Genomic DNA, 288,358 nt, shown 5'->3' with positions numbered 1-288,358 from the left:
GGCATTCACGGTTGAATCCTGGTGCAAGCCCACTTTAAATCCCTTTAGGCAGGTGGGGTCCAAATGGGTCTGACACAAATTGCCCGGTTAAGACCCACATAAGACCCTTACAGATCCCACTTAAAACCCACCTGGGCATCCACGGCTGGCCCCCATGTGGATCCCGGGTGCAAGCCCACTTTAAACCCATTTGGGCAGGTGGGGCCCAAATGGGTCTGACATGAATTGCCCGGTTAAGACCCACATAAGACCCTTACAGATCCCACTTAAAACCCACCTGGGCATCCACGGCTGGCCCCCATGTGGATCCCGGTTGCAAAGCCCACTTTGGACCCCTTCAGACTGGTGGGCCCCAAATGGGTCTGACATGAATTGCCCAATTAAGACCCATGCAGTACCCTTACAGATCCCACTTTTAGTACGTCTGGGCTTCCACGGCTCTCCCCAATGTGGATCCCGGGTGCAAGCCCATAATGGGGCCCACATTTGCCGCCCATGAAGCCCTCATCTGGGCCCCACATGTCATTGCTGGCTGGGTTGTAACCACCACATGTCTTTGCATATGTGTGTGTACAAGAGTTTGTGTAAGAGTTCACTGTAAATGGGTGCATTACTGTTTGGTCAATTCTTCCCTCTTTTTATGGCAGGAATTTATGTACTTTGCTGCTAGTGAAATGAAGTCTGTTTTTTCACCAAGTAAATATTGAGCTTGTGCATCATTCTTCAACTTTTTGAAGTTGGGAAAAACAATTTCAAATTTGGCAAAGACGTGCTTTTGAATTTCATATTATAAGTACCACTAAAACAGGTAGTAGTAATGGCTACATTTTAATGAAGTACACGTCAGAGCCCATACTTCTTTACTTTAACTGGAGTAAAAAAGTATAGTACATACTTCAACTTCTACTAAGTCTTTTTAAAAAGAGTCTTTATAAAAATGAGTATCTGTACTTCTACTTGTGTGAAGGATGTGTGTAATTTTGCCATCTCTGTCTGTATCTGATATTCTCTATAGCCAGGCTGAGGTTGCTCAGTCTGTACCTTGTCATATTTTTCCTCAGTTTGTGGTCTCTGACTGTGCTCAGGTATTCTGCTATTGTGTAATCTACAGAGTTAAATAACATTGTAGTTTGCTTTGTTTTTGTGTTGTTTCATTCCAATAAGCTAGGTGTTTTTCTTTTCTTTTACAGAACTCTGCAGTGCTTCAATTGGGTTTTTATCCCATTTGTCAAATTTGCGATTTAGAAGAGGACCCCAAACTTTGCTGCCATATATTGCAATAGGTTCTATGACTGACTATATTTGAGCCAGATTCTAATTGGTATTTCAAATTGGATAGTTTTTTTAATGGCATAGAAAGCGCTTCTTGCTTTATCTTTCAGTTCATTCACGGCCAAGTTGAGGTTTCCGTTTGCACCAAATTTCAACCCAAGGTAAGTGTAGTTTGTGGTATGATCAATTTTGATCATACCAAGGGTGAAATTGTATTTCTTTCCATGACATCTGGATCTTTTCTGGAATGGTCAGGGCCCAGGTCTGACAGAACTGATGCAGGATGTCCAGGATCTGCTGTAGACCTTCTTCTGTTGGAGACAGCAGGACCAGATCATCTGCATACAGGAGGAACTTTAAGGCCTGTTCACACCGAGGCGTTTTTTGTGCGCGTTTATCACCAACGTTTAACACCGCAGGGTCGTTTTTTTTATTTTGACGCGGCGCGTTAAAAACTAGCCAACCAATGAGATCAGCACTTTTGTTCACGTGCCTGGAGCTGCTGAAGTGACAGTAAAAAACGACTTGGTGCTCAAGCACAAAACGGTCTTGCCGAGCACACATTGACACAACGAAGAGGTAGTAAGTAGACTAAGAAGAAGATGAGCTGCTAATGCTGCTTGCCAGTTAGCAAAAAGTGTGTGAATCATTTTGGCCATAGACATAATATGTCTTATGGGTTTTGGCAAGCATGTAAATACTGTCTCTCTTCTTCTTCTGTGTGACAAGCGAGTGTCAGAAGCGTAAAATGCCGCAGCACCACCTTGTTTACCGGGAGCTATCTACTGAATGTGCACGTTCACTCAGTGCATTGCCAGTGAAAATCGCTGGGGTGTGAACACTCAAGACGAAAAACGCTGGCGATAAGCGCGCCAGCGATATTCGTCCCAGTGTGTACAGGCCTTTATAGTGCAGTAATGTAGTGGGAGCCCAGGAGCTTCTGATTGTTCTATTTTCGCCTTCATTGACAGGCCCGAATTAAGAACACGTAGGGCCCTGGTGCTATAACAAACCTAAGGGCCCCCATAGTAGCCGATCTTGGTGCCACAACGTTTTCTACCACATAAATAATTAGTATTTAAAAAAATTAAAAAAAATCTTCAAAGCACAGAGATACAATGAGTATATATACTGTCTGAATATTCAATTTTAATATTAAGTAGGCCTATATAAATATTCCAGGCTGCAACAAATTAACAGCTCTTCCCCTCCTAAAGCTGATCTCTGGCTGATAGTCTTTTCATTGTTTAACATTTCTATACTAAAACAGCCCCACCTAGCCCTTATGTTAATCTGGCCCTGTTCATTGCTGTATATATTTAAGAGGGTCAGTGATAGTGGACAACCATGTCTCACACCCCTCCCTTGAGTGAAGAACTCAGTTTGTTTTGATTGCACATTTATTGTTTAAATAAATGGAAAAAATAAAGTTAAAATTGTTAAGAATAATTTTTTTGATGTTATTCGTTTTGCCCCTATACCAATTTCTGAACGTTTAGACAGTAGACCGTGATGCTAAATCTACAAAGCATGCAAATATTTGAAGATATGGGCTGATGTTTGCTTAAGGCATTGTGTTCGGTAAGGAAGTGAACAAGTGTTGATAATGCTGTAGAGTATCTTCGCCAGATTACTGCTCATACAGATGCCTCTGTAACTCTGTCTCTCTCTCTCTCTCTCTCTCTCTCTCTCTCTCTCTCTCTCTCTCTCTCTCTTCTCTCTTTCTCTCTCTCTCTGCGCATGCGTGAGCATGAGCATCTGCTCTCATCTAAAGGTCTGTCAGTTTTAAATGCGCTTTTTCTCTCACGGTTTTACATCACCCTTTTCTGTGGACTGTAACAAAGCACTGAAAGTAGTACTTGTGGTTTAGGGGGTTGTGTCGGCCAGCTTTTTAGCTGGTGGCTACGACGATGGCAGAGTTTTGAACAACTCACCCAGCGGCACAGGTTTAAGGTGCCGGTCGGTGCTCAGTGCCTGGTCGAGGAAGTTGTTTTAGCGGTTGGAGAAGTGGTGGGTCACGATAGTATCCGATCAGCATCTAGGATGAACGAACAGTGCTGTTGTTTTGTTCTTCGACAAAGTTGAAAAAGTTAATGACATTGTAGAAAGCGGCATAGTGCTCAATGAACGTTTCGTTAAGATTTTTCCCCTGTTAAAGCATGTGGTTTCTTTCCGTAGGTTTGTTTACATGATATTGAGAATGGATATTGAGGAAATAAATGTTGTTTTCACATTTAAAGGGTAACACTTTACAATAACAGTACATGAATAATCATTAATACATGAATTAATAGTGAATTCAACATGAACTCATGATTAGTGAAGATATGAACTAATCATGAACAAATGAGGATCTATCATGAACTAAGACAGGAGTCATAAGGATTCATGCATGAATAACAGCAGCATTAATACATGTTAGTACATGTTTGATAATGCATTAATTAACATGTATGGTTAAACTAAATCAAACAGCCTCCTTGAGAATAAATGACAAATATTTTGACTTTGAAATACATTTTAAAATGTATTATTGTCATAATTTAAACCATTTTTATCAGAAGCTTCATCATAAATATTACTGAAAGCCACAGGAATAGTTTTTCATTACTTGTCACCCTTATCAAACATAGAAAATACTAAATCGGCTACATTTTATCTCAAAAGGTCTCAGTCTGTTTTGTGATATTCTCTTTCCCATCAAACTAAACCTACTGTGACTTATAACAGTTCCTGAGAAATCAGTTCCCAAAAAATAACCAAACAGGAAACATGCAGTAAAGTCAGGAAGTGAGGGATCGTCTGCTGGGATCCGTACAGTTCTCTCTCCACCCAGACACAGGCCGTGATGATACTGTACCTCCATTCTCTTAATTGGGCTGAATACTAGTTACATGTGTATTTGATAGTAAGTTTATGATAAATCATGAGCTGAAATTGGTAAGTAGTTAACAGTGAATTAATCATGATGTGCCCCCTCAAGTAAAGTCATGACACAATGATGCATTAACAAGCCATGAGTTGATGTTAGTGTATGGTTAGTTAATAATGAATTAATCATGATGTGCCCCCTCAAGTAAAGTCATGACATAGTCATACATTAACAAGCCATTAGTTGATGTTAGTGTATGGTAAGTTAACCATGAGATAGTAATGCCGTGCCCCCTGAAGTAAAGTCAGGACAATGATGCACTAACAATTCATTCATTACAAAATGAATAAACATATACACTAAGAATCCTTATTCCTTTACACCCTTGGTGCAAAAAAAAACAAAACAAAGATAAAAAGTATTTGTAGGCTAGTTCTTTTATTTATATTTATATAATTAAACATATATGGACTTTAAAGGAAAGCCCAAACATACCTGTAGTTCCGGGAAGAAAACTAGCTGTGACTAAACGTAGCCTAATTGAACTATAAAAATCTGAAAACGGTTTATATCAAATTAAAATGATTAGTGATAGTTATTAGTCTATTTTCCACTTTTGATTAGACAAATGTGTGTAATTAATGGCTCACAAAAATGGCTAAAAATCACAAAGCTGCAGATGGCAGATTATAATAGGCTATTACAGTTTAAATTATGACAGTATTAAATCACATGTTTAATTCAAAGTCAGAGTACTTCTTATTTATTCTTAAGGAGCCTGTTTGATTTAGTTTAACCATACATGTTAATTAATGCATTAATTATCAAACATGTACTAACATGTATTAATGCTGCTGTTATTCATGCATGAATCCTTATGACTCCTGTATTAGTTCATGATAGCTCCTCATTTGTTCATGATTAGTTCATATCTTCACTAATCATGAGTTCATATTTAATTAACTATTAATTCATGTATTAATACATGATTATTCATGTACTGTTATTGTAAAGTGTTACTGGGCATTTAGTACGTTCTTGCCCTGAAAAAAATAAATTTAGCAAACTTTGCAGATGAAAATGGCCCTCAAAGTCAAACTTTTAAACAGGGCACTGATGGGGGAAAATATAGGGAAGCTGATGAAATGCCAGAAACTAATGTAAATGTGGAGAAAGGGGACAGTGGAAGTAAGGGGAGTAAAAAGGGAAACCTGAGAAGTGATGAGACGATGGATATTGAGCTTGATGAGGTGGAAATCTTTAATGAAGAGGAGAATATTTTTAAAGTGCCAGCAGTTAAAATAAAATCGAATTCCTGTGAAGTAGCTGAAAAGTTTAAGAAAAAGATGCAAGATGATGACAATACGCAAATTTCTGATATATCTGATTCTGTGGCTGATAGTCTTTTCATTGTTTAACATTTCTATACTAAAACAGCTGTCAAATATGAAATGTTTAGTTTAGCAACTTACATCTCGCACCGTTTACTGAAGCGTTGCACGATTCACGCTGCCCTCAGCAGCTTCTGTGAACATAGAGCCTACATACTTTAATTTGATTGGTCATCTCAAATATTTTGACATTGACGAGTGGTGATAGACCGCAGGCAGGGCAGCTCAGATAAGAAGATATTAAGGCCTGTACACATTGGGACGAATATTGTGCACGCTTATCGCCAGCGTCAGCGTTGAGTGTTCACACCCAAGCGATTTTCACTGGCGATGCGCCGAGTGAACGTGCAAATTCAGTAGATAGCGCTCCCGGTACACAAGGTGGTGCTGAGGCACTTTACGCTTCTGACACTCGCTTGTCACACAGAAGAAGAAGAGAGACAGTATTTACGTGCTTGCCAAAACCCATAAGACATATTATGTCTATGGCCAAAACCATTCACACACTTTTTGCTAACTGGCAAGCAGCATTAGCTGTTCATCTTCTTCTTAGTCTACTTACTACTTCTTCGTCGTATCAATGCCTGCTCGGCAAGACCGTTTTGAGCTTGAGCGCCACCAAGTCGTGTTTTACTGTCACTTCAGCAGCTCCAGGCACGTGAACACAAGTGCCGATCTCATTGGTCGGCCAGTTTTTAATGCGCCGCGTCAAAATAAAAAACTAACCCGAGGCGTTTTTTCTTTTAAAATTACGCTTTTACGGCTGGCGTTTTGCGCGTCGGTGTGCACACTCACATTGGCGCCCTTTGTTTAGTCACGAGGCGTTAAATGTCGGCGATAAACGTGCTCGAAAATCGTCCCGGTGTGAACAGGCCTTTAGTCAATTATTTCACAACATTTATTATGTACACCTTGGAAAAATACCGGCCATGGTTACAGTTGTGTAGGTACTAGGTAGCCTATAGTTTGAAGAGGAGAAAATCGAATTCCTGTGAAGTAGCTGAAAAGTTTAAGAAAAAGATGCAAGATGATGACAGTACGCACATTTCTGATATATCTGATTCAGGAAGCGAGCAAGAGGTTTCTGAGGCCTCTGTCGAGGATAATGCGAGACACGTTTACAGTGGCTACAGTTTAGAACAAATGAAGTGTTTCTTACAACGTACAAAAGGAAGGAGAACTGTTGAAGTGTTTCCAGATCTCTCTATGTTTATAGATTCAGCAAAAATTCGAATGAAACAAAAGCGTGATGAGTGTCTGTCGAATACAGAGGTGTATAGATGAAAGAAAATGGTGCAAAAAGTGCGCACCCAGACAACGCAAAATAAGTCACAAGCATAATGCAATGATATGTGCTTTATTTATTTTGCTGCTCTCTTCCCTCATAATGAGCACTTTTAAAATCACTTCCCTGAATGTTAATGGGATGAGGGATTCTAAAAAAAAAAAATTGATGCAGCTTTATGGATTAATCAAACTTAATATAGGCATTATGTTTTTACAAGAGACACATAGTACAAAACAATGAAGTTGAGTGGCTGAAAGATTGGGAGGGAAAGGTCTGTTTCAGTCATAAGACTGCTCTTAGTTCTGGGGTTGCGGTTTTGTTTTCAAAACATTTTCTGCCAATGTCTTGTGATGAGTTTAAAATAATTGAAGGTAGAGTCCTTAAGTTAACCGCAAGGTTTGAAAATGTCACAATGGATTTTGGTCTATGCTTCTGTTAAACCTATTGAAAGAATGTTGTGTTTGGAAATATTGTGTAAAAACCTTAAACAGTGTGATATGGAAACCTTTTTTAATACTTGCTGATTACTTTAATTGCACATGTTATGATATTGACCGAAATCATACCGAACCTCACATGGCTTCAAGGCGTAAATAGTTAAACATCATTAAAACCTACCAACTTTGTGATGTTTGGAGAAATTTTCATTTTAAAGATAATTAATACACTTGGGCTTATTTTATAATCGTATTAAAAATAATACGATTATTTTAATTGTTTTAAACGTCAAGTACAGTGTTTTAAGTCTTGTTGTATTTTTAGTCCACTGTTGGTTTTTCTCACCACTCAATGGTGGATGCTTGTCTGTTCATTAAATATGTTAAGCATAAGAGTGCATATTGGCATTTTTATAATGCTCTACTTTAGGATGCTGCTTTTGGAAAATGTTTACTTTTCTTTTGAATGGGATGGAGAACCCAAAAGCCTAATATTACTTCAATACAGCAATGATGGGACATTGGAAAGTTAAAGATACAAAGACTATGTAATCAGTATACTTCTAATGTCACTGAGACATTATTCAAAATATTAGAAAGTTGGAGATGGATATTGTGGAGCTCCAAGTGTTGTATGGAGCCCATAGAGATCAAGGCCAAATTCATACTCTTAGGGATAAAAAAGGTGATCTGTTGGATACTCGAGCTCAAGGGGCTTTGGTCAGGTCCAGATTTCAGAGTATTACTGAAATGGATGCTGTGACGGAGGGGGCGTGGTTTCGCGAGGCCTGCAGCGGGAGAGAGAGGGCGGAGCCGAGCGGTGAGTAAGTAGGTCAAGTGCAGATCACAAACACCTGTGTCTCATTGCAGTAATTGGCGTGGAGAGACCGCATAAAAGCCGCTGCGGGACGAGAGAGAGGCAGAGAGAGACCGGACTGGGACTGTGCACAAAGCCTGAGAGCAAAGAGCCTGAGAGAAAAAAGAGAAACTGGAAACGAAGCCTGAGAGGCAGTTAAAGACAAGAGTTCTGAGTGTTTGAGACAGAGACGCCACCGTGCGTGTTTTGTGTTATACGAAGTTTGAGTATTAATAAAAGACACAGTCCCAGTCACACCGACCCCGTCTTCTTCCTTCCCACACCCACACGAACCTCTACTACAGATACCCTGTTCAAATTCTTCTTTAGTCTGGAGAAGATAAAGGGCCAAAGAAAGAGTATTCAATTTTTACGGTCTGTGGATAGGAAAGATCTGACTAGGGACTCTGATATTAGAAAAAGGTCTGTTAGCTTCTACAAAGAGCTATATGCCTGTGAATGTGTGGAGGAACAGTCAACAAATCAGTTCCTTTTAGATCTTCCACAGGTGACTGAGGAGTCGTGTGCTGGTCTGGTGCATCTTTTGACAGTGGATGAACTGTTTCAGGCACTACAAAGCATTAAAAATGGCAAAGCACCAGGTTTAGATGGGCTGCCTGTGGAATTTTATAAGACATACTGGTACTTTCTGGGAGAAGACATCCTAGCAGTGTTAAGTAGCAGTCTGTCTAAAGGGCGACTGCCAATAAGCTGTAGCAGAATAAGCTGCTCCCAAGCTGTAGCAGCCAATAAGCTGCTCCCAAAGAAAAGTGACCTCAAAGAGGTTAAGAACTGGAGACCAGTGTCTTTGTTATGCACAGACTACAATATACTGGCAAAAACTTTGGCCAGACTGAAGGAGGTGTTGGGACAGGTCATCCAAATAGATCAGTCATATTGTGTACCCAACAGATTGATAGTAGACAATATATCTTTAATTTGGTATGTCTCTCTCTCTCTCTCTCTCTCTCTCTCTCTCTCTCTCTCTCTCTCTCTCTCTCTCTCTCTCATTTGCTACACATTTGTAGGACAGGTCAGGATAAGATGGGTTTCCTTTCTAGATGGGCAAACACCTTTCTCCTGAGAACATCTGAATCCTGATCAAAGTCTGAGGATTGGTCAGCCAGCCATTGTGAGGACTCTGCTTCTGACCACAGTGATGCTGGTGAGTCCTCTGGCCACGTCGACAATGATCTCCTGCTTATCATCTCCAAAGTAGCCAAGAAGCTTGACTTGGATTGGTCTCCTCCTGCTAAGCCAGAGCGAAATAGGCAGGATGAATGGTTTCTTCAGCCTGGTCGCCTTCAAGGAGCCGGCTCACAATGGCCCACCCAATTCTTCATGGAGATGCACAATGAGGTTACCAAGATGTGGCACACCCTGTATTCGGCTCGTGCCCACATCTCTGTTTCACTGCTTCTTACAACTGTGGATGGCACCGATCTACGAGTGTCAGCCCTCCACTCGATGTCTGTCAGGCAAAGATGCTGAAGCATCTTGATGAAATTGGCCCCAACCCGGAGATCTTCAGGGAGCTTCACAGCGCCACCGACTAGGCCTTACGTGCTTCCAAGTTAACAAAGCTCATCAGCTGCGCTATGGGAAGTCTGGTCGTGCTCAGCAGTGGCTCACTTTTAATGTGTTACATCATTGTACATATTCTTGTAAAGGTGTGTATGCCTGTTGTGTCTTTCCATATTTTTCTCTGCTCTCCTAGGATGAGTAGCGACACCTGTTGTTAATCAGCACCCCTGAGTGTCTCCCATTCCTGATTCGCTCTTGCGACCCTCTGCTATAAAAGTTGACCAGTTCTGCAGTGCAAGAGAGGCGGTAGATTTCCCCTCCGTTTCTCTGGTGAAGAATCCATGTCTCTTGTTGCAGACGAGCGCTCTGTTTCGCCATTGTTTTTGCTTACAATGTAAGATATCTCACTGGAGTTTGAGATTAGTGATAAGGAGATGATGTCTTGATTGTAAAAGGTTTCTTTTCTTTTTCTTTTACCCCCTGAGTGCAGGGCAAGTTATGTTTATGTTTTGTTTAATTATTTCTTGAATATTTTATAGTTTAATTTAAGGAAGCTGTAGGGAATTGGGCGCCATTCATTTTGTGTAATCTTTTCTCCTGTTTATGTTGACAGAGGAAGTTTAGATTTATGTTGTTTGTTTCAATCGTTATTTTGTGTTTAGTTTATTTAGTTTGCTAAAAATAGTTAGATTGGTTTTGTTTCTTATTTTGGCATTTGCCCTCTCCTGAAGAAATGCTCTTAAATACAATCTTTAGTTTTCTTTGTTACCGTTTTTCCTATGTTTCTTAAATAAATCTTTTTGCTTGAATTATGGTTTTGGTGTTAAATCAGTGCTGGGGAGACAGGGGCTCTGAAGATGTTTAAGCATTTAGCTTATTATAATTTTTTTATCCAAGACAGGGGAGTTTGTAACAGAATTGGGGGCTTGTCCCAACAAAACAGAGGGATTATCTTAAATCAAGAAAATTGGGATGTTGTCGACCTGGAAGCTGTTCATTCACAAATAACACCACTCGGTGGATTATGGTAAAAAAAAAAAAGAAATTCGGAATTGCAATGGCTTGCCTCGGGTCATTCAGACAGACCAGGGAACTAATTTCACTTCCAAACTGTTCAAGCAGGTAGCAAAAGAGGTGGGTGTTAGTCATCGTTTGTCATTTGCTTATCATCCTGAGTCCCAGGGAGCGCTTGAATGCTTTCATCAACCTTTAAAAACCATGCTCCGAACTTGTGTGGAAACTGAGAAAGACTGGGTGGAAGGTCTGCCTCTCTTAATGTTTGCAGTAAGAGAGACCGTACAAGAGTCAACAGGGTTTAGTCCCGGAGAATTAGTATTTGGTTATACTGTTTGTGGTCCACTAAAACTTAAAGAGCAATTACTGTCTTAACAATCCTCGCCCACGTCTGTTCTTGAGTATGTGAGTTCATTTCAATGGAGACTTCATAAAGATAAAAATTCATCTTGCGTCTGTGAAGTCCAAAATGAAAGCACATTTTGATAAAAATGAGTGTAGCATGCAGTTTTGAAGTTGGTGATGATGTTCTTGTCTTACTACCTGTACCTGGGTCAGCTTTACAAACCAAATTCTCTGGTCCTTACACTGTTGATAAAAAACTGAGTGACACTGACTGTAATTTGCACGCCTGATCATAGGTGGCAAATTCAAGTCTGCCATATCAACATGATCGAGCCCTATATTGTAAGAGATGGCGGAAAAGCTGCTGACTTAACTAAAGTTTTACCTGTCATGTCTGCAGTTCTACCTCCTCTTTACAGCCCTGAAGATGATGGATTAACTGGGTGTGATGCTAAGCTTTCGGGGGGACACATGCAGAACTCAACCATACTGTCTGATCTGGATGCCTACCTGGCTTATCTTTCCGAGCAGCCACGTAGTGAAGTGGGTAAACTGATCAGAGAATATCCTCCTTTATTTTATGATGTACCAAGCCAGATGAATGTTCTTGTTCATAACATTAATGTTGGTGAGAATCTGCCAATAAAACAGTTTCCGTATAGAGTTAATCCTGCTAAGCGTGAGGTTATGAGGGCCAAAGTTGAGTATTTACTCCAGAATGGTTTTGCAAAGCCCAGTGAAAGTCCCTGGAGTTCACCTTGCTTATTAGTCCCAAAACCAGATTCAACTTTTCACTTTTGTACGGATTATTGAATGGTGAATAGAATCACTAAGCCGGATTCTTTTCCCTTGCCCCATTTAGAAGACTGTGTTTACAGAGTTGGATCAGCTAAGTATGTGACTAAGCTTGATCTTTTGAAAGGCTACTGGCAAGTTCCTTTAACATCACAAGCTTCAGAAATGTCTGCCTTCGTAACTCCAGAAATGGAGCCGGCTTCTGATGGAATGGGTGAAGCTTGTATAGATTATGAGGTATTTTATGAGGTATTCTGACCCTAAAGTTGCAATTCAATTAAAAGAGCTTGATCTTGCTTTAAAAAACAGGAACATGATTCTCAGTTGTTGCGGATTAAAGCTCTCGAAATTGAATCCGATCGCGATTTAAAACTCCGTAGACTAGAAGTTGAGCTTCAAACATTACGTAACCGGCCCAGTCCTTCACCTCGTTCTAGACCACCATCATCTGGTCATTTGGACACGTGCCTTGTTTTTTGATGTAAGTAAATATGTAAAATTGGTACCACAGTTTTGTGAAGCTGAGATTGATTTGTATATTACTGTATTTGAGAGGGTGACAGTAAACTAAATTGGCCAAAGGATATGTGGGTGTTGCTTCTCCAATGTAATTTGGTAGGAAAATCTCAAGAGGTTCTGCATTGCCTGTAGAACACGCTTGCTGTAGAATTGTATCTGTATCTGCAGAATCAACAAAGACGACAGTTCAGGTTAACAGTATGTTGATATGGCTGGCAGTGTGACTTATTCTTTAGCAAAAGTGAAACTCCCTGCGGCTCGCCACTGCCCCCTAACGTCACCCGCCAGTATAGGTAGATATAAGTGACGTTGAAAAAAAGACATCAGTATACTTAATAAATGATAACTAATAATGACAATACTTATAACAATACATAAAACTATTTGAATTTATATAACCATTTATATATATATGACTTTATATAACCATTTGAATCTATATGACTACACCCTCCCCTACTAAAAAAAAAAAATGTCCCTTGACATTTTACCACAACTTTAGAACAATTGTTTCCAGGCTGACCCATTCATTGCTGCGAAAAGAAAAAAAAAATGGTAGGCTTTTTTCAGTTGGCTTTAACTGAATTTATCAGTCATCCCCTGCTTGCCATGGCTTGTTTTCTAGAAAAAAGGAGTCAGTCACTATTGCTACATTTTCTAACTATTGCACTTTTCCATGTATCTGATTATTCCTACCAGCAATGGTAGCATATGTAAACAGTTACATCTTAATTAGATGAATCTTACCATGTAACCAGACTCCATATCGGCCACCTATTCACTCAGTCTTGTTACCTCTTTTTTTCTGTTTACTTTACAGGTCACAGGTGTGCATTCTCTTTATTTCCTTCTTCTATTTTTTTTTCTTCTGTGGCTTCTGTCTTTAGTTTACTATTCTGTCGTTTATTAAAGACTACGGCCTCCACAGGCTATGACCACAGGATTGCTGGAAATGTATCTCCTTCAGAACTAGATTTCTCCATACCACCGTCGGTTCTCCCAGTTCATTATAAGTCAACATCTTTGCTGATGTCTTTGTCTTTGTGGTTAAGTTGATGACTTTGGCCCCTCCGGTTCACTCACAGAATCTCAATCATCATCCTCAAAAACACTATCCTCCCGTGGAACATTCTCCTCTTCAGCACCAGTGACGTCTGGATTCTCTTCTTCAGAATCAGGTAGGTATTCAGTCCTCATTGATTACTGCTGGTTCGATTAGTTCTGCCTCAGGATTCAGCGGAATGGGCTTTTCACTTTGTTCAGAACAGGGTGGGAATTTACAGCAAAGTTCATACCCTTCATCATACTCTCTATCTGAGTCTGGGTTGGGTTGTTGTTCTGGCTCTTTTCTGCTCTTAACGATGCGCTTCACTTGTGTTTGGCTTTTCCACCGGTAAACTGTCGCAAGGTAGCAGGAGGTTTCGGTGTACCACCCGACTCTGTCCTCCTTTCTCTGGTCTGATCTCATACACTGGACCATCAGGGCTTTTCCTACTTATTACAGGATACACACAATCTTCCCAGTGTCAGCGCAGTTTACCTGGTCCCCCTCTTTCGCTTAGGTTCCTGAGATGGACTCTGTTGCCAGGCCAAAGCTCAACACCATGGACTTGCTTGTCGTAGTATTTTTTTCCTCTTAAGGCCTCTTTCTTAGGAGTCTTTGATGCTATTTTATAGGCTTCCTGTGTCCGTGTTTGCCAGTTTTCCACATAATCTGCATAACTCTGCTGTTTCTCATTTGCCTGCAGGTTGAACATGAGATCGATGGGGAGCCGGGGTGAACGTCTGAATAGCAGGTAATATGGAGAGAACCCAGTCGCTTCTGAGCGGGTGCAGTTGTATGCATGGATCATTTTGGACAGCGAATTCTTCCAGTCAGCCTTATTCGTATCACTCAATGTCCTGAGCATGTCCGTTGCCCATTGGGTGATAGGGGGTTGTGTGAGACCCACACACACCACAAACCTTCTGCAACTGATCCATCAGATGATCTTCAAATTCTCCTCCCATGTTGTGATGGATTTTCTCAGGGAAACCAAACTTGAGGGCAAAATCATCAAAGACATGTTGAACCACCGTTTTTGCTGACTTATTTCTTGTGGCGTAAGCCTGAGCAAAACGTGTGAAATGGTCCATCACAACAAGTATGTACTCATAACCATTTTTGCGCTTCTCAAGGTGAAGAAAGTCAATGCACACCAGCTGGAAAGGGTATGTAGTTTGAATAGTAATCAATGGGGCTTTAGTAGTCTTATTAGGTTTTTTTCTTTTCAGCCACTCACATTCACGTGTCACAAAGTGCTCCACCTCTCTTTGCATATGGGGCCAATAGAATCTCTCACGTATTAAACTTAGAGTCCTCTCAGTTCCAAGATGCCCCATCTCCTGGTGAAACTCTTTGTAAACCATTTGATGTTCTCTCGGTAGAATCAGTTGGTTTCTCTTTCCTGATTTTCTGTGCAGGTCATCGCTCAAGTGCAGTCGTGTCCACTGTTTCAGCAGGAGTCTGGCATCATGAGGTTCTTTTTTTAGAGTACTGCCGAATGGACGACTGTTATTCTTTTTGTACTCCAGGTCACAGCTGATAACAGGGTCTCTCTCTTGAGATTGCTTGATCTGCTCCTGCGAAAGACACAGATTAGTGGGCAGTGAGATTTCATCTTCCACCAGGTGTACAGCTTTTAAATAAATTTCACTTGTCCACAGAGGAGCATTCCTTAATGGTAAAATCACACCCTGCACTGTAGCACTTCTGACATCTTGATTTATCTCCTCTGTGCAGAGTTTCATGTACTGCTCATTATCCAGAGGCATCCTCAACAAGCCATCTGCATCTGCATTGCATCTCCCTGGACGATATTTGATGGTGAAATTAAAATCGTCCAGCTCTGCGACCCAACGATGCCCTGTTGCATTGAGTTTGGCTGTTGTCAAAATGTACGTTAAGGGATTATTGTCTGTGAACACTTCAAAATGTGGAGCATGGAACAAATAATCCCTAAAGCGTTCACAAATGGCCCACTTGAGAGCAAGGAATTCGAGTTTTCCTGAATGCATGTGGTAGCTTTTCTCAGGTGGTGTGAGTGTCCTTGACCCATATGCAATCACTGAAATCTTTCCTTTCTGTTTTTGATAAAGGACTGCCCCCAGACCGTCCTGTGACGCATCACAATGGAGGACAAACAGTAGGGTCAGGTCAGGATAAGCAAGAATTGGTGGCTCTGTTAAGTGGTCAATGAGTGTGTTCAATGCATTTTGATGTGTCTGTGTCCAAGTTATAGGTGTGCTTGGGGATGCCTGCCCTTTTGACTTGGTATTGGCACTTTTTTTCTTTCTCTTAGGCTCAGCAGGTGATGTACTTTGTGGTGGTGCAGCTATCAGCTGATATAGAGATCTTGCCAGGCGAGAGAAATTGGGTATGTATGTTCTATAATAAGAAAGGAATCCCATAATTTTCCTCAGATCTCCTACTGTAGCTGGTTTTCTGAGCATCAAGGCCTGTACTGGGGCTATTTCAGCTGGGACCATGGAATATCCATCCTCAGACACAATACGGCCCAAGAAACACACTTTCCTTTGGAACAGTTCACACTTGTGTGGGCTGAGTTTGACGCCATGTTTCTGGTAACATCTCGCAGATCCTCCAGACAAGCTTCCATGTTCCTCTGGAACTCGGCAGGAGCTGAGCTAAGGCTGAATGGGATCCTGTTCCACTGAAATAGTCCCCAGGGTGTTATAAAAGCTGTTAGGGGTCGGCTCCCTGAATCAAGGAATCCTTGGTGATAGGCCTTCTCTTGGTCCGAGATCGAAAACCAAGAACTGCCGCTCAGGGAGTCCAGCATATCCTGGATCCTGGGAATGGGGTGCCTGTCTGGTACGGACTTATGATTTAGCTCACGATAATCGCAGCAAAGTCTCAGGCTCCCATCCTTTTTCCGCACACATATCACTGGCGAGGAGTAAGGGGATCTTGACTTGCTTATCCACCCTCGGTTCAGCAGATCTTGCAGGTACTCTTTCACCTCCTGTAAAAGTGGCTTGGGCACAGAGATGTAAGTCTTTTGAACTGGTGTTTTGTCATGGAGTGTGATATGATAAGTTAAGTGAGGGGATGCAAAAAAACGTCATTATCATCAAAAGCAAAAGCATTGCACTCTTCCTTTAACAATTGTCGTACAATCTGTTGCTGTGACTGTTAAGTGTTCAAGTTTTAATGGGGGATCCCAATGACTTGGTCTCTTTGATTGCTGCGGTGTAACACTCCCCCCACTTGTCTGCACCGTGGATGTTGGCTGTTCTATCAACTGCTCCATCTGAGACTAATTTATCTGGAAAGAGTCTGTTGTTACTGGGTAGGTGGTCTTTATCACTTCCAGGTGGCCTAGTATGAGTCGTGGCGTAAGTATGACTGAGTGCTTGGATGTATTAGCAATGGCAATTGGCACTTTCGCTGTCTTTCCCGTACCGACTTTGACTATGCCTTCCTGCATTACCACACCCTCAGGAAGTGGAGAAGGTTCACTTGGAGCAAATAACAGGCTTTGTTCTGGGAATTGCCCTGCAAGGTGTGCTTGTTCATGGACAGTGGTTATTTGCCCTGCATTGAGCTGGATCTTTTGTTTACCCACTCGCACCATTCCAACTGTCACATTTGAATTTACAGTCTTTAACAGTTTAAGCATTGATCTTGCCTTATTTATCGATATAGAGAAAGCTTTGCTTACCCTACAGACAGTACTGTATCGAGGTTTCTGTTTCTCCCACCTGGCTTTATCTCCTCGATAATATTATAACCGATGATAGGGTTTTCAGCCACACTAGCATCACTTGCCACGAGCATGGGTACTTGCAGGGTCCCTTCTGTGTCTGTATCATCACTCAATCGGAAGCTCACTTCCACCCAGCCATCAAAAGGGATCTCTGTGTGATTGGCAGCCAATCCTGTCAGTGTTCCTGGCCCCAGGAGCTCCTCAACCGGTCTGACGGTGGTATGTGGTAAGTGTCGTTTTCTCCAGTCCGTGTTGATAATACTGGCTTGGGCTCCTATGTCCCATAAAGCTTCAACTGTAACGTCATTGAGCTGGCAGTGGACCAGGCACCTTTTCCCAATGATGTTCAAGGGTCCAGGCGGGGTAAGGGACAGTGACTTGTCAACAGAAGTGGTTTCATCTGTGGGAATAATAGGTTGGGTGTTATTTTCTTTACTCCCTTGCTTGCTTCGGACAGTTCTGGATGTCTGTAGCACTTCTGAGCTTGCTTGGGACTCAATGACAGAATGGACTACTGGGGGGTCCAGTTCAGCAGTCCCCTCCTGTTTCCAGTTGACAGGTGTCCATCTTGTCCACAGCGATAACAGTGCCTGCACGTTTCACCTCTTTGAGCCTCCTGACATGAACGGCAGCCTTTGGGCCTCCTTTCAGTTCGTAGTGGAGTCACGGGTGGCTGAAACTGTGATCTGGTCTCTTCCAATGTCTCTCTGAACTCTTTGGTAATTTCCATGACATTTGCTCTGAGATCTTCAATCGCTTTGGTAGTGTCGTTGTCAATCTCTTTGCTTTGTACCTGTTTCTTCTTTTCTTTACCAGTGATGTCTTTCATCAATGTCTCTTTCCTCTGGTCGTGAGTCTCGCTGCTCATATGTCGCTCAGTGCCACAGACGTGTTCTACTGCTTGAACTTCACTTAGTCTGAGAGGCTTTGGAGTCGCTGCTTTCTTTAACTTTGTTTGTCTCTCCAATTCCAGATTAGTGGCTTTGCCAATTTTCTCAATCAGCACTTCATCTGCCACTTTAGGATCACTGAGGTATGGTTTGACTTGAAACTTAACTGCATCATTCAGGAGGCCTGTCTCCACAGAGCAAAGGAACTTTCGTTGGATGAGCTCAGGGCTAAACTGTTCTCCATCCTGGTCATCTCCAGATGTCCACAGTAGTTTCTCCCTCAGTTCGATGGCTCGGAACAGAAAACTTTGAGCAGACTCCTTGGGTTCCTGCGAGATGTTCATGAGCCTGTGCAATAGATCTGATGAAGAATCTATTTTATAATGTCCTCTGAGGATGGTCTTTAAAGTGCAAAGTGTGAGGTCTTGCTTTATTTCAAGGAGTTCCCTGAGGGGAAGGCCAGGACTCACTGCTCTGATAACTGCTTCAATGATTTCCGCCTCTGCATACCCCTTTCTCACTCCTGATTTGATCTGGTTGTTGAGGCTAGTGTACGTCAGTTTTTCCTTTTGGCCAGCCTCTCCAATCTGTCCAAAGACTCGGAATTCCCTCCTCAGAGTAACTTCAGGAATCTAATCGTGTCACTCGGCTCGCTCTTTCACCTTTGTTTCATCTTTTACCCCCTGATGTTTTTCCTCCAGTAGTCCGATCTGTTCCTTTAATGCGTGACGAGCATTGGCATGTGTCTGTTCTAATTCTGCATACTCTTTTCTTAGCTTCTCTATCTCAGAAAGGGTTACTGGTGATGCCTCGAGCTTGGCTGGTTTCTTAAAGGACTCGATGAAACACAGAAGTTCATTAAGGTACTCTGCATACTGTTCCTCTTTTAAACTTTCCTCAATTTCATCCAACGTTTCCTCCGCCAGCCTTATCAGCAGTCGCCTTGTTTGGCCTGGGAACCCTTCACCTGTCGGTTCGCTGCACTTTAGATGGAAGCAGACTTTTATCAGGTCAGGTTTCTCTAACGTCAAAAACTTGGAGCTAACACAGTCTTGAAGTTGTTCTATTTTCTTCTTGGTTTGAATTTTTTATAATGCACTTTATTCTCTATTTTGAAGAATCTTCTTTTATTTCTAGGTTCGTCTCAAGGAGGCCCTGTCTCTCTCACATCCAATCAGCAGTCCTCCTGGCTGGCTCGCCATGATTATGTTGCACACACAGAAGACGCAGTGTTTTCTGGTAGCACATATAGTTTTTATTTCTGTCACACTGGCCCTCATTTATCAATCTTGCGTAGAAACGGGCGTATATGTTGGCGTAAGATTATGCTTACACTCCTCTCACCGCCTGATTTATGAAGCTGTGCGCACCTCTGAAATCCAGGCGTACTCAAAACCTGCCCTTGATAAATGCCGCGGCTGAAAACGATCGTCATTAGAATAACACGCCCCTATATATTCAAGTCTCTGCCTCCCCCATGCCCTCATTTTACGCCATAGACACACGGAAGACGGCAATGAAACAAAACTTTTCTGACGTGGAGATCGAGACCATCACCAGGGAAATGAAAAAAAAAACAAAATTGTTTTATTTGGGAGTTTAAATAGTGGGATTAAAGGCGCCCACAAAAAGGTGTACGGTGGAAATCCAGTTTAAATAGCTGCTTGGATGAGAAATTACCTATCACAATTCATTATTTTACAGCACGTGTTTTGAAATAATTAGCTTTTAATTTCGTATCACGTCACATGTATTGGGGTGTACAATAGTGATGATGATGATGTGATGTGGAGTACCATTCATTCACATTAATAATTGCATGACAATTTGTAATATTCTTATTATTAATATGATTTGTATTATTAATGTCGTTATTATTATTATTTATTTTATTATTATTTAAAAGAAGAAGAATGTCATTTTTATTATTTTGTCAGTCTGAATTATTTTCAGTCCCAGTCCGTGCGCAGCTGTCGGGCCTAACCAACGTCAGGTAAAGCGCACAGGCTCGCAACTGGAGGGATACATATGCCTACAAATCAAATGCTTTGGTAAAGTCACACAAATTAAACATTGAAGTCCATGTTGCACAAAAATAAACACTGAAGTTTATAATTACTATATCCCTATTCGCACGGGATTAGTAGCCTATTATGTGGGGACCTCTGGTGATTTGTAATAATTGCAGAGAATGTCTGTGATCTTAATCCCGTGCGAATCGGCCATGTCTGTAATATGTAAAGTAAAAATTCCCCCGCACATTACCTACCATATTTCGCCGAACACCGAGGTCCTGTGATAATATTAGTCCCGTGCGAATCGGCATCTCTGTGATTTGGCCGGGATTAGGCGGATCGTATATAATTTTTGCAAGGTTTTTGTGTCCTGTGCGCATTTCTATCTTTATCTTTCATGAAGAATGGAGCTAGGCTGCATATAATGCGCACCGTTATGAATTCCCGTGCGGCCGCGCGGATTATACCTTCACTTTAGAATGAGCACCAATTTGGGAGTAAATTGCTTGAATGGTGTGTTTAATATTATTCTCAATGAAAAACACAAAAACAGAACAGTACAATGACAAACTCGCTTAAATGGGCACTTTTACATTTAGCTTTGAAACTGAATCTTCCGTCGTATATTGTTATTATATTGCTCAGTTACGTTTTTAATTTCGTCTGTTCTCTAACTGAACAAAATTATTTTTATTACTATAAAACAATCAAAATGATATCAATACGACTGTTTATAATTTCATACAGCTGTATAACGAAAAAACATTTTCAAGTCTTTACATCATATCCGGGAGATAATTCAGTAAATTCGAGTAAAATCACAGCTTATCTCTTGCAAATGCGCCAAGCAAAATTCAGATGTGGGGGGAGTAATTTCTAAATCACACGAGGTCCCCAGATAATAGCCTACTTATCCCGTGCGAATAGGGCTTTAGTTGTTTTTTTACAGTGGGTCATAATATAGCATATCTTTGTTTTTCTGCGCATTTTCGCACTAACTCAAAATGTGCGTACACCACCTCCTGAGCTGGACCTCCTGAGCTCCAACGTCCATATTGATAAATCTCAAAGTCACCGTGGTTTTGGGTGTACGCCAGGTGTACACTGGAAATTTGGTGTACGCACTTTTGATAAATGAGGGCCACTGTATCTGCAGAATCAACAAAGACAACAGTTCAGGTTAACAGTATGTTGATATGGCTAGCAGTGTGACTTATTCTTTAGCAAAAGTGAAACTTACTTAAGTGAAACAATACTTATAACAATACATATATATGACTTTATATAACCATTTTAATCTATATGACTACACTGACACTTTTGATCAACTTCAGGAGTTTCTCCTATTAGAGGACTTTAAAACTTGTGCCGTGGAAAATATTGTGATGCATACACTCTAAAAAAAAAGGCTCGTAATCATAGGGGAACCTTTTTTAGTGCTATATAGCACCAATTTTGGTGCTTCAGTGGTTCTTCAGCGGTTCTTCAGAGGTGCTATATAGCACCTTAGTCAAAGAACCGGTGAAGAACCTCTGAAGAACCGCTGAAGAACCTCTGAAGAACCGCTGAAGAACCACTGAAGCACCAAAATTGGTGCTATATAGCACTAAAAAAGGTTCCCCTATGATTACGAGCCAAGAACCATTTTTGGTGCAATATAGAACCTTTTTTTTTTAGAGTGTATAAATTAACAAAAGGTTATGACGCTTGCAGAGGCAGCTGTGAACGCTCACAAATCCGTTCTTATGCACAGAACTACTTTTCCTTCTGTGTGTCAGGCAAAACTTCGGTCTTTGGTAGTGAATGACGTGCGCAGAGAAACGAGTAGAGTATTTCATTCGTCGAAGTCTGAGATCTCTCGTAAGCCTGTTGCGAAAGGTTCAGATGAACGACAAGCTTGCTTTTACTGCTTAGATCCTAACCATCTGATTTCAGAATGTAAAGCCTGGAAACAAAAATCTGCTGGGGCAAAACCCCAAAATTTTGCTTTTGCACAATCGGTGGTAGTTTCAGATAGCTCACAAACGTGTTCAGAGATGGATGTGTATGAACCATTTCTTATCAATGGATCTGTTTATGTGTTTTAGTGATGACAAAAAGTCGATCCTCATGCTCCGAGACGTACAAATGGATTGCATTTTTCTTTGGCCTGGATTAAAATCTAGTGTATCTCAGTTTTGCAGCTCATGTCATGCTTGTCAGGTAGCAGGAAAACCAAATCAGGTAGTTCCTTCAACGCCTTTGCAGCCTATTCCTGTTATTAGTAAACCTTTTGAGTGTCTGATAATTGACTGTGTTGAGCCACTGCCTAGGTCTAAGTCTGGACATCCATACGTTTTAATTATTATGTGAGCGGCTACTCGATATGATGATGCTATTCCATTGCGATCTCTAAAAGCAAATATATTAGTGAAGGAACTAGTGAAGTTCTATTATTGGCTTGCCTTGGGTCATTGAGACAGACCAGGGAACTAAATTCACTTCCAAACAGTTCAAGCAGTTAGCAAAAGAGGTGGGTGTTAGTCATCGTTTGTCCTCTGCTTTTCATCCCAGGGTCCCAGGGAGTGCTTGAAACCAAACTTTAAAAATTATGCTCAGAACTTATTGTGTGGAAACTGAGACAGACTAGGTGGAAGGTCCGCCTCTCTTAATGTTTGTAGTAAGAGTACAAGAGTCAACAAGGTTTAGTCCCGCAGAATAAGTATTTGGTCATACTGTTCGCAGTAGGGCTGGGCGATATGGCAAAAATATATTTTAAAATATAATTTATAAACAAGCACAGGCAAAATTTTTTATTACTTTTTAACTGTGCAAACATAATGCAACTGTGCAAACTGTGTAACTAACACATTTGGCCTTAACAAAAAAATAAGTCAGCAGCTTACTAAAATAAATTAAGAACAAAAGAAGGTAAACAAGGTGACCACCAAGGCCCTAGCACATTTAAAACTATATATACTTTATAAAAAAGTAAACAAATATATATATTACAGGTAGATTAAAGGTAGGGTAGGTAGGATTTGGTTAAAAAACTTTTTTTTCCAAATTTGTTTAAACTTTCTTTATATATCAATACATAATCAAAATGTAAGTACTCTGAAAAAGAAAGTATGAAAATTGAGTGCCTGTAGACCTCTCACGACTGTTTTAAAGACAGCTCATTATTTCCATTCACTCCACCGTCTCCCTTCTGGGCTCTTTCCAAAGCCACGCCCCCAAAACACATGAACGCGCTACGCCGACCGACCGCTCAGCTCAGCTGGAGGAAGACGCATTATTTACCGGACGAGCGGAGAAGAAGTGCATGTAGTGACATCATGTCAGAATCACATGTAATAAAAAAATCTAACTTTATCATTATGAATATAAACAAATAAGATGTCTTTTAGTACTCACTCTCAAGCTAGAATAACGATACTGGTAAAGTTCAAAATACACACACAACACAGTGTCTACGACACACACAGATACAAGATAAAAACGTAGGTAGAGTATATAAAAACAAACCAAGGGCCGAAATAAACGTGCAGGTAAAGTTCCCGGTGAACATGGTGAGTTTAGACAGAGGGTAGTAGCTAAAGCTAACTTAGCTCTAAAAAAGTTCCTGGATGCGGTGTACTAGCTTTTACACATGCATTTTGTTATCTAAAGTTACATTTTGCGAAATTCAACACGACAGCGATCAACTTGAGCTAAGCAAATTGAGTATTTATCATCTCTATGGTTCCCTAAGTGTATAACATTGTAACTTTATGCTAAGTAATGTTATGTTAGCTATATTAGGCAGCTACGTGTGCTAGTGAGACATGCTTCATGAAAACATAAACCAAAAAAATGTATAATCAAAATGAAAGATTACCTGTCCAGCAGAAATACAGCCTCTTGAACTCAAACGGGTGCGCCAGGGTTGCCAGGTTTTCACAACAACATCCGCCCAATTGCTACTCAAAACTAGGCCAAAACAAGCCCAATCGTGTTTCTCCGGTAAAAATCCCGTTTGGGGGGTAACATTTGTGTCTTTTTGGTAGGGCTGCCTGCTAAAATTCGCAAATCCCGGGGCAAAACATCACATAATTGGGGTCGCTTCAACCCGCGGACATGAAAAACAGCCCGCAGCAAGTGTTTGAAGTAGCCCGACTTGGCAACAGTGGGGCACGCGCATGTGGGCAGATCCTGGAGCAAAAGCGGCGGTAGCCATGGTAGCGAGAGAGAGTGACAGTCGCCCCAGCCAATCACTTGATTCGGCCCGAACGAAAATAATGAGCGGTGTTTATTGCAGATAAAAAAAGTCTAGAGTCACTCGATTTTTATACTCTCTTTTTCAGAGTACTTAAAGGGGTCATAGGTACATGCACTTTTACAAGTTGATTATACGGAAATGTGTGTTGGCAGTTTCTGTACACAACCATCCTATAATGATAAAAATACATCCAGTGTTTTTTTTTCCAATCTCCTTATATATTTTCCCCTGTCTCAAATCGAGCCGTCTGATCGTGTGACGTTACACGGTGTACGCCCCTCCTAAGATTGTTGATTGACAGCAGCGTTTCAACACAGACCCGCCCTGAGTGAGCTGTCATCAGTCCGCCATTGTTGATACTCTGGAGCAGAATGGCGTCTAAGCGGTTGTGGTGTTGTGTTGTTGTGTTGTTGTGTTGTTGGGTGTAATAACGAACACAGCAGTCGTTTTGATGTTCCTAAATCCGAACCGCTGAAGACCCAGAGGCTGCTGAGTTTTGTTTTAGAAGGGAATATTCCCCCCGATCAACGTCAATGTTTGCGCGAATCATTTCTCAGCAGACTGCTTTATAAACGAGCGTCAGTATAAAGCAGGTTTTGCTAATAAGCTGCTCTTGAAAAAAGGATTGTGTTCCTGCTGCACCTCAGGAAGATGTGAGTGTAACGTTTTATTAACCTTTATTTTAATCTTTGCAAATCGCTTGCACGCTTCACGATGAATGAGTCTAAAGTTTACAGGGTAAGTTACATTATGGCATGCTTTCTGTGTATGACGTTCTCAATATAATTCATAATCCCACGTTTATAATGAACAACGCGTTATGTTTGTTATTACAAACTGTGTACTCGGGTGATAAAGTTAACGTGGTAACACTACACTAAGCTTACTTTTGTACATGGTTTATAACGGTGTCTGTTACTGATTAAGAAGTAATGTAAAAAAAAAAATCTTATAACATAACATCAATCTGTCAATGAACTAACACATCAGTAAACACATAGCAACTACACTACTCTGCCAGTACAAAGATAGATCAAAGTGACATGACGTTAACCAACCATTCAGAAACGTCCTGTTCGAACTTCGATGGGTTCGTCATCTGTTCCTGGTCCGACTCCGGTTCAAAATGATAAGGTTGCTCAGATGTGTCCTCAGAGACTCCCGTTGCCATTATTTCTCGAAAATATACCCTCAAATGTTGTCAAGGCAACACTCCACGTGTGTTGTGGTGTTGTGTCGGGTTGAACCGAATGCCCCACAGAGCAGAGGGGGCGGGGTGAGCAAAGCTCATTATCATTTAAAGTCACATACACTGAAATGACTTGCTGAAAACTGAGCTGGTTTTGACCAGGTAAAATGAGTGTTTTCTTACAATACTAATGAGAATTTTTAATTAAAGTATATTACAAACTTTTCATTTAGACACTAAAGAATCATATTAACTTGTACAAAAATGTCATTCTATGACCCCTTTAAATTTGAATTATGTATTGACATATAAAGACAGTTTAAACAAATTTGGACAAAAGTGTTTTAGATCAGACTTACCTACCCCACCTTTAAATGGGCAAATTGTAAACCTAAAACTATTAAACTTCTAGCAAGTGCACATCATTTGTAACAGTAACACTATTACAGGTTTTTTGCCAGAAAGACAAGTCTGTCCACAGTGTCTGGCTTTAAAGCTGCCCTTTTGCAGGTCACGATATTGCCACCTGTGCTAAAAGCATGATCTGAGGGTGAGCTGGTGGCAGGAATGCACAGGTAGTGCTGTGCCAGGCAGCTCAGTCTGGGGTATGTTGTTGAATTGATCTTCCACCATGCCAGGGGGATGGTCTCGCTGTCTGCATTAGGAGCTTGCAGGAAGCTGCTTAGTTCAGCCTCAATAACCTTCTGTTCTGTAAGATCAACAAACTGAGTGTCCTTTGCCTCCTCCCAGTGCAGTGGATGGGAATGCAGGAGTAACTTGTGATGTGCTCTGAGTTTCACAGCCTCAACCTTGTCATCTTTGATGTAGCGAGTCTTGAAACGAGGATCAACAAGGGATGCTATGTTCAGAAGGTCATCAGTGGCAGCATCGTCATATTTTTCATTCAGATAGCTGATGACAGTAGCCTTGATGGTCTTTGTGAGCTGCACGTCTTTGTCATCGGCTGCTAGTTTCAAGATCCCCTCAGTGAAGAGCTGCAGGACATGCTTTAGGTACGACACACTCACATGTTCTTCACCAGAAAGGGCATCAGTGAAGTCAGCAAGTGGATTTAGAGCCTTACAAACCGACTCAAGGACATCAATGTCCTGCCATGAGGGAGCCATGTGCCTTGTTTTTTAATCAGCTGATAAAACTTTCGCAATGGCCTTCTCCTGCTCTAGCACTCGTACTATCATTGCATTACGAGACACCCACCTGGTAGTTGATTCTGTGATCAACTTGTGCTTTGGCAGGTTGAGCTCCTCTTGAGTGGCTGCTAGTTCACATTTCTTTTTCCATGTGAAGGAAAAAGCACTGACCACTTTTTTTGCACACACCCATGGCTCTTTGGATTCTCTGGTCTCTCATGCTTCCCTCTAATGATGAAGAACACTGCAAAAAATGCTTTTCGTACTTAGTATTTTTGTCTTGTTTTCAGTCCAAATATCTAAAAAATCTTACATTAAGAAACATTTACTAGACAAGCAAAAGTTTTTGTCTTGTTTTGGGGGAAAATAACTCAAAATTAAGGGAGTTTTTGATTCAAATAAGCAAAATAATCTGCCAATGGGGTAAGCAAAATAATCTTGTTTTCTGTTTGAATTAAGATTATTTAGTTTACCACATTGGCAGAGCCATCGTAATCGTGCGTTTATTAGCTTCTTGGTTCACATGTTGGCAATGGCTGTGTCCGAAACCTGGAAAATCTGGAAAATCTAATGTTAGCTTCACTTCCTGTCTCCAGAGATACCTTCATCTGATCGATTTTCTGAAGGCAGCATATTTGTATCCTTCACTGGCTTTGATATCCCACAATCCTGTGCTTTCCATTCTGGGACAGTTGAGCTGGGAAAAAAAAAATGCCGTCCGATTGTTGCATTTGCGTGTATAAATGTACGTTTTTTTTACCAACATTTTCTACTTCTAATGTCATTTCTAGCGAGAAATTAGTAATGTAGTAATTAAATATTTGTTGAGTTCTCACCAAAGCTCTCTCTATTTTGCTGAACATCATTAAAAGGTTACACTGCCTAAGAAGTCTGTCCGAAATTAGTTTTGTGAGGTGCATTCATGCACAAACGCTGCCTTACAAGCCATTGTCTGATAAGGCAGCGAGGCAACAAGTCAGCTGCCTAGGTTTTCGGATGCAGCACTGTTTATCACGGAGAGATGAGAATGAGGAAGTGCACTGAACTGCGTGACCAGAAGAGGCAGGATTATGGTCACATTGAGTCACGTAAGATGGTTGACAACTGTACGGTGACAGTTGCTCTGGGATCATAAGTGACGCCCAGCAGGAAGCAAAAGACACAGAGATTGCTCTGAATGTCATTCAGCTCTTCAGATCAGCATAATTCAGTGGGAAATGAATAGAAATGTTATTCTGTATGATGAAATATTTAGCAAATGGGATAATAAATCTATATTTGTCCAAATATGCTCACTGTTTCTCTAAGAGCCCGAACACATGGGCGTGGACTATAACACTGGGGCCGTCAGCGATCTTTGACGGCAAAGGGGTTAACTTACCAATGGCTAGACGCAGTCAGTGACCGAAACACTGCAGGCGAGTCCAATGTTTAATTGAAACAGCCTTGACAATTTGCTCCATTGTCCGTTGTGATGCACACCTGGCGCTCCTCGCAAAGGCCCCAAGATGCGAGTGCATTCTCCAGACTCACGGAGAGTATTTCGGCAGTATGGTCATCGGGAAAATATGCTGTCTGCAAGCAAGACAAAAGTCTTTGAAGAGCCCACTCCTCATTGATGTAGTGAATGGTGAGGCTCAAATATGGCTCAGATGTGCAGCTGGACCATAGGTCGGCGGTAGTGGCAAAGTATCTCCTGTTCCTTAGCTGATTTTCCAGCTTTTGGTGAAGAAAAAGGTTGGTTGTGTTGTCTTGGTTGGCACCGACCAATGACATATTTTGCAAATCGTTATAGTCTGCAGCTCGCCGCCTTTCAATTACCCGAACCATTTTGTGCAGATTCAACGGATTCGTGCTACCCTTTTTGTTGACAATTTCTTCATTTTTTGATGAGAACTCAAGGTTACTTTCAGTTTTGTCGCCGCTTCCACTCATGGTTCACTCGTGTTGAGTTTTCTTTTGCAGTTTGAAATGGACTTTTTACTTTGGCACGCAGGCTAAAACCTGCACGCTGACTGGTTGTCGTCGCGTTTATTTTTGCTGTGTGATTGGCTGTTAAATGAATCCATATAGAGTAAAAATGTCCAGAGTTTATCATCATTATCGGCATAAATGTTATCGTGATTCGATCGGTCCAGCTCTAGTTTGCGATCCACTAAAACTGCTTAAAGAGCAATTACTGTCTAAACAATCCTAGCCCACGTCTGTTCTTGAGTATGTGAGTTCTTTTCGTAAGAGACTTCATAAAGCCTGTGAAACAGCAAAAATTTGTCTTGCATCTGTGGAGTCCAAAAGAAAAGCACATTTTGATAAAACGAGTGTAGCATGCAGTTTTGAAGTTGGTGATGATGTTCTTGTCTTATTTGCCTTGTCTTATTTTATAGTGTCATTTAAGGAAGCTGTAGGGAGTTGGGTGCCATTTATTTAGATTATCTTTTCCTGTTTATGTTGAGAGAGGAAGTTAGGTTTAGATTTATGTTGTTTGTTTCCATCGTTATTTTGTGTTAAGGTTATTTAGTTTGTTAAAAATAGTTCGATTGGTTTTGTTTTGATATTTTAGCATTTGTCCTCTCCTGAAGAAATGCTCCTAAATAAGATCATTCGTTTTCTTTGATTCTTTTGACGTGAAGGACGTGGAAAAGTCTATCCTCCTGACAGCCCAATGAGACTGTTTGGCTCGGTCACTGACCGAGCGTGTGAATTGAGAATTGGTGCAGCTCGAAGGGCCATGACCCTGTCAGTTGCCCAATTTTCTGTCATTTTGTCTTTTCTACAGGAGAATCTGGATGATGGCTTTACGCCCTCTGCTCGAAGGGTATGTGGCCGCTATAACGGCTTTTCACACTGAATTTGATAAGCTGTTAGTGGGAAGAAATCCCCATTTGGGACCTTGATCTGGTTTCACGAGTTCATGAGAGCTCCGAGCTTGGCCATATGGTCATGATTGAGAACATGGTCCACAATAGTGCCACTTATTTGATCAGAAAGATGTCTACAATCTTGGACTCTTCCATCTCTTCCACTGTTTTGCCTCCACACCCTTCCACCTCTTCTTCTTCCCAGCTGTTGACCCTGCATGTTTCCTAGTTGTTCTTCCATTGTCAGAATTTGTAACACTGTGTTGTGCTCTGTCTATATATGCTTGCCAAATGAAGCTTCATGAGATGCACCTCTGAGATTTTTTAGATAAATTCTACACACATAAAAACACAAAAAATTCTAATAGAAATTTATATAAAATATGCTTGACAGTTGACTACTACTCCAACCATTTTGCATTTAATAACCTATACAAGGAACATACACAAGGAACTAATGCCTAGGTGTTTTGAGGGGTAAAACTATTCAACAAAGAACAAGTATAGCTAATATATTTTGATCAACATGATATAAGCAATTGATAATGTAGGAAACAGCAGGCAATTGTACATAACCAATTGCATGAAGTTACCAAATCATTTGCAATTTCTTCAGAAGAATGTGAAATTGCTTTTATGATGTGCACAAGATGATGTGGAGGTTGGACCAGTAGTTTTGAAAATTTCAGTTATAATCTGAGAAATGCACCAATGTGACTGAGAAGAACTGTAACAATCACAATAATCATCATATATATACACAATAGATACTGTCATGATCCTGGTACTCCCTCTCTTTCCCCCTCTGCTGGTCATTCTCTGACTCACGCTTTCCCTCCGGGCACTTGCATGCACACACTCATCTAGATTCAGCTGTCCCTCGTTACCTGCTACTATGCTCATTCACTCCACACCTGTTCCCCCTTTCCCCTCTGATTGGCTTTTCTATTTCTAGTCCTTGTCGGTCCTTTTTTCTCTGCCAGATTATTAATTCTGTTTTCAGATGTGTCTTCCCGCTATCACCTTCCCGTACCCTGTCTCGTCCTGTCTGGTTCACTCTACCATCGAACCAATTTAACCAGCTCAAAGTGCTTATGCTTAGTCTGTGCTCTGCCCAGCTCGCCTGCTGCTGAATGCTGTGACCAGGACTCCAATTACCACTGTCTACGGCCGTCGGCCTGACGCCTTTGTTCTCTTCTACGGATCGGTCATCTACCCGGGTCTACAGCCTCTTTTGTTTGCATATTTTGAGAAAGCCTTTCTGTTTGATGGCTCAGCGGCCGTATTGCTTATTCTCTATTAAAAGACTGTATTACTTGCCTTCGCCTTTTGGGTCCACTCTCTCACTTTCTGACAGAATAATCTGGCCAACCTCATGGACCCAGCGAAGGAGAACCCCTTTCAGATTGCCCTCGAGATGCAGGGGGCCATGCTGGGCAAGCACGAGGAGGAGCTGAGCGCTGCCCGTCATGCCGTGGAGACACTGGCTGTCCAGGTGACCGATCTATCTGTCCAACTGAGTTGCTCCCGGGCTGGGTCATCTTCAGGGCCTCGCGACGCACACAAACCCAGAGTCAACAACCCACTCGGCTCTGCTGGTGAGCCCACCAAGTGCCGTTCTTTCCTGACTCAATGTGAGGTGGTATTTTCGCTACAGCCCCTGACGTATTCCAAGGATCGCTCCTGGATCGCTTATGTGGTCTCTCTCCTGACGGGACGCGCAAGGGAATGAGGAATGGCCGCGTGGAACGCTGAGGCGGTTTGTATGGGTCAGTACACTCTCTTCAAGGAGGAGATGCTTCGAGTGTTTGATCGTTCCGCCTACGGTGCTGAAGCCTCGTGCCTTCTTTCAACTCTCTGCCAGGGAGACAGGTCTGTCGTGGATTTCTCAATTGAGTTTCGCACACTGGCCACCTCTTGTGACTGGAACGAATCTGCACTGGTGGCTCGGTTCCTGGAGGGATTAGGTGCAGACATCAAGGATGAACCCGTCTCGACTCCCTGATCGACCTGCTATCCGCGTGGAGAGGCATTTTGACCTGCGCTGCCGCGCACGCAAGTTGGAGAGATCACTCCTCTCCGCTCCTCCGCTCACTACTACTCTCCCCACGTGCTCCCACCCTGAGCCTATGCAGTTGGGAGGAATTCGCATCACCGCCGCTTACACGAATCGCCTCTGCTTGTACTGTGGAGCGCTGAGTCACTTCGTCTCGTCATGTCAAGTAAAAGCCAGAGCTCACCAGTAGAGAGAGGGATACTGGTGAGTGCTTCAGTTCAAGCCCCTTCTTCGCGTTCCCGCACGACTTTCCCTGTTCACCTCCGCTGGCCAGGTTCGGCTGTCTCGTGTAAAGCTTTGATCGACTCGGAAGGGAATTTCATTGCCGAGTCCTGGGCCCTCGACCAGGGCATTCCTCTCATCAATCTAAGAGATAATACACCTGTTCTTGCCCTTGATGGCAGTTTTCTAGCTAATATCCACTGTGCTACAGTACCGGTGAGTCTCTCCGTCTCTGGAAATCACAGAGAGACTATTTCCTTTTTAATTTTCCAATCTCCCTTTACTCCCGCGGTTTTGGGTCATCCCTGGCTCGTTGACCACAACCCTCAAATAGACTGGTCTTGTCATGTTAAATGTTTAGTGTCTGCTGTTCCCCCTGTGTCTTCTGTTTCTGTGTTTCAGGAGGAGCCAGGTGATTTGTCGGGGGTGCCAGAGGAGTATCATGATTTGCGGGCGGTCTTCAGCCGTTCCGGGCATCTTCTCTTCCTCCCCATCGACCTTATGACTGCAGTATCGATCTCCTTCCCGAGACCACTCCCCCTCGCGGGAGACTTTACTCCTTGTTGGCACCGGAACGCGAAGCGTTAGAGAATTACCTCTCCGAGTCTCTTAACGCTGGTACCATTGTTCCCTCCTCCTCTCCAGCTGGTGCAGGATTTTTCTTTGTCAAGAAGAAGGACGGGTCCTTGCATAGACTATCGAGGGTTGAACGACATAACGGTTAAGAATCGTTATCCCCTGCCCCTTATGTCGTCGGCTATTGAGGTCTTGCAAGGAGCTAGGGTCTTCACAAAGTTATATCTCCGCAATGCTTACCACTTAGTTCGCATTAAGGAGGGAGACGAGTGGAAGACGGTGTTCAACACGCCCTTAGGGCACTTCGAATATCGTGTGCTTCTGTTCGGATTGGTCAACGCCCCAGCTGTGTTTCAGGCTTTAGTTAATGATGTTTTAAGAGACATGCTTAACTTATTCGTTTTCGTATATCTCTGACATTTAGATTTTCTCCCCCTCTCTCCAGGTGCATATCCAGCACGTTCGGCGCGTCCTTCAACGCCTTTTAGAGAATCGTTTGTTAAGGCTGAGAAGTGCACATTCCATGCTCCGTTAGTTACCTTCTTGGGCTCAGTCATCTCAGAGGAGGGAATCAGCATGGATTCTTCCAAGGTCCGCGCTGTTTCAGATTTGCCTATTCCGGATTCTCGTGCCGCACTCCAACGATTTTTGGGGTTCGCAAACTATTATCGACACTTCATTCATAATTTTAGTCAGGTCGCGGCTCCACTCATTGCGCTCAAGTCCAGCAAGACCCATTTTGCTTGGTCCACGGTCGCTCAAGCGGCATTTGATCGGCTTAAGTTTCTTTTTACGTCTGCCCCTATTCTCTCTACTCCTGACGTATCCAAGCAGTTTATCGTCGAGGTCAACGCATCAGAGGTGGGCGTGGGGGCAATCCTTTCCCAGCGTTCCTCCTCCGATGATAGGATTCATCCCTGTGTGTATTTTTCGCATCGTCTCTCGCCTGCGGAGCATAATTATGATGTCGGTAACCGCTAGTTGCTGGCAGTCCGTCTGGCTTTAGATGAGTGGTGCCATTGGCTGGAGGGAGCCTCGGTTCCATTCATTGTCTGGACGGACCACCGTAATCTTGAATATATTCGTTCGGGAAAGAGGCTTAATGTTCGTCAGGCCCGCTGGGCTCTTTTTTTTTTGCCCGTTTTGATTTCACCATCTCGTTCCGTCCAGGGGTTAAAAACATCAAACCCGACGCCCTCTTTCGTCAGTTTGCTTCCCCAGAGGTGGTGCCAACCCAAGAGGCGGTCCTTCCCCAGGGCTGTGTGGTGGGCGCCGCGGTCTGGTGTATCGAACGTCTTGTCAAACGCGCTCTCGCTCATTGTATCGCTCCTCGCGGTTGTCCACAGGGACTTTTGTTTGTCCCATCCTCTGCTCGTCTTGCCGTCCTTCAGTGGGGACATTCCAAGTTATTCGTCCATCCCGGGGTTAGGGGCACCATAGCCTCTGTTCGCCAGAGGTTCTAGTGGCCCACCAGGGAGCGCAACATTCACCGTTTCGTCGCATCTTGCACTGTCTGTGCTCAAACTAAGTCCAAGAATTCACCGCCTGCTGGTCTCCTTAGACCCCTACCCATTCCCTCGCGGCCATGGTCTCATATTGCCCTTGATTTTATAACAGGATTTCCTCCTTCGGGGGAAAATACTGTTATACTCACTGTAGTCGACCGTTTTTCTAAGTCAGCCCATTTTATTCCCCTACCCAAGCTCCCATCCGCTAAGGAGACAGCCCAAGTCGTCATCGAGCATGTTTTTCATTTACACAGTCCCCCCTCTAACATTGTTTCGGACCACGGTACTCAATTCGATTCACAGTTCTGGAAGGAATTTTGTTGGCTCATCGGAGCGTCCGCTAGCTTATCCTCGGTTTTTCACCCGCAGACTAACGGTCATGCAGACTGGGCCAACCAGATTATTGGTCGCATCCTTTGCAGCCTTGCCTTCCTTAATCCTACTTCGTGGGCTGAGCAGCTCCCCTGGGCTGAATACGCCCACAATTCGGCTCCGTCTTCTGCCACCGGGCTTTCCCCTTTTCACTGTCTTTTAGGTTACCAACCTCCCCTCTTTCCATCTCAAGACTCCATGTCCAACGTTCCGTCGGCGGGGTCCTTTATCCAACGTTGTAAACGCACCTGGAGAGGGGTGAGATCTGCCCTTCTCAACTCCCGTTCCTGCGTTCATCGAGCCGCTAATAGGCGCCGCATTAAGAGCCCTCGTTATGTCTGTGGACAGAGTGTGGCTCTCCACTCTTCCTCTCCAGTCCGTGTCACGCAAGTTAGCCCCCAAATTCAGCGGGTCTTTCCGCGTAATTAGGGTTCTCAGCCCTGTCTCTGTTAGACTCAGGTTGCCCCCCAATTTGCAACGTATCCATCCAGTTTTTTTAGGTCTCTTGTCTTAAACCAGTAGTCCGCGCTCCTTTGCGTCCTGCCGCTCCTCCTGTCCGCGTCGAGGGCTCTCCTGTGTATACTGTTCGCAGGTTATTGGATGTTCGCCCTCGTGGTCGTGGTCATCAGTTTCTGGTCGATTGGGAGGGATACTGGTCGATAGAGAAGTTGGATCCCTGGGATGGGGGAGGGGTACTGTCATAATCCTGGTACTCCCTCTCTTTCCCCCTCTGCTGGTCATTCTCTGACTCACGCTTTCCCTCCGGGCACTTGCACGCACACACTCATGTAGATTCAGCTGTCCCTCATTACCTGCTGCTATGCTCATTCACTCCACACCTGCTCCCCCTTTCCCCTCTGATTGGTTTTCCTATTTCTAGTCCTTGTCGGTCCTTTGTTCTCTGCCAGATTATTAATTCTGTTTGCAGATGTGTCGTCCCGCTATCACCTTCTCATATCCTGTCTGGTTCACTCTACCATCGAACCAATTTAACCAGCTCAAAGTGCTTATGCTCAGTCTGTGCTCTGCCCAGCTCGCCTGCTGCTGAATGCTGTGACCAGAACTCTAAGTACCAGTGTCTACGGCCGTCGGCCTGACGGCGTTCTCTTCTACGGACCGGTCATCTAACCGGGTCTACAGCCTCTTTTGTTTACATATTTTGAGAGACTTTCTGTTTGACGGCTCAGCGGCCGTATTGCTTATTCTCTATTAAAAGACTGTTTTACTTGCCTTCGCCTTTTGGGTCCTCTCTCTCACCTTCTCACAGATACAGAAACCATATGGCTTTTTAATATGTTTGCGTTGTGCAAGTCATTGTCATCAACTGCTGGAACCAACAATGACATTTTTTTTTTCTCTATCTTGAGACTGAAATAATCTTTACCGAATATCACCATTATATAGCCCTCTTACCTGCAGTCAGATTGAAAGCACACTTATAGGATTGACAAAATACAACATGGTTATTATAAAGTAAAAGTTGAGCTTTCAGAAACATTGATTGGTTTATTTGTTTGACTGCCAAATGGTAATTGCAAGCTTTTGAGCTACAGCAATTGTTGTGGTTTGATCTTGAGAGTGAAAAGAAACATCAGATGTTGTCAATTTTTGTAAGCATGGTTCTTACAACATTGGACTAATTATTTATGATAGCCCAGACCTGTCTGACACTTAAATAAAAATCAATTAAGACAGAGGATAGAGAAACTAAATGTATTAAAAATGTTTGCTAAATATCCATATTACCTGGAAACAGATTTGATGTGATGCATTGGCAAGTCATGAGTTTAGAACATTGTGCAACTCTGAGAACATTTGTTTACTAATGCTTTAAAATTGCTCTTTGACTTTCTGATTAGCTTTTATTATTATTTTTAGCTCAACTACATCTTTCCATTTGAAAGTGCAATACATACTAGAAAGTCTGGAAACAGATACTCCTTTGGAACAATATATTGCTATGGAATGAAGGCTAACTCTCCAATCATGTACCACAGGCTTGGCTTTCTTGGTGATCCATTAACACTCGCTTGATGACATTAATCACTGTTTGATCCCGAACCCATCTGCTTGAGGCTTTTGAGGATACCAGTTTGTTCATGAACACTGCAGCATCTGCTAATGATAGAAGCACAACTTCCGTATATTAAGGGCTCAAGTTTATTTTCCTCTGATTTTGGTAATAATCTCTTTTTATTTGATCTAAGCAGGAGGAAAAGCACATGACACTTGTTTAGTATCTTAAACAAATATCACTGTTTCCATGCAACCAAGGCTCTATGGAAAAAAGGCAACATTTTGCATTGTTTCACACTTTAAAATTAAAATTTTAGTGGTGCTAAAAGTGCATTAAGTTTTATCCTAAACAGATGAATCTGGCAACATTTTATTACATTGGTTGATGTAGGCCGAAGTATCTGAGCAGTTTGGAAATGAAATGTATAGTAAGTGACCAGGGCCTGAAATTAACTACTTTGACCACCTGCCACAGTGACTTTTTACCAGCCTTTTTTGTTTTTTTCGCCTCATAAAAGTGAAAAACATTGTTCTTTAACTTGTAAGAATACACATTTAAGTGCTGTCAAGTTATTAACAAAATCAATATAAGTAATACTAACTCTTAGAATATACAATTAAATATATATATTTTTATTCATTGATTTCCCGTTTCACAGACAGTTACTCACTGCTGCTAATCCACAGATATAGACCAACCGCAGCTCGTATGTAAACAAATCACACGTGGCTGTGTTGATGGCTGATTTAGTCACTTAGACTGGTCCTGATAGCTGTTAAAAATGTGTACCTATATGAAACTCTACCCTAAACTTAACTGATAAGTGTTAACAAAGTGCTGAAGTAACCAAGCCATTTGAGCTTGCTTCTACAAGTCTTTGAGCTCTTTTATTGTGACTTGTGATTCACGGGATTCGTATGTGATGTCTGGCCTAGGAAAATATGAAACTTATTCACCCGATTTTTTTTTTTACCATATTACATAGCTGTGCTTAAGTCAACTGTTTTATTTGTGATAATGCAAAGGAACATACAAAATTGCGCAAAATTGGTGCATACTTTCTCACCACGCTATCATTCAAATAAATTATTAACACATGAAGAACAACAACCAACAATAAATTATGTTTAGGTCAATGTGTGCTTTTTCCTGCAAACTTTTTGTTTTACATTTTTTGCATATCATTATCAAAATAAAACCTGCAGCTTTAGTTTATATATGATAAAATGCGACATGCTTATTAAAAAGCCAAAAATATTACCAAATTACCAATGGTATCAACAATCAATAATCCTTTAAAAAAAAAAAAATCATGTGTGGTTTCAGAAGCAGAAACAATGTGGCTTTTTAATTTGTTTGTGTTATGCATGTAATTGTCCTCAGCTGTCTTAAACTACTGGAACCAACAATTACTTTGTTTTCCTCTTGACACAGGCTGAAAGAATCTTTACAGAATATCACCATTATATAGCGTCCTTACCTGCAATCAGACTGAAAACACACTATATGGAAGGGTTGATAAAATGCAACATCCTTATTATAAAGTAAAGGTTAATTGATATTTCAGAGACATTGACTGGTTTATTTGTTTGCCTGCCAAATGGTAATTGTGAGCTTTTGAGCTACAGCAGTTGTAAACCCTTTTCCCCTCATATACCATATATTTAACTATGTAAACAATAAAGAAAGCTTAAAGTTTATTTATATGTGTTCAGCTTTACGTAAACCCATGTGTTAACTTACACAAGAGACATTAATTCATTGATAGGTTCAATACAGCTACTACATGGAGTAGAGTTTGTCTTCATTGCTATATATTTATATACGTTTTTTTTTTCTCGTAGGGGATTCAAATGAGCCTAACCAGGCCAGCAGTCTCACACTGGTGTTGGGTGTAGCTTATAGCGTCATTAAAGGGGTCATGAACTGCTTTATTTTATTATTTTATAATGTTCCCATGGGGTGCACTTGATTTTTACATAAAAAAATTTCATAATTTAGATTAATTAAAATACATTTTTCCTACCCTGATTTTAGCCCTCTGATTTGAACGCTCTGTTTCAAGGTGCGTGTCTGCTGTGAGACTTCAGTGCTTTTATCAGTAATATAGTTGAATTTAGTGTCCCCAACTAAGCAAGCCAGAAGCCAAAGGCGACCAAACCAAACCAAAACTCCATCAGGTGACAGAATGGAGAAAAAAAACCTTGGGAGAAACCAGGCTCAGTCGGGGTACCAGTTCTCCTCTGGCCAATGAACAAACAGTGTATGATTAGGCATGAAAACACAGTGAATCCAACACAATCTGCACGATTGTGTTGGATTCACTGTTTTGATGCCGATGTAGGTTTGTAAAGCCATGTGCATCAATAGTAACGCAATGTTCGCCATAATTTGTATAGACGGAGATTACAATCGAGCAGCTTTTAGCTCCATTAGCTGCTATTTCAAAAAATGGCGGTCACAAGCAGGGTTGCCAGGTTTTCACAACAAAACCCGCCCTATTGCTACTGAAAACTAGCCCAAAACAAGCCCAATTGCGTTTCAGAGGGGGAACATTCACAATATTATGTGAAATCACCTTCTACAGTCAGCCATTGAATACTATGGGCCATTTATTTATTTATATATAGATGTAATTTTTTCTTGATTCTATTTTTTTTCCCATTTAACTTTTTGATACACAATGCCCTGTTAGGGCAACTTAATGGCTGCACTTCTGTTCCACCACTTTAAGACAAATGTATTTGTAGTTTGTTGTGTTTTCATATTCAAATTCAGATTATAAGATAGATGCAGCTTTTTTGAGTTTGCATCAAATGTTCTTCGACTTTTATACATTTTAAATTTGTTTATGAATAAAGATTGATCTGTTGAAAGCAGTTATGTTGAGTTAGATGCCAAAAGTTCTTCAAATTTGACATTGAAGGGGTGCATACAACATATTTGCCCATTGCACATTCAAATACGTTTTTCAAGAAAAATAAATAAATAAATGCAGAACATGTTCACATAGGACACTATTAGCACGACTATATGCTTGAAACCATTCAGAAAAATGTGGGCACAAATGGGTTAAATATGTCTAGATTATCCCAGATAAAGGGCATTTTGATAAAATACATTTTATTAATCACTTTTAAAGATACATTAGCCTGCACATCAAGATGGATTACAATTAAAAAACTAAACATGACTCCAATACACAATAATATTTTTTATTCAAAGCCGCTATAATTATTTGATGATGACTTTAGCCCAAACCCCTACATTTTATATTTATTTTTTTTAAAAAGTTGTGCAGCAAAATTGTGTTTGTTATTACAGGGAACTTTTAAAACCAGATCATACTGCTGATACACTTAAACTATCTTTGGCTATTTATCATCATAGCCTTTTTAGTAAAGTTGATATAATTGACATGGAGGCCCTGCCCACCCATGGGGAAAACAAATGCATAACCATAAAAACAAAACCGATACACTCTGCTCCATTGCGAATGTATACACAATTACAATTTGAACTCTGCCACAGCAACAAACTACAACAAAGACTGTACTAATAAATGTTAATTATCATATTAATGTAATTGTCACAGACTTTTAATAGCATAATCCAAAGAGGCGAATCAATGAAGAGAAATATATTGCATTCTCACTTGACGTTAAACAAAGCTAGATCATGAATAGACAAACTGAGGGCTTAAATATGTGATGGCAAACAGAGAAGCTGATGAGAAAATAAACACAACAGACAGGCAGGGGACTAGAATGACAAAACTAATTAGCAAACTGAAAAATAATGAAAACTTAATCCAAAACAGAACATATACGTGATGGTAATGTTGAAAGATAATATTCAACTGATTAAACATAGTTAAACTAAATATTTATACTTGAGTAAAGTATAAATTATGACTGTACAGTAATGAAGTATTTCTGGATTTTTAAAAGCAGCCTTCACTTTTCCTGTATAACAGATAGAAACAATGAGTCATTTTCTTGCATACTGTGACATTCCCTTATATATTTTCCTCAGAAGAGAATGATTAACATGAACTCTGCATGTCACTCTAAAGATTTATGGCACATCGCTCACAATCTCCATTTGAGTGTGCATGAGAAACAGCACCCTGAGGTCATGTTTGGTCTCTACTGTATGTATTAAGTGATAAGGTATCTCCTTTCTCGCATTCTGCTCTCTACACAGCTTTAAGGCTTTATTTGAGAAGCCAATGCAAGGCAACTCTTCATGTTCTCTAGGAAAATGAACAAGTTGATTCTGCATTCACAGAGGAACATCATCACAAACCTCCAATACAAACAAAACTGATAACACTGAATGGTTTGGACACTGAAAACTTTAATGACATCCCATTCTTAATCCGTATAGGGTTTAATATGGAGATGGCCCACCCTTTGCATTGCGAATTCAATGATTTGGAGGGGTGTCCCAATACTTTCTGCAATATAATGTATTTGTTGATTCCACTGTGTTCTAAACAGCAGAATTACAAACAGACGACAACTGTATTCCAGAGCAAGATCAACACTAGTCTATGACAAGCTGAGTAAAAATTATTTATTAATTTATGACATCATCTGTCATGTAGCTAACTGAGACGATCTGATGCACTAATAGAGGGCTGGGTGTTAAAAAATTTACAAAAGGTCATTGGCCTCTAATAATATAAGCACACATATGGAGTTATGTTGACAGCACTGGGGAAAAAAATACCATAAAATATATTAAAATCCTTAAACCAATCCTTACATTGCATTGTAAACAAAATTCCATAAAATATTAAAACCAGATTTTAGAGAATATACTTTGAATTAATTTTTCATTTTCTTTCCCCAAATTGTTTCTTCTTGTTTTATTCATAGATACTAATTTTAAGATGTTTATGCTGAAACACACACAGAAGATGGGGAAAAAACTAACAAACAAAAAACTTTTAAACAAGTTTTGCTTCTCAAGTACATGCATCTTGTTTAATTGTTTTCAGTGAGAATTCAGTGAGTGACTAACTGATATTTCACAAAATATACAAGGAAAATACTTTATGTATAATATTTTTGACCATTTTTTATCATGAGCATTTCCAGTTTATTTTAATACCTGCACCATGCATATGTTCTAAATTATATAGAACATATGGCCAGTCTCTTAAATCTCCAAAGAAACCAAAATACTGTGAAAATTTCCTTTTGTGTTTAACCTCTTAGCATGCCTGTATTTCTATGTTCACAATTTCTTTCCACATACTTATCACTAAGATAAATGACCTGAGATTATTCCTCTTCCCATGGCTCTAAACACATTCCCTGAGGTCTAGACCTCTGTATTTTTTTCAGTGGTGTATAATAAAAGTTGTAAAATAATTGCCTACACTGTAAACCCGAAAAAAGAAAAATAAAGTTCTAAATACCAATAACAGTTAATCTAACTGAACAAATTTGTTTAATTTAAGTTTTTCCTACTCAAACAAATTAAGTATTTTGAGCGCCAAGATTACCAAAAATTTTTATTTGAACAATTTCAAAATGACTGACGTGGTCAAACAATCAAAGAACACTGGCATTACCGTTACTTATTTAAAGAGGCAGAGTGTGAATTCTAGCACAACCAGGACCGGATTAACATAAGGGATAGATGGGGCTGAAGCCCCTGGGCCCGGGCACGGAGAGGGCCTGTGATTGGCCGAGGAAATGATTGACAGTCGATCGGGAGCACCTAAACTTTTTCTGTTGGGCCGCTCGCCAAACCCCACCACGCCCCCACATATTAAGCGCTGTTATTTAGGCTAGTCAGGTGAAGAAATGGCGCTGCCTGATTAAACCGCAGGTGCATCCAGCAGTCGCAGTGCAAGAGAAGCTGGATTGTCTCAAGCACAACGCTGACGAACTCGTTCTGCGCTTTCGCCGCTCTATTAAAGAGATAACGAGCACCAGGCAATAACTTTATCCATCAGACCAGGCCACCTTCTTCCATTGCTCATGTGCCCACTGTTGGTGCTTTCGGCAGTGGACAGCAGGCCCGGATTAAGAACATGTTGGGCCCTGGGGCTATAACAAACCCAAGGGCCCCCATAGTAGCCGATCTTGGTGCCACAACGCTTTCTACCACAGAAATAAATAGTTTTTTTTTATTAAACAAAATCTTCAAAGCACACATATACAATGAATACTGTCTGAATATTACATTTTAATATTAAGTAGGCCTATATATAAATATTCCAGGCTGCAACACATTAAGAGCATACATGCATTAACTCCACATATGAGGTCAAAGCAAACAGGTTTCCTGAAACAACGACAACTTTTGAGCATGCAACTGCCTTTAGGAGTTTTAAAACCTGTGAGGTCCCAAATTTGAGGTATTTTGGGGGCATGGTCCCCCAAGAAAATTTTGATTTCTCTGATCTACATACAGTATGTGCATTTTAAGATGTTTGAAGGCTAATTTTTTTAAATAATAAATAGCTTTCAAAACCATGTGAGTATGCAGATTATCTGTCGTACCTGCTCTCTCCTCATTTCATAACTCTCTCATTCTCATTTCCATCACTCTTTCACTCTTTCTTTTTCTCTCAGTCTCCTTCTCTTGCCCTGTCTCTTCCCCTTCTAAAGTTGAGCTCTGGCTGATAGTCTTTTCATTGTTTAACATTTCTATCCTAAAACAGCTGTCAAATATGAAATGTTTAGTTTAGCTACTTACATCTTGCACCGTTTACTGAAGCGTCGTGCGACTCGCCCGCCTACTTAAAATTGATTGGTCATCTCAAATATTATTTTGACATTGACGAGCAGTGAGTGACAGTCCGCAGAAAGGGCAGCTCATATGAGAAAATATCCTTGCAGCACTAAAGTAGTGTTAATACTCTATTGGTCAATTATTTACACAACATTTATTATGTATACCTCGGAAAAATACAGAGGTCCGGACCTCTGAGACTTCATAGCTGACTACGGCCATGATTACAGTCTTGTAGGCAGCCTATAGTTTAACGTACATGGTCGGAGCTGTTTAGTCTGGTTCAGCTAGTTTCGCCACAGAGCCTTTACTGTAGGCTACACATGATGTTGCGCTTGAATCAAATTCAAATGGATAAAGCGACTGCCTGGCACTTGTTATCACTTCAATAGAGTGGCGAAAGCTACTCATGGCTGTTAAGTCACTCTCAACCTATCTGTCTATAAAGCCTATAAAAAAAACTTCATGATGTATTTTACAACACTTCAGCTTGTGATACTTATTTAGTGGGGGTAATTTTTTAGGATTCTTTACCTAACTGAAGTCTCTGAGATCCTGACACCTTGCACTTCTGGAGACTCCAGGTAGGTTTGCAGCTCTGGAAAATGGTGGTGCTGGAGACTAAAGGGTTCCTGATGGTTTCACACTTAAAGGGTTAGTTCACCCAAAAATGAAAATTCTGTCATTAATTACTTACCCTCATGTCGTTCAACACCCGTCAGACCTCTGTTCATCTTCAGTAGAGAAGATATTTTAGTTGAAATCTGATGGCTCTGAAAGGCCTCCATTGGCACAATGGCACGGTTCACTCTGAAGACCCTTAAAAGTTACTAAAGACGTTGTTGCAAAGTCCATCTCACTACAGTGGTTCTAAAATAACTTTATGAATCGGCGAGAATAGTTTTTGTGCGCAAAAAAACCCTAAATAACGACTTACATAGTGATGACAATTTCAAAACAAGGCATCATGAAGCTTCGAAGCGTTATGAATCAGCGAGCCGATTCAGCGGTTTGAATCGCCAAATTTTAGCAGTTTGGCGGTTTGACACGCGATTCGAATCATGATTCGGCTCACTAATTCATAACGCTTCGAAGCTTCATGAGGCCGTGTTTTGAAATCGTCATCACTATGTAAGTCGTTATTTAGGGGTTTTTTGTGCACAAAAACTATTCTCGCCGATTCATAAAGTTATTTTAGAACCACTGTAGTGAGATGGACTTTGTAACGACGTCTTTAGTACCTTTTAAGGGTCTTCAGAGTGTAAAGTGTATTGTGCCAATGGAGGCCTTTCAGAGCCATCAGATTTCAACTAAAATATCTTAATTTCTGTTCCGAAGATGAACGGAGGTCTGACGGGTGTCCAACGACATGAGGGTAAGTAATTAATGACAGAATTTTCATTTTTGGGTGAACTAACCCTTTAATTCTTCACCTTAATTCTTAATTCTTTTGCAGTTAACAAATGTCTTTTCTCGGCCACATGTTTTTGTCTGACCCTGTTGACCCAACGAGCATTTCACTGTCCAATGGTCATGCCTTAACTGCAATGTCTAGTATTGCATTTGTATTGCATCCTTCTCATGGGCATTTAATAATCTTTGACTTTTCACTCTGAGTTAAATCTCTTTTTTGGCTCAATTTATCTGTATAAGAAAATGTGCCTAATAATTCTGCACACCTGAATATAAGGTGTTTTTCATTTACAGCCTTCATGAACAATCATACACTCACCTAAAGGATTATTAGGAACACCATACTAATACTGTGTTTGACCCCCTTTCGCCTTCAGAACTGCCTTAATTCTACGTGGCATTGATTCAACAAGGTGCTGAAAGCATTCTTTAGAAATGTTGGCCCATATTGATAGGATAGCATCTTGCAGTTGATGGAGATTTGTGGGATGCACATCCAGGGCACGAAGCTCCCGTTCCACCACATCCCAAAGATGCTCTATTGGGTTGAGATCTGGTGACTGTGGGGGCCATTTTGGTACAGTGAACTCATTGTCATGTTCAAGAAACCAATTTGAAATGATTCGAGCTTTGTGACATGGTGCATTATCCTGCTGGAAGTAGCCATCAGAGGATGGGTACATGATGGTCATAAAGGGATGGACATGGTCAGAAACAATGCTCAGGTAGGCCGTGGCATTTAAATGATGCCCAATTGGCACTAAGGGGCCTAAAGTGTGCCAAGAAAACATCCCCCACACCATTACACCACCAGCCTGCACAGTGGTAACAAGGCATGATGGATCCATGTTCTCATTCTGTTTACGCCAAATTCTGACTCTACCATCTGAATGTCTCAACAGAAATCGAGACTCATCAGACCAGGCAACATTTCTCCAATCTTCAACTGTCCAATTTTGGTGAGCTCATGCAAATTGTAGCCTCTTTTTCCTATTTGTAGTGGAGATGAGTGGTACCTGGTGGGGTCTTCTGCTGTTGTAGCCCATCCGCCTCAAGGTTGTGCGTGTTGTGGCTTCACAAATGCTTTGCTGCATACCTCGGTTGTAACGAGTGGTTATTTCAGTCAAAGTTGCTCTTCTATCAGCTTGAATCAGTCGGCCCATTCTCCTCTGACCTCTAGCAACAACAAGGCATTTTCGCCCACAGGACTGCCGCATACTGGATGTTTTTCCCTTTTCACACCATTCTTTGTAAACCCTAGAAATGGTTGTGCGTGAAAATCCCAGTAACTGAGCAGATTGTGAAATACTCAGACCGGCCCGTCTGGCACCAACAACTATGCCACGCTCAAAATTGCTTAAATCACCTTTCTTTCCTATTCTGACATTCAGTTTGGAGTTCAGGAAATTGTCTTGACAAGGACCACACCCCTAAATGCATTGAAGCAACTGCCATGTGATTGGTTGATTAGATAATTTCATTAATGAGAAATTGAACAGGTGTTCCTAATAATCCTGTTACGTGTATGTATATATATATATATATATATATATATATATATATATATATATATATATATATATATATATATATACAACCTACCTGTTGCCTTCCCCTGTCTTTCCTGATCCACCATCCTCACACCTGAATGAAATTAACTCACTGTTAAATATAGCAGCCTAAATTCAATTCTTATATATTCTGTATGTATGTATGTATATATATATATATATATATATATATATATATATATATATATATATATATATATATATATATATATATATATATATATATGAATATATATATATATATATATATATATATATATATATATATATGAATATATATATATATATATATGAATATATATATATATATATATATATATATATATATATATATATATATATATATATATATATATATATATATATATATATGAATATATATATATATATATATGAATATATATATATATATATATATATATATATATATATATATATATATATAATATATATATATATATATATATATATATATATATATATATATATAGTAGGGATGGATGCCACAATTCTCAATATAATATTGAACCGTTCGGTACGGCCTTCACGGTTCAATACGTGCCTGTGAATTGCGGTTTTTCGGTTTTGCATTTAATTAAGTATTTTTCTACAAATTCTATCATTTGCCTCCATCCCAATATACTGAACAACGCGACATACATTCACATCACACGTTAATGGTGGAGTTATACTCACGGAACACTATAGTAATTCACAATCACGAAAGTTCATTATTTGCATGCGTTTTAAAGCCTTGCCGGCGTGTGCGCGGTTACATGCGCTTCTCCGAGCGCGCGCACTAAACGCCTGTCAAACACGTGATTACTGGACTAAGTCGTCTTACCGCGCTAATACACACAAGGTTTACATAAACACAGTCGGTTATGTCTAAAGTGAAAGTAAAATCGGCGCGTGTCTGTGATGCATGCAGGTCTTCCATTGACAGCAGGCAGCCTATTGAACACGCCGTCCTTAAAGGGACAGTTCACCTCTAAAATTATGTCATTATTAACTCACTCTAATATTGTTCCAAACCTGTATTCATTTCTCATTTTTGAGTGAACTATCCATTTAATGTTAATACAACAACAAAAGACAGAGAAAATCACTCACCGCTCTTGACTGAAGAACTTTAATAGTAGCTTTAATAAGAATCAATGTATATTTTATAGTGAAGTCTATGTAGTGTTTTATTTTTACATTTATTCATTCAATTTCATACTTAAATGCTGCTGTACAGCTCTGAGCTGCCAGTGTAAATCTTTATATATATATATATATTTATATATATTATATTATACAATACACTAGGAATGTGTACAAGGTTTTTTTTAAGTAAAGTTTTAAGTTTAAGTAAGGTTTTTCAATTCTTTTAAGTAAAATAAAGAAAGAGTATTGCAATAAAAAATAGTCTTTTTTCTCCTTAACCTCTTGCTGTTCCTGTCGCTTAAGAATAGAATAGCAAAAAACTGATGTGACAAGCCATCAGAACCGAACCGAACCGAAAACCGTGGTTAAAAACCGAGGTATGTATTGAACCGTGGACTAACTGTATTGTTGCATCCCTAATATATATATATATATAATGTTATATTATAACATTATATATATTATTAACATTAACATTAGGTGGAAGTGTAGGGGGAACCACTTGATACCAACAGATGAATTTCTTAATATTATTAATATGGAAAAAGCAATATGGAAAATCTATTACGTAATGTTTGTTTGACAATATGTCTCAGTGGAGAAGAACACAGGCAAGGAGCAAAAGAGACAGACATGAGGTCGGCGATGGCATCAAGTAAAGATAAGACTAGTGATGACATCAGGTAGGAGTTCTATTAGTTAGACCACACAAAACTAAATCTCCAGTATGGTTTGAAGTTCTGTTGACTAACCTATTCACTGTGTCCTTTTTGGGGAAAGCCACTCACCACTGAGGAGGAATTTGAGGAGAATGTGGAAAAGAGAGGTGAAGATGAGGTGGAAGAGAATGTGGAAAAGAGAGGTGAAGATGAGGTGGAAGAGAATGTGGAAAAGAGAGGTGAAGATGAGGTGGAAGAGAACATGGAAAAGAGAGGTGAAGATGAGGTGGAAGAGAATGTGGAAAAGAGAGGTGAAGATGAGGTGGAAGATAATGTGAAACAGACAGGTGAAGAGGTGAGGGCTGAGACAAGGCCTTACTCAGAAGATCCATCTGACTGGTCACCACCACACAGATTGGGGACTCATTTAGGCAGTGTATGGTTCAGGCGCGCCGTTATTGGTGGGCCTGACGGGCCCAGGACCACCCACTTTTCAACAGGCCCACCCGAAATTAAAAATTAATTTTAATTTAGTCAAGAATAATACAAATCAGCAAATAATCTCATATTTTGTGCTAAAATAGTCTAAATGTTTAGTTTTCAAAACAAATTAAAAAAGTTGGTTATGTGAATTCAGCAGACAGTGAGGTTCGAGGTCGGATGTAGGCTAGCTTGTAAAAGCGAGAAAATTATTTCCAGTAAAGGACAATGTTGCAGCAGTCTTTGTTTAAGTACATTAAACGTGCACAAACAGTCTCGGTGTCATCGCTGCAAACAGAAGAGAAAGGAGAGCTGAAATCCACAACACTTAACGTTAGCACATCTCCGTCTCTGCCACCCCAGGATGCTAGCGCAGCTCAGTCTCAGAGCCTCCCCCTCTGATTCGCGAGTGGATGACAGCCTTGTGGATTTGTCTTCCGTGGATGAGCCCGCAACTCAACCTGTGCTTAAGTACGTTGTATCCGGTCACATTGATGGATGACAAAGCAAGGAGTTTCTCCATAAACTGGTATGGCAGATACAATTTCCTTGAGTACAGCATTAGGAAGGATGTAGTCTTCTGTAAGATGTGCAGGCACTTTGGTCAGCGGGGCAGGGAGGAGAAGTTTAGCCAGACTGGATTCCGGGACTGGAAGCACGTCAATCACGCTTGTTTAAAGCACCAAAATTGCAAATCGCACACATTTGCACTGGATAAATTTAACAATTACAGGCTGTCAATGTCTTAGCGTGGCTCTGTCATCCATCAACTCAACAACACAGTTATATGAGCAGAACTAAACTTTGTTTTGAGGAAATATTAGATTCCATCCTGATCACTTTTACAGTCTATGCCTTATAGAGAGATGCGCTAAAGCACAGCCTGGTGTGTAATGGAGATTTCAAAGCGCTCTTCTTTGGTCCGAACCACGGAGAGCGATCGCGGACAGTTCCGTACTATGCACCGAAACTTTTTACAATGCAACAAAATTTTTAAAGAGCATCAAGCTATTGAAATCAATATTATGTAAGCACAGAAAATATAACAGTATTAGTCAATCATTATTATTATTAGGTTAAACAGTGATTTGATAACATTTTTAATTTAAGGCCCACCCACAATTGGTCTGGCCCATCCAAAAGTGGAATCCTGGCGCCGTGCCTGGTATGGTTGAGAATGGCCCACAGAAATGTCCTGCCGGGATGTATCCAAGATCAGACAAGAGTAGAAGGTGTTTTTCCAAAGCATGCTAATTTTCGTTCAGTGTCCAATGGAAAAAAAGTGCAGCAGGATTGGTTATTGTACTACAAAAGCACAAATAAAGTGTATTGTTTTGCATGTAAGCTTTTTAGTGGAGCTAGAGTTGTTGACACACACTTTGTGGTGGGGTACAATAACTGGCAGTGTCTTTCTAAAACGCTGCAGCACCATGAAACCAGTGGTGATCACATAAATGCTTATATATTGTGGAAAGAATTAGTATCACGCTTACGCCTTGGTAAAACTATTGACAGAACATTGCAAAGAGCCATAGATGCTGAAAAGGCACACTGGAGAAGTGTGTTAACGAGCGTGATTGACTTGCAGAAAGGAACTTGCCACTGAGGGGGAAGAATGCTAAGAATGCTAAGTTTGGAGATCCTAAAAATGGAAATTTTGCACAATATGATGTCACACTAGCAGAGCATCTTAGAAATGTAGCCTCTAAAGAAACCACGGGATATATTTCCTGGTGCCCTCAAAATACATTTTTAGATTCAATTTCAGAATGTGTACTTTGTACACAAATTTGTGCCCAGGTCAAAGCCTTTAAGTCCTTTGCAGTTGGATTGCACACCTGACATTTCAAAGCAGGAGCAGGCCTCCGTAATAATCCGGTATGTTCATACAGACGACAACAAGAATGCTACCATCAATGAGTCTTTTGTTGGCTTCACAGTCGTGAAGGACACAACTGGTAAAGGCCTCACAGAAACACTGACTGGGGTACTGGATAACCTGGGGTTGGAGTTGGCTTACTGTAGGGGGCAGAGCTATGACAATGGCTCAAATATGAGGTGTATACACAAGGGTGTGCAAGCATTGGTGCAGCAGAAGTGTCCAGAGGCACTATTTATCCCCTGCTGTAGCCACAGTCTGAACCGCCTGTTATGTGATGCTGCGTCATCAAACATAATGTGTCTAACCTTTTTTGGCACTCTCCAAAGACTGTACACCATTTTTTCGGCTTCGGTGAAGAGGTGGGATATTTTGAAAGAATTTGTGGACATTACACTGAAGCCTCTGAGTGATACTACACAGTAAAAAACGCAGTGTAAAATGAACACTTAAAGTGTTAATTTTAACACTACTCCGGATCATATATGGTCCCAATCTAATTAGTGTAAAAAGTACACCGTTTGTAGTGTTGAATTTACAGTGTTAATATAGCACCCTACAGTGTAGAAAAATTACACCGTGAGTGTAAAGTGTTACACTTACAATTGTTGTTCAAGTTTTACACTATGGGGTGTTTAACACCCCTGGTGTTGATTTAATTCCACTATAAGTGTTATTAATAAAATATTCTGTTCGGTGCAAAAAAAATTTTACACTATTTTTTACACTATTATATGGTGTTAATGTACAAGATCAGACACAAAATCAAGAGTCTTCAGACGTATAAATCCAAAGTTTATTTAACAAATGGACAAAGCGGCTACTTTAAAACATATCAGATGTGTAAATGTCAATTAGTCAATAACATTCTTGAGGTGTTGCACAGAAATACAATTTTAAAAAAAGTTAATAAAACGCATAAAATCATCAAACTTGCCTGGACACAAACAAATATAACAGGTAGATTTGAACAAGATTGCAGAAAGCTACTTGTCAACAGTTGTGTAGCATCCATGAATGCTGTTCCTCCCGGTCCCATCAGTGAGCAGGTATGGCTGTGTGGTCTCTTCAATTCAATCAAGGCGTTCTGGTATGTCATTCCTTGCCTACAGATCATAGACAAAAAAAAACTAAAAGTCAGCCCTGCAATTGGCCATCTTTGTATCAGTTTTCCACAATACATTCAACACAACTGGCAATATTTTGAGGCAGACTAATTTTGAGGAAGTGTGACAGAAATGTCCAAATGTACCTTTTTGAGGATGAAAATATTTTTCAGCTTGATATGAGGACATCTTTCCAGGTCTCTTGCAGCCTCATGGTGATGGTGGAATCGAAGGAAGTAGGAGATTAATTGATGCAGGATCGTTGCGGATTCTAAATAACAAATGTGACAACTTCAGCAAAAAATGCATGAATGTGTATAGATAATCTTATTCTGAATTATAGTCGAACCTGAATCATTGGTTTCATCCTCTTTCACAGCAGATTCCGCAGTCAATCAGGTCCTTGAAGAAGCCGGGAACTTAGCTGAGGTCTTCTCACTAAAAATCAAAACGAACAACAACAAAAAAAAATCACCAAACAGTTACATAGAATAATGACATGCATAACTCTCAGGAACTATTCTGTTCAGATGATTGTGTAGTCACAGGGTAGTACCATTCACTCACAACTGGCATTAAAGGGTTAGTTCACCCAAAAATACAAATTCTGCCACCCAAAAATAAAAATTACTTACCTTCATGTCGTTCAACACCCGTAAAACCTTTGTTCATCTTCGGAACACAAATGAAGATATTTTCGTTGAAATCCGAGGGCTCTGAAAGGCCTCCATTGGCAGCAATGACATTTCCTCTCTCAAGATCCATAAAAGCTACTAAAGACGTTGTTACAAAGTCCATCTCACTACAGTGGTTCTACAATAATTTTATGAAGCGATGAGAATAGTTTTTGTGCACAAACAAAAGATCAAAATAGCGACTTTATTCAACTTTATTCTGGGCCTCTGACGTGAACTCGTGAAGCACCACGACGCATGCGCGAGAATATGACGTCGAGCACAGTTCGGGCACCCAGGAAATGCACACTTTAGCAGCATTTTGAGCACTACACCAAGACCTAAAGCACAATCAATGTAGAATTCAACAGCTTAGATATGGCGAATCTTCCTCTGCTTGTAAACAAATCTCCTCGTTTCCAAGTGATGTGTCAGAACGCTGGCTCTATTCTCGCGCATGCGTCGTGGTGCTTCGTGAGTTCACGTCTGAGGCACAGAATAAAGTTGAATAAAGTCGGTATTTAGATTTTTTGTTTGCGCACAAAAACTATTCTTGTCGCTTCATAAAATTATTGTAGAACCACTGTAGTGAGATGGATTTTGTAACGACGTCTTTAGTAGCTTTTATGGGTCTTGTGAGTGCAAAATACATTGCTGCCAATGGAGGCCTCACTGGGCCTTCGAATTTCAACAAAAATATCTTAATTTCTGTTCTGAAGATGAACGGAGGTCTTACGGGTGTCCAACGACATGAGAGTAAGTAATTAATGACAGAATTTTCATTTTTGGGTGAACTAACCCTTTAACATTCATCTTGGGTGATGCACAAGTGAACTCGATGTACAGGTGTAAATGCACCCAAGAAGGTCTAGGCCACATTCTTTTATTAAAGGGATAGTTCACCCAAAAAAGAAAATTCTGTTATTTACTCACCCTTATGTCGTTCCAAACCCGCAGGACTTTCTTTTGTCTTTGAAACACAAATGAAAATCTTTTTGATGAAATCTGAGAGCTCTGTCCCTCCATTGGCAGCTAGACAACTACCACTTTGACGCTTCAAAAACATCATAAAGAGATTTTAAAACTAATCCAAATAAATCAATCCGTTTAGTCCAAATTTACTTTTTCTTATTATGCTCGTTGATTAATGTTTATATGTGAATAAAAGTCTACATTAAATCTATTTCAAAATCAAACGAGTAGATTGAGTAAACCGCTTCATTTGGATTGGTTTTATGATCTCTTTATTAACTTTTTAAGCTTCTAAGTGGTAATTGCATGGACTGTCATATTCATTTGAGTTTTGAAGATGAATAATAAGTCTTCTTGGGTTTGGAATGACATGAGGGTGAGAAATTACAACAATTTTAAACTTTTTGCAGTTTAATATGTTGAATTAACATGATGACAGTGATTGATGTGTCATCATGAATCAAGACCAAGCAGCAACCTCCCCCAGTTTCTCTTGAAGCCAATACGGAAGTGCCTTAAACTGCAATTCATCGACTGGCCACTAGAGCGGCTCCAGAAGGAGCAGAATCTCATTGAGCCCCATGTTAAAATGCCCAACTTTACAGCAGAATAAAACATGTTTCAGTCTGGTACAAATTGTGGTTTTGGTCTATACGGCTAATTTTGCCCTTCATTACAACTGTGAGGGGGGTGAATTTTTTTATAACTCATTCGTTTACATTATATAAAGCATTAAAGTTCTGCATAATTAAGGGTGTGGCCACTTCGAGTGACAGGTCGATAGCCATTTATCTGCTGTCTGTTAGTCATCGTACGACGGCCATCTCGTCCCTACTTTGCGCTTCAGAACGGCTCATCAGAATCCTATGGGTGACGTCACGGACACTACGTCCATATTTTTTTACAGTCTATGATCAAGACACACAATCACCCAAGACATGGTCTGAACAAAGATACCGTGTTGTTGCCCAGTTACGTTTTAATTTTACATGGTCATTTGTCATGTTTTAAAATTTGTACTGCACATAGAAAAATATATCATGACACTCACAATTCTGGATTCATCTTCAGTATTCTGTTGCTTTCTTGAAGAGCTTCCATCACTCAGAAGAACAGTGTCATCAGACTCAGTTTGCCATCTCATGAGAGGAGCTTCCTTCACTTGACACTGCAGGGGTCTGGGCCAATTCTATTGGAAAAGGATTTCAAAATAATATTTCCAAAATTCAATTATGCAATACAATTTAAATTAGTAAAAAATAATTGTGATTACGCTTAATTTTGATTATGCTGAGAGCTGTCTATAAAACATGGGTGTTAAATTGTGAAATTATTTAAATTCACACCCTTCGTTTTTAGGATCAATTAAATGACTGTTAAAGTTTAATAGCCACAAAACTTTGTTCACGTGGAGGCCTGAAACCATTTACATATTTATTTAATCTGATTATTAAATACATTTATATAATTTAAATGTGTAATGTTAGTAAGGTATCTTAAAATGAACTTGGTGTACTACATTATATTTTAAGACACGTTTAGAATTTAATTAATGGCATTTATAATTAGACCAGAAAATACAGATTCATATTATTAAAACACAAAGAGATAAATATTTAGGACATTTTTTATCCCAAAATAACATGCAGTATGAATTGATAAACACTGATTTCAAGCTAAAGTAACATGCTCTGCCAGTACGTAGGCAAATAACGTTACTTGTTAACTGATTTGGAAGAAAAACGGATTTACAGATTAGCTTTAACTCACTTTCACAATGAACTGAACTGTCATTAAAAAAACTGGTACCTTAACATTAGCGTAGTTGTGTCTTGACGTAGATGACGACCTGACAGACATGATATCATATTCAGTGCTAAGAACAAGCAACGTACATTTGATGTAATTCACACTTAAACATAGGGCGAATAAAAAGTTTAAACGCTTCCCCACCTCAGTCTGCAAAAAGCACTGCGCGCTACAAGACGCTTAAACACACTGTTAATAATGCGCATGCGTCACACAAACGGAATTCTTAACGTGTTAAATGTATCACACAGACACTTTTACCGTTTCAACAAAAGGACACAACATAATGCCACACTTAATGCTTACAAAACAAATATACAATTACCATTTGAAGAATTCTCTCATCTGCGCAGAAAAAGCCCAAATGTTGCTGCTTCAGAGCTTCTTATCAACTTCACTGACTGACTGACTGACTCGTCGTAAAACCAGGCCTCCGTGTGACTGGAGGCGGGAATGCATTCTTTCATGAAGGCTGTGAACAAACCAAAATTAAATAAGCTAAAATATAACAAATTGTAAACACATCCCAAAAAATATTTTAGACGTAAAATCACCTTCATCTAGGAAATCAAATAGGCATGAGAAAAGTTCACATTCTTCTGTAAGTTGCATCTCGGAATCTCATGAACTTGACGAGCTTCCTTAATCCTGACAAAAACGCGCAGTTAATCATTTATAAATGTGTTCATAACCATATTTAACTAAAAATGTTAACAAATGTACTTAATATTTCATTTTAGAAAGAAAAGCAATCCAACCCACCGTCTCAGTCGAATGAAGATAAAATGGCGTTGTCGTCTGGAGAGGCAGCAGTCATCGAAGGGCGGAGTCAAAACTATTCGGCGCGTTTTTTTGCACTTTCAGTGTAAAAATAAATTTACACTATGTAGCACCCACATAATTACACTGAAGAAGATTACGCTTTAACACTGTAGATTGTTAATTTAACTCTTTGGGAATTAATGACTTTTAACACTGCAATTTTTACACTGCTGATTTTACTGTGTAGGTGGGAAGCAAAAATAGACTCAGTCAAAGCTGTACATTTCCAGTTAGGGGGGATCCTTGATGCTTTGGAAAAGCTTGAAGTGGAAAAAGACAGCAAAACTGTCTCAGAGGCAAAGTCACTGTCTGGCAAGATTGTCAGCATGGAGTTCCTCATGTGCCTCTTGGTTTGGTATGATCTATTGTCAGTGATCACCTATGTCAGCAAGGCAATGCAAGCAGTGAACATCTCGATGGACACTGTCATTAGAATGATAGACTCTCATTAAGAACTCTTGCTTAGAGTGGAGGGCTTTCAAAAATCCCTTGGCATTGCACACCAAATAGCCATTGAGATGGATGCTTCCCCTAAGTTTAGAGAGAGACGTTTCAGAAAGCAAAAGAGATGGTGATGTTACCAGGACTGGCCATTATGCACAGGAATCTGAGACCCATTTTAGGTGCATGGTTTTCAATGCAATTGTTGACACAGTAATTCAGGAGTTGTCTGACAGATTTTTCAATCTTCAGCTTGTGTTTAAATTCAAAAAGTTTAAATTCATCTTTAAAATGGAACACATGACAAAAGTTGAGTTGGAGGAATCAGTGACAAGATATACCCTAGCTACCAATGATGTTTCAAGGGATATCATTCAGGAAATTTACCCAGCGAGCCGTCTACTTAGACTTTAATGACAAGGCTCTGGATAAATTAAATTTCCTCCTACAGGAGAACCTTTATTTGTTTTTTCCAAATGTAACAGCAGCCCTAAGAGTTTTCCTGACAATGCCTATGACAGTTGCCTCTGCGGAGAGATCGTTCAGCAAGCTAAAGCTGATAAAGACATACCTTCATTCCAACATGAGTAATGATCGCTTAACCCAATTAGAAGAATTGGGGGGCAAAATTGTTGCTGCATATACCCCTCTGGCACTGGGTAGTTGCGCCCCTGTGCAATCGTTCATGAAGGACACCACTACTGCAGACAAGAAAACCCCAAATGCCTGCTAAATTTAAAGGGATAGTACACCTAATATTCTATTACTATTTTGTTACGATTTACCCATTTAAATGCTGTCATTGCAAACCCAAATGCATTTTTTCCATAACCATGTGTCACAGACAAAAATAAAAAGACTTACATGGTTTTAAAGCTGTTGTTGTCCAAATCTTTGCATTATGTTTTATTAACAAAGTTCATGAGGAGCACATTCAGATAATTAAACTAATTAATACGAGAGGAGCGCATTCAGTTAATTGACTCAATTAACAAGATAAGAGGTATATAGCAGACTTCTGAGATATGCAGTTTGTAGTACCAGATACAGAAAATGAAAACTAAGTGGTAAGTACTGACAAACACAAAATTCTCGCAAAATTGATTAATGATATGAATGCATATGGAGTCTATATAAAGTGAAAACATACACCACAAATTTGGTAGGCTTTTAAAAATCTTTATTTTGACAGAATGGGCTAGAACTGACCAGATGCAGATTCTTCTAAGTTATACAACATGTATTGAAGAACTATTCTATTCATCCACATCAAAAGCAGTCATTCAATGGCACTAATATTGAGTTAATGAAAATTAATGTGAAGTTATATATAATCAACATGGGGCAACTGTCTATAGGCTTTTGCCCCGTAGGCTGACACTTGTAACCAGACATGTGTGACTGGTCTGTTGTCTGCATTGTGCTTTGTGTGTTAGGAAGAACAGGACAGCATTCGGAAGTTTCGCTGATCTTTTCTTCCTGATAAAGTACACATAAAAGCAGCCTCTTTGTGAATGAGAGTAACCCTTGTTTCCTCTCCAATGCATCACCAATGCAATAAGGAAGATAAAATCACATTAAACAAGAAAATAAATGTAACAGAAAAACATACCTGATAAAGAACAAATAAAAGCAGCCTCTTTGTGAATTAGTCACTCTTGTTTCTTAAAATGAATATGATATACACCTGTCACCATGTGCTTCATTTCTTCTTCTAAGACGAAAATAACTCAAAAAGAGTCAAATGACAAAAATAAACACGCAGATAAGTTAAATAAAATGTTATACATAAATTGGAGTGAACATATAGACATAAAAGCAACAATTATAATAAAGATTAACAAGAGCCCAAAATAACCTCGCATCACCAATGCAAAGAGGAAGAGGAGAGGACAGAACAGGAAATTATATTGACTCATGATGTCATCACAACAATTAAAGGGAAAAGCACTCACATTTCAACTAGGCAGTCAGGTGTATGTAAACGAACACTTTTGGGTGAATTCTAATAAACAATATATGCATTTAACAGGACACTCACATGCTCAGATGTTAATCTTGCTCAAAAGTGTTTGGCATTAAGCAAAAAACAACACAACCACTTTCTTTTCTATACACAATGTATTTTTATGAAAGTTGGCATATGTCTAGAGAAATCAAATCACCAAATTCAGATGATATTGACATTATATGCTTAATCTGGCACCTAGATATACCATAGTAGACTTGAAGAAACAATCTTGGTTTTGACACACATTGGCAAAAGAGACTGCCATCAGATATCCTGACCAGAGTGTTATCCCTTTTAAGTTTCCTTCTGTAATTAACGCTCAGAAATATTTGAGAGTTAACTACAGCTTTGTGGTAAAACATAGTTTGATCTCTGACACAGTATCCGAGATGTTGCTTAATAGCATCCCTTTCGTATCGATTAAGAGCTCTAAAGCAACCATGTCCAAAAAGCACAGTGCCATTCACTCTTCTTGCATGTTTAGTTGTACTATAGCCATCGAGCACTGTGTTAAACAGCTGCTTCACTCTAGACCAGTGGTCTTCGCTATTTTTTCAGGAGAGCCACACTGATAGGACAAAATCCGTAGGAGAGCCACTTTTACCGCAAAGTATCAAAAGTTACATCCAGTCATAAATAGCATATCTGCTTATCAGTCTGTCATCCCTGAACATACAGTATGCTATGCAATAAATACAAAAGGTAGATAGATAGTGGGTAGGCATAATCTATTTTTAATGTAAACTTTCTTTTAGTGCTGTTTTAAACTAGATTATTCACACATTTTTCTGTTTAAAACACGTTTTTTATATATTTTATAATATAATAATTTCACAGGAAATGACCAAATGAATGTAGAAAAAACAAAGACAGTATATTTTAAATATTTATTAAATAGCATCTTTTTATGAATGAAGGCCAGTAATTTTAAACATTCATTATAGCCATTCAACATTACAGTGTAATTGAAGGCTTTTTAACATTTATTAGGCTTCCAAACTTCATTAGAGGTTAGTGCTGCTGTGACTTTAAGATCTGCCGCTGCCGAACATGACGCGGATCTGGCGCACTGTCACACGTGTCCCATTTCCTCACAACTCTTTAAGTTAATTTAAGATGTTATTTAACCAATTTAAATCTGTTCTTATGAGGATACTCGACAAAACAGACATTTAGGCATAATTCTGTGTGTTGTAGTTTGTTCAAGAGCGAAAGAAAACTGGATTCTGGCGCACTGTCTGTGCTCATGATGCTGGCACGCAACCCACACCACTAATCCTAGCTGAGAATGCATATCATATGCACGTAAAAAGTCATTTGGTGTATAAATCGCACAATAAATACAATTTGTGTTATAGATACGCATTTCATGAGAATGGGTTCATCTATACCGTTAAAAGCTGGAAAAACAGCCAAAACTGACAACTCCCCAGTGAGTCATGGACGTAAGGGCAGAGCAAGTTTAAATATCCCTTCTAGTCTGTATTTCCATCTTGTAATGCTGCTGTTTTGGGGTATTTTTTTGGCCCCACTTTATATTAGGTGGCCTTAACTACTATGTACTTACATCAAAAAATAAGTACAATGTACTTACTGTGTTCAAATTGTATTGCAAAACACCTTTTCTGATATTGAGGTGGGATACGGGTAGGGTTAGGGACAGGTGTGGTGATATGGGTAAGTTTAAGGCTAGACAATATGTTCATTTAACTTAACCGATTTAAGTTACAGGGAAGCAATTCCACTGATTTAGTTCAACATTACTATTTCACATAAATTCTTCCCCATTCAGTTGTGTTGTCCCAACACAAGGAGTTTACATAGATTAGAAAAATTCCATTAATGTTAATAAAAAGCAATTTGCTTGTGTGGAACCACTGTCCATAATTAAATTAAGTAAGTTTAAAGAATCATTTTTTTGAGTGTACACTCAGTACGATCAATACACAATCGTACACATATCAAACGATCTGTAACAATGCAATACTATCACGTATAATATAAGTGTGTATAAATATAATATACTCACATAAGTGTGCTGCACCATTCCTGTCGGGTCCAATATAGAAGGCACACCATTGTGTTTCAATCTCAATATGTCTGCAAATCCCCACGTGAGCTGGAACTTCATTAAAAATAAAGTTATATATATAACTTTATACTATATACTATATATAAAGTTTATACTATATACTATATATAAAGTTATACTATACAACCACATATTCCTAATATTAGGATCAGAGGGAAGCTTATGCAGCGATTGTGTTCTTCCACAACCAGGAATAGCGTAATATCGTGATATCCTCCGCATGTTTATTGCTGCTGGCTAGCAGCTCCATGAGTCGGTGGGCGGGGCTACTGAATTACACGTGCTTATTATTCTGTAGAGGTGGTGTTTTGTCGCACGATGACGTAAAGGTGAAGCACAAGATCGTTTTCAGGGTCTGGTGTCTATAAAAGCTTTTCTTTGACTAACGAGAAAGTTTTCAGCTCTGAAACTTACAGGATATTATTATATTTGCCATGACCTCTTATATATCAAAAGCTCAAGGGAAAGTTGATTTCTCAATTCATCACCCCTTTAATATAAATTATTTGTAATAGAGCAGACATGTTGAGTTTTTAATGGGTTATGTTGTAGCCCTGCTTGTTTTTATGAAAAATATGTAGGCAATTGACTGCATGATCATTTCACCATATTATGTAGGCTACTGCCATGCGAGTCGCAGATTAAGCTGGTGTGAGCCGCATTAGGCTCGCGAGCCGCGCAATGAGTAACACTGCTCTAGGATGAGCATTTATCATCACAATCTTGCCAATGCACTCTACTTGTTTTAGTAAGAGAAAAGATGTTAATATCTGTAAGGGTACAGATTGTGTGCCATTTTAGCCTGAAAAGCCAGACCCACATCAAGATGTTGGGTCTGGAAACTCACCATTGACAGGGCTCAATCCGAGGGGCGGGATAAACGGTTGTCTTTCAAATTCCCGCTGCACCCAATTGGATAGCGCCATGAGCGCCACAACCAACCAGAGCAAAGAAGAAGGTGAAGCCGAGCTAACGTTAGTTGATAGACTTTCGCTGTATCCCGTAGGCAAAACTTCGAACATATCTTCTTTTCTTAAGAATGACTTCAGTACCGTTCTTTGTTCTTTTCTCAAAGAAAAGCTTAACTCCAAGTCTTCCAGAGTCGCGGCCAAAGCCAATTCAAAAGACTGCTGTTCGTCAGCTTCTTTGTTTACCAGTAGCATACAGAAACTCTGCAACTCTGCCGTGACGTGCCGTCATTATGTTAAACCCGCCCACCGACTCTACACACGCTGTGATTGGCCTGACCAGAGTTTGGTTTTTCCACCTCTCAGGTCTACCGAGAGTTGCTAGACTACACTCGCGGCAAAATACATTTTCTGCCGCTAGGGTGCGTCTAGATTTCTAGGCTAGTGCCATTGTATAATTTCAGCAGAAATCCATTGCACCCTTCAAAACTGTATGCACTATAACACCATAAGGGCCCCCGGTTTCTGACACTGTCACTAAGATGAAGAAGAGTAAACATAGTGTGTCATATGTGATTTACCATACAAGATCTCAAAATTCTGCGCATTCAGGCATTCAACTCATTCAGGTGTTGAGATGTATAAAAGAGCTCCAGCTGTGTAATGGTTGTTGTTTGCAAGACAAGAACAGCTTGGCACAAAAGGAGGAAGTGCTCAAAAATCTACATGGAATAAAAGATTTCAAAACAATGGGAGCATAAAACAAGAGAAAAGCTTGTCATTCTCAGGCTTTCCAGTAGGCTCTGGTTATGATTGAGCTAGGCATTCTTTTGATGTTAGATGGAGGGTAAAAATGTTCCATCTTCCTATCCATCTCATTGATTCTTGTTCCTATATACCAGGGCTCTCTATGGTAAGAACTGTCGAACCACAGGGTAGACAGCTGTCTCATCACGCCTAAATCAATGCAATGCATGGAGTCAACAATAAATCCAGAGACAATGTCAAAAAAAGGCAGCGACATCAAAGGTGTGGGTCCTTTCACAGTGGTTTCACCAACCACTACATTACTTCCACATTCAACCGTATCTTTGTGAGAGCGTTCGATCACTTCCTCCATATGAGGATATACTTGAACATATCCTTTACCTTTCTTGACTCCTTCCCCTGGATGTAGACACCAGTTGCAGCCAAATTTCCCATTAAATTGCTTGATATTTTGTATCATAGCCCGAGGTACACTATCATATGAACTGCTCTATAGTATCGCTCTGATATAGCATAATATAAAAGACTTTATAATCTTAATTTTGCTGATAAATGCTCTAAAAATATGGAGATGATTGTTTTTTTCACACCAAACCATAGTCCTGTTGTTTTTCCTTATACTAGGTAATTTATGTAACGCAGCAAGGGCCAGATCGAAAAGAGGATGATTTGAGGTACACCATCAGAGTTAAAAGTGAAGCTAAAAGAGTAATCTTTTTTTGCACATTGTTCATACAATTTCCCATCCATAATGTCTGAAATTGTGTCAGAGTTCCTTGGCCTGGTCTTTCTGTAGTTCAATGACTCTCCAAGATTCAAAGTCTCTAGGACATGTTTCAGTTGGCCGATAAGAGGCAGTGTAAAAAAGAAGTTACCGTTTTTCAGTAGTTTGGTTTTTGTCAAAGAACTGATTGCATGTTTTGCATTCATTATTCCAAAACACAAAAGCAGTTGGGACAATAAACGTGAAAATCATATTTTCCTGTTTCGTAAACTGTTTTAAGAGGTATTTGGTGGCTGGCAAGTGGCAATCTTGTGGTGGAATGAGAATCAACATTTGGAGTGTTTGCAAACCATCTTGCGTCAATCCCACAGTTCCAGCAAAGGCCATCAGAAGTAGAATGGATTGTCTAAGAGTAACCAAATGCTCCTTTGTACAGTGGGGACCTCATCATGTCATCATTAACCTGGAACAAAAAACAGGATCCCAATAAGTTATAGTACTTGTGGTTGAAATGTAGGAGATGTGTTCAGAACCATTTGGCATTTGGACAGCAAGAGCAGGCCCTTTCCCACGTCTTTCTAGGGCTACATGAAATGAACCCATTTCAGTCTATGCTGTCGGTCTATGCATGAAAACATTTGTAGAGTAGTGTATTTGTATAATAATCTCAATGAGCGTTGTGCTTTCCAATTTGGTCATTTTTTTGTGAAATTCAAAAAATACCGATCATCTTTGATCAACTGATCATCTCTTCCTCTTTACTACTAGCTATAGCACCAAATAAACATTAACGAACACCAGCGAGGCTATGTTGAAAGATACAGTATAATAGGCGGGCGATAAAACAATAATTGTTACAATATAATTTCTTGATATAATTTTAACCAAAGTTTGACAGATGTTCGATATAATATTTATGCACTAAAAGCGGAACGGAGCCGCGCTACTCTTTTGAACAATGCCACACTGACCATTTATCAGCTCGGCAAAAACAGCAGCACAGCAATAGCTTACTAGAGCAGATCCGTTTACTCGTTCCGTCTTGATCATGCGACCACTGAACAGTGATTTGAAATTCAGATTACATTTTACCATGGTAGTATGGTGCTATATGCATGCATAGTTTACACATGGTTAACATGATCTAAATGAATGGTGAGAAATATCACTATTTCCCAGATGTAAAACAACATTTCAAATTTGAACGCACCTCAAAGTCCAAACTTGCAGCACCTGTGCCATCACTGTCTATTTGCATGGTCATCAATGGACTGCTGTAAAAGAAGAGAGAAATACGCACCAATAATTTCAAGTTGAATCTCAGTTATTATAAGAGTTAGAAAAAAAAGAGTGAGTTATCCTACTTGAGGGTCATCGTTCAGTCTCCACTCTTCCTCATCACTGTCATCTACAGCGTGCCCACTGGGTAGCTTCATAAGCACAACTTGTGTCTTCTGTCTTGGCTCTGCGAGATCACCCTAAACATCCTAAGTCATCTTCAATTGAATCACAATTACAGCTGAATAGACACAATTTTATTACTCAGAAACACTTGATTCTGATGGGTTAATCGCAACATTACGCTATCTGATATTTCCTGACAATGACCATCTCTAAAAAACTCTATCCCTACTATTACCGGCTGCTCATTCAAAAGACTAGGGAGATAAACAACCATCGACAACATACAATATAAACAGTCATAACTCATTAAAAGTATAAATTGGCATAAACGTGTAGAATTAACTGAAGGCAGACTGCTATGAACCGTTTCTACATGTGCTTTTAACATGTTAAATTTCACATGTGCGTGTGGTTCATGTGTTTTTTTCTGCAAGGGTCCGGACAGCATGCCAAATACTCATAACCTTTACTCTATTTAATTATGTAGGCTAAGTATGAACTTGTGAACCTTCAGATGTCTTAAAATGTACATAGGCTATAGATCAAGAGAATCCAAGCTCAGTTTTCGGACCTTGGTTTTTCTAAAACCCTGCGTACCAGATGGATACCTGCCTCTTTCGGATTCCACCTTTACATTGACAGCTGGGTGATTCTTCAACTACAGGCACTTTTGGCCTTGTGAACTTGAGGGGAAAAAAAAGTGTTCAAATCAAAATTGTCACAGTCTAACAATTAAATATAACTAGTCTAGTTTAATGATCCATAAGAGAACGCACTTACATTATAAGACAAATTGGTGTTTTTTGACATTTTCCGATCCGCACTGAACAAATGTCATTTCCATCACATGTAAATATTTGATTATTATTTAAAATCATTATGATATTTATAATTTCTTAACAGTGTAAGACCACTTTCACACATAGTTTTACCAATTTATACCTATATTGCAATTACCATAGATTTGTGGATTAAGTAAATTAATTGTCATGAGGCCCAATCACAAAGCTTACATCCACCACAACCTGAAATATAATATTGCATTGGTTAGATACATTTCAGAAAAATAACTACTTGTGTTATTACATTAATTAATTATGGAACATTATCCCATAAACTATGCAGAAATTTTGAATGAGTGATTAGAATTTTGTACATTATTTTTTAAAAAGTTATGAGGTGGTGGAAATGACTGGGTGTTGTGGAAATGACAATGAATGGACGTCCGTGTAGAAAAACAGAAAAAAAAAAAATTTGAAACCCATTTAACAAATCATTAATCATTAGTCTGATTGGTTCCTTAACCAGATGAACAGTTACAGTCTTACTATAAACAACTTTAACCACAAATAGTCACATGAAAAATGTAATCTTAAAAATAGATGAAAAGGCATTTCAACAAATATATATTTGGATAAATACATTAGCGTTGTACATTTCAATAAATAAAATATTCATATGTAGGCACTCAATCTATGAATTGCACCTTGTAAGCATAAATGTCATTTCCACCTCACCTTTGTCATTTCCACCCAAAGAGGTAATGTGGTGGAAATGACGGTGGTGGAAATGAGAATCCTACAGTATTTTGTAAAAAAATCCAAGCTAGTGTTACAGATTAGCTATGAATTGGTAGCAAGCATTGCATGGATGCAAAAGACATCTCTTTGTGTTAAAAAAAATCACATTATTTACAAACTCATTTGATGTTACGCCATGTTTGGAAATGACATACAATAAAAATATTTTCATTTCAAGCAATGTTTACCTTGAGTTTTCTTCTCCAAGTTGCTGAAGAAATTTAAAATCTCCTCCATGTCAGACATGTGCTATGATGTCATTGTTCATCTCCATAGAAACTACCCAAACAATCTTTCAAAAAAACTTTTTAAAGGGACATTACAGCGTTGTGGTGGAAATGACGGCAATACTGTGGGACAACTACATTTTGTATATAAAATCACATTAATAGTTATCTGACCTTAAAAACCTCAATTATGTTTTGATTATTTTACTGATACTTTATTCAGTCATATATATATATATATATAAAAAAAGATAAAGCATTTTTTTTACACTTCTTTTTCATTATTGAAGATCAGAAGTCTGGGTGTGGGACAAGCACAAAACAGCAATATTTGCATGTATAATGATGTTTAAAAAGGTGAAAAAATCATTATAGACTACCGGTAAAAAGTTCCTAAAGTACTTTCATTGTAAATTTAACTATGAAAGTGTGAATTTTTAAAGATTAAATGTTTTTTTTAAAAATATGATCAAAGGAAATGAAAGTGCCCATAGTCTAAGAATTGCCCAGCTACGTAAAATGCTGAATGGAGATGTGAAAGCGTATCTATCTGGTAATAATCTCCGCGGAAGGCTTTAGTCGCCAGTCAGTCATAAAGCCATTTAGACTGTGATTCTGACCCCTGACAATATGAGCTCTCTGGGGGGATAGCCTTTGTGAACAGATATAGCAGAGACTACATGTGATAATGTAGCTTATGCAAACATGTATTTTGTCATGATTTATGTAGGCTACATGAGGTTGTTTTATATTTTTAATGTTACTTGATTCATTATTCAATTAACCACGGATGGTGCTGATGTGCACATCAGTGTTTATTGTTCATGGGATAAGTTTAATGAACCCCAGTTCTGTTTTAGGCTATCACCTGTATCATTGGTTATCAGTAGCTAATATTTTAAGGCAGAATTTAGTTGTTCACGTAGGCTGGTGGGTTAGTCGCTCTCTCTCTCTCTCTCTCTCTCTCTCTCTCTCTCTCTCTCTCTCTCTCTCTCTCTCTCTCTCTCTCTCTCTCTCTCTCTCTCTCTCTCTCTCTCTCGTGACGTCAAAATGCCTTTATATGCCTGTTGCTCGTCTAGTAAAGCTCGCGCACTCTGTTGGACTAGGCTACAAAACTACGCGATTCGTACTGATGCACAGCTGGGACTGAGAAGGGAATGTTTGCCTCTAGGATGCAATGCGTAGTAGGCACACGTTAATTCACCAAAGTACGTTGATGCGACACGTACGCGTGTTCTCTGACCTCGTGAAAAACGAATTAAAGTCCAATGTTTCAATCAGTCAGATGTCATGGTATGTCATGATACTGCAGTGCAGACCTTAATAAGAAGACAGCTACTTAGATAGTCAGTTTGCGTGTCTCTTTTGAGCATCAAGCAAAGCGCAACTGTCGTATTCAACCGTCCAAGCGCGTTGTCAATGATAATCATCAACATTTCTGATTAAATCATGATGCTGATGCGCCGGAGAACGCTGAGGTGTTCACTGAAGGAGAATGACGGCTAGATTCTTACCTAAAAAATAAACTTTTCTAACTCTAACTAAATATGTTTTCCGAGCAGGCTGATGTAAACCACAGCTTTAATATGACCGAAGAAGACCGGTCAACTCTTCTGGACGAGGGCTGGAGCGACTCGCCGGTGGGGACGCTCTCTCGCGCGGGCTTCATCACCCTGTCCGTGTTCCTGGGATTCATAATGACTTTCGGTTTTTTCAACAACTTTATTGTGTTAGTTCTTTTCTGTAAGTTCAAAACGCTCCGGACGCCGGTTAACATGCTGCTTCTTAACATTAGCGTCAGTGACATGCTGGTGTGTATGTTCGGGACGACCATGAGCTTCGCGTCCAGTGTGCGGGGACGGTGGCTGCTCGGACGGCACGGATGCATGTGGTACGGCTTCATCAACTCCTGCTTCGGTACGTACTCAAAAAAAAAAAAAAAAAAAAAAAATATCAGCTCCATTCCTACATGATATACATTTTTCAAATAGCCTACACATACTCTCTCTCAAAAAATTGTAAACAAATACCTTTATGGGTACTACAACAGTCAAGGGCATTTTGTTTTTAAATTTTAAATTTACATCTTTGTACCTTTTTCACCCTTAAAAGGTGCACAGTGAGTATCAATATGTAGCTACTTTAATACTAGCTATGAACCTTTTAGGGGTAAAAAGGTACAAAGATCATTGTACTGCCCCAGTGACAAGCTGTTGTAATTACAATTTACACCGTTTTTCTATAGACTGTAAAACTATACAATTAATTTAAAATGGTCACGTTTTAAATTGTGTTTTTTGTGGCTTTCATTTGGCTGGCTGTTTATGTTTTCTTGCATTTCGAAAACTTTGGCAGCATTATTTTGTAGTGTTGGTTGGTTGATGTTTTTGGCAAAAAAAAAAATATATATATATATACATTCAGAATGATTCACTTTGAGTTCTAATGAAATTGTACTAAATACTAAATGAAATGCATTTTAAGTTTTTAAATACTTTATTTGGCTTGCAAGAAACTGCTTGTTTATTGCATCAAAAGTCATTTGAGAGGAACTTTAAATATGTGTACAGTTCAAGTCACATGAATGTCTTTACACATAGACCACATAACATAATAACTGAATTTACACAAAAGATCCAGTTCAAAAGTTTACACAGGCTTGATTCTAAATTCCCAAATAGGGTGTGTTGTTACCTGGATGATCAAAATCTGAAAACATTCACTGATGCTCAAGGCAACACAACACATCAAGAGTCAGTGGGTGTAAACCTTTGAACAGGATAATTGGAAATTGTTCCTATTTGATTTAAAGGTCCCATGGCATGAAATTTTCATTTTATGAGGTATTTCAACATTAATATGAGTTCCCCTAGCCTGAATATTGTCCCCAAGTGGATAGAAATGTTGATCGGTGTACCGAGTTCTGGCTGTCTATCTCTGCCTTAGAGAAAATGACAGGCCAGACGAGCCAATCCTGAAGTCTCCTGGTTTGACGTCCAAGCAGGAACGGTTCCCTCCCTTTCCTCCGCCCAGAGAATCTGGCACGCCCATGCAAGCGCTCGAGACGAGATCATTGCTTGTGATGTGAACGAGTGAACGCTGGCAGTTTCTCAGTGTTTGGATGTACAAATGAAAACAGAAGTCTTTCTTCAGTTCCTTCTGATCTGTGATCAGTGATTTCTTATGTGTAGCTAATTATTTATTATTCGTGTACACGCTGCGGCTTCTCTCTCTCCCGACAGAACGGTGTTTTCGTGTTTTCTATCTTGTGAGTCAGTGTTTTTGTATGTCCTCGTCGCGTCTATCTGTTCTAAAATGTGCATACAGTCGTTTCTGCTCAACATCAGCAGAGTAGTCTGTACTAGACTGTACAGCAGCATCTTTAGAGATAAACCTCACACACGCCGAAGCTCGGCCTTCAACATCCCTGACCGCCAGTACTGCATCTGGCCCACAGCGGAGGCACCAAACGCGGCGTGAGATTAAGCAGAAGGGGGGTAAGCGTGAGGGTATCCGGGCTAGGCTAGCCAGCTTTTCCCACAATAAACTGGATTACATTCGATTACTGCTGTTGTGTCTTTGTTTGCGCTGTGTAACGTTACTCAATGCGCGTCACTTACGCTTTTCATATGATAGGAACATATCTAGAAATACTGCTTTAAAGCGGCACTAGGTAACTTTTCAACCTTTATAATATATTTTCAAACCTCTTGTGATGATACATCGACTTACAATAGGCTGAATGACACGTCTGCCATAGCCTGACGGGGTCTGTGTCGTTTTTAATCGTACTTTTAAACTTCGGGAAAAAAAAGAACTACAAAATTCGAATGCTTTACGGCATGTACGTCACTTCCACCACCACCCCCACTTCCTTAAATTCGGACGTGCGAGAAAAACTATAATTTGTTTGCCGAATGTTATAGTCATGGCCGAAGCAGCACAGAAAAATAAAAAAGCAAAGGTTTTGTCGGAGGAAAGCAAAAAGAGGAAATGAGAAAGTGATCGGATTAAAGGCAGGACGAGGATCAACATTGGGCCAGCGTTTGCTCGTTGGCGTGAGCTGAAGGAGGAGGGGCTACATTCTTGCAAGTAAGTTAAATACATAAGACGTATAAAATCATATTTTAGGATACCTAACATGTCTGTGATATTGGTTTATTTGTCTTTCCTCAAGCTATAATGCAAATCGATTTTTCAAATTTGCAGATTCATCTAGGGTAGCTTGATATTATAATTTTGACGATATATGGTTATTACCTACCACTCAAACATTGAATTGAAGTATCATATAGATTCTGTAAAACGGGAACCAATAGACTAGGCTACTATAATGACGCTGGCTTGTAAACGTGAGCATCGCGATCATTTGGCATTTGAAAAAAATAAAACCCATGAAATGATATTCATATGACATGCTGAAACATATGCCACTGTACCTGGGATGAAGACATTTCACACGCGACGCAAGCAGAACACCTGCATGTGAACTCCTGCAGTGTTCAGGGCTATCATAGAGACAGAGCGACACGCGTCATAATCTGAAGACCACGCCCACCGGGGGGGGGGGGGGGGGGCAATCAAACCGTCTCCATTGACTTTGCATTGCGGGAGGTTGCCTCCTTGTCATTTCGGACTTATTACAAAAAACTGAACAATGTATAAAAGCTGATATGTGACAAAGTGAACTGCAAACAAGCTAAACAAAACCCAGAGGCAAAAACCCAGACGTTTTTATAAGCTGTTGACCCAAAAAACGAGCGCTACAGGTCATATTACACTGATAACTACGGCGACTAGAGGGGAATGTAATCAACGACAGGAAATATCATATATAAAACGGACATTTGGATATTTGACTTAACAGTAACAAAATGTTTACTGCACACATACACATACTGAGACATACTGAGTGTCAGGATCCCAAAATTTACCCATTCATCCTGCTGAAGCGTCACTTCGTATTGCCTGTATCCACTTTTATCTTCTTAAACGCTCGTTTTTTTGGAACGACAGCTTATAAAAACGTATTTCTGTGTTTTTTAGCTTGTTTGCTGTACACAATGTCACATATCAGCTTTTATACATTGTTCTGTTTTTTGTTATAAGTCCGAAATGACAATGAGGCAGCCTCCCGCAATGCAAAGTCAATGGAGAGCGTTGGATTGTTTTCCCCCCCGGTGTGGGCGTGGCCTAAATACGCTCTGTCTCTATAGTTGTCATGTCAACAAATGCACGTGTGATGCATCCACTGATGTAGAATGACAGTTTACGACAGTAGTAGAGGACAATACTGTTTCTCAACTGTAGGGGGACCCCGAGAGCAAAAACTACCTAGTGCTGCTTTAATCAACACTTACTAACTCGTTCATCTCGCTGTAATGGTACTTTGCATGTGTTACAAAGTTGGTAATAATGATGAAGACGGACTCGGCGTGACTGGAACTCGTATTTATTCAGAACTCTCAGATAAAAACACAATAAACTCGCGCTGACAGACAACGCTCTCACAACTCAGTAGTTACTATAAATAACTTTGTTAGCAATCGCTCCGTCTCCGTGATGTCCGGTTCGCGAACGAATCATTCTTTTGAATCGGTTCTTTTTAGTGAACCGAACCAGTTCACCAAATCGGACTGAATCGTTCTAAACGGTTCGCGTCTCGAGTCAGCGCTGATCCATAATTTACTAAAGTTACTAACTTTCTGACATGAGTGACAGCCCCTCAGACTAGAAATAGACTAATAACCTGAAGTATATTCTAGTAACTACAACAGTTCACCCTGAACTGAGACATGCTGAGAACTGATGAGAAGTGAACTCAGGTCCATCCGTCTCTCTGGCAGCAGCTCGTCGTAGACCTTGTTAAACCACGCCCCCTCCGCTCGTATCAAATGCAAAGATGTCAGCCAATCACAACAGTGGGCGTTTTTACTGAAGTCTCACAGCAGACACGCCTCTTGAAGCAGGGCATTCAGCCACAGGGCAAACAGCAGTATAGAGAAAATGCCTTTTATTTCTAAATTATGACATTTTATGATGTAAAAATCATACTAACAATACAAGTACACCTCAGGAAACACTATAAAATAATAGAAAAATGCCATGCCATGGGACCTTTAAAGATATCTTATTTTTAGTGATGCCCTGCAAAAGCTACATAAAATACTTTCATATCTTCCAGAAAACGAAATAAGAACAATTTTCACCCCTATCATCCTGTGCAAAGGTTTACACCCACGGAATTTTCCTTCTGGAACATCAGTAAATGTTTTCACCATTTGTAATAGTTGTGAATGAGACCCTCGTTTGTCATCAGTGTGAAAATATGGATCTCAAAAATCATACATTCACTGCTGGAAAGGGTTAAAATATGCAGAAGATGTTGTAAAACCAAAGAATGTGCTGGACCTGGAGGAGTTTTCTGAACAACTGTGACTGCTCAGGACAAATATGGGACTTATCATAAAAACAAATCATAAAAAACAGCCTCCAGGTAATGACAGACAGTACTGAGAATCAATTAATTGTATGTTAACTTTTGAATCGCTTCATTTGTGTAAATGCAGATATTATTATATCTTGTCGACTATGTAAACATCTGTTAATAAAACATTTTAGTTGCAGTGCTTAAAAAAAACTAAAAAATATGTAATTTATGATATCTGTTATTTATTTATTTGAAATTATTGATATTTTGCAGATTCTATATGTAACTTATGACTTCAACTAATAGGCTACTGTACATAAATGAGTGCAATATGCTGATTTTAGAGCCGAGTTGCGCATAACTGAGCAAAACTATTTCATATTTTACTAGAATAGTTACATATTTTTTTAAAAGTTTTTAATTTATGTATTTTCAAGATTTTTCATGGCCTGAAAATCACAATTTTAAAATTCCAATTTTGAAGTTTTCCCATTCAATTAAATTTAAAGTTTATTTGTCAAATACGAGTTAAAAGGTGACACAGCAAGCGTGAAATGTAAATCTGGCATTTCCTGTGGACTGTGCAATAAAAATATACAAAAGACTTTATATAATCCATGATCGTGTAGCAATGTTCTCAATAGTGAGACCGTGTATAGCTAGAGACTAGAGTGCATTTTGAAGGAGCTGTCATCCGCTCATTTGATTTGTCAATGGCCATCTTGACAGCTCATCAAATATGAGGTGTGCAAAAGCCCTGGAAAACTACTCAGAAAAAAGATGTGGATGAGAAGATGACAACATGAATGCTTTTTACAAGTTGAAATATTGTAAGTATTGCAATTCTGGCATGGCGTGAACGCACTTGAAGTGCTGAGAGTGTCTGTGAGGGAGAACTGCAATTTTGGAACTGCAAAGTTTTTCCTGCATTTTTGTTCCAACTTTTAATAGAAGCCAGTAAAAACTCTTTTTTTACATATTGAAATGGAGATATGAAAAATGTCAAACACCACATCCATACTCCTAAACTAAAAATAAATAAATAATTAAAACAATTAATTCGAACAATTAAAAAAGACAAAGAGAAGCGATCCATAAACGTAAGTGCAATACACAGGCTGCACTATTCCCTGTGTTTTGGCCGTGGCCATCTCCCTGTGTGCTTCAGAACTTTTCCCCTAAAAGAATACACGGGTGTGACACTACGTCTTTTTCAAGATGTCATTCCAACTGTGCGTTTCTGGATGCTCACCGACCTTCAGGAAAGGCAGAGTCCCCTTACCTATACCCGGTCTAGAGCTATTCCTGCGGCCCAGCAGAATAGGGCTACTTCAGCAAATAGCCAGGGTGACCTGAGGATTACGGTTAGCAGCAAAGGTCGGGCTAGTGTGGAACCCTCCACCGTGTCCAGAGCCTTCTAGGCTGGATGATTGGTATCTGAGGGCAGCCTGCGCTGGTTCTCAGTGCCCCCCTCCAGTCCTACCCGTCAGGCTGTCCCTGTCACCCCGTATCTTTACAAAGGTTGCGGAGGCAGCCATTGCTCCCATGAGAGAGCATGGTGTTCGCATTCTCAACTACCTCGACGACTAGCTGATTCTGGCCCAGTCGAGGGAGCAGTTGTGAGAACACAGGGACATGGTGCTCAGTCACCTCAGCCAGTTGGGACTTTGGCTCAACTGGGAAAAGAGCAAACTCTCCCCCGTGCAGAGGATCTCTTTTCTCGGTATGGACTCTGTCAATCTGACCACGCGACTCACAGAGGAGCTTTTCAGAGGCTCCTGGGGCAAATGGCATCCTCAGCCGCAGTAACTCACCAAATCGCTGCCAAACCTTCAGCCCGTGGTCGGACCCTTCCTTTCTCCACGGATACCTCTACCACTGGCTGGGGGAGGGCATGTACAATGGGCATGCAGTCTCGGTTCTGTGGACAATCGCAGTTAGCAGAACGTCTTGTGCTGGGCCACCTCAAAACGCTGCTACGAGGAGAACGTACCGGTCCGTATGGACAGCACGGAGACCGTGTTTCAACAGAGTGGTCTACAGTTCCGTTGTCTTTCACAACTCGCCCGCCATCTCCTCCTCTGGAGCTTCGCGCCACTCACATACCGGGCCTGCTCAATCGTGCAGCCGACGAGCATGTGTCTTTCCCTTGGCAGAGTCCGCTCTGCCATCTCTGTCTGGTGTAGTCTCCCGCCTAGGTCGGCCGGGGCCACCCCAGAGACATTCGTATGTTGTACTGCCCAGATGGCCGGTCCATATGTGTATCTTCCACATGATACCTCCCTGCAGGTAGGATGTGGCCCCTTGGGGCACGCTTCCCAGCATTATCCAATACTCTGCTGAGTAGGTCTTGCAGAACAGCAGCAGTGACTCTCCTTGCATAAGTTCCCGCCCCAACAGACTGGGGTCTGAGGGACTTACGCAGGGCGCTGGAATTGGCAACACCTGTGGCATTTTCCATAGGGATCCCAATACGTCGGTGACGTTGACGTAACATTGAACGTGACCGACTGAAAGGGAACATCTCGGTTACATATGTAACCCTCGTTCCCTTAAGGGGAAACTGTTTCAAAGCAGCTTCACAGTGTTAAACAGGAAAATAATGCAACAGAATATGATTCGGCTGTACAGCCACTCTGGAGAAAATGGTGATGTCATCCAGCTCATCTCAATTTGCTGGCAGATCAGTAATTTAGTTGAAAATTTATTCAAAAATTTAGTGTCCCCGACTGAGCAAGCCAAGCCAAAGACGACAGTGGCAAGGAACCAAAACTCCATCAGGTGGCATAATGGAGAAAAATAAACCTTGGGAGAAACCAGTCTTAGTCAGGGTGCCAGTTCTCCTCTGGCCAACGAACAAACAGTGTATGATTATGATTCTGGCAACATTACAGGTCAGAAGTCATATTAGATCGGAATATTTGAAAGATCAGAGTCATCACACCGGAGACGGGTTTATTGAGGATGTCGTGTTGATGAGGCATTTATTCGATAGGAATATTCGAAAGATCAGAGTCATCATGCCAGAGACGGGTTTATTGAGGATGCCGTGTCGATGAGGCAATTATTAAATAGGAATATTCGAAAGATCGGAGTCCTCACGCCGGAGACGGGTTTATTGAGGATGTTGTGTCAATGAGGCAATTATTAGATAGTAGGGGTGTAACGGTTCACGTATTCGTATCAAACCGTTTCGGTACAGGGCTTTCGGTTCGGTGCACACTTATACCGAACAGTTCTGAATGCAACCTTTAACAGTTAACAGTCTGCTTATTTTAAGCGCAGAACACACTTCAATCCGAGTTCCCACACATATTAAGTATTCAGTCCATTTTATCATGAAATTCAAATGATAAATGCCGTTTTGACGCTCTTTAATGTAAAGGCGCTGTATAGACGCGTCAGTTCAACTTCAAGTGGCAGCGTGGCGCACGAGTGAACGTGATCATCTCTTCCTAAAGAATCTCTTAGGTATGTTGAGGACACATTACAACTTACTGAAATGTATCATATGTCATGTAATCGCTCAATCGGTGTTTCAACCACGGAAAGACAATAAAACAGCTTGTAAAAAATGTTACGTAGCATCACATTTAACTGTTACCTCAGAAGTCATTTCGTGTTCCCAGCTGTTAGTTAACTAGAGAAACGAACTCTTTTGCAAAATATATGCACTATATTAGCCTATATATTCATTATACACCTGTTAGTGATGTCCTGTTTATTTAATGTATGGGTGCTGTGAGGTAGTACTTTTTCAAAGTTCAGGAACTTTCGGGGGTCGGACTTTGGCACTGAACATGCCGATTGGTTGAATTCACGCAGCATTTTGATTGGTTGACTCCACACAGCATTTTATTTCAACCACCCATTTTAAGTCTTTTGCAGTGCGTGCAGTTCAAGTTGTTTGCTATTCGAATCAACAATGGAGTTTAAAAAATACGACCAATGGACAAGGTTCAGGCTTTATCAAGCTTAAATGCAGAGGATGAAATCCAGCAGGAACTGGAACGTCAAGCACAGTCGGACTAATCACCGGACTAATTTGTCTAATCTTCACAGTACTTTAGACCGCAATGTAAACGCAGATAGCAACAGGTCCGGGGGGAAAAAGTTCCTGGGTATTTCTGCAAATGGAATACCCAAGGGCTCTGATAAATCTATGTTTTCTACAATTTAGAGGCACTTTTGTCGCACTGTTTCATTAAGTTTACCTGCTGATCAAGTTTAAGAAGATCTTCTTTCTCTTGTCAAAAAAAAAAAAAACACTAAGTGAACAGGACCTTTTCAAGAAAAACAGTAAATTGGTTTTGGTAATTTACCAGTGTAGTGAAACGTTCGTTGTTTACAAGGAGGAAGAAGGCAGGGTCAGCGTGACTGGTACTCGTGGTTTTTATTCAACTTCTCTTTATACAACATAAACGTGCGCACACCGCGCTTCCAATAACTCAGGCTCAAATAATTTGTATAGTTTTCTTTGTCCAGTCCGTCTCCCGACCACGAGTTCCCAGCCAGTGTCTCTCTCCCAGTGGCCCATTCCCATCTGGCTTATATACCGTCTCTCCGCGCCAATCACTGCAATTAGACACAGGTGTTTCTCATTATGCACTTACTTACTCACCGTCACTCTCCTGACTCTCTCTCTCCGTGCAGACTTTGCTAAACCACGCCCCCTCTGCCACATACCCCCACCGTTCGACTCAGGCCGAGGACCCATCCGGCCTGCAGCCCCCCCCCCCCCCCCCCCCCCCCCATTTCTGGAGAGGAAGTCAGCTACAACCATCTGGGCCCCAGGCCTGTGGACCACCTTGAACTTAAAAGGCTGTAAAGCTAGATACCAACGGGTGATCCGCGCGTTGGTATCCTTCATACGGTGGAGCCACTGCAGGGGCGCGTGGTCTGAACAGAGGGTGAACTCCCTTCCCAGGAGGTAATATCTGAGGGTGAGGACGGCCCACCTAATGGCCAAACACTCCTTTTCTATGGTGCTGTACTTAGTCTCTCTCTCTAGAGCTTATGACTAACGTACAGCACCGGCCGCTCCTCACCCCCCACCTCCTGGGACAGGACTGCGCCCAACCCCCTGTCCGACGCATCAGTCTGCAATAAAAACGGAAGAGAAAAATCAGGAGAATGCACCTGGGAAAAAGCCCGCTGACACGGCTCCGTCCACTGGACGGTATCTGGTGCTTCTTTTTTAGTGAGGTCAGTCAGCGGGCTAGTAAGGTCCGAATAATTAGGTACAAACCTTCTATAATATCCTGCTAGCCCCAGGAACTGCCTCACCTCCTTTTTGGTCTTGGGTCTCGGACAGGTTGCAACTGCTGCCGTCTTATCAATTTGGGGACGCACCTGTCCATGGCCCAAGTGGAAGCCCAGATACCTGACTTCCACTCGCCCAACTGCACACTTTTTCGGGTTGGCCGTCAGCCCCGCCCCTCTCAGCGATCCCAGCACCGCTCGCAAGTGCTGCATATGCCGCTGCCAGTCATTACTATAGATGACGATGTCATCTAAATACGCCGCGGCATATGCAGCATGCGGTCTCAGAATTCGGTCCATGAGACGCTGAAAGGTGGCTGGTGCCCCGAACAGCCCGAAAGGAAGCGTAACAAATTGGTCTAATCCAAACGGCGTTGTGAAAGCGGTCTTTTCCTTGGATAATGGTGTCAGAGGGATCTGCCAATACCCTTTTGTTAAATCCAATGTCGAATAAAAGCGAGCCGTACCTAGTCGATCAAGCAGCTCGTCAACCCGAGGCATTGGATATGCGTCAAATTTTGACACAGCATTCACCTTGCGGTAGTCCACACAGAAACGGATCGAGCCGTCCGTTTTAGGAACTAAAACTAGCGGGCTCGCCTAATCGCTGTGGGACTCTTCTATTACGCCCATGTCCAGCATTGCCTCTAATTCTCCCTGAACTATTTTCTTTTTACGCTCAGGCAAGCGATACGGCCGGCTGTGCACCACAACACCCGGCTCTGTCTCAATATGGTGATGAATGAGGTTTGTTCGACCGGGCAGGGGCGAGAACACGTCTGCAAATTCTGCTTGCAACTGGGCTACGTCAGTGAGCTGCGAAGGTGAGAGGTGATCTCCCCCTGGGGCCAGAGCAAGGGATTGCACTTTGGTACTCACTTCTGGCCCAAGATCCTCCTCTCCACTCACCACCGTCGCTAGCATCACTGACTCCGCCTCCCTCCACTTTTTCAGGAGATTAAGGTGGTAAATTTGACGTGCCCCGTTCCTGTCCGTTCTAACCACCTCATAATCGAGATCCCCAACTCGTCGTGTGACCTCAAATGGTCCTTGCCACTTGGCGAGTAATTTAGAGCTAGACGTGGGCAATAATACAAGTACCTTCTCTCCCGGTGTAAATTCTCGTATCCTAGTTCCCCTGTCATATAAGCGGCACTGTCTGTCTTGGGCCTGTAGCAAATTCTCCCTCGAGAGCCGCCCCAAAGTGTGGAGTTTTGCTCTCAGGTCCAACACATACTGAATTTCGTTTTTACTCTCGGAGGGTCCCTCCTCCCAAGCCTCTCGCATGACGTCAAGCACCCCCCGTGGTTGACGCCCATACAGAAGCTCGAAGGGGGAAAACCCCGTGGAGGCTTGCGGGACCTCACGTACCGCGAATAGCAGGGGTTCTAGCCATTTGTCCCAATTTTTGGCGTCATCCTGGACGAACTTACGAATCATTGTTTTTAACGTGCGATTAAATCGTTCCACCAAGCCGTCTGTTTGTGGGTGATAGACACTGGTGCGAATCGATTTAATGCCCAATAATTCGTATAGCTCGCGTAACGTACGTGACATAAACGCCGTGCCTTGATCAGTGAGAATCTCTTTCGGGATTCCCACTCGGGAGATTAGGCTAAACAGTGCGTCCGCCACACTCTTCGCTGATATGGTGCGGAGCGCTACTGCCTCAGGATATCGAGTTGCATAATCCACCAGGACTAATGCAAATCGATGTCCTCGTGCAGATCGTTCTAATGGCCCGATGAGGTCCATACCAATTCTCTCAAAGGGGACCTGCATGAGAGGAAGGGGGCGCAATGACGCTTTTGGGGCGGCCGGCGGATTTACCAGCTGACATTCCCGACATGCAGCACACCATCTGCGTACATTCTCGTGAATGCCCGGCCAGAAAAATCGGGTCATTAAACGATTTAATGTGGAGGTCATCCCCAAATGCCCAGCCATCGGATTACAATGAGCCGCATGGAAAAGCATTTCCCGGCGGTTTTTGAGTACTAACAACTGAGTTGTATCCTGCTTTGTCTGAGCGTCCTGGGTCACTCGATACAACTTATCTTTTAAAATAGCAAAATACGGATATGAGAGCGGCCGTGCAGGGTGGACAGGCTGACCGTCGATGGACTGGACCTGATCAAACGCATTTTTTAGCGATTCATCCTGGGATTGCTCCAGGGGAAAATCATCGCGCTCCGAAAGGTTTAGTCTTTCAACAGCGCTCCTTTCCCCTGCAGCCACTCCCAGAGGTCCCGGCTCAGCCTCGCCCACTTGTACCGCCGCACCCCTTCCGTGCTCTCTGTCCTCCCAGGAGACATCCGCACATAACATTCCCAATAATAACCTTAACCCCGGCCAATTCGTCCCTAAAATTAGCGGATGCCGGAGGTGCGAACTAACCGCCACCTCCACTTTATGCTTTTGACCCTGAAACTGAATAGTGACTGTCATTAGTGGATATTTCAAAACATCCCCGTGCACGCACCTTACCGTAACCATGCGGCCACTATCCAATGCCCCCGGATGCATCAAGCTTTGGTGGATGGAGGTCTGGTTACAACCGGAATCCACCAAAGCGTGATAAGTACTCCCCTCAATACTCACAGGTATTTGGTACAACCCAGCCTGATCGAGGGCAGCCTGCGGGGCGTCCGGGACCCGGACCAGCATCCCCACCTCCATGACCGGGCACCTATCGACGAAGTGGCCCGGATCCCCGCAACGCCAACAGGCCGGCCCGGGCCTCCCCGCCACTCTATGGGTAGGAAGCGGGTCAAGGGATTGACGCGGAGAGAAGGAAGGAATGGGGTTAAAAGTGTGTCCCGGATGGGTCGGCCCCGCCTCCCGGGGTGGAACGGGAACGGAATTCGGCGACTCCCTATTCCCCCCAGACCTCCATCGTGGTGGGACTCCCGGTGGTAGGCTCCGGCGAGTCCGTGGCAACGGGACCGGCCTGTGAGGGAGAGAAAGAGAGTGAGAGACAGGGGAAGGGGTGGAGAGAGAGACTGAAGGGAGGGGTCCGCCGACCCCAGGGCACGCCACCAGCTGATCCTCCGCCAGTTGGATGGCCAAGTCCAGCGACTCCAGACGGTGGCACTGGACCCACTGCGCTGTCTTCGTGGGCAGTCGGGCTATAAACTATTCCAGCACCACCAGATCGACGACTTTGTCCGTGTCGCTTCCCTCAGCCATCAGCCATTTGCGGCACGCGTCCCGGAGCTGCTGTGCGAGTACAAAGGGCCGGCCACTCTCCCCCAGGTCCAGCGATCGGAACCGCTGGCGATGTTGCTCTGGGGAGAGGCCGACCCGCTGGAGGATGGCCTTCTTTAAGTCTTGGTACACCAGGAGATTCGGGACCGGCAGTTGTTGGGCCGCTATTTGCGCCTCCCCCGTTAGGAGAGGGATTAGGCGCAGCGGCCAATGATCCTCGTCCCACCCACTGGCCTCAGCCGTCTTCTCAAACAGGTCCAGGAACGCCTCTGGATCGTCCTGTGCGCCCATTTTGGTGAGAGGCAGCTGCGTGGGTGGGCCTGCTGATGGCTTTGGCTCGGCCCGAACATCCCGGCCCATCCAGCTCCGGAACGCCTCGTGGTCCTCCTGCTGGGCGTGGACGAGGACCTGGAACCGCCGTTCCTGATCCTCTCTCATGTCCACGAGCGCCTGATGATGTTCCTGGTGGAGGCCCGCGAGTGATGCGATGATGTCCGCAAATGGCGATCCTGACGGGCTCTGCATCCTGGCAGCGGCACTCTTCTTCCTCCCGGGTTTCGGCACCACTGTAGTGAAACGTTCGTTGTTTACAAGGAGGAAGAAGGCAGGGTCAGCGTGACTGGTACTCGTGGTTTTTATTCAACTTCTCTTTATACAACATAAACGTGCGCACACCGCGCTTCCAATAACTCAGGCTCAAATAATTTGTATAGTTTTCTTTGTCCAGTCCGTCTCCCGACCACGAGTTCCCAGCCAGTGTCTCTCTCCCAGTGGCCCATTCCCATCTGGCTTATATACCGTCTCTCCGCGCCAATCACTGCAATTAGACACAGGTGTTTCTCATTATGCACTTGACCTACTTACTCACCGTCACTCTCCTGACTCTCTCTCTCCGTGCAGACTTTGCTAAACCACGCCCCCTCTGCCACAACCAGTAAGGGACGTTTTAACATTACCAGTAAATTACCGTTAATGTGTTCTGTGTGAATGCAGAATGAAGATTACCAGTATGAGCATGTACGAAGTCAGAAGGTGCTGACGTAAGAAGTCTGCTTTGGGCATTTCAGCATGCGTTCACTGTATACACCGGGACGTGATGTTGTGACACGATTTTTCGAATGGAGGCTTCACCTTAAATGCACCGCTATGCAAGTGATGCAAGCCAAATGCAGCGTTCTATTAAAAATTAATGTATGTATTTCTGCTATACCAAACTGCAATGAAGCCTCACGCACACGCGCGCGCACACACACACACACACACAGGTTGCTAGGTTACCATAGCAAATAGGCTCACCACATATGATATATTATTTGTTAGTAGCCTAATGGTAAATGCTGCAGGTGTAGAAATCTACATAAAAGATATTTACTTTGATGTCAGCGCTAGATTACAGCATGAAACCTGTTGTGCATATTAATAAATTAAATTGCTTTTCATTTTCGTTATGCAGTATTTGTTTTGGTTGTTTAAAAACACGGAAAAAATTTATCCGATTAATCGATCGATCGATTAAGTGCTAGATTAATCGATTACAAAAAGAATCGATAGCTGCAGCCCTAACTGGGACGCAGAATTACAGATGCTTTACCCATAAAAAATGTTGAGCTTATTCTATTTAACAATAAAGCTATCAACTTGTGTTTGGAATCACTACACAGACGATTTGTATTGTACTCTCATTGAGAGTATAATGGTATAGCAGATGAGTATGCAAAGTAGCCCACTCTTAATTTTGTCCTTAATTTTTGAAGAAGATACAACTTCTTCAAACCAAAATATATGACAGAAACTACTTCTGAGGTGGACTAAGGGATTTTCTAACTATTCTGTATTCCAGTGCCTCAAACAGTAAAGCGTGGTGATAGGGCATGAGTCTAATATCAAACAAATGCATGAACTGATAAAATGTTTCATTTGAATGTTGAAGTTGCTTTGGAATAAAGTATTTCCCAAATGAGAATGAAGCTATTTGCATCTATATCACAGTAATGGAAATGTACTAGGGATTATCAGTCAGGAAGAATACTATCTAAATTATGTCAAGAATGCCTCAAGGGAAAATCTGGACTGGCAGTAAAAAAAGAAAAAAAAGAAGAAAAAGAAATACAGTAGTAGGAAGGTTCATGATGCTAGAGAAAAATAGGAAAAGCTGTGTGAGGCTTCTACCACAAGCCGGATATCATAATAACTACATTATCTAAACATATGTATCCGTTTGCATTTGCTGCAAAGTATCTTAATGATGTTATTTGGTTTGGAGGCTGTGTATTCTTACGATGGTTTTGGCATTCTAGCTATGTTGAGGTGAAAAGAGCAGGACCTACTGCATTTTTTGATGATCTAAATACTACAATGGGTGACCTGCTTTACAAGACTAATAACCTCAAGTCAGGCAAATGGCACAACCTTTATGCATGGTGTCTTTGTGTGTGGGTTTGTAACATGAAGAGGAGAACTCCTGGATGGAGGAAATTATGTTTGTGCTACAGTGAAAGAGAAAATATATGCCAGACACAGGGTGCGAACTACGGGGGAGCTAGGGGGAGCTCGGCTCCCCTTAATAAGACATAGGCTCCCCTGAAAACATGATTTGTGAATTTTGGGGGGTCTCAAAAAATATGGACGATGTGTTATTTTGAAGTGCAATTTTAGTTTTGTGTAAGGTAATCATCGTGGATTATTATGTGTAAAATTGCAAAAATATCATTCATTCATGCATGACGGCGATATAAACCTAGTTCACTTCAATAAAGATAACTATACATGTTATTCTTGTCATGAGCGTCAAGGTGTGGTGGCACTGTGGTGCAAATTCCACTCATGTTTAGGGCATGTTAACTCAAAGATTCGTAGAAAAAATATAAATGAATATCCACTTCTTGGATTTCTGGATGAACAGCAAAGGAAGCTGACCCCTGGCCTCTGTGGACAATTCTGTGTTAAGGTAAGGCATGTTATTCCCAATTATGTTGTGGCTGGGTTGATATAGGTCTGCGTGACTCTCGATATCTCAGACCTAAATGAACGGAGGAATTATGGTATTCTTCTGTAGCCTGATGAGTAACTTTAACCGTTGTTCATGTGAACTCAAAGACAGCTGGATGCTTTGTTTATAGACTATATTTGTTGGCTGTTTGAACTATCAATTTGTGTCAATAAAGTATAATAGGGTAAATCCTGTATTGTCATTTATCCTGTATAGTGCCTTTAAAGTACTGCAAGTACTGCATACCCTTGTAGCTGTTATGTATCTTTGTAATATGATCTGTGCCCTTTTCAAAACTTCCTTCTTCAGTCGTTTTTCTATATCTATCCTTTTAGATGACTCATGTTTTTCTTCACGTTTATCACAACATTTTATTTCCCCAAGGTTAATTGTGTTTATTAGGAAACAGTTTGCCAATATTTAATATAGACATGCATATTGTTTTGTGCTTTAGTGTTTTTGTCACATATATGTTCTGTTTTGGCTTAGTTTCATTGGCTGCATCCAAAATCACATTCTTCCCTACTATATAGTAGGCGATGTTCAAAGTATGTCCAAATTTACAGTCCCTAATAAAGTAAAAGCATCAAGTACCCGGATTACCTACTACTTCTGGCGAGATTCTGAAGTGTGCATACGATTGACACTTTACTATCCCACGAGGGAGGATTTATGAATGGCAGTACATGCCCCTATATACTCATGATGATGTTCTTTTTCGTTCTTCACTTAGGGGTAAAAAGAACTTTGAAATACGTGAGCAGCAATATACTGTAAGGGAATATCCCGATGCCGCCCACACTGATGAGAGTGACGGTTAGATGAATATGTAAATATGTGCTGCGCGCTTTTCCTCTCAATAACAAAATAAACACAACAAACATGAGAAAACAGCAAGCTTTTTTTTAAGGAAAGCATAAGAAAAAAATCTGATCAAAGCAACGTGGACACGTTTGCACTTTATACAATAGATTGCTTAAAAGCCTGCAGCTTTACAGTATTAAACATGAAAAACTGTGCCAGTGTCTCATTTCATCAGAAATACAACATTTACTACTACAGTGTGTTCGTGTTTTTACCCGCGGATGTGACCTCGACTGATTCAACAGAAGAAATTAACCAGAGAAGAGTTCCACATTCCACATGAATTCCAAAGTACTCCTACTTAGCACATCTACCTATTAGGCAATTGCTACAGACCAATGGGAGTTCGAAGCTGTTTAACAGCCAGAGCGAACTTTTCCAGAAAGTTCGCTTTGGCAAGCCACTTCAAAACAAACTTAGTTTTGGCCTGATTTTGTTCAAAATGATGTCATAGATTAGCCTGGATGCCAGCCGAATTTAGCCCCGCCTACAATTTTTTTTGCTCGGGCAATTCGGTCTGGACTCGCTCCATAGAGGAGTAATTATGCCCGAACAGAAACTGTTCGGACCAATGAAATCATCAGGGCGGGCTTTAGACGATGATGGACAGATGATAAACAGTAACGTAATCATCCACGTCATCGAAGGCTCTTGGGTTGAATTTGCTCTTATCCTAAACGGAGAACTTGTTCGTATATGCGTTCACCTTCACTATTTCTCTCAGAAACGATGATCGTGTTGGTAAGTACTCTGTGTATCCTTAAATAATTTTATTACTGGCAAAGATCGTTTACACTCATCTTTTTCTTGTAACGTAACTTAATCCAGCGTGCGTGCAGACAGGGTTTCCAAGTGTTTTTGCAATGTCGCGCACAATTGCTACTCAAAACTATAGCCCAAAACAATAACTTTCCGGGGTGTTCTCCGGAAAAAAATGGCGTTTGGTTGGCAAAATATGTTATTTTGGCAAGGTTGCCTGCTAAAATTCGCATTCCTGGGTTTATATAATCACATAATTGGGGTCGCTTCAACCCGCGGACATGGAGAAAAACACGGACTTGGTAACACAGTGCAGTTGAGTTCTGTTGACATTTGACAACTAACGTTACGCGTCGCTCCGTTGCTCTGATTGGTTGTGGGTCTATCCAATTGAGGTCTTTCCTGGCTCGGTTGAAACACGCCCCATAATCAAAGCTCAATGGAGCGGTACCAGACTCAAATTCTGACTAGAATTGAGTATGGCCACGCCAGGCTAGTCATAGATCATTCTTCGATATCGCTTGAAGTATATTGGGCCTTAAAGCAATGTAACTGATGCTGTTAGGTCACATGATAATGACAACATGGCGAATGTAGTACGTCCAGATTACATTCATACTATACACATTCATACTATATAGGACATACCTTCTTAAAATAAGTACCTACTCAAGATAGTATGCGATTTCGGATGCAGCCATTGTGTTTTTAGTTCTGTTTTCCTTGTTCCTGTTCCCATTCATTCGGTCACTCCCGACTCCACGTCGGGGACCGACGAATAGGAATCTCGCTCGCGAGAGCCAATCTACTTCGGTTGTAACTAAACGAGCCAATGCACATTGGCATGCAATGATTGCACCAGCTGCTCATGCCATGCAGCGCGGGTAAAAATGAGGCACAGGTGCTTGCATCAAATTAGCTTTTTGCTTCGGAGCCGAGTGGTGGATGGTTCGTCCTGAAATCACTCTCTACAAAGCAGTAGAACTGACTGAGCCTGCCTTTTGGAAGTGGATCTCTTCAGTTGGTGTTGGTGTGACGGCGCGGCAGTGGGTCGTGTGGTTTTTTGATCATCTCTCTTTTTTGTTTGTAAGAGCAAACACAAAGGCTGTTCTCACAGCTGGTTCGGTGTGCTAGGTGGAGAGTGGTAAAAAGCCGTTGGTAGACGGCTGGTAAGAGAGCGACTTCGTGAGAGAGAGCGCACGTCAGGCCGCACTACTTCCCTGACTGTGTCGCCGCGACCGTTCCCCTTGCATGCTTCAGCACCACGGAGAGCATCCTTCTAAAAGAGCATACACAGATAGAGCTTGCGTCTTTTTCAAGATGACATTCTATCTGTGTGTTTCAGCGCTGTATCTTGTGTTTGGGCGTTCGGTACGCTGAGGCAGCACTGGTGGATGATTCATGTTCTCACTGCGGGAAGATGACCATCTCGGAGTTGCGGTCGAGACTTCACCACCAAGGGGTGGAGTCCCCACCCCTCTGCCTCGATCTAACCCTCAACAGAGGGCTATATCAGACAGTAGCGTGGGTCATGGTCTTTTTGTTTACCACTAGCGCATACTGATGACGTTTTATTCTTCTATAGAAATGTACATTGTAGCCCACGAGTCAATAGGTGTCATCATCGGACCGTCTACATACATGTCATACAGAAGTTTAATATATCCATGTCACACTGTGTGATTTGTAATGATCCTATAGGATTGCTAAAATCGTTTAGTGTATCCCGCCCGGGCTTAAGTGTGTGCCAGTTTGTTCCCGTGATTCATCATTCCGTTCACCTGTTGTTCAATGTGTATATATACTCTTTGTCCAGTCTCGTCGATATTTAAGGTTGTGTTTCCTGAGATTCTCCTGCCTGTTTTGTTTATTATTTAATTAAAGACTGTGCCCTGATTTATTTGTCTTTGTCCGCTTATACTTATACAGCAACCTGTGACAGTTTTCTAGCACTAGGTACTTGTTTATTCAAACTGTGAAGCACAGAGGTTATGGTTGGTTAATAGTTAAAATAACAAGATTTTTTTTGTCACAGTGGTTTATGCTTTATTAGTGGATTCAGGCTGCAGCTTTGCCTTTGCCAGACTGAAGATTTGGCTATGTCTATGAAAAATAGATTCCCATCTGAAATGTAGGCTATATAAGCACCGTGTTGCCTGCATATTGATGTAACAAAAATAGGAATGTTTTCAATTGCAAGGTTTGTGATAAGAATATCATTTTATAAAAGGCATGCTTGAAGGCTTCAGTTTAAGACTTCAAACACACAAGTTTCTGGATGCATATACACAGGCACACAGATTGTTAAAACCTATTGGATCATAACATGAATGGCCTGTATGTTATCTCACTGGAGCTGTATGGAAGCAGGTGGAATATATAAATCAGACAGTAAATAAGACAGTTTCAGTCATCCTCTATCTTAGCTGTATTTCTCTGAGCTTCTTATCACGTTTGTCAGCCTGAATTGTCCACCTCTCAAGCTAATATGCAGAGGTACCTTGCTGCATGTCTAATTTAGCTATTTTACAGATTTGGTGTGCTGAGCAAGCTCATCATAACTCAATGGAAGAGAAAACACCCAAGCCAATTTCACTAGTCAGAAGCAATGCCCTCTGATTTACACCTTAGGACCTGGGCTTTGGCTCTAGCTTTAGTGCCTCTGATGAAGCCTAATATTTTGAAGTAGGTTGTGTCAACATGCCTTTAGATTTTGCTCTGAATTAGATAAACATTGCTTGTTTAATAAACAGTTTTTGGTTACACTTTATTTTAAGGTGTCTTTGTTACACTGTAATTATACATTTAAGTACTGAGTAATATTAAGAATATTAAGTAACTACATGTACTTACTATAGGATTAGGATTTGGTTTGGTTTAGGGTTAGTTGCATGCAATTATGCAAAATGTATAGTGATTACTATAGTAACTACATGTAACGTGTAAAAATGAAACTGTAAAATAAAGTGTTACCCAGTGTTTTTTTTTTTGTAGATGGCAACTTTTTGTAAATAAGACCCTCTTGTCTGTGGAGCTACTTTCTTATGCTACAAATTCTGTCAAAGCTAGTTTAAGGGGGCTTTCATACTGGGCGTGTTTGGAGTCAGAGCGGGATAGTTCCCATTGACCCCCGCAGAGTTGGTCTGATTTCACACTCAACTTGATTCTATTGAACCCTGGTGCATTTTTGTTCATCTTACATCATCACAAACGTGCACAGCGCATGATAGAAAACAGAATATGGGTCAATATATTGTGGATTTTTTTATTAATGTGGTGCTATTACACAGCTGAGTGAACGGCTGTGTGAACAACACTTTTACTGGATGTGTGATGCATGAAGGCGGCTTTTTGCTGCTTGCAAAGAGACTCTATTGAGGAGACATTCATTTATATGTGTTTTGCTAAACGCCACCATAGGCTAAATTGCATGTGCAGGTTACTTTACTTCCTGGATTAGTGTGTACCTGAGTCCAAGTTCCTTTCACATTCATGCGAATCACACTACATTTCCAGTGCAACCGACCTCAGACTACCCCCTACAGGTAGTCTCAGGTTTTGGCACTATCTACCCATTTCTCATGCAAAACGCATCCTGTCCCTGATAGGGACTTCGGGGTGGTACTCGGTGTGTTTCGACTGCAGGTACCAGGGTCTAAATGAAGTTTAGACTTTTAGAATTTTGAACAAATCAGTTGAATAAATGATTCAGTGAATCATTCATTAAGACAGTCCCTGTGTCCAAATATGCATACTTCCCTATAGACCATTTCAAGGACGTAAACAATAACAAATGCATTGGAATGCTACTGCGCATTTCTGGTCCTGAAGCATTTCCGGTGGCTCCATTTTTAAATCACAGATCTGTCAAAACAAGCACGTACTTTTGCCATGGCAATCACTGAATGTTTGAATGAGCGCTGTGGTGTCTGAGGCTTTTTTAACTGACAAATAAGCATTACAGTTTTTTTAGTTTGTTTATGAAAAAAACGGTGTAATCCAAATACATACATTTAAAATGTATCTGCCTAAATATTCAAATATTCATAAAACAGTATGTGAAAAGTACCTGAATGATAATACCGCCGGTGAGATTCTGAAGTGCACATCTCATGTGGACTCTTTACAATCCCATGAGGCCATGGAAGAGTTGTGAATGGCAGTCAAGCGATGCAACTAATGGTGAAAGTGACATGACAATGACAACATGACAAATGTAGTGCATCCGGATTTCATTTATACTACACACATTGATAATAAATAAAAAAGTACTTTTTGCTGGTCACAAAGTACTTATTCAAAAGTACACACTCGGAGTATGTGATTTCAAACACAGCCAGCCATTTGTTTGGTTGCTGAATGAATCAGCGTTTTAAACAAATTGGTTGAGAATGATTCAAATGATTCACTAATAAAGACAGTCACTTGTCGCCAACCTGCTGGTGTAATGATGCAGAAAGAGTGACAAAAAATCTACACTAATGCACATACTTAGACTCTGTATGGAATAAACACAAACACGCAAAGTGATGCAGAGAGTGAAAATCCCCAGTGCTGTTGGACTGTTAAATTAGCACTTTTGGAAGGCTGCTCGATATTTGAGAACCAGAACCAACTATTTTGAAGTCTCTTAAAAATAAATAAATGCAACTGAAAGTAGAACGCGAGTAGTCATGCTGACATCGAGATTAAAATATTTACTCTGCAGAAACGGCACTCCTCTGACTCCTCTGTGAGGTGTCAAATTTGACACATCTGCATATATGTGGTAAATAATTGAATCTCCTGCACCCATTTTCCCAGTTGCTTTAAAGATATATTTCATATAAAATGCTTAGTATCATATACACTCACATTAATGTCTGAGCCTGTACATTTGTGCAGCTCTTCAGTCATTCCGGAGAGACTAGAGGTGCTGGAGAAAGAATACTGAATGCCAGAAGAGTCATGAGACTCATTCATTTCTCTAATTCCACTCACACATGGTCAGCCATGGAGACAAATATGAACACAGATACAAAACACTATGTACGGCACCTCTTTTTTTATAATCTTCTCCACTGGGTTTGAGTTTTTAATGAGTGTAGCTTTATTATAACTTCTGGCCACGTTTTCATTTCGGCAGAGACTATTTGCACAAAGTTCTTTGCTCTAAGGGTAAATAGTAGTTAGATGCTATTTATTCTATCATAGATACTGTTTGCACCTTAGTGTATTGTAGTATATTATAAAAGAGTTTTTGCTTAAAACAAGCTAAATTATCTGAAAATATACTATTTTACAGCATAAAAAACTATTGCCTGACATCATTTGATCACAGAATTTTCTTAATAATATAAAGAAACTTTATTTTTTGTTTTACTTACCACACCAGCAGTATATCCATTATTAATATTATATTCTTACAAATATTATATTTTAATGCCATTTCAATTAGTTTATGAAAATTTAAAGCCTGAATGACTTTTACTTCTCATGTGAAAGCTTATTACTCAAGTGTGGTATTTTACTTTAAATGTGTCATTTGGAATGTGCGTGAGAAAAGGCATATGCACTTTTCAAAGCTCATGATGCCTGAAGAAGTTCTCCCAGGTGTCCTCCATTATGGGCTGCATTAACAATATCAGAGGACTTTTTGTTGTAGTGCAGGAAGACCATTTACATTTCTTGTGTTCCAGAGAAACCCTGAGACAACACATCATTTAACCCTTTATCGACCAGGGGCATCATTTACTACCTTCCCCCTCATTCATTTTTAAGGTTCCACATAAACCTTCTTTGTGTTCCCCAATCTTTTCATAAACAATATAATTAAAATATAATTAACTTTTCCTCGCCAGCATTTAAAAAAAAAAGTTGCCAGCCACGACCAGGGTTTTTGATAATTTTCACAAAAACGTAATAGCACATAGAATATTTTGCTGTATGAATATTTGAGCATGCAAAATATCAAAAGAAAGAGCAGACCCTCTGTACAAAATAAATTATTCTAGCTTCATGCATTCCTTTTTGTCAACATTTAAATATGGGTAAGTTTCATAAAAAACAACAACATTTTAAACAAAACGTTTTTGTCAAAGACTACATCCAGATGTGATTCAGAATGATGATCAAACACAGATGGAATAGATCGAGTCCATCAACACCCCTAATGCTTGCACAGTCCTATAGCTCATTTTGGGTTGACATTTCATTCAGTAACATTAGGGGGTTTTGATTTATATGATGTTTAATGTTGATGATCACGTTATTTTACATATACATCTGCTTACATATGATTGCTTGGCCTGACAAGCCAGACCCACATCAAGATGTTGGGTCTGGGAACTCACCATTGGCAGGGCTCAATCCGAGGGGTGGGATTTTTTTGAGGGGCTCAATTCCCTCTGCACGCAATAGGATAGCGCTACAACCAACCAGAGCAATGAAGAATTGGCAGGGCTCAATCCGAGGGGCGGGATAAACGGTTGTATTTCAAATTCCCTCTGCACGCAATAGGATAGCGCTACAAATAACCAGAGCAATGAAGAAGGTGAAGTGGAGCTAGTTGATAGATTAAACTTTCGCCGTATCAGGTCGGCAAAACTCTGAACACATCTTCCTTTCTTAAGAATGACTTCAGTACCGTTCTTTGTTCTTTTCTCAAAGAAAAGCTTAACTCCAAGTCTTCCAGAGTCGTGGCCAAAGCCGATTCGAAAGACCGCTGTTCGCCAGCTTCTTTGTTTACAAGTAGCACGCAGGATTGCGTCAACTCTGCCGTCATTATGTTAAGCCCGCCCACCGACTCTATACACTCTATCGTACGCCAGCTGCTAGACTACCCTGGCTGCAAATTAGTTTTGCTGCCGCTAGGGTGCATCTAGATTTCTAGGCTAATGATTGCTTGTTTTTTTGCGTCTTCTTTGCATGTTTTTGGTTCAGGAGATTCTGTACTCATTCAGAGATGCGTAATAGTGCCCCCTAGCATACAACAGTGAAAACACAGAAAAACAGAAAAATCTGTGTTTGGCGGGGAAGAGTTTTCTCACAAATAATATACAATTCTGTGTTTGGTAAGGAAAGAGTTCATTAAAAAAATATAATTGTAAAAGAATAATTTGTTGTTTTTTAATTATTTTTTTGCAAAAAGTGTATAGGGTCGCTAGCAACTCGAGGTATGTAATAGTCTAAGTATAATGTAATCTCTGATGACTCAATAAGTACAGTTCATCTCTATTCCTGAAGGTGGAAATGTCTGATACACAACGATGACGTTGCAAGTTTTTTTTCTACAAATAAATAGATCGAATTGAATAGAATGTGTTAACGGGTCAAGTGTTGAGGAAAAAATTTATCTTTAGACATTTCTTGAAAGTGGCTAAAGCTGCAGCTGCTTGGATTGAGTTTGGCAGGTCAATCCACCATCAGGGAACAGTCCAAGTAAAGGCCTTGTACGTGATTTTGTGCCTCTTTGGGATTGCACCACAAGGCGCTGTTCACTTAAAGAATGCGCTTCTGGAGGGCACATAAGTCTGAAGTAGTAAGTTTAGGTATGGGGTTGCAGAGCCAGTGGCTGTTCTGTAGGCAAATATCATTGCCTTGAATTTGATGCAAATGGCTATTGGTAACCAGTGCAAATTGATGAAGAGAGGTTTGACGTGTGCTCTCTTCAGCTCGTTAAAGACCACTCTCGGAGCTGCATTCTGGATCAGCTGCAGAGGTTTGGCATTATAAGGCCAGCCAAGCAAGTATTACAATTGTCCAGTCTGGATAGAACAAGAGCTTGGAAAAGGAGTAGTGTAGCATGCTCCGATAGGAAGGGCCTGATCTTCCTAATGTTGTGTAAGGCAAATCTGCAGGACCGGGCCACTCTAGCAATGTGGTCTGTGAAGTTTAACTGATCATCAATCACAACTGAGTTTCCTGACTGTCCTGGAAGGAGTTATGGATGACAAACCTAGCTGAATAGAGAAGTTGTGTTTGAGAAGTAGTGTTGGGTTGACTGAGATCACAAGCAGTTCTGTCTTTGCTAGGTTGAGTTGAAGTCCAAAATGTCTGTCAGGCAGGCTGAGATGCAAGCAGCTACCTTCGGATCAACTGGCTGGAATGAGAGGTAGTTATGTGAAATCAGCATGGCAGTAATAGGAAAAGCCATGTTTATGAATGAGAGATCCTAGTGATTTCATGTAGATCCAGAAGATGAGTGGTCCAAGCACTGAGCTCTGAGGCATGGGCACCCCAGTAGCTAAATGTTGCAACTTAGACACCTCATCTCACCTCAACCCTCTACGCACACCTTGGCAACATAATCGCCATAGTACAATTTTTAGTTTACTCGCCAGACTGATATCCTATTTTATTTATATTAGTGCTGTCAAATCGATTAATCGCAATTAACCGCATCCAAAATAAAAGTTTGTGTTTACATTAATGTGTGTGTACTGTGTATAATTATTATGTGTATATAAATACACACACATGCATGTATATAAGAAATGTTTTTTTATATTTATAGAATTTATATATTTATAATATAAATTATATATATATATATATATATATATATATATATATATATATATATATATATATATATATATATATATATATATATATATATATATATATATATATATATATATAGTGTTTCTATAACAAATTAAAATGGTAATAGATAATAGTTAATTGTTGATAAGATAATAATTCTACTACTAATTCTACGACTAATAACAATATACAATACACTAAGGATTGATGAGCTGCTGGGTTCATGAATATTAATCACGTTGTCTGCGTTCCCTCGAACTAATTAGCTGAAATCAAAACATAGGTGTAACAATAGATGAGCACCAGCCAATGAGATTGCAGTTTGCACATTAGTTCCGCCCACTTTAGGAGAAACCAGCATAAGTTATGCTTGTTCTTAAAAGCTGAATAATTCCAAATGAACTCCGTTATTTTGACAGGAAAATAGAAAAAAGAATGTGGTTTACATGTAGTGCGTCAATTCTGTGTGGTATGCAAGACTCTCTGTGTCTCTTTGCGTGTGTGTGTGTGTGAGAAACAAAGCTAGCGCTCTCAGCAATGTGACGGCAAGTTCGCACAAGAGTTTACGGTACGTCAAATACAGGGATTGTATCCGTTGAGCTGAACTGAAATAGATCGCTTGACGGAGAGTGAAACTCCGTTTCTCTGAGTGTACAGCGAGTGAAAATATATCTATGCTAAACTTATTCTTAGCCTCTAACTCACACACTGGCGAGTAAAATCTAAGCATTTATTAGCCAATGGCTAATGATAGATATTATTTAGTCGCCCAGAGTGAAGATTTACTCGCATTGTAGAGGGTTGACAGTGCTGGTTCATGTTTAGAGCACTGGAGTAAATTATGTCCATGAAAAACTTGAAATACACTTGCTCCGGTCCATATATGATTTGTGTTGCGGATGTTAAACTCATCGCAGGGTTCTGCACAGAAACCGCTGTCATGTGCTCGCCACATGTTGTTAGAATTCTCCACTGTAAAGCGATCTCATATAATACAGCGCAGTGATTGGATTCAGGGCTCGCAAACTTTCAAAATGCCTGGTAGCCCTTCGGGCAGGCACTCTTGAGATTTTGGTAGCCCGAAAAGAATTTAACTAAATAAAAAAGACAATTTGTATGTAGAAAATTGGACTGGAGTCAAAATATCAATCAAAAGCACAAACAAAAAATGTATTTGGTTCTAACTGACCTGAAATTTCTATGAATTTCTATCCTGACCTGTCTCTTTGGATCAGCAAAACTGAATATCCATGCGCCTCTTAACATTTACACACACACACACGGTTTCCAAAATGTTCTCCACTTGCATGCAATCTCTTTCATTCAGCAACAAAAAAATAAATGTAAAGTAGTAAGTTCTTTGGCAAAATTACATTTCCTTAATAGTCTAAACACACTCACTGTTTCTATCAGAGCAGGTTCCCAAACACACAACACTAAATATGTTCATATACACACACACACGTGCGCGCGTTAGCAGCGCTTATTTTTTTCCGCCGCCGATGTTAACAGATTAGAGCTTGTACACCACACACAGAGGCATTTAAATGATTAAAACTAGAGGCATATCTTAACTTTAAGATTACTTTTATCATGTAGACTAACTATATACAGCATGTTAAATGCATATGTGTTTGGGACAGAGGGGAACACTGTCGCATTCAGCAGAAATATGCTGCCCATCATAAATCAAAGCACGAGACACACAGGGGTCGGAGGACCGTACTCGTCTGTATAATACACAAGCAGTTCAGCTGCATGTGAAAAACGCTGCCAAAGAGAAAGCACAACGGGCGCTCCATACACACAGCTTCTGCGCTGCTCAGCAGTTGTGCGTGTGGTGTGAAACCGATCAGCTAAACATCTCTGCGGTCAAATCAGCATGATCAAAACTTCCGCGATCGTATTTTTCTTTCAAATAACAAGTCAAGAGAGTGAACAACGCGCATCAAGAAAGGGATTTTATTTCACTATTTAAGATAGCCCGTTTTGGTAGCCCGACTGGAAAACACTTAGCCCCGGGATGTCGGGTGGGCGATTTTGCGAGCCCTGGGACTAAAACTCTTCATTCTCATGAATAAATGCAGAGAAGCGCTCAGAACCGGCTGATGTAGAATCGTGCCTGCAGCCAAACACACAATCTGAATGCACCCTTCTACCTCAGATTCCGTGACGTTGCTTCAACTTTGCTTTTCAATCTGGAAGAGCAAAATTGCTCAGAAAACCAATTTTACTTGTTGATAAAATTCACGAGTGCTTTTAGTGTTTTCAGTGATGTGCGGCTTGTACATACTTTATCTGTTCACATCTCAAAAAATGTGTTTCGAGGTTTCATGACCCTTTAAGCAGTGGGGTTATCTGAACCTGCTTAAATGCTGTGGGAAAAGTACCAGTGTGAAGAGAGGTGTTGATTTTGTGAGTGAGTGCAGGTACAACTTTAGAAGAAATGGCTTGAAGGAGATGAGTGGGGATCAAGGGGATAGGTAGAAGGGTCATTGGAAAGGATGAGTTTCTCTGAGAGCAGAGAGAAGGAGGTGTTTGTGTTTGCTGTTAACTAGGGATGCACCAATACCGATACCAGTACTCGGGTGTCGGTCCGATACTGTTGTCAAGTACTCATACTTGTAAAACTACCCCGATACATCCGCACCCGATACCATTTTATGGCAATGCATCTTCGGATGCGGAGCCGCGCGAAAGTTACATAATTCGGCGTGCACACCACGGCGCCAAATGCAAAGGGGTCTCACGCTCTCAAAGCTCACATTTTTGCCGCACGCATCCGAGCACTAGGGCGGACGCGGCGAGTATAAACCAAGCTTAACCGCTCGTGAGGCAGATACCTCTCGGTAGTGAGTGCTGAAAGTGAAAGGCTGTTTAGAAGGGATGTGCGCAATGACTAGCCTAACCCCGGTAGTATAACAATCCTAAGCAAGCTTAATTGTTATACTAGTTTGACATGACATGGAAGAAAATGGAAAAGTTTTGTGTAAGCTTTCAAAATCCTCCTTCACCTGAGTGGAGATTTATCTGAAGCCTCCGCGAGCGCCAGAGAAAACCAACGCATGCAAAACGTGGTAAAATTAAATGATTTTGTTTGGCTTCAGATATACACTTTTCAAAATAATATATTAATTTCAAGATATACCATTAACACGACAGCAATTTAAACATAGCCTTTGTAAAAAAATATATATTTAAAGCAAAACCTTAAATGTGCCAAAAAAATGTAAACGACTAGTATTTTCCAAGTCGTCTAGCAGCAGCACTAACGTTTAATCGACTAGTCTCGCACATCCTTGGCTCAGTGTCACACATTGTAGATGAAAACAGAAACAGGCTCATAGCTGATAATGGAGAGAATTTTCTTTTCATCAAAAAGAACCTGCCTCTCAGTTTTCCGAAAAGGGCTGTATGGCTATGATAACATATAATAATTTAATTTAGTTGTTCTGCTACTATGTTGTGTGGTACTGGGATCCACTGAATGTTACAGGTTACATTTATGTGAAATGGGCAGCAGTGCCATGTTTGTTTAGGAAAACACCAAGCTGAATGTTAAAATGTCAGCAACAGCATCAATTTGTGTATTTACTTTGTTACAGTCAGAAAGTGAAATCATCTGATGAAAATAAAACATTGTTAGAAGAACTGTAATGGTAACTTTAATGTTATAATTAAGTACTCGTATCAGTACTCAAGTACCCAAATGTAAGTACCTGTACTTGTACTTGGTCTGAAAAAAAGTGGTATCGGTGCATCCCTACTGTTAACCCTTTGAGCAGTATGGTGCCACATGTGGGATCGTTATTCTTTGTCCCTGGGACTAAAATAACGCATTAAAAAACTCACTCTGGGGGGTCAGCTAGAATATTTTAAACTTACCTTTAAAAAAGGGTTAAGATGTGGTTTTCAGGTTGAGGTGGGGAGAATTGGCAGTTGATGGTTGTTGTTTTATTTATGAAGAATGTGGCAAAATCGTCAGCTGAAGGAGGGGGAGGAGGAGGACAAAGAAGAGAGGAAAAGGTTTTGAAAAGTGTGCAGGTGTCAGAAGAATTGTATTTTTTTGTGGTAAAATGCTGCTTTAGCAGTGGAGACATTTTCAGAGAAGGAAGAGAGAAGTGACTGATACAAACTAAAGTCAGTTTTATCCAAAGTGACTTACAAATGAGGAGAACAATATAAGCAATCAAATCAACAATAGGGCAACAATATGCAGTCCCAGTTAGTTTAGCACAGTACAAGTAGAACGTTTTTTTTTTCTCCAAATAAATAGATATAATAGAATAGTATGTTTTAACGGGTCAAGTGTTGACGGAAAATATGTATCTTTAGCCATTTCTTGAAAGTGGCGAAAGCTGCTGCTGCTCGGGTTGAGTTTGGCAGGTCATTCCACCATCAGGGGACAGTCCAAGTAAAGGTCTTGAAAGGGATTTTGTGCCTCTTTGGGATTGCACCACAAGGCGCTGTTCACTTGAAGAACGCAAGCTTCTGGAGGGCACAGAAGTCTGAAGTAGTGAGTTTAGGTATGGGGGTGCAGAGCCAGTGGCTGTTCTGTAGGCAAATATCATTGCCTTGAATTTGATGCGAGTGGCTACCCAGATAGCAAAAATCATCTGGCCCAGAGTTGGCCCAGACCATTCGTAAGTTCTGTGCCAGATCCGCGCATCGGACTTGGGCCGGTGTCTTTTGGCACAATGGGCCAATACCAGCACGGATCCGTTTTTACTCATCCGGACCAGCACTGGGCCAGCTCCGGACCAGATGCGGATTCCTTTATGGCGATTTATAGCTCTGGTCCAGTATCATTCCATATCTGGGCCAGTTCATTTTGTACGTACGCACGCACGCACGCACGCACACACACACACACACACACACACACACAACATTCATGCTAGATTATCATCACTAACATTACCACGCAGCACATTTTAAAAGTAAAATGAATAATAGTTAATGATAATTAACAGTTGGCAGTTCAATTTTATTTAAAATTTTGTAACGTCAATTAACGTTACATATAATTATAGTCCTCTGGGCCGTCTTCATGTTTTCATGCACTTTTGATAACATAGGAGTTAACGTTAGCTAATACTATTCAATACCGATCTAAGGAGCAAAAACTTCCAAGCTAACGATCATAATCAAGACATTAATAAATTAATACATTTGAGAACACTGTGTGGCTTACCTTGGTGAAGTTTTTGAGGTAGTAGTAGGATACAGAGTACAGCTCGTTACATTTAGCTACTGGGGTGCCCATGCCTCAGAGCGTTCCGTGTAACTCGGTAAAGACCACTCTCGCTGCTGCATTCTGGATCAGCTGCAGAGGTTTGGCATTATATGCTGGAAGGTTAGCCAAGCAAGTATTGCAATTGTCCAGTCTGGATAGAACAAGAGCTTGGAAAAGGAGTTGTGTAGCATGCTCCGATTAGCCTGGCTCCGCCCTCCAATGTACTTCCGCTCAATTTTCATTTTCCTTCATTACTATGGGACTGCGGTACATGCTTAGGTTTTCTCCCGAACATTTTTTTACCGGTCCAATCAGCGAACAGAGGGAGTGGCTGAGAGCGATGACGATGTTGTGTGCTAGTTTGAGTTGTAGTTCAGTAATGGCGGCGGGGAAAGATGCGAGTGTGTGGCTCTGGCACCGCTAACGAATGTCCAGAAGTTAAAGCCGGAGTGTGGCGAGGTGGACGAGCGAGCGAGATCGGTGTGCATGATTGAGAATGAGACACACCGGTCTCGAGTCCTCTCATGAGGGAGCACGGAGGCATATAAGGACGACCGACAACGGTGAAGGACGAGAGAGGACCAGGCCTGGATTTTAAGTTGTGTTTTGTTTACGTTTTGTTATGTATGTGTGACGCAGTCGTCCGTGAGGGGCTGTTGCTTTTACTTTCATTTTGTGTTTATTAATTGATTAAAAGTTGTAAAACGTTCGCTGGTTCCCGCCTCCTTCTTCCCTGAACAAACGAACTCCGTTACACGGAGCAAGAACAATCACTGCTGAGTTTTGTTGGTGGCCATGATGTTGTGGTCCGGGAAAAGTATTTTTCAGCTCGCTTCGTTAGTGGTGAAGGAGTTGGCTGAAGCTGTCCGTCTCCCACCACCCGCGAAAAAACCCCAGGCTGAATTACCGACTGCTTTTGACAAACACCAAGGTCGTGTGGTAATGTAATTGCTCTTAATGTAATTGAGTTTTCAAGAATATATCACTTCAAAATTCACTGTTTATATCCTTTTAGACCCCTGCAGAGCACCGTGCGATTGTGTGCGCTATAATTTGGATGTATTTCTAGACTTGTATTTCTTTAAATGCTGGCAAGTGTTTACCAGAGCAAAATATTTCATCACCACACAACAAATAAAAATAAAAACACGTAAACATTTGAATTGGGATGTTATTTACGGCAGCATTTATTCTTATCATACCAAGCATATGACATTTTATTTACAGCATATACAATCATGTTATGATTGCACGAGATATGCAACACGAGAGCAGCGCGTTCCGATCACAAAACTCTCCTCTCCACCGTGAATAAATAACAATCCGAATGCACAAGGTTTTATCACTGACACTGAGGTGGTGTGCACACAGTTAATGTGAGAATCAAAGGCGAACGGCGCGTGACATACGTCACGACCAAACGTTAGCGATTGGTTAGGCAGATCCAGAGTGACTCTTGGCAGATCCAATAGTTTTTAACTTCAACAGAGTTCCCGCCTTCAAGGAAGTAAACGCTTGTCAATGGAGAGTGGCCAGACTCTATGTACAAATGAAATGTACGAGAGTCTGGTAAAACCAGGCTATCCTCCGATAGGAAGGCCAAAGAAATCGTCAGCTGAAGGAGGGGGAGGAGGAGGACAAAGAAGAGAGGAAAAGGTTTTGAAAAGTGTGCAGGTGTCAGAAGGATTGTACTTTTTTGTGGTAAAATGCTGCTTTAGCAGTGGAGATATTTTCAGTGAAGGAAGAGAGAAGTGACTGATACAAACTAAAGTCAGTGGATCTTCCTCTCAGTAGCACTGTTAGTATCTAGTGATGAGAACTGATTAGGGGAAGGAAGTGAAGATGAAACCATAGAGGATAGGCGGGAGGATGAAAGTGAACGTAGGTTACACCGAAAGGTGACCTGTGGTGGAATGTGTGTTGTGTCAGGAGCCAGGTTGAGGTTAACACCGTGTCCTAACTACACGCGACGCAATAAGATTCCAGCGACAAGCAACTTGTCTGTCCACACCAGACGTGACTGCGAGATACAACAAATCATTCAAAAACCACAGCCAATCAGAACAGCATGTTGGCGGGCTCTCGTGGCAAGTGTACAGCACCAGAGATTTATTTTGACTGCACTCGCAAGGAAATGGATAAGTACATTTGAACATTCTTGTTTCCATTTATTTAATTTCAAGATCTGAGGTGAATTATCCTTTGTTGCTTTTAGTAAGACAAACAAAGCTGGGAGCTCTAAATGATATTCAAAGTTACATTACACACTTTTAACATTAAATAAAGCACATAAACACTACCTGAGATTATCATTGCCATGTTTTGTGCTGTTGTTCCAACCCCGACGTCAAAGAAATAGAAACCGTTTTTAAAATAGATTAATCGCGTGTCGTCGACGCGGCTGGTTAGGACAAAAACTCTAACAAGGAAAATACCTTTTATTGTGTGTCACGGTGCGTGTAGTTAGGACACGGTGTAAGGGTGAGGAGGAAGTGTTCTGAGGTGCAGTGGGGTAACCAGCGTGATCAGCGGAGCAGTAGCGTGTGTGAGGTCCAGTTGGTGTGTGTGTGTGTGTTAAAACTGTGCAATTTATTGACTGGGTTCCAAGAGAATTGTGACAGGCATCAAATATTGTGCTGCATCCTCATGCCTCGGTTATTCTGTGGGTCACTGCTTGCCAAATTCACTTTCCTCTCCTGTCAGTTCACATCAGAATAAGTTCTTTCCGTGCTCTCCTCCTCTCATTCTTCCGCTTCATCCCTCCTTACCTTGTCTCATGGAGTTTGAGCAAACATTTTTTTGGTTTATCATCATATTAATTAGCAAACTTGATCTTATCAGGGTTGGTCTTATTCTTAGTTTGGTGACAGAACCCTGACACTCATGTATCGTATGGAATTGCGCTTTCACGCTTATTTGCCCTCTTTAGTAAATCTGGCCCTAAGTCTTGTGAAGCCATACAATATCTTTATGTGAAGAACAGAGTGGGACTTTACAACACACATATGCACACCTTCATTTATTCTCATTCTCTCTTGCTTTCTCAATGTCATGAATGTACACAGATAGATGAATAATCAAAAAAAAAATTATGTAAGAAATAAAAACAGCATTAATTAGCACTCTCTCATGGTTTTGTCACATGTCTCTCTTGTCTTGTTTAGCACATGTGGTGTTTTGGTTTATTTCTGGTCCCTCTTGTTATCTGATAATTGTTTAATTGGCCCCACCGGTTTCCCTCCCGTTTTGTACCCTTTATAGTCTCCATGTGTATGCAGTCCAGTGTTGGATCGTTGTCTTACGTATGTCTTTTGTCACCCCCCCCCCCCACTCAGAACACTTGGAATATTTGTACTTTTTACAATAAAAATGCATAAAACATGTACTTTTGAATAAATTGTGACTGTAGTTGTATCTGTTTGTTATATCCTGTGATTTACAGTGGGGAAAATAATTATTTCATCACCTGCTGATTTTGTAAGTTTGCCCATTTACAAAGAAATTAAGGGTCTATAAATTTATTTAAACGGCTAGAGAACTAGCTATTAACTGATTAGCATTTGATCGAGTAAAATAAATATTTGATCCCCTACCAATCAGCAAGAATTCTGCCTCCCACAGATTGGTTAGGTGCCCATGTGGAACCCAGATTAGTCCTGTCACTTTAAGAAAGTATTCCTAATGTCAGCTCATTATGTGTATAAAAGATAACGGTCCACAGAATCTGTATCTTCCATTCCAACCTCTTCACCACCATGGGCAAGACCAAAGAGCTGGCAAAGGACATCGGGGACATGATTGTAGACTTGCACAAGGCTGGAATGAGCTATAAGACTATCAGAAAGATGCTTAGTGAGAAGAAGACAACTGTTGATGCGATTATTTGGAAATAGAAGAAATACAAAATAAACATCAATCGCCCTCAGTCTGGAGCTACATGCAAGCTCTCGCCACATGGGGTAAGGATGACCATGGAAAAGGTGAGGGATCAGCCCAGAACTACACGGGAGGAGTTTGTTAATGACCTCAAGGCAGTTGGGATCACAGTCACCAAGCAAACTATTGGTGACACACTACGCCGCAATGGATTGAAATCCTGCAGCGCCTGCAAGGTCCCCCTGCTCAAGAAGGCACATGTACAGGCCCATCTGAAGTTTGCCAATGAACATCTAAATGATTCAGAGAAGGCTTGGGAGAAAATGCTGTGGTCAGATGAGACCAAAATTGAGCTCTTTGGCATCAACTCAACTCGTTGTGTTTGGAGGGAGAGAAATGCTGACTATGAGCCCAAGAATACCATCTCTACAGTCAAGCACGTAGGTGGAAACATTACGATTTGGGGCTGTATCTCTGCTAAGGGTACATGATGAATTCACAGCATCGTGGGGCCGATGGACAGCGCCATGTACCAAAAAAATCTTGGACGAGAACCTCCTTCCCTTAGCCAGAACACTGAACAAAGGAGTGGCTCAAGAAGAAGCACATTAAGGTCATGGAGTGGCCTAGACGGTCTCCAGACCTTAATCTTAAAGAAAACCTGTGGAGGGAGGTGAAACTTTGAGTTGCCAAGCGAGAGCCAAGAAACCTTAATGATTTAGAGGGGATCTGTAAAGAGGAGTGGACCAAAATCCCTCCTGAGATGTGTGCAAACCTGGTGACCAACTACATGAAACGGCTTACCTCTCCAACAAGGGTTTCCCCACCAAGTACTAAGTCATATTTTGCTTGGGGATCAAATACTTATTTCACCTACTGAAATGCAAATCAGTTTATAACCTTTATATAATGTGTATTTCTGGATTTGTTGGCTGATATTCTGTTTCTATCCTTTAAAATACACCTAGCATAAAAATTATAGACCCTTCATTTCTTTGTAAGTGTGCAAATGTAAAAATCAGCAAGGGATAAAATTATTATTTCCTCAGTGTATATTATATAATATACAAATGGTTAGGCTTAGGGTGTTGGGTGTTGGGTGACATGATCAAAATCATAATGGCAAAATCATGGCTATGTTCACACTGTCAGTCCAAATCTGATTATTTGTGCATCCTTTTAGAATCTGATTTTATTGATTGATCTGATTGACTGTTCATACTATATATTGAAACTGTTCAAATCTGATTTTTGTGTCCTGTGGCGCTCTTTCATTTTCCAAAATTTCTGCATTGGTTTCTATTTCCATAACATTGCATTGGTACAGTAGGTATACGACAAAAACAACAAGAACAACAACAGCAGCAACGTGGAGGGGTTTGCTGATTTTGTCTCATTTACAGCATGACAATGTGTAGCCGCAATGCTGGATTACTACATCTTTTAAGGCAGAGGCAGAAATTTAAGAGGCTGGTATGCACAGCTTTAAACAGTATGCACAGCTCCAACGGTAATTCATGTACACTATATTGTACAGCAACAGCATGTCTTATTTGCTCACAGCAGCATGTCATGTATGTTAGTGCTGAAGCTTTGAGGCCACAGTGACACCTTGTGGTGTGACCAAACTAAACTCAAGCCTTTGAAAAAGTCACACAGAGAATTAATGACTTAGAGATGGGCAATATATCCAAAATCGTATATCACTGTTTTAGTAATTTAATAATCACCTTAACTGTATGCATGTAGGGTTCCCACTCTCTTTATTCCGAACATGGCCGTAAAACAACGTCTGGTCAGGATTTCTAAAATGTCTTGGCACTCATGAACAGGAATGGCATCCTCAACAGATCTGATAACAGATACTTTGACATGGAAGCACATGAAATTATCCACTTTCTTAGCTCGTAGCTATGATCGATTCGTTAAAGTGACAATTTATTTAGGAGCAGACCAGAATCAACTCGTACGAATGTGCACACGAGTTTATTTAACTAAAACATGAACACATAACAAACATAAACGCACAACACAAAATCATACAAACACGGTGTAGAATGGAAAGTGGAAGTGGTGAGAAAACCGTATCAGAACACCGGAATGAAGCTATGAAAAGAGTCTAAAAACTGGAGAACCATCAGTTAAGACAATAAGCACCTTTGTTTGAACAAAGGGGTTTACAGCTTTAACTAACTAAACAGCGTTTTTGTATATCGTACGTTACTTGCATTTCCCTGAGCTGTTGAAAGGCATCCAGATATACAGTCGCAGCAGAAAGTCTTGATAGTTCGGTCCGATGGTGTTGCAGTTGCTATTGATTCCTTCCGTGTTGAGCGACAGAACCACGGTGAACTTGCAGAGACTCTGTGATGGTTGAAGAACGGCTTGATGTGTGTGTGGGGCTGACCGGCATGGCTGCGCCGGCGATGCCAGATAAGGTGTCACGCGAATAGTGTACGGGAATGGAATGCCAGCGAGTACCATGACTAACAACGCAGAGGGAACTTTGTGTTGGCCTTTTAAGTTCCCGAGGCCACACCTTTGAGTTTGGGCTTGACCGATGAGGAAGTTGCACATCTCAGTGGGGGAGTTCCTTTGTTTTGAACGAAGGGCTGACTCATTCACGTGATTGGAGTGAGCTGAAAATTTGTGTGTTCATTTGTATTCTGATAAATATAACGAACACACTGCATTCTATAAGAAAGTGATGTCCACCCAAGTGTGAGTCATTAAATGAAGAATATTTTGATTGGAGACACCAGCTAGATGGGCTAACATTAACTAGCTATATCATCAAGCATGCATAACACTATACAATATAAAACAACAATATACAAACAGTAATGATTCACAAAATGTACTGGGGAAATGCATGTTCCTTCATTAAACAGATTGTCAATGAATTAGTGGATAGAATTTCATTTCTATAGGGGGATTGAGTGTCTGTTGGTTGTACTGTTCTCTCATTTGAGAAAACTCCGCCCAAGTGTCTTTGAAATGTATGAATTAGCATCAGGGTGATAATTCACAGTGGGGCAACTAGACATCACGTAGCCTGTCTGGGTCCTTAAGGAGATTAAAATGTAAAGATTGTGTTTGATTGGTCCACTCGCTACACAAGTATACTTAGAATACTTAATTATATTTTTGAGTACATCTCGATCAAAAGATTGAATACAAGTACAGGCAATATAAAAAATATACTTAGACATTTCTGTCAGTATAAGTATATTTTGCAATATAGTGCAATTTTTATTTCTGAGAAGTACATAAAAAGTAGACTGAAAGAATACTTTCTTATTTTTAGTTTAAAAGAAGCATACGACTAACACACTTGAATAAACTTGTTTTTCGCAAGGGTAGTCATATTGAGATGTAGCTCTCTTATTAGTCGGTGCTGGCTATGATGTAGGATCATTTCATGTTTATTTAATGTTCCTTTGGTACATTTAATATATTATTTATTCATTGGTGAAGCAGACTATTCGTGGTGGTCTGATATTTATGTGTGTTTGGGGACTCTTCCTATCAATGTGAATTTGTAATGGAAATATGCCTAAGACTGAATAAGTTATTCAAAATACATAAGCTCTGTGGTGAATAAAGGTAGATTAATAGTTAGCAGAAAGATGAAGCAGACGCAGTTATTAATTTACACATATATTGTATGTATACACACATGTTTACAGTGACACATGGTGATCTTTAGATTAACAAAACAACATTTACATTACATTATCAACAAGAACTGATTATTATGATATATTGTGCTCCTATTAACATTCAGACTGCTCATCTGGGACTTTAAAGGTGCTGAATGTAAATATTTTTGACTGAATTAAAGCATAAAAATACCATATTTGCAGAGAATACCATATTGTTCAAATTCTTGTTTCTCTGAAAAACATTGCTACAGCCAGTTATTCTACTTTGAATTGTCCATTCCTGGTCAGAAGGTCTGTGTTTGTTTTGGTCTGTGTGATCCTGTCCACTGCCAAATTACCCAATAGTATTTCGACTCCCTGGTTTTCTAGTTAGCAGAAAACATAGTGTATATTGCAGCCATGGAAACCAGCTAACAAACTGGGTCAGAGATTGCAGATTCTACCCAACCTAAAAAGCCTCTGCATTCATCTAAAAAGCTCTATGACCAGAGGCATATTAAAATGTGTAAAACTTATGCGCAATCTCTAGAATCGGCTGCGGGGTGGAGTTTGCACTGAAAATGTTTGGGAAAATATTGGGGGAAAAAATAATGCATTCACTGTGTATTGGATGCAGTACGTCAATGTTCAACAGGCTGCATCGAGGCATTTCTGGTGCCCCAGAAGCCACCAATATCGAAATCAACTGAGCATTTTAGTTGTTCGGATTTCATCAAGACACTCCCCTTTTTTGTCAAACTCTATGCAGTACAGAAACACCACTGAATGAACAAACCCATGTTATGCAGCTTATGAGTGAACAGGGAAGAAGTGGATGAAAAAGATAAAAAAGGGCAGATGCTAAAACATATACTATTCTTAAGAAATAGAGAGATTGCTGTGTGCCGTTTTGTGTTTAACTGTATTATGTTTTTGTTTGATTAAAAAGTGCTAACCTAAAACTAGCTGGCTAGCTGCTAAAGAGCTACTCTATTGATGTCCTACCAAGTGATGAGGCCGAACAGTAGATTTGCTTAAAGTTGTAATGGAATGAAAAAAAGAAACAACTCCATGTGTTGAATAATACAATATAATACAATCTTTTGAAATCAAATGTCATGTAGTTTGGGGAGGGGAAGGGGTTAACTCCCTGAAATGAGTTTTTGCAGTTTTTCATTGAGAATTACGGAACACGTACAGTTAAGTAAATAAAGTAATACTTTCTGATCAATTAGTCCAAGTGTAGAAAATGCTTAATGCAATTAATGTGTTAAGATAACGCTAAAATGAATGTGCCAAATAAATGATGTAAAGAAAATAATGACACATCAATCATGCAAATCAAAAATAAAACATTCAAATGCTCAGTGAAAGGCAGATCTTACTTGCGTGGCATTCTGTAAAAGGTTGTATCTACCATTAATGGCAATCAAAATGAACAATTTCCAATAATTCATTTACATGCAAAATGACATAAACAAATTATGAGGAGAATGCAGCTTTCACTTTCAATTTTATTTTTTAAGTAACTCCCTTCACTCCCATGTTATTTTTCCCCATATTACTAATTTATATGCAACGACTGAACAAATTAAATTTGACATTTTATATACAAATATATATATCTGTAAACAACCATAAGAACATCAAGATAAAGAAAGTCATCTGGAGGAGAACAGAGTGTACATAATTCCCCTTCAAGCTTATCTGCAGCTCTAATGTCCTGCTACACCAGAGAACTGTCATTCTGACTTATTTCAGTTCTAACCTTGGGCTGGCAATCGGTCAGACATTTTAATTGAATAAATTACATGATATGCCAATGAATTAATATATTAATATAAATTATTCAGTGGAACATAAAAGAAGATGTTTTAAGAAATGTTTCAGGGTTTTTGATGGTTTGTTGATTCAGTGGATGTAGTCATCAAAATTCTTTGGTTACCAACATTCCTCAAAATATCTTCTTTTGTGTTTGGAGATCCTGGTGTTTAATGCACCCAGTCTCAGTCAGATCTCCATTCATGGCAACATGATAGAACAGGTTGAGAAATTCAAATATCTTGGACTTACCTTGGAAGCTCACTTTTGACCATCACATAACAGACATCCATAAACGCTCCCAACAACGTTTGCATGTTCTACGAAAACTCAGTTCCCTTTACGTTGCCCAAACCATAATAACAGACCCAGAGCACCCCCTCAACTTTCACTTCACTCTCCTGCCCTCCGGGCGCAGGTACAGGACCCTGATATGGAGAAGGGCTCGCTTCAAAAAGAGCTTTGTACCATCTGCAATTTCAATTCTTAACAGACTACTAGGGATGAAACGATTACCGGTTTCACGATAAACCTTGATAAAATTTAGTGACGTTTAGTAATATCGTATAAAATGTAATTATCATTAAAACCGCGTGTGATTATCACGATTGTGAAAACTCGCGGTAAATCTTGTCCAGTCAGCGTCAGTCTGTTGCGCGCACCGCTTTTTCTGAATGAGAAGAAATGGCAGAAGGCAGTGACAGCACCGGGAGATTTTTCAGACTTCTAAAAGGACCAAATCTGAGGCGTTGTCATATTTTGGCTTTTACAAAAGTCCTGAGGGAAACTTAATCGAAGATGGTCACCCTGTCTGCAGAACATGCCAGAAGAAAGTCGCTGTAAAAGGGGGAACACTTCAAAACTACGAACGCAAGGCAAGTGGACTTTGACCTCAATATCAAAACTACGTCTGGGAAATAATAGCGTGAAGCGAACGAACAAGTTCAGACAAGACACAGGTGACATTTAAGGGATAATATTCAGGGCTTGACATTAACAACCGCCATTTGCGGGTGTTAGTTAACATTATTTCGGCTGCACACTCGTCACTCTGGCGCAGGGCCGGCGTTTGCTATAGGCGAGCTAGGCGGTTGCCTAGGGCGACAAATGTGTTGGGGGCGCAGCCAGGCGCCCTCTAGTGGCGCCCTTAAACTTACTTCCCATTAAGCATAGAATTAAAACAAGCGAAATAAAACATACTGTTTATTAAACATGATCATCCTTGGGCGCCCCCTCAGCCGCACGTTTAATTACTTAACCTGATTATTAGATTGAATTGAAAGTGAATATTGTCTAGCACAGGCGTTAGGTCAGGCTAGTGCTCAGCACTGGCGCGTTCTTCAAAAATGAAGCGGTCTAAACCCTCGAGTGCACAGGGACGGAAAAAGAGAAAGGCAGACGATCAAAAGAAAGCCCAGTATAGAGGTAAGTCTTCTCATCTCAGCCATAAAGGTGTCAAACGAAATAAATTTACTTCGTATTATCGATATTATCAACTAATATTGGACGGCATTGGACGTTTTATTGCTGTCACTAAGCTATCACTAGCTAGCTAGTTATCTACATATTTCTACGCATTTCACTGACAATAAGGAAATCCAGACGAGACAAATTTTAATGCTGCGTCAATTTTGAAGGTGAATAGAAATGCCAGAAACAACTGTTCATCTTTTATTATTTAAGATAGGCATAGAGCTACAAGAACTTATATATTTTAATTTTGTAGTGGTAAGTACAGTGTATCCATAATAGCACTTTTGTTTGTAGAGGGTATAGTTAATCCAGTTTATGGGTCATAATTTGCTTAAGTGTCTTTACAGGTGCTTAAGAGAGTTTTTGCACAGTTTATGGAGTTAATATTTGGTAAATATCCTTGAACATTCTTACTAGCATTTGTGTATGACCAATTTATTGCAGTTGATCCTTCAAGTCTTAACTTTCTTGATTAAGTGTTGGAGTGACTATAAAAGCATTTTTGTTTGTTCATCCATAGTTTGAGTCATAATTTGTTAAATATCCTCCAACTTTCTTTGTAGCATTTTTGTATGTGCAATTTATTAGAGTGTATCATTTAAGTCATAATTAGCTTTTTAAGTCTTGGAGTAACAATAGGAGCATTTTTGTTTATATAGTTTTTATAAATACTTAACCCATTTGTGCCCAATGGCATGTTCTGCATTTATTTTCCCCAGGTTTTTGTATTTTTTCTTGAAAATCGTATTTGAATCTGTGGCAACTATAGTTGCCGGTGGGCAAATATGTTGTATGCACCCCTTCAATGTCAAATATGAATAAGAGGAGAACATTTAGCATCTAACTCAAAATAACTGCTTTCAACAGATCAATCTTTATTCATAATCAAATGTATTATGTTTGACTAAGTATACTAAAAACTATAGATCTGTTGTAAGATGTGTTTTGTTTGGATGATTCTAGAGACCTTCATGATTATGTTGATATATATATGTCAACAAAAAATACTTATTAGTAACATGAAAATGACCTTTCTTTGGGAGGGTTTGCCTTCGTTGTGCTCCCTGGAAGTAGGGGTAGGAAGTTGGCAGTCTCATGTGACAGGAAGGAAGTTAATATATTTTTTTTTTCTTGAAATCCTTTATTTGGTTGTCTGCTTGTGTGTCATTAAGATATAAAACATGGATAATATCTAGAAAAATACTTACAGAAGGAAAATGACAACTATACACTGGCAACTATAGTTGCCGGTGGACTTAACAATTAGAGGGGGGGGGGGGGGGGGGGGGGGGGGGCAAAACTCAATCTCGCCTAGGGCAACCAAAGAGCTAGAGCCGGCCCTGCTCTGGCGGTTTAACTTATTATAGTCTTCTCAAAAGACATCTGTTATAATCGCGTTGCGCATTATAACCACTCACACGTGTTTATATTGAGTTTATGAATGCGATGTCTCATAATCAGAAGCGTTCAGATTAGCCGGAGTGTTGTTCAGAGCACGCGCCGCTCTCTCTGAAATCTGCACTCAGATCAGAGATAAACGTGCGATGTACGCAAGAGATTAATTCATCATACAGTGGTTTACTGTTTTTGTTCTATTTCAGCAGCAAAAGTGGTTTAAACAAACACAGCAGAACCACAGCGCATCTGATATGACTGGCACAAAGTTGGTGAATTTAGGGACCGTCTCTAAAGTTACATACAACATTGGTAACGTTATACACGTTTAAAACTTCACTAGCATTTGAAGAGAATGACAGTCATAAAACTGACTGTAAAGTGATCATTTAGGTGTCTAATATGATGCACATATTTTGATATTTAATAAAATAAACTGTCAAATCATATGGAAATATGGATATGCATTATTTCACTAGGATAGGCCTACTGTTTGGGCTCTTACACAAAATATGCTAGACTGAAATGCCTCATTGCTGAACACTGATGAGAATATTGCTTGAGAATATATTTACAGAGATAATATTAGAGATTATATTTACGACAAATTTTATTATTATTTATGCGTTATGCGTTGCTATTGACGACGGCCATTAAGGAAGGAAATCCCACAGAATAGAATCTAGCTTTAAAAAGAGCATAGAGCTGCTTTAGTTATGTGTTGTTTGTTGATTTTCAAATATAAAACTTGTTGAAATATTTTAAGTGTACGTGCATCTGTTCTATTTGAACACTTTCATCTCATTTGAACAAAACCGTGATAATATTGATAACCGTGATAATTTGGGTCACTATAATCGTGATGTTAAATTTCCATACCGTTTCATCCCTACAGACTACAAAGCTGAACTTTCACCTTTTTGTGTTTTTGTTGTTTTGTTTTGTGTTCATATGTTTTGGCCAGTCGCTTGTGCTGTATGACAGTCTGTGAAAACAAATTTTCCGTTAAGGGACAATAAATATCTATCTATAATCTGGTCCACTCATTTGACAAGCACTGGCTTCACAGCAGCTTGCCATACTAGAGGACAAACGTGCACTTGGCTATTTTCGGCTCTTTGTATCTCCATAAACTTTACAGATGAATGCATTAAAATCATTCAGTTATCTGAAATTTATCTTAATCTTATTGTTCATTTGCAATATTTGAAAAGTTCAGATAGAACATGTAGCCCTAATTTCTGATCTGCTAGAATGTGGTTGTATATCCGACCATACACTTTTAGTTATTTATTTTTCAGAAAAGCTCCATTTGTGTCTGTGTCTTTCCGCTTGGATTATTGTCTAAAATGCTAGGGGGCAAAACAATCTGGATTTCTATATTGAATAGCCTGTGTATCACAGACTTCATTATGTGCTCCAGTCATTATCAGACGCACACTGTTGTTGTCCCCTGGTGATTAATGGAAACTGAGGTTAGACCTAAAGAAAATGGGTTCTGATAACAATTACAAGAGCAACAATGAGGCAGAGAGAGAGAGAGAGAGAGAGAGAGAGAGAGAGAGAGAGAGAGAGAGAGAGAGAGAGAGAGAGAGAGAGAGAGAGAGAGAGAGAGAGATCGAATACAAACAGAACAGGCAAGAAACAATAATTACAGATCATTGTTGCATTCTTTTGTTGCGATTCCAGCTTCCTGTCTTTAGCATAGATTCATGACAGGCAATTTTAGCGGCATGTATAATTGCACAGCTATAACACTGTGATACTGAAAAAGATACTTGTCAGGGTTCTGTCACTTCTGTCTAGTTTATTCATGGTTTTGTGACAGAGCCCTGACACTCCTGTATTGTTTGTCTTGTCTTGTGTGAGCGCGCAGCTTTGAGCATGCTCAAGCTGCGTGCTCTTCTGTCCTTGTGTTTTGTGTGTGGGCGTGGCGTTCGGATCCCAGCACTTCGGTCTAGTTTGGGTTTCAGTTTTGTGTTGGGATTCGGACATTCATGCTACGCGTGTTTGTTTTGTCGCTCTGTCTCGTCATGTGAGCGTGTGCTCTTCTGTCTGTGTAGCACACGGTTCATGTTTACATCGGCCGTGTGCTTTCATGTTATGTTTTGTCTTATGTTGTGTAGCACGTGGTTGGTGTTTTTCACTGGCTACGTGCTACGTCATGTTGTCATGTTTTGTGTGAACATGCAGCTGATGAGTTCTCATTAGCTGCATGTTCATGTCATGTTTGGTGTGAGCACATGTCTTGTCAAGTGTTTCTTTGTGCCATGTGCTCGTGTCTATTGTCTAACCCCGCCCACCTTGTTTCCTGATTATTGGTTAATTTGCCCCACCTGTCTTCCCTCGTTACCCTCCTTTGTTTGTTCCCTATTTAATCTCCTTGTGTTTGCAGTCCAGTGTGGAATCGTCGTCGTATGTACCTCCTGTTTCCCTGCTCCCTTCAAGTCAAGCCAAGCTCGAGTCAAGTCAAGTCTTGTTTTTCCCCCTTGGGGTAGTTTTTGTTTTGTCTTGTTTTTTTTTAAAAAAATTAAAAAGCCCATATCCTCTGCATCTCTGAGTCCTCGCCTCCTTTCCCTCAACAACCCTGACAATACTAGATGTAATGAAAAAATTTGCTCCCACGATGCATTGGTTTTCCCTCCAGCCTGCACAACTAAATTTGCTTGTTGTTCATACAGCCAAAAGCATTTTTGAATGCATGCATGAACTGACATATTTCACTGAAATAAGTGTCCTGAGAAATCTGATTCGGTCATAGCACAAGTCTCTGTAAACTGCAAAATACATAAATAAATTAAAAAATCCATGTTTGCTGACAGGTCTCTGGACGGAAAGGTTTGGAGAGAAGGGTGTGTGACTGAAGCAATGGGGAGGTTTAATTTGCTGGATCATACCCAAGGCAATGTGCCATGTGTTTTTTTTTAACATGCTACTCCATCCCAAATATAATGAGCAATTTTTCTTACAAATACCATGTTTTTATTTAGCTAGTTTTACTATAATCATTACTTCAAAGCCTAATATTTATCTGCTGATCATTGATCTCATGCTGAACTGTGTTCGTGAACATTCAGAAATGCTGTGCAGTGTGTTAAGGGTTGTTTTCAGTATTATTTTACTCTTCCTTTTTAGTTTCCTACTGTACTTAACCAGGGCTCGATTTGAGTGGGGATGCAGGGGGATGGCATTCCCCTTGTTGAAAAAAAAAGACAAAAAGCATTGCCTCTGTAAAACCACCATCCCCCCTCAAGCGCATCTTTTGGCATTCTTTAAAAAAAAGAGAACAGAAGGTATGATATTTCTGTGAGTAGTGTTTAAGGACATTCCCCTGACACGTTAGAAAGAATAACACAAGATAAAGAGGCATAGACATAGATACATAGATTTAGACATAGATAAACACAAGACATAGATAAAGTGCGCTGAATTATTGAAGGTGAATGTAATCACGGAGGTGCTAATGCACACCTGCTTATATTTTAGCTAAATGTACGTGTTTATTTATTTATTTATTAAAAGACAACTATAATTATGTGCTTTCTTCATACACCACTGTTAAAATCTGCAGAAACCATCCATTCAAGCCACAGTTATTGATTATTTGCTCCTGCAGCTCTGTGTTTATTGCTTCCATTACAGTTCAGTTAAGAATTTGTTGCTGTGTCAAATGTTTCCAATTTCATCATAAGAAAACAGACAGAGCTACAATTATATTGATCATCCCATTATATACTGGTCGTTGAGGAATGACCAATTATATCCACAACAAAAGATGGGCAGACAAAAGCAATATTTTAGGCAATTTTCCCCGTTTGATCATCAGCAAGTATAAAATATCGACACTTTATTGGTATTTAAATAGTATATAGGCTATAGGCTTAATGTCGTACTTTATTATTGTACATTTAGGTGCTGTAGTAAGTAGTAAATAAAGCATTGAATGAAAAGTGTCTGTGTATTAAAAAAATATTGTATATAATCCACTTCACCTGTGACAAAGTATGCAAACACTGCACAAGCTTCACTGAGAAGCAGAAAGTGTCGGACTCAAATCTTCTCGAAACAGCAAGGGGCAAATCTCGCCGATCATTTGAATCCAGTCACAGATCAATTCAAACACACCTTTCAATGAGCTGATTCTGATGTGTTTAATTAGACTCTCCAGGTCGTGGCTCGCCAGCAACGGAATTGAATAGCCCTGATTTCAAGTAAAAACCTTTCACACTGTGGTGGTGATGATTAATAACATCCAACCCCAGACAGCATGAAATTATGGTACATAATTCCTGCAGCCCTATAAAGATAAGTCACAGCTATGGTTTACTATAGCCTGCAGCATCAGAGGTATAGACTAACACTGTGTCCTAACCTACTGAAGACTTGTGTAATGCTACTTCAGACGGCATGCATTTTGTGGTTTTCTTTGTGGAACTTGAAGGACTTAGCATGTTATATTTGACTCTATACTTCCTCGCCTCTCCTCCACAGTGTTTAATATTCACGAGGAACGGTACTTCACTCCAATGAGATTTCATTTTGTGTGGTGCTCCCCACCGAGAACATTTCAAATGAAAAATGAAACTTTTTAGTTGAGTGTGATGAGTGTTTCTTTTTAGTCTGAAGCCTTTCCACCATGCAGTTTCCTCAGTTTCATGTTTGAATTGAGTTTCATAGCTGATATAGTGTAATATAAATGCAGGTTGTCCACATATTCCCAAGGTCAATCCCTCCCTGTGTGATCGCTTCTTGCTAAATGTTTGTCAGTGGCAGTACAGACTCACATAGAAACACATGACGACAAGATTGTAGGGTCACAACCATTCAGTAATCAAACTGATTTAAATTTCACAAAACTTTTCTCTTTGAGAGAGACATTGCAGATAGTAGCGGTAGACAGTTTCGCCAGACTGACTGATTTACACCAGTAACAAGAGAGAAAGAGATTTATTAAAAGGACCCGCTCAAATGCATCATTTGTTTGTGAACCTGACTCTTCGCACTGCGTTGTTGTTTTGGCATGTAGGTCACGAAGACAGGACGACTCACATTCACAATATGGTGACTCTGCTGCTTGCATAAGCGATAAGAGATACTCGAAAATGTATGCCAGTTAACAAATTGCTTTTTTTGCCCACCCCTTGCTAATGTCATACTTCACTTTTTGAGAAAAGAAGTGTTGCTCGTAGTATCATCCTCAGACTTTATGACCACAGACCATTTGATTCATATGGCATCATATTTGATGTAAAGGCAAAAATCTAAGTCTTATTGGCTACTTGTACACGTTTTTTGGGGGGTCTAATGTGTGGCGATCTTTAACAGCCGTGTTTACAAGTTCTGGGACAAGGAGCACTTCAGAGAAGCAATTCTAAAATCCGGATTTAAAAAAGTTTGTGAAGTTCAAGGCATAAAGCCATTCAAGCGTTTTGTTTGAGGCACATAGTGTATTTCCAAGCTTGGCTGAGCCTTTGATTTTAGATTTTAGTGATTTTAGTTTATTAGTTGTGTGTCCTCTAACATCTATAATGAACTCACTGACAAGGGAATTTGGAAAGAGCGTGAACAATGAGTTTACCTGTTTGGCTGATGACGTTTAATGTCCTGACAACCTCTGCAGTCTGTTAGCAACCACCTTTTTTGAGACATGTAAAAGCTTAACAAATAATGAGTAGGGTATTACTGATGTATTTTATGTTGTAGAATAAAACATGAAAATATCTTGAGCCTGTGTACACCACAGACCTTATTTCAGGCATTTAACAAAAAAACTCATTGACTTTGCGAGGATGATAATGGAAGTTCAGAATTGAAACTCGTTTCTGTGTTTTAGGACTGCGGCACTCTATAGAGCCCAAACAGGTAAAGTTCTGGTTAAGTGAGAGTATGTTGCTAATTTCTTTGTCTGGTTATTTCTCTTTGTTCACTATCTCACCTCTTAATATTACACAACATAACAAACTGAACAAATATTGTTCCATACAGAACTGCCTGTGTTTAAATTGTCATTTTTCAATTTTTAATTAATATGCATTACATTGAATGTCCAAAGGTTAGTGTTAACTTTTAATATGATTACAGAATTTCTATTATATATCCATATAACACACGACGGGTCTGTTCGTTGTGTGCTGATAATGCCTCTCACTAATAATAATTAACTGGTAATTAACTCTTATCACAGTAAACGACGTGTAGAACAATTTAAATACGGCATGAAAGGATAAAGAAGAATACTGATGTAATATATAGTTGTTTTGTTAAAGGAATATTCCAGGTTAATTGCAACTTGATATTGATTACAACAGAAACTAGTTTTGATTCATCCTTCAATGTGTAAAAACATACAAACAAAAATACATTTATACATTAATTATACTTAAAATCAAAACATAATAAAAACAATACAGAAAGACACTTACATTTTAGTTTATGGGGTGAACTTACAGCACCAGAATAATCATTAATCATATACATTTATCACACAGTTTTGTTTAAGTTTAAGCTTAACGCATAAACATCACTGGTCTTAGCATGATAACCGGGCAAGATATTCAAGACCTGGAATATAGTGCACAAGTTGTATGAACCGCTTTTATGATACCTGAATGGTGCTTTTGGAGTTCCTTATGGAATATTTAACTTTTTTCCTGCTAGTATTTTTTATTTGTTTTTAAGTTGCCAGCCTTCACCAACATTTTTTTCTTCTTCACATTTTCACAAATCTTTTATGACCCCATGAATTTTTATTTTTATGAATGTAAACAGGAAATATATAAAAGAATGAACCCAGCAAGCAAGTCATTTGACCGTTTTGGTTGGACACGATATAGTCCGGCTATGAGTAACCAACTTCTAGCCAATATAACCTTGAATTTGGTTACATGTCGTTTTTGCCAAAATAACCTGCGAGATGTATGATATTCCACCGTGTAAGCAAAGTCAACAGTGATTCATGTTCTAGATGACTATTCTATTCTCGAGGTTAGACTTCCAATGACAGCCCGAAATTAGCCTTGTTTTAGCCTAGATGTCAGGGCTGTGTTTGGCTAGCTATTAGACATCTTTTAAACACAAAATTGCATGCTGGGAATAGAGCCTTCAAACAAACAAACAAACAAACAAACAAAAAACACAATTAAAATGTATTTTAATGGTAACACTTTACAATAAGGTTCATTAGTTAACATTAGTTAACTACAACATGAACTAATAATGAACTGCACTGATAAAGCATTTATTTATCTTTGTTAATGTTAATTTCAACATTTACTAATGCATTATTAAAATCTTGTTAACATTAGTTAATGCACTGTGAGCTGACATAAACAAACCATGAACAGCTTATTGCTAAGTTCCATCAAAAATCTAAATGTTGAACAAAAAGCTGAGCATTTCATTTGAAATATATAATAACTTCAATTGTATAATGAAAAAAATATTAATAATAATGAGACACCTCCCAAAGCAACAGGTTTCTTACACTTTACTTACATATTCCTGCTTATTGGAAATTAGCAGAAGTGTTACATTCAGATACCAATTTATTCATAAAAAATATATATCTTTGTGGGTGCCAACTTTTTCTCAGTAACAATTTGATCTGATGAATGTTTGGTGATCAAGTTAACTTGTGTGCAAACAACTTCTATCCACGTGCAGATCTTCTTTGCAGTTTTTATTTTATTTTATTCGGAAGTTCTGTACTATTTCAGATAAATGCAGACGAGCCCAGGCATATAACAGTGAAAGCACAGATTGCCGGGAAACAATGGCAGGGAAGTGTTGTGTCACAAATGATGGAACATCTAGTCACTGTTGGTGAAATGTTAAAGAGGATCTGTTATGCTATTTTACATTTTCAACGTTCTTTAGTGTGTGATGTTGCTGTTTGAGCTTGAGAAAGGTCTGCAAAGTTACAAAGCACCAAGTCCACTCCAAAGGGAACTATTCTCTATATAAGTAAGCACTGTTTCTGAACGCCCTGAAATGGATTGATTGTCTTTAGTTTTCTTCCGGGACTTACACGTCAAAATAGTCATCATTTAAATAATTCCCGCCTAAGTAAAAAAAGGGATGAGGCCTGGATGAGTTGCGTTAGTAGTGTTGAAACTTGTTTGCTGAGCAGTATCTCATGCAGCCTCAGTTCACAGCAGGGCTCTGCAGCAGGAGAATACAGCGTCTGTGAGGAAGCCAAACCTGGCCGTGTTCCTACGTGTTCTTCCTCTACTCTATTTTCTCTCTCACTCTATATCTAATCCTCTGTTTCTCTCTCCTTATTCATTTCTACTTTACGTTCTACCTCCTGTTATCTTTCTTTTTTGCCTTCTTGCCTTAATCTTCTCACCCTTCATCCTCATATAAATCGAACAGATCTCCCAACTTAAAGGGTTAGTTCACCCAAAAATGAAAATTCTGTCATTAATTACTCACCCTCATGTCGTTCGACACCCGTAAGACCTCCGTTCATATTCGGAACACAAATGAAGATATTTTAGTTGAAAGCTGATGGCTGAGAAAGGCTTCACACAGGCCTCCATTGGCATTCAGTACATTTACACTCCCAAGACCCATAAAAGGCACTTAAAACGTCGTTACAAAGTCCATCTCACCACAGTGGCTCTACAATAATTTTACGATGCGACGACAATAGTTTTTGTGCGCAAAAAAAATCTAAATAACACCTTTATCCAACTTGTTATTGTCTTCCGTGTGTGCCTCCACGACGCATGTGCGAGAATATGACGTAGCGCCAGCGTTCGGGAATCCATGAAATGCACACTTTAGACCGATTTTGAGAACTACGCCGAGACCTAAAGCACGATCAATGTAGAATTCAACAGCTTAGATACGCGCGTCTTCCTCTGCTCGTAAACAAATCGCTTCTGGGTCATGTCTCCGAACGCCGGATCTGCGTAATATTCTCGCGCATGCGTCGTGGAGGCACACACAGAAGACAAGAAAAAGTTGGATAAAGGTGTTATTTAGATTTTTTTTTGCGCACAAAAACTATTGTCGTCGCATCGTAAAATTATTGTAGAGTCACTGTGGTGAGATGGACTTTGTAACGACGTTTTAATTGCCTTTTATGCGTCTTGGGAGTGTAAATGTACTGAATGCCAATGGAGGCCTATCTGAAGCCTTTCTCAGCCAACAGCTTTCAACTAAAATATCTTCATTTGTGTTCCGAATATGAACGGAGGTCTTACGGGTGTCGAACGACATGAGGATGAGTAATTAATTACATAATTTTCATTTTTGGGTGAACTAACCCTTTAATATTCTTCATAATATTTTGACAGAGATTTTTGGCTGATGGTGGACATTCTTCAAAAATACAGTAATGTTATGTGAACATATGATAAATTGCTCATTATAGTCCTCATTTGTAAGTTAGTGCTAAATGAATAAATGTAAATTAAACATTTTGTGTCTTAATATTGGCTTAAACGTCTTGAGTACAGGTTGCAGAACAACCCATTAAGTCGTCTCACGTTCTGCTGATTATGAGGGACCTACACTCATTAGTTCAGCGTCTCTAACATTTCATGGCTTTCGTGGCCATTAAATCATTGTGATAATGAGAGGCCATTTGTGCAAACCTGTGCATACAATTTTTCATTTTCCAAAGGACTTATCCCTGTGTCCATCAGTTGAGTGCTTATCGAGAGGTTTGTAATGTGGACTGGAGAGCTTCATACTGTGCTGTCTTGCTCATTACTTTTTCATTACAGATAAGATTGAACTGATTCTTATTAAGGAGAGATAGGATCAATATCTGCAGGGTGAAAGGGCATAAAGTTCCATTTTCTAAGTGTGTGAGTTTTTTTTTTTTTGAGAGAGTTTGACCCACTGATTTATATAGGGAACTGGATTGCTCATGATCATTCAAAAAGTGAATCGTGCATGTAACAGGGCCGCCATATTGGTATTGGTATTAGTAAGATCACGCGTTCTATTGAATTAATAGGAAATTATTTGATTTTACTGAGAAAACATTGCCTAAAGAGACACTGTTTTTATATCTCAAGTCTCACTGTACAACACAAATGTCCTAAGCATGTAAATGGTTACTTGTTTAAAGTCTGGAATTTCTCCTGCTTATTAAAAAGTCATGTTCATATTCATTAGAGTAGTAAACATCATATTAGCTGACGGACTAGACACTTCAACATACAGTATATGTATTACAAATGTCAAAGTGCGCATTCTAAAATCGGAATAAAGATTTATACCTTGTAACCTGAAATCACCTTGTATTTTGTTTATGTATTTATGTTGTGCTGTAGTATTGTTTTTATTCATACAGTATGATAACTGCAAATTTTGCAACAATGATTTCATATAGCTTGCATTTCAAAGCAGTTAATGATGATTTAAACGATGGTTGAATTGATAATTAATTCAACAACATGGCATACATAACACGTTACATAAAACAGCCAATGATTAGGGCCGATGGCATCCTGTCAATCAAAAGGGTGTGGAAATACGTGTCCAACTGCAACTCATACTGTGTAACAATCCATATTGAACTGAACAGATCATACGATTTCTTACCATTTTTCACCGCTGTCATATTTGTTGTGTGTTTTTGTTATAAACTCTTTCCCCGCCAGCATTTAAAAAAAAAAATTGCTAGTCACCGCCAGGGTTTTTGATCATTTTCACAAAAATATAATGGCCCATAGAATATTTTGTTGTATTTGTTGTAATTTGAGGAATATCTGAATATGCAATATATCAAAAGAAAGAGCAGACTCTCTTAAAAAAAAAAACTGTTTTATTAATTGTTTTGGTTAACACTTAAATATGGATAAGTTTCATAAAAAAAGCAACATTTTTAACAAAGCTGTGAAAATCACATTTTTGTCAAAGACTACATCCAGATCAGATTCATCAAACACAGATGGAGTAGATCGAGTCCATCAACACCCCTAATACATGGCTCATTCTGGGTCAACATTTCATTCAGTAACATTAGGCAGTTTTGATTTATATGATGTTTAATGTTGATGATCATGTTATTTTACATATGCATCTGCTTACATATGTTCGCTTGTTTTTTGCGTCTTCTTTGCATGTGTTTTGATCAAGAGATTCTGTACTCATTCAGAAGATGCGTAATAGCACCCCCCTAGCGTATAACAGTGAAAACACAGAAAATTCTGTGTCTGGCGGGGAAAGAGTTATTATGTGCGCAGCTATTAATCTAAATGGCGCTCTCAGCAGTGTGGACGCCGTCAAAATGTTCATTAACAGCATAACGCTGCAAAGGTAAAGTTATTTTTACCCCAAAGCAGTCCATGAGGATGAGATGCTCTGTAGTCCTTAAAGCATGTGGCCACATCAGTTAATGACTGTTACCTTTTGATATTGAACCGCCTTTGTTCAGGGACTCACGGGTTGCTGTGAAATTTGTTCAGTTTATGTCTCAGTTATTTAATCTTTTTATGTTCATACTAGTGCTGGGGGGAAATCAATCGTGATTAATCACATTCAAAATAAAAGTTTGTGTTTACATAATATATGTGTGTGTACTGTGTATAATTATGTATGTATATATATATATAATACACACACATGAATGTATATATTTAAGAATTTTTTATTTATTTATATATAAGATAAATAATATATACAGTATAAACATGCAAATATTTCTTAAATATATACATGCATGTGTGTGTATTTATACATACATAATTATACACAGTACACACAGTTCCCCAGCACTAGTTCATTCAAATATTTACACGTTAAGACATTTGCTTGGAAGAAAAGCTGCTGAAAGAGAGGACATTTCTTTATTTATCATTATTGTTAACGTCCTTGGTTACCATGGCCTTTACCATTTATCCTCTTTCTCTCTCAGGTATCGTGTCTCTGATATCCTTGGTGGTTCTTTCTTACGACCGATACAGCACATTGACGACGTACCATAAACGTGGTCCAGACTATCGCAAACCTCTCCTGGCAGTAGGGGGTTCCTGGCTCTACTCCTTGATCTGGACAGTGCCCCCTCTTCTGGGCTGGAGTAGTTATGGGCTGGAGGGGGCGGGAACCAGCTGCTCTGTATCATGGACCCAGCGTACGGCCCAGTCTCATGCCTACATCATCTGCCTGTTTATATTCTGCTTGGGCTTACCAGTGGTCATCATGGTCTACTGCTATGGAAGACTGATCTATGCTGTCAAACAGGTAAACTGTGCTGTGTGTCAAAAAAACGGCCTGGGATTAGAGGCAATAACTTCATTTCTGTTAGTGAATTTGTAAAGCCTCTGACAGGATCTCAAAATGTTTGAAGATGCTGCCAATTCTGTGGATGCACACTGAATTATCCACACTCAGACAAACCTACTGAAGTGCTAGTTCAGAGGAAGTAGACTGTTTAATTGGTTGCTGGAACAGAAAATTGGTTATCCAACTTTGTTAACCATTCATTTAAATCCATGTTTTTTTTTAGAATCATGAGCTATAGAAGAAACCTATAGAGACAGAAAAATCAAAGCATCCAGGAAACTTGCCAGGAGTGTGATTGTATGTTATATAATCTCAAACACTGAAGTAATTTACATCTGCATATTTAAAGGGTTAGTTCACCCAAAAATTAAAATAATGTCATTTATTCCTCACCCGCATGCGGTTCCACACCCGTAAGACCTCCGTTCATCTTCAGAACACAAATGAAGATATTTGTGTTGAAATCTGAAGGCTCAGTGAGGCCTCCATTGAGACAAAATCAATTTTACACTCTCAAGATCAATTAATGTACTAAACACATATTTAAATCAGTTCATGTGAGTACAGTGGTTCAATATTAATATTATAAAGCGACGATCATATTTTTGGTGCGCCAAAAAAAAACTAAATAACAACTTATATAGTGATAACCGATTTCAAAACACTGCTTCACGAAGCTTCGGAGTGGAAAGAATCAGCGAGTCTATTCAGCTAAATTACAAATGCAGCCTCATTGACGTAACACACACACTACAGCGCTGCAGCCGCTAATGTATTTGAACAGAAGTCAAAATATTTCGAGAATAAAGTCGAAATATTGTATTTGAACAGGGGGCTGAACACTTTCATCATCCATCAGGTAGCCTAATTGCCCTTAACGTACAGTAAATATCACTAAACAAGAGATAAAATTGAAATATAAAACGTAGTGTTCAGGTGATCTTAATGTTCATGTTCATGAACAGATAGGACAGGAGTTTTCAAACTGCGAGCGCCTGCTCAAGAAGAATGATTGGTTTAGGCCAAAACTGCTGTGATTGTGAATATAATTAAGTAAACCCTTTTCTTATACATTAATATCTGCTTTATGATTATGAATATCATTTATGATGTTCCTGTAAATTGAAAAAATCATCCAGCTAAATTCAATAAAAAGCAGTACAAATTATATTATTAATTATAATACATTAAGACATCCAGATTTCATCATGGATTTTATACAATTAAAACAATTATCACAGAATAATGGTTTCTATACTGTAATAAAGGATAAGGTAATTAACATTGCATTATTCATAAAAATATGGAAATACCCCAAGATGGCTTGAAAAACACACATAAAATATATATGATCACATCATGTGTTAATTGTCCTCATGTTTCATCAGTCAAAAGGTTTCTGCTTTTTATTGAACTTAGCTGGATGATTTTTTTCCATTTTGCCTACTGGAACGTCATAAATCATTGCTTCTACGAGTCCGTTTTTGGCATTGTGTGTGAGCGCACCCTGCTGCTTCAACCCTCGGAGTTACACTATACATAAGGCTCACATGATCATCTCATTTTGGATAGGAATAATCCAAATCCGTCAGGTCACGCGTTGGTCTCTCTGAATTTAAATCTAGATTTATCCACAGAAATATTTACGTGAACACAATCCAAAAAAAGTGCAGGGATTTTTAATTAGATTTTGCTCTCAGAAGCAGATATTAATGTATAAGACTATAGTGATAAAAGGGATAAAAGATAAAAGTTTGAAAACTTCTAGGCCTATCTATTTCATGAACGTTAAGATAACCTGAACACTACGTTTTATATTTCAATTTTATCTCTTGTTTAGTGATATTTACTGTACGTTAAGGGCAATCTACCTGATGGATGACTTTAATCTTAAAATGTTCGACTTTATTCTCGAAATATTTCGACTTTAAGGCCTGTACACACCGGGACGAATATCGCATGCGCTTATCGCCAGCGTTTTTCGTGACGTTTTTCCGGTGCGTCTTGAGTGTTCACACCCAAGCGATTTTCACTGGCGATGCGCCAAGTGAACGTGCACATTCAGTAGATAGCGCTCCCGGTACACAAGGTGGTGCTGCGGCACTTTAAGCTTCTAACACTCGCTTGTCACACAGAAAAAGAAGAGACAGTATTTACGTGCTTGCCAAAACCACATATATATTATGTCTATGGCCAAAACCATTCACACACTTTTTGCTAACTGGCAAGCAGCATTAGCAGCCCATTTCTTCTTTGTCTACTTACTACTTCTTCATCGTATCAATGTGTGCTCGGCAAGACCGATTTTGTGCTTGAGCGCCACCAAGTCGTGTTTTACTGTCACTTCAGCAGCTCCAGGCACGTGAACAAAAGTGCGGATCTTATTGGTCGGACAGTTTTTAACGCGCCGCGTAAAAAAAAAAAAAACGAACCCGAGGCGTTTTTTTTTAAATGACGCTTTTACGCCTGGCGTTTTACGCGTCGGTGTGCACACTCACATTGGTGCCATTGTTTAGTCACGAGGCGTTAAACGTCGGCGATAAACGCGCGCGAAAATCGTCCCGGTGTGAACAGGCCTTTATTCACAAAATATTTAGACTTTATTCTCAAAATATTTAGACTTTAATCTCGATATTCTAGATATTTTTTTTTTTTTACTTTGCGGTTCAGGGCTTCTGTAATACATGGATCTTGAGAGTGTTAATTGCTTTGGTCTCTATGCAGGCCTCACTGAGCCTTCAGATTTCAACAAAAATATCTTAATTTGTGTTCCGAAGATGAACGGAGGTCTTACGGGTGTTTATTTTCATTATTTTCATTTTTGGGTGAGCTAACCCTTTAACGTAGTAGTTGCTCACGTCAATTGCGTATTGGTCCAGTTTGCAGCATGTTCTGGCCAAAAACAGACCACTGGACAAGAAAGATCTGTATTCATGTCATGAAAAGCAACCAATAACATCTTGCTTTCTTTTTTCTTGACACATTTTTTCAAATCTAATGAGTAGTTCCAACTGAGAAGTAAAATACACACCTTGTCAGATGCCAACTCTGAATAAATGTATTCTCCCTCCTGAAAGCAACGAAAGAGAACTGAAAAGGCCTTTCAAAAGCTTACCTGTAACCTGAACAAAGAAACTATATGTTGCCATGGAGACCATACATACAGTAAGAAAACAAGCAACAACAAAAAAAGTGCAGTTTTCTTCATTTTAAACATGGAAAAAAAATACTATTTTATATATTTACAATGTGTACCCTAGTGGCTGTTTCCTTTGGAAACCTGTTAAGAGTGCATCAAATCTCATGTGTGTATGGCAGTGCGATTGGATTTGGATGCTGTATTATCTTGGCATCCCAGTCACTGGAGTGTAATTGGGTTCAGTTGGCTGCTGTGAGGAGGATAAAATATCACTCTGGGTTGAGAAGGACAAATTTATCCGTACAAGTCTGTGTGAGAGATCCTGATTTATTTCTGTAGTAATATTAATCAAGACATTTTCTCACACTCACTTCTGTGACTAGCTGGGTGCAAATCAGAAGCTTAAATATGATGCTTCATATATAATGTGAAGGGTGCATATAATAAATCAGGGACCATGACACGTTCAGACATTAATTTCATCTACTCACCCTTAATCACATGCAGAGAAATTTCATTTACGCGGAGGGAGGACGGCTGCTTGTAACAAATAAAGGAGCCTTTACTTCACCGAAGATCGAAGAAGAAGAGGAGTTAATGTAAATGTCAATATTTTGTAAATATAGTGAACGTAATTAGACAGCCATGCCAATTTCATTAGTGATGTTTACAGAGAGCCTAGTAATCCATTAAGAATCAGCTCAGTTGGAATGAAATGTCACGGTGTGTTTGGGTTTTGTTCATGCTTCCTGGTTGTCATGTGATTCCCTTGCCCTCATGTGATCTTGTCATGTGTTCTTGTGTCATGTTGGCATAAGGTGTGTTCGACTTCGGCTGCAGCCGGATGCAACCGATCGGCGAGAGTAGCCGCGTACAGGCGGGGAGGAGCTGCAAAGGGAGACGTGAAGTCGGACACTTTCTGTGTCCCGTAGTGACGCTCGCGCTGTGTTTGCATACTTTATCACAGCTGAAGTGATAAATTAATGCAATATTTGGCAATACGCGGATGTTTCAGAGACATTATTGTCATGTAATACTTTATGCACTGCTTAATACAGCATGTGTTTGTACAAGAATAAAATTCAACATATAAGTCTACACTATCAATGAAGTGGGATCTACATTTTTTATCGGTTTTATTTTGATAAACATGACAATATAACATCGCAACTACATGAAAGGTTTTGAGTCATTCCACGAAACCAGTAGAATTTGAGTCCCTCTGACCTTTTTAAGTGTATTTTATCTATTGGGTCACCAAAATCTATTTTTAAAAGCTTTTTGTATAAATTGAAATGTCTCCTTTAATAAAATTTAAAAAACATGACATAAATTTTATCTTTATATTAGAAATTATCTTGTTTTTTCAGTTGACACCACCTATTTTGTCACGTCCCTCATGGCCTTCTATGAAAGTGTACTTGGGATATGGGGTATATTGGGATATATTAGAAAAAAGTCCATACATTTTGCCAGTGCCATAAATATCTATCTTAGCTTTTTAGCTGGTAAGGTTTTTTTTCTAAGCAAATATATGATTATTCATTAAAATTACATTATTTAGTTCCGTACCTCAGTAACCCCTCAACCCCGTTACACACATCATTCTCCCCCCATAAAAATAATGAATTGATCCTTACGTGACATCAACAACTGGAAGTGACATCATAGAAGTCTTCTGAACAACACTGTGTGCAGACACAGGTAAATTACCACCTTCTCTTATAATTATAACTTATTTATATTGTGATATTGTGGTTGTCAAGCTTAACGACTCAACCCCGTTACATCAAATAAAGATGGAAAACTATTACTTGTGAAAATGAACTTTGTTATTTTAACAATATACATGATTTCTTAATATCATGCATGCCATGTGCTCTCCTGATATTCACTACATGTAGAGCAGTGGCAATTTTGAGCAAAAAAATCACAACCCTGTTACACTCAACCCCGTTACTTCTTCGATAATAACGGGGTTGTGAGATTGTGATGGGGTTGTGTTTAACACTTTGGTTCTGAAGTTATCCAGTAATTTATATTAATTATTATATTTGATCAAAAGTATTTTACCACATGCATACAGTGAGGAAAATAAGTATTTGAACACCCTGCTATTTTGCAAGTTCTCCCACTTAGAAATCATGGAGGGGTCTGAAATTGTCATCGTAGGTGCATGTCCACTGTGAGAGACATAATCTAAAAAAAAAAAATCCAGAAATCACAATATGATTTTTTAATTATTTATTTGTATGATACAGCCGCAAATAAGTATTTGAACACCTGTCTATCAACTAGAATTCTGCCCCTCAAAGACCTGTTAGTCTGCCTTTAAAATGTCCACCTCCACTCCATTTATTATCCTAAATTAGATGCACCTGTTTGAGGTCGTTAGCTGCATAAAGACACCTGTCCACCCCATACAATCAGTAAGAATCCAACTACTAACATGGCCAAGACCAAAGAGCTGTCCAAAGACACTAGAGACAAAATTTTACACCTCCACAAGGCTGGAAAGGGCTCCGGGGAAATTACCAAGCAGCTTGGTGAAAAAAGGTCCACTGTTGGAGCAATCATTAGCAAATGGAAGAAGCTAAACATGACTGTCAATCTCCCTCGGACTGGGGCTCCATGCAAGATCTCACCTCGTGGGGTCTCAATGATCTTAAGAAAGGTGAGAAATCAGCCCAGAACTACACGGGAGGAGCTGGTCAATGACCTGAAAAGAGCTGGGACTACCGTTTCCAAGGTTACTGTTGGTAATACACTAAGACGTCATGGTTTGAAATCATGCATGGCACAGAAGGTTCCCCTGCTTAAACCAGCACATGTCCAGGCCCGTCTTAAGTTTGCCAATGACCATTTGGATGATCCAGAGGAGTCATGGGAGAAAGTCATGTGGTCAGAGGAGACCAAAATAGAACCTTTTGGTCATAATTCCACTAAACGTGTTTGGAGTAAGAAGAATGATGAGTACCATCCCAAGAACACCATCCCTACTGTCAAGCATGGGGGTGGTAGCATCATGCTTTGGGGGTGTTTTTCTGCACATGGGACAGGGCAACTGCACTGTATTAAGGAGAGGATGACCGGGGCCATGTGTTGCCAGATTTTGGGGAACAACCTCCTTCCCTCAGTTAGAGCATTGAAGATGGGTCGAGGCTGGGTCTTCCAACATGACAATGACCCGAAGCACACAGCCAGGATAACCAAGGAGTGGCTCTGTAAGAAGCATATCAAGGTTCTGGCGTGGCCTAGCCAGTCTCCAGACCTAAACCCAATAGAGAATCTTTGGAGGAGCTCAAACTCCGTGTTTCTCAGCGACAGGCCAGAAACCTGACTGATCTAGAGAAGATCTGTGTGGAGGAGTGGGCTAAAATCCCTCCCTCCTGCAGTGCAAACCTGCTGAACAACTACAGGAGACCTTTGACCTCTGGAATCGCAAACAAAGGCTACTGTACCAAATATTAACATTGATTTTCTCAGGTGTTCAAATACTTATTTGCAGCTGTATCATACAAATAAATAGTTAAAAAATCATACATTGTGATTTTATTCTATGTTATTGTGTACATTTATTGTTTTCCTGCAGTTGGGTTAATAAAACTCAGTTCAATTGCAGTTTATATCTGTTGTGTTATCTTTCTTGGTTACATAATGAAATAGTGTTTGAAGAAAATATTTAATTGAATTTGAGTAACTGAGTAACTATTTATATGTCAAACTGTATTTGTCTCTTCAACTCCGTTACCATATTCAACCCCGTTACCCCAGTCTCAACCCCGTCACACCTACATTTTCTTTCTTTTTTTCTTTAAGTGTATAAAAAAGTAAATACATTTTTGTTGAACTCAATCGGAAATGTTCAGAGTAATCATAACAATACTGATTTTAGTAAAAATTCTGAAGTTAAGATGCATCTTTGATAAAAAATGATGAGGTTCCTGTCACAAAAAGGGCCCATTTCAGGCTTTAGTATAGTAAAAGTATGACATTTTATGCGACTTTTATATTTTCAATTACTGAATTAGTGTGAGGGACATTTGATTAATAGGAAAATGTTGATTTCATTACAAATACATTTTATAATTGCATTCAGAGAGCTCCCATAGTGTCCATAACGGGGTTGAGGATTAATAGCGCCCATATCTTGAAAAAGTAACCAATAATAATAGGGATTTGATGCCTGAGATGGGAAAATATATTTTTCTGCAAGTTAAACATGTCATTATATTGTGGGGTGTTCAGAAAAGTAATACATTTTGGTAAAAAATTTCAAAATGTGTAAGTCCAAATCGTACCGGTTTCGTGGAATGACTCTTTTACGGTCATAAAATACAGATTTGTGCGCATTAGTGGAACTGAAGGTTTTAGAATAAACACAAAACACACGTGATCGCTGTCATGCGGTGAATCTGGCCAATCGTGGAACAGCTGTGTCGTCATCAGAGTCCGTGCAAACTGCACCGGCTGTATAGAGTGCCGAAGTTATGACGTCACTTTCTAGGACAAACCGGAAGTTAGCGGCGCATGGGTTCCCTCGATTGAAAAGCCATGCATTTTCCCCATAGACTTTTGGAAAATCGCAAAAAATAAGATCTGTGTTCAACAAAATGTTATGACCCTTACACGTTTTGTCTATCAAGATAATCTTTACAAGTTAATCCAAAATGTATACATTTTGAAGCCTAAATAAAACCGTCAGATATAAAATGCTAGCGGTAGGCTATAAACGGACTACAGACCACACCATGGTCGCGGATCAACGTCATCATCAAGCTTCCTCAAACTTTATTTAAAAAGCACGCTCGCTCATTATGATCTGCGCTGTGTATGAACACTTATCCACTTTTTCATGAGAAATATTGCCCAATCGTTTTTTCCAAAAATGTTAGTAACTAATTTTGTTTATGCGTGCCTCTCTGAGATTTTTTATCTTTTGTTAATGTTTTTTCAGACAATATGATTATCACTGTGATAACATTAAATGACATGAAACACAACCCAGTCTCTTTTTGTTAAATGCAAGTTTATGTATGATCAATAATACAAAAGTATAAGTAAATGGTATAATAAGCTATACATGAAATAAAGCAAACAATTCAGTCAAACATTCAGAGTCAGTGCTAGTCGGCTACAACGGCAACGTAAAGTTATAGCCTAAAAATAAAAAAGTAATGAAATTTCACTTTGCCCTCAGCCTAAATGATTTTATAGACAAATTATAGATCCATGAGACCAAAGATTGGCCGTTACATCTACACAAGACGAATTATAGCTGGAGGCGCCACAGAGACATCAGAGCCAGCGGCAGACGGCAGAAGGACTAGCCGAGGAAAGTCTACTCTCGCCGGGTAAACAAGCCCGGAGCGCCGCTGATCCACTGGAGCTCACAACTCCGAAAACGTCAGATAAAATGTTAAAATAGGCACTCTTCTTATAAATAAACCACAGATTTGAGCTTTAAACAACTACATTATCACCTGAAAAAGTCTTAAAACTACGTTGTCACACATTAACAGTAGATTTTAACAAAAAAAGATGTGTAAACACAGCCCATGTCAACCATTTCTCAACGAGACGAGCCGCTGGCAGAAGCCCCTCCCATGACGCAAATTCGTGTCTGTTGTGCAGTGAATGTCCCACGCGAATGAAGCAAGTAAACTCAAAATGTTCAAACATAAATAGCGCGATTTATTCACTCCACATAAGTTCTTCATAAGTGAGGCTGAAACGCATGCTAGTGAGAGATTTCCTGTTTGTCACGATGACGTCTAAAGTCCCAGCCAAAGGATTTAGTCCCTTTTAGCAACTTGTTAGCAACCACCGTTTGTAAGACACAATAAAGTTTAAAAAAAATCACAAGCAGGTTTTAACTAATGTGTTTTATGTCATAGATCAAAACGTGAAAATATTTAGAGGCTTTGTTAACCACAGACCTTATTTCAGGCGATTTAGCAAAAACCCATTCAAAAAACCCATAGACTTTAGGGCGAGGGAACCGGAAGTGCTAAAATGCTAACTCACTTCCGCGTTTTGGCCTACAAAGTAACGTCATAACTTCGGCACTCTAAGGCTTGTTCGACTTCACCCAGCGATGTGCAGACCAATCGGCGGCTGACTTGAAGCAGTGCATGCCGGTTAGAAATTTTGTCCGACTTGAGGCAGCGCCGACGCCACGTGACAGTGACGTATGTCAACAAAGTGCCGCGAGAGCGATTCAAGAGCAGCCGGCTAATACAGCCGGTGCAGTTTCTCTAGAGCGGCTGCAGGAGGCTGCACGGACTCTGATGATGACACGGCTGTTCCACGATTGGCCAGATTCTCCGCATGACAGCGATCACGTGTTTCGTGTTTAATCTAAAACCTTCAGCTCCAGTAATGCGCACAAATCTGTTTTTTATAACAGTAAAACCTTTCATGTAGACAGCGATCGCGTTTATGTTGTCATGTTTATAAAAATAAAACTGATAAAAACGTAGACCCCACTTCATTGATAGTGTAGGCTTATATGTTGAACTTTATTCTTGTACAAACACATGCTGTATTAAGCAGTGCATAAAGTATTACAATAATGTCTCTGAAACCTCTGTGCATTGCCAAATATTGCATTTATTTCACTTCAGCTGTGATAAAGTATGCAAACGCAGCGCGAGCGTCACTACAGGACGCAGAAAGTGTCTGACTTCACGTCTCCGTTTGCAGCTCCTCCCCGTCTGCACGCGGCTACTCTCGCCGATCAGTTGCATCCGGCCGCAGCCGATGTCGAACACACCTTTAGCCAGCTGCTCTCGAATCGCTCTCGCGGCACTTTGTTGACATACGTCACTGTCACGTGGCGTCGGCGCTGTCTCAAGTCGGACAAAATTTCTAACCGGGATGCACTGCTTCAAGTCAGCCGCTGATCGGTCTGCGAATCGCTGGGTGAAGTCGAACAAGCCTATAGTTTAATCATTGTTCACAGATGTGTCTTGTCTTGTCATTGGTCTTGTGTGTTTTAGCCCTCATGTTTGCCATGGTCTTTGTTGAGTCTTGTTTGTGTAACCTGCTGTTTAGTGAGTGTCAAGTCAAGTCAAGCCAGTTCGAGTCAGGTCAAGTCTGTTCAAGTCAAGTCTTTGTTTAGTTTGGTCATGTTTGGACATTGTCATGTTAGTTATTATTTAAATAAACTGCAATTGGGTTCTGAAAGCTTGTCTTCATTGGACATTTGTTACATGAAAATAAATATTTAAAAAGATTCAATGACAAATATGTTCTATCTCAGCTTGATCCAGAAGACAATTGATGCTAGGTAGAATGTCTTATGTACGACATGTATTTGAAATATAAAACTTTTGTTACATTATAAATGTCAGTACTGATATTTTTGAGCAATTTAATGCATCTGTGCTGATTAAAAGTAGGCTATAATAAAAATAAATAAATAAATAAACATATCAACCTCACACTTTTGAACAGTATTTGGCTCAAATACTTACCCATTCCAGTGCTGTCTCTGTACTTTCCTTCAGTTGTGACTCTCTTTGGAACACGGCTGATCCATTCCGCCTCATTTAGTTTCTACACCTTCCCTTTTTTCTTCACCCTATCTCGGACAGCAGAGATCGATAACTGGTGAAGAGTTTAATGTCTCTTGGTAAAGGAGACAATCACATGGAACAAACAGACTGATTTTGTCCCAGCTGCACAATTACACAAAGCAAGTGTTACTAAAGTTGTCAATCACGGGAGTTCTGTAAGTGTGTGTGAACGGTTTGCTTCTTTTCAATGATGGATATTTAAACATTTGCTTAAATTTACCCAGGTGTCTTGAACATTAAACAGCTTAAACTGTGAAAACCGTTAACAAGTTTCATGTTCTTATTCATTCTGTTGCTGTGTTGGGGTGTTTGGATGTAAGTACAGTGCATCCAGAAAATATTCACAGCGCTTCACTTTTTCCACATTTTGTGATGTTACAGCCTTATTCCAAAATGGATTCAGTTAATTATTTTCCTCAAAATTCTACAAACAATACCCCCATAATGACAACGTGAAAGAGGTTTGTTTGAAATCTTTGCAAATGTATTCAAAATTTAAAAAAAAAACTAAGAAAAATCACATGTACATAAGTATTCACAACCTTTGCTCAATGCTTTGTTGAAGCACCTTTGGCACCAATTACAGCCTTAAAGTCTTAAACGTGATGCTAGAAACTTGGCACACCTATTTTTGTGCAGTTTCTCCCATTCTTCTTTGCAGGACCTCTAAAGCTCCATCAAGTTGGATGGGGAGCATCGGTGCGCAGCCATTTTCAGATCTCTCCAGAGATGTTCAATTGGGTTCTGGGCTCAGGCTGGGGCACTCAAGGACATTCACAGAGTTGTCCCGTAGCCACTCCTTTTATTTTGGCTGTGTGCTTAGGGTCGTTGTCCTGTTGGAAGACGAACCTTCGCCCCAGTCTGAGGTCCAGAGCGCTCTGGAACAGGTCTCGTTACTGCTATAACCCCGTTCCCTGATGGAGGGAACGAGACGTTGTATCGAGACTGACACTAGGGGTCCCCTGTTGTTTGGATGACAACATGTGAAGATGTGTTTGGCTAGTCTCTGATCCTGAACTGTATATATTTAATTAAACACAAATGCATTCTCAACCAGATTAAGGGGATTTCAGATAATTAAAAGAGGTGAGACTGTTTTAACCCTCTGGGGTACTTCATTTATGGGTCACCCGGAGGGCGGGATAAAGATAAAATGATTTGAGTAAAATCAATGAAATATATTTTTGTTAAATAATATTGTTTTTCTTTTCTTTTTTGGTGTTTTGAGATAATTTTATGATTTATAATTAATATATATGCAATAATTATGACCCATTTTTTCCCATTGAATATATTAAAAAATGTATATATATATTATATATATATATATATATATATAATTTTTGTTATTTTTTATTAAAGCTGAATTTCATTTTAGAGTCAAGCCTAGGCCTCAAGAAAGCAATTTTTTAAATGAGATCGGTGCCATCCGGTGGACACATTGAGCATTTTTATCACGCAATAGCACATTTTTACCACTATAGTGGATCTTGCGTTTTTTTTTTTTTTTTTTTTTAAATCGTAGCTTCATCGGAATGGTCCGGAACTTGGTGACTTTATTGGTACTTGGTATATGAACACCCCAAAAAATTGGGGACAGGATTTGAAAAGTCTAAGTGGTCGTAAAAAAAAAATAGTCACACTCAGGACCTTCGGGTCAAAAATGACCCCCATAGGAAATGTCTAAAACATCAAGAGTGCTAAACAGACAAAAAATCTCACACATACACACACAAAAACACACGCACACACAAATGAACGCGTGCCATTCCAAAAGCTAATTGTGCTTTTGTGTGTGTGAGTTTTTTTGTCTGTTTTGCACTCTTGATGTTTTAGAGATTCACCCCTTCACTGTTGAGTCCTTTTTTTCTGCATCCTGGCTGATTTGTAGATTGTATGCACAAAAAAACTATTTTCAAATTTTTGCCAGTTTCCCAATCATTTCCTATGGGGGTCATTTTTGACCTGAAGGTCCTGAGTGTGACTATTTTTTTTACGACCACTTAGACTTTTCAAATCCTGTCCCCATTTTTGGGGGTGTTCATGTACCAAGTACCAATAAAGTCACCAAGTTTCGGACCATTCCGATGAAGCTACGATTTTTTAATTTTTTTTATAAAACGCTTCGGGTCATTTTTGACCCGAAGTACCCCAGAGGTTTAAGGACAGTTCGAATAAACAAGTGCCCAATTTGGAGGTTCATTGAATATGCCCATATGCAGCAAACCAGATGATGGAGAGCGTGACGGTGGATTCAGTGTAAAGCAGAACAAAGGCGCAATGAGAGTTTGGGACTGCTTGAGAATGGCCACACTTGAAACTTGTGTGCTCTTGGTGGAAGAAGCAGAGAGTGGGCATTCGGATGGTGGAAGAACTCTACAGCAGGAAGTGGCAAAACTTAAACAAGATGTCGCTATACTAGAATAAAAAAAATATGATCTAGAGGCTAGAACTCGCCGCTGCAATTTACGCAGTATGGGAGTGAAGGAGAGATGGGAGGAGGGAAAGCATATTCCCAACTTCATATCTGCGCTGCTTAAGGGCTCGTTCCTGCTGGATAATGCTCCTGTGATAGATCAGTCACACAGGACCTTGAGATCAAGACCAGAAGATGATCAACCAGCAAGGGCAATTATAGTGAAATGTCACTATTTTTGGAAGAGGGAATTATTGCTTAATAAAGCCATGCGGAAAATGGAGATCTGGAGAAAAAATACATCTTCAGCCAGACTACAGCCAAAAGGTCATGAGACAGCAATCAGCCTTCAACAAGGTACACGGACTACTCAGATGCTGTGAGGGTGTATCCTATGGCCTGTTCTACCCTGCTGAGAATCACTGCGAAAGATGGAATGAGGCAGAGATTAAAAGGTCCAAAGCAGGCTATGGACTTTGTGAGAGACATTCTGAAGCCATAATGCAAACGTTATAACCTATGGCAAACTGCTAATTAATGCATGGTGAGTTTGACTATATTGCTTGGTTGCTTCTTATTGGTTATGATACTCAACATTTGAAGAAGATTATGTCTGTTGAATGTAGCACACTCTTAAGATACATTCTTTCTATCTCTAGAATTAAATATTTTCCCTGTAAATAAGAGAAATGCAGTTTGTGATAATGTTACTATTTTGTTAATGATAATTTAGACGTTATGAGCCAACAGCTTGTTCCAGCGCAAACCCACTTTTGGCATTAAAAAACTACTGTCAGGATTTACTTAAGACACATAGTGAGAAATTAGCGCTGAAAAGGGGTGGACGGAGGTTTTTTTTTGCAGCTGACCTTGTATGCATTTGTAGGAGTTTCCCTTTCAGACGCAACATTTATGGGAGGAGAGTATTTGAAGGGATCATGCAAGGTGATATTACTTCAGTTTTTGAATCCCTACATTGGCTCCCAGTCAGGTTCCGAGTTGATTTCAAGATTATGATGCTCACAGAAAAATCATTGCACGGCCTGGCACCACATTATTTAATATTTAATTCATTGTTACATCCCTATACTCCTAATTGCAGACTGCGCTCCTCACAATCAAACTTGCTGCTTGTTCCTAAAACACGCTTAAGATCTAAGAATAACAGGGCTTTGCCTTTTTTTACAGGCCAAAAAAAAGCATGTCTTAAACCAGACGTTAATTTGTGCTGCTCTTGGTAGATTGCGTTGGTCATTATGGAAATGATCCGGCTGCATCTGTTTTCTTTAATTTACTCGTCGTCAGAACTGTCCACTCCCATTTGCGCTTTTGTAGAATTGAACTCTCATGCTAATGTGCCCTGTTTAGTAAATCTGTCCCTAAGTCTGTGGGGTTAGTGACATTTAAGGATATGTGAACTGGTAGTGCTAGCAGCCTCCTCAGAGGCCCTCTCAAGTTGTTCTTTCTATCTTTCTATGTATTATTATAATTTTCTCTGGGACAATGTACATTTTTTCAGTGACCTTTTTGGATACTTTCCGAATCTTGAAAGTCACCAACTTTTTTTAGGGAGGAGATTTAATTGTATACTTTACCCAGTGCTGGACTGACCCAAAGCTACATTTGGGGCACGTAGTAAATCAGCTCAATGTGTCAAATGAGTTTCTGCCAATTTACGGTATGGTTGATGCATGCAAATATAAGAACCCAACATCGAGGCAATATTCTTTTTTTCTGCAGCTCATAATTTCTATTCAGGGATTGACTTAATCTTTATAGACAAGAGACTGTTACTATTACTAAGATCAAGTGAATACACGTGTATTGTATTTTTTGACCATAGTCCTGTAGGGATGATATAACATACCATCAAGGGGTATGTAGAGATTCAACTCTAGATTATTGGCAGATGAGAAGTTTATTGATTTCTTATCTAATCATATAGATTACTTTCTTTCAAACTGCATGCCAGGTATGGCACACTGTAACCTCTGAGAGACTATAAAGGCCTTTTAAGAGGTCAAATAATTTCATATAGTGCAGGCATGAAAAAAAAGAAAGAATGGTTACGTCAGTCTGGAACAATCCATATCAGCAGTGGAGATTGAACAAGCTGTTAAACAAATGAAAAGTGTAAAATCACCTGGCCCCAATGGATTTATATTTGAATTTTACAAAACGTTTTTACACAAACTATCCCCAAATTTGAAAGAAATTTTCACTGAAATATTTGAGTAAAACGTATTAGCACCAACTATGTTGCAGGCTATTATCACGGTTGAACACAAATAAAGGTAAAGATACGTCTGCTGAAATTTTTACAAAAAAGTAGAAAAGGTCTTGGCAGTGAGGCTGAATCCTGTTATGCAGTCTATTATACATCAAGACTAGACTGGCTTCATATGGCAACAAGTCATTTGTGAAGGCTATTTAATTTGCCTGCAAGAGGTGTTGTTGTCGTAAGATGCGCATAAACCCTTTGTTCACATTCAAATTAAGTGTTTATTTACAGCCCTGAATAATTTTTTTTTGTTTCAGATCTATTATTTTGCACTTGGATTAGTATAAAACAAACAAAAAATCTCCTCCCGTCCCTCGACTGGGAATGAGGCCCATGCCCAGTTCTGGGGCGAGCAGGTCAGCTGTCTCTCCTCCTTCCTTGGGTAGCTCATCTCAGGGCCACTTCAAAGCCTTGCGAGGGTTCTTTGCAACAGGCAGGCGGTGCCACTTTCCTGCGAAATCACCCCTGCTGGGGTTGAGCTGCCGGCTTGCAGGATGGCCATCGTATGCAATGCGGAGGCGATCAGACCAGCTCCATTGTAAGCCCCCCTCCGTCAGAGACGAGGTAAAGTTACATGCCCTGGATGGAAGCCTTTGAAGATTCCTCTAGGTTGAAGCGTTTTGCAGGCAGATGTGCAAAATAGGTGCCTTCCACGGCTTCTGCTCTCCTCATGCTCTTCTGAGAAGAAAGGAACTAGGGAGGGATGTGGCGGTGCGTCGCGCTCCGAACCCTAGAACCAATCGTCCAACCGTGAATGCTCAGGACAGGGTGGAGGAGCCCACTCCAGCCCAATGCTCATGGCTGCCCGGGCAAGCACGTTAGCCAACTTGGTGTCAGTCTTAGACTGGGCCACCACACCCGAGGGAGGGAGCCCAGGCAAGTCATCTGCCTCAGAAGGCATGAACCTACCCTCCGATGCTACGGTTGATAACTCAATTTCTCATTTGGGGCTCACAAAGAAGATAAGCTCTTCCATTGTAACCCCCCAGATCGTCCACAGTACTCACACCCCGCAGCCTGGGTGTAGAAGGATTAGGACAGGAAGAGGCTAAGGTGAAATGTACGAGAGTCACGACCGCAACATACTCACAATGAGAACATGAACCATCCACAAACGCTGTCTTGGAGTGAGTACGACCCAGGCCTTCAAGACCGCGATCGTGGCTTTCTGAAGGAGAGAGAAACTGGCCAAACCCAGAAGGGCATGGATAGAAAGACACCATTAAAAAGACGTGATCTGCCATGCAGCTCTTTTAGAGGGAAATTGACGCTTGTAGTCTGCCACTGAAACATACTGGGGAACTCCCTGCACTTACTGTATCTGTGCATTGTATGAAGAGAGACAGCTGCAATGTGCTACAGGATCCGGGCAACACTGAAGAGATGAGCGGATTCGTAGATTTGCTTCCACAAGAGATGCATCTACAGGCTCAGAATAACAAAGCTAAATGAGTGGAACACAGCAGCCTCCTTTTATACCCGTATGTTCGAGGGAATGGCTGGCATGCAAATTCCACTCGCCAATTCTCATTGGACTTTTCTGAAATGTCACACAACGTCGAAGTGACTAACAGATAGGGAACTGAAAATAAATCACAGAAGGGATATTAGTAATACTTTAATCATTCTGTTTGCCTGTTATACTGTCATACACCCCCCCCCCCCCAATGTTGTTTTATCCATTCATCTCCCTGCTTATTATAAAATGTAAATTAAAATTACTGTTTGAATTGAAGGTTGTGGTTTATACAGCACTTTTCAGGCTGGCTTCAGGGTGCACTTTGAACATTGGTAAGGACCATACCTCATTTCATGAAGCGTCCTCGTGAAGGACAGTGTTAAAGAAAAATAAGTACTTACTTTCACTGCCACCCACAGTGTCATAATGAAATCCGTACTTCATAAATGTAAGGTTATTGTTTCTCAGTTATTGTACGTTGGCCATCATAATGATACTACTGCCTGGCCATACAAATACAAATAGAATAACAATGTTATTTACCTCTTCCCCATGCTGTGCAATCTAAAAAAAAAGTACACATTCACAATTTATCATTCAGTAGTAAAGCATGTGTATTTTGCAATACAACTCACAAACCTCTCTTTAAATTCACCATGAAATGACATTCATAATGCCTTTCACTTATAACAGAACATTCAACAAGTGTAAAACTAATTGCTTAGGTCTTTAAAATAACTGAAATAACACTGCCAAAGTGATATGGAACTTTGATACTGACAACAGACCGGGAACTTCATAGCTGTGCATTTACTGGGAAATAATAAGAGTGCTGCAGTCGTGACGTCAATACCAGAACATTAATTCACCAGTGGTTCCCTTAAGATTTCCTATAGGTTTTTATAATGGGGGTTTTCAAATTATGAGTAAAATAAGGTCTGTGGTAAATATGCACTATATTGCCAAAAGTATTGGGACACCCCTCCAAATCATTGAATTCAGGTTGTCCAATCACTTCCATGGTCACAGGTGTATCAAGCACCTAGGAATGCAGACTGCTTCTACAAACATTAATGAAAGAATGGGGTTGTTTTTCAGGGGTAGGGCTTGGCCCTTTAAATCAAGTGAAAGGAACTAATTTCTTGGAAATGCTTCAGCATACCAAGACATTTTGGACAATTGCATGCTCCCAACATTGTGGGAAAATGTCGGGGATGGCCCCTTCCTGTTCCAACATGACTGCTCTCCAGTGCACAAAGCAAGGTCCATAAAGACATGGATGAGCAAGTTTGGTGTGGAGGAACTTGACTGGCCTGCACAGAGTCCTGACCTCAACCCGATAGATAACCTTTGGGGTGAATTAGAGCGGAGACTGTAAGCCAGGCCTTCTCGTCCAACACCAGTGACTGATCTCACAAATGCGCTTCTAGAAGAATGGTCAAACATTCCAATAAACACACTCCTAAACCTTGTGGAAAGCCTTCCCAGAAGAGTTAAAGCTGTTATAGCTGCAAAGGGTTGGCCAACTCCATATTAAACCCTACAGATTAAGAATGGGATGTCATTAAAGTTCATGTGCATGTAAAGGCAGGCGGCCCAAAACTTTTTGCAGTATAGTGTAACTTGACAATAGTTGGATGTTTTGATGTACAATGTAAATTAAACTCACCCCAAAAATAATATTTTTATAGTTATGTTTAGTATTAGGTATTTCTTATAAGTAACTAGATAAGAACATGTGTGTTTAGTTTACATCATACTCATACTTTGAAAAACCCATTATGAAAACCCATAAGAAAATCTTGAGGGAACCTCTTTTCCATTAGTCTTCCAGGTTCATGTCATCCCTGCGTCACTCTAGACCAGGAAGTTACCATGACCCTGGTTCCCTCAACAAAAAAAACAAAAGAGGGTATGCACAAAATTAACACATACCTTATTTTAGGAAAAAAAAAAAAAAAAAAAAAAACACTATTGGAGGATGGATCTGGAAGTGCTAAAATGGTAACATGGTTCCAGGTTATGGCCTACTAATACATCATCCCTGCGGCATTCTATTGCACACCTTAGAATGTTCGTCAACCAATCAGAATAAAACATTCAACAGCCCTGTGGTACAAGACATTTTTATATAAATTAAGAAATGTTTTCGTTTTATCTGGAATAATGCACACAGATGAATTGACAAAGGGCCATTAAGAAAATGTTAAAATTTAGAAACGGCATTTTTAAAATTGCCAATTCTTTTTTTTTTTTTTTTTTACAAACGCGTCACCTCGCACATAAGTGTCCCTGTGTCTGTCTCTTTCTCAGGTAGGGAAGATACGCAAGACAGCAGCGCGGAAACGGGAATACCATGTTTTGTTCATGGTCATCACCACCGTGGTGTGTTATCTGTTGTGCTGGATGCCGTATGGTGTCGTGGCCATGATGGCTACATTTGGCCGGCCAGGTATCATCTCACCCGTGGCCAGCGTGGTTCCCTCTCTCCTCGCCAAGAGCAGCACAGTCATCAACCCGCTAATATACATCCTGATGAACAAACAGGTAAGAGCACAAACTAAATCATATCCAATTCATACAAAGTAATTAGGCCTTGAATGTATAAAACGCTGTAATTATGAGAAAGCTGCTTGTTTTCACACTTTTTTTAAAATCAAAGTTGGTGTGAAACGGAAGTTCTGATTTTTCTTCTCTATTGTGATGTATGTCTTCTCGAACAAGAAACAAAAAAAATGTAGGGCGGGATTTGACTTTGTCCATTGTGAATTGAGGGTTTGGTTGTGGTTTGCTATTGATGTGATGTCATGTGAGTGACAGGTTGATCCCGCCCCCATGCCAGTAAACACATCATTAGAGAAGAGCTGTTGCTGCAAGTGGGAGGGGAAGTTAATTTGATTAAAGATTATGAGGGCAAATGAAAAAAGAAAAGATGAACACTGATAAATCATAGAGCATAAATACTGCAATATTCCATAAAAAAATAAGTATAGACCATTTTGATACTCAGAAACTAAGTATTCATATATTAAATGAATTAACCATGATACATTTTGCGATTACTTGAGTTTCAAATCTGGATAGATAGGGACAAGAAACAGACAAGTAGCACACACCATATGTTACTGGGTCAAGTAAAGGTCAAGCTTTTATTATAGAAACAAATGGTCAAAAATACACAAACAAGTAGTGGTTTAAAAATTCAAATGACAAATGTGTATTAACATATGGAGAAATTAACATTATAAAACATCCTATGGCTTTTGAAAGTGAACTGGCCTGTAACAGACAATTGCAGATATTTACAGTCTAAATATCAATACTTTCACAGATATAACATACAGTAGTAGCAGGAAAGAAAAAGAAAAAAGGCTGTGTGGTGCTGAATTACAAAAATAAAGAAAATTGAAAGTACGGTACAAAAAGGACATTTATGAAAAGGAAAGGTAGAGAAGAACGGAAAACGTCAATTAAATTAAGGAAAGTTGGCACAGATACACAGCACCACAGATACATTACCATTCAAACATTCTCACACACACAAACTCAGGAAATCGCACTGTGCACATATATGACACAACATTGAGGTTCACCAGTGAACAACAAAAAATATATATATCACCTGCATTTCCTGTTTTCTGTAATAAAAGGTCAAAAAGATCAAAAGCTAAAACCTAGAGACCCAGCTCATATTTCCCATTACAGGCTAAATCCTAATGTTAAGGTATTACTATGAATACTAACAAGCCCCGTTTTCTATCACATGCTCTGTGCACAGTATTGTACACCCCAACCCACCCTCCCACCCTCTTCCCCAAAAGTAGTCATATCACCCCATGACATAAAAAAAAAAACAATTTACAGAAAACACTTCAAATAATACTTTTTAAACGGTCATATCTCCAGTCACATTGTCTCTTCTCTGCGAGAGACAGAGTTTATGCCGCTAAAACACCTTGTTAAAGGCTTAGGAAAACATTCACAGAGGAAGGACATACGACTCTGCCTCTGATCACAGGGTGCTAAAAGACTAAAGAGAAAGTAGAAGGCAGAGTTTTAGTCCCTCTATAAGGTCACGTGACCATTTGGCCATCACGTAGAATAAAAAAAAAATCATCTAGGAGAGCCTTGGCCTAATGGTTAACGTATACCATTCTCCAAAAGTTTGGGGTCAGTGACTTTTTATTTGTATATAAATAAAAAATAAAATTTAAAAAAAGTGTTTTTCTATGCGAAACATGCTAGAGGGACGGTCTGACCCATAGGGCCCTATTTTAACGAAGTTAGGGCGTGTCCGAATACACTTTTACTAGTTTAACGATGAGAAAAATGGGCGCGCCCGGCGCATGGTCTAAAAGGGTTGTCCCTATTCTCTTAATGAGTAATGGCTGTGTTTTGGGCATAACGTGCAATCATCTCCCATTCCCTTTAAAAGCCAGTTGCGTTTGGGCCATGGCGGATTCGCTATTTACATGGCGGAATTTGCAAGCGGAAAACGGAATGATTCCCTAGCGAGGAAACGTATCTGCTCGCCAATGATGCCTGCTTGCTTGTCATTACTGCAAATAGGCAGGCTAATTCTGATACAATGACTATCCATTATGACATGTAGCCATTTTTATATTCATGTACACAATGATAGTCCTTTACATTTTAATCCTTTAATTTTTCATATTTAAAAATGTTTGTGTGCTGCTGCGCATCCCTGTGTGTGTAATAAGCAGAGTGTACACGCGTTGTGCACCCACCTATAGGCACATATTACTAACACGCTCTTTAAATAACACAAAAAATACTGCGCTATTTGACTTTAGACCAGGTTTCAGTTGGTCAATGACGCAGTCGTTTTTCAGTTGCCTTAAAATAGCAACGCGCCAACAATGCGCCTGAACACACCTCATTTTCAGACCAGCACACCCATGGCCGCACAAATGGGTGCAAATGCATTTGTTATTTAAACAATGTGGTGCAGGACATGAAAATGACATCTGCGTCAGGCTGAAACTAGCAAATAACTCTTGCGTCTTTCCCCCCATTTCCACCGCAAAACGTGTTCTGTGTGAACCAGCCCTTTCAATTTCAAAAGAAATTATCAAAGAATCAGGGAAAAACGATATCTTGTTTCTACGAAAATTTGTACAACTGATTTCAACATCGATGACAATAGGAACGGCTGCTAAAAACTCAGCTTTGTCATGACAGGAATAAATAACATTTTTTTTAAATAAAGAAAACAGTTATTTTAAATACTTCACAATATTACAGCTCTTACTGTATTTTTGATCTTATAAATTCCACCTTGGTGAGTTTAAGAGACTTCTTTAAAAATCTGACTGACCCCAAACTTTGAAACGATAGTGTACATGCTCTCCTCCCAGTCATTTCCTGTCCTCTCCACTACCCTGTCAATAAAAAGTGGAGAAAAGGCCAAAAAAAACAAAAAAACAATTTAATTACAGACTGGAGGTGAGTGTGACACATGCCCAACAACCACGGCCGGCTCCAACAATAAGTCATATAGAGAAGATGATACACTGCAGGTTCAGAAGCTCTAAACCCATCATGGAATTTTACATCCAAACCTATTTTAGTATTCAACAGTAAAAAAAAGTCACTCTTCAGTTTCTCTACATCTACAATCCCCCCAACATGGGGAAACAGGACAGAGTAAAGGTCAAATATTTGCTTTACAACCTCAGCCTACCATAGGACTAGAAGGAAGATGAAGTATTTCACCCTGGTGAGAGTCTCGTGAGCTCCTGAGTGAAATCACCAATTACTAGTTTACGTCTACAATATACAACACGATTAAAACAGAAGTTAGCTCTCCTCACCAGATCTACAGAAAAATCAGCTTGCGAAAGTGTTCTGTTTTAATTAAAATGGCACACATTGAAACAATGCACACGAGTAAATAACAAACCTTCAAGTTTTACCATCTGTAGAAAAGTCGCACCACAAAGTGAAATGCTTCAAATGAACAACTGTACATTTAAGAGAAGACAACGCAAAAGATGCTCTGGCAAGTCATTCGCTTTTAAAGAAAACTCCAGCGGGAGTCTCTTGATTTTAGAGGCTACAAGACATTAAAAACCTTGTTTTAGATTTAACAACTTGTATCACCACCGCACTTGTTATATTGTCAGCAGCCTTAAAGTCCCAGATAAGATTTACAGGGCTACGATGAGTCCATAGTACAAGCAATCAAATCCTGATTCAACATCAATTACTCGATTTTCTGTAAACCGCCTGTCTTGACAAAGTATAAAACGACTAGAAGAGAATTCAAATGAACCAGGGTCACATTCAAAAACTCCTTTAGTCAATTTGTACAATAACAGGTACATGTAAGTACTCTAAAAACTATTGATTCATTTACCACAGTTAAGAGACGTTCGGGAAGAGCAAAACATTCTTGTGAATGTGGCACAATGTATATTACAGCAGAAAAACAACACCTAATTTACAAAAAAAGAGAGGAAAAAAACAATCACGTTATGGCGAGAAGCTTTAAATCTGTCAGTACGTTAGAAAAAAAATCTATGGACAGATCGATAAAGCTCATTTTTAGTTAAAACAAATTTGTGCTAAAACACTGAGTGAATGTTTGCTTTTGACAGTGTAGCTTTCAGTGTCTATGACTGCTAATGCTTCCAACCCTGTGAAAAACAGAGTTTCGATTAAAATCATTACATAGAAAAAACATTTTTTGATGGCTTTCAACACCAAGATCCAAAAAAGGAAAAAAAGAAGCTTTTCTTGCGATGTCTATTGCTGTTCTGACCATCTTTATTTACGCGTAGGCTCAGGAAATGCTTTGAGTTGAACTACAGCAGAAGGTTTTGCAGAACACCATCCATAGTCTACATAACACGGCCCATTCTGAGCCGGCTTGGCGTGGTTCTGCGTTAAGTCTGTAGATCTCTTCTGTTTTACAAAGTCTGTTATTGCATCTTTCTGTTCAGGGCTCGCAGTGGACTTTCTTGAAACCGGGGAGCGTCACCTTGCCTTTGCGTTTCAGGTCTTCCTCTGAGCCGACGTTCATGCGCTGGATGAGCATCTTCTCGTAGAGTAGGGGGTGATATGCACCCAAGGTGCAGGCGGCGTCAAAGTAGCGTTCGTGGTAGTGGCAAAGATCCGTCTGCCGTAGTGAAGGAATGTACTCGTACACGTGGACCTCTTCACATAAGGACATCATCAGTAGGACGCCTGAAAAGAACACACAACTAGATATTAACAAAGCAGACCACACACAACCACATAGGATTACATAAGATTAGGCTTGATGGGAAGAGAAAAACAGTGGGAATGAAAGTGAATGAACCTCATTGGTTCTTACGGAAGGTCAAAAGTTCTGCTTGAAGCCGCGTTTCCATCGCAGGAACTTAACCCAGGAACTAGGAACTTTGGGGTGGTACTCTGTGTGTTTCGACCGCAGGAATCAGGGTCTAAATGAAGTTCCAGGTAAATATTTCCCCCTCCAAACGGCCCTGCTCGCGAGGTAGTACTTTTTCAAAGTTTCGGAGCTTTCGGGGGTGGGACTTGGGCGCTGAACATGCTGATTGGTTGAGCTCACGCAGCATTTTATTTCAACCGGCATTTTTAAAAGTCTTGCGAGGTTCGTTCTGCGTTCAGTAAATATCAGTCTTGCTCTTTCTGTCCGTTGTCTCAGCAATCGTACGGTCAATGTCCGTAGTAGCTGATAATACGTTGTCTTCTTTTAAATCTAGCTTTACGAGCTTTCAGAATACGCTTTAGTATCAGTGGTCGTCTCTTTTCCGCCATTTTGTTAATTACATATTTTGTAAACCAATACATAACTAGCAAAAGCAGCGCTGCTTGCATCTCCTCCATACTTGTCGTTGTTGCAGACAGTATCGCACAAAAATTATAATTGTCCGTTGCTGACAGGGAGGAGCACCGCGTGCAGTCCTACATCACTGGACTAATTCGCCTAATCTTCACGGTACTTTAGACCGCAGTGGAAGCGCAGACAGTAGCAGGCCTGGGGGGAAAAAAGTTCCTGTAAAAAAAGTTCCTGGTACAAATTGTTTAGGGTAATTTCAGTGGAAACGGGGCTTAACATGAGAATGAACCTCATTGGTTCTCAGACGTCAAGAGAACATGCTTGAGCTTCCATTTACCACAACTGATGTGTTGATGAATGATTATAAGTGAATAAAACCCTAAATTCAATCTGTTCATCATATAAAGCGATTGAGTCTCTTCAGAAAATTTACTAAACTGCTCAATTCATATGAATTAGTTTTACGATCTCCTTATGACCTTTTTGAAACGTCAAAGTGGTAGGTGCGTAGCTGCCAATTGAGGGACATTAATCACTCAAAAAAATCTTAATTTGTGTTCTGAGTATAAACAAAAGTCTTATGGGTTTGGAACGCCATGAGGGTGAGCAATTCATGACTACCCCTTTAAAAAGGATTTTTTGTGAAATAATGGGAACTAAAAAATAAAATAAAAAAAGCACACATTTGTAGGGTTTATTATATACAAGTTTTTTTTATTTACAAGTATTTTACATACTTACTTAATGTATTAATAAAATGTGAATTGTAAACAGATGCAAATTATCTGTGATATTTTTCTCTCTCTGCAAATGTACATTTTGACCTGATGCAACATTTTTAATTTTACCATAGTTTCTGGTAAATATGAATATATATATTATATACAAGAGGAAACGGTCATGCAATGTCAAAGTCAACATCTGGTCCAATTCAACAGCGAAAGACTCTTAGCCACTAGGGAAAACCCATAGCGGTCAATCACTAGCTCACAAACTCGAACTGTGACAGTCAGTGAATGATAAAAGTAGAGACCAAGCAGACAAAATGTTCATTTGAGAAGTAGAATTTGTCACAAATGTTCCATTCCAGTGTTTCCCCTACAATTGTTTTTTTTGGGGGGGGGGGGGGGGGGGCGCCCCGCCCTCCCAAAACGCCCCCCCGCCCCCCCTGAATGAATGACAAAAATTACGGTTGACAATAAGAATTGCCCGATGGTTCAGTGCCAGCGTGAAAGACACTCGGGCCAGAGCTGCATCTTCACGGAAACTGATAATTTGCGCATGTTTAAGCCTTGCCAATTTAAATATTCAAGCGCTCATAGAAGAGAAAGTGTCTCTCAGTTTGATACTCGCGAGGCGCAGCAACAACACACACACGCACGGCCACGCGTCTCACAGCGCGCGAATATTCACACAAAATTATATAAAAATGACTCTCTTGTTGAGTATCATCGTAAACATAGTCGGTTAGGTCTTTTAAATGAATGTAAACATGAAATTTGCCAGTCACCGTCAGCATTTATGGTCATTTTCACAAGTTTCATGGCCCACTAAACATGCAATATATCAAAAGAAAGAACAGACCCACTGTTTTATTCCAGCTTCATACATTATTTTTTTTAATCAACACTTGAATGTTGCAAGTTTCATGAAAAAGCATTATTTTGAGCATAAAGATGAGAATCAGGTTTTTGTAAAAGACTAACGTTACGGCCGAACGATGAACAAAACACAGATGTTGTAGATCGAGTCCATCAACACCCCAAAGCTTCACAGTCCTATAACTCACCCTGGGTTGACATTTCATTCAATAACATTAGGCAGTTGTGATTTATATGCTGTTTAATGTTGATGATCGCGTTATTTTACATATGCATCTGCTTATGGTAGCGCACGTTCCTGCTTCTTCGGCTGTTTTGATCAGGAGATTCTGTTCTCGTGCAGGAAATGCGCTACAGCGCCCCCTACCGTATAACAGTGAAAGACGGAAAATATCGTCATTGGCTATATAAATATAGAGATAACAAAAGACAAAAAAAAAAAAAATTTCACTCACTGAATAACTTTTAATCTATATTTATATGCAGTGACAATTTTATGCAGTGATATTTTACATTTGATTACTATTTTTCAGAGATGGGACCAAGTCACACATGTGCAAGTCTCAAGTAAGTCTCAAGTCTGAACCTTCAAGTCTCAAGCAAGTCCCAAGTATTTTTTTCTTGGGCAAGTCAAGTCAAGTCACAGGCTATGTCAAGTCAAGTCAAGTCCTGTAGTAGGTCAAGTCAAGTCAGCTTATTATTGTAATTTTACCTGCAGAATCTGATCTTAAAGGGGGGGGGGGGGGGGGGCACTCAGTTTCAGTCAGTCTCATGTCAATCTTGAGTACCTATAGAGTAGCATTGCATCCTGCATATCTCCGAAAAGTCTGGGGGCGTATCGTGTGGGCGGAGCTAAAGAATGTCGAGCGCGCGCCGCTGTTACTGTGTTGAGTGCGTCTGAAAGCTGCGTCATCCCTAAAAGCGGGAAAAAACTTTATTCAACATAAAAAATGGCTTTTAATCAGATACAGCAATACATCTATGATCCGGAATCAGACCCAGAGGCTGAAGTTGAACAGGAGCAGCAGCAAAAAAGACTAGAGCAGGACATCTCTATGTGGTATAAGTTACACTAACTATATAATATGCTTAGCGGCTTGTGTTATTTACACATTTATACTTTAATTATATCGTGTGTGTGTGTGTGTGTGTGTGTGTGTGTGTGTGTGTGTGTGTTACGCGTGGTTTGTGTAGACATGATTTGTAGTAAGCGGACTGGTTTTGCGCGTCAGGCTAGTGTTTACATAGAAAGACATGGAATAGTAGCGCATTTGAATGAAGAAGCGCGCTTATTTAGTTCAACATATTTCCCCATTCTTTGTGTATTGTTGTTTGGAGTGCTTTTACAATACACAAACATACACATATGGTGGCCAGCTAAACAAATGTACACACTATACATCGCATGCTCCATTGATCAATACGTGGTCATGTTTGGGCTACTTGATGGGCATAGGCAAAAACAGACATTTGAAGCAGTCTTACTCACTGCCTGCGGTTCCAACGTTGGGACCTTTATCGTTGGGACCGCTCCATCCTTCAGTATTAGGCGATTTGAAAATCCGGAAAAGCAAATTCCATCCACTTTTGCCTTAACGCGGGGTTATTTGGCTACGAGCCAGCGCTTTGATGGGCGTAGCCTATTGCTTTCACGCGCTCTCTCTCTCTCTCTCTCTCTCTCTCTCGCGCGCGCGCTCTTCCGGTAGAATTGTCCGTACGGCCCATACAAGGAAATTCCGCCCTGTTGACGTCAAGCGGACCCATGATCGAAAAAAACTTTCCGAAACTTATGACTAACAGGAATAACTAATTTTGGCAAAGAAATACTCCCATCAAACGTCCACCTTAGCTTTTGAAACTGTGTCCATGTTTAGCATGGGGATCAAAGTCTTTAACAGTGCAAAAAGATCAGTATGCATGAAACAGCATTTCACCCCCCCTTTAATAAAGTGAAAATACAAGATATAAGTAACTGTCAGTAAATTACAATAATTTGGATTTGCATTGTAAATACTCATGTTCAGTAAAATACACCATGGAATCAAACTAAATTGTAACTTCATAAAAATATTAATTTTTCACTTCTGCCAACAGTGTTTTAAATTTAAATGTAAAATGTTTTAAATTTTCAACATTAAGTCCATAAAACAAATAACAGCAAGGGTCTCCAACCTTTTTTCATTTGAGAGCTACTTTTTAAAAATGAAAGTCACAGAGAGCTACTCATGTTATATAAAACTCTTAAATAATGCATCATAATTCTCATATTAACAACTATCCGAACTGTTTTACACCTGAAAGAGTGTAGTAGTAGTTCCAGTAGTCGGTACCAATACCATTAAAATTTGACGGTACTCTGTACCAATTTTGGTACCACAGCAAATTATTTTAAACATTTTATTCAATGTAAATCAATGTTTATTATTTATGATGATAATCATAAGTAAATAATACATAAACATGTAAAGGCTGTATGCTGTTTAAAAGTAAACATTGTTTATAAATGAAAGATCAAGTGAAAAATAAGCAACCATTAATAATTATATAATTAGTATTATTTATTTCATAATTATTATTATTAGTAGAGATGTATTATTATTACATAGAGATGTAGCTAAATTTACTGTAGGCTACAATCTGTAGTCAATTTCTTCACGTTAAACCGAACTTTTATTTTGATGGGTTGCCGTGAATTGAATACCTTTGAGTGTCTGTGTTCATGATATGACAGTGGGTGCGCGTCTCAATCAGCTCCCTAGTTCAGTCCCATTGACTTGTGTCCTGATCAGTGCCCTGACTACTGAACCAGGAGCTGAATGAGACGCACACAGTTTTCTCAAATGAAACGGTAAATTCTCATGAAGTGACGGTTTATGCGTTCGTGTCTGCAGAGACTACACACAGCAGAGACTACAAGAGCGAGTGCGCGCGCGGCGCCCGTCATCCACACAGACGCAGAACATGCAGGAGCATTTTGCAGTTTAATATTTACAGACACTAGTAACGTGGCTAGTGGCTACTTTAGCTATTATTACATTAGCTAACTACCAACTAACCAGATAACATTAACAAATTGACAAGCACTTACTGGGCAGAATGGCTCTTCAAATGACGGACAAAATTGGAGGTTGTCGTCTGGCTGTCTGTGATTTTTATGTTGCATGTCTTGCAACGCTGTTCGTCTTTTGCCATCTTGCGAATAATTGTTGAAGCCGAAAGCGATGACCCTCGGTACCCCTCCGGCTGTCATGTTGATGTGATATCTGATCTAAGTGGGCGTGGTGTGCGTACGAGAGGGCATGACTGATGATAGTGTCGTGATCCAGTCATGAAAACGCTATTCTCAGCCTGCGCTCCAGCTGGGTCAACTTTATTTAAATTTTTTTTTATATATTTTATATTCAAACTGAAAACATGATGTGATTAACACTCAAGTCATTCAAGTCATCGTGTCTCAAGTCAAGTCAAGTCCCGAGTCTTTAACTTCCAAGTCCGAGTCAAGTCTCAAGTATTTAATTTTTTGTCAAGTCAAGTCACAAGTCATAAAAATAGAGACTCGAGTCGACTCGAGTCCAAGTCACAAGTCCCCATGTCTGCTATTTTTGTACCTGACAATCTAGTTTAGACCTACATGAAAATAACTCTTTATTTAATTTGTATATGTTTGTTCTGCTGTATTTATTTTTGCTTTTGCTCGTAATTTGATTATTTGTTCTTATTTTATTACTGACTGTCTTTAACAATATACCATTTTTTTTTGAGGATTTAGAAAATCCTAGAGTTAGGATATTAGTTTTTAGAGTCATAACCTTATTAACTTTACATGGCTCAAAAACAACACTAGGCCTATTTTATTTTATTTATCAGTTTTTTTTGTGGTGGGGCCAGTGAAAATTCTGGCAGGGCAAGTAAAAATTTTAACCCCTGAAAAAAATCCTTAGCACTGAGCCCTGAAATATATCTGCCACCCCCCCCCCCCCCCCCCAAAAAAAATAAAACACGGATTTGCGAGTAGTAACTTTAGTGGTAAAAATGTCGAAGAGGAATGGAGAAGGTGACGAACCTAAACCTTTTTTCTTAAAAGCAACAAAATCCGGAGACAGAACTTAAGCGAAGCCAACCTCTTTTGTGTTGTAAATAGTTGTGTGATGTATAAATAAATGTTTATATTTGTTTACCAAATTAATTAATTTATTGTCTATGGCAACACCACGTATCCGTAAAAGTCAACATGAAATAGTGTTCACAACCCATTTACTTGCATCATTTCCTGCAAAATTACTTTTGAACAAAATTAGATTTTTCCCCATTATTATAATGTATATACGAAATGAAATCTGATTTCGTGTTGACTTTAAGGCCATCTATTCACACCAATATCAACAAGACAAAATGACTAATCACAGCAGAAAATTAAGTCACACTAAGACTATTCATACCAAGAATAGGAATCTACATGATCCTATGGTGCAAGATTTCGTCCGTGTTTAAGTTGGTCTCGCATATTTGACTAACAGAAAAAGGAATTTCTGTGTGAATGGTGCTCCATGCAAGACCTTTTTTTGCTAGTGTGAGTGCACCTTAATTTAACATACACTGCAAAAAAAACTGTTTTCTTTTAAAACCTTTTCAGGCCAAACATTTTTCAGTATAAATCCATACTCCGTTTGAAAAGCCTTTACATTTTTGTGAATGTTGACAGTATGTGTCAGCTCTCAAGTGTCTCTTTTTGTCCAAAGTTCTACAGGTGTTTCCGCATCTTATTCTGCTGTCAGAGGAGTTTGATGCAGAACGGTCACTCGTCCATGCCCTCCAAGACCACAGTCATCCAGCTCAACCGTAGAGTCCACAGTAATACTATTGCCTGCACCGCTCAGATCTCCACCGGCATCCACAACCGCAGCACTCCTACCACAGACAGAACCAACCCCCCAGAGGAATTGGCTGCCTCAGATACGGCTGTTCCAGAGGCGGACAAAATGCATAAATGCAAGAGTTACAACGTTTTTGGCCAGGGAATGACAATGTGAGCTTGATTTTCATAAAATGTTATTATAAAGATACATGCAAGTGTCTGACCATATATAAAGCCACAATACCAACGGTTTCATTTTTTTTTCTTTTTTCTAAATATGACGTTTCTGCCAACAGCAACGACATTTTTACAACATAAATTTGTTGTTTTATCACCAACAACATGATATAGCTACCTATATTACCTTATTGTGTTCCTACCTGACTTAAGCTCAAGTTTCACCTTAATTGTGAGCCCAATTAATATTATATTCAGTTTTAATATGCCATTTGAAGAAATTAATTGCAAGCATTTTTCATTGTACAAAAAATGTCCTAACAGCAAATGATTGTATGCCGTTTTGGAAGAGAAAGACAGTATATTACTGTGTATATCTGCTAATATTTCATTTTGTCACCTTTAACACAAACAAGCAAATATACACTACCATTCATAGGGTGTTTTTTTTTTTTTTATTAAAGAAATGTACTTTAACAATACTTTTAATTAGCTGATCATTTGAACCGGTATATATATACACATGTGTGATCATTTCATAATATTGCTGTTTTCACTGTTTTGATCAAATAAAATGGAGCCTTGGTAGGCACAAAAAACTAAACAAAAAATCCTTCCCAAGCTCAAACTTTTGAAATGTATGACCAATTTATGATTTCAAATGTACTTTAATATTATTTATACTTTAGTTATTTAAACAGTTCTGCAGCTTTTCAAAATGTAAACAGGTTTTTGTTATTATTCTTTTTAATCTGAACAATATATTGTAGCCTTTGTATAGTATTTGAAACTGCATTTTGCCTGCATTTTTTCCATTTAATTTGCACATTAGACAAGATGTGGAATTTCTACAGATTGAATCAATTATTTAAGTATTTGCAGCCCTGCTTTTTCCATATGTATGTTTTCACCCAAGTTTAATTTCTACTAGTCAAGACAAGAGTACTGTATGTATTATAAGGATTATTTGTTATTGTTATTTTTGAAAATGTCATTTTGAAGCAGTGAAGAACTAGTTTTGACTACACTGATATTGCACAAGGCATTGAGCAGCATTTACTTTGTGTTGAATGTCTGTCATACAAACTCTAAAGAAAAAATGTAGCCATATTGCATACTACTGAAATAATTTACAAAATGTCATGAATTGTATATTAATTATATTTAAGGCTAACAATAAGCTTTTTTCTTGGCTCAAACACTTTTTTTAATAACCGTTATTTGTTACCAATACCAAAGGCAGCGTTCTTATCTGTTCCATCATGTTGTTCCATGTCTCCCAGTTGTGTTTCATATGAGGAGTTATATTGCTGTCTTGAGCCCAGGTCACTGAACTATTTTAGAATAAAACTAGAGAAAACGACAGTGTTTCAGGAACAACGCAATATGTAAAGAACTATTTTCACTTGGGGGAAACGTCATCCCAAAAGATCAAACACCTTATGGATAATACACAGATATGAAATATTCACTTGGAATCCAGAACATTGAATTCTCAGAGGTATTTTCAAGAAAAGAAAAGGACTCTCGATCTTTTGAAATGGTGTTGAATAGGGTCTCGAAGGACTCAATGACACCATTTACACTCATGAACATCTCTATTACACTGAAAGAATTGTGTATAAAGTGCCAAACACACCAGGGACAATGTAAGCATTTCTGCATTTAAATATCTGTCTATTTGTAAGAAGGTACCCACATCAGTAATTGTCACGACATTACAAAATGGATATTTGCCTGTCAAATTGTTGTGCCATTTTGTTCAAGTATAAATGCCGATCAATCTATGAATTCCACCGATTGATTGCAGAAGTCTATGAGTTACGAGAATCATGTGTGCAAAATTGTCAGTGATTTTTATAAAGTCAGGGAGACAAACAGCCATTAAATGATTGTGAATTGTGTTTGAATTCTAAATCTTTTCTAAACCCTTTCAAACTCAGTAATTATAATGCGTTTCCCACTGTACAAAACTATGCACCATTTCATACTAGGCTTGCCACAATATACATTTTCAGACCAATACATTATCCACATTCAAACAGGTTTTAGTGGTATCTGCTTGTTAAGTCATAATGACGTATTGAATAGTGTTTCTGGCTCTAAGCTTCTCATCAGTTTCAAGAGTGAATACCATCTCAACCGTCATTTAAGAGGACTATTCATTTATAGCACACCTTTAACCCTCTCTGAGCTTTCATCATTCACTACCCTCCCCCCAATTAATTTTTTTAAAGTAAGACATTAACTTTCTTAGTATTCTTCAATCTATTCATTATCAACAATATAATAAGAAACCTATTATACGCTCCGAAGCTTCATAGAGTAGTGTTTTGAAATCGGTTATCACTATACAAGTCGTTATTTCGTTTTTTTGGCGCACCAAAAATATTATCGTTGCTTTATAATATTAATATTGAACCACTGTACTCACATGGACTGATTTAAATATGTTTTTAGTACATTAATGGATCTTGAGAGTGTAAATTGCTTTGCTCCCTATGGAGGCCTCACGGAGCCTTCGGATTTCAACAAAAATATCTTAATTTCTGTTTTGAAGATGAACGGATGTCTTACAGGTTTGGAACGGCATGAGGGTGAGTAATAAATTACATTATTTTCATTCGGAACACAAATTAGGATATTTTTGATTAAATCCGACAGCTCTCTAACCCCTCCATAGACAGCGATTTAACTAACACTTTCAAGGCCCAGAAAGGTAGTAAAGACATCGTTAAATAAAGGCAGCGGCTATTTGCACCAAGTGAAAATAGCATATTTTCTTACTAATAATTGCTATTTACACAGTGTAAATAGCAAATAGATTCTATTTACACCACCAAGTGTAAATAGCAAATAGATTCTATTTACACTAAGTGAAACTTTTTTTAGCGATAGATGATATTTACACTAAGTACAAATAGCTGTAGATGCTATTTACAAAGTGAAATGGCATTCTAAGTTGATATATTCTATTTACACCATATACAAGTAGCAGTTCTTTGCAATATGTGTAAATAGTAATTACATGTAATTTATACTTTATTTTGACAGATACATACTATTTGCACTTCAATATTGTTGTACATTAACAGGGTGCAATTATAACAGTGTAAATTATTATATTTATAAACTATTAAATGGACGCCACCTTAAATGGGACCATAAAAGCCCTCCCTACACCTACCCCTAACCCTACCCAATAACTGCTTTCATTATTATTATTAAACATTTCGTTAGGCACTTTATTTGCACATTTAGAACATTTTCTTAATTTTTATTGAAAGTAAATGCATTTCTGGTGTGATTTGTGATGAGAAAAGAGATAAGAACAAGCTCTGCAAAAGGTGGATTTGAACCCAGGTCAATCACGTCAAAATTAAGATCCAATAGCCATACGCTTTACTGATTGCGCCACTGAAGATGTTGAAATTCAAGCGCTTTTTTAAAATGTTGTTTGGCCCAGCCAGGCATTGTTAGGCAGAGCTAATGCGCTATTTGCACTTGGTGTGAATAGACACTCCGTTAAAAAAAAAATCCATATGACTACAATGGTTCAGCAAAGAGAATACTTTGTGCGCAAAAAACTAACAAAAATAACGACTTAATTTCTTCACGTTTGTGCCAGTCTCCTACGTTATTGACATAGTAAATACAGTACAGCGCTTCAGAGTTACGTCAGAGCTACCCAAAACGCCGGCTTACCATTGGCCGATGCGGTTCACGTGAGCACCATGACACAGCGTTCACATCATCCAAACGAACCAAACTCTGACGTCAATCGAACCCGGGTGCGGACCAAAAGAGCTAGTGTGAAAGCACCCTAAAAACCTCATACTTCAGTTTCCAAGCTCATGGCATCCCAGACAAACATTTTCACGAGTCAGAAAAGATGACCCCCCCCTCCCCCACACACAATCAAGTACAAAATGCAAAAGCGTAGCCACGACAGACACCATTCCACACCATTTGGCCACCACGGCATGCCACACCACACTTCCATAGACATCACCATAGAAACAGGCTCCACATCTGTGAGGAGAGTCTGTATGTGTCAACAATATGGCCAAATATCGAACACATGTTCAACAAGATCTGTAGCTACGGGTGATTACTCCCGTGCCTGCAGCAATGTCATGCTGCATTTTATCAGACAAGCTCAGGTTTTAAGGGGAGAGGAGTTTATTCTAAATTGACGAAAACATAGGAACAACTGAAACCACATGTAAGCAAAAACCACTTGCTCTGTATGGCCTTATAAATGTGTTACGAAGTTATATTTCACCCTAACACGACTATAATTAAATTGAAGTATGTTGCATTAATTGTATTATTTAATCCATATATACAATTATATAATCAAATTATTAAATAATAGAACTTAATTTCATCTTAAATTCATTCCAACATAGAGTTAAAGAGTTTCTTACTCTTTAACATACATTAGTAAGGCTGTAAGGAAAGTGAGGAAAGCCCTTATATGGAGATGGCTTGGGCGTGTTTTATGCAAATGACTAACCTTGTGCATCACTCACAAGGTTTAGAATAATTTAGAATACTCCCAATTCACTAACATCAGAACGATGTTAAGAACAAATTCTTGTGCGTACGAACGTGTTGTGATTAGGTGGAGATGTTTCGTGAGAAGTTCTCCTGTGCGTACAAATATGAAATACACGCAATTATTAGTGAATGAGACCCAATGATTGTAGATGACACAGAGACTTCCAGAGACATAAGGCATTGAGACTAAACAGATGTGCTCCAATCATTGTGTCATCATTTAAAGCTGGCATGAAATGGAAATTCAAGATATCCATTTTCTAAATGCATGTTATAGATATTCATCTGTGCATACATTTCTTTTCTGAAGTCACAATGCAATCAAAATGGACAATTATTGCTTTTAATAGAATATTGCAGTAGTTATAATAAATGATTGCTCCATTTGATAGAACAATTATTTAAAAAAATAGCTTCTCCTCCCTCTTGTATCTCTTCTCTGATGATGCGTTTACTGGCGTGAGAGCGGGACAACCTGTCACTCAAATGACATCATAGCAATAGCAAACCACAACCATCCAATCAATTCCCAATAGACAAAATCAAGTCCCATTCCAAAAAAATTTCTTGTTCAAGAAGCCTCTTCACTCGGATAGACCTCACATTAGGGAAGATTTAAAAAACAAAACAAAACAAAAAAACCTTCACTGGATCTTCCAGTGAAATTACAGACCACTCTGGTGACTTATCCCGGACATTTCCAATCATTTAGTCCACATAAACATGTCCCTTTCCAACAGTCGACTGCAAGCAAAAATTCAGAACTGCCTCCATCCAATCAACAACCAATGGATAGAATCTAGTCACCTCACTACACCCCCCCCCCCATACATTTACTCCATTAACCTCGAATGTACGTCACAAGAAGAAACAGAAGAAAAGATCTGTTGCTATACATGTTCTATGACTAATACCTATATGAGTGCATTTTATTAGAGCTCATGTGGCAAGACATTCACAACCAGGGATGTGTTTTCTGTATTAATGGATTAATTATTTCCGACAGCACTAAAAGAGAAAGCGGCTGTGAGCAGGGCACCCTTATTTCAGCCAGGGTTCAGAATTAACACCCGCTAAAGTAGAATATTTCAAAGTGAACGCACCACTGTTTCTACACGCAAAGGAGTGTTTTCAGCATCTCTGTTTCGCAGTAAAAGTTGCTCCACAAAAACGCATCTCTTCAAGCGCTGTGCTGTAGCAGAGCAGCTGGAAAACGGTTTATTTATTTATTTATTTTTATTTATTATTATGCGAATGTCATAAGGAGGTGTGGTAATTGAGTTGAAGCCGCATATGAAAAGGGAGGCTCTTGAGTATCTGGCACGCTGTTCCTGAGGCAGATTTGATGTGATGACGTGAGGAAGTTGAATGAATGGCGGATCCTGTCTGTTGCCTTCGTTTGCGCTCCAGTTCTGATACTAGGCGTGTTGGCACAACGGCGGATTGAGAGAGAGTTCCTGTCAAAAACGCTTCCTCATTCTCGTTTTAAATCACTCAACGTTGCACCCGTGATATGCACCAAACTGGTCAGTGATTTTCCCGTTTGCCATCCACACTCTTTCACACCTGTGCTCTCCATTCTCACACCCTTTAGATATCGCATACGCACACACATTCTCACGCACACAAATTTATGTTATTCATACACGCGCACACACATTAACATTCGCATCCATTCTCACGTTTGAAAAACTTTTTTCTTTTTATATACACCAGTTTTGAAGTTATGTGTATCGATATGACGTTTTGATTTATTGATTTTATTGTTTTGTTTTCTTGTTAAATTAAGGTGCTGTTTGTTCTGGGTCTAAGGAAAGACGTCCACAGTTTCCGCTGATGACACTGGAGCTTTCTATTCCTATGGGAATAGCCCTATAGTTGTGTAACCTTGTGAAATGTGAAAAACAAACTTTTTCAACTTGAAATTGAGCGGGTTTTTTTTATTTAAAGTAGTTTTTTGTTGTTTCTTTTATCTATGCAAACTTGTTCTGTTTTTCATTTCATTTTGTTTCATTCATTAAATTAATTTGAGCAGTTATCTGGTTTCCTACCTGTGTACATGTTTTTTGTTTTCTCTGCTCATATGTAACTGGTGGCTTTTAGAGCTATCTGGGAACAATTTAAATTTGACAGTTTTTTTTACTGTCTGGCGCCCGAACCAATAATAAAAAAAAAAGACAAATAATTTAGCCAGCGGGTGTACCACCGTTACATAAGTGGCGCCCGAACAGGGACCTTTTTTGAGATTTGAAACTTGAAGTTAGAATTTTGAAATACTTGAGACCCTGATTGCTTGAAAGATTCTGAGATTTTGAAACTGAACGGGAATCTTGAAACGCATTTCTTTTTTTGAATTAATGATTTTCTGTTAATGTTGTAATGGATGTTTCATTGTTTTTGTGCTCTGTTTGTTTTCCCACATTGACCATACATACCAGACATTCACTGATTTTTATTTTTTGCCTTACAATTCATGTCATTTATTGACTTTGACATACACCCCAATATGGCCACTACCCCTAGTTCACCCTCAGCTTCTGTAGTCATTGACTCTCCCGACATAGCAACCCCAATATGGCCACCACAACCAAGATTACCACCTCATGTTCCCACTTTCCAAGCTAACCCCACTCAGTTCAGCAGTCCCCAACCAAGGTCTCAGGTGCACTTTGCCACCATGCCTCCAGGTGTCACTGCTCAGTTCCATCCAGACCCTATACAAATCTGCACATCTGAAACCACACCACCTTCCTTCGTGTCACAGCATGGGCTACCTGGATATCTTCCCACACCTGGAAGATAAATTTATCAGCTCACTGCACATGCACAAGGTAATTGGGATTTTTTGTTTGATTGCTTGAAACGGCAGGATAAAATTGTGACAGACCTTACCCAGGAAGTTACAAAAAACACTTCTTTGCATGATGCTCAGTTGAGAACCCTGAATGCAAAAACGGAGTCCAACCATCAGCATCTACTGAACACGATAACTGCATACAAACGTGATGAGGGAGAAAGCACAGACCAATTGACTAAAGCCATGAAGACGATGATGACGGGAGAACTTCAGAAAATTGAAGGTACTTTAATTTCAGAAATTCGTTTTATGATTGAACAAGCCCAATTTGAGCTACAGAAGGGCATTCAAGTGACACAAGACAGCTCACAGAAAGAATGTCAACAGCTCTCCAAAGAGATTAAAGACTGCAACACTCACCTGAAAGCCCTGAGTACTCACTTCAAAGAAATGTGACAGGAAATGAGTAGGTACTTCCAATCATCATCATTAGTCGATCAGAGAATTGACAATGCCACTCAATGTACAACCATTCCTCCATCTTCACTTCCCCTATCAGTGATTCCAAACGTAGTGCACCAGACCCCTGTTGTTAAAAGTGACCATTTTAAGTTAACATTTCCAACATTTGGAAGACCATTGGATGACACTGACCCATTGTTATACTTAACACGTTGTCAAGATTTTTTTTCCTTACATCCTTTAACTGATGTTGATATTTTGGCCACATTTCGCACAGTTCTTTATGGTACTGCTCGTGATTGGTGGGAGGTTGCCCGGACTTCTATCACATCATAGAGTGAATTCGAAGCTGCTTTCCTCTCCGCTTTTCTTTCAGAAAACTATGAAGATGAGCTAGCCGAGCAAGTCAGAACAAAAATACAGGGAGAAAAAGAATCCATCAGGGATTTTGCTTTCACTTATAGAGCCTTATGTAAACGTTGGAAGCCTACTCTAATAGAGAGTGAGCTGGTAAAAATGATTCAAGAACATTAAACCTTACCTCGCAAGTCAACTACGTAGTCGGGTAAACACAGTAGATTAATTAGTGAAGTTGGGCATTCAGCTGGAAAGAGATCATGCACAACAGATACATTACGAAGGACGCTTGACTCACTCTACCCCACAAAGACCTACCTCAAATCGATCTGCTGAAAACCCTCCAGTTCAGTGTTGGAGATGCAAGGGACAACATCCACCTGGAAACTGTCCCCTCTATTCCACCCTTCAGCCTATGCATTCTTCCAGTCAGCACCCATCTGGAAACAAGCGTTACTCCCAACCACAAAAGTCAGGACCTCCTGTCGTACCTTCTAACAATGCCATGTCCATAACAGTTCCCTCACAGACAGAAAATTCGAAACGTCTACTCCCACTTCCTTTAATCAATGGATTTCCTTGCCACAACAGTTAGTTGTCCCCATTGATGTTGAAGCTTGGAAAGGAAAGGCTATAGTAGATACAGGAGCAAGCTACACTCTTCTCCATGAGGATTTATGGAGGGAGCTTAAACCTTGTGAAAGTCTTCATCCATGGACCCTTGGTCCACTCTACTTGGCAAATGGTGAAGCAGAAGTACCCATAGGTTGGAAAAATGTACCGATCAGTCTCCACAACAAAGTTTTCCCAATGCAGGCCGTTATTCTTACTTCTAGAGCCTTGGCATATTCTCTAGTCTTAGGCTTAGACTTTATTTTTTCCAGTGGCCTACAGATCAATGTAGCTGACCGAAAATACTCATTGAAGTTGACTCCTGATGAAGAGTATCTTTTTCAACCTGGAAAAGCTAGTGTTCCTGTTGGGAGAAACTGACAAAAAGACAGCACAACAGAAGTTCACATCAGACATTTGCCTTACTTAGTTCTAATCCTCCACCTTTGTTCCCATCTGTACAACCTGATGATATGGATGCTCAAGCCCTCATATCTGATGCGGTATCCAAGGCACACTTATCATCAGAAGAGAAAGAGAACCTACTTCACCTTTTATCATCTAATCCCAATGTCTGTACCAACCAGCTTGGAATGACTACTGTTCTTCAACATGTTCTTTACACCACCCATCCTGTACCTATTAAACAACGAGCATACAGAGTAACTCCAGAAAAACAGGAAATTGTGAGAGAACAGGTAAAGGAAATGTTAGAAAAAGGTATTGTAGAACCGTCACACTCTGCTTGGGCATCACCTGTTGTGTTGGTCCCCAAAAAAGATGGAAGCACCAGATTTTGTGTAGACTACAGAAAAGTGAATGCCATCACAGAAAGAGATGCCTATCTGTTACCAAACATAACTGAAATTCTTGAGTCTCTCTCAGGTGCAGCCATATTCTCCACCATAGATTTAAATAGTGGCTACTGGCAAGTCAAGATGGATCCAGCAAGTAAGTCAAAGACCGCTTTCGTTACTTCCTCTGGGCTATATGAGTTCAACGTCATGCCTTTTGGATTAAAAAATGCCCCAGCAACATTCCAGAGGCTAATGGAAACTGTTTTAGGAGAATTAAGAGGAACCATATGTTTCGTGTACATTGACGACATCATTATATACTCACCTTCCTTGACACAGCATTTCAATGACCTCCAAATTGTCCTTTCCTGATTACAGTCTGCAGGCTTCAAAATCAATCTGAAGAAGAGTAAATTCTGTTTTCAGGAATTGACCTTTCTTTGAAATTTGGACATGTGGTTAGTCTCAAAGGTATCTCAGCAGACCCCAGCAAAGTTGAAGTTATCAGAACCTACCCGGTACCAAAGAATCTGAAAGAAGTTCAACGTTTCCTTGGGCTAGCACAGTGGTTCCCAACCACGTTCCTGGAGGACCCCCAACAGTGCACATTTTGGATGTGTCCTTTGTCTGACACACCCACATCAGGTCTTGGAGTAGCTACTAATGAGCTGATGACCTGAATCAGGTGTGTTTGATTGAGGAGACATGCAAAATGTGCACTGTTGGGGGTCCTCCAGGAACGTGGTTGGGAACCACTGGGCTAGCAGGGTGGTATCATCGCTTTTGATCTCATTTTTCCCAACTTGCAGAACCTATCAATGCTCTGAAGAAAAAAGGACGGAAATTTGAATGGACACTTCAGTGCCAGCAAGCTTTCGATCAGTTAAAAGCTTGTCTAATATCTCCACCTATCCTGGGTCATCCAGATCTCAAATATCCATTTGTTGTCTACACAGATGCCAGTGGTACTGGTCTAGGAGCTAACTCAAAGAAAAGAATCGAATCAAGAAGTAGTCATCGCTTATTTGGTTTGGGCATTAGAGAGATGGCAACACTATCTTGAATCAAAATTGTTCACCATTGTTACTGACCATTCAGCATTGCAGTGGGTGATGAATTCCACTAGGACCACAAGACGTCTGATTCGTTGGGCTCTCCGCCTACAAAAATTAGATTTTGTGATCGAATATCGAAAAGGTAAACTCAATGTTGCTCCAGATGCTTTATTTCTGATGCATGTCAAACCAGAATGTTGCATGGTCACTACACAAACACAAATTTTTCAGTCAATGGCCGAAACTGATTACGCCCTGAAAGACAAATATGAAGTAGTAGAAGATAAAGTGTATCACATCACTCTCCTCGACAGCCAGACCCATTACCGAGTGTACGTCCCTCGAAGCTTGGTTCAAGTTGTTCTCCAGTACTATAATTCGCATCCACTAAGTGGTCACATGGGAATCTACAAGACATACAAGAGAATTCACCATGTTGCTTACTGGCCCGGAATGTGGACAGATGTAAAAAAGCATGTCAAGAATTGTGTAAAATCTCAAACCATCAAACATGAGAACAGAAAACCCGCCGGGAAAATCCAACAAGTCTCAACCACACATTCAAAACACATGATCGGAGTTCACATTATGGGACCCTTACCTCGAAGTACTCACCAGCACGGATATCTCCTTGTATTTGTAGATTACTACTCCAGATGGGTTGAGATGTTTCCTATGCGAAACGCCATTGCACAAACTGTTGCAGACCTTCTACGAAAAGAAGATTTTGACCAGATGGGGCGTACCTGATTTCCTTTTATCTGATCGTGGCACTCAATTTATGTCAGCCGTCTTTAAAGAGATGTGTGAAAAACTGAGTGTAACACAGAAGATGACTACAGCTTATCACCCTCAAACCAACATGACCGAACGTGTGAACCGAACTCTCAAACAGATGATTTCAGCATACGTCGACAATCACCACAAAAGATGGGACCAATACTTACCAGAGTTGAGGTTTGCTATTAATTCCGCTGTCCAAGAATCCATTGGAATGTCGCCAGCTGAACTCCATCTAGGAAGAAAGTTACATGGACCCATGGATAAGCTACTACAAAGTTCTGATGTCAGTCCCATCGAACCTGCATATGACCTGGTAAAACACTTAAGTCACTTGAAATCAAGAGCAAAAGAATCCTGTAAGAAAGCCCAGTTAAGACAACTCAGAAGTTACAACAAAAGAAGAAGAGAGCTAACTTTCAAAGAAAAGGACCGTGTATGGCTGAGGAATTTCCCGCAGTCTAGCGCAGCTCGCAATTTTAGCGCCAAACTAGCTCCGAAATGGAAAGGACCATACCGTGTGATAATGCAGCTTGGACCTTTAAATTACCGTGTATCCTTAGAAGCCACAGGTGAAGATGTACGAACAGTTCATGTGTGCAATCTGAAATCATGTTTTCCCACTGCAGAAAAGCAAAGAATCCTTGAAATGTTCAATGAATCCAGCGATGAAGAAGAATTCCAGGGGTTTTAGAACTTCCTCCTTTATATTTTTTTAAAAAAGGGGAAAAAAACCAACCATGGGTTTTTTCAGGGGGAGAGAAAGTGTAGCAGAGCAGCTGGAAAACGGTTTATTTATTTATTGATTTTTATTTATTATTATGCGAACGTCATAAGGATGTGTCGTAATTGAGGTGAAGCCGCATATAAAAAGGGAGGATCTTGAGTATCTGGCACGCTGTTCCTGAGGCAGATTTGATGTGATCCTGTCTGTTGCCTTCGTTTGCGCTCAAGTTCTGAGACCAGGTGTGTTGGCACAACGGCGGATTGAGAGAGAGTTCCTGTCAAAAACGCTTCCTCATTCTCGTTTTAAATCACTCAACGTTGCACCCGTGATATGCACCAAACTGGTCAGTGATTTTCCCGTTTGCCATCCACACACTTTCACACCTGTGCTCTCCATTCTCACACCCTTTAGATATCGCATACGCACACACATTCTCACGCACACAAATTTATGCCATTCATACATGCGCACACACATTAACATACGCATCCATTCTCACGTTTGAAAACGAATCGATATGACGTCTTGATTTATTGATTTTATTGTTTTGTTTTCTTGTTAAAAAAGGTGCTGTTTGTACTGGGTCTAAGGAAAGACGTCCACAGTTTCCGCTGATGACACTGAAGCTTTCTATTCCTATGGGAATAGCCCTATAGTCGTGTAAAAAACAAACTTTCAACTTGAAATTGAGTGTTTTTTTTTATTTAAAGTAGTTTTTTTGTTGTTTCTTTTATCTATGCAAACTTGTTCTGTTTTTCATTTCATTTTGTTTCATTCATTAAATTAATTTGAGCAGTTATCTGGTTTCCTACCTGTGTAGATGTTTTTTGTCTTTTTTTTTGTCTTTTAGAGCTATCTGGGAACAATTTAAATTTGACAGGTTTTTTTTCCTGTCTGGCGCCCGACCCAATAAAAAAAAAAAAGACAAATAATTTTGCCAGCGGGTGTACCACCGTTACATTGCATTTGAACACTCCAAATGCGCAAACCTTTTACTTAAATTCATAATGAGAATCGTTCATAAATCTGCAAATCAACAAAATAGAAGCATTAAGGTCTCCCTGTGGTTTTTCGCAAAAAGAATCAAGACAGCCATAAACATTAGTATTGGCAAGTATTACAACATGACAGTTGAGAGGCAAATAAAACCTCTTCAAGCACATATTTCTAAAAGTACAGGCACTTTCTTGGGAGACAATACCAAGATGTCCATTTGGGGATGAAGTGCAAAGTGGAGGTAAAGTGTATCATTTCTGTGGCACCAAAAAAGACTGCAATCAGTTTGTTTGAGCTGTCCGAGAGTTTCATTTCAAATGGGTTGGGACTGTGAAAGTGGTTTGAAAACAGTTATTTGTGCAATTTTACTTTATCGTCTGTCATTCATTCACAGAATATGCGCATGTGTGAGTAATAGTATGTATGTGCAGGTCTTACCTATGAACCCTGAGGAGGGTGGGTTGGGCTGGATGTTCTCCAGATTGTTACCCTGAATCACATCCCATAACTGCCAGATGTATTTCGGGTGCAGGATGTAGAAAGGCTGAGTGGGGAAGTGCATCCTGTGCTCCATGTATGGTGTGAACAGGTTGTAGTCTGGATTTGAGTACCACTACAAAGCAAACAGTGAGATGATGGGAAAAAAAAAAAAAAAGTGTTAATGCCTTGCGTTAATCTATTTTCTAAATTCTTCTTTTTGTGAACGATTCATTCATGTATGCTTTTTTTTATTGACATTTTACTATTTAATCAAAATGTCATAACTGGTGACAGACTTCTATTTGGTCTGTTTAAACCGGTTACAATTCAGATCTGCCTCAATACAATCAACTACCGGAGGATAAACCAAGTCCCCGCCCTACTTTTTCCTTTTATCATAATTTGAGTTCAGGGCTTGACATTTATGCTTCCTTTATGTGCTCTCGAAATTATCATAAATACAGTATGAGTTTCCTAGTCAAGTCACCTTTATTTATATAGCGCTTTTTACAATGGCGATTGTTTCAAAGCAGCCTCACAGAATAGGAAAATAATGCAACAGAATTTGATTCGGCTGTACAGACGCTCTGGAGAAAACGGTGATGTCATACAGCTCATTTCAATGATCATATAGTGTCAATGTGGGCGGATCAGTAATATAGTTGAATATTTAGTTTCCACAACTGAGCAAGCCAAGCCAAAAGGCGACAGTGGCAAGGAACCAAAACTCCATCAGGTCACAGAATGGAGAAAAAAACCTTGGGAGAAACCAGGCTCAGTCGGGGTCCCAGTTCTATTCTGGCCAACGAACAAACAGTGTATGATTAAGATTCTGGCAACATTACAAATCAGAAGTCATATTCGATCGGAATATTCGAAAAATCGCAGTCATCACGGCGGAGACGGGTTTATTGAGGATGTTGTGTTGATGAGGCAATTTACAGGGGGGAGTCTAATTGACATGGTCTCTGCAGACATTTCAGGGATGCGTTGGTCATGTCTAGGTGCAGGTCCGCCATCTGATCTGGATATGGCCTAACAGTAGCATAGATGCCATTCTTTTTATGATGTAACGAGTACATCAGGTGTTATGGGATGTGTTCCCGGTTCCGGCAGACCTAGTTAATGCAGCCTAAAAACAATAATTTAGCCGATTTGAATAATATAAATTGATAATTTTCTATGTGTATGCCATAGTAAAGAGATGAGTTTTTAGTTTAGGTGCTAAATAGGGAAAGGATTGACTGCCTGCAGTTGATTTTGATATTCTAGGTATTATCAACTGGCCAGAATTTTGAGACCGCAATAGACGTGATGGAGTATAATGCGGTAAGAGCTCGCTCAAGTACTGGGGAGCTAAACCATTTAACTGTTTTTTAACTAAACTGCTTTGTAAGTAATTAGCAAGATTTTAAAATGTCGTGTATATGATGTTTAATAGGGAGCCAGTGCAGTTTTGACAGAACCGGGCTAATATGGTCATACTTCCTGGTTTTAGTAAGAACTCGAGCTGCTGCATTTTGGACCAGCTGCAATTTGTTTATTAAGCAAGCACGGCAACCACCCAGTAGAGCATTACAATAATCTAGCCTTGAGGTCATGAACTAACTGTTCAGCATTTCGCATTGAAAGCATGTGCCGTAATTTAGATATATTTTTAAGATGGTAGAATGCAGTTTTACAGATGCTAGAAATGTGGCTTTCAAATGAAAGATTGGTATCAAAGAGCACACCCAGGTTCCTAACTGACGACGAGGACTTGACAGAGCAGCTATCAAGTGTTAGACAGTATTCTAGGTTACTACTTGTGGAGTTGTTTTGTCCAATAATTAAAAATTCATTTTTTTCTGAATTAAGTTGCAGGAAATTACTAGTCCTCCAATTTTTTATATCAGCTATGCATTCCGTTAATCTTGTGAATTGGTAAGTTTCGTCAGGGAAAACTAACGCCATATTTCCAAATGATATCTCCCAAGGGTAGCATGTACAGGGTGAAAAGCAACGGTCCTAGCACTGAGCCTTGCGGTACTCCATACTGATCGGTGTGACATCTCTTCATTTACTGCTACAAACTGATAACGGTCAGATAAGTATGATTTAAACCATACCAATGCAATTACTCTAATGACAACATCATTTTTGAGTCTCTTCAAAATAATGTTGTGGTCAATAGTATCGAATGCAGCGCTAAGATTGAGTTATACTAATAGAGAGATTTAGGAGTTTCCTAGGTAAAAATGCACATGAACACATTTTGACTGGAATGCGATGAGCTCGTAATCACAGCTTCATAAGTGGGAATTATCAAATTTCCAAATGCGGGTGGATCTCAGCAGTGGCGTGTAAAGCAGTCACTTCTACTAGCCACTTTGGCAGCTTGAATTTTATATATAATACAATTTTCAATTGTAGCCTTTTAAAAAGGCACTTGAAATAATAAAGGTTGTGCGTATTGTGCATAATTTTACTCATTCCTACAGACAAAGTGTGCGCACAAAGCCGCCTCAGTACTAAATTGAGTTATTTTTCGCTGCTTATTGCGCTTAAACAGTCAAATACACACAAAATGTCGGTCTTGGCGAGGATTCACGGTATGCTTTAAGACAAACCATGTGCAAATTCATAAGTCAACACCATTGCTGAGTATTTTCTCCTTAAAACTGCAGTGAACCAAAGACAGTCTCAAAAACGCAGTTTAAAATCGCTGCCGTTTCTGACGTCACAAACTACCTTGTAACCATTCACTTCAATGTGTGATCATCAACGATTGTATCTCTGAGCTGGTGCGAGTGGAGGCGGTGCTAATTTGCATATTCATAGAAGCATAGCATATACTAAATGAGGCAAGGGTATAGAGTTACATTCAAGCTATTTTAAGGCATGAAGACTTAAGGAATTTTTTTTTTAAATATGTCATTTTAGTGATCAGTAATTTTAGCCCTTAAAACTCATCTTTGACTACAGGGGGACTTTAAGTGAACGTAAGTAGTTGTGAAAGAAAACGTCAGGTCTTAAAGTGACAGCAGCCTAATATTTCTGCTTCCAGATTATGAGATAATATTAAAAATATCTATACAGCAATTTTTCCCCATGGTATCGAATTGTGGCCAGTGAAAATGTTGAGTGGCAAGTAACTTTGGAAAACCATTAGCCACAGTGGCTGGTGAGCAAAAAAGAGGCAATGTCAAGCCCGTTTGGTTCACGCAGATCTGTTGCTACTTCAGTTACATCGCAACTGTAAAGATAGTGTGGCAGGTTAAAAATGTGCCATTCTGTTGTGCTCTATCTAAGTGTTTTGGAATAGTAGAAGAACACATCCTTTGTGAACAAATCTCAAAAACATGCATGTTCAGTGGACACCAAAGTTTTCCTTTTTTTTTTCATTACTTCCACTGTGCACTTAAATTATTATTTCATGGCAGGCTTTCATCTTGTGCGCAAGAGTGACTGATTATAGTGGCAGGCTGCAGTGTTTTTACCCCGTCTTTAAAAAAAAAATGCTGTTTGTCCTTGGCCCAGTTTTGTTTTAGATTTTTTTTGTTTACATTACTGTAAAGCCGGTTAGCACACGTTGCGTCTTGGACACCGAACGCGTCATTCAGTGAATAATCCCCAAACTGAAGTTGTGAACCAGAGTAGCGTTGATGTGTGAGTACAATACAATAACGAGTTGGACAAATATAATGTCATTTAATGGAAAATGATGCGAGTGGCGCGGCAGGATTTTGAACATCAGTCAGGTGTCGTAGCTGGACTCATAAAAACAATGTGCTCAAAGATGCTCTGGGTCGTCCTTCAGAACGCCTTTAATATTCTCCATAACTCAAATATTGTAGTACAGCTGTATTGTTTAGTAAATGTCAAACTTGTTTAAAAGTCAGTGGTGGTCCGTTATGTTCCATTTATTGCGTGAGATTTCATAACTATAGCAACCGCCAGAAAATATCCCGAAAAGCTTAGTTTAACACTTAGGTAAGGGTGACAGTTAAGACGTTTGTTGAAACGCTCTTAAAGAAATCCCTTGCTTCAGGGATTTTTTCTCCCTTAGGGATACAACCACTTAAGCACTTCATGCAACCGGGCCCAGGAACTTTCGTGGGGTGGGACTTGGGCGCTGAACATGCAGATTGGTTGAGTTCACACAGCCTTTTGATTGGTCGACTCGACGCAGCATTTTATTTCAACCACTATTTTTAAAAGTCTGTTGCGGTACGTGCAGTAAAAGTTGATTGCTATTCGAATCAACAATGGAGTTTAAAATATACGACCGATGGGCCGATGACGACGTTCAGGCTTTATTAAATTTATTTGCAAAGGACGAAATCCAGTGGAAACTGTAAAGTCAATGCACGCAGTCCTATGTCACCGGACTAATCTTCAGAGTACTTTAGACCGCGATGGAAACACAGACAGCAGCAGGTCTGAAAAAAAAAAAGCTCCGACCAGACAAATCAACATAACCTTCCAGCATGGTGCCTGCGCTCATCTGAATTGGAAAAGAACCACATCCCCTGCCCTCTGGACACGTGCGGGGAGACATATCAATGAAACTTAAAAATTCTAGAGATGTGACTGCGCAGAGGACATCAAAAGACATTAAAAGTAGCTTAAAATGTTAAAGAGGCCATATTATTTGTTTTTTAGGCCTACTAGAATAGGTTTTCATTCAGAAACGTTTGCCATAACAGCAAAACGATGTAAAATGTGAAAAAAGCATATTAGGTCCTCTTTCAATTCTGTTTGATAACTAATAAACAAAACAGCTTTATAGGAAACGGCTGTTCTAGGTGTGTTTAATGTGTTTTATAAAACGGTTAATTCCAGTCCTTAATTCTGATTGGTCAATAGCTGTTTTATTCATGATAAAACAAGGCTTTGACCGACGTAAACATATGTTTGTTCTCATTGATATTGATAATTGAAACTTGTATTATTATTCCTTGAGTGTCCTGACAGTGACAGCGCTCATTTGTCAGTTGTGTCTTGTTCCCGTATTCACACAAGTTTTGGTCCGTTCAATATAAAAGTTTGCGCTATTGAGTGACTCAAATTGTCGCCATCGAATGGCTTAATCACGTAACTTCTGTTGCTGTCACTGATCTATATAGAGAAAAAACTTCTGGCAGAAGGAAGGCTTTTTAGTGATTTTACTTCATGAAAGTTGCATTGATAGATATATTTTGGCTTTATTATTTGTATTGTGTGCATGGTAACCTGTAATTTATAACAGCTAAGGGTGTAATAACACCCCTTAGCTGTTATAAATTTGCTGTAAACAACAGCTTCATGGGGCTTAATGCTTTATTTTGGGTAGTCAGTACTCACTTTGTGCAGGTTGAGGGTGTATGGAGCAGGATCCCATGCCACCAGCGTTACATTCTTGTACAATGAGCTTGTGTTGAACTGGTGCTTGGGATTCGCCAGGATCTGCACGTAAAACAGACAATGTTACACAAAGACGACAAACAAAAGGAAAATACACAAAATGAAGGTCCATCCAACTTGTTGACTTTGCTGAAATTTTGGGGTAAGACTTTTTGTTTCTTTAAAGAAATTAACACTTTTCTTCAGCAGGGACACATTAAATTAAATCAAAAGTAGGCGCGTTTCCATTACAGATTTGCGCAAAACTTTTGCTAAATGTCGATTAAAAAACGTTTGCGAAATGACGCCGTTTCCATTAACCGATGTTATGTGACTAAAACTATTTTTTTTCCTCTCGCGATAAGTCATTCCAAAATTATGCCACATATGTTGGTAGGTTTGTGTATATCCTATCCATCCCGCACTAGCCATTTTTTTTCATCGAAGGAGACGTAGGCCTGTTATCCAAGCATTAATGGCAAGAAAAGCACCTTATACATGAGCGTATGAGGTATGTGTGTGTTTCCTAATGATAGGACTTAAATGATAATTTGTAGCATTTCTTTGTTGTTTAGAATCCAGTATTCCTGTAATTCTCTTGTCTTTTATGAGTTTAATAAAGAACATACCGTCATCTGTAAAGAATGATCGACTTTTACGTACGCCAGGTTTCCATTGCAGTTTTGCGAATTTCCTTTTTCGAATTGCCTGAAAAACCACCTCATAGGCCTACAAATGTAAACACTTTTGTGATTATATAAGAGTTAAATATGCAATGTGTTTCCATTGGGCATATTTTCGATTCGCAATTGGAATTCGCGCAATTTGAAAGGTAATGGAAACGCGGCTAGTGACAGGAAATACCTTTATAATCTTAAAAAAAAAAAAGTATATTCATCAAAATAATCCTAAATAAAAGCATCAGTTTCCACGTTAAATATTTAGCAACATTTATAAGAGTTGAGCAGCAAAAACTATTCTAAGTTGTAATATTTCACAATATTGCTGTTTTTACTTGTCTGGCTATCACCAGACCAAGCTCAATTTAAGATTGAACATAATTGGTCTGGGGAGTCTGCTGTGTATTTTCTACTGCACAAGAGGCGTGATAAACAAGCATAAACTAAATGACTCTGATTGATTGAAGGACTATCCAATTGCGTACAGACCACAAGAGGGCAGCGACCCATCGCTTCTCTATACGTCATCGCGTTAAACCCGCCAATAGCGTGCCAGGTGGATAAGCCAGTCTGTGATTGGTTCCCGCAAAAGTGTAACAGAAGCAGTAGAAATTAATGTACAGGTTTCCAGACTGAGTTGCAGGGTGAAATCAAATCGCCGGCAGATCAGGCTGGGTTTACCCAGTCTATGTTTTTACTGTATTTTTGATCAAATAAATGCTGCCTTGGTGAGAATAAGAGACTTTACACAAAAATGTTAAGAACATTTTACCAACCCCAAACTTTTGAACGGTAGTTTACTGTACATTTTGAATACGCAGATATGTGAATATTTGAGAATGATGGGGAGGGGAAGATTTGATTATCAAAAAATAATGCCTTAAATTCAGTCTGTTCCCCATAAAAGCTGTTGAATGACTTCAGAGGACTTGCAATACAGCACATTAATCGTTTTGACCACTTACATTTAGGCTTTATGGGGCTTTTTTGTTCCTTTTTAGAGCCTGACAGCTCATGGTCACAATCTTCAAAATAGCTCCTTTCAATTCCAGTGAACAAGGTGCACACAGGTGAGAAAATGGCCAAGATGTCATTTTTGAGTGAACTTTTGAGACACTAATTTGCATTTCCCATCCGTTTCCCATTGATCTGTTCATTCATGAAAAGTGTCAAAGGACCCAGCACATTCGACAACTTCTCTGGCAGCGTGGTTTCGGTTTGTTTACCCGGTGAGCATGTGTCCACTAGGACATGATGACTCAGATCTAGCTGAAAACCCACACACAGGCGGAGGACAAGCCAGAGGGTGTTCAAATGAGACCTGCTTTAATTATGAGGCTGATTCACTGAACGTCACAGCACTACCAGAGTGAGCTGAAAACATCAAACGCAGCTCACCTGAGAGTTGATGATGCGCACGGTGGTTTTATTCCCAACGTCTCTTTCATAACCCTTGGTAGGAGCTGTATTAAATCGCAGCACTGCGTCATGGGAGTCTGGAATTACAAAAAAAAAAAAACATACCTCAAACTGAGTCATGTTTAAAAGAACAATGAATGAACAAAGACATTTCCCTCCTGCACATCTTCAGATAACAACAATACAAACCAACATGTCCTAAGAGGGAAAAAAAGCCCACTAACAACAACAACTATGATGAGGAAAACAAGTCAATTTCTTTCTGAATGAAAGGCTTTATAAGCAAAAAGGCCGAAAATGCATTGAGGACACATGTACAAGAGTGCATTGTTGGAAACGTGAGGGCGCAGTGGCCAGTGATCAATAAGAATGCGCAGCGCTGGTAAACATGTTCCTCACACTGCTCAAGTCTGTAATCTGTTGTTAGGAACTGTGCAAGCAGCTTGTTTAACAGAGCACAAAGTCAGAAGCCATTTATTACTGGGTTGACCTCCGGGGGCTTTTTATTGATTGGATATCTTCAATTTAATCTGCCATGTGATTGAGTGACTTTAAAAGGTCATATTAAGTTCACTCAAAAATATGAGAACTGCCCTCCATTGTGGCTTTCAAATGTCATTCGGATTTCCACCTATTCAAAAGGGGTGCATTACATATATTCGGTTATGAGACCGCTGAAAATCAAAATGGTGTTTGAAACGAAATTACAATTTTCTCCCTCTCTGTCTCTCCCTATATATTTGACATCATCCTAAAATTAAATTAAATATATATTTTTTTAAATTAAATGTAGTATATACAAAAAAATTTTTGTTTAATTTTCATTTGTTTAAATATTTTTTAAAGTATTAGTTGTTATTAGCTATAAATAATTATTCATATTAAATTAAACTATATAGGCTAAATGTTTATGTAAGGGATTTGTACATCCAGCTAGTTGTAAATCGCAGAATAAACCTTGACAGAGTGATCAGGACTTGCATCACTCCAAAGGGGTTTATTCTGTGATAACTGGCTGGACTACCCTAATCCATTATCCCGCTTATTACACTGCTACTTGCCACATAAGTAGCAGTGTAATAATTGCGTGACTTCCTGCTGAAGTCACGCAATACTGCCTTCAGATCAGGAGATGCACAAGCCTACAGCGCATCCAGAGCAAACCTGAAGAGGGGCATCAAAAAGGCCAAGCACTGCTACAAGCTAAAGATAGAGGGTCACTTTTCCAACTCTGACCCTCGACGCATGTGGCAGGGCATCCAGGCCATCAGTGACTACAAACCCACCCACTCCACCCCCGCAGCCACTGATGTCAACTTCCTGAACGAGCTAAATCACTTTTACGCTCGTTTTGAAAGAGACAACAGAGAAACTGCCACCAAGCTCAAACCCTCAGCTGACCCACCAATCACACTCTCCTCCACAGATGTCTGCAAGTCACTGAGCCGGATCAGCGCGCACAAGGCTGCTGGACCAGACAACATCCCTGGTCGTGTTCTCAGGGCATGTGCGGAGCAGCTCGCTGAGGTTTTTACAGACATTTTCAACCTGTCTCTTGCCCAAGCAGCTGTACCTTCATGCTTTAAACGCACGTCCATTGTGCCAGTGCCAAAACACTCTAACCCGAGGTGCCCTAATGACTACCGCCCTGTAGCACTCACACCCATCGTCATGAAGTGCTTTGAGCGGCTGGTCCTGGAACACCTAAAAGACTCTCTACCATCCACATTGGACTCACACCAGTTTGCCTACCGCAGCAATAGGAGCACAGAGGATGCCGTTTCCATGGCACTGCACTCTGTGCTCACTCACCTGGACAATAAGAACACTTACGCACGCATGCTGTTTGTTGACTTCAGCTCAGCATTCAACACTGTCATCCCAACCAAGTTAATAGCCAAACTTGGAGACCTGGGCATCAATACCTCAATGTGCAACTGGATTTTGGACTTCCTAACTGACAGACCCCAGAATGTTCGTTCAGGATCCACCTGCTCCACATCCATCACACTCAACACTGGTGTACCACAGGGCTGTGTGCTAAGTCCGTTTCTCTACTCCCTCTTCACCGCCGACTGCAAGCCTGTGTATGGATCTAATTCTATCGTCAAGTTTGCGGACGACACAACGGTGATTGGTCTCATCAGCAACAACGATGAGACTGCCTATAGGGAGGAGATCCAGCACCTGGCCACATGGTGCGCTGATAATAACCTGCTCCTCAACACCACCAAAACGAAGGAGCTCATCGTGGACTTCAGGAAGGAGTCAAGAGGCACACACGACACCATCCACATCAATGGAATGGCTGTTGAACGTGTCTCCAGTTTCAAGTTCCTGGGGATCCACATCTCGGCGGACATGTCGTGGACGACCAACACCTCCAGCCTGGTCAAGAAGGCTCACCAGCGCCTCTTCTTCCTGAGGACACTGAGGAAGAATCAGCTCTCCTCGGCTATCCTGGTGAACTTCTATCGCTGCGCAATAGAAAGCATCCTGACCAACTGTGTGGCAGTGTGGTATGGGAGCTGCTCTGTTGCGGAGCGCAAGGCACTGCAGCGGGTGGTGAAAACTGCCCAGCGCATCACAGGGACTCCACTGCCTGCCATCGAACACATCCAGAGGAAACGCTGTCTGCATCGAGCTCGCAGCATCCTCAAGGACTCCTCTCACCCAGCCCACAGACTGTTTTCTCTCCTGCCCTCCGGCAGGCGTTTCAGGATCCACCGGACCAGGACCAGCAGACTTAAGAACAGTTTTTTCCCCAGAGCTGTCTCCTTACTGAACTCAAACCCCCGCTGATCCACTCCCCTCATATACTGATAACTCTCCTACCTCACATCCACCTTCACTTTGTTATTTGCACTACCGACTCTTTATTACAGTAACAACTGTTTACTTATTCATTTTGCACTACCACACCGTAACTGGATTATGCTCATTTGCACTGCCGACTGTTATTTACAGTACCTACTGTTTACATTTGTATTTTGCACCGTACTTCTAACTGTAATATGCAATCACTTCCACTGCACTTTTACACTTTTTTTCGGATAGCTTCTGTCCATAATTTATTGCACTACCTTAATCCACTGCCATATTTCTCATTTTAGCCTAACATATCATTGTATACCTCTATCTGTAAAATTCTGTTTATAGTAATAGCCATCTGTATATTATATTATATTCATAGTACATATCCACCTGTAAATTATGTTTATAGTATTAACCATCTGTATATTATTCACTGTACATATTCACCTGTAAATTCTGTTTATAGTAATAACCATCTCTCTATTTATAGACATATTTATATATACTCAGTACATATCCATGTCCTGCACTTATGCAAACGTTGTATATCCTGCACTTGCTGCTATTGCACTTCTGGTTAGACCTAAACTGCATTTCGTTGCCTTGTACTTGTACTTGTGTAATGACAATAAAGTTGAATCTAATCTAATCTAATCTAATAAGTAAGGTAATTAGAATACGTTTTTTTGTTGAAATATTTTATTAGGTCTTTAAACGCAAAACTTCCGCAAAGAAAGCAGTTGCTAGCAAGCGGCAAGTTCAGATGGATAAGAGATATTGATTTGAGATGAAACACAGCTAAGAGGTCATGTAGAGTAACAACACAATATACTTAGGAAGCATGGTACAATAACTAAAAACATTGTGCACAGGCAGATGCCTTAAAATGACTATATATACAGCATTTACTTCCTAAGTATATTGTGCTGTTTCTCTATGTGACCTCATAAATTGCCCCATGGGGACAAATATATACAATATACACAATTAACCAGGTCATGTAGATTATTAATCGCCAAGGGGCAATTTACGAGGTCATAGTAACAGAACACAATATACATAGGAAGCATTAAAATACATTATATTTATTATACAGCTCTGTGGAATACTTGATTCTGATTGGTCAATCGCGCCATCCAGCGGTATTCTCTGATAACAACCGGTAAAAACTGATAACACAGGCTCATCCAGGTAACTGAAGCCAGCGTTATATGCTTGCTAGGAACGGGTTTTTTTGTGTTTGGCAAGTTAATAAAATAATAAAACTCAAATAATTATTTTGTGTACAGTTATGTAGCCTAATGATGTCATCCAGGTATGCTCGCTTTCATACAAAATCATTGAAAAATTGCCACAGCTGCATTTAATCTCAAATCAAGGTCTCTTATCCTCAATTATTTATGTGGTGAAATAATGTGTAATAAGTGGTATGACTGTTCCGTATCTCTTAAATGTCCACCTTGTTTGAACTCGCCGCTTGCTAGCAACTGCTTTCTTTTCGGAAGTTTAATAATAAAATATTTCAACAAAAAAAACTTCAATATTTTGTGTATAAGTATTTACTTATGTGGCAAGTAGCAGTGTAATCAGCGGGATAATGTACATCCAGCCAGTTATCACAGAATAAACCCCTTCAGAGTGACGCAACACCCTAATGCAAGTCCTGATCACTCTGTCGAGGTTTATTCTGCCATAACTAGCTGGATGTACAAATCCCTTACATAAACATATAGCCTATATAGTTTAATATAATATGAATAATTATAATTAAAAACTAATAACAACATCTAACACTTAAAAAAAGATTTAAACAAATGAAAAAAAATAAAAATAATAATAATCAAATAAAATAATTGTATAGAATACATTTAAATAAATATAAAAATAAAAATATATTTAATAAAAATTTTAGGATGCTGTCAAATTCATACTTAAAGATATATTCTAAGACCATGTTTAAAGCAATGCCAAAAGTAATTGTAATGTCTTTTAACCATTACAAAGTTGTGCATCATTTTCTGAATACAAAAGCAATTGCAAAGCCAGTGCTGTAGTCTAAAACAACAGTGCTCTCTAGTGGATGACCACACATATAAATCCAATGCAGACAGAGAGAGAGAGTGAAAGAGAGAGAAAATAAAGTGAATGATGATGAATAGGCTAGTCTTCACCACCGGATGTGACGTGGCAATCTTATGAAAGAAGATTCACCTCCTCATCCATCTCTCAGTTCAGCTCACAAGCCGTTTATTGGCCTTCATCAACTCGCAATATTTTCAATGCAGTAAATTTGAGCTTGACATTGAGCATGTCCCCACTATTTTGACAGGGACATCAATCTCCTGAGAGAATGTGTCGCATCAGGGGAGAAAAAGAACCCACATATGGGTGTGAAAAAGAGAAATGCTGAGAAATTAGACGCAGGATGTGAAAATATATGTTAAAAGAATAGAAAGCCCTCAGAAATGTCACCATTAGTCTGTCATATTACAAACAGTTGCACATTATGTTTATAAAAATAATAATTATTATTATTATATAATTATATTGTGTGTGTGTGTGTGTCTTGTGGAGAGACACTGCATTACCACTAGGTGGCAGAAGACGACCAACAACAACTATAGGGTTCTAGTGATCTCATTTAACTTTGGGTTGGTTCTTTGTAAGTCGCTAACTCAGTTAGCTGGATTTGATTGTTGACGATTTGGCATGATCTTGGATTGTTTGGTTCTTCGAAGCTCATTCTGGACTTGCTGTCATAGCAACAGGTCCGTAAAATCAAACCTGCTCGTGAGCTGCTTATTTCATGTAAACAGGATTAGATTGCATCTTGAGGTGATACTTAAAATCAGCCCCAGCAGTGCATTACTGAACCAGGGGCAATAATAATTTTAAATAATAATAATAATATAATAATAATAATAATAATAATAATAATAATATAAAAATGTATTTGAAAATAATATAAAATATATAAATATATAAAATAATGTTGTGTATAATACACAGCCACTTTATTTGTGATGGAATAATTACTTTATAATTGTATTTGAAGTTTATACAGATATTGTACAGTTAATCTGAGCCTTGCATTAATTTGAGTGATGACGGATTATGGAAGTGGCTTGATACAGCACAAGAGATGCAGAGAACTTGATCTTGAGAAACTTTAATACCGTCATGTAACAAATCTGCTTCAAATTTAATACAAAATTAAACGAATTGCTAATTACAACATTGAAATAAAACCGTAAAGGGTGTACAAATACTATAAAATCGTGAATATAAATAATTGGGAATCATGTTTAAAAAAAAAAGTGCACATTTAATTGATCGATTATAACTTTTTTTCGTTGGTTTGGTCGTTTGGCTGTTACCTTATAAAAGGTCCAGAAATGTGTTTTTTTTTTTTTTTTTTTGTCTTTTTTGTCTTTTTTTTTTTTTTTTTTTTTTTTGTCAAGTTTTTTTGCCAGGTGGCTTTTTTAATGATATGATGTCACGTTGCTGTCTTGCCGCCAGCCAATCACTGCATTGCTGATCGTAGTTTCGTGTATCGATGCATCTGCCCTCTTCAGTGAACAAGAAAAGTAAAGACAACTTAATCCAGGATTTTAATCCAATCTGCAAATTCGTTTGAAGAACCAAGTTAGCCAGAGATCAGTATCACGATTAGAAGATCTGAGATCTGTCAAATCATCTCAGATGTATCAAGCGAGGTACGAAGAACGGACCCCAGACCTTTGACAGCACCTACTTTGCATGTTGGTCAGATGGTCTCTTCATGTCTATCACAATAGTTTTCACAAGACGCTGAGGTACTGCTGCTGCACTTACAGGAAAACACTTTTGAACACATTGGGCCCTATTTTCACGATCAGAGTGCATGCTCTGAAGCGCATGGTGTACTTAGGTGATAGCCCTATCACCTAATGACTACAGCCCCATTGACTCTCTATGTAAATGCATTGATTAAGTTAACAGTTGGATGTGCCAAAACTTTCTTCAGTTAAACAAAGACAAAACTGAAATCACTACATTTGGAAACAAAGATGAAATTCTCAAGGTGAATGCATATCTTGAGGCTAAAGGTCTATAATCAAAAAATCAAGTCAGGAATCTTGGTGTGAGTCAGACCTGAGTTTCAGTAGTCATGTCAAAGCAATAACTAATCAGCTTACTATCTGCTGAAAAATATTGCAAGAATTAGATGCTTTGTTTCCAGGCAAGACTTAGAGAAACTCGTTCATGCTTTTATCACCAGCAGGGTGGACTATTGTAATGGTCTTCTCACTGGCCTTCCCAAAAAGACCATTAGACAGCTGCAGCTCATACAGAACGCTGCTGCCAGGATCCTGAGCAGAACCAGAAAATATGACCATATCACACCAGTCCTCAGGTCTTTACACTGGCTTCCAGTTACATTTAGGATCGATTTTAAAGTACTATTACTTGTATATAAATCACTCAATGACCTAGGACCTCAATACATTGCAGATATGCTGATAAAGTACAAACCCAACAGATCACTCAGATCATCAGGATCAAGTAAATTTGAAATACCAAGGGTTCACTCAAAAGGAAGGAGAGTCTGCTTTTAGCTATTATGCCAGTCGTAGCTGGAACCAGCTTCCTGAACAGATCAGATGTGCTCCAACAGTAGCCACTTTCAAATCCATACTAAAAACACATCTGTTCAGCTGTGCATTTACTGAATGAGCTGTGCCACTGTACGTCCGACTGATTGCACCTTATCTTACGCATTTACTGAATGAGCTCTGTGCTTTGTCCGAACTGTTTGCACTTTAATTATGTGTTTCAATTTAACCCGGTTTTATTTTAGTTTTAATTATGCTTTTTATTTTATTTTTTGTATTATTTTTTTATTTTGTTAAGGCTGTCTGGGTGGAAGAGGTTGAGAGATGGGGGAGCGATAAATCGAAATCCCTCCGGCGCGAGGACGATCCGTTTAGATCTGCTCTGAGCCTCTGACGGATAGATCTGTATAGCCTTGGTGGTAAGAGGAAGGACCGTGTAGATCCGCTCTGACGGTCGAACAAAGTAGAGATAGCCCAGGTGTTCCTGTCCAGGAAGATTTGTCTGTAAGGGTAATGTTTAAATGCACAGTTACCTGACAAATATTTTTTGAGTACTCCCTCCGGTGCGAGGAAGACCCGTTTAGATCTGCTTTGACGGGTAAAACATCTAGAGAACGCCCTCAAGTTAGGCCAAGAAGATTTGTCTGTAAGGGTACTGTCTAAACGCACAGTTACCTGACAAATATTTTTAAAGTAAACCTGACTCTCCATTTTCTTCCACCCCAGATAGGGGATTTCATATTTATTTTTTATTCTCTTTTAAATCCTATTATAACTGTTATACTATATATATTTTAATTTCATTCACTTATGACTATTTTAACTTCATTTCTGTGTAAAGCACTTTGAATTGCCACTGTGTATGAAATGTGCTATACAAATAAACTTGCCTTGCCTTACTTAGGCCGTCTCCGAATACACTTTTGCTAGTTTAATCGACGGAAAACACTTTTGATAGTTTAACGGAAAAAAATGGTCCAAAAGGGTTGTACCTAGTCTCTTAATGATTAATGGGTGTGTTTTGGGCGTAACGTACAATAAACCAATCAGAGTCTCATCTCCCATTTCCTTTAAAAGCCGGTTGCGCTTGCACCGTGGCGAATTCGCTATTTACATGGCGGAATTTGTGAGCGGAAAGACTGAACACTTCTCCAGAGAGGAATCCTTTTATTTTTAATATTTAAATGTTTATAACATTTTTGTGTGCTGCTGCGCGTGAGTCCCTGTTTGTGTAAAAAGCAAAGTGTGAGCATTGCGCACCTGCAGGCGCATTGTGCCGGGTGTACGATAGGGCCCTAAAAGTCTGTTTGATATCCTATTCAGTTAGTCCATACTCAAAGGAAATGCAATTTAGCAGGATACTAATAAAGCTTACAAGAATATTGAAGCATTATAATAATTTTCTCTACTTGGTGGCAGCTTCACTGAAGTCAGAAAAAGGTTGCAATCATGGCTACTGCATTTAGTTTTAACTGTAGTATCTATAATTGTGCCAAGAAATGAATTACTCAATCTACCCTAAATAATGATGCGACAGCCTTTGCAAATAGCCATACAGAAAATACTGGAAGAAAATAATGGGGAATGTGTACAGATTATGCAATAAAAATTTGCACATTTAAAAATAGAAAGCACAGACCTTTTAAAATAAATAATTTTCTGATAAAAACTCTCCTTTTTTTTTTTTTTTAATTGTTACATATTAGGATTAACTAATCAACTAGTAAAAAAAAAAGATTATACAAAATAAGAACTATTACTATTTTAATATTTTACTGTAATATAAAACAATATAAAAAAATTACAGTACTATATTTATGGCTTTCTTAAATTTATTTATTTTCAAAATGTTAAAGTCACCATAAATCAATATTTACTTTTTTTTAATGGAATATTGCAGTATTTATTATAAAATGATTTATCCGTTCACATCATTCATTTTAGAAAATCCATATGCTTCCATAATCTTTAATGAAATTAACTTCTCCTCTCTCTTGCAGTGACATCTCTTCTCTTTTGACGTGTTTACTGGCGCAAAGTTGGGATTAACCGGTCACTTACATGAACCACAACAATCCAATCAATTCGTGATGGACAAAATGGTGCTTCCCTACACTGTTTTTTTTTTTCCAAGAAGCCTTGTAACTGGATATATGTCACAAATAGGCATGTGCCGGTATCAAATTTTCATGTTGCGATTAATTGCTGAAGCTTTTATCACGGTATACGGTATTATCACGATGTTTAAAAAAAAGTTGCAAAAAAAGTGTTGTCATACTATAACAGGTTTAAAAACTTTCTTATAACAAAAGAACCAAACATTTAAATACAATAAAGCAATACACAAAAATGTATAAAGTAAACAAATATTTGAAACAGATTAAAGTGCTAAAGAATTATAAAGAACAATAGGTAACACTTTACATTAATGTCTCGCCAGTTAATGCATTAACATTAACAAAGAGCGAATAGCTACATTTTTACAGAGTTACTCTTCTTTGATAATGTTAGTTTAAAAAAGCAACTGTTAGTGTAAGCTCAGGTCCATTAAATAATAGTTACAACTTTTGATTTTAATAATGTGTTATTAAATGCTGAAATGTACATTTAACTAAGATTAATACATGCTTTAGAAGTATTTTTCATTGTCAGTTTGTTAATGAATGAACTAATGTTAAATAATGGAGCCATATTGTAAAGTGTGTGATTGAACAACAGTCAGAACATATTCAAACAATATCTAGGGCATGTCATTTAAAACTTAAAAAAAAAAATTTAAGTTTGAAAATGACTTTAAGTCTTTAAGTATTAGGTTATGTGATGACGATGACGGGATTGTGGTTACTGGGGAAACGGCTGTATTTCTGCTGTTCCGTCAGCGCCCTCTGCTGTCTGAAAGTGAATGTGCACTTCAGTGCGTCTTCAAGACTTCCGCCATGTGCTCGGCTCATGAACGGTCTGTCACAATAGGGAAGAAAAGACGCAAGCAGTGATGCGTTTTCTTTTTCCTCAGAACTGCTTAGTAAATTTACCCAGAACTATTAAACACTGCGTGCTGACTGATAAACATGCTGTATGCTCTTAATTCAGGAAATTGCGTAAGAAAGTTAATCTGATTAGATTTTGCAAGAAAACACACTTTCCGTGTTGGTGAACAATATGCATAAGAGATTTAGCAAACAGACTGTGGGTGCCTTGTAGGCGTTTCGTCTGAGACTGGGATGGTAGACATTTAGACCTGAAAAAAAGGAAACAGCCGAGAGATTGCACAGGATCTTATATGATAGCGGTGCTAATGTGAGTCAAAGCTGAAATATTTCTGCTGATAACTGGAAACAACCAAGTGATGAACTACGGTGTTAATACCAGACCAGCATTTCTCAAACAAAACTAGTTTAGATGAGCAGGAGACAGACTTATCGAGGGCCCTGGCAGATCTGCTCTTGGCTGCGCTGTGGATTTGCTGGCTCTCTGGCTCGTCCTTGAGAACATTTGGAGGGCACACTAGGTTGGCACGGCTGATGGGAAATGTTTAGACAAGACAAGCAGAATTTAATAGACAGGCTAAAGAGGCTGTGGAGATGTATAACCTGATCTAAACTGGCCTCAGTCTAGATTAAAATGTAAGAAAAATCTATGTAAGCCGTACTCAGATATTGTGTGTGAACTACTACTACACAACTAATGCAAATTTATTTATTGTTAAATTTATTTATTGTTATTTTATTGTGAGATTTTACCTTACCTCCGACTGTTGCCGTACCCCTTCTAGCCACAACTCTTCTTCTCCATTTTTAGTGTATTTCTGTGGCAGAATTACAGTGCCACATACTGGCCTGGCATGTATACTACATCGTTTTGAGCCGTTTTCATGCTCTCGTGTGTACGCAGATATTTCTTGAAACAAGAAAAAAAAAAAGATCGGATAGGGAAAGTTCTGGCTTCGTGTGGACGGGGCCTTAGTCCACTTAAATCCTGTCCATCTTACAATAAATTGCAAGCTCGGATTCAGATTCGCCTCCATTCTACATTTGTCTCTTTTTTGTTAACCCATTACACTTGGATGTGCGTCACAAAACGGAATAAATAATCTAAAGCTACTTCTATTACACCAAAACTTTTCAGTAGTTCAATGGACTATCAGACTCCAGCCAGAAGAAGAAAAATACGCCACAATAAAAACAACAGAAGCTACAGTAAGCCAAGATGGCAGATGGCCACTTAATAACGGCAATAAACTAATAATATACACTAATTCTACTAGCATATTATTACCATCATAATCATAGCAATAAAACAATATATAAATATTGAAGGATAAGAAATTGCCCCACAGGGAAATTTAGTGATATTTAGTGCAGCTATGAAGCGAGAATGAGAAAGCCCTTGAGTACATTAAGTACAAATGTTGAAGAGATGGTTAGAAAGCATCCACCTTAAATGATTTTGAAACGATTTGTGTCATCTCTAAAGGATTAAAATCACCAAATGTCTTCATGAGACAGCACAGTCACCATTATCCTGAGTAACAATACATCACCATGGAAACGCTTTCCTCTGTGCCCACTACCGCTCTGCCACCATAGGTGCCAAAGCTGGAAGAATCCGGGCTCTTTGTGTGCCCTGTGATACTTGTGATTATGTAACCGTAAAGGGCATCAGTATCCCACTGATTCTTTCAGAGAAACTGGCATCACCACGGAAACCAAAAGAGAAGAGAATGAGAAACGGTTCCTAAACCCAACCAAAACAAAACGTTTCCAAAATCCCAACCTCTCTTCACAGGCTTCTTGAAAAAGACTAATTTCAAATCTTTCAGGAGACTCTTCTGGGAAGGCTGAATGAGGACAGCTATTCTACCTTTGAAGCAAGGACGGATAAGATAACAGATAATGGAAAAGTAGTGGTCGACCAATATACAGTATGGCTGATATATCGGCTGATATTATGCTTTTTGTTTAAAACTTATTATCGCCGATGCATTTTTCTTTTTTGAAAATGGTAGTGCTGTTTTTTTTTATTTTGACAGCACTACCAGCGCCTGAGCACACAGAGCTCCCATTCTCCATCTTCCTTAGATTAAAATCTAACACGTGATTGGATAGAACAGTTAAAAAAATAAAGTAAATATAGGAAAATACGAGAAAACCTTTATATTATTAATAATAAAAATACAAACACTATAATACCTACTCATCTACCATCAGCATTCAAAAAATACACATTTATATAATTTAAACAATTCTTTGAACTGTCTAGGACAAAAAAAAAAGAAAATATTAAGCCATTGACAATTTCCCCGTTTGAAAAGCAATATTTCAGACTCTGAAATCTGATTGGTCTAAGACAATCTATAACACTTGACAACCATAAACAGCTTTTCATTAAACGGCTGTTAAGACCAATAAGAAGGATGAACCACTATTAAATCTCTGTACAGTACTGATAAGATGATAATTATTCGCATTATAGTTTATGAAAGATAACAGATAAAAGGCTAACATCAAATGTCTATAGTATTCGGTTTAAATAAATACATTTAAAAAAACTGTGAAGTGAATTTAGGCATCATAATGCACAGTATGAAAAACACAGAGTATAAGATTTGGCAAGCTTATTAAATCAAGGTTTTTTTAAGGATAAAAAAAAAAAATCTAAAATAAAAAAAAGTTAACATTAGCACAATATCCAATAAATTGTAATAAAAAAAACTTCTAATAATGCAAATATGGTACAGCAATATGATAAATCAATAATAATAATACTAATTTATATAGCATCTTAAAAGCAAGTTTTATATATTTTACACAGACAAAAAAAAAAAATCAAGAGTAAGCAAGCATGCATAAGAAAATAAACTCAAATCCTAAAAAAAGTTAAAATGATCCTTAAAAAAAAAAAAAAAAAAAAAAAAAGTGTTAAAGCTGCTGTCCGTAATTTTTTTTTGTGTTCAAGATTTACAAAAAATGATATAATGAGAATGTACAACATAAATGATACCCTGAATCATTATGGTACACTTATAAGAAGTGTTTATGTTGGGACCATTTCAGACCGTTCAGGTAGGAACTGCTGCAGAGGAGCACAGTCCCAGCGTGATTCGCCATAGACATAAACAGAGAGAAGTAGCTCTGGCTGCAATGTTCTTCCGGAAGACGCATGCAGTTCTGTTTATTAACCGCTAGAGCGCAAAAAGTTACGGACTGCAGCTTTAAGTTGTGATTATAAATAAATTATATTGTTCATCCATACCAATAAGCCACTCATATATTTTGAGTATCATTTTCAGGTAATACCTACAGTAATAAAATGAGTAAACATCCTTAACCAAGTTAAAAATCTCTGCCACTCACCAATCTCCTTGCCGAGTCCCGAGTGGAGCATGGCTCCGGCAGAGGTGACCACAGCGCAGGTCTGGAAGCCTGGCCCGTAGAGCTGGGTTAAGGGTAATGCAGGTACAATTTTCCGCCAGCCTAAATTGGAGAAAGGCTTCTCGGCCCCATCTAAAGTTCGGACCTTCTGCCTCTTTTTCAGCTCGCACAACACCTGTAGGCCGCTCTGTTGCGCCTTCCGGTGCCCCCTGTAGGCCACGCCATGTTTATTATTATTCAGGTAGTCTTTCACAGCCCTCTGCAGGCGTGGACTGAGCATGCCTACGGACAATCTCCCTTTCCACAGACCGTGCACTACAGATTTTGATCTGGGAACGTAGTACTCGTCCGGATCAGAGTCCTCATGCCTTGACGCCCGTTTGTTTGTCCTCCTCCTGCCCTCGTCTCCTTCTTCATCTTCCTCTTCCCCTCCCAACACCTCCTCCTCATCTTCTTCCTGTTGAGTTGAATCCTGGTTGTACTCTTGTCGCTCACGGTTGCGACTCACGGCGGCCGATCTCGAGCCCACATCCTGGGTGCCGAACGCGGACCAGGCCGCCAGGCTCTGAAGGTCGGGATAAGGGTAGGCCTCCTGGCTGAGCGGACTAGGTTGGGGGTCGGCACTGGGGTTTTCCTCCTGGCTTTGCTTCTGTTGGGTGTTGCTGGAGGCGGAGGGAGTGGAGGAGGTGGCCAGTCCTAAATGGGTGGTCATAATGGTGCGGGGGTTGCCCTGGAGTGAGGTCAGGCGGCGAGTGTCTGTGTAGGAGAGAGCGGCAGCGGAGTGCGGGTCGTCCACTCGTGACTCCATGAAGTAGGAGAGGAGTGCCAGGAACACCAGCACCCAGACCAGCATGAGGCCGAGGGTGAGCCTCCGCCACTGTTTCAGACTGGACTTCATCTTCTAGCAGTCCTCCCAGCCGCACGCCGCTGCACTCCAGACCCAACTGGGAGAAGGGTCAGCAGAATGCCTACAACAGGACAGGACATTCTTGTTAAAAAATAAATAAATAAATAAATGCTTATTCATGGGAATAATTTTAGAATTTGATGATAAACAAATTACTATTTACGATTGCGCAACAGTGACTTATTGCGAGACTATACTTTCAATAAATTGGATTAAAAAGGGACTTGACAAGCTGCGTAAAACAAACACACCGACACAGTGCCTAGACAGTTACCAATTCTGTCAAAACAGGAAAAACATTCTCTGATGTCGGCTTCCTCTTTCCTTTGAGAAAAGGTTCCCCTGAGACCACTCATCATACACTGTTAGTTATCTGTATCGTTTCACTATTCTCTGCAGATCTCAATTTAGACATGAGAACACCTGCTGTCATTACACTTTCCATTTCCATTGTTACTGTAACACATTGTGGAATAGAAACCAACTCAGAACAAAAAATATATTTAGGCCTAAATTTAAGATTTATGTATTTAATTGCATATAAAATTACAGTTTCAACTTAATGTGATGCATATTTCTCAGTCAAGAAAAGGTATGATTTCTGTAATAGTACTGCTAAAACGTACATGTTTTAAATACACAATTACCAGGTTTATTTATTTATTTATTACAGCCTAATATACTTGCTGGCAAATAAAAAAAAAAAATATATATATATATATATATATATATATATATATATGCCAGTTTTTTCACATGGGATCAATGTCAAAATTGTGGCCAGTGAAAATACTGAGTGACTAGCAACTTTGGAAAACCACTAGCCACAGTTGCTGGTGAGCAACACACACACACACTGTCTTCTAAACTAGCCTAAGCTGATTTTCGGGTCTTAGCTGGTCTCTTTCAGCTTCGTGAGTCCCTTCCTTGAGGACACACACACACCACCACACCACACACAGGTTTTTTCAGTTCTGTTATGACTGTGTACTCTTGCCAGAAATGTTTGGGTAGAAAAGGGAAGTGAAGTGGATTTCCCAACCTGACATTCACATTCACTGGTGTGGTGAGACGTGGTTGGAGAATGTAAATTCTCAGTGGCCAACTTTAAAAAATCCCATTTGGACTAGTCAGTGCACTTGCAAAGTGCAAAGTGCATTGTTCATATCACTGTGTATACAAGTCCTGAGGAAACTTAAACATATGGTAATGGCCGTTTCGTTTCCGACACACGCTGTAAGCAATCGTCCAATCACAGCAGACTGGGACGTCTGACCAATCAGAGCAGACTAGGTTCTCGGAAAGGAGACCGAATTCTTTATTGAATATTTCACATACTGTGATAAAAGCGATGCTGCTGCAATGTATACTATGAGAAAATGAAAGCGTCTTTGACCTTGGATGCAAGTAAACCTTTAGTAGGAGACCTCAAAAAAAATTAGGAACCATTAAAATAGCATATTAGGTGAACTTTAAAGGAATATTTAGGATCCATCCAGATACACCAAAGGTTTCATTTATGGGGTTGTTTCAAATATTTGCATTCGCATGACGCAAATACACGTAACACCAATCATTGTGACAAACGCTTAAAAAAATAACTATGTAAAATACATGCAACATTAAAAAACGTGATGGCAAATATGAACTGTTAAGCCAAATCGCATCGCTAAACCCTTATTTAACATATTCAAGTTACGAAAAAAGCGTAACTGGAGACGAAGACGTCGGACATAATGTAAGCGTTTTGAACTGCGAGAGACATTACACTTTCTTTGTAAGTTGAATATTGAAGGTGATCCGCCGGAAGCTAGATAATTTACTTTATATCGTGTTAAATATGGATATTTTTCTTACACAAACCCATTGATTTGCTTCAGAAGGCCTTTTTTAACCCCCACAGAGATATGTGGATTACTTTTATAATGGATGGATACACTTTTTTTCAGCTTCAAATTTTGGGCTCCCATTCATGCCATTATAATGCTTGGATTAGCCAGGACATTATTTTTTTTACAGAACTCCGATTGTATTCGTCTGAAAGAGTAATGTCATATACAACTAGGATGGCTTGAGGGTAAATCATGGGCTAATTTTCATTTTTGGGTGAACTAACCCTTTAATGCACATGCATGTTGTGAATAACTCTGTACAGCAGGTAAAGACAATGTGTCTGCATCTCCATAATAACATTAAAACACGTGCCTTTTTTTGATGTGCCCCAGTACTGATGAAAGGCTACACACACCTCAGTAAGCTGCAACAAAAATAGTCTTTGTATTTATTATGATTATTATAGTAATATAGAAATAACAAATGATAGTAATATACTAATAACGACTCTCTATTGCAGGTAAAGTCATTTTGTTTCTGTATATCCATAATATGAAAACATTAGGGCACTTTTTTGATGTGCCCCAGTACTGTTGAAAGACTACAAACTCCCCAGCAAGTCACAACAAAAATAGTGTTTGCATTAATTGTGATTATTATAGTAATCTACACACAGCGCAAAAAGACTTTGAGGTGTTTTCATTGACTTGATCAGTGAGGGTTTGGCAAGAACCAACATACTATCAGAGTACACCAAAGCCTGTCATTTACTTCTTAAGAAAAATAAGATGTTTTTAAGAACTTTATATAATTGCATTAAGGACATTCTTAAAGTGTGGTCAAATTAGTGAAGTTTTGTGGGCTGCTTTGTTCCTATTATCAAATGTGTAGCAAAGTATGAAGCACTGTGTCATGATCACCAGTGAGAGAGCCGTGATTTACCATCAGGGCTTAAAAACGGAAAAAAATATCAATCGGTTCACTCAGAGCAGAATCGATATTATAGCGTTTTAGTTTTTGCGTTCCTCAATAAACATTACTGTTCCAAAAACGGTTTGATTTGAAAAAAATCCCGGTTAATAACGTTATTTTAATTTAGCCTATACTTTAAACAAATATGTATAAATATATTAATTTTCACTCAATAATAGGCCTAATATAACGCATGGTAATTAAACTTGAATATTTATTTCATAACATTTTTAAAACCACAACAGAAATACATGCATTAATTACAAAGCATAAACAGCGGGACAAATATTGACCTGTTTTAATGGAGCGTTAGACAATCTAAAGTGGCCCTCTTATGCCTAATTCTTTTCAGAAGAGTGATAACATTCTTTGTACATAACGTTTTTTCAACACGACTTGTTTTAAAAATTGCATGAATAAAGAATAAATAAACTGGATAACCATATCTCTTTTTTATATGCACCGTCAACTGCTAATTTCAAAGCAAACACTGCGCAACACGTCCTTGCATCCAAAATCAAATTCAGTCAGCTAATAAAGCTTGATCATTTAAAGGTGAACTATGTAGGATTTTTGCAGTAAAAGATCCAGAAACCACTAGGCCAGTGTTATATATTTTGTTCAGTTGAGTACTTAGAATATCCCAAATGTTTTCAACTATTTGTAAATCGTGAGAAAATTGCTATTGTAACCAAGGAACTGGGACGTGTGAGCTATGCGTGTGAGGGAGTCGCCTGTCGATTGCGTCATATCTGCGTCACCGTCGGTTTCAGGTTTTATTTAGTGAAACACTTTACTCTCACTGCAGTGTGAACAAGTGTCATAGCAGCCGCCGAGCGAACGTCATAACTTCCTTTTCAACACACTCAGATATATCTAATACGATAAACAGAGTTGCGTTACCTCAAACTCATGACTGGAAAAGAGGAAGTGGCGCCGGCAACCGTGTCATAATAAAAGTCCCGCCGGCGACTATGCCATAATAACAGTCCCGCTCTTCAATCGCTCCTGCGGCCTTGCTCAGCTCCACAACACTCGGTCCTGCTCTGCTTCAGACTACAGTAATGTTAATAATCGCATCCATGAACATGATTTCTGCCCGAGTCCTATCCTGACTGTTTTCCACTGGCTGTGAGGTGAAGACCACATGTCCCGAGATTCTGCGCTCAAACGTGCCGTCATCAAACTACGCCTTTGTTTTGAACAGGCGACCTCTAGTGGACGGAAAAGTTACATAGTGTAGCTTTAATGCAATATAGCATACCATTTACGAAGCATCAACCGTCTATATAGAAAACATTGACCTGTCCTGTATTGGCAATCTGAAAGACTATAGGAAAAATGTTTGATAGATGCTAACCTAAGTTACTTGGATAGGCTTAAACGGAATCCATAAACTAGCCTAAATCAGTCTATTTGAGCTTAAAGTCCATACTGCTTATTTAAACGTTCGAAAACAATGTCCTCCAATACCTGCACATTCATTGTAGACCTCAGCGGGGAAAGAAATGTACTTGAGGCATGAAAATGCGCGCTCATACTGACTTGCGTTACCGGAAGATTCATAGATGACTGGTGCGCGGGCATTTCACTCACGCTTGATCCGTCAACGTCACATGCTCTACTACTCTATTCATGATTGGTCACAGCCAAATTAAAATATTAAAGAGAACGATAAAATAACGTTATTAACCGGTTAATGGTCATTTCAAATTAAAGTTTCTGTTCAGAACGATTCAAATTGATTTTGATTTCGTTTTTGTTCCTCTTAAAATTTCGTTCGTTTCCGGTTTTCGTTTTCGTTCCTTGAACCGGTTCAGAGCCCTGATTGCCATACTATCTCAGACAACATTTCCCATAATCTTTTGCCCGGATTTATCATCTCTGATTACATTCACCTGTGTCTCATTACCCTTTGTTTACCTCACCCTACATAAGCCTGGTTATCTCAGTCATTATTTACAAAGTCTTGTTTAATGTAAGTGCAATTCTGAGCGTTCACCCTGGTTTCTTGTCTGTCGGTTTTTGGATTACCTGCCTGTTCTTGGATTACTCTTTTGCCCGTGTTCCCTGCCTTGTTGTGTTTGTTTGTTTGGACAGCCTGACTGTGTTTTGACCTTGCCTGAACTCTTGACTACTATTGTGGATTACCCTTTCAATAAAGCTGCGTTTGGATCCTCTACCTCTGTCTCTCGGAGTAGTACCCATTGTTGGGTTTGCATTAATTGTTTCTCTGTAAAATGTTGTGGGTGAATTCCAAAACCGTTTTGAAAGTGACTTCTTAGAAAAGTGTCACTTTCAAAACGACAGCATGGGTTTTGAAATGAGATGGGTTTTGGAATTCACCCACAACATTTTACAGAGAAACAATTAATGCAAACCCAACAAATTTATTTTAAGAAATTATTAAGTCACTTTCACCGCCAGGGTTTTTGATCATTTTCACAATTTTTTATGGCCCATAGAATATTTTGTTGTATGAATATCTGAGCACGCCATATATCAAAAGAGAGATCAGAGAGGTGCTTTTAAACAAAAATATATATAATTTATCCTAGCTTTGTGCATTCCTTTTTTTAATCAACGCTTAAATATGTGTAAGTTTCATATAAAAGCAACATTGAACAAAAAGCTGAGAAAAATCACGTTTTTGTCAAAGACTACATCCAGATATAATTCAGAATGATGATCAAATCAGATGAAGTAGATTGAGTCCATCAAAACCCCTAATGCTTGCAGTCCTATAGCTCCTGGGTCGACATTTCATTCAGTTACATTAGGCAGTTTTGATTTATATGATGTTTAATGTTGATGATCACGTTATTTTACATATGCATCTGCTTACATATGATCGCTTGTTTTTTTGTCTTCGCCTGTGTTTTGATCAGGAGAATATCTGTTCTCATTCAGAAGATGTGTAATAGCGCCCCCCCTAGGGTATAACAGTGAAAACACGGAAACTTCTGTGTTTGGCGGGGAAAGAGTTAAAGAGATAATTCACCCAAAAATGAAAATTGTGTCATCATTTAGTCACCCTCAAGTTGTTCCAAACCTGTATGGAGTTTTTCTTCTGTACCAGACAAGGTAAACAGACAGTTGACAGTAGCCATTGATTTCCATATAAGGAAAAAACTAAAAATACAAAAAACAAAAGTAGTACTATGGATGTCAACGGCTACCTCATTTGTAAAGTTACCATCATTCTTCTTCTTTTGTATTCAACAGAAGAAAGAAACTCATACAGGTTTGACACAACTTGAAAGAGTGAGTAATTGATGACGTTATACATTTTTGGGTGAATTATCCCTTTAAGAAGATTTACACGAATTTGGCCCTAGGTTTGCAAATTAAATTAGGCCGATTAAATACGGAATTGTTTGAGGAGCATTGTGTCACTTAGTAACATTCAATGTAAAGAACTAGAGACCAATTTAGTAGTGTAAGAGTGTTGTTGTTTTGGCGAGCGCAGAAAAGAAGAGGCTGAGTGTGGCAGGATTTTCACATCAATGATCAGTGAAATGTGTGAAATTGTAACAAGAGGACTCAGAGATAAACGCTGAGGCGGAAAGACATTAGCAGTTTAATGCAGAAGTGCAGGGCAAAATTAATGACAAAGGGACTGAAACCTAAACAGTGGGAGTCCAAAAATTCGATATCCAAATATGCAATTGTAGGGCCTTGAGGTTTAGTGGATCTGAATATGAGATTGTGGTTTAACGTGTTACACACTGCTGCCGCGGCTTAGAATTCAACAACAACAAAAGAAAGTCAACAACATGAGTTTATTAACGTTAGCTTATTAGAAGCTATTCATGAGCCATTTCAAACTAAATTAGGTTTGGGTTGATGTGATCTCTGATGAAAAAAATAAAAAAAAATAAAACTGACCCAAAGAGAAATAAACAAGTCTTAAAAAAAAACCATGACAGAAAAAACAGTTTGTTAACAGATCTGCTAACCGCATTTCCTTCTGCCTGAACCTAAGCTGAGCTGAAACTGACAGACACAAACACACTAACAGCAGAAATCGACATAGAACCTTAAGTGCAAGTCGATATGACTGGGACAAGACAATATATATTTTTATATATATTATAAATAAAGAAGGCAAACAGTCAGGAATTGAGAGAATGTACAAAGAGAGGGAAGTCTGGAATAATGGGGCAGTGAAAGTGCAGAAGAGCGAGGGAGTTACACGGCACATCAGTTACATTATTCATTAAACTCGCAGACCCATCAAAACCGGGTGACTTCCCAGAGCTCCTTCGGGTCATTATGCAAGTCACACTCTCTCACACACACACACACACGTTTGTTTTTGTGAAATGTGAGGACATACCATAGGCGTAATGTATACCGTACAAACCGTATTTTCTATCCCCTTACACTGCCCCTGCCCCTAAACCTAGCCCTCACAGGAGACTGTGCAGTTCACTTTCTGTGAAAAAAAAACTTGTTCTGTATGATTTATAAGCATTTTGAAAAGTGAGGACATGGGGAACGTCCTCATATTTCACCCTCTTTTTGTAATACCTGTCATAATACACATTTGTGTCCTGATATTTCTCACACACACACACACACACACACACACACACACACACACACACACACACACACACACACACACACACACACACACACACACACACACACACACACACACACACACACACACACACACACACACACACACACACACACACACACACACACACACACACACACACACACACACACACACACACACACACACACACACACACAAATTAATATGGTGCAGAAGTTTAGCATAAAAAGCACTTCAGCAAAGCTTCTTAAGCTGGACCAGTTTCATTTAAGTTTTTAAACAGGTGTCAAAAACTATGCGTTGTTTTTTTTTTTTTGAATATTGCATTAATTATTTATCCACATCATTTTATTTTTGTTGAATTCATGTACCCTCATAATCGTGTTTCATACTGGCTTTAAAAGGTGCAGTGTGTAATATTTATGAGGATCTATTGACATAAATGCTATATAGTATGCGTAACTATATTTTCAGTGGTGTATAAAGCCCTTACATAATGAACAGTGATGTTTTTACTACCTTAGAATGAGCCATTCCAATCTACATACATCGTGGGTCCCCTTTCTGTGAAGTCACCATTTTGCGCTGGCATGTTTGTCCTTAGAAACCACAAACTTTCCATTTAATGAAGGTAACGCTACTTGTTTCAATAGCAGCCAAATTAGCCTTGAGTAATTAAGAAAATAAGTGGTTTTGGGCAACCATTAGTAACTTTACATTTTCCCCCTTTTTCCCCTCCATTATACATTTCTAAAAATAATGATTTCCATGGCAACGCAACATGCTTGTCACGTGACACTGCAGCCACAATAGCGCATATGACAGTTGTGTCGCTTTTTAGTTTTTCCTTTTTTATTCAAAATATTCACAAACTTGTTGGCTATGTCATCAACTACCTGATATTCAGATTCTCAAATACGTGCAAGTGAATGCATTTTGTCATTTAAAAACCTTTATAATGATCACGTTAGCTGATCTATAACGCGCGATGGCCGCCGCGATGTTAGTTTGCGCCACAAATTCAGAGAATCGCATCAGTCGGATTTACAACACGTAAATTCATCCACTTCTCCCGAAATACATGAAAGTGGCAGATTTTGCTAGTCTTTATTTGGATTTGAATGTCTGAAACCTAAAATAAAGATTATGTGGTTGAAAACACTGAATAGTTGTGATATACAATTGCTTAGCGTGTCCGTCTCTTTCGTCGACAACGATGCTGCTAAAAAAAAGAAAGTTTTCCTTTGTACAGACGACAACGCTGTCAAAATGATCATATGGATCCGCAAAAATGACTAAAAGTACTGTATTCATGCCAGGCCAGTAGTTGGCTAGTAGAGGTCTCTTTGTAAAGAAACACCATGCACAGTCACAGTGCGTTCAGTCTATAGGCACATGTCGTCACCATTCGCGTTTTTGTAGTTTACACAAAGATGATAACGGTATAATTTTCAAAAACGTGCACTTTGAAACACGTTGTCAAAAGTTTGTGTTTTCAGGGCCTCAAAACTCTGTTGTCTTGTAAATGAACAGACACAAGTTCTGTTTTCAGTTGAAAATGGCGTAGTGTAAACTGTCCATTTACTTCGGAGGGTCAGAGAGCAAGAGCAAACCATACTTCTGCCAATCCCACAGAAATTTGTTAGATGGTTTTATTTTCCCACGCTGACAAACCCACAAGCGTTTCATCAATTTCACCAAAGACAACGATTGCACTTGAGGCTTGTTCTGTCCTTGCAGAGGGCAATCAATATACAAGACGAGAAGCAAAAGTGAGAACAGAAGAGATAAGAAAGGGATTTCTGAGCAGACAACCTTGGAGACAGCCGCTCTCAATTCAGTCCGTCTCTGGGTGACCCTGTTTCGCATTTACACCGCTCTCCATTATGGATGAGCGGGCAGCGCACTGTGAAAGCCTCCCCGCCACAGTGCAGCGATGAGGTGAAATCAACTCAGAGGTCATTTGACTGCATGTGTATGGAGAGCAGAGGGAGTAGATTGACAAGCAAACACATGTTCACTGTCACACAGTGAACCCATTAACCTGAACCCTTCATCATCTACATTGCTAATGCACTCCAGTAACCCAATCCACTGCCAGACGTTTTTAGCTGCACAGGATTCGTTAACTCTCCAAATCCATAGCCATCTTCAAAAGCGCAGTCATCCCCAAGAGTACATTAACCCAAGCCTTGTTGTCCAAAACACTGAGGGAGAAAATCTCTCCTGCACCTCTGATCTGACGCCCATTTAGAACTGCACAAATGTACATGAGCTGTACAAATGTGCTGCCTTCATCCAGCTGGAAAATTTTTCTAAATAAACCAACACAGATTTAGCCAGCAACCAGAAATAAAGCCACCATCTGGACCATGTCCCCGAGAAAGTACAGAGACAGGCTGAGGAAAGGACAAAGACGACAGCAAAAAAGGAAGGTGTTGAACAGGGGTTCCTCTGAATCACTGTTATGTGGTATGAAAGCGTTTGCGACAAGATAGAAAGAAAAAAAAAGGTAATTCACAAGCAGAATTGTGAGTTTATGTTCCAATTCTAAAAAAAAGGGGGGAAAACAGAATAAACTGAGATATAAACTTGCACTTCTGTTTTTCTTTTTCTTTTTTTCTATTAAATTGTCATTCAATAAGATGAATGCTGTAAAAGGTATTGTTCATTGTTAGTTAAAGTTTCCCCTGTGGTGAAAATCAATTTTTTTTATGTTGTTTGTGTGTCTATGTGGTGTTTTTAATATGCTTTAAGACAAACCATGTGCAAATTCATAATTAATACAAAATTAATATTTTTATATTGTTTGACTCTACTAAAAGCATAAAAATACTATCATATGTTTGCAGATTTTTAGAAAACATGCTGAGTTCACATATTTGTTTCTCTGAAAAACAATACTACAGCAAGTTATTCTACTTTGAAATGTGCATTCCAGAATGTATGTTTTTGTTTTGGTCTGGCCGATAACACGTTACCAATTTACCCAATAGTTTTTCGACACCACTGGTTGCCAGTTGGTGGAAAACACAGCAAATTGCTGTCATGGAAGCCAGCAAACAAACTGTGTCAGTGATCACAGATTCTACCCAACCTTAAAAGCCTCGGAATCCATCCAAAATCTCTATTAACGGAAACTAAATTAAAAGGGCTAGTTCATCCAAAAATGAAAATAAGGTAATTTATTACTCACCCTCATGCCGTTCCACACCCGTAAGACCTCCGTTCATCTTCGGAACACAAATATTGATATTTTTGTTGAAATCCGATGGCTCAGTGAGGCCTGCATAGCCAGCAATGACATTTCCTCTCTCAAGATCCATTAATGTACTAAAAATATATTTAAATCAGTTCATGCGTCCAGTGGTTCAATATTAATATTATAAAGGGACATATTTTTGGTGCGCCAAAAAAAACGAAATAACGACTTACCGATTATGGCCAATTTCAAAACACTGCTTCATGAAGCTTCGGAGTCATGAATCATGATTCGAATCGCGTGTCAAACCGCCAAACTGCTGAAATCACGTGACTTTGGCTGATTCGATATGCTGATTCATAATGCTCTGGAGCTTCATGAAGCAGTGTTTTGAAATTGGCCATCACTATACAAGTCGCATAATATAATATTAATATTGAACCACTGTACGCATGAACTGATTTAAATATGTTTTTAGTACATTAATGGATCTTGAGAGAGGAAATGTCATTGCTGGCTATGCAGGCCTCACTGAGCCATCGGATTTCAACAAAAATATCAATATTTGTCTTCCGAAGATGAACGGAGGTAGCCTAGAAATCTAGACGCAGCCTAGCGGCAGCAAATCTAATCTGCCGCGAGTGTAGTCTAGCAACTCTCGGTACACCTGCGAGCTGGAAAAACCAAACTCTGGTCAGGCCAATCACATCGTGTGTAGAGTCGGTGGGCGGGCTTAACATAATGACGGCACGTCACGGCAGAGTTGCGGCGGACGGCGGTCTTTCGAATCGGCTTTGGCCGCGACTCTGGAAGACTTGGAGTTAAGCTTTTCTTTGAGAAAAGAACGGCACTGAAGACATTCTTAAGAAAGGAAGATGTGTTCTGAGTTTTGTCGACCGGATACGGCAAACATTTCCTCCATCAACTAGCTTCACTTCACGTTGCTCTCTGGTTGGTTGTAGCGCTATCCAATTGCGTGCAGAGGGAATTTGAAAGACAACTGTTTGTCCCGCCCCTCGGATTGAGCCATGCCAATAGTGAGTTCCCAGACCCAACATCTTGATGTGGGTCTGGCTTGTCAGGCTAGAACGGAGGTCTTACGGGTGTGGAACGGCATTAGGATGAATAATAAATGATATTATTTTCATTTTTTGGGTGAACTAACCCTTTAAAATGCGGATAAATCAACTCATCGACACAGTGTTGTAAGTCTCTTCGGCTTTTATTGTCAATTGAGCTCGTTCCTGTTGGGTGTCCTAAAACTGGCAACCCGCGTGAGTGTCGAGTCTGAGGAGGAGGGGGTGGGGCAAACTATATTTTTAATTTGGACTGCAGTATCCATTTCAACCACTAGTTTCAATTTCTAAATACAGAGCCTTTAAAAAAGCAGTGAAAAAAAATAAGAGTCCCAAAAACACCGGTTTCTTACGTCACAAACTACCTTGTAACCAATCACATCAATGTGCCGGCGGCCTTGAGCATATCATTAACTATAACTGCTATGAAGCAGGGGAATCTCAAGAGAAGCCAGGATATATTTTGATAAGAAAAATCTTGAAAATTTAGCAATATAGCGGCTGAATATGGCGTATAGTCCAATGTTATTAATATGAACTTTTGTCTGACTCTAAGATGGCAAATGGGAACACGGTTTGTGTAAGATTAGGTACACATTATTAGCGGTTTGATAACGTAGTCAAGCAAAAGGATAATCATATTAATTATCATCATGTGTTCGACTTTGTAGAGAGCAATACATAAAACGCATTACCATTCTGATACATTGACTTGTATACGCACCCTTCCTCTTGTAAATCAGCTTCTGGTTCAAACATATGGCTGAATGAAACAAGTACACTGTAAAAACTAATTAGTTCAGTTTACTTAATTAAATTGTGCAAACTTGTTGCCTTAATTCAACTAAGTAAGCATTACTTAATTGCATTAAGTTGTTCTTACTTAAACCGTTTAAGTTTTGTCAACTTAATTCTATCTGGGATCTGAGGAACTGTACTCCCAGAGTGCATTGTGGCGTGAATAAATTAATTGCTTCGTTTGACTATTTTTGGCTTTATTTTACTATTTGTATTTTGTCAGTATAACCCCAATAATGACAGCAAGTAATAGTAAAGGTCGTATTAATAATAAAAAATTTAAAAATAAATAAAAAAAATCCTTGTTACCATTGTTGTGTTTTGCATGCTGAATGTTGAAGTCTGTGTGGGACACACTCAAGCATGGTCAAATGATATTGTGACAAACATAGAGGGATTATATCAACTCAACTAAAAGGTTATGCCATAAATATTAGCAAAAAAATGTTAAAAGGTCATTATTTGACATGAAATATATTTATGTTTTATATCATTAATGGACAAATATTATTTATATTTATATATATATTTTAGGGCTGGGCAAATTAACGCGTTAACGCGGGCGATAAATTTTTTCAGCTTAACGCAATTAAAATATTTAACGCAAATAACGCAGCGTCCGTTTTTATATCCATTTTTGCTTAGCGTTACATGATCATCACGCTCTTATTCATGTAAATGCTTCCAAGCGTGACAAGACACAAGCGAACGCGCCTGTCCTGTCTGTGTGTGTGTGTGTGTGTGTGTGTGTGTGTGTGTGTCAGTGTCCTGTCTATGTGGATGCGTCTCATGTCAGCTAATCAAGACACACACACACACACACACACACACACACACACACACACACACACACACACACACACACACACACACACACACACACTCGACGCAGAGATAGACTCGCGTCAGTTTCCTGCTCACATCGAGTTCTCTTTTGCTCTTGAACAAACAATAACACAGAGGATTTTGAGTATTCTCATATTAGAGTCTTAAATTAGTTAAATAACGTCTTAAATGAACTTAAAGAGTTGTGAGGAAATGAGATCCGCGGCTGTTCTTAAAGTGACAGGAGCACTGATGATGCCTGTCATTAATGTTCAACAAAGAACAACGGGAACAGAGAAAATTTTAGCTTTAATGATGATTCATCTATATTTAATTTATTATTTATGCAGTTAAGAAAGATAACTATTACATTTCTGTATATGGATAACAGGGAAGGCCATGGGTACATATAACAAGTATTATTTTGGGTTTATGTAAAGATTGTCTTAAGTTCACTTAAATTAAAAGTTGTTTTTTTAAAGACTAATAAATGTTGAAATTGGGAGCTTCAGTTATACTGTAATGTAACGTCATTAATGTTTCATAGACACTTTAGTATCAGTGATACTGGCCTTCATTCATAAAAATATGACAATACAACACATATTTAAAATATGCTGTCTTTAAATTGTTTATACATTAATTTGGAGAGTAACTGAAATTATTACAATATCAAAATATTAAAAACGTAAAATATTAAAAACTTGCGATTAATCGCGATTAATTACAGAGAAAAGTGCGATTAATTAGTTAATTTTTTTAATCGATGCCCAGCACTAATATATTTATATATATTTATATATTTATATATTTATATATATATTTATTTATATTTATATTTATATTTATATATATATATATATTTATATATTTATATATATATTTATTTATATTTATATTTATATTTATATTTATATATATATATATATATATATATATATATATATATATATATATAGATATATATATATATATATATATTATATTATATTTATATTACTTCCCTTGTTTTGAAATCAATTTCTTGTTGCATTGCTGCATTAATAGGAAGTTAATAACTATAATATGAATGAAGTTCCAAGTGTCCAACCAAAGGGAACACTAATCACAATTATGGTGAGAGGAAGTGGAGGAAATGAGTGATAAGTCTATAAAAAATTGCCCCACCTCAAAAACACTTTGCCCGTCCGCCCGTCCGCCTGCTTGTTTTTTTGCTTTGGCCAAATGGTACTCAAACCAGTCAAGTACTGTTTACTTGAGTTTTCTAAGTAACGAAGGCATAGCATGCAAATAGTTCAGATTACTTACTTGTTTTAAGTAAGGTCAACAAATTATTGAACATTAAGTAAAGTTCACTAATAAAGTCTTAGTAAGAACAACTGTTGGATTTTACAGTGTACCACTTGCCATTGTGCAGCCTTTACTACAGTAAAGTTGACCGAGTGTATCTCTGAGCTGGTGTGAGTAAGTGGAGGCAGGGATAATTTGCATATTCATGGATCTGTGTCCACTAAATTTGCTTAATGTAACTCTACACCCTTGCTTACTTTAAAAAGGCATGATTTTTTTTTTTTTTTTTCACAGGAAAAAAAAACAACTACTTTTGAATATGGCATTTTGGTGATCAAAGATGAGGGATACAATTGACTATAGGGTGACTTTAACATGAACTAATGTAACCTGATTGTAAAGCGTTACCCTAAATGTATATATAAAAATAAATAGCACCACATTCATTGAGGACCACTGCAGAGTCCAAGCCAAAGTATTTTGCATTAAATGTTTCAAAGAAGCTCATAAGCATAGAATTTTGTGTGGGTTGTCGTGTCAGGTGTTTTGACAGATCGCTTGTGTCGCTTAATGGAGTGAGAGATGTTTCTCCCAAGCACATAACTGTAGTTCATGTCACAAAACAGCAAGTTACAGAAAAACTCCAGTTTTCACGGTGTGAGCAAGCACTCATGCGCATCAACCAGACAGAGCGCAACAGAGAATATAAAAACAACAACCCTTTAACAGCACAATTATTTTGAATAAAATATTAATTTCGATCAAATATTTCTTGGATGTTATATTTAGACCTAATGATGAGAAAAGGTTTCATCTGCAACAAAACCACCACCAGCAGCACATTTATTTGAATTAAAATTATTATTTACATAAAATCTGAAGTTATAAAAATTCACATGAACTATTTTACAAAAGTCAGTAAAACAGTTTTTGAAAGTAGTCTCTTGTGCTTACCAAGACTACATTTATTTGCATATTTCATATTATATTGTAATATTTCACAATGTTACTTTTCCAATTGATTATTTAAAAAATAAAATGTGGGATTTTCAGCATCATTACTCCAGTCTCCAGTGTCACACGATCCTTCAGAAATCATTTTAATTGTATAATTTTTTTTTTTGATGAATAGAAAGTTCAAAAGAACAGCATTTACTATTAAATGTAAATATTTTGTAACATTATACAAGGTCTTTACTAGGGCTAGTCCGAATACCATTTTTTGAGCTTCGAAGCTTTGGTAGTAATCAACATCAAATATTCGAAGCTTCGGAGGGAAGGAGCTGAACATATCCTTCTCTCTAATAAAGGCTGGAATCTGGAGAAGCGGCCACCTCACGCGGGCAGGCTTATATGCTCCGCGAATGGGCAATGAACTAGAACACACAGATCTGTTACGTCCCAGTTTTGATATATTATAGTAGCTAGTAAAAATAATTCTGTTCAGTTATAGAACAGACTAACTAGAGCCCTGCATTTCTGCCCCTGGGGCCGGGCTTTGGGCCAATTTTTCACGTCATACCTCTAATGCGGGCTTTTTCCTTCATTTTATATTTTAGACATTAATTAATTAAAAGAAACAATGAGGTGTGCTGCGCTGGTGGAAACAACATGAGCCGCGAATGAGTAAAGCAAGCCAACACGCAAACTGCCGAACGTCTTAAGGCCTGTTCACACCGGGGCGATTTTTGTAACGTTTAACGCCTCGTGACTAAACAAAGGGCACCAATGTGAGTGTGCACACCGACGCGTAAAACGCCAGGCGTAAAAACGGCATTTTTAAAAAAACGCCTCTGGTTAGTTTTTTTATTTTGACGCGGCGCGTTAAAAACATGCCGACCAATGACATCAGCGCTTTTGTTCACGTGCCTGGAGCTGCTGAAGTGACAGTAAAACACGACTTGGTGGCGCTCAAACACAAAACGGTCTTGCCGAGCACACATTGATACGACGAAGAAGTAGTAAGTAGACAAAGAAGAAAATGAGCTGATAATGCTGCCTGCCAGTTAGCAAAAAGTGTGTGACTGGTATTGGCCATAGACATAATATATATGTGGTTTTGGCAAGCACGTAAATACTGTCTCTCTTCTTCTTCTGTGTGACAAGCGAGTGTCAGAAGCGTAAAGTGCCGCAGCGGCACCTTGTGTACCGGGAGCGCTATCTACTGAATGTGCACGTTCACTCGCCGCATCGCCAGTGAAAATCGCTTGGGTGTGAACACTCAAGATGCGTCAAAAACGTCACGAAAAACGCTGGCGATAAGCGCGTGCGATATTCGTCCTGGTGTGTACATGTACATTTGATGCTCAAAAACTTTCTTTTTTTACATCTTCATTAAAACCAATGAGACTAAATGCTCTTACAGTGCTTAGGTCACTCGTTCTAATATTGCGTTGACGTGAACTCCGTTAAATGTGCACAGGCTAGCGCAAGAATTGAAGATCGGATTTATATAAATTTTGCGGAGAGGTGTAAGTTAAGACAACCTGCCTATTTTTTATTTATTTATTTTTGAACACTCCAAAAAAAAAGGTTCTATATGGCACTAAAAGTGGTTCAAAAAAGTGATAGTATAGGCTAAACGTTTAAACCAACATTGTGATGCTTGAAGTCTCCTCGAGAGCGAGGAGCTAGATTACAAGATGTTCAAGGAATATTTGGCTTCAAAGCGATGTAAAAGCGCCTATTTAAGGGAGTGTGTCATTGTACTGTTTTGTTGCTATGTTTTTCATTAAGAATAATAGCTAATGAACAATTCTAGCAACCCGCCCCTGAATTGGCAAACCGAAAGTAAACTGCACACGCCTGCGTGCGTTCAGCCGCACAGTGCACAAGAACAGCAATGAGGGAAACGGTGAGGGAACATGTTTTCACCGTCACATCCCTAACGTGTAAAAAGGATAATGAATTTTGGGTTAAACTGCATTCGTTTGACATTGTGGAAAATAGTATAATAGAATCAAAATGTAAGTTCAGACATGGCTTCTGCCATATAAGCTCATGCAGTTGTGCGCTCTGCTGCAGGGAACACTAAGAAGAAGCAAATATATTTATTAAGTATAACGAGGCTATTAAAAATGGCTTGGCTATAAGATAATAGAAAAAAGTTTTGTATTTTATAGTGTAAACATATGCAAGAGCGAATGAGAGCCGTTTCAAGCGGGATGCCAGGTGTTCGCGGAAAAAAACAACGAATATTCGAATCACAAATTTGAAAATCGAATACCAACCCATCAAACGAATATTTGAATATTCTGGTCCAGCCCTAGTCTTTACTGTCATTTCCGAGCAATTTAATGCAGGCTTGCTGAAAAGTACCATTTAAAAAATATCAAAAGCTATAACTCACTTATATAAATAAGTACATATATTGTTAAAACTGTATATTGTACACACAATATTCCTGTCTGGTCCCCCATGATATGATATCGATTTACATACCATTTGGAGTCACAAGACGCACTCAAAAAAATTAAGCCTTTTTTAAGATTTACACATTTCAATTAATATCCATCAAATTGAATCGAATAATCCTTATTTTAATTGAATAATTCTTAATTATTCAATCAAAATATGTAAGGATTATTTTACAAGATTTTATTAGTTTATAAAGTGATTTTATAACATGTACAAGAAAATTATTTATCCTATGAATAAAAACAGTGACCTTTTTCCCTTTTTTTGATGTAACAACACATTAGTGAAGTTGTTAAAAGTGTTGTTAATTGCATCCTTGGTGGTGGGAACAGTCACTGGTGGTTCATAAGCATAAATCGAAGAGGAAAATGGAAAATGGTAGACATGAATGTGTGGCGTTAAAGTGTTCATTTGAAATGATGGGAAAAGCCAAGGCCAGCTTGTAAAAGTTATGGTTGAATTCACACCTCCCTTAGCAACAAGCTTGGTTCCCACACATCCATTATTCATAGATTTCAGTCTGATGCCTCTCCAAACGTTTAACGATATAATCTGAGGTAATCTGACGAAATAATAGAAACTCTGAAGGGGAGATACATTTCTCGGTTGTTGGCAGGCTTTTGTAAATGCTTGGCACCTTTAATTTAGGCCCAGTCAAGCACGATAAAGTGCGATGAACAACCATTTCTTTACACGTATGCTTAAAGCCTGCGTGCTGGAGGACGTTCAGGAGGATATTGCTCTTCATCCATTTTGTCACAGGATTGTGAAGCATCCATTTAAATAGCTAATGTGCGAGCCTAGCCAGCACAAATCACAGGACGCTTCAGAGACAGGAGATGGAGGATACGGGCAGCCAGGGGCGTAAACATCCTATTTGCTTTTATAAGGTAATTAGAAAGCACTCTCTGAAGGTATGAGACCATGAGCAATCTGATTATATATCAACGATACCTGGATGCTTTATTTTAAAAGGATGTCGACCTTGAAAAATGAGCATACAGATGAAATGTAATGGATCTCATTTGGACCGCTCTCCTTTACCAGATGCCTTGCATATTTACTATGTAATGGATCTCATTTGGACGGCACCACTTTACGAGATGGCATACTTATTTACAGGCAGGCAGTTCTACCAACACAAGCACAAAACGCTTAATAGGGAAATAATTGGATTGCACGACAGAAAAGAAATGCTCTACAATACGTGTTCATGAGAGTCTGGTCGGTCTATACTTTGTGAGAATGTTCCAAAAGCAGCAAGCTTTTCTAAGAAGGTAGACATCTTCCTTTTTTTATAACATGATTGGCATTTATTTTTGCAGATGTCCTTATAATGGAAAGTACACTTCAGACGTTTCCAAACACAACACACTTTTTACCAACTGTGCATAGTTGATACTAATTAAATGCAAAGCATGTTTGCAAAATGTGAGTGAGTGTATAAATGTGTGCAGATAACTGCTAAAAATAAGCTGATTACTATTTTGTGTAACCCAAAAGAAAAATGATCAAATTTTAGGCAAGTCAGAAACACATTAAATCCTTAAGGGAAAGGACTGTTGCAATCTATTTCCTGTTCTTTCATATAACTTGTTTGTATCATCTAAAACATTGAAAATCCAATAGGGAATTTTACCATGTTTTCTATTTTTTTGTACAATTTTCAAATATTCATGACTTAACATAACTCTCCCATAAACCTTGCTAAGTCAGGTTCAAAAGGGGTTTGTAGATGCCAGTCTGTATACTGTATATAAATATGACTTAACTTCAAATAACTCAAATGCAGTAAAAGCCAGATGTTGCATCATACAACCTAGCAATCCCATCTGACATGCACAGATGCCAGGTGCACAGTAAGTGGTTTGGCACATACAGAAATGAATTATTTATAGAAATGAATTATCTATGAAAGCACCCAATGAGAACGCAAGGTTAAGAGTAAGATTTCCATTCATCTAAATATAGCTCTTCATTTACAAAAAAAAAATTCATACAACATTAGCATTATCACTGACTCTATTTGAGCTCCCCTACCAATAATGACAATAAGAATTAAAATGTATTAACCAGTGCAACTGCTATCTGGGTAATGAATGATGAGACATCTCCTCATAAGGGCAAATGGCCATAGTTGTGTTCATATATGAATAAGGCATTTTATATAGACTCTAGATTTTGTTGGTTGTTCTAAATAAAAAGTAAAATGACTATTTGCGTAGATATTCTCTACATATAATCAACCACTAGGGGAGTAACGATACATTGTTATAGAGAGATATCGCAATATAAAATGTGACGATATGTATTGGTGATGTAAACAATGGCTGAATCCAAAAATCTGAATCCGAAACTCTCATTACTATTCCCTACATTAGTCCACAAATACAGTTCACTTGAAAGACAGCCATGGAGCGTATATCGGCTCGAAAATGCCCACTATGATTTCGGACACCGCTACAAATGGCTGTTCCCTCAAATAATGCCCTAATTGAGGGTATAGGAGGCGATTTCGGATTCAGCCAATATGATTCGCTATACAGTGTTAGTTTTATCCAAGGGTCAGCTTACAGTATTTATACGGTATAATTCACCCACAAATGTAAATTCTGTCATGCACTCACCCTCATGTTGTTTAAAACCTATTCGATTTTTCATTCAACTTCCAAACACAAAGGAAGATATTCTGTCCTTCTATTTAAAATCCATTCCTGTAAAACGTAAAAAGATCCAAAAAGGGTCATGAAGGCATCGTAAAAGTAATCAATCGAGTGGTGGAATCCGAATCCAAATCCAAGTCTTCTGAAGAGACACAAAGGCTTTATATGATGCAGATTTACAACACTCATACTGTAGTAAACACGGACATTCAAATGCTTGTGTGATGCACGAAAACAACATACGAGTGAGTAAATGCGGAATTTAAATGTTTTGAGGAACTAACCATTTTGGGAATAGTCATTTTGACACGCTTTCTTGTGATTAGAACTGTGATTGAGAAGTTCCGTTCCAGTGCATGGGCTTCAGATGATCAATGCAATCAAAGTGAAAGGGCAAACATCATTTAAATAACAATATCACATTTTGTTTTAGTAGTATGATTTCTCAAAGCGTTTTAGATGGCTTATTCTTATATCTACAGTGCATTAATAGCAGGAGAGGCTGGACATAGCGAGCACCGGGGTTTGTCTGTTTAATGGTGTGTGCACACCAAAAGCAAATTTTATTATTTGCGAGAGTAGATTACATACAAATTCAATGCAAAGACGCAAATTCGCAACGGGCGATGCGAATTACGAGAACTGGGCGTCTCAATAGCCGCGAACGTGTGATATTCACCTCAATCCAGTCTTCCGCGCAAGTTGCAAAATTTCAACTCGAGCGGGAAATTGACATGGCACATTGTTGCGCAAGCAAATCAGCAAAAAGCTTATCGACATGTACGGTTGTATCAAATAACGGAGAGCATTATTGCAGCCGTCTGCGGGCACCCTGAAATTTATGAAAATGTCATATTCATACAGAGACCAGCAAAAAAATGAGATAGTATGGAGAAAAAGAAGTGAGGAAGTTGGACTACTTGGTAAGTGATGAAAATATGCGTCTTACTTGACACTAGCTATGAGTTTTCCATAACTATGAACTGGTTAGCAGTTGGAGCAGCAATAGTTATCTCCAACATGGTTGATGCTAAAAAAATTAAACAGACACTCATCGGGTCACGTTTTTATTCGTGCGAGTGACGCAAAAATAAGTAGGCTAATCTAGAGCAAGTGATGCGAATATCCGCTTCACTTTCACACACCTTTAGAGATCCAACAAATGCCTGCACTGAAAGTAGCCTACTCTGTGAAAAAAAAAAAAAAACGAGATTACGGAGTTTCAGTGACATTACTACATTAAACTACTATTTCCGAAACAACGCGATCGCATTGTGAGTTCAGAATTGTGATTTGTAATGAACTTTGTAATGAATCTTGAGTATCGTTACACCCCTATCAACGACACAGACTTGCAATGCCCTCTGAAAATGAGGTTTAGGACAAAACGACATAACGGCCTGAGCATGCTGTACATCAATGCAGTCTTGGCTTGACGGCACTAGAGAGCAACACTTTCATTAGAGAGCTGTAATTCATACACCGTATTGATCTGTCTGCAGTTTATGACAGAAGAACCACAAGCGCCTTCAAATCAGAGTCAAAATGAACCAAACACTTGAGCGATTTAATAGCTCAGCTGAAAAAGGCAAAAGACGGAGAAGGAAATGAGCCTGTAGAGATTGTCAGTGAACAGGTTTAGAAATGAATGCCTAAATTAAAGAAATAGTTCAGCCACAAACGAAAACGGTCATTTAGGCCCACTCATGTTTCTCAAAACCAGTATGACTTTTCTGTTATGCAACAAAAATAAAAAAGGAGTGTTTCTTTTTCATACAACGAAAGTGAATGGGGACCACAGCTGTCAAGCAAGATGACCACTGAATAAAAGACCCTCATTTCAGAAATAATATATGACTTTGAATAAAATCAATCATATGGTCCACTTTTATGTTCCTGTTTTTCCAGGTCACCATTCACTTTCATTATACAGAAAATATCATTCTTCAAAACATCTCCTCCTTCCACTGAAGAGAATAAGTCATGCATGTTACAAGTCATCCAGATGAGTAAAATGACAGAATTGTGATTTTTGGGTCAAATATGTCAACGTGTGCATCTTTTCCTACATATAAAAGGACGAGGAGGAGCACAATCACACTGGCATTCAATTTCCCACCACACACTCCCCTCATTCCCGAGGCCCTGTGGAACATGAGAGCTGACTCATAATCGCACCCGGTGTCACTCAAGAACCCTCGAATGAGGCATGATTCATGTTCATGCGTAATTTAACACCATAAAAAGAGAAGGGAAAAAAACAACTTGATAACAAAAAGCGCCACTCACCACCGTTAATGCTTTTCGATTTGCGTCTTGCAGGTGTGTTAGTTCCGTCAAGTGTTATGTTTAAGTTGTGGTGCCATTAAAGGGATAGTTCACCCAAAAATGAAAATTAGCCCATAATTTACACACCATCAAGTCATCCTAGGTGTATATGACATAACTACAATTTTATTCGTCTGAAAGAAGAATATTACAAAAGTCCAGGCTAATCCAAGCATTAGAATTGGATTCATAGTTGCTCTGTTTTTGAAGTCCATAAAAAGTGCATCTGCCCATCAAATAACATGCTCCACGCAGCTCTGGGGTGTTAATAAAGGCCTTCTAAAGTGAATCGATGCGTTTCTGTAAGAAAAATATTCATATTTAAAACTTTATCAAGTAAACTTTCGACCGAAAGTTCCCCTGCCGATCGAAAGACTAACGTGACCAGGTCCGCTCGTCATGACGTCACGTACGCATCGAGTTTCACTTTTTGAACATTCAACACTTTTCGGTCAAAAGTTTACTTGCTAAAGTTTTAAATATGAATATTTTTCTTACACAAACGCGTCGATTCGCTTCAGAAGGCCTTTATTAACACCCCGGAGCCGCGTGGAGCACGTTATTTGGCGGACAGATGCACTTTTTATGGAGCAACTGTGAATCAAATTCTAATGCTTGGATTAGACTGGACTTTTGTAATATAACTCCGATTTTATTCGTCTGAAAGAAGAATGTCATATACACCTAGGATGACTTGGGGTCGGTGAGTAAATTGTGGGCTAATTTTCATTTTTGGGTGAACTATCCCTTTAATGCCTCCCAAAAAAATTCCATCTGCTCAGTGTAAACTCCACTGCGACTCTTTCAGAGAGCCTTACAGGCCCTGGGAAAAGAGGGCAGGACGGAACCCCTATGAAGTCGAGTCAAAAGGGCTTTAAACACTGCACATGGACAGCTGTGAAGTGATCCGCTCCCATTCCTCCCTCTCAGTCCTCCTCTTTCTATCTGTCTGAGAGTGAGAGATCTCTGGTTTCAGGCCTATTTTAGATGAGAACTAAATCATCACATTTAAATAAGTCTGGCTTGGCTCTCTACAACCTGAACAGTAGCCTGAACAGGAAGTGGTAATATAATCCCTAAAAACAGCACTGGGACCTAAAGGTTAGCAATAAAACTAGAACCCTGACATCTGAAAATACTTAATCTGTTCCAAAACATAGCAAGCTGCCTATGTAGGCAGCATTAAAGGCGTCGTAGGCCCGGTCAGGAGGTGAAGACGGTTTCAAAAAGAAGGCAACTTAAAAGGAATAGTTCCCCTAAAAATAAAATGTTGGTTCGTTATTTCATGTTCCAAAGTCCATTACACAACAATGAGGTTTGTTCTCATGCGTCAAGCAAGTATGGTGGAGTTTACCATCAGTTTACCATAGTCGATGTGCATGAAAGCCTAAATTAAACCTGTTCATCATATAAAAGCACTTGTGTCTCTGGGAACAATTTGATCAATTCATATGGATTTCTTTGACCAACTTTCTGAAGCATCAAAGTTTTGGTGGAATTGACTTTTTAAAATGCAGGAAAATAAATCTCTCAGGTTTCATTAAAATATCTTCAGTTGGGTTTAGAAGATGAAAGAACCATATCTTATGCACTAATCTTAGGTATGGAATGGCATAAGTATAAGCAATTTTCATATTTGTATCATCTTATTTCAGTATAAAAATATAGGGATGCATAGATACTGATAAAAGATTGTTTAATCTGCCTTTTTTCAGTTATTCAGTAGATATTGAATGCATATTACCTGTTATTAGATGTTTAATTGTCCTGCTCATTTTCCCAATTTTTACATTCTCCTTTGCCATCATACTGTACTTTTATAAATGTTGTGATGCCTAAATTCACTTGTAAAAAACTAGAGCTACTAGAGCAAGTATGGATTTGCTGATGCTAATAGATACACAGTAACGTGGGATAGTGTTACGTCCTGTATTGTTTTGGGAGGGTTATTTTCTTTTTCTCTCCCCCTCTCTCTCTCTCTCTCTCTCTCTCTCTCTCACTTCTACGCCATCTAATCTCACAGGTCTTGTGATTGGATGATGTTCCTGCCAGTCATTGGGTCCATGCGCCACCCCGAGAACCAATCAGATGCTAGTGTGCGTGTATAAAGTAGGGATGGGCCATACCACTTATTTTGTTTGCGATACGACACCGATACTTTCAAGGCCAGTATCACCGATATCGATACCTCTAAACGGAAGTTTTAAGTTAATAAATGTATTAAATTATTAAAATTACTAAGAATAAAAAGGTATTTTAACATTCAATATGCCTTAATTGCAAATTATTAGATGATTTTTTTATGCTGCTGCTGCATAAATAGACATGCATAAATCCTGTAGCAGATCAGACAGGTGGAGGGTTTCAGAAGAACTCTGATAGCGTGCTGCAGGAATAGCCTACAGTAGTCTCACAGAGTTCAGACCTTATGCCTTAAATCTGAAGGTCTGGCTATCGCAGCTTTCATTGGCCAAGGACCCCCCAAGAGGATGTTAGACTGACATGTAACGCAACAAATCTCAACTCGTTTTGTTCCGCGCCATGTTTAGGAAGTCAATGTGCCTACAATAACAGACTGGCGTGCATTTAAGAAGTTATTCATTCAAGAACGTTGTGCAAATATACTGCAAAAATGGACCCGCAAACTTTACATACATTTGAAAATCCAGCGTTTAGTTGCTCCTGGTGAGCACTCATTGTCACCGTTTTAAACATGTAATCTCCACGGGGGAGTGTGGCGCCACGAGTGCATCTCCAAAAAAAAAAATAATAATAATCCTAAAATGGTGGATAATGTGAAAAATGTTGATTATAAATACTTCACTCCATACTGAAAAGTATTGAAAATAAAATTTCAAAACTGTTAACCTATTCTACCTAAAATGTATATTAGTATGGAGTTGTTCTCCAGCAGCTTGTGTATGGAGCTCCAGGTCTACGACAAATGTATAGTTGTTGTCTATGCAGTGTGTTCCAAATCAGCCTAAAAATGAGGTTATATTTCAGTTAGGATGTTGCATTTAGGGTGGCTACCTATCTAGGCAGTCCACTAGGTTCTGGAACAGAGCTAGTATCTGTGTGCGTGTGTGTGCCAAGTTGGCGCTCAACACGAGGTATTGCACTCACTCTGCAGGCGACTGTTTCGGCCCTCATTCCAACCATCTAGCAGGCTGTCAGTCACATACACACACACACGGCAAGCTCCCTGCCTAGTTTTAAAACCAGTCCTCCATAAGGGTTCTCCTCTGAGTGATGCAGAAACACAGCAACTATCTCAGAGGTAAGAAAGCAAACAGCTTTGGATCATGTCAGAGCAGGGAAAAAGAAAAATGTCTCCCTCTTGGGACTCTTTGGAATCTCAGAAAAAAAAAATGCTATAACAGTTCTCCTGTATAGGCTAGCTGTTAATTTCTCATGGCCACAACTGAACGAAACAGAATTCAGGAGTCTCAGGATATGCATTTTATATTTGAACAGTTAATGTGTGGCTCACAATGCAAGATGCTTAAAGATCAAAAGCGCAAATAAACCTGTTCCCCTTTAGTACTCTGTTGACTTAAGGGATTTTGTGATGCTTAAATTTGTAGCATTTAGAATCACTTTTTTGTAGAAGTCTCATACAAAAAAAAAAAATCACATTAATTTCTGCCTTTTCTATTGGTTATCAGCCATAACATTACAATAATTATTGGCTTATTTGTATGGTCCATCATTTTAATGTTAGTCAATAACTTGATAGACAACAAACACTGGCCAATAGTTTTAATGCAGTAAGTTTTATAATGAAACAATCTGTTTGGTACTAATACAATTGGAAATAAAACGCACACCAGAACTCACAGAAAAGATGCTCCTAACCAGATCTTTAATTTTCTGAGAGAAAAGCTTGTTGAGGTGAAGACCAAAGAAATCACACACCTCTACCCATACCAGGCTCCATCTGTTCCACAGGAAACGTGGATGAACTTTGACCCTGAGAGTGGCGGTCCAGAAAGCCGCTGTGTACCTGGGCACAGGATGACGTCTGGTATTCAAAACGAGAGGAGACAGACAGTCTCCCAACTGTTCTTATGAACAGAAGCCAATTCTCACATACATGACTATTGGCAATCACAAATTCACCACCCACAAATAGCCACCCACAAATGCACCACAGTCCACTAACAGGAAGTGTATCTGAATACACACTAACACACACTTTAATCCATACACTCACATGAATCCACATGCAGGGCAGATCGGGGTCTTATTATAGCCGCCACCTGGTGAAAATTAAAGGGATAGTTCACACAAAAATAATTATTAACTCACTCTCATGCCATTCCAAACCTGTATGACTTTCTTAATTCTGAAGAATAAAATAAAAATACAAAAATTAATGCTGAATGGAAATGCCAAGATGTGCTTAAATTACAGTGGAAAAACATTTACAGAATAAATATAACGTGTATGAGAACTGCAGAGAATAACTAATAACTGTAAAATTGGATTAACCATTTGGTCAGTTTTATTGCTATTTTGAAATGCCTGAGCCAAAGTCTGTCATCAAAATCATTCGGTTTAAATGACGCCCCAGAAGTGTCTCACATGATTGAATTCCTAAACACCAGGCACCTGAACGCAAGAGAACGTGACATTGTTTACTGCATTTCATCCGTGTGCTCTGAGACAGAAAAAGCCACTGTGCGTTCCCTGATTGCAGCCATTCATTTTTATTACAGATATTTTAAATGCCAATTTCCTTGAAGGTGACGATTTATTTTTGTTCTTGTTTTATGTACAGGTGTAACAATATATCGTGTCACTATATAATAGGCAATATGCATTGTGGATAGTGACAATCTTTATTGTACAGAGTTTTAGTGTCAGTACTACATTAAACTATATAAATATATAATAATGCAATGGGGGAATATTTCTGGGTCCTGATAATGCCAAAACTAAAATAATTCAGTATTTTCAGCTTCAGAATTATGAATATTTGTATTCTGGTGTCATCATTGTCCTGTGCATTAGGTTACCAACACCAGGTCCAAGCCTATTCATTTCTACCCCTAATGTAATAAAACATTTAGCATTTTAAGTCAACAGTAGATTTTTTGTTAACCTTTTACCATATGTCTAGTATCGCAATAATATCGTATCGTAAGGTCAGTATCGTGATATTTATCGAATAGTGACATGAGGGTATCGTTACACCCCTAGTTTTGTGTGACATTCCAATTTTGCGCACAAGTTAAATACGCAACTTTGGATGGAAACAGCTATTGTTTAAAAAAAACATATACATTTTAAATCACTTTAAAATAATGATCAAAATAGAAAACTTATTTGAAACTGTAAAACATTCACAGTATTGGTGATTTTACTGTATTTTGATCAAATAAATGCAGCCCTGATGAGCATAAGAGATTTCTTATGGGGTGGATTAAATGTGTAATTCAACCATAACGACAGTTATTTGCAACAACTGATCAGGTAGTATATTTTACACATTTCTGTCACAGTTGCATAACCTTGATTTCCTCATATTCAAGATAAGGTCAAACCATGACCACAGACAGAGCCAGCAAAAAAAGCACTAGAGATATCAGCAGAACTTTGGTGGTAATAGCAGCGCAAATGATATGCAAAGATAAAAATGTGCAAATCAGACAGAATGCTCACATATTATTCAGATAGGGAATGTATTGTATAACTCGACAGCCCCTGGAACAAAGAACTTCCTGTCTCTTTTCATGCATCGTGCAATCAGTTTGTTGCTTAATGCAGCCTTTTGTCGGTGCTGTGTACCAAGTAAGGGGTGGCATTCATGCTACATTATGGAGTACAGATTGGCGAGTGTTCTCCTTTCAGTAATCGCCTCCAAATGTGCTAGGGCAGCGTCTGATAACGGAGCCAGACTTCCTGATGACTCGTTTAAAGTTTAATAGGTCTCATTCATGCTGCTGACCACACATACCGTGGTAAATATGATGGCACTGGCCACAAGAGACTAGTCAAATTAGCACAGACTGCAAACAGTCATAACCTCTTCATCTGATATGGGAACGAGTCTTTTTCCTGGAAACCCCGAGTATAGAAAGTCTGGTCCAAAAGCACTTCTGAATGAACACAGTAGTGTGACCAGACATCCCTGTTTTCTGGGGACAGTCCCGGTTTTTTAGTGCCCTGTCCCCAACTGGAGCGGTCCCCAAAAAGGGGACAAAAAGCCCAACCAACATCATAATAAACATAAAATTCTGTAGTGATTATTTTCACCAACAGAGGGGGCTGCAAATTACACTGATTACTTTGTCGCGTGCCGCTAATTTATCTATGTAGAACGTAACCTGGGCGGAGCAGAGCCAGGGCTCCAGACTAACTTTTTTCACTAGGAGCACAGTGGCCCCCAACTGAAAATTTTAGGGGCACAACCAGAAATTTTAGGGGCGCACACCGTAAATCAACATGCTAACCAAATCTACTAATTTCCACTGTATTACTAATAGGGATCGGTATCGTTAAGGTTTTAATGGTATTACTACTCTTGCCGATACTGCTTATCGATCCGGTACTTTAACAGTATTCTTATCGGTTCTTTTTATTATACTTTATTTTATTTTTTTATAAAAAAAAAAACATAATTAAGAACATAATTAATATGGCTTTATAATCTGAAAAGTAAAATATCTATAGCAAAAGAAACCGCAAAGTTTGAACAAAAAAATAAAACATCTATTTGTAAATGGACCAGTTGCAGGCATTCGGAAGGTCTGCTAACATTAATATTACAGTAAAGAACAAACCTACAAAGAAATCTGATAAAGTAATGAAATGTAAAATAACACTGCATAGTTTTCACTGTATAAATTGAAAGATCAATGCTTATAAAAACTAAAGTTATTAATTCAAGAGATGTGAATATTTTCTATTTGCCTTTTGTTCGTTTCGCATTAATGGCTCAATCGTCAGCAGGTTTATTAGATGCTGCCGCTTTAAGACCGATCGAATGTAGAAATAATATCATATTCTCCTATTTCGCCAAACTATTTACGCCCATTTAAGATATAAACTGTTAAAATAACTACTCTCCAATCCGGTCATTTTGACACCGGCTATTTGTTGTTTATTTGATGGTTTAGACGCGCACACGAAGCCTAAAATATTAAGTGCAAGTCGCAGCACACAAGCCGCCTTGAAGTTGGAAACAGCGTCTCTTGCGCGGATTATTGTGCATTTAAAGGTCCCATGGCATGAAATTTTCATTTTATGAGGTATTTCAACATTAATATGAGTTCCCCTAGCCTGAATATTGTCCCCAAGTGGATAGAAATGTTGATGGGTGTAAAACCGAGTTCTGCTCTCTGCCTTTGAGAAAATGACAGGCCAGATGAGCCAATCCTGAAGTCTCCTGGTTTGACGTCCAAGCAGGAACGGTTCCCTCCCTTTCCTCCGCCCAGAGAATCTGGCACGCCCATACAAACGCTATATTATTGTCCTCGGCTTGTGAACGAATGAACGCTGGCAGTTTCTCAGTGTTTGGATGTACAAATGAAAACATTCTTTTTTCAGAAAAACAGGAAAACAAGGGAAAACAAGAAGTCTTTTTTCAGTTCCTTCTGATCTGTGATCAGTGATTTCTTATGTGTAGCTTCTCTCTCCCGACAGAACGGTGTTTTCGTGTTTTCTATCTTGTGAGTCAGTGTTTTTGTACGTCCTCGTCGCGTCTATCTGTTCTTAAATGTGCATACAGTCGGGAGTTTCTGCTTAACATCGGCAGAGCCACATCTTTAGAGATAAACCTCATGCACGCCGAAGCTCGGCCTTCAACATCCCCGACCCCCAGTACTGCATCTGGCCCACAGCGGAGGCACCAAACGCGGCGTGAGATTAAGCAGAAGGGGGGTAAGCGTGAGGGTATCCGGCTAGGCTAGCCAGCTTTCCCCACAGTAAACTGGATTACATTCGATTACTGCTGTTGTGTCTTTGTTTGCGCTGACGCTTTTCATATGATTGGAACATATCTAGAAATACTGCTTTAATCAAACTTACTAACTCGTTCATCTCGCTGTAATGGTACATTGCATGTGTTACAAAGTTGGTAATAATGATGAAGACGGACTCGGCGTGACTGGAACTCGTGTTTATTCAGAACTCTCAGATACAAACACAATAAACTCGCGCTGACAGACAACGCTCTCACAACTCAGTAGTTACTATAAATAACTTTGTTAGCAATCACTCCGTCTCCGTGATGTCCGGTTCGCGAACGAATCATTCTTTTGAATCGGTTCTTTTTAGTGAACCGAACCAGTTCACCAAATCGGACTGAATCGTTCTAAACGGTTCGCGTCTCGAGTCAGCGCTGATCCATAATTTACTAAAGTTACTAACTTTCTGACATGAGTGACAGCCCCTCCGACTAGAAATAAACAAATAACCTGAAGTATATTCTAGTAACTACAACAGTTCACCCTGAACTGAGACATGCTGAGAGAACTGATGAGAAGTGAACTCAGGTCCATCCGTCTCTCTGGCAGCAGCTCGTGCGTCGTAGACCTCGTTAAACCACGCCCCCTCCACTCGTATCAAATGCAAAGATGTCAGCCAATCACAACAGTGGGCGTTTTTACTGAAGTCTCACAGCAGACACGCCTCTTGTAAAAGGGCCTTCAGCCACAGGGCAAACCGCAGTATAGACAAAATGCCTTTTATTTCTAAATTATGACATTTTATGATGTAAAAATCATACTAACAATATAAGTACACCTCAGGAAACACTATAAAATAATAGAAAAATGCCATGCCATGGGACCTTTAATAGCTCTTTATTATCAAACACATCCCGCAGTTTAGCAACAGTAGAGACTGCAGTTTACAACAATCACTGAATCTGACGTTTAGTTTAGGTTTAAGGAGAAATGACAGCGCAGCTGTGAAGGGAAGGATGAGCTCGACGGAACACGGCTATAGGAATAGTTTTACCTCATACCATCTTTTTATAATTCTTGGAAGCCAAAATCGAAAATAAAATTAGATTAATATCACAGCACATCCCTAAAGTTTAAGCAGACTAAACTTTTGTTTAGTTCTTGGCCATCGTCACTCAAGCTGACTGTGGTGTTGTGTTTGCTGGAGCTCCACGTGAGCTCGCTTTCTCGCTCTTCTGGATTGCGAATGGCAAAAATGCATCACGGACAAATGGTTTAATATTCTCTCATATCGAAACGGCTGGCAAAGATAGAATTTGCCAGACATAACGTCTATCAATTATAATTAGTAAGTGTATTTTCTTAATTGCTGCAGTACCGACAGCAGGCAAATTTACTGGTCGCACATGTGCGACTGGATGTAAAATTCAGTCGCACACTCTCAAATTTTAGTCGCAAAATGCGACCATTTAGTCGCACTCTGGAGCCCTGAGAGCGCTGTTATCAATAACAAACATCGTAACCCGTTTGAAGGTAGCCACATACTAACTACTCATGTTAAATCAAAGTAATATGGTTTGTACATCCCTGATTCTTGAGATAAGGGACAAAACATGTTTTAGATGTTAAAAAAATAACACTTCATTGTAAAAAAAAAAAAAGCATTTCTGTAGACAAAGGTCTCAGATAATGTACCAGGTAAGGGAACATGCTTATTTCTAAATATTTTTTTCTTAATAACTTAATTTGTGTCAACTCTGTCAGACACACTTAAAAGCATGCTAATTTAATTTAATCTATCCAAAAACAGTGTAAAATCTTACGCAATACTGGTGTTCAGTAAAAGAGCCAAGTCATAAAATACATTTGCTGTTGTTTTTTTTTTGTTTTTTCTCCCCTCACACTATTATGAACAACCCGGTTTCTTTATTTCTTAATCCTCCTCCCTCCTTTTAATATTAAACATATAAAATCACCAATGTTTTTAGGTAATTAAGACACAATATCATGTGGTTCCATTGATGTTTTAACATTTTTACACAATACATTGAAAAAAAGTTTAAGACACTTCTTTCAAAATTAATAAAAAACTTCACCTGACGCATGTAAAATAGTGATGGAGTTGACAAATACTGACGGTGGTGTCAAAGGTCCAGCTGGGGCCAAATATACAGTATATATAAATAGAATCATAAAAACAGCATTAGAATAATTCCCCATATGCAAAAAAACATTAAAGGGGTGATGAATTGAGAAATCAACTTACCCTTGAGCCTTTGATATATAAAAGTGAATTGTGATTTAAGAATATCCTGTAAGTTTCAGAGCTTAAAACATCCTTGGTAGTCAAAGAAAAGCTTTTATTGACACCAGGCCCAGCAAACGATCGATCTCAGAATGTGTCAACCATTGACGTCATAGAATGCAGAAACGCCGCCTCAACAGAAGAAGAACGCCTTTTTCTGTAGCCCCGCTCACCGACTGGTGGAGCTAAACGGATCGTGCTGCTGAGCAATAAACATACCGAAGATAGCAAGAAATTGCACTGTGCCTGGTTGTGGAAGAACACGGTTGCTGCATAAGCTTCCTTCGGATTCTAATATTGGAAGTGTGTGGTTGAACTTTATTTTTAATGAAGATCCAGCTTACGTGGGGAAGACATTGCACGCATGTTCATTTCACCGGATTCGTTTGTAAACAAGAGACTGGATTTGCAGACAGGATGAGATTACATGAACGAATGAAGTAACATACTAATGAGAGTAAAAAATGTTTTTAAATGTGATTGTATTTGGTCTGTAACAATGCAATACTATGTTACATCGTGCACATGTCTAACTAAACATAACTTACCATTGTCACAGGGCTCGCAAAGCCCAACGTCCCAGGTATGTGCGTTGTTCACTCTCTTGACTTGATATTTGAAGGAAACATACAATCACGGAAGTTTTTGCTGTCTGCAACGTACTTGGCGTGCGTGTGTGCGTGCACGCGTGTAATGCACGGTTTGCCCTTATATCCACCGATTGGGCGGGCTAAGTAATGCAAAATAACATTCATATTAATTGCGGGTGGATGAGAGATAAACCATTGTGTTTGTTTGATAATGACAAACAAACTATTTGCAGAAACTATTACACTGCGATGACAGAGTTGACATGTTGAGCTGTGACCACAAAGACATCAATATTGTTTGTTTAAAATATTTAAAAAAATCTATAACTTCCAGGACTATGTGTCCTACTGTGAGATCCACAATGAGCAGGAAAGAGTAAATGCTCCCCAGAGTTAAAGCTGCCTGACTCCGTCAGGATTTTTTATAATGCTGAATAAATCAGGCAAAGTTGACACAAAGTGAGGACAACTTTTATAGCATTTTTTTATTGTTAATATAAATCAATATTTACTTTTTGTATTGTTTGATATCTTAAAGATCTCCGCCTTTCAATGTAACCATTTTTTAATTTGATGCATTTTTACACTGTGTTTGGCAGTTTTATATTGGGACCTCTAAGGACAGGTTAAATTGCATATGTTTAGTATGATTATAAAATCATACTAAAATAAATGATTTAAAAATATAAGCAATGAATGTCCTGAGTAAACAAATTTCCTTTAGATGTAACTTTTTACATATTTTTAGTGTGTTGTTATTCTTACTTTTTAACATAAAAAGGGCTTTTGTGTTTGGGACACGTTTTGTCCCTTATCTCAAGAATCAGTGACATACAATATAACAGGCCTGAACAGAGTGAGGGAATGTTTTGTACACAATGTTAAACGTTTGCGAATGTTCTGCCATCATAACGCAGCATTTGCAACAATATAAAAAAATAAACAATTACACATGCAACAATTACATCTGCAGCAAGCACATACTTTGTGTTCAAAATGGCCCAAAAATTTTAAGGATAGATAAGATACATTTCCAAAAGTACAAACATAAAATAATATTTCAATAGTTAAAAAGGTAATATGTATTGTTATTATATACAGCCTATATTCACATAAAACCTAAAATAGTATTTACAGTCAGAAAGTGTTAAATATTTGTTAGTTTTATTCATCATACGTACCAGTTTGGTTTTATATTTGTAATATGGTTTTGTAAAGTCAATTATTAATTATGGTTATAATATAATACAGTTTTGATCGTTTGGTTTGGTATGTGCAATAGTTACTATTTAGTGAGTTTTGGTGAATTGTATTAAAACCAGTTAGGGTCAATTTGACTCAAACATTATCATTAATTATAAATAAAACCTGGTTCTTGGTATAAAATATGGTTATTCTTGTTCAATTGGGGGGGGGGGGGGGGGGGTTAAACATTGATATAGAAAAAAAAGCATTTCAAAACATTTTACTATTGTTAAAGAAAAAAAAAATTATCTTAATAAATGATCATTTACATTAGATCTGTATTTCAACTAAATATTTTGAATCAAACTATTTTACCCAGACCCAAAGAAAAAGCATTAACCCAGACATATAAAAATGGGTATTTCCAGGGACAGAGTGATGAAGTAAAAGTACACACCGAACTCTTCCCAGCAGTCATATCTGACAAATTATGCAGAGCTCTGAATCACGAAGACAACGCTCTATATCTGCTAACAGCGGGATGAACGCCTCTCAACAGATTCCTGGGAAACACAAAGGTCTTTGCACAGCACAGAGTGTCATCTAGAGAGCACACGACAAGTTCTAGGTGAAATATCTGCCCATTGTAATCAGGGAGGTTTAGAATACCTGGAAATATACGTCAGCAGTCCTATCTCAATGATCTCAAAGGGTGATTGGCACAGACACTATAAATAAAGCGCTTTTGATTACAAATAACCAACATCAAATCAAACAGGATAGCAATATAATTCTTCATGAAATTGACCGATGTGTAAGGAAAATTGCATAAGACTCCTTGTCACAGCGCATGTGTAAAAAATGCTTTAAAACAAACATCATCTCTGCAAGTGCATACAAGTGAACATGCATCATGATATCAGACCACATTGACAACTCCTTTTGAAGAAGCTGCTAACTGACTGCGCTGAGAGTTTGCTGGGCCACATTACGTGCAAAGATTACAGAGGTAAATGTGTCAACTGATTTTGCAATTGTGTGGCTATGTGCAACTGCTGCACATTTCTTGTAAACGCTATTGCACATGTACATGCACCAAAATAATCAGACGATGGCTCAAACGGACTGAAAAGCCTTCATGTGAACACCTAAATCTATCCCATTGAGCTTTTCAATTCAATTGGAAGGGGTTGGCAGAGACCTAAAATAATCCTATAAACAAGATTTTTTAAATTCTCACTGGGATTCAAAAATAAAGTGCCATGATGTGCATGTTTATACATTTTATGTCTTACAAATGTGAATGTGTTTATGTACGGCTCATGTGTTACAAACTGGTCACTGAGGAGAACGTATATTTACAGAATTTTAGCTGAAAAGCTCTGACGTGTCAGTTCTTTTAAAATTCTTATCGAAAAAAAAAAAAAAAAAAGGCTATTAAAATCGCAGTAGCTTTCTCCCATTCTGAATGCACCAACAGGGCGCCGGAATAATGCACATGTAAACGAATATGAGAATCAAATTGCAAAGTTTAGGGTGCATATAAACAGAATCTGAATTGGATTTATTCCGATTGATGAAAATAAGTTAATGTAAACATCTAAAAAAAAAAAGGAACGTTCCCTTTAAAAAAGTAGTAATAATAATAATAATAAACTTTTCGATTTAAACTGTAAAAGTATGTGCCTAACAAAACACCCTTGTGTTAAGCACAAAGTTTTACAGTTGAAATTAAAGGCTTTTACCAGAGAGAACACTGGATTCACTTGAATTGCAAAAATAGGCATTACCACTGCATTTATTGATATAAAACATTAATATAAAAGAAACACTTTTTCTCTTGGGGCCCCCCTTTTGTATAGAAAAAATATTTCCAAGCCTTGCCACGCCCCCCAGTTTGGGAGCCAGTGCCCTAGGGCTATTTTCCTGGTTGCATTAGATCGGTTGCGCCTGATGTAAGCCGACCGACAGGGTCGCCATTCAACAACGTCAACACCTCGTCTAGATTTCGGCATTGGTCCATACGGTCTTTCAGACAGCGTCATAGGAACTCCGTTAGGAACTAGCCACCAGGGTGGTCCCCCGAGAACAAAATGTCCTCCCCATTTACCCCATGGTTGCATTCGCACCACCAGTAGGAACTCTGAAGTGACGTAAGCAGTCACTTACGTCCTGCCGCTCTGGTTGATGTGCAGGACTTTTATTTTGACATCGCAGCTGACATTTTGGACTGCACGGAGAACACCAAACTGAGCATACAGCACTCCCATTCTCCATCTTCATTAGTTTACGATCTGTTTAACAGTCCTAAAACATCATTTGCAGTTCTACATTATTTGGGAGTAAATAGTATACTAAAAAGTATTATAGCGTTTGCCGTGTGATTGATGCCCAATGTCGCTAGGTGAACAGAAAAACAATCATGTTTCACTTGGTCGTGTTGGATTTCCTCTTTAGCGTGAAGGTTGAGAAGTGCCTGGACTTTGGCATCGGTCCATCTATCGCAGTTTTCCATGTTCATGGAGTACATAGGCTATAAATAGTGTGTATACACACCTTTTAAACAGGGTTCCTGCAGGTTTCACCAAGTCAAATTTAAGACTTTTTAAGACCTTTTTAAGACCACTGTGAATTAAATTTAAGACCTATATCACGCATTAAAAAAAACGTACAAAGAAAATGCAGAATTACAAAATTACTTGCAAAGCAAATTAATTAGTATTAGTAAAAAGTATTAGTAAACTTGCACTTCCTCATACCTCAATCTCAGGATTTCACTATAGATAATATTATCTATCTATCTCTATATCTATCTCTATATCTATCTTATATATCTCTATATATATATCTATATCTATATATATATATATATATATATATATATATATATATATATATATATATATATATATATATATATATATAATTTTTTTTTTTCTGAGGTCAAAATTACTGATTTTGTAGTGGTCATTTCCAGTTTTGTTGTTTTTTATCATAGGATGCCACATTTACCATATTAGATGCACAATAGTCGCACATGACAATAAAACAAACAAAATGCATGAATCTTGTTTGGTATACACGGGTTTCCTGTTTACAAACATTACAGGGTGCGTGCGCATCCTGGAGGCAGAAAGACAGATCGCTCAGCTGGTCCGCTACTGCAACAACCTTAAGTATTGAAGCTTTCCTTATTGTTTGTATATAACTGCTGACTCAATAAAACGTGATTTTAGTTGGATCTGTTTGTCTGTCTTTAATTTTGCAGTGTTGCTGTGATACATGTAATAACAAAAATAATTGTTTGGCAAACGCATGCTTCCCCCTAGGTATGTTAAACATCAGGCACCCAGCACTGGCTCTGTTGGTACAATTAAACACGCAGCAACTCCTTGGCATTTTGACTTACAGACACGCCGCTTGTAATACAGCAAATCGAACGAGGAGAAGCAGAGTTGGGAGAAAGAAAAACTATGTTAAAATCCCGAAAAGGATGTGGAATTTACCGGGATACGTTAAATAGGGAAGCCAGGGACCGGTATATGGACAAAATTGGAACTATTAACGGTTTGGATTCATATGAAATTTGCAGTTCACAAATGGATGGGTTCAGGAGCTGCAGACCATGAAGCCTATGTAACGTTAACCTTTTACCTTGAAGCATTCTGCACCGTTCTGTGTTCTCGGGTTGCACTACTTGCAAATAAACACTGAAAAATATCTGATTGTGTGACACTTCTTGCTTTTGCACATTATACGGTTATTGCGATTGTGTGACACTTCTTGCTTTTGCACATTATACGGTTATTGCGATTGTGTGACACTTCTTGCTTTTGCACATTATATTGATTTAAGTATATTTATTTTGAAGATTGTGGGTATGGATGCAACAGACACTTATGGCTGTATTTAATGCACATTTATTTTATTTCAACGCTAGGGCTCATGTTTGTCAGAGCACAACATACATACACAATCTTATAGAGGAATGTCATGTCTTCGTCCTTGCTTGGCAACACCATGTGAATCGGTACTTTATCTGACAAAATAGTGTACTTGTTGCGGACGGTTACAAATCACCCTTTCCACGTGAATTCGGAGGTGGACATTTTTTATTGTGCTCCCCACATCTCTTGCATCCAGCTGACAGCGTCCTTTTGTGAAAGCAGGGATCTTTACCTCGGCACACATAAGTCCCAAACTGTCCTTTATGTCAAAGCCGCGATCAGCCAACACCATATCCCCAGGTAACGGTTTGTCTTACAAGCGCGATCCAAGCGAGCCGACGACTCTTTGTTACCTCGGATACTTGGTCTCCGCGGTTGCGTCTCCAAGCAGGAAAGAGGTGGAAAGTTAATCCATTTTCGAACTTTTTCCCATGGCGATTATGTAATCTAGTGTTACACCCCACAATGCAGCAACGGTTTACCATGGTTTCCAATAATAACGCCAAATTAAGACTATGACTATGTCTATAAACAGTGCGCAGTAGTCCGAGTAGCAGCAAATGAGGCCATCAACATGGCCGCCACGCAAAGTAATGACGTCATACGCCCGAGCCCTATTACAAAAAAAGGCTGGTCCAGTTGTGTGCTATCTAGCTTTAATAACATTATCGCTAGGGTGGGAAATATGACCAAAATCTTACAAGCAATTGCTTAATAAGTAGAAAGTTCTTAAGTAAATGGTCATTAATAAAATAAGAACTTATTAACCAATTACAATAGGACAAATAAATACAACCTGAAGATATGGATACAAACAGTGCTTTAAGTTGAAGTACCGTTTTTTCCCTGTTGTTGTTTGACACAGACATGAGAAGGTATAAGCTATATTAGTATGCTTTCACTTTAAGAACTACAGTAATGTGAAGATCCAATACTGACACACATCCCAAACTTTTTTACTCAAGACATAACCGCCAATAAGAACATAGGGATATGAATGTGTGTATGATCGTTCAAGAGTAAGCCTAGAAATAGACACATTCGGTACACTCGCGCAAACTGACAGGCGGCAAACGCGTGCACAAAATCCACAGCCATTCTGTCGGTCTGTGTGTCTACCGAATTGAGTGCGTGGTTTACATCGCTTTTATTAACTCTTTTTAGTGCTATCGGACTTATCATACTTTTATTTGGTCATTATGCGTGATGGCAGGTGAGAAAGATTTACCTTCGCTGTCACGATCGCGTGAACTGGAAGAACTGGAGAACTGAAGCTGAAGAATAAAATCCGTTTGATGCGTCTGTGGTACAATCCGAAAGAGACCCGCGCCAATAACATGAAAGCTGATTGGCTGCAATATAAAATGCATGCTGGTCTCATTTGTAGTTGTAATACAGGGACCTATAGTAGGACTAGCGAAAGAAAGAACTACAACAGCCCGGAATAAAAAAAAAACACACAAAAGCGCTGCAGGAGAATTTCAATGAGCATTAGAGGTAGCGTTACATGGACGTAGGATAATTTAAGACCCGTTTAAAACTATTTAAGACCTAGAACTCAATACTTCAGAGAATTTAAGACTTTTTAAGGCCTACAATTTAGATTTTGAAATTTAAGACTTTTTAAGACCCCGCGGGAACCGTGTTAAAAATGGTGGGTACCGGTGATTCGCATGCGCTAGACCAATTAATGTACATTCACATCACCGGTAGTTCCTATTGTGCTGGTTTAGGTCCTACTCTGAAGATTTAGTCCCCACAAGGGACATTCCTAGAACTAAAATCGTTCCCAGTTCCAGCGATGTGAACACAGGAACTATGAAAACATTTCTCCGGCGTGAAATCCCCAACATTCTTCAAAGCGTGTATTAGTGTTCCACAGGTGATAAAAAAAAAAATAAGCCATGGTGACAAAATGGCTGCTGATAATTCAGCTTGGACATCACAGGCATATTTTATATTTTAAAATATAGTCAAATTATTCAACATGTAATTATATTCAACAATAAATATTGTAGTATAATTATTGGTAAATACAAAAAAAAAAAATAGTAATAGGCAAAATTAACTTTATTTTGCAGTGTCCTTGTTGCACGTTACATGTGCATGTAAATTAACATGTAAATGTATTTACTATAGTAATAACTATAAACTGTGCATAATTACATACAACTAACCTTAACCACATCCTAACCCTATAGTAAGTACATGTTTTTAATTATTACTCTGTACTCAAAGCTACACTATGTAACTTTTCCGTCCACTAGAGGTCGCCTGTTCAAAACAAAGGCGTAGTTTGAGGACGGCACGTTTGAGCGCAGAATCTCGGGACATGTGATCTTCACCTCACAGCCGGTGGGAAACAGTCAGGATAGGACTCGGGCAGAAATCATGTTCATGGATGCGATTATTAACATTACTGTAGTCTGAAGCAGAGCAGGACCAAGTGTTGTGGAGCTGAGCAAGGCCGCAGGAGCAATTGAAGAGCGGGACTTTTATTATGACACGGTTGCCGGCGCCACTTCCTCTTTTCCAGTCATGAGTTTGAGGTAACGCAACTCTGTTTATCGTATTAGATATTTCTGAGTGTGTTGAAAAGGAAGTTATGACGTTCGCTCGGCGGCTGCTATGACACTTGTTCACAATGCAGTGAGTAAGTGTTTCACTGAATAAAACCGGAAACCGATGGTGACGCAGATATGACGCAATCGACAGGCGACTCCCTCACACGCATAGCTCACACGTCCCGGTTCCTTGGTTAAAATAGCAATTTTCTCACGATTTACAAATAGTTGAAAACATTTGGGATATTCTAAGTACTCAACTGAACAAAATATATAACACTGGCCTAGTGGTTTCTGGATATTTTACTGCAAAAATCCTGCATAGTTCACCTTTAAATGTACACTGTAAAACTGACACCTTAAAATAAAGTGCAACTGCAACCCATTTCACAATATTATTGTTTTTACTGGGTTTTTGATGAAATGCAGCCCTGGTGGGCATAAGAGACTTCAAAAACATTTAAATTGTTTACACTTTATTGTACGATGTACTTACAATGTGTAATTATACATTTAAGGACTGGGTAATATTAGGTATAGAGTTAGTTGCATGTATTATGTATAATTTACTATAACTACAAGTACATGTGACATAAGGACACTGTAAAATAAAGTGTTACCAAACAATCTAAACTCCAAAGCAACAAGTCATTTATACCTTTTGCTTTATTGTGAAGAATTGTCAAGCAATAAGTTTACAACATCCAAACACTCATTGTGTTAATCACTGTAATAATCCATATACTCATACATACATACATACACACACACACACACACACACACACACACCACACACACACACACACACACACACGGGGTATGGTCCACATAGAGATCTGATCTCACCATCATAAAGTCCGCCGAGGATTACATAAAGAGACAGAATAACCAGAGACAGAAGAAATCCATAATTGTGGCATAATATCCAAGATGCATGTAATTAATACAATTAATAGCAAAAGGAGTATTTGGAAATGTAAACTGATATTTCCTACTGGCGCACTAAAGCAAAAGATTTAAATAACTTTTTTAGTGGTAAAAAGTACCAAGTATATTTTATTATTAACCCATTTAATATATAACCCATGAAATGTATGACTTGTTTGACCAAGTATGGGCCATACTAAACTTGGTCAAAGAAGTCATACATTTCATCTTTCATCTTGAAAGCCAAAAGATAAAGAGGAATTTAAACAAAAAAGAGGAAGTTAAACATCTGTCATAAAACTGATAAGATTATATCTTGAAATTATGTTCTGGTCTTCTGGACACGCTTCACTTCCACTACAAACGGTGTAGGTGTCGTGTCTTTGATCATAAAATTGCTATGTCAGCAGAGAAGTCATCTCTGCGCATAGTATTTTCTCCACTGCAGAATTAACAATTACCTGAACATGCCACCACAGTGACCTGCTCACACCCTGCTCAGGGCTTTACAAGCTTTCTGTTAGACTCAATTACACTTGCGTTGTGTACTTCTAATTGAAGTTCGTTCAATTTCATTGAGGTCCAAAGCCCACCCCAGATAAATTTACCCTCTTGGCGCTTGGAGGTCTGGCCCAGAACTTCATCTGAAATTACAGTCCTGTCTCCCCTGGGCCAGAGTCTGTGCGGTGTTACACAGCGGCTGCCCCTGACACCTGACAGCCCATTAGACCGCACCACAGAGAGCAGTGTAAAGCAGCGCTGCGCTGGGACACACAGGGCTGCGTGCGAGCCATCCATCCCTCAGTCACTTTAATGGAAGGCTCGGCAGCTTCATGCTCCACCAGCCACGGAAATAAGAAAATATGAACCGCACAAACCTAAGGAAAATTTGCAGGGATGTCAAAAGTACCAATACTTTGGAAGAAGAAAATTAAAATTAATTAAAATATTGATTCTAGTACTCCTTTAAATTAGAGCTGCACAATTCTGGATAAATTGAGAAATCAAAATTTTTGCTCACAATTCTCCCTTGATTCTAGACAGACAACTAAACAAAAATCACAAAACGGTTCTGACAAAATGTTCAATTCACCCTTCCCGCGGGAGTTTGATTGACAGGCAAGCTGACCAATCATAATCCGCCAAATCTGCCATTTTGTCCAAAGCAGCAGTCAGGAGAGTAAGTAGATAAATGTCGGAGGACTTGAATTTGAAAAGGTGTATAAATGACGTCTTTACACAGTTGAAACATTCTTTCTGATGTTCATTCATGTTCATTTTATGCTATAAATTAACTAGAAGGAAGAGATGATCGGTTCACAAGCAGCTTTAAAAGGAGTAAGTTTGTATGTATATGACTTTCTTTTTTCTGATGAACACAGTCAGAGTTACATTAATAAATATCCGGACGCTTCCAAGCTTTATAATGGCAGTGACTGGATCCATTGAGTTTGAAGAAGTGCATCCACCAATCATAAACGTACTCCACATGCCTCCAGGGGTTAAATAAAGGCCTTCTGAAGCGAATCGATGGAGTTTTGTAAAAAAAAAAAAAAACGATTATGCCGTTCTAGTGAACGTACACATATACATTTATCTGTTTTATATACAAACAATAAATCTTTTATCCCTGTACTTCTGTGATAATATGAATATTTACAACAGAAATAACGATACTGTGTGGTTTGTGAAGCCGTTTTATACTTCATGACACTGCTCTCTTTGTCAAAGGTTTAAATATACACAGGTCGAAAGTAACATTTAGGAATGAGATCGTGTGGATGATTGAATCAAGATCTTTTAACGATTAATCAAGCAGCTAAATCGGTTTTAACAAGTTGCACAAGAAATAGCATTACACATTAATGTCATTCTGCCAAGTAAAATATTTGAATGTGCTTAAAATAATTGCTCTTTTTGATCCACTTACCACTCACAATGTGAATATTATAGTAATACAATCAGGCCTCTCTCGCTCTCAAATTTCAAAAGAAACTGTTGTGCTTTAATCAGTAGTATTGAGAATCGTGGAATTTCACTGCCATGGAAATGTCAATGAAATCGTCTTTTTCATCTCTGATTTTTTATTTTATTTCATCTAATATTAAAGAAAAGTCTGTCAATGACAAGGACAAGATTTAAAAAAATTTCCTCAAGCCAATTTGGCTACTAAATTTAGCCAGCCATTTAGAACTTGATCTGAAACAAAAATATCAGCAATAAACCAGATTATCAAAATCCTTGCTTAAAGGACTAAATCTGATTAAATGTTTACCAAAAGGTTCTTTCTAGGCTGCAACGACCAATAAAAGTCGGTTATAATCGATAACCAACTTAGTCAAGGGCAACAATCAACTAATCAATCAATAACTAATTAATTGATCAAGCATAAACGGTTCTTTAGAGTAACGACAATGAATGAATAAAACCTTTATTGCCCCAAGGGGAATTTGTTTTACACTCAAGAGAGCCACATTGAACACTAGCACAGATAACAATAACTAACAATAAAGTAAAAACCACACCAAACTCCTACAACATTGTAGACAAAGAAGATACAGAAAACAAAACACAACGACGCAGCAATGGTGGTAAACATGCAATGATCAGTCCAGTAGCTAAAATAAATTAAATAACTAATCAATAGTGCACATTATAAAATGTCTATGTGCCTGTCTGATCTGTTCAATAACTGAATGCTCCTCGGCACAAATTATGTAAATGACAAGACATTTGCACTTCAGTGTGCATATGGGGAAAGTTACTCCCTAAAAAAAAGTAACTAGTTGTGTTACTTTTAAGTTGATGGAAGTAATGGGTCACATTACTTTCTCATCATGGACTTAAAAAAAAATCTATTTTGGCAAAAGTCCCTCCCTTTCACCCCAAAAGTGTGAAAAGTCTCAGGCTGAAGGAAATGCAAATTCACACCTGTAGAGTAGAGGACACAGCTTAAATCCTTCAGTGGTGCTGCCATTCTGAATTGCAGAAGAATAGCAAAAAACAAATGTGATGTTTATATAGTAATTTTTGCTTATTAGTATGGTTGAATTGGATCGAAGGTCAGCAGCAAAGACATTGGTTAATAAAGTGAGATTATAAATACATAGGGCCAGAGTTACTAAACGGAAATTAGTGTGAGAACGCAATTCCCAAAAAAAAAAAAAAAAAAACCCGCTGATGGGAGTGGAAAGTTCAGCATGTGATCTACTGGCGACGGGCAAATTAAAGAACACAGATACAGCCAGATCATTTCCATAATGACCAACACATTCTACAAAGAGCAGCACAAATTAACCGTAAAAAATGGTTCAAATATATTTTTAATTGACTAAAATCACCTTGCACGATTCATTAAATACTTTCCTCCCATAAATTTTGCATCTGAAAGGGAAACTCCTTAGATGCAATAAAGTCACCCGCAAAAATAACCCTGTCCACATCTTTTCAGCGCTAATTTTTCACTGCATGTCTTTAGTAAGTCATGACAGTACAGTAACAAGCTGTTAGTAAATCTGGGCAAAAATCTGTAAAAAAAAAAAAGAGATTGAATTTAAGTTGATTGGGACACTTTTTGCCATTGAGATGACAGGGTGTCCCAATCACCCTGAATTCAACCTATATAAAAAATAAATGCATGTCATTTAACATTTAAATATTGCAGGTTTGCATACTATTCAGAATTTGTGAATCGGAATCAGTTTTTGTGCAAGTGAGATAAGTAAATACATACTCACATTTAGTCTATAACTACAATATGCATCATGTTTACACACAACGCCTCTGCACTTTCTCCCGATTACTCTCAACATGGGGACATGGGAAATTGTCAATAAATAAGTGGGAAAACCGAGTAACTTGCATGACTTGGAAAAAAGTAACTTAAATATTTAAAAAGTAATGCATTACGTTACTTGAAAAAAATGGATCTGGTTATGTTACTCAAGTTGTGTGTAATGCAACACTGTACATATAGAATAAAAGATGCACTACATGATTGACAATAGGTGCATAGGACAATAGGAAAAATGATTAACAGTAGGTGCATGAAGCATGAATTTCACACCACAGTTCTAAACAGTACTTCAGTATACTCATAAACATGCAATGTTTTCAGGAACTCTGATTTTCAAAGATGCTGTATTTTATTTAGATATTGATACATCATGTTAAATATTTTTTTTCTCAAAATGTTAAAGTGAATGTTTCATCTGTTACAGTTTGACATTAGCAAAAAAATCCATGAACATGACAAAATATCGACCACATTTAAATAACATTTCTGGGAAAGTACAAAAAGTATGACTTAACAAAAAGTGAGACTGATATTGAAAACTGAAATTGGCATCATGCCAAATGTTATGCGACTTAGAGACTTTAGAGAATCAAGAATGGATTAAACCGTATTATGATTTAATACAGACGCAGAATACAGATAATCTGTAAAAGAACAGGTGGAGATGTTATAAAGCTCTTAAAAGATTGACAATCTCGCTTCTTGCATTAAGACCAGAGAGACTATATGACTCACTGCCGCACAACCGCACAGCTTTGAGTTCAAACACAGAGTACTTCATGAGATTTCCTCAAAGTGTGAGACTTGAATGAGACCGTCAACAAGTTCAATCACATTCAAATTTTTCATAATCATAATTCTTTTTTGTTTGAGCCCTTCGAAGTCTTTCTGCAGTGTTTATAACAGCAGGAGCTCTTTATTTTAAATCTGGGCTTTTAGATGCTCTCAGCTCTTGAAATTGTTGAGACATGTTCATATGAACATAATGCTTTATCAGCCGTGAGCAAACTCCAAAGGAAGCAAATGTTCAGATTCATGTACTTACAGCCCATTTTTCTCTGACTGTTCATCATGGAGGACTTCAGATGGCAGTGACTTGAAGGTTAAAGAGCCGAACGAACTTTGTAATGCAGAAAGCTCAAGTCTAATCCCAAGCATTGGTGACCCAGGAACTGAAGACTTACGGTGATCAAAATCTAGTCTGTTCTTATTGTGCCACTGAGCAATAAATTTAACCTCAGGGTGCTCCATGGGAATCAGCCCTTTAATTAGCATACTGTAAGTCAGTGTGGATGAATGGCCTAAATTAAACTAAATGAGCTTTAGTATTTTATGAGATAGAGTGTGACTAGGGCAACCATCTATACCACATTTCTGTTAGATGTTATAGCAGGGTTGTACAAACACAAATCTCATGGCAATTTGTAACCATTATACATTTTAGCATTCGTTTCCATACTATCAGCTTACCCCCAAGTGACCGGTACAGTATGTTTAGGGGTAGACCTAGATGCTTACTTTTTTCCAATAATAGTACTGTACGATTCATACGAAATTGCCACCTTGTAAAATTGTTGTTTTCCCGTGAGATCAATCTGGATGTACAAATTTAGAATTTTTGGCTAACACAATAAGATAGGACCAATTACACATTTTTGCCAGACAGACAGACATTTACGACAGACAGATATTTAGACGACAGACCGACATATTTAGATGACAGACATTTAGATGACAGTCAGACAGATATTTACGGTAGACAGATAGATATTTAGACGACAGACAGATAGCTATTTAAACGACAGACATATAGCTATTTAGACGACAGACAGAGACAGACAGATAGATAGACAGATGTTTAGACGACAGTCAGATATTTACAGTAGACACTGACAGGTAGATATTTAGACGACAGAGACAGACAGATATTTAGACGACAGACCGACATATTTAGATGACAGACAGACAGATATTTACAGTAGACAGATAGATATTTACTTTAGAAGCCAGTCAGACAGATATTTAGACGACAGTCAGACAGACAGAGATACGGCAGACAGATATTTAGACGACAGACAGATATATAGACGACAGACAGACATATTTAGACGACAGTCAGACAGATATTTACGGTAGACAGATAGATATTTAGATGACAGACAGAGACAGACAGACAGAGATACGGCAGACAGATATTTAGACGACAGACAGATATATAGACGACAGACAGACATATTTAGACGACAGTCAGACAGATATTTACGGTAGACAGATAGATATTTAGATGACAGACAGAGACAGACAGACAGAGATACGGCAGACAGATATTTAGACGACAGACAGATATATAGACGACAGACAGACATATTTAGACGACAGTCAGACAGATATTTACGGTAGACAGATAGATATTTAGATGACAGACAGACAGAGATACGGCAGACAGATATTTAGACGACAGACAGACATATTTAGACGACAGTCAGACAGATATTTACGGTAGACAGATAGATATTTAGATGACAGACAGAGACAGACAGACAGAGATACGGCAGACAGATATTTAGACGACAGACAGATATATAGACGACAGACAGACAGATATTTAGATGACAGACAGACAGATATTTAGACGACAGTCAGACAGATATTTACGGTAGACAGATAGATATTTAGATGACAGTCAGACAGATATTTAGAAGACAGGCAGACATTTAGACGACTGTTGAGCATAAGACTCAATTTTCATCAACTGAGCGGCCATACTCAAACTCAACAGACAAACACAAACATTGACGTTTCATTTATCAGAAGATCTAAGAGCATGATGACTGGTGATGACTGTGGCTGAAATGCTACATAAAATTGGGGAAGTCAGTTAGTACAGAATCATACAGTTGGATCTGATGCAGAGACAAGAGATATGCAACAAGGTATAAAAAATTAATTCAATAAAAACACCAATAGGTGAAATATTTAAATATGCATAATAATTTTAAATTGGTTCATGCGCATCTTTTATCCCGACTACATGCCTGTAGCTTATTTTGGACGTAATTATCGCAGCATTCTTTTTCGCACACAACACTGAAGAAACAAGAGAAAATGGTGTTTTGACTTTGGTCAGAGTTTCCCCTTCATGCAGAATTAATTTGCACTGAATATTTCAAAAACAAAGCACAAAGCAGACTATAGTTGTGTTTGAGAAATGTGTTGGCAAACTTTAAAGACACAAGCCTACCATTTGCGGTAGTTGCAAAGTTCTTTTATGAAGACAAAACACCATGAATCTCACAACCACAAATCTTAGAAGTCTTCATTTTAGCAACCTACCAACTTCACGTTGAGTGCTCGGGTGTTTTCTACCGTTCGCCGAGAGTTGAAGAATGTTCAACTTTAGGTAAAAAGCAGAGCTCATCACTGTCACTTTTTACCCAGCCGTCCAATCACAGTGGAGGAGGGGAGGGACAAATACAACACCGACCAATCGTCGCATTCTGCTTGCACAATGCCAATAGATGACAAGCAGCATAATAAATGGAACAAAATCATTTAAAAGGCAGAGCAAATACTTTTTTAATATAGAAACAGACTATCTGTGAAAGGAGATAATGCTCAACCACAAAAAAAAAAAAAACGCTTCACTGCCAAAATCGCTCTCCTTCGTTCATCTTTGAAACAAACTTAAGCAACATTTTTTTTAATGAAAACTTAGACATTTCTGTTCCTCCATTGAAAATCCATTACACCAAAACCAAAGCTGACTAAATCAATTGATTCATATTGATTATTGCAATGTATTTTCCTACTTTGTGATGCATAGTTTTGGATACTCTCAAAAATGATTAAAGAATATTAGAAATATCTTAATTTGTGTACCAAGATGAACAGACATTTACATTTTTACATTTTAAAATACCCAGCCAGTTGACAACATAACACTGTCATCAGTAGACAATGTGCATCAGACTGTGCATGAATACTAGTGTCACATACGCCTCAACAAATGCTAGCCTCACCACTGAATGGCAGGGCAAATTGTATTCAAATAGCCAACAAAACCTTTGGTCTTTAACACCGGAGATCTGGGATTTGGTTAACGTGCAATAACATCCATTGCGCTGTCTGTTCTGGGTCTGCCGTTTATGCCATCCTTCTGAAATGACCTTGTACTAGTTAAGTGATTTGATTGTTTGGAGGGTTAAGGTTACCGTGGCTGTTGTGCGGTAATTATATTTGCCTGATATTCTTTGTGTACATTGGGATGTAATGACTTATGACTGATTAAATCTGCAAATCAGTAGTGCTGAAGATCTTCACCCTGCTGCCTTTTATAATTACCTCAACCTGATTGCAGCTCCGCTGTTCTCTTTTTTTTCAATCGTGAAAAACACCCACACAACAAAGACTGCTACATTGCTTCAAAAAAAGAAAAGAAAATGCATGTCTGCTGCGTGACTTATACATTCTATGTGCAAAAATACACCTCATGGCCATTTAAAAGGCGGAAGAGATTAGAGGGAGAACAAAAACAGGATCAAACCGATAGAATTTGCATTCCCCACACTTTTATATTTGTGTATTTGAGTTGGAAATTTGTCTTTGGCTCAACCAACACATAAAATAACTAGACAGGCAATGTTAAAACAGACAGATTCATATTACATAAATATACAATTTGTGTTACGTTCATTTGATTTAAATATAAGCTATTACTAAAAAAAACCCAGCTATTACTACATTAACATATAGTACATTTAACTACCTTTACTACACTTTGTGTCAACTGGCCTGAAACTATTTTTTATTTATAAAATATGAATAATTAAATATAATTAATATAATATAAAAGTGTGGGAAATGAAAACTATTTAGCTATTAAGCTAAATGTAGCTAATCTGTTTGATTTTATTTATTTATTTTTATAAAATCGCCAATGTGTGAACGACTTTTAAAGAAAATGAGACCTTCGCCGATTTGGTAGGTTTCTGTCAGGAAAATCAAAAGGAATTGAAAAATTAAGTAAGTACATGCACATGACATTTCCTTAAATCCATCAAAATCAATTTTCTGAAAAAACATTTAATTAAACATAAATACAATTTCACATTTTAGTGCTGAGCCAGGGAAAATATTGGCAGTGCAAATTCTAAAATTATTTAGATCTTAGTCTTAGATCACAGGTTTTCAAACCCTGGAGACTTAAAAAAAAAAGGAAAAAAAAAAGTCACCATGATTATTAAAAGGAAAATGTATATGCGCATGCAACAAAGTTCAAGACTCAGGGAAGGAGGAGGCGGGAAACGGGAAGCATATCTTTAATAACAAAATAAACCATTTTTAAAAACAAGCGGAAGCACAACATGGCTTGACTGCATGTAAATGGTTGTATATGGGTCACATCAATTTAAAAAAGAAAAAAGGGTTGCTCTTAAAATAAGTCTGAAAACCACTAACCTAGTTGGCACTAACCACAAACAATAGGCTATAACACGGGACAAACGGATATTGAACATGTATAGAATCAAAGAACTCTGACCTGAAAACTATTAAAAGGCAACAGTGTTCTACTGACCCCACTTACAATCTATACAACATAAAACCCAAATGGACACTGCCATTGATCAGGAACTGCAAGATGCAGTGACGATCAATAAGCCACATGTGTGATATGGCCTGGTGGACAATACAGCCAGCATCATGTTTCATTTTAAAAATGAATTCCAACTGCAATCCTGTAGCATCAGTGTTTTCATATGCAGATCATACTGTCTCTCCTCTGAGAAATGGTGTTAAATAATGGCCTGATCTCTAGCTCCAAGATCCATATTAATGCAAGGGTGTTTTTATACCTGCGAAACCGGTATAAACTGCACTGATCAGCAACAACTAGCTTTAACAGAACCAACAAATATGGGTTTACTTTGAAACCATTTTCACTATTTTCAAAATGACAAAGAAATGGCAAGTAACACATTGAATTAAACATGAAATTTTAAAGCTGAAAGAATGAAATGGTAGTTTCGTGTAAAACAAACCCAAATAACCTTGGTTTTATTTACAACTTAACTTGCTTAGCCTATTTTGCATTTATTGATCTTTGCATTTTAGTAGCTACACTCTAAAGTTAACATTATGCATAACAAGTAATTGAGACTCTCCAGATTAACCAGATTTTCCATCCAACAGACCTTGAACAGATCACCTTGCACACAAATGTATGTGTGATTTAAAAAAAAAAATCAAAAGTATGATTTACAGGAACTAAATGGTTGTATACTACAAACAATTAGATCAATTCCATTTGAAATGTATTACTTTTAGTCTCTCATAGGTCTGGAATGTGTGCATGTTGGGGTGTTCTAGCACAATAGGCTTTGTGTCTGGTCTTGTTGTTGTTCTTCTACAGTTTAAAATTGCACCCATTTTCTCAAGACACTATTTCCCAGTATAGGCATTTTTCTATCTGCCACAAAATGTCCCATTGTTCTTGTGACTTCATCTGAATTGAGCCTGTCACACTGCTTGTTGTTCTTGTGATGCTGGAAAATCTCCCAGATTCACCCACTAAAGCACATCCACACACACAAACTTGGACACCTAAACTTGCGGAACCCAATTTATGTAATTATACAAAATGATGTATTAATAATAACTATAATACTTGTTTTCAATGCCAGGGGAAACACAAAAATCCTGCCTTGGCAACTAAATTAAATACAATGCATATTAAAATGACTAAAACTGAAATGAAAGCTAAATAGAAATATTTAAAACTAAAAGCACAAAATTAATAAGCAATCATTAAAATGAAAACTTATAATAAAAAAATATTGAAAAACACTATACACATGATCACAGTGAAATGGACTAATTGGCAAATAATAATAATTCACCTAATCAACAGAAATGAACTTGAAATGACTTGAGAAACAAAAAATCTGAGTAAATGTAGTTAACAAATATTTTAAAGCCACCATCAGTGCACTTACTGCTTACCAAGGATTCGTTAAAATAATAATCTCTTTAAATAAAATGTGACTAATAATAGCCAAACAAAGAATAAATGAGAAAATGCTTGATGAAATATTGACGCTTCTTTTTATTAATGTTTAATATACAATACATATAGCATTGGTGTTGAGTCCATAAGCCGTTCACCAAGAAACCATGTAAACATCAAGTTCTATTGTACTAAGAAACAACTAACACACTGCATCATTTCAGAAGACACTGCCGTTAAGATATGACAATCCTCACAACTGGTTTTACTGTTTTTTTGAGGATATGTTAAATACAAGGACACCATGCATACATGCAATAGACCTAACAAGACTAAAATCTGGAAGTCAGTCAATTAATTTAAAACTTCCATCCCTAGAATCCCTACCACCCAACTAGCACATGATCTCCCAAGCCTGCTCATCAGGCAGATGAAGTGTTCTTGCATGTCTTGTAGATACCATCAGACTGCACTTCAGGGCTGCCTTAAGGTATCTCATTGAACTTCAGCAAGCATAACAAATGACGAGCCAGTGAACACGGAGGGGCAAGGTTGTGGAGCACATTGATCTCAACACTGCGTGTGTTTTGAACGCCAGCACAGGGTTTACAAGCAAAAGCACTCAGATGTTGTGCAGCCATCACTGCAGAACTGCACAACTGGATCACGCGCTCGAATCATTTCATGTCGCGTCCGTCTCTTACATTGTGTCCACAGAGCAACGTGGAGTAAATGACGGTTAGCGTGAATGTAGCTCAATGAAAAAGAAAAATACGCACATCCTCGTAATATACTTATCCCCGCATTTTAAGGCTTATTAAATCTTGCATTCACAAAACGCTGCTATTATAACAGGCACGAGCGCGCGGCTTACCTGGGAAATCAGCCTGCGTTCATTGTTCTGTTAAGAGGGTAATATTCCTCTAGATCCCTTCCCGACGTCGCTATTGTTTGCGTCCTTTGATAATGAGAGAGCTGGAGACGTCCTACTGGATCGGTGGTGATGCTACAACGGTAGCGGACGACCGTGTAGTGTCGGTGTCTTTGATTTCTCCGGCTCTCGGTGTTTTATCAAATGGGTTTAGTGTGTAGGGGGCGGAGCCTGCTCACAGAGCGCTTGATTGATGGGTAGAGGCGCTCTAACCATCTCAGTCGCTCTATTGGATTAGCTAGCTTTCATTGTGAATATCGTAAAAAGATAAATAAACGTGTACAGTGGCATATTGTGTTTTGTCCAGTAGCTACTATTTTAAATATCTCATGCAAGAGGAGCCCCATGACGTGCAACGAACTATTTTTAAGAAGTTCATACTTCTCCCTGGGAAGTTTCATTTTACATAAAGCTAAGGCAATGTGTATTTATCCCTCCCCTGAGGTTTTTTTGTTTGTTTGTTTGTTTGTTTGTTTGTTTGTTTGTTGTTTTTATTTAGTTTTTTTTTTATCAAAAAATAAAGTTTACAATTTTTTACAAAGATGTAAACATTCTATGACTCATTGAATGCAGATACAATAAATAAGAATGAGTAATAATAAGAAAAAACATAAGCATTTTTGTCAGGCTTCTATGTATAGTTTTCTAAGTACTGGTACTTCTGAATGGGTTGAGGCTGGGATTTAGTGGGTTTGAAGTGAAAGTATTTATACTATATGCGGAGAGCATTCACTCAGCCTATTGTTATCTCATTTTTGACCGAAGTTTGGCTTTTGCATCTGAACTCTTCATATATAGGCTATATATACAGTATATGTATATATGTATATATATATATATATATATATATATATATATATATATATATATATATATATATGTATATATATATATATATATGTATATATATATATATATATATATATATGTATATATATATATATATGTATATATATATATATATATATATATGTATATATATATATATATATGTATATATATATATATATATATATATGTATATATATATATATATATATACACGGGATACATGTAACAAATCTTTCATTCACGTTTTCAACACAATTTTTTGGTTTTCTTTTTCTAGTTTCACAATTAGGCTAAAGCATTACATTCTGTAGGGCTGTATATATATATATATATATATATATGTGTTACATATATTTGAAAGATTTGTTACATGTATGCCGTATGTATCTTGGTTATGTTTTTTTGTAGGTTCTTGAAATGTAATTTAAAAAAAAGAGAGTCATATACACCTAAAAAAAAAAAAGCTTTTTAAAGGGTTTGTTCACCTAAAAATAAAAATTAGCCCATGATTTACTCACCCTCAAGTCATCCTAGGTATATATGACATTCTTCTTTCAGACGAATACAATCAGAGTTTATATTAAAAAAGTCCTGGCTCTTCCAAGCTTTATAATGCCATTGACTTAATGGGTCATTTATGAAGTCCATAAAAGTGCATCATCCATCATAAAACTGCTCCACGTGGCTCTGGGGAGTTAATAAAGGCCTTCTGAAGCGAAGTGTAAGAAAAATATTCATATTTAAAAATTTATAGACTAAAATAACTTCCGGCGGCCAGCAGTACGCAAGTCGACTTGCGCTAAAAGAGCAACCCCTGACGCAATGTACAGGAGCATCGCAAGCTTTGAAACCTCTCGTGGATAGGGCTGGGCAACAAACTCAAGCCCCTCTTCTCCTATATCGAAATTCTCCGCCATTTCTCTTTAAAATGTCTCGTTTTAGACTTCTAATTCATGTGAGGTGTTTTGTTTTGCTCTATCCTCTGCACTTCTGCATTCGCCAATACACATGCGTCAAGGGTTACTCTTTCGCCGTAAGTCGACTTGCGTTCTGCTGACAGCCGGAAGATAGTTATTTTAGTCTATAAAGTTTTAAATATGGATATTTTTCTTACACAAACGTGCCGCTTTGCTTCGGAAGGCCTTTATTAACCCCCCAGAGCTGTGTGGAGCAGTTATATGATGGATAGATGCACTTTTATGGACTTCATAAACGACCCATCAAGTCAATGCCATTATAATGCTTGGATTAGCCTGGACATTTTTAATATAACTCTTTTTAGAATTTTTCGAATGCCATGTACACCTAGGGAGTAAATCATGGGCTAATTTTCATTGTTGGGTGAACTATCCCTTTAAGACCACGTGCATGTTAGTTTTGCTGCCATCTATGGGCTAATGCATTTAAGAAGCTTTACTTTTAGCATTTAAAAGTCACCATGAAATTAAAAATTGACCATTCTTATTTTTATAGAATATTGGAGTATTTATTATACATTATTTATCCATGCACATCCATTATTTTTTAATGATTGTGCCTTGCCTTGTAATCTTGAATAAAAATAACATCCACTCACTTTTGCAGTGACATCTCTTAAAAGTAGGGAAGCCAATGTTTTTCCATAAACACTTCTTGTTATACTGTAAAGGGTCTAAATATTACAAAAAAGGACATATATTTTCTGTGGAAGTCTCAGGATGTTCGGTCCGAATGCAATGATAGGATGTCCTGTGGAATTCCATACCAATGTGACCGTGCTCACACAGACATCCTCAATGCAGAGTTGTAGACAGACAGTCACAGAGCGCTGCAAACAAACAGCAGCAACTTTTTACAGTTTCTTCTGGAAAAAAAACAAAAAAGTTTATGCTGCATTCACACCATGTGGTCTGTACTGCCGTAATTAAGAGATAATTAAGCAACCCGTGACATTCTATTCAGAGCTTTTCACATCCTCATATTTAAAGTTATGTGTTATGACAACACGATCAATGGCAAAATGAATCTGCAGCAGTTAGGTGGTACGAGTAAGAGCTCTGTAAGTTGTTTGCGTTCATTATTATTGTAATGTTACATGCTTAGAGACATAAGGTAATTTAATGCTGTATCTCGTGACACTTTACAGACTCTGCATGTTCTTGTGTTTTGGAGGAGGCGTGGCTATGGAGACGCTCTGAAGGGAGGGTGGGATCTTATGTTTTCAAAGCTAGCTTGCTATTGCTAGTCTCTCCGAAACTGCCTGCCCTTCCTTTAAGAGATCTTCTCTGTTGAAGTGTTTACTGGTGCAAGGGCGGGACAAGCTATCACTCACATGAGTTCGCAACAATAGAGCGCTGCAGTAATGATGTATTTTTGTAGGCCAGCCTGGATGTTTGCATCACACTGGTTCCCTCGACAAAAACGCAATAAGATTTTTCCATTGGCTTTTGGATTATTGCAGAAAATAAGGTCTGTGACTTACAAAAGTGTATGATTCTTAAAAGTTTTGTTCATCACAAATAAACAGAACTTTTATGAATTTTGAAGCATAAATTTAATCTGCAGAAGTCCAAAACTATGTCTATAAACAAACTACACGAGGTTGCATCATCATCACTAAACTACCGACTACTCTGTTTAAAAACATTTTCCCTGAAACAAGTTATAATAGTTTGCAAGAGCACAATTATAAACTCAATAAGGCTGTGAAAATGAACTAGTGAGATGAGTTTACCTGTTCAGCTGATGACATGTAATGACCCAGACAACCTCTGTAGTGCCATTTATCCACTTGTTAGCAACTGCCCTTTTCCAGGCAAGTAAAAGCTTTAAAAAAAAAAAAAAATACAAGAGGGCATTACTGAAGTTAATGTTGTAAAACATGAAAATATCTTGACCTTATTTCAGACATTTCACCAAAAACCCATTCAAAAATTCTCATTGACTTCATGAGGATGGAACTGGAAGTGCTAAAATGGTAACTCGTTCCCAGGTTTTGGCCTACAAAAATACGTCCTTCCTGCACCACTCTATATCAAACCACAATGATCCAACAAATTCCAGATAAACAACATCAAGTTTCTATGTTTCTTGTTGTTTTAGAAGCCGTTTTACTCAGATATACACCGATCAGGCATAACATTACATTCCTAATATTGTGTTGGTCCCCCTATTGCTGCCAAAACAGCCCAGACCTGTCGAGGCACGGGCTCCACTAGACCCCTGGAGGTGTGCTGTGGTATCTGGCACCAATATGTTAGCAGCAGATCCTTTAAGTCCAGTTGTGAGGTGGGGTCTCCATGGATCGGACTTTGTTCAGCAAATCCCACAGATGCTCGCTTGGATTGAGATCTGGGGAATTTGGAGGCCAAGTCAACACCTCAAACTCATTGTTGTGCTCCTCAACCCCTTCCTGAATCATTTTTACTATGTGGCAGGGCAGATGATCCTGCTGAAAGAGACCACAGCCAAAAGGTAATACCATTTCGCTCCCCACGTGCATCAATGAGGCTTGGCCACCCATGACCCTGTCACCAGTTCACCACTGTTCCCTTCCTTGGACCACTTTTGATAGATACTGACCACTGCAGACCGAGAACACCCCGCAAGAGCTGCAGTTTTGGAGATGCTCTGACCCAGTCGTCTAGCCATCACAATTTGGCCCTTGTCAAACTAGCTCAAATCTGTATATTTGCTCATTTTTTCCTGCTTTTAACACATCAACTTTGAGGACAAAATGTTCATTTGCTGCCTAATATATTCCACCCACTAACAGGTGCCGTGATGAAGAGATAATCAGTGTAATTCCCTTCACCGGTCATAATGTTATGTCTGATCAGTGCATGTCACAATAGCGAAGAAAAGACAAAATCGCAACATGTTTTATGCCGACTTTAGACAGTCCTACTTTTGTGGGATAATATTGATGACTCATCTTGCAGAGCTGTTAAGCAACTAACATTTTTAAAATGCAGAGCGAAATTCAAGTTTGAGGTTCCTTGTGAAAAAGAAGTGTGCTTGATTCTGAATGTAAACTTTGTCACAGGACAAAGACTCAAGTGAACAGTGAGTAAAATGATGAAACAGTTTATTAACCAACAGGGTGAATGAGATGATGGCAAATGTAGTAGATAACAACAACCAGAGTGGATGAGGAATATAACAGTCCAAACAGGGACGTTGCACCACAGACCTTGATGATTGCTGAAGATGAAGAAAATAATGTCTCTTATCTTTGTTGGAGCACAGGAAGGCGATATAGGTAAGTAGATGCAGGTAAGTAGCGATTAGCAATACAGGCTGTCCAAGACATAGACATTGAAGCAGTCCAAGTTAGCAAGGATGAGACCAGACAACCATTGTGCTGGCTTTTATGGAGAGTTGGTGAGCATGATGGCAGACAGATGTAGTGATTAAGAAGGGTGTGCAGGTGATGACCAGTGAGGATAATGGGACATGTAGTGGTGTGTGCAGGAAACAGGCATGGGAAGTGTGGAATGGTGATCCTGAAACACTTGTAGTGTACTTCAATTCAATTAAATTGGCCATACTTTATTTTACAGTGTCCCTGTTACACATTTTACCTGTAGTTTTTACTATAGTAATAACAGTCAATTATGCATAGTTACATGCAACTAACCCTCAACCAATCTTTAACCCTAACCATAATTAGTAAGTACACGTAGTATTAATATTACTTAGTATTTAATTGTATGGTTACACTGTAACAATGACACCTTTTGGAGCTTGGAAGGTTTCAGTTTGAGCAGATGTTTTATACCATCATCACTGTCTTCGTCAGAGGTCATTTCCCAGTACATTCAGCATCTGGCTTAGCCTGGATGCCAGCCGAACTTAGCCCCGCTCACAACATTTTTACTCGGGCAGTTCGGTCTGGACTTGATCGGTAGAGAAGTAATTATGCCCGAACAGAAACTGTTCGGACCAATGAAATTGTCAGTTCGGGCTTTAGACGATGATGGACAGATGATCAACAGTAACGTAATCATCTACGTCATCAAAGGCGCTTGGGTTGAGTTTGTTCTAATCCTAAACGGAGAACTTGTTCGTATATGCATTCACCTTTACTATTTCTCTCAGAAATGATGATCGTGTTGGTAAGTAAACTCTGTGTATCCTTTTTTTAACAACACCGGCAAAGATCGTTTACACTCATATTTTTCTTCTAACGTTAGGCTACTTATTTCAGCGTGCGTGCAGGTACAGGGTTGCCAAGTTTTTACAACAAAACCCGCCCAATTGCTAACGTTCCTCAAAACTAGCCAAAAACAAGCCCAATAGATTTCCAGGGGGGGTTCTCCGGGAAAAAAGGCATTTGGGGGGTAAAATATGTTATTTTGGCAGGGCTGGCAGCTAAAAATCGCATTCCTGGGTCTGTATATCACATAATTGGGGACGCTTCAACCCGCGGACATGGCAACACAGTGCAGTTGAGTTCTGTTGACATTTGACAACTAACGTTATGCGTCGCTCCGTTGCTCTGATTGGTTGTAGGTCTATCCAATTGAGGTCTTTCCTGGTTCGGTAATCAACCAATCATATGGCAATGCATTTAGGGGTGTGGTCCTGGTCACGACAATCTCCTGAACTCCAAACTGAATGTCAGAATGGGAAAGAAAGGTGATTTAAGCAATTTTGAGCGTGGCATGGTTGTTGGTGCCAGACGGGCCGGTCTGAGTATTTCACAATCTGCTCAGTTACTGGGATTTTCACGCACAACCATTTCTAGGGTTTACAAAGAATGGTGTGAAAAGGGAGAAACATCCAGTATGCGGCAGTCCTGTGGGCGAAAATGCCTTGTTGATGCTAGAGGTCAGAGGAGAATGGGCCGACTGATTCAAGCTGATAGAAGAGCAACTTTGACTGAAATAACCACTCGTTACAACCGAGGTATGCAGCAAAGCATTTGTGAAGCCACAACACGCACAACCTTGAGGCGGATGGGCTACAACAGCAGAAGACCCCACCGTGTACCACTCATTTCCACTACAAATAGGAAAAAGAAGCTACAATTTGCATGAGCTCACCAAAATTGGACAGTTGAAGACTGGAAAATGTTGCCTGGTCTGATGAGTCTCGATTTCTTTTGAGACATTCAGATGGTAGGGTCAGAATTTGGCGTAAACAGAATGAGAACATGGATCCATCATGCCTTGTTACTACTGTGCAGGCTGGTGGTGGTGGTGTAATGGTGTGGGGGATGCTTTCTTGGCACACTTTAGGCCCCTTAGTGCCAATTGGGCATTGTTTAAATACCATGGCCTACCTGAGCATTGTTTCTGACCATGTCCATCCCTTTATGACCACCATGTACCCATCCTCTGATGGCTACTTCCAGCAGGATAATGCACCATGTCACAAAGCTCGAATCATTTCAAATTGGTTTCTTGAACATGACAATGAGTTCACTGTACTAAAATGGCCCCCACAGTCACCAGATCTCAACCCAATAGAGCATCTTTGGGATGTGGTGGAACGGGAGCTTCGTGCCCTGGATGTGCATCCCACAAATCTCCATCAACTGCAAGATGCTATCCTATCAATATGGGCCAACATTTCTAAAGAATGCTTTCAGCACCTTGTTAAATCAATGCCACGTAAAATTAAGAGAGTTCTGAAGGTAAAAGGGGGTCAAACCCAGTATTAGTATGGTGTTCCTAATAATCCTTTAGGTGAGTGTATAATTTTCAACATCTTCAAAATCTATATTTTGATCGCTGACAGTGTCTTCACCAGATCCACCATCCAGTGGCACTAATATTTGATTTAATTCAGTTCTTGATCTGCAATAAATCGCTGAGCGATTTCAAGTTTTGCTGATGATACTTCCTATTCTTTTGTTTTCTGCCTGCGGTAACTATGAGTGAAACGCCACTTCATCATCGTCATCTTGTGGAATAAAGGTGAATTGCACTTATTCAGTCATCAGAGATTCAATTGTTGTGCATAAAAATATACTGTTACACACCTCGGGTCATTAGTGACCCTATATAATTTTTTACAAAAAATAAACGGGACAACAGGAGGCCCGAGGTATGTGTTTAAGGGTTAAGTACCTTTGTAATGATGTAAACTTTAAAGTTTTACTTTAAAGTAAATGTTTGTGCTTTAAAGAAGTACTGAAGAAGAAGTACTGTTGTAGATCGTCACAAGGTCTGTTGATAAGGAGGTGGGAACAAGTGAACTTTAAACATAACTTTGATTTTTAAAATAAACATAAACAATAAATTAAAGTAAAGTAAAGCGGCATCCCCTCATGGACGACCGCCACATAAACTAAAACAAAACAACATAAAATCCCAGGCCTGGTCCTCTCTCCTCCTTCACTATCGTGTGACATGAAACAACATAAAAAATGTGTGCCAAAATATTTTAGATACATTCAATTACTTGTTTGTTGCTTCTTTTTTCATGTAAAAGCAGCAATATTTAAAATGAATACTTCAAATATTTTATTAGGTCATGCACATTTACAAAGCCTTGAAATATGCAGGATTTTGTAAGCATGTGTTCAAAAACTGCTGTGTCATCTGAACTAACAGTTTCCATGCAAAACAAGCTGGGTATGATATGGCAAGAAGCTTCTGCTATATGATACGCTGTGGTGGAGCATGAGCTAACCTCTCTATGTGAAAACAGTCTGCCTCTTAATTGTTTCATTACTAAATGTCAATAAGTAAATGTCTTGCCAGTCTGCGGTTATTCATTCATTTGTGTGCCATTACAAGTGATTGCTTCATTGGCAGCACAATTACGTCGATGCAGTGAAATTCTGGCTATGACTGCATGTGTTATTTGATTGGAAAGGTCATTGGGGAAGAGAGACCTACGACAATGCTCTCTACACCGGTAGTGTTGATGGGTTAGTGTACAATTGTGCCTCCAGGGTGATGAGAAAATTGAACCATGTGTTTGACATTGCCACTAAACACCTGTGTGGGAAAAAATAATAAAAGATTATATATAATTCAGTTGGTTTTATATGCACCCAGCTGCATGTTAATCAAATTCTTTATTATAAAATGATTGAATTATTTTATTTTATATCCTTATAACTCAGACCATAATTGCGTATGCGCATAAATAGTTTACCCAAAAATGAAACTTCAAAACATCAATATTTTCTCAAGCAACATGCCGTTAACAACACTGAGATCATGGGTTTGATTCCCAGGGAATGCATGAACTTAATAAAATGTACAACCTACTTTGAATTCAATGAAAGTTGCTTTGAATAAAAACGTCTGCCAGATAAATGATAATGTAAATGATTCGGCGGGTGTCCAAGTCCTATTTATTTGAATAGGGGAAAAAAATTGGGGGAAAAAAACTGCTTGCCATATTCACATTTAATTAACATATGTCAAATCGCCAACAAAATCTAACATGGACTGACCCATGTTTGACCCATAGTTTCTTATTTTCAAATAGTGTTAAAAAGTGTATATTTCAGGCTGAACCAGCCAATGCGCTTGTGCAGTTCTAAGCACACGTCTCAGGACAATAACTGTTTTAGTAACACTTTATTTTGATGGTTCCCTTTAGACATTCTGTTGACTAAGTAATGTAAAGCCTAAATGTCAACACTCTCATTAGAGTATTTGTAGACTGTCTGCTTAATATCTGCTAACAATTTATTTTGATGCTCCCAACAGACATTCTACTGACTTTGCCACTACATGTCAACTTATTCTACTAACCCTACCCCTAACAGTCTACTAATTATCAACTAATATTCTAATGAGACTTAGTTAACATGTAGGTTGTCACGGGTGGTTGCAGGCAAACAGATAAAAAATAGAGTTCCAACACAAACTAATAACAGTAATCCAAAGAACAGGCAAACAGGCTGAGCAACACACACACTAGACGTAGATGTGACCGGACATTGAATGACTGTGGGAGAGAACTTAAGTTGTGGAGAACTTAAAGGGTTAGTTCACCCAAAAATGAAAATTCTGTCATTAATTACTCACCCTTATGTCGTTTGAGACCCGTAAGACCTCCGTTCATATTCGGAACACAAATGAAGATATTTTTGTTGAAAGCTGATGGCTGAGAAAGGCTTCAGTTAGGCCTCCATTGGCATTCAGTACACTTATACTCCCAAGACCGATAAAAGGCACTTAAAATGTCATTACAAAGTCCATCTCACCACAGTGACTCTACAATAATCTTACGATGCGACGACAATAGTTTTTGTGCGCAAAAAATAATCAAAATAACACTTTTATCCAGCTTGTTATTGCCTTCCGCGTGTGCCTCCACGACGCATGCGCGAGAATATGACGTAGCGCCGGGGCTCGGGATTCCATGAAATGCACACTCTAACCCCATTTTGAGCACTACGCCGAGACCTAAAGCACGATCAATGTAGAATCCAATATAGTGATGACGATTTCAAAACACGGCCTCATGAAGCTTCGAAGTGTTATGAATCAGTGAGTCGAATCATGATTCGGATCCCGTGTCAAACCTCCAAACTGCTGAAATTTGGCGATCCAAACTGCTCATTCGACTTACTGATTCATAGTGCTTCGAAGCTTCATGAGGCCGTGTTTTGAAATCGTCATCACTATATAAGTCGTTATTTAGGGTTTTTTTGCGCACAAAAACTATTCTCGCCGATTCATAAAGCTATTTTAGAACCACTGTAGTGAGATGGACTTTGTAACGACGTCTTTAGTACCTTTTAAGGGCCTTGAGAGTGAACCGTGCATTGTGCCAATGGAGGCCTTTCAGAGCCATCAGATTTCAACTAAAATATCTGTTCCAAAGATGAACGGAGGTCTTACGGGTGTCGAACGACATGAGGGTAAATAATTAATGACAGAATTTTCATTTTTGGGTGAACTAACCCTTAAATGACACACAGCTAAAACAACCTCAACAAACTCATAATGACAGTGATCAGGGAGACTAAAGAGTGGTGGAAATACAAACAAAGATACACAGGAACTGATGAAATACAAACTAAAAGTCTCTGAAAACTGAACATAACGGTGACATAGGTGCAATGTTATATAGTCAACAGAATGGGGAAGAAACAAAATAAAGTGTTTCATTGGGAAACTAACAGCAGCTGCAGTGACGCAATAATCAATTGGCGATTGGCTGTTTTATTTAGAATTAGACTTATTCCACCATATTGCACATTGCACTTTCTCCCATTCATAGTATAGGCTATGCATACACTTTCTTGGTATAGGCCCTTTCTAGTGTTTGAAATGCATGTTTTTAATATTACAACCAGGAAGTAAAGTGATCCACTCAAATTCAGTGGTTAAATTCAATTGTATGGCTTCAGACAACTTGGATTAAATTTGCGTGGATGACTTTCAAGTCAGATCAAGTCTTTAGTCAAATGGCACTTTTCACAATGCACCTTGTTTCAAAATCATGATGTTAATGTTTATAATATCTTAATACCTTCATGCCTCATATTTGGCAGATAATATAGTTTATTAAATGGACTAAATTAAATTTGCAATGATGTAAAATGCTACCTTTATGTCCTTTCTTGGATCCTAATGACATTCCTTATATGAACAAAAACAGCTGAAACATTCTTCTTTATTTTCTTTTGTTTTCCTTCAAGTCATTCAAGTTTGTAACAACATGAGAGTAATTAATTAATTACAAAATAATTTTTTTGATGAACTATCCCTATAAACATGGCTTTGATATGGCCCAGTTTAATTTTTCTGGGTTAAAACTCTTCATGTGCTGGATTCATCCCCCTTTTTTATGTATCTCTCCACCTTTTATCCCTCACCACCCAGTAACCCCTCATTAGTCAAAGTCTCCTCTCCTTTCCTCCTACTTCCCTCGCCTCTCAGTGGGCCGACTTGTTGGTAGCAGAACAAAGTTATAGCTGCTACTTCTGTATTTTCCACCTCATTACCTTTTAAATCTATTGAGCTCCTGCATCCTGTACCTTTGAAATGTTACTGCTGTAGCTATCCTTACTTTGTGCTCGCATCAAAGATGAGGAGCTTTAAAGTCTCAGCACTTTTGGAGACAGCACATAATGTAGTGAGGGCCTAAAGTAATGAGACTTTCCACTGGATGACCAAGTGTTATTTATCAACACAAGCCATTTGTTCACCGCTGTGGTAAATGATCCTGCAATATAATGGTTTACCGTACAGTTTATTTGTAGCTCATTTTCTGTCCCCCATATGCTCTCTCATCCGCATTAGCATAGACTTGCAAACTTGGATCAAAGAATAAACATCAAGCAGAGGTTCTTTCTCTTCCTCGTTCTTTGAATACCAGAAGTACGGTGATCAGGATCACTTAGCATCTTCATTATCATCACAGCCACCAGTTACTTTCCAATCAGCTCATCAACAACATTAGCATCCTTACAATCATCTACAGCACAGTATATTCTGTTTAATATTTCCTTTTATTCCATTGACTCGCAGGAAGAAAAGAAGGGGAAATTCATTGCATCATTAATGTTTCCCTAACATCTGGCCAGTGCCCTGATTTATTTATGTTTGTTGTGTTTAAGGATGATAATGAGGGCAGTTAGAGAGCCGAATGAGGAACGGTAACCATAGGGACAGAGACATTTTGTCACTCAGGCTTTTTTGGGGAGACAAAAAAAAGACATTTTTGCCATTGAGACCCATCTGCTCTGATCAGATTTGTCTGATTGAATGTAATGTGGGTCAGTTCCTTTCAATGAAGCCCATTTGAACCCCTCACAATCATTCTTTACTCATTTTAACATGCACACTCAAGCCCTTCGCTTGTGTGGCATTTGAAAGCCTGAATGAAATGGTTTATTTCACAAATTGTGCTCAAGTCACTGAAGCATATGTGATTTCAAAAGGCAACTTTCAAAGGTGATTGTAGTGACCAAGAAGTGAAAACCTTAGCACCTCACGCTTTCAGTCTGTTTTTTTGTCCCTCATTGCTGGAGGCTGTAAAGGTGGTTCAGACAGAGCCAAATGGTGTTGATGGTGTTGTGTATTCCCCGTAGAAAGTTCTCCTACATTTAGCAGATCACCGGCTGAGCTCTGCCATCCTTTGCAGCCTCCCACTGGGCCTCAACAGCCTCTTCCTGCTGTCCTGAGATGGAGCTATTTGGCAGAACCAGCGTAAACTGGTGCAGACAGCTCTCCTAACATAAACATGCAATGCCGGGAACAGGAAGCGTTATGCCACTGACATGAGCTCTCAGTTCTGAATAACTGCTTTTTATGTGGTGTTGCTTCGTCTGCCTACAAAGTGCTTACACAATCAGTTGTTCCTTCAGCCAACACATGGTCAGAGGGAGTGTCTGGGGATTGGACGAGGATATCTTGGAAAAAGGATACAACTGACTGAATTTTAATCTAAAATCATAATCTTAAAAAAATCTTATATTTGACCTAAAGGCATATACTTCAAGGTTTGAGATACATTTGTACTATTATAAGACTAAATTGTGCCTACAAAGGAATTTATTTACAAAACTAATATACTGTATATATATATTTTTTAAAGAAGCCAACAAGCGCCAACTCAAACTCCTGGATGCAACTCACGACGTTGGTTGAGTTAACATTTTTGTCACTGATTAATTTCCATATATTTGTATTTCAATCATGAGAACTCTCATGGTGGTATGGTTCTGTTCTGGGCAAGAACACCCTGCGCATCCATGCAGCCTAGCATGGATAAGCAGGGAGAGCAGTGATAACCCTCCTTAGGGTAAACAGAACAGAACCAATATATGGTATTGCGATGTCATTAATGTCTTAATGACAATAATTTAATGTAACAACATAATTCGAGAAATTAGTCTGATTTGAAGAGGAATATTAGAAGGCCAAATCAGGACTGAACAACAGGAGGAGCTGGGGATGGAGGAGGGTAATTAGCTCCTGAGCAATGCAATAAAGCTTCTGATAGTACTAAATGGACCCTATATATAGATATGCTGTGATAGGCGTCATATTCCTAGGTATGAGTGAATCAGCTGAGAGTCAGCTGATATGTGCTTGACTAACGTGACCTGCCAGAACTAACGCTACACTTGATATCTAGGCAGGTGGAGCTGGGGAGGTGGAGGATTTCAGATTAAATCTGATAGCGCTGCAGGACTAGCCTACTACAGCAAACACTGAACCCGATTATTGTAATGTTGAGCAAGTAATCTCATAGTTTGTACCATGTGGAAAAGCCTCCCCAAAATGGGCGTGGCTTTAATACTTGACATGCTCACTGTTGTGCTGTTCTTTGAAATAACAGGGACGAAGTAATTGACCTATCGGTAAGCCCCGCCCCCCTTAGTTACTGTTGCTAACTCGGACAAACAAACGGAGTTGCTATATCTTACAATGACAGCTGTCAGTGTGAAAACCTTGTCCCAAGATGTTTTTGGACACAGAATGTAGTGTATATCCCGTCCGAATGATGGCCAAACTTTACTGATGGTTTATCGAGTTTATTATGTCCTTTTTCACACCAAAAAATAATTGTAAGAGCTGAACAAACAAAGCATAAGAAGTGTGCATTAACGTCTCATTCACAAACTATCTCTCTCCATTGCTCTCTCCGTTACACAGCATACAAAGCAAAAACACTCATACAACTAACAATAAACAAACATATACGTATGCCTTTTCGAGGGTGCAGTTATAACTGGTAAACTTTGTATCTACAAAACAACTCCGATAAACTGCCTGCGAGCTCTTCCTTTCACTACCCATAGACTATAATACCAATCAAAATAGGAGTCCTCCTTAGTAGGACAGATAATGTAGACCTTAAACATATCTACAATTAAATTAATTTACATATAACCAGTTTAATGTGGAGAGGCACTGAAATGTAGACCTTCGTGTTTTTGACCTACAGTGTTAACGTTACATGACGTGAGAACAGTTAGTTATTTCGGTTTGTATGTTAGCAGGGACTTTAATCGTAACTTAACGAGAGTATGACAAACAGAAAATCCTCTCAGGATAACTGGAATCAGTTGTACAGTACCTCAGGCACGACATTTTAGCATTTTTGTAGCATAAACACCATCAAACCGATGAGAGCTTCGGATTTTCCAATGTTTCTCTATGGCACTGACACCTAAGATGTCCGAGTTCCGGTCCCAGTGCAACTGATACTCAACTGCTATTGGCTCATCTGCGTTCGAGGGAGGGGCTTACCGATAGGTCAATTGTCCTCTAAATTGGAGTAACTGTGCTCAAAACTGTACCCCCCACCACTACACATTTTGTATCATGTTCATCTTCATCATCTGACACATCTGATTCAACCCATCAGCTCATTAGTAGAGACTGCAAGACTGTGTCCGAAATCGCCCCCTATACCCCCTATAAATAGAGGCACTAATTGAGGGGACAGCCATTTAAAGTGTGAACTCAAATCCTATAATGCACCGCATTAATGAGTGTACAACTGATGTACACTCAACAGCTAGAAAATACCCATAATGATTGACCCACATGCCGAGTGAATTCCTTACTGATGAATCATATATTTCTCCATTTTCCAAACCTCAGGGGTACAGAGTAATATCGTACAGGTATAAATGTCTTTTTACTTGATTATTTAAATGTTAAATTATGGACAAACTATGCAAAAGTGACATCCCTTCCAGCACACTCCGTGTATTTGCTACAGGTTTTTAATCACTCCATCAAGTGAACTGTATTAGTGAAGAAACGTAGGGAATAGTGAATGAGGATATAGGGGATATAAATGTAAAAAACTAAATTAAACAACAACCTCTTAAATAATTTTGAATTTCATTGACATTTTCCCCGCCAAAACACAGAAAAACTTGATTTTCTCAGCTCAAAACTTTGCTTATTTATGAAACTTAATCATATTCAAGTGTTGAAAAAAAGAATATATGAAGCTAGAATAAAACGTTTTTTCTTCTGTTTAAAAGCAGAGGGTCTGCTCTGACCGCCCACACCGCAATGATGACATTTTTGCCACACACGCATGCTCGTGCTTAATGGTGTGATAGCTTGCAGATTGCATGTAAAGGACCTATTAGCCTGTACCCGTTTCATGACTGAACTAGATATTACAGGTTTTTATTTTTTTGTTTCTTTTAAATGCCTACACACTAAAAGTGGTACTTGAGGCCCACTCAGTGAAACCATTCACTCATGTACCTAAACTTGAGACCTAGTCGTCAAAACTTATCTGACAATAATGTAATGTAACAACATATTCAAGAAATTAGTCTGATTTGAAGAGGAAGCACATTATCTGCTTTACACTCAGTTTGCAATTGTAAAATGCTAAACACAGTTCCCGACATTAGACACATTAGACACTCAAAACTAACAGCTATTGGGCCGTATCATACACCCGGCGCATTGCGACGGCAGGCGCGACGCAAGTTTTTTTTTGCTAGTTTCAGCCCAGTGCAGTTATCATTTTCACATCCAGCGTCTTGTTGTTTAAATAGCGCATGCACTCACACCCATCTGTTCGCCCTTGGGCGTGCTGGTCTAAAAACGAGTTGTGTTTAGGCGCATTGTCGGCGCATTGCTATTTTGAGGCAAATGAAAACGATTGCGCCATTGACCAACAAAAACCTGGTCTAAAGTCACCTGGTAAACCTGGTTTATTGCACGTTACAGACAAAACATACCCATGACTCATTAAGAGACTAGGTACAAGGTACAACCCTTTTGGACCATAAGCCTGGTGCATGACCATTTTTTTCAAGTGTCTCAGAGTAGCCTTATAACATAACTTTCAACAGACTCAAATCTACCAAATATGATAAAACAGCGCAACATTACCCCACATAGGCTACGCATGAGCGAAAGAAGTGGAAGCCTTAGTCTGTGGCATAACAAAAGCTCCACTGCTCTCGAGCTGTGTGTCGCGTTTGTCTTTCATTAGCAATAGCTCCAGTGGCCTCGTTTTGCTCCAATGGCTTTCAGCCCCACCCTGCTTCATTTAACAGTAACTTTAATAAATCTTTAATACATTAGCTCATCCATGAATATGATTTCTGCTCGGGTCCTGTCGGATTCTTTTCCACTGGTTGTAGAGGTGAAGACTCCAACTGTAGAGGCGTTTTGAATAAGCAACCTCTAGCGACGAAAATTACATATTGTGCCTTTAAGTGTAAAAATATTGTGCGCTGAGCATACACAGTTCAATATAAAATATAAACTGATACTGAAAAATTCTCTATAACAGCCAATATTCAATACCAATATGGTACTGCGCATAGATGTTCTCCCTCTTATACGTCACTGAATTTTTATATCACAGTAGATTTACAATAATGTCATGTAGCCTAAACATGAAATTAAAATCTCTGTCTGTCTGGAGGAATCTGCGCCAATATTCTGAGATATTTAGTGATGATCCTTAAGAGAGACATAATACAGTTTGATCCTAATGTCTAGGAGATAATTTCTTATCTTATTAGATCATCATAATCGTGTTGATACACAGCTCCATCATGATATTCTTGTCTCAGCATCTCTCTCTCTGCCCAGTGTGTCAGATCCGGCTCATTTGCTTATCAGCTTGGTCTATGATAACGTGTTCATTATCAAATCAACACTGCCAGATTAACTACTCCTAACTAATGGGCTTTGAAAGAAAGTGTTATCTTCAGTGTTAACATTGCGCTAATGCCTTCTGGTATTTTTACCCAGCCCACCGTTGTTTTCAGTATCGAACAATGTTTGTTCATTGTGATCCCTTATTCTTCTTTTACAGCATCTCAGCCTATGCTAAAGCAGAAAAAAAAACATTTATGGGGATAAATTGCCCTTCATGGATTAGCTGATTAGCTGCTTTAGCTACTGAAGTCCTGATTAGCTTAACCATAGGCCACTGCTGTAAGTACTGAGAGGAGGTGGGAAATGTTCTAGTGTAACACCTCCCATCTTTAGAGCCCTCTGACTGTCTGTTAAGTTCTCAGTGATTAGACGATCCAGCTCGCTCTCTCCCCTTAACCGACGGGAACTAGGTTGTTACCATGGCGACAAAGGCAGTGACGGACACGGCTGCGTGCGTTATGTGTGCTGGTCCAACATGAAAGTGGCCTTGAGTGGAATCCCAATGAGGAAGGGGAAGTGAATAATCCTGCGATCTAAAAATCATGCCACACTGTCACAAACACTCATATAAATTCATCTAGTGTGAAATGAATTGCTCAGAATGGCAATCTGGACACACTCCGTCTTCCAGCCTGCTTTGTTTATGCGTATTTTGTGCATGCAAGCATGAAGCGTGGAGGTATTTTCTGCATATTTTCCTCATCTGTTATACAAAGTGTCCACTAAATCTGGCCCGATATAACCTCTGTATCTTTCTTTCTTCCTTTTACTCGTGTTTCTCCCACCCCTCCCCCCTGTCTTGAAGAGCCACACATCTGTTTTGAGTGGCTGGTAAGCATTTATGTGGTAATTATCCTCAACAGGCTGTGGTTACAAACACAGAAATACAGCTAGTCTCCATCACTGGCTGCCGGTTTCCCACAGCCTGTTGTTGCTTTTATTGTTTAAATATAAAACAATTGCATCTCTTAAAGCAAATATTATTAGCAGTATTTATTATAGGAAATACTAGTGCTTGTAAGGCAGCAATAGTGTTTTAGGTAAGAGTGTGTATTAGGCTTTTGCACTGCAGAAATTAAATGCTGTAGCTGAGCAACTTTGATGTTGTCATGAAACAACAATCAACACAAACCCTAAATATGTCTGAATGTACATAATTCCCTACAATTTTGCATTCAAAAAGTAATTAAGTACTTAAAGGGATAGTTCACCCAAAAATGAAAATTAGCAACTATAAATCCAATTCTAATGCCTGGATTAGCCTTGATTGTGTAATATAACTCCGATTTTATTCGTCTGAAAGAAGAATGTCATATACACCTGGGATGACTTGAGGGTGAGTAAAGTATGGGCTAATTTTCATTTTCGGGTGAACTAACCCTTTAAGTTCTCTCTGTTTCTATGCAGTTTGTCCTGCCTCGTCAACACTTTGTGGATGTTTAATCTGTGTTTGTTACCTGATAGTTATATTAAAGTACTTTTGATCCTTTTGAAACTGTGACAGAAGGTAGGGCCAATAAGATAAGTGGCATATTCTTGAATTTTGTTTTTGAGTGTGAGTTCACGTTTTTTTGTTGTTTTCCCGTCATCCTGGACATCAGGATCCTGAGGCTCCGCCACCAGCCTCTGATCCCTCCCTGCTACCTCGGCCCATCGCCATAGCTCCTGCACCTGTGCTCCTTCCTCCCTCGACTCCAGTTGGGTCAGTCATCACATCGCCTACACCACGGACCTGCGGGTCATCTGCTGCTCTCCTGCCCTCCACCCCTCTGGCTCCTCAGCCTTTGCCTCCGGCCTCGGTAGCTCCAGCCCCGTCTCATCCCTCCGGATCTCAACTTCCATCTCTGGCGGTTGCCGTTGCGGCTCTGTCATGACAGCCTAGACTACCGGCATCATCCTCTATTGTCACTTGCGCTTGTCTCCATGGTGGCGTTGAGACTACCTCCACCATGGCTTCTCTTGGCTGTGGCCTGGATCACCACCTTGACATCCCTGCTCAAGACCAACAACACTTTATCAAAGGTTAACATACAGTCTAACAACACCTGTGTACATTATTTGTATGACCACTGGTGCAGTAGAATGTCAAAAGAACATATCGTTAGCCTCATAGCATAATTGCCCAGATCAGATTGGCCAAAAAATGACTTAGGCAATTATACTATGAGGCTAACGATATGGGTCATAAAAGGAATGTGAAAAATGGATGGCAAGATGGTGGATGTATTCATGCTACTGGTTGAATAGGGTTCAATACGTACGGAGCCCCTAAAGGGATATGGTGAAAGAAAATAATATGAGATGGAGGAAGAATTATTTGACAATGCTTTTGATTTCTCTTGCAAATGGTTTGTATTCCCATAAGAAACTTTGCGTTCCCTGGCAAAAATGTTTGCATTCCATGAGAAACTCAAAAGCTCAAAAGGTTTTGCGACCGGACGCAAAGTTTCCCGGGGGAACGGAAAACATTTGCGAGAGAATGCAAAACCATTTACTTATTTGGTCCCTCTTTATGTTAGGTGGCCTTAACTACTATGTACTTACATCAAAAAATAAGTACTATGTACTTATTGTGTTCATATTGTATTGCAAAACACTTTTGTGGATATTGAGGTGAGATATGGGTATAGTTAGAGACAGGTGTTGGTGGTAATGGTAAGTTTAAGGATAGGGTTAGGCGTAAGGGAAGTGTAATTATAAATGTAACTACAGAAATGAATTACAGATGTAATTACATGCCGGTAATTTTTAAAATGTAAGTACAATGTAAAAACATGTATGTACACAATACTTGCATTGTATCAAATTATTAATTTAAATGTTAGTACATAGTAGTTAAGGCCACCTAATATAAAGAGGGTCCCATAAAAGTATGCAATTTCAGACACAATAAAAACCAGGCTATAAATGGTCAAATATATAAGACAATTCCAAAAACAACTCAATTCAAATCATTCAAAATATTAAATTGTCGCTATCACAGTTATACTTTCAGTGCTGATCACTAAAAATGTGATTTTAAATTTCTTAACAAGTTTAAGATTAAAAGTTTAAAAGTTTAAGATTACCCAAAAAGAAATGTTGAGCTTAAAATATGTCTAATAGCCGTCCAAACACAGCCCTGACGTCAAGGCTAAAACAAGGCAAAAGTTGGGCTGTCATTGAGAATTTAATAGATAGCCCATAGCCCAAGAATAGACTAGTCATCTAGAACATGATCACGCCAAAGAAATGAAACCAAACACCTTGTAATCACTGTTGACTTTGCTTACATGATGGAATATCATACATCTCGCAAGTTATTTTGGCAAAAACAGCATGCATTTCAAGGTTATTTTGACTAGAAGTGGGTTACTCATAGCTGGATTATATCGGGTCTATATTAACCGAAATGGTGAAATTGACGGATATTGCTTGCTGGGTAAAATGATATGCATAAAGTTGGAGATTTGTTTGGGCTGAATTCATTGCCAAAGTGTAATACTTGTTAGAGGTTCAGTACAAACCCTGTGCAGAATGTGTGAGGAATAACAATGCAGTGCTGCCTTATGAACCCTGGACCAAAAGCTAAAAACAGCGAATGATGAAACACCCAAGAGTTCACATCTCTCTCTGAAGTCCTTTCCTTACTACAACAACCAGTGGTTGCAGACAGAGCATGTTTTAAATGAGCACCATGTAATTTCTCATTTCGCCTCGGTCAGATAAAGAACTGCAGTGCCTTCTCCTTTAACAACCTCCAAATGACGGCGCTATAGGGAGACTTAAATTGCAGCCAGGCAGGAAAAAATAAAAATAGAAAAGCACAATTTGGGAGACTGAGGTAGTCAGTAATTTATAACTGGCACAATATATTTAGCAAGGCCCAGAACAATTACGAGGCTCGTTGTAAGAGGCCCTATTCATGTACGAGTGCAAAATCTCCAATTTTCTGATCTCTCTTTACATTCTCATGCCTAACTGTTCTTGGAACTGAACCCGAAAAGAACCTGGATCACTCATTATCTTACTGGCTGCTAAGAGTGAATACATCAAGCATGATAATGTATGCTAAGCACAAAGACAGAGTGAGTAAGAGAGAATAGCACTGCACATCCTCTGAGTTCATATGGGCATGAAATATGCATGCGCTAACCATTAACCCCACTGTCCTTTAGTCTGCTGCACTCACCAGAGCGCGCTGGAGATGTTCTCTCAGGGCTCTCTTCACTAATCACACACACACTCTGCTCAAAGCAAGTGACTTAAACCTGGCAGATCAACTGCCGCTGCTGAAACAGATATTTCAGATTTAAATGCGAATGTTTGAAAGTAAATAAATATTGGAAGTCGAAACTTAGCCTATGCAAGGAACAGTTTCAGCTTAATGCATGTGGTAGCTGTGTTAAACATGTCAACTAAGGGTATGTTTACATGACAATGATGTAGGCTACTAAAAATGGAAACGTTTTTCCTTCGCTTTTTTCGTGTGTGTGAAACGATTCCCATTGAAATTGATCCACGAGAACGACAAAAATGCAGTTATGCTGCCAGAACAGTTGTTGTCATTAGTAGTTGTCACATTGTAAAGTAACATTACACGGTTATAGACTGAACACGTAATACGCATGCACATGACATCACGGTTTTCACACAATTTATGCTTTTGTAGTTTACATGGAGAAAATAATGGTATCGTTTTAAAAAACGTGCACTTTGAAACCCATTTAAAAAAGTTTGCGTATTCAGGCCCTAAAAACACTGTTGTTGTGTAAATTAACCTCAAAACGGTAAAAGTCCGTCTGACATGTTTTCTAAGGTTCACATAGTAGGGGAGCTCACATGGCGTAGACATACACGCAGATAGCTCAAAATGCGTACAGATAACACGCCATTTGGCTTTAGAAAGTGCTGTGTATGTTTACGCAAAGTCATGATGTCATGTTGACAATGGACAAAACATGATAACTTGCAGCTCGACAATGGACAGCCGGCTCATACGCACACCGTCATCTTGAAATCAAATGTTTTGCTTCACATCTTCCGATTGGTTCTTCTGTGGACTTAAAGCTCTTGCTGGCAAAGGGCAATGGTGTTTAGCGGTTTTTGCTAACAAACCTGTATTTCTGAATGAGCTGACGCTGAGATTTAGTGGATTTGAAGCGAAAATATTTGATGAACATATGCTATGTGCAGAGTGTCAGGACTCTGCACCTGAGGAAAGACTAGGCAGGAACACCAGGAATGATGTAGATCTCAGATGTAGTGCCAGTCTTAATGCCAGGTTAAAACTCACAGAACCAGAGCCTGAGACACCTGAGAGTTTAACTGCTGCCCTTGTCTTGCTGCTAGGCAGTGGACATCAACAGACAAGAAACATACAAGATGAGACACAAGATCAGATAAAAGGACAGACAAATAAAACAATTAAGAGAGCAAAAATAAACTAAGATAAATGACTAGAGAAACAAAAGTAAAGAAACAAGACAGAGAAGGAATAAGAAACTAGGATTGCCAAGATTAAAATCAAGACTACTTTACTGGGAATAAAAATGAGCTAAAGGAGAAAAATATCAAGTAAAAATAAAGTTCTAAATCAAAAGAGAAACCAAACTGGACTAGAATTTACAAAAGAAATAACTAAGCAGAACAAGACAACAAGAAAACAAAATAGCAACTAGTATAGTTGGAAAAATAAAATGACTTCAAAGATGAACTTTGACAACAAGATAACACACAATGACCGCAATGAACCAGCAAAGACATGAGGGAAAGAAGCACAATATAAAGTAACCAGAGCACATGAGGATCAGGTGAGCACAATTAGTGTAAGGCAGACTAGACAAGGACTAAACAAGGGGGCATAGTAACAGGAAACAAGGAGACAGGACACAAGGAGCACATGGCAAACACAAACAAAGACAGAGACATTAAACAATGACAACGCAGACTTAGGCTGCCAGGGCAGAACCCTGACACGGAGAGCATTTGCTCAATATCATTATCTCATTTTTGACGGAGGTGGCGTTTAGCAGCTTTTGCATCTGAACTCTTCATATACACCATATTACTCTGGGATGTCATGGTGGTGGCCGCTTCCTGCGGTGTTGAGAGGCGGCCTTGTGAGGGGTGGAGGTCCCGAGAGGTTGTCCTAATGTACTGTTGTTTGTTCCAGATCCGTTGCATCCTTCAGTCCTTGAGTAGAGTCGTTCTTCTAGGCTGGCCTGCCATCCAGGTGTACGGAGAATGTTGGCCTCTGCCCACCAGCGCTTTTAGTGGCTTTTGCTATACCAAGATGTCAAAAATTTTATGGTGGCTTGCTCACTTTGTACCCAGAACAAAACTTCTAACAAGCCTCCCTGAACTGTCACTGGCGTCCTTTCCTCCAAGGGCAAAACTGTAATTTTGACAGCTGTGGACCGTTTTTCTAAGAAAGCTCATTTCATTCCCCTTCCTAAATTGTCATCTGCTAAGGAAGCGATCATGTCTTGTCATGATTCATGGTCTTCCCAAAGATGTGGTCTCTGACAGAAGCACAGATCTGACAACAGAACTCTTTAGAAAAATGGTAAACAAACTTGGGCCTCTGCTTCTTCGAGTCTGACTTTGGGATTCCATCCGCAGACCAAGGGTAGTCTGAGCAAACCATGATTTGGAGCGGTTGCTCCTCTGCATGGCATCCAACAATCCTGCCTCCTGGAGCTAGCAGCTCACCAGGGCAGAATATGCCTACAATACACTCCCTGTGGGGGCCACTGGTATGCACCCCTTCCAAAGTTCTGTTGGTTATCAGCCTCTTCTTTTTGCTTCACAGGAACCTGATTCCACTGCTCCCAGGCCCAAGCCTTTGTCTAGAAATACAGAAACGAATGGGAAAGAGCCAGGAAGGTGCTCATTCAGGCAGGGAGATGTGCCAAGATGGCAGCAAATTGTCGTCGGACTCCTGCACCCAAGTATGTCTGTGGGCAGAGGGTATGGCTTTCCACTAAGGACCTTCCCCCTAAGGTGCCGGCATGCAATCTGGTACGCAGGTTCTTAGAGCCATACCGCATTACCAAAGTCCTAAGTCCGGCGGAAGTGTGGCTCAGGCTCCAATCTGTCTTTGCTCGTGTCCACCCTATCTTTAATGTGTCTCGTGTCTAGTCTGTCATTTCTTGTTGACGGTTCCCCTGTGTTTACCAATAGGTGGCTGCTGGACAATAGGAAGTGCGGTAGGGGAAAACAATACCTAGTGGACTGGAAAGGGTACGGTCCTGAGGAGAGATGCTGGGCTCCGTCTCGGGACATCTCGACCACTCCTTGATCAAGGACTTCCAACGCTGACAGGCTACTTCCATCCCTGGAGCGCCCTGGGTCGCTCTTGTGTTTTGCCCTTTGTTTGTTTGGACCACATGGCTGATTATCTCATTATGGCTCGCACATGTTTTAGTTTGTTTGCCACCCTTTATATTCAACTCTTGTTTTCTGTCCTGTGCCAAATTGAATCTCTGCTTTGCTGAGTTACCTGGCTCTTGCTTGTGTTTACCTTAACTTTGATCGTGTTCTTGCTGTAGCTTTAGTCTTAGTGTTGTCTAACCCTAACCCTATTTTTTAGCTCCCGTCTGGTTAGTTTAATTTTCCCCCTCCCTTTTTCGTTTTGCTCAACAGCTCCCCTGTCTGCTTTGGCTGGCAGATCCCGTCCTTCCAGTTGCTCCCAGTTACTTTTTGGATCTTCCCTGCCCACCTGCCACAAAGGATTCCAGCAACCACTGCCAGGTTCCTACCTATTCTCTCCAGGTTCTCTCTCTCTCTCTCTCTCTCTCTCTCTCTCTCTCTCTCTCTCTCTCTCTCTCTCTCTCTCTTCCCTGCCATCACCATGCATCATCCCCAGGTGATGACAATGAGTTTGCCTATCTCGTTGTCCTTGAACTTTACTAATTTCTCCCCCAGTGTCAGTGTCTGCTTTGTCGTTCACTCTGGATTTACCTTCTCTGACACCACCTGTTGGGCTGACGTAGCACTCCCTCGTACCTGGCTGGCATCATCCCTGATACCTCTTCTGACTGTGGCCTCACTATTCCTCCCTGTGTTCCTTATTTTGTGTGCCCTTTTTATTCAATAAAACACTGCATTCTCGCAACTGATTCCTCCTCTTTTACCATCCTGACAATGGAACCTTGTTTTCTCCAGGGAATTAAAAATGGTAATAAAGATTTTTTTTATCTCACAATTCAGACATTGAGATACAATGTTTTTTCTATTTTTTTTATTCTAAAGTGGAAACAAACTTCCATAATTTGGCCTGCAGGATCTCTATTCTCAGCTATTTATATAGTACATTAAAGGGGTGGTAAAACACATTCTTTTGAAGGCTTGACTCTGTTTGTGGGGTGCACTGTAACATGTGTTCATGCTTCGTTTTAAAAAAAATTGCCTTATTTTTCATATATTTGACCTTTATTCTACACTGCTCTGTCCCTCCTTGTAAAACGGTCTGATGCTTTCCGGGTTGTATGAAGCCAGTCCCTCAAAAATACGCAGTGGGCTCTGATTGGTTAGCTGGCCCAGTGTGTTGTGATTCGCTAAACGCCTAGTGCACTTATGTCGGAAACGTCACACCCCTTACCGGAGGCTGTGCTTTGGTCAGTGTTAGAAACAACGGCGTCAATAAAACCATATGAGCCCGAATCAGACCCAGAACATTTGAGTGAAGATGATCGAGCAGAACCTGTTCAGTCCTCAAGAGTAAAGACTGCGGATCTATAATGATCGCTACTGAATGGCACTTTAACTTTTGTATTTTTAGAACGATTATAGCCAAATATCTGTCCCAAGAACTAACCCAAAACAAACACTAAGCACTGGCTTTAACTAGTAAGTTAGCCAAATCACACACAGAACCTGTCACGGTTTCAGGGTGTGTCATCGGCCTTCCTGTTGTCTGTGTTTGTCCTGTCTATTTTGGCAGCTCGTGGCCAGGGCAATCAGCGCTGAGATTCAGCGCAGGTGTGTTCTGATCACGAGCTGTTTTCCCTCACCTGTCACTTATTCCCTTCCTCCCTTATATTCCCAGCTGTGTCGTTCCCTGGTTGTCAGTAGATTAGTGTTTGTCCTGTACGGTGTGATCTGTGTCTCGTGTCTTACCTGTTTCCCGCTGTTGTGCTCAGGACGCCTAGACGAGGAGATTTTCTGCGTCCCGTTTGGGCTGGCACCAGGGGTGTTTTCCACAGCCTGTGTCCGCAGTTCGCTGTATGGACGGCTCTGGATTCTGTTCTACAGTCTATTTTGTTACGTGTGTGTCCCTGCACACGTCGGATGTTTATTTGACTTTCTGTTTGTTCTAATAAACTGTTATACGCATCCTCTGCGTTTGTGTCCTCCCTTCACGCCGTGACAGAATCTACTGACCACCATGGACGCAGCAGAGGAAGTCGACGTTCTCAATGTCCTTAGACAGCAAGGCACACTGCTGGGTCGACAACAGGAGGAGATTGCTGCCTCTCGTCAGGCTTTTACGGAACTGTCGGTTCAGCTAACTCAACTGACGGAGCGGCTTGATCGGGCTCAGATCATTCCAGCCGCAGCCCCTGTGTTAGACCTTCCAGCTGAACCTGAGACCGCTGTATCCCGTCGAGCCGAACCTCGCCTGAATCCACCTGCTCCATTCTCCGGTGAGCCCAACTCATGCGGCTCCTTTTTGTCTCAATGTTCTCTGACTTTTTCTCTCCAGCCCTCCTGTTTTCCCACGGAACAAGCTAAAGTGGCATTCACCATCACGCTGCTGATCGGACGGGCGAGAGAGTGGGGAACGGCCATGTGGGACAATGAACATGCATGTTGTAGCTCGTTTCAGGAGTTTTCTAAGGAGCTCCGCAAAGTGTTCGATCGCTCCGCGCTTGGGACGGAGGCGGCACAGGCTTTATCATTGCTGCAACAGGAGGGTCGATCCGTTTCTGACTACTCCATTGAGTTCCGCACTCTCGCCGCGTCATGCGGATGGAATGCCAAAGCACAGTGGGATCATTTTCTTCACGGGCTGGCGGATTACATCAAGGACGAGATCTATTCTCTCGAACTGCCGCCCAATCTCGACGGATTGATCGACCTCGCCATTCGGGTTGACAACCGGATAGCTCTCCGTTCCCGGCATCGGAGGGGCGTGGCTTCTCACAAGCCTTTTTCCAACCTGGTCGCCGGGGCGACGGGTGACGCCACTTCTCAGCGTTTCGTTCTGCCTGAGGAGGAGCCTATGCAGATCGGGAGAGCCCGGTTGACGGTTACCGAACGACGTCATCGACTCACACACAACCTGTGTCTTTACTGTGGGGGGGCGGGGCATGTGGCGGCCTCGTGCCCGGTTAAGGGACGACGTTTCTCACCTAAGGAGGGGCGCACGGTGAGCGTGACTAATACATTGTTTCCCTCTGGTGGTCGTTCCGTCCTTCAGGCTTCCTTACAGATTAATAGGGCTGTCCACCAGGTGTCAGCTTTGATTGATTCTGGAGCGGAGGGTGATTTCCTGGACACTGAGCTGGCTGCCCGATTAGGTGTTCCATCTGTTCCACTGGCAGAGCCCATTTCAGCCAGGACTCTCTGTGGTACTCACCTCACTAAGATTACCCACATCACCAGATTTATTAAACTTACTGTCTCGGGTAATCATTCTGAGGAGATTCGTTTTCTCCTCATTCACTCTCCCTCCGCCCCACTTGTTCTGGGACACACATGGTTGGTCAAACATAACCCGCACATTGACTGGGCCCTTAATTCTGTTCTGGCATGGAGTCCTTTTTGTTTATCTCAGTGTTTGGGTTCTGCATTTTCTCCTGTTACGTCTTGTTCTGTGTTACAGGAGGAGCCGGTGAACCTGGCGAATGTACCGGAGGCTTACCATGATTTGAGAGCGGTGTTTAGTAAGTCCCGAGCTTCATCTCTTCCTCCGCACCGCCCGTACGACTGTGCGATAGACCTTTTGCCTGGTACTTCTCCACCTAGAGAGCGCCTTTACTCTCTTTCCGGGCCTGAGAGGGAGGCCATGGAGAAGTACATTAATGATTCTCAGGTAGCTGGCATCATCCGACCCTCTTCCTCTCCGGCTGGGGCGGGATTCTTCTTCGTGGGGAAGAAAGATGGGTCGCTCCGTCCCTGTATTGATTATCGGGGCTTGAATGACATCACGGTAAAGAATCGCTATCCTTTGCCGTTGATGTCATCGGCTTTTGAACTCTTGCAGGGGGCGACCATCTTTACGAAGTTGGATCTTCGCAATGCTTATCACCTAGTTCGGATTAGGGAGGGGGATGAGTGGAAGACCGCCTTTAACACCCACACGGGGCACTTTGAGTATTTGGTTATGCCTTTTGGCCTCTCTAACTCCCCGGCGGTCTTCCAAGCACTCGTTAACGACGTGCTCCGAGACATGGTTGACCGGTTTGTATTTGTTTACCTCGATGACATCCTGATCTTTTCACAGAACGAGCGCGACCATGTCCGGCACGTCAGGCGAGTGCTTCAGCGGCTACTTGAGAATCGGCTTTTCGCCAAGGTGGAGAAGTGCGAGTTTCACGCACGGTCGGTTCCGTTCCTGGGATTTATTCTGTCACCCGAGGGTATCTGAATGGACCCCACTAAGGTAAAAGCAGTTGCTGATTGGCCTACCCCAGATAGTCGCCGAGCGGTCCAGCGATTTCTGGGGTTCGCCAATTTTTACAGGCGGTTCATTCGGGGTTTCAGCCAGATCGCTCTTCCTCTGACGGATCTCACCTCCACTCGTAGACGTTTCTGTTGGTCGCCGCAGGCTCAGACTGCGTTTTCTAACTTAAAAAGTCGCTTTGTTTCAGCTCCTATCCTTACCACTCCCGATCCGTCTCGTCAGTTCATTGTGGAGGTGGATGCGTCAGAGGTGGGAGCGGGGGCGATTTTGTCTCAGAGATCACCCTCGGATGACAAAGTACATCCCTGCGCCTTCTTTTCTCATCGCTTGACTCCATCGGAACGGAACTACGACATCGGGAATAGGGAGTTACTGGCTGTTAAGTTAGCGTTGGAGGAGTGGCGCCACTGGTTAGAGGGCGCAGAGGTCCCTTTTTTAGTTTGGACCGATCATAAAAACCTCGAGTACATCCGCACCGCTAAACGGCTAAATTCCCGACAGGCTCGCTGGGCACTGTTTTTCGGTCGTTTCAATTTTAACATCTCCTACCGTCCGGGGTCCAAGAATGGTAAGCCTGACGCACTTTCGCGGATTTTTGAGGCTGAACCAAGATCCAACCTCCAGATGACCATTCTTCCTCCCGGTCGGGTGGTAGCAATGGTCACCTGGGGGGTGGAGTCCAGAGTCCGTTCTGCTCTGCGCAACGTCACTGTTCCCGCGGGGTGCCCAGAGAGTCTGTTATTCGTACCCGAATCGGTCCGTACTAGCGTTCTCCAGTGGGGTCACTCATCCACGCTGGCTTGCCACCCAGGAGCGACTCGTACCTGTAGTTTAATCAAGCAACGGTTCTGGTGGCCGTCCATGGCGCAGGACATTCGCCAGTTCGTGTCGGCGTGTCCGGTTTGTGCTGCAGGTAAGGGCTCCAATCGACCCCCAGCAGGGTTACTCCAGCCGCTGCCTGTCCCTTCGAGACCCTGGTCACACATAGCGATGGACTTCGTCACAGGCCTACCTCCGTCTAGTGGCAACACGGTAGTCCTCACTGTTGTGGACAGGTTCTCGAAGGCGGCTCATTTTATTCCCCTCCCCAAATTGCCTTCAGCGAGGGAGACAGCGACTATCGTCTTGGATCACGTCTTCCGTATTCATGGCCTCCCGGTTAACGTGGTTTCGGACAGGGGTCCCCAATTTGTGTCAAAGTTTTGGGCAGACTTCTGTCAACAGCTGGGGGCGACTGCTAGTCTTTCCTCTGGGTATCACCCGCAGACAAACGGTCAGGCCGAGCGTGCTAACCAGGATCTGGAGAGGGTCTTGCGTTGTGTGGCATCTGCAGAACCGTCATCTTGGAGTTCCAGATTAACTATGGTCGAGTACGCACATAACTCCCTTCCGGTCTCGTCTACGGGTTTCTCTCCCTTCCAGTGCTGTTTAGGCTACCAGCCACCTTTATTCCCCTCCCAGGAGTCCGACGTCGTTGTTCCGTCCGCACACTTGTTTATTCAGAGATGCCTCCGTACGTGGAGGGTCGCCAGAGAAGCCCTTACTCGGACTGGTGACAGGAACAAGGCGTCAGCGAATCGTCATCGTACTAAGCCCCCACTTTACGTGTGTGGGCAGAAGGTCTGGTTGTCTTCTCAGGACATTCCTCTCAGACTCCCCTCACGTAAACTGGGACCCAAATTTATCGGACCGTTTCCCATCACTAAGGTGCTCAGTCCGGTGTCGGTTCGACTCAAATTATTCCCCCAGTTTAAGAATATCCACGCGGTTTTTCATGTCTCTAAGATCAAGCCCGTCATGCGTTCCCCCCTTCAGCCCGAGACCTCTGTCCCTCCGCCTCCCAGACTCATCGAGGGGTCTCCCGCTTACACTGTACGGCGGCTCCTTGATGTGAGACGTAGGGGTAGAGGTCATCAATACCTGGTAGACTGGGAGGGCTATGGTCCGGAGGAGAGATGCTGGGTTCCGGCTCGCGACATTCTGGATCACGCTCTCATCGACCAATTCCATCGGCATCATGGTGAGTCCTCCGGGACGCCAGGAGGCGTCCCTGAGGGGAGGGGTACTGTCACGGTTTCAGGGTGTGTCATCGGCCTTCCTGTTGTCTGTGTTTGTCCTGTCTATTTCGGCAGCTCGTGGCCAGGGCAATCAGCGCTGAGATTCAGCGCAGGTGTGTTCTGATCACGAGCTGTTTTCCCTCACCTGTCGCTTATTCCCTTCCTCCCTTATATTCCCAGCTGTGTCGTTCCCTGGTTGTCAGTAGATTAGTGTTTGTCCTGTACGGTGTGATCTGTGTCTCGTGTCTTACCTGTTTCCCGCTGTTGTGCTCAGTACGCCTAGACGAGGAGATTTTCTGCGTCCCGTTTGGGCTGGCACCAGGGGTGTTTTCCACAGCCTGTGTCCGCAGTTCGCTGTACGGACGGCTCTGGATTCTGTTCTACAGTCTATTTTGTTACGTGTGTGTCCCTGCACACGTCGGATGTTTATTTGACTTTCTGTTTGTTCTAATAAACTGTTATACGCATCCTCTGCGTTTGTGTCCTCCCTTCACGCCATGACAGAACCATGTTTAGCATGCCTGTAGATAAACAATACATAAAAGCTCTAATCAAAGAATCATTTACACTAATGTCAGGTTCGCTGTTGAGATTTTAACGTTAGTGTTTGTAACGTTAGGTGTTCGTCGGATAACGTTAAGTATGAATGAGCATTTAACAGACTGGTTTGCAGAACAGCGTTGTCATCTGTTTACTTCCTTGCTACAACCTATTACAGGAAAACACATCGATGAAAAATAAATCAGACTTACAGGTTGTGGCCCATGAACAGCTTCTGTTTGTAAATCCAGCTTTCAGGACAAGCCGTTGTGCATATCCTGTATTGAACTCGCGAAGTTTGTGGAAGTTTGTGTTGTCCTCCGTGAAATGTGCAGCGTGCGCGTCGTGCATCCATGCACCGGCAGTGTTTTTTTCACGCAGCTGACGTTGTGCAAATCTGGCATTGAAATCGCGAAGACGGTGGATGTTTTCCTCTGTTAGATGTGCTGCAGGGAGCCCTGCGCGCGCCTGATTCCCCGCTGACTCAAACACACGTGCAACATGCTGTATGTTAAACGCTCTGCAACGCACCCCCATCCCAAGGAAGGCTGAACAGAGCAAGTACCCCAGACCTGCAATCCGGATGAAAATAACAGCGTTTCCTCGGCATCGCGGCAACAACACTCCAGCCTACTATACCACAACAGCGCCGCGATACAAAATGGCCTCACCCCCCCCCTTATTTAATATTCTCGGAGGAGGGGTTTATGTAAATATTGAGCCTGTTGATGTCACCAACCCTGGAGGAATGTCTGTAGTCGCCTACTGGCCGTTTGCTGTAGTTCTTAGAAACTGATTTCTTTAAAAGCAAATATCTCCCTTTGCTTTAAACTTTGAACGTTGTAACTTTGCAGATGTTGTTTATGCTCAAGCAGCAACATTACACGTTAGCTAAAGTTAGAATAGTGAAATCGTGGTTTACCACCCCTTTAAGGTTGGGAAAATGTTATCAAGGACTTTCAGTCATTTGAATGTCCTGTGCCAGCCTGGCACCTTCCCTATGAGCAGTCAATGAAGCAGGGGGCAAGCTTCATTCTCTGGCCCCTCACACACGGATGAGCAAACACAGAAGCTCTTATCCCACTGCTGTTTCACTCACTGTAATGGAGCCTAAAGGGAAAAATCCTTTACTGGAAGTCAGTCAGGTGTATGATAGATAAGAAACATCCGTTCTGTCTGGGGATCTGTGCTAAACACATTACCCCTATTACACCCAGAGCACTGTAGGTCATATGGGTCATACATTCTTTCAGCCACTCATTCCTGCCACTATTTTTCAAGAATGAGTGCCGTGTGCAATGTTGACTGTTGTTGTGCACTGTGTCATTTTTGCAATGCTGCATGTAGTGTTTATTGCACATAAGGTCTTTGACAGACAAGCTAAGAATGAATTGCTCAGGCTGACAGCACCATTTATTTTCAACGCCTCCTGCATTTTAAAGAGCTGATTTAGGTGTCTGGTTTGCAGTAGTGAAATAATTCTGTAGAGTCACAGCAAAATATGTCAGATTTTTGTGTCATGCTGAATCCTCCAGTCCACAACAAGAGAACCAGAACCACCAACCCAATCTCAAAGGAAAACTAAACTATTTATGATGTGAATCATACGAAAATGTTTTTAGAAACCCCTAAACCTCCACTGGGGCATAGGCAGATTAAGCAAAATCGTACGAATGAGATTTTACTAATTTATAAGAATTAGGGTACGCTTACACAACAATGATGTATTAAAAACGGAAACGTTTTTTACTTTGCATATTTGGGAACAGACAACAATGTTGTCAAAATGATCCACGTTCACAAGGATTGGCAAAAACGACTAAAAATGCAGTTTTATGCTGCCAGTCCAGTAGTTGGCGATGTCACTTTGTAAATAAAAACTATGCGTCTATAGACTGAACACATAATGTGTATGCGCATGACATCACAGTTTTCACAAATTGCGTTTTTGTTGTTTACACAGAGGCAACAATGGTATCGTTTTCAAAAACTGGCACTTTGAAACCCGTTTTCAAAAGTTTGTGTTTTCAGGTCCCCAAAACACCATTGTCATGTAAATGAACGGCCAAAACGCATAAAAAGTTACACATAAAAAAACTTTTTTCGTTGAAAACGGTGTTGTTTAAATGGCCCCATAGCCACCTATTCAGAATACTGTTCCATTATTAATGAATAACTAAACAGGAACAAATGAGTAACGCAATATTACAATTTGGTAACACTTTATTTTAAGGTGACATAATTACATGTTACTATAGTACATTAACAGCATAACAGCAAATGATGCATAATTACAAGTAACTAACCTTAAACCAAACCCTTACCATAATTATATAGTAAGTACATATTATTTTATTAAGTACTTATGTACAATGTAACTATGTCACCTTAAAATGAAGTGAAACATAAAACCTAAAATTCTAGTAACTGTCTACTAACAAGAAACTATGATTACCTAAGTAATAGCAGATAGCACAGTAATAGCAGATCACTATTGGTTAATCAATAACTATTATGTTTTTCATACCTCCGGAGGACTACTAAGGACTTCGATATGTACAGGCTCATAATTAATGCAAATAATGCATAATGTATAATTAATTCTAAAGTGAAGATCATGGTAACCCACAAGTAATGACTAAATAATTAATTAATAATCAAGGAATCTAGAAACTACTAAGAAACTACTAATTATTTGCATCAGTATTCTAAAGTGAATAACATGCTAACTCCCTATTATTGAGTTGACTGAAGTCATTGGAAGCTTTTAGTAAGGTTTTGGATAGTAATTCCTTCTGACAGATTTGGTATCACCAGAGTCTCTACTAGTGGGTCACCATAATTGTCACTCTAGAATACTGTTCCAAATAATTAGTAATTCTTTTAAATGGATGTTATAACACTTGAGTCATTGCTATCCAAAACCTTAAATACTTTAGCGTAAGTCGACTCGTGCACTGCTGACAGCCAGAAGTTAGCTATTTTAGTCTATAAATATGGATACTTCAGAAGGTCTTTATTAACCCCCCGAAACCGTGTGGAGTTATATGATGGATAGACTCATCAAGTCAATGCCATTATAATGCTTGGATTAGCCAGGACTTTCTTAATATAACTCAGATTTTATTTGTCTGAAAGAAGAATGTCATGTACACCTAGGATGACTTGGGGGTGAATAAATCATGGGCTAATTTTCATTTTTGGGTGAACTAACCCTTTAACAAATGAAACCTTAACGTGTTACCATGACAGACCATTTCCGGTAAATGTTCCATGCAATTATTGTTCAGCGCTAATTTTTGGATGTGTTTGTACTATTACATGATTTACATAATTCCTTTAGTGAATTGGGTGCTGAAACAATACAGACAACCTTATAAGCGGGCACAATTGATTCTTAGTGGATTCCCCTCTGAGTGTTTATGTATTCTCAAGTTACCTTCTCTTTATATCTCTATTTCCCATCCTTCCTCCTCTCACGCACACACGCAGCGCTGCTTACAGTAAACGTGTTTACATTCACAATGAGGATGTTGGCTTTGGCTCTGTAGATTTAATTGGATTGCTTGGCCTTGCATTACTCAGATCAGTGAGAGTCTTTTCAGGTAGCTGCAAAGATGTTGCTTGCCTAATCTCACAGACCGAAAGAAACAGTAAGAATGAGAAAAACTGATTCTACCATGGTAACACCACAGTACTTTTTAAGGGACATTTGAAATAGAAATATTAATAGGTTGAATTTCAATGTTCTCACAGAAATATTTCATATATTAAAAAGATGCACTTGTTCTTCAATGAGATTATTATTTTTTTTACTTTATACTATATTTTAAATCTATGGGTACATTGTAAATGTGTTGTTAAAGCTACTGACATGTTTCCTTGACAACACTGAAATGATGTGTAACTGAAATGACAGTGCTGACAGTATTCAAATAAACATTAAGGTTAAAGTCAGGTGAAATACAAAGCAGAGCAGAAATACACAAAACCAAATGTGTAAAACAAACACTAAGCAAATTAAGTTTAAGGGATAGTTCACCCTGAAATGAAAATAAATCCATATTTTACTCACCTGCTGTTTTAATTGATATTAGTTAAAGTTAAAGTTAAAGTTAAATGAGTGTGTTACCAATGTTTTCTGTTTCACCCAAAGGCCAGTTCAGCAAGCATGTGAGCACTTAAAAATGGTAACATATGCTACTGTTCAAAATTTGAGGTCAGTATATTTTTTATATTTTTAAATAAATTAATTTTCTTATTCAGCAAGGAGGCATTCAATGATTTAAAAATTACAGTAAAGTCATTTGTAGGCCTGGTTTCACAGACAGCATATAGATTAAGCCAGGATTAGACATTTAAAGGATTAGTTCACTTTTAGATAAACTTTTGCTGATAATTTAGTCACCCCCATGTCATCCAAGATGTCCATGTCTTTCTTTATGCAGTCGAAAAAAAATTAAGTTTTTTTGATGAAAACTTTCTAGGATTTCTCTCCCTATACTGGACTTCAATGGGCTCCAAACGGTTCATGGTCCAAATGACAGTTTCAGTACAGCTTCAAAGGGCTTTAAACGATACCAGACAATGAATAGGGGTCTTATCTAGCGAAACGATCAGTTTCTACGAGAAACCGAGCAGTATTTATGCTATTATTTTACCTCTTGTCAGACGAACGTGATCGTCTCTGAGCTCCGCCATAACTTCCCCTAAGTGAGGTCAAAATACGAGCCTGGTCATAGATATATCGATCGTAGATGCCTCATTCTACTGATCCGTGCAAGCGCTTATGAGGCATCTACGTATACATCTATGACCAGGCTCATATTTTGACCTCACTTAGCGGAAGTTATGGCGGAGCTCAGAGATGATCACGTTTGTCTGATAAGAGGTAAAATAATAGCATAAATACTGCTCGGTTTCTTGCAGAAACGGATTGTCAAAGTCAAAGTCAAAGTACCTTTATTGTCCCACAAGGGGAAATTGGATTTGCAGCAAATGCTCCACATAAAACACATAAACATACAACAACACTCACCAACAAAGACCAACCAGCAGAGAAGGAATTCACAATAATGCCCAATGTACATAATGTGCAAATAAATAAATAAATAAAATACAGAACACGATCAAGTGCAAAAATGCAACTTGTGCAAGTTATTATAAAGTCCTAAGTGCCATTAAAGGTCCCATGGCATGGCATTTTTCTATTATTTTATAATGTTTCCTGAGGTGTACTTATATTGTTAGTATGATTTTTACATCATAAAATGTCATAATTTAGAAATAAAAGAATTTTTTTCTATACCGCTGTTTGCCCTGTGGCTGAATGCCCTGTTTCAAGAGGCGTGTCTGCTGTGAGACTTCAGTAAAAACGCCCACTGTTGTGATTGGCTGACATCTTTGCATTTGAAATGAGCGGAGGTGGCGTGGTTTAACGAGGTCTACGACGCACAAGCTGCTGCCAGAGAGACGGATGGACCTGAGTTCACTTCACATAAGTTCTCAGCATGTCTCAGTTCAGTGAACTGTTGTAGTTACTAGAATATACTTCAGGTTATTTGTTTATTTCTAGTCGGAGGGGCTGTCACTCAAGTCAGAAAGTTAGTAACTTTAGTAAATTATGGATCAGCGCTGACTCGAGATGCGAACCGTTTAGAACGATTCAGTCCGATTTGGTGAACTGGTTCGGTTCACTAAAAAGAACCGATTCAAAAGAATGATTCGTTCGCGAACCGGACTTCACGGAGACGGAGCGATTGCTAACAAAGTTATTTATAGTAACTACTGAGTTGTGAGAGCGCTGTCTGTCAGCGCGAGTTTATTATGTTTGTATCTGAGAGTTCTGAATAAACACGAATCCCAGTCACGCCGAGTCCGTCTTCATCATTATTCTACCAACTTTGTAACACATGCAATGTACCATTACAGCGAGATGAACGAGTTAGTAAGTGTTGACTAAAGCATTATTTCTAGATATGTTCCAATCATATGAAAAGCGTCAGTGACGCGCATTGAGTACACAGCGCAAACAAAGACACAACAGTAGTAATCGAATGTAATCCAGTTTATTGTGGGGAAAGCTGGCTAGCCTAGCCGGATACCCTCATGCTTACCCCCCTTCTGCTTAATCTCGCGCCGCGTTTGGTGCCTCCGCTGTGGGCCAGATGCAGTACTGGGGGTCGGGGATGTTGAAGGCCGAGCCTCGGCGTGCGTGAGGTTTATCTCTAAAGAGATGTGAGTCTGCCGATGTTGAGCAGAAACTCATGACTGTATGCACATTGTAGAACAGATAGACGCGACGAGGATGTACAAAAACACTGACTCACAAGATAGAAAACACGAAAACACCGTTCTGTCGGGAGAGAGAGAAGCCGCAGTGTGTGCACAAATAATAAAGAATTAGCTACACATAAGAAATCACTGATCACAGATCAGAAGGAACTGAAAAAAGACTTCTTTTTTCATTTGTACATCCAAACACTGCGAAACTGCCAGCATTCACTCGTTCACAAGCCACAAATATGGCGCTTGCATGGGCATGACAGATTCTCTGGGCGGAGGAAAGGGAGGTAACCGTTCCTGTGTAGACGTCATAACAGGAGACTTCAGGATTGGCTCGTCTGGCCTGTCATTTTCTCAAAGGCAGAGAAAGACAGCCAGAACTCGGTTTTACACCGATCAACATTTCTATCCACTTGGGGACAATATTCAGGCTAGGGGAACTCATATTAATGTTGAAATACCTCATAAAATGAAAATTTGCATCCGCGTTGTTCTGCATCTAGGAACTCGATAGCGCCGCTGAGAGGGCAAAAGCTCAAACTCTGTTCTTAAGGGATGATCCTGTGAATGAGCTATGACTCTAACTTTCCTCTGAACCTGTTTTATGTATAACTCCCCAGGTTGAGCCTGACTCCTCCTGGAAATCTTGCTCGCCACTTTGACCAGTCTGTTTTTATTTGTCAGGGAGAGGCTTCCAAACCAAGCAGCTATACAAAAAGATAAAACCGATTCAATAGAAGCACGATAAAACAGAGTCATCATTTCTGAAGAAACATTAAAAGTGTTCATTTTCCTAAGGAAGTACAGTCTTTGTTGGATTTTCTTTGAGACAGCGTCAACCAAAGGTTCAAAACACAGTTTGTTGTCTAAAATGACTCCATGATATTTGTATGTCTCCATGAGCTCAATGTCCGTGCCTTTAATAACCGTGACTGTAAAGAGAGGTGGTGTCCTGCGAAAGTCAATGACCATGTCCTTAGTTTTAGATACATTCAGCTGTAAAAAGGAACTATCGCACCACACTACAAAGTCACTGAGGACTGGCCCATGGTCCCGCTCATTCCCTGATAGCAGACTGACAATGACAGAATTATCAGCAAACTTAAGTATGTATCTATCCTGGTACAAACTGCAACACTGGTTTGTGTACAGGATGTACAGGAGAGGAGATAGACAGCAACCTTGGGGGGAACCAGTGGATGTAAAAGTGACATCAGATAGGGTGCTGTTAGCCCTCACACTCTGGGATCTGTCTGTTAAAAAATCCAATAACCAGCCCACCAAATTCAAATCAAGGTTTAAATCCGCAATCAGTCTCTCAGCGAGCAGATAGGGCTGAATGGTGTTAAAAGCAGAAGTAAAATCAACAAATAAAAGTCTGACATGAGTCTTTGCTCTATCCAGATGGCTAAAAATAAAGTTCAGTAGTGTGATCACGGCATCCTCCACACCCCTGCCAGACCTGTATGCAAACTGCAGTGGATCTAACTGATCTCCAACCTGCAGTAGGACAGCCTCTTTGATAATTTTCTCAAAACTTTTCATAACCAATGAGGTCAATGCTACAGGTCTAAAATCAAGGTTTTTGGGGAGCTGCACTTGGCTATAGGCACAATAATAGAATGCTTCCAACTTCTAGGGACTCTTTGTTGTGATAAGGACAAATTAAAAATGAACAGAAAGAAATGACAGAGTTGATCAGCACATGTTCCTAATAATTGCCCACAAATATCATCTGGCCCTGGACTTTTTGATCTGGTGTGCCTGAAAATGTTAGCCACCGTACTACTGTCAACAGTAATGGATGGAGCTGCCTGTGTGATAGCCCTGATACCTTCCATTTCATCATCAAAAGCTGAATTGTTAAATCGAGAATAAAATTCATTAAATTCATCAGCCAAATGTTCATCAGATGAAAAACCATCCAGGACAACTCTGTTGGCTTTATCATTAGACCCAATCAATGTTTTCATACCATTCCAGGTTTTCTTTAAATTATTACTTCTCAAATCTGCCTAAATGTTTTCCTTATACCTTAATTTAGCTTTTTTTCAGCCCTTATCTCTTTTCTCACAGTCCTCTCTGCATTCACATCACTTTCATTAAAAGCAGTTTTTCGTTTGATTAGCAAATCTTTAATGTCCTTAGAGATCCACTGTTTGTTGTTTGGATACACCTTGACTTCCCTACTCGGGAGAACAGAGTCTTTGCAAAAAGAGATGTAACTGCAGACAACATCAGTAAGTTCATCAATATCAGAACAGGAGTCCTGAAACACTGTCCAGTCTGTGCACTCGAAGCAGGCTTGTAGCGCTGAAGAGCTGTCCTCAGTCAAGACCTTCACCTGTTTTCTGACAGGCTTCTCCCTCCTCAACACCGAGGTGTAGGCGGGTAAGAGGTGGACAGAGTTGTGGTCAGAGGCGCCCAGCGCTGGCCCCGCCTTGGACGTATATGCGCCTTTAATGGAGCTGTAGCACAGATCAAGAGTTTTATTACGACGTGTGGGGCACGTTACATACTGATAAAAGCTGTTCAGTGTTTTCTTTAAATTATAATGGTTAAAATCACCGAGAATAAAATTAGGAGCGGCAGGGGAGATAGAGTGAAGTTTGTTTACAGTTTTAAAAACAATGTCCGCGGCGGACTTGGCGTCAGCTTTGGGGTGGATATAGGCCACAGTCACAAAAATCTGGGGGAACTCTCTGGTGAGATAGTACGGCCGTAGTGACACAGACAACAGTTCAATGTCAGGGTGACAAATCCGCTCTCGCACAGTAAAATTGCTGCACCATCTGCGATTTATATACAGACAGACTCCTCCACCCAGCGTTCCGCTTGTTTCGCTAGATAAGACCCTTATTCATCGTTTGGTATCGCTTAAAGCCCTTTGAAGCTGTACTGAAACTGTCATTTGGACCTTGAACCGTTTGGGGCCCATTGAAGTCCATTATATGGAGAACAATCCTGGAATGTTTTCATCAAAAAACTTTCGACTGAAGAAAGAAAGACATGGACATCTTGGATGACATGGGGGTGAGTAAATTATCAGCAAAAGTTTATTTAAAAGTGAACTAATCCTTTAAGTAACTTTTAAAGACATCCCTGGTGTGCATCTTGAGACAAAACAATGGCACTGACATATTTTAAGATATGATTTCAGTTAAAACAGGCTAGGACTAGGCTTAAAGCTTTGACTTTGAAACCGTTACAAAATGTTACAAAATATTTATATTTCAAATAAATGTTGTTCTTTTGAACTTTCTATTCATCAAAGAATCCTTTAAAAAAAGGGTTACGCTTTATTTAGATTAGATTCTCCACTAGACATTCAACCAACTATCAACCAACCAACTAATTAAGTTTGCAACTATGAACTAACATTCATAAGAGAATTAGTAGACTGTTAGTTAGGTTTAGGGTTTGAATAAGTTGTCCCTCCAAAGTTACTTGTAGTCAGTAGAATGCCTGTTGGGGGACCATTAAAATTCTAGTCTATTTAGGGGCCAACACTTATGAACTAAAACAGAAAACTTTTAACGCGTTTTGGCCATTCATTTACATGACAACAGTACATGACAAAAGAAACGAGTTTCAAAAGGACAAGTTTTTGAAAATGATACAGTTATGCCTCTGTGTAATCTACAAAAATGCAAATTTGTGAAAACGGTAATGTCATGCATATGCGTTTTACATGTTCAGTGTGTGTAGTTTTTCTTTAGTGAAATCGCCAAATACTGGCCTGGCATGAATAATAGGCTACAGCGTTTTAATCGTTTTTGCGGATCCATGTGAACGGGGATCGTTTTGTCAACGTTGTCATCTCTACGCGAAAAAGCAACGGAAAAACTTTTAGTATATCGTTGTTGTGTAAGCGTACCCTAATACTAATGGCTGGCTGGTAGTTGCAAAATACATTCAGACTGAGAATCCAAATCAGATTTTTGATCATATCTGTTTTAAATTCGATCAGATTTAGCACGTGTGAATAGGCATTTGACAAAAACAACATCCACAAAATGGAGGGGTATTTACGTCATGAAATTGTGCAGCCGCCATGCTGGACTACTGCGTCTTATGAGGCAGCGGCAGAAACGTAGGAGGCTGGTTTGCGTGGGTTTATTCCGTGCTGTCATCTCCGTCGGTTTCAAACCATGTCTCCATTATATTGTTATATTATATATTGTTATATTGTCATTTCCTGCTCGAAAGTCACACAAACAACGCAAAATCCGATCAGAGCAGTCAGACTGAAACAAATTTCCAGAAATGCGTATGCAAAAATGTATGTAGCTCAAAACGCATTTTATGTGATTTTTTTGCCACTAAATCGGATCGGATTTCAATCGGATATGCACAAAAATCGGATTTGGACTGACAGTCTGAACTTAGCCTTAGATTCTGTTGTATGAGCTATCAGCATTATTCCCTTGAGCGAGATTAAAGGCCCGTTCATATGATAACTGTAATGATAATAAGTAGTTCTAAAAATCATTCTAAATAGAAAAGAATAGCAGAGTTCACACTACAACTATAACAATAATGGCTAAGAGAATATTGTTGGAATCACTTTCAGAACAATTTTTTTCCTGCTGATGAATGATAAAAAATGTTGAGAGTCAATCAGAATCCATCATGCTTTAAAAATCTCAAGCATTTTAAGCGGAAGACGACCAAACCGCAACGTCAATTTAGAATAAATAGAATGAAATTGTGCGTTGGTGTATAGGAGTCTACTACTTACCTTTTCAAAGTGTTAGGCAGAAATAGCATTCAAGTATAATAACTTAATCAGCTTTCACTACATGTACTGGTACATGCAAGCTTCTTATACATCTCATTTTTGTCTCATGTGTCCAACATCTGAGGTGCAAAAAAATTATAAAATAAAATAAAAACGGCATGCTCCAAGTGCTATCACTCACTGACACTGCACTCCGAAGCACACTATATACCACAAACATTCAGCTCAAGTCAAACCTGTTTCTTCTAGGTCATTATGAAACACCTTCTAAAGTCATACATGCTGCTTGATCTTTATGCATAACAATCATCTCAGTAAGAAAAAAAACAAAAGGAGATGCTGCTTAGAGACTGCTGCAAAGCTGTTCATATTAACATATTTAAATGTTTTATTTTCCTTCCTGTCATCAATAATAAAAAATAAAAAAACAGATGTGCAAAATGAGGACACACGTCTAACAGACTCCGCTCAAATGTGAAAACTGAGCTCTCACTCTTGTCAGACGATCGTTATAATGTAAGTTTTAGATGATTATATTACTAATAAAATGAATCAAACTTCCCAGAAATCTGAAGCCCTGAGGTTTTAGACCAGTGGTTCCCCAGTGTCACATGGTGTTTTGGTGTTGGTTCATGTTTCATGTGTTTAGTTCAAGTTTACTGTCATGTTTCTAGTTTGTCTTGTCCTTTCAGTTTCCTGGTTTTGTCATGTGTTTCATTGTCATGTGACTCCCATGCCCTCATGGGATCTTGTGTCTTGTCCTGTCATTGGTTCATTGTTTAATCACTGTTCACAGGTGTCACTTGTCTTGTCATTAGTGTGTGTATTTAAGCCCTCATGTTTGCCATGTGTCTTTGTCTGTTATTAACGTTGTAACCTGCTGGTGGTGAGTTTTGTTTAGCCATGCTATGACTTTGTTTTATGTTTTGACCAAGTTAAGCCAAGTCTTTGTTTTAAGTTTTGTTTATTGTTAATAAATGCTGCACATGGGTTCAAAACACTTGCCTCCAGTGGATCTACTTGTTACAGAATAACAGACCAACATTATGAACCCAGCAGTTGCCATCCTTCACCTACGCCAAGGCCATCGATCTATTGAGGACTATGTTGAGGAGTTTTGTGGACTCTCCAGCCAGGTGGAATTTAATGATGTTGCCCTCAAG

General features: G+C 39.5%; 2 protein-coding genes across 2 annotated transcripts; one reads left to right on the top strand and one right to left on the bottom strand.

The window, feature by feature from the left end:
• Positions 1-66,703: 66,703 nt before the first annotated feature.
• tmtops2b (teleost multiple tissue opsin 2b) lies at positions 66,704-156,562 on the top strand. Its single transcript, XM_079821029.1, has 4 exons — positions 66,704-67,535; positions 122,976-123,301; positions 142,532-142,765; positions 154,366-156,562. The coding sequence occupies exons 1-4, from the start codon at positions 67,166-67,168 to the stop codon at positions 154,654-154,656; spliced, it is 1,221 nt and encodes a 406-aa protein (XP_079677155.1). The 5' UTR covers positions 66,704-67,165; the 3' UTR covers positions 154,657-156,562.
• Positions 144,889-244,763, bottom strand: st6gal2a (ST6 beta-galactosamide alpha-2,6-sialyltranferase 2a). The gene is made up of 6 exons (XM_079821024.1): positions 244,515-244,763; positions 189,510-190,495; positions 175,727-175,824; positions 173,610-173,711; positions 168,243-168,417; positions 144,889-147,427 (listed from the first exon to the last, which is right to left on the bottom strand). The coding sequence occupies exons 2-6, from the start codon at positions 190,423-190,425 to the stop codon at positions 147,180-147,182; spliced, it is 1,539 nt and encodes a 512-aa protein (XP_079677150.1). The 5' UTR covers positions 190,426-190,495; positions 244,515-244,763; the 3' UTR covers positions 144,889-147,179.
• Between the last annotated feature and the right edge of the window lie 43,595 nt (positions 244,764-288,358).

This window comes from Gobio gobio (genome assembly GCF_949357685.1).
Source record: "Gobio gobio genome assembly, chromosome: 7".
Classification (NCBI taxonomy): domain Eukaryota; kingdom Metazoa; phylum Chordata; class Actinopteri; order Cypriniformes; family Gobionidae; genus Gobio; species Gobio gobio.
The sequence above is the reverse complement of the archived record's forward strand: the minus strand, read 5'-3'. Positions and strand labels throughout refer to the sequence as shown.

Excerpts from the sequence above, each read along its gene's own strand:
- tmtops2b (XM_079821029.1), top strand. The coding sequence starts at position 67,166 with ATGTTTTCCGAGCAGGCTGATGTAAACCACAGCTTTAATATGACCGAA. Across the intron at positions 123,302-142,531 it reads TGATCTATGCTGTCAAACAG|GTAGGGAAGATACGCAAGAC; the intron begins GTAAACTGTGCT and ends TCTCTTTCTCAG. Across the intron at positions 142,766-154,365 it reads ACATCCTGATGAACAAACAG|TTCTACAGGTGTTTCCGCAT; the intron begins GTAAGAGCACAA and ends TTTTGTCCAAAG.
- st6gal2a (XM_079821024.1), bottom strand. The coding sequence starts at position 190,425 with ATGAAGTCCAGTCTGAAACAGTGGCGGAGGCTCACCCTCGGCCTCATG. Across the intron at positions 175,825-189,509 it reads GGGACTCGGCAAGGAGATTG|ACTCCCATGACGCAGTGCTG; the intron begins GTGAGTGGCAGA and ends TTGTAATTCCAG. Across the intron at positions 147,428-168,242 it reads ACCCTCCTCAGGGTTCATAG|GCGTCCTACTGATGATGTCC; the intron begins GTAAGACCTGCA and ends TGTTCTTTTCAG.